Source organism: Myotis myotis, unplaced genomic scaffold (genome assembly GCF_014108235.1).
Source record: "Myotis myotis isolate mMyoMyo1 unplaced genomic scaffold, mMyoMyo1.p scaffold_m19_p_14, whole genome shotgun sequence".
In the NCBI taxonomy this organism is placed as follows: domain Eukaryota; kingdom Metazoa; phylum Chordata; class Mammalia; order Chiroptera; family Vespertilionidae; genus Myotis; species Myotis myotis.
In genome coordinates, this window is record NW_023416318.1 from 53785462 (window position 1) to 54064634 (window position 279173).

A 279173-nucleotide genomic window follows, 5' to 3' on the forward strand; every position below is an offset into this window, starting at 1 on the left:
AGTTCAGGGGGACTGAGGGAGGGCGAGAGGGAGGGGCGGGGCTGGGCCTAGAGGTGTGTGGTCCAGCTAACAGCATTCTGCGTGTGTGCGTGCGTGTGTGTATGTGCGTGTACTGTGAACACATAGATAAGTGCACACCAGCAAGCATGTACACCATGCATACTATATATACACACACACATATACATATCGATAGACACATATGCAGACATAAATACAACACATCGCACTAGTATGTATATACACCCCCCCCACACACACATACACTGGTGTTTGTGTATTGATAGATAAATATACAGATACAAACCAGCATGTTAATCTAAAATATGTAAGGTATACATACACATACATACCAATACACACACAGAGGCGTGTCTATGCATGTGCATATACTGGTGTGTCTGCGTGTGTGCATACATACACACGGCGTGCATGTGCGATACGTATGCATATACATGCACACCCTGGCGTGCACACACGTGTGTACCAGTGCATGGGCGCTGCCCGTAAGCGGCGCTGACTCCGGACCTGAACCCCCACATTGGGCAGCGAGGCCAGATCGCCATCCTCCGGCCAGCGGTGCTCCCCCAGCGCCGCAAGCTCCCGGCTTCCCAGGGCCGTGAGTTCCTGCGGTGACTTGATGAGCTTTGTGGCTGGTCCGGGCCACGTCCATGTTTTACAGCTTACCCGCCTCACCGTGTGCAGGAGCGCTGGTGGGTGGAGGCCGGGGCAGGATTTCCAAGATTCAGAAGATGATGTGCTTCACAAATCGATCGGGGCCTCGGGGGGCGTCGTGGGGGGGAGAAGATGGGACCCACACGTGGCTTCAGACGTGGCTTGTTCTGGCGCTGCTCTGCCTCTGCTGTGACCTTGGGCAAGTCGCTGGCCCTCGGGGTCCTTTCACAGGGCGTGGGGTTGCGTGTTTAAGACCCTGGCCCGCCCGCTGCTCGGGGACAGCGTTTGGTGCTGATCTCGAGCGAGGAGTCCTCCCTGGGCAGGACCCACCTGTCCTCATTCCCCGCGGGCGGGGCGGCTGGGAAGTGGGACACGCGTGGGCTGGCCTTCCGGTTTCATGCTGGCGCGATGGCTTTCGGTGGGAGCCAGAAGGGCGAGCCGCGCTGCAGGGCTGGGCCGGGGCGGGCCGCCGGGAGGAGCCGGCAGGGGACCGAGGGCCTTAGCACTTCGTTATCTCGGGACTTCCCAGCGCAGAGGAAGCAAGAACAGAGTGTGGCCCGTGGGCGTCCTCATCATCCACCTTCAGGTCCGCCCATCGTGCTCGCCCATCTTGTTTCGCACTTTATTTTTATTTCATCTTAAGGCAAATCTCAGACGTCTCAGTTCACGCGAACATAATTCAGGACGTATTTCCAACTGACACATGGACCTGTGAGTCCCTAGCTCTCCTGCTGTCATCGCGCCTAACGAGCTTAACAATGTCGTCCACCACCCAGTCCACATTCAAGTGTCATGCATTTTAAAGACACTTTAAATTGTGCAAGACAGGTTGGCCACCCAGGCATTCATTCATTCATTCATTCATTCATTCATTCATTCTTTATTTACTCATCTGACACCATGCAGTCTCAGCTGGCCAGGTCTCCATGGCGCCCATTGTTGCACAGGGCACACACAGATTCACCGGGCTCGTCTTCCTCTTTGTATGTTTCAAAGCAAATTGCAGACGCGGTAGACGTCCCCTCTGGCGGCAGCACACGCATCGTTAGGAGAGAATGTGTGAGTGTTCCCTTTGGAGGTGGCTTTTCCATACAATAAAATGCACAGGTCATACGTGGACCTTTGCCAAGTGTGACAAGTGCACGTGGAAGTCCATGTCACGAGAGAACATTCCTGTCTCTCCAAAAAGTTCTCTCGGGACCCTCCCCGGCCGATCCCTGACCCGTCCTCTAAGAGCCATCACTCTTTTGACATTTTCTCCCGTCGATCTTTTTTCCTTTTTGAGTTCCAGGACTTGATGTCATGGAATCGGACGGGGGGCGGGGGAGGGGGATCTTTTGTGTCAGGCGTCTCCCCTCAGCGTGATGGTTCTCGATTCGCCCACATGGCCTGTCTCCGTGAGTCACCCCTCTCTGTGCCGAGGGGCATTGCATCACCTGCACCCCCACAGGCGTGTGCCCAGGGCGGGCCGGCTCTTTCCAGGACTGGCTCACACGGCTGGGGCTGCCGTGAGCCTCCCTGCTCCAGTCTTTCTGTGAACCTGTGTACCTTTTTGTACTTCAGTAGATGTGCCATGTTGCCTTCACACTGTCATGATTTCCACACCGTTCATGGCCAGCAACGCCGCGCAGTCTTGCCCTCCGATGGTGACAATGATCTTTGAATGCTCACGAGACCGGCCCTCTAATTTATCCTCGCGAGAACCCTGCAAAGTGGGCGTAATTGTATCCACGTTACCTGTGGAGGGGCCGACGCTGGCTCATTGTGTGACTGGATGTGAGCACTCTGACTCATCACCGCTCGGAGCCTGTCTCCAGGCCCTGCCTTGGCTCCCGTGGCTGTGGCTCCCCGTGGCTGTGGCTCCCGTGGCTGTGGCTCCCCCATGGCCGTGGCCGCGGCTCCTGAGTAAACCACCAGGACCCGTCTGCTCCGTTCTTGGAGGGGCACCGGGACCGACCGGCGCCTCACGAAGGCCTGCGCGTTGTGATAACGCTGGGGAAAGCTCTTTGCAGTGTCTCGGCGACATCTCCGTCTCATCGTGTCGGCTCCCTGTTACTGTATCTCTTGTAGAGCTTTGTTGTACGTGTGTTTATTCAAATACGTCGATCTTCTCTGCCTCGCGCTCTGACATGGGGAGTGCTATGCCATCCGCGCTGTGAGCTATGGAGCCCAGATGTGAGAAATGCCTGCAATAAAGGAATCCACGGAAGTGCTACTCTCATTACCACGTGGGCCAAAGACGCCCGAGGCTGGGAGAGCCTGGGTGACAGCGATGGAGGGCGAAGGCGCGTCTTCTTTCTCGGGTTGGTCCCGACCTGAGCTCGGGTGAGGGCTGAGCGCGGGAGGATCCTGGAGAGACTGAGGACACGGGGGTGAGGCGGAGGGCAAGGCTGGTGGAGCCGGGCCTGGGGGAGGGTGCGGCCCAGGCAGGCCTCCACCACACCCGCCTGGTGACACGCTGGGGGTGGGGGAGCATGGGTGTTTGCAGGGGAAGGGGGGTGTGGCACGTCCTGAGGTTCTTGAAGGCTCTGAGCAGAGTAGCTAAGGCTGCAGAACTCACCAGAGGCCGGGGGCTGGGCCTGGGCCTGGTGGGAGTGACGTTCAGACTCAGGGCCCTGGGGTGTGGCTGAGGTCATCCAGGTGGAGGGTGTATGGTGACCTGGAGGCCGGGGGCTCTGCCAGCGCGATGCCTGGTGACGGGGAGCCCCACCTTCACGTGGGGCCAATGTTCTGGACCTGGGGGGGTCGGAGCCCCGGCAGCATTGCTCCAGTCCTAGGATCCCTGCCCGTTCCGGCGGGAGGTGGGTCAGCGCAGAGGGACCCACGAGGGAGGGCCCGGCCCCGCCACTGCCTCTCTGGCTCCCACCAGCCTCTGTCCTCCGGGGACGGAGCCGTGGGCGCTCTGGTTCTGGGAGACGGGGAAGGTCTGGACCCTCCGAGCTCTGGGCATGGCTCCAGCGGTTCCGTTGTAATGTGCCCCGCGAATCACACAAGGACGCCTCAAGAAGTCGAATTAAAGAGTCACATTTATTGCAAATCCGGGACTATGAGGGGGCATTTCGCTCTCCCAGATCTCATCGTGCCCTCCCAGCCCCAACACCGGATTTGTATAGGCAAAGATCACAGAGGTATTGATTACATCCCAAGGTTTGGAATGAGGAACCTGGTTTTCAAAAAGCAGTTTACAGAAGCAGAAGCAGCATGTTATCTAAATTAGTTTTGGGGTCTCCGGATCCCTGAGTCAACAGGGACACGTTAACTGGAGCCCTCTGACATTGGGATAAATGTGCTGTCCTTCCCAGGTGAAGGACAATGTGCTTCCTAAGACCAGTGTGGCCACAACCCATGGGATATTCACGTTACAATCAATAGGGCATTCAATCGAATGGGGTGATTTATATAATTCAGAAAATCAAAATAACTTTTCTATTGTTAAGCAAGCAAATAAGTACAGAAGCCAAACAGCAGGGTTAAAGGTAAACTATAGTTTCTACCTGAGATGATTGCTGCCGTACTTCAGTTCAAGCGCCAGCACTGGACCTGCTGGCCCTGGGGCTGGAGAAAGTGTGGAGGCCCCTCGATTCAGGCCCTCCCAGGTCACCCTCTGCACCAGCACGTCTGTTCCTCTGTCGTCCCCAGCACACAGCAGACTCGGCCCCTGTCCATGCGAGTCCCCTTCCTCTACCACTTACAAAACTTCGCGTGGACGGACCTCAGGCACACACAATCGGGTAAATCATAACCCTTTGTTCAAGATATAAAATATATTTTTATTGATTTCTGAGAGAATGGGAGGGGGAAAGAGAAACATCAGGGATGAGAGAGAATCATTGATTGGCTGCCTCCTTCACGCCCCACACTGCACGCCCCCGACCTGGGCATGTGCCCTGACTGGGAATTGGACCGTGACCTCCTGGTTCATAGGCCAATGTTCGACCACCAAGCCATGCCGGCCGGGCGAGGGTAGTCTTCTTTATAGTCGACCCCTTCAGATGCTCATCTCTTCCTCGGACCCTCACAGACGCACAGGAAACGATGTTTTACCAGTTCTCTAGACATCGCTTACTCCGGTCAAGTTGACATGAAATTAACCCCAGGACGGGTAAAACGGTGCTGTGTCCTGTTCCACTTCCTGCACGCCTTCCCTTCCAGCCTGGCTCATGCCGCCGCCTCCAGGAAGCCCACCTCCACCAGCAGCGTGTCGCTGTTTGGCTGCCACGTGCCTCTCCTACCCCCTGCCACCTCCCCTCTAGGCTCTCGGCTCCTCGACATCAGGGTTCAAACGTGTCTCTGCTCACTCCACGGCCCCATCTGAGCCCAGTGCATTGTCCAGAGCACACCTTGCAGTTAATCACGGCTGTTTGAATAGAACAATTCTTGTTTATGCGGATCCAGGAAGGCAAATGCCATTTCCCAGGGAGGAGGCAGAGTCCCCGAGGGAGAGGGGACAGGGGACAGGAAGCGGCTGGGAGCTGCTGATCGCGGCTGCGGTGGCCCGGCGAGACCCTGACCAGTGGCTCTCTGAGGCCCTGCGGTGGCTGCAGGAGCAGCGTGATGGCTCCCGGCTGCTGGGGCCAGGCCCTGAGGCTGAGCCAAGTCCCCAGGCAGGAGCTGACGTTTTGCCTGGAGGCACGACTTCGCCTGCGTCTGGAGGGCATCAAATCTACGGCTCAGCCCGACCTACGTGGCTCAGTGGTTGAGCATCAACCTAAGAACCAGGAGGTCACGGTTCGATTCCTGGGCAGGGCACTTGCCTGGTTTGCAGGCTCGATTCCCAGCGGGGGCCATGCAGGAGGCAGTGGGGATTGAGCCTGCAACCCCAGCCTGTGCCCTGACTGGGAATCAAACCCTGACCCCCTAGGTTCCTAGGTCGACCCTCAACCACTGAGTGGACCTTTCTGAGTGACTGCGGTGTGCAAGGCACGTGTGAGGAAGCCGAGGCCACGGACGAGGGCACGTCACGCCTGAGCCTGCTCCCAAGTCCTGAGCTGAGACACCGCCAGCTCCCGCCTCGATGCCCGGAGGGTAGCAGAATCGCCTCTGAGCAAGACGCCTGCCCCCGGGGGGAGCCAGACCTGCGGGCTGTTGGCCAGCAAGGCCACACTGGCGGTTCCTGACCCCCGGGCTCCCAGCATCCTTACCTGTGGGGAGTGACGCCGGGGCCATGGCGATCACAGGCCTGCTGGGTGCCTGCCAGGCGGGGAGCTCCCCCCACACCGAGGCCACCGCCGGCCCTTCCGTGTCTCCAGGGAGGAAGCCGAGGAGGCTGCGACGGGCCAGCAGCTGCCTGGTCACGGCCCGCAGGGCAGGGAACCCCAGCCGCCGGCCGCTTCTGCGCCAGGACCTCCCGTTCCGGAGCTGCCGGGGCGGTGAGGGTCCAGTGAGGCTTTTCGTGCGAAGTGCCCCACGCAGAGCCCGGGCCCCAGATCCCCAGCAGCAGTGGCTCCGCAGCCGCCGCCCTCTCCCCGCATGGCCCCGCCTCGCCCAACGGGCCCCGGGGCGGCCATGACCGCGCCAGCGTGCTTACGGGCAACAGCTCCCGGTGCCGCGCGTCCCGAGGGCGCGGTGGCATGTTGGGCATCAGGCTCCCGGGTGCGAGGCCGCTGCCGTCTGCCTGGCAGAGCGCCAGGATCACCCGGGACCTTCTGACCGGGAGGGCCATGGCTGGTCCCACGTGGCCCCTCGCCCACCCCGGCCTTGGGCCTGAGCCAGCGAGTGGTGTGTCTGCGGAGACCAGGCACGCGGTTATTTTGCTCTTTGGGTCTTTCACGGAGCGCGTCTCCGAGTCCTCGCATCCGTGGGCACCGGGAGGGCAGGCGCCCAGGAGGGTGGCTGGCGGCGGAGGCCCCATGTGCTGGAAACACCTTGAGCCCCTTCTCACCCCCAAACTGTAGCAGGCGTGCCAGCGGCGGGGTCCCTCCCTTTTCCTCTTCTGGGGTCCTGCCCCCACTGACCGCACCCTCCCTTGCCGCTCCTGTTCCGCCCACCCAGGTGCCTGTGGGCCTGGGAGCGGCCACTAATCCCTGTGGGGCTTGGCGGCCTGCGGCCTGGCGTTTGGTGATAATGATGCTGCTCATATGTCTGCAGCGCTTGGCGCTCACAGCCATCATCTCGCCTGCCCCTCCGGCAGCCTGCGCGACGGGCATTGGCCGCACCGTTTTAGATGGAAAAACCAAGAGGAAGACAGTGAGCTCAGCCCGAGGCACAGGCTGCAGAGGGCACGGCCGGCACCGCCAAGGGGAGGCCAGGCCAGCGCCTCGCTCCGGTCGTTTCTCTGTCCTCGACGCCCTGCACGCCGAGCCCCAAAGGAGTCATTTTAAAAAATGTATTTTTATGGATTTCAGAGAGGAAGGGAGAGGGAGAGAGAGATGGAGACATCAATGATGAGAGAGATTCATGGACCGGCTGCCTCCTGCACGCCCCACACTGGGGATTGAGCCCACAACCCGGGCCTGTGCCATTGACTGGAATCGAACCCGGGACCCTTCAGTCCACAGGCCGGCGCTCTAGCCACTGAGCCAGGCCAGCCAGGGCGCACTGTAGTTTTGATTGCATTTCCCCCAGTGCCATGAGGTTGCCCATCTCTTCGTTTACCTATTGGCTGTCTCATTCTCCCTGGGAGAGGTGTGGGTGCAGGTCCTCTGCCCACGGGTTGGGTTGCTCGTTTGGTGTTGAGTGTTATGAGCCTTTACACATTTTGGAAATGAAGGCTGTGTCGGAGCTACTGTTTGCAAACACCCTCGCCATCCGCTCGGCTGCCTCTGTCTGGTTGTCCGTTTCTCTGACTGTGCAGAAGCTCTCTGGTTGCTACAGTCCCACTCACTTACTTTCGCTTTGACTTCCCTGCCTTCGAGCTCTCACCACCCCCCCCCCCACGCCTTTAGCACGTGGATTTGCTGAGGTCAGTGTCAGGGGAGCTGGCGGTGGCAGAGGATGTGGGCGCAGCTGGAGCCCCGGATCAGCCTTTAGTGACTCCTGCAAAGATGGACCGAAACCCAGAAAAGGAGCTGAATCGTTGAACAGTTTACCGACATTAACCGACACCAAACTGTCCGAGGTCAAGGGCGCGACTTGCTGTTGGAAGCGTCAGTGAGAGCAGCCGTCCGCACTCTGGGGCCCTGGCTGTGTGCCCGCGGCTCGCTGCCCACCTCCTCTGAACCTCGGGGTCCTCTCCTTCACGACGGACACAGACGGCGCCCACCTCACAGCGCTACGAGCGGCTCAGTGTGCAGAGCGCGGTGTGTCCGCCCAGGTTTGCAGGTGGAACAGGAGCACCCAGGGCTAGGCCAGGTGTGTGCTCACTGATTGCAGGGCGCGGTGTGTCCGCCCCGGTTTGCAGGTGGAACAGGAGCACCCAGGGCTAGGCCAGGTGTGTGCTCACTGATTGCAGGGCGCGGTGTGTCCGCCCCGGTTTGCAGGTGGAACAGGAGCACCCATGGCTAGGCCAGGTGTGTGCTCGCTGATTGCAGGGCGCGAGTGTGGATCTGTTCGGGGGCGTGTTAGCCGTCTGGAAATCCCTCGAGAAGAAGATATTTTTTTGGGGGGTGGGGTTAGCCATTCCATTTGCACTGGAAATTCTGGGCGTGTCAACCACTTCCCTGGATAGAAAAGAGCAGCTTGGTTCTGAACATCATCAGCCCTCTGGGTTTTTAAAAATATACATTTTTATTGATCTCAGAGAGGAAGGGGGAGGGAGAAAGAGACACACATACATACGCACACACAAGCACACACACAGGTGCACACACCCCACACAGGTGCACACGCACACACACATGCATGCAAACACACACCCCTCTCACACACAGGTGCACACACATGCATACACACATACCCCATACAGGTGCATGCATGTACGCACACACAGGCACACACATACAACACACACAGATGCACATGCACACGCACACACCCCACAGGTACACACACACACACACACACACACACACACACACACACACATGCTCCTAGCAGCAGGGGGAGCGGGAAGGGCTCAGGCCTGTGTGCAGCGAATGTACTAGAAACAACGAGCTCCTGACACTGGCTCTCCAGGCCCCCAGCCCTGGGCAGCCGCCGCGGAGCAGGCAGCAGTGGGCCTGGCATTCCTGACAGTTCCGCGTCCTCTGGCCATGGCGACCGCGGAGCGCTGCTGGGCGGCCAGGTGGCTGGGCCCTGCTGGGGCTGTGCTGGGGCGGGGTCCTGTGCCCCCACAGCTGCCCTGGGTGTCCTGGGCCCCCGGGGGTGGGGGCCTTTCCCTCCTGCTCACGGGCAGCTCCCAGTCTGCATCGCGAACAGCTGCAGAGGTGACCTCCCAGCGGCCCTCCTCCTTGGGACAGGGGTGGGGGGTGGGGAAAGGGACGGTGTCCCACTCACTGTCACTGTCCCTCCTGCCCTCACCCCATTCAGACCCCACGGGCCTCTGCCCGCCTCCGCCTCCCCCCTGCTCCTCCTCTGGTCCTCGGGCTCCAGCACCTGCTCCGGCCCCAGGTGGGGGTGCTGGACCCCTCGGTGCCCCCCCACTGGCCTACTTACGGGGAGTCTGGTCCAGGGGCCTGGGGGGGGGGGGGGCTGCGTTTCCCAGGCTCCCTTGCAGGCACGCCTTTCGGACACTGTTTGTTATTTCACTTCCTGGCCTCCCTGCCAAGCGCCCTCGGCCCGGCAGGTTCAGCTGAGGATTCCGGCCGCCGCCTCCGGCCCCAGAATACCAAGTAGGCAGGGCGCTTCCTGCCGCGGCCGCCTCTGCCGGGGCGGGGGCGGCACCTGGCTCCTCTCCCGGGCTGCAGGGCGGCACGAGGGCCCACGCGTGGGTTGGGCTGTGTCCACGCGCGTGGTTTCAGCCGCAGAGCCCCAGATGGCACGAGGGACAAGAATCGCAGGGACAGGAGCGCTCAGCGAGGGAAAGGGGCAGCCACCCCTCGCGCCACTGACCCCGGAAAGGCCGCTCCCCACAGACTGCCGCCCGCGGGGCCTGTCGTCGCCACGAGCAACGCCACCCGGATGCTTTTGCTGGAGTTTCCATCTTTTAAAAAATGTATTTTTATTGATGTCAGAGAGGAAGGGAGAGGGAGAGAGAGAGAAACATCCGTGATGAGAGAGATTCATGGATCGGCTGCCTCCTGCACGCCCCCCACTGGGGATCGAGCCCACACTCTGGGCCTGTGCCCTGACGGGGAATCGAGCCGTGACCTCCTGGGTCCTAGGTGGACGCTCAGCCACGGAGCCACCGGGGCCGGGTGGAATATTCCGTTTATTCCCATCACCACGCTAGGAAACTGCCCGGAGACGTCGACTCCCTCCAGCACCCAGAAGGGAGAAGGCCACGTGCGCGCCGGCCCCGGGACAGGACCCCACACCCCCATCCGCTGTCGCATGACCACACGTGTCCACAGCTCAGCCTGGCTGCGCTCGCCCCCCCTGAGTCCTGTAGCACGCACGTTCTCATGAAGCGGCAGCAAGATAGAACGGAAAGACACGTTCGATTCCGAAGGGAAAGTCCTCAAAGACCAGCTGCCAATTAACCAGCGGCCACGGCGTCTGTCCAGCAGCTTCTCACGGTGGACGCGTTTCTGGAGGCGGCCCAGTGGTTCTTGAATCTGAGTGAGATCAGCCAGCAGACGTAATCCGCGTGTTTCCTGAGCAGCAGTGACGACAGAGCCCAGGCCGCGTCGAGAGTCTCATTTTAAGAGAATATTTGTATTGACTTCAGAGAGGATGGAAGAGGGAGAGACAGAAACATCAGTGATGAGTGAGAATCATGGATCGACTGCCTCCTGCTCGCCCCACACTGGGGATCGAGCCCGCATCCCGAGGTGAAGATGTGACGTGCCCTCAACCAGAATAGAACCGGGGACCCTTTGGTCCGCAGGCCGACGCTCTGTCCACTGCGCCAACCCCCCAGGGCTCAGAGTCTTGTGTCTGATGGAATCGCACTGTCTGGGATGGACGCTGGGAAACTCCACCCGCCAAGCTCGTCGCCGAAAGCGCGCTCACGGCCCGAGAGTCTGTCCGCAGCCTCTGCTGGCCGAGAGGGCTGGCTCAGGAGAGCTCCCTCAGGTGGGGGACTCTGTCCCGCGGGGAGACGGCCGTGGATTCCAGCCCTGGCTTAGCCACATCACTGTGACCTCTCGTGAGTAACCTGCCTTCGTAGCCTCGGTCGCCTTTTCTGTGGTCGGTGACAGCGCTGTAAACACGGAAGGAGCCGGGCTGTACTCATGGAGGCTGTTTTGTGTTCTGCCCGACAAACCACACCCAGCACAGCAGCCAGAGACGCGGCCGCCTCCTTACGTGGGTGAAGGTGGAGACGGGGCGGAACTCCATCAGGACCGGGGGTTTCCAATGACTCAGTAAGAATATTCGTAGTTGACACCCGGGGACAGAATCCAGGCTCCCCCAGCAGCAGGTTGAGCCCACGTGCCTGGTATATTAATAGAACTGCTCAATTCTTTGCTTCATTTCTTAGGGGATGTTTTGCACCACGTTATCAAAATACATAAAAGCGCTGGTGCTCCATGCTGGTGAAGATGCGACGGGCCTGGAACTGTTGGCTGCCCCGTGTGCGACTGTGCAGGAAGCAATCTACTTCCCGGGGAGAAAACGCTGACGGAGACTCTCAACCAACAAAGCGGAAGCTGCATCAGCTAACGTATCGACCACGCCAGCCAGGGCGTCTCAGGGGGTGAGCGTCCACCTAGGAACCAGGAGGTCACCGTTCGGTCCCCGGTCAGGGCACAGGCCCGGGGTGTGGGCTCCATCCCCAGTCGGGGGCGTGCAGGAGGCAGCCGATCCATGCTTCTCTCTCATCATTGATGTTTCTCTCTCCCTCTCCCTTCTTCTCTCTCTAAAAACCAAGAAAAACATATTGAAAGTATCCAACCACAAGAGCACGTCTGAAAACACCGAGCTCCTCCTCCACACGCAGCCTTCTGAAGAGGATCATCTGGAAGCATGTGGATGAGCATCAGAGCAGCTTCTGATATAAGCAACTGAGAGCAGACGGCAGCGTTCTCCGTTGACACGGCTGCCGCACGCGGACACGTTCGCCTGCGGCCGCAGCCTGGAAGGCACGCGTCAGAATGAAAGGCAGGTGGGTAGGAAGATGCTGAGATTACGGCTGTTCCCTCCAAACGCTACTTTCATGTCACTTCGTGGTTTTTGAAAGAAAGCAGTGCGGGGAGCTGGGACTTCCTGCCCATCGTTCGCGGGCGTCTATCTTACGATCGTACCGTCATGTAATCACAGCGAGAGCCCCAGAGACCCCGCCCCCCGGTGTGATGGCGCTGAGATAGGGAAGCGCGCGCTGAGGCAGACCTTGTGCCAGCGCCGGAGGTCAGCGAGCGGAAGGACAGCCTGGCTCCGGGTCCCGGGGCAGCGGAAGGCCGAGCGGAAGGACAGCCTGGCTCCGGATCCCGGGGCAGCGGAAGGCCCTGGCATTCACCCCGAGGGGATTTGCATCCCTCGGTTCTCACAGCGACGGCCTGTTCCTGACTCCGGTTCCCTCTGCCGCCCTGAGGTCGGTTTCATTTCACCTTGGGCGGTTATTTTTAACCCGAAGGCCCGAGGCCTCAGCATGGATAGACGGTGACATGGCTAAAAATAGGGCGAACATGAGATTCCCTGGCCAGGCAGCCCAGTTGTGAAGAAAACACAAAAAGGGCACATGTCACACCTCCCTCCAAAAGCCGGGTAGGGGCTGGGGCAGCCGCCTGGCGGGCGGGGCACGGACACAGGAGCCGCTGCCAGGTGAACTCTCTGTGCTCTCGTCTCCCTCCGGTTCCGTTCTCTCTCGAATGAAATGTGAGCTGTTGGCTCTCACGTAGGAGAAGCACATCCATCCCTTGGCGACAGATCCGGACTCACTTACCTCGTGCGGAGCATCGTTCATGACTCACCTCCGTGTGGCGGGATCCCGTGCTGCGAGGAGGAGGGGGAGGAGGGGGAGGAGGAGGAGGGGGAAGAGGAGGAGGAGGAGGAGGAGGAGGAGGGAGTCACCGTGGCCAGCAAATCTCAGTGCGTCCGGCCTCGGCCGCGGCCCTCACCAGGCGTGCGGCTCTCTGTCCGGGAGGAACCTTGCCCTCTCCGTCAGTTTCTACGGCCACGGGGACGCGGTGGCCCCGCTCCCAGGCTCCAGGCTCGGGGCACCCTCTGGGGGTTCTGCAGCTCACAGGAGGGTGACGGGAAACTTAGAGGGCCCGGCTGGTGTGGCTCAGTGGGTGAGCGTCGACCTATGAACCAGGAGGTCACAGGTTCAATTCCTGGTCAGGGCACAGGCCTGGGTTTCAGGCCCTGAAATCGATAAAATATATTTAAAAAGAAGAGAAAACGTGGCGGAAGGCGTCCCAATGCACGAGGCCTGAGCAAGGGCCCTGCTTGGCCGGACTTAAGGGCGGTCATGGCGGTAGCTGCCCCCTCGCCGGGCGCCTGGCCACACATGCACCCACCCCCCGCTGCTCAGCCCTGGGCCCTGCTCCGTGCTCCCGCGATCTGAGCGCCCTCCTCCCCCAGGCCTTTACCCAGACAACTCTCACCATGACCGGGGGTGCAGGCCGGTGGCACCTTCTTCACGCAGCTTCCCGAGCCCTCAGCCGGGGGCACGGGAGGGGGAGGCGCACCCACCCTGCCCCCACCCGCCCCCTGTGCCTCTCTTCTTCCCTGCACCCACCACGTCGGGTTATAATACTGTGCTGCTGAGGGTCTTGTTTTTAAAAATACATTTTTAGCCGTAACCGGTTTGGCTCAGTGGATAGAGCATCGGCCTGCGGACTGGGGGGTCCCGGGTTCGATTCCGATCAGGGGCATGTACCTGGGTTGTGGGCACTTCCCCAGTGGGGGATGGGCAGGAGGCGGCTGATCGGTGTTTCTCTCTTATCGATGTTTCTAACTCTCTATCTCTCTCTCTTCCTCTCTGTAAAAAATCAATAAAATATATTTTAAAAAAATACATTTTTATTGATGTCAGAGAGGAAGGGAGAGGGAGAGATAGGAACATCCATCATGAGAGAGGATCATGGATCGGCTGCCTTCTGTACGCCCCCCACTGGGGATCGAGCCCACAACCCGGGCCTGTGCCCTGACCGGGAATCGAACCCTGACCTCCTGGGTCCTAGATTGGCGCTCAGCCCCTGAGCCTCGCCGGCGGGCTGCTGAGGGTTGTTTTTTTTCAAGTAACTTGTGATCTCCGTAAGGTCAGGGGTCATCCCCATTCATCTTTGTATTTTTACTCCCCTGCAGAGTAATCGGCACATAATTGGTGTCCAATCAGATGCCAGCTGAGCAGGAAGTGACTAAACGAATATAGAAGGACCGAGCGTCTGTCGTTAGAAGTAATTGCAAGGCCGTTTCCATGGGCTCATTCGCGTTTTGAAGTGTGTCCTCCGTGGGAACCGGAACGCACCCTCCAGCCCTCAGGACCCGCCCTCGCACGGTCGAGGGTCGCGGACGGGCTGCAGCCGACATCCCGCCCGTCCAGGGGCCGCGCCTCTGCTTCTCCCACAGCCGCCCCTCTTTGTTGGTCGCCCGCTGCGCCCGGACCCAGGGTTGTGCTACCCCCCTCCCACCCCCCCACAGGTCCTGCTCCCTCTCTAGCTGCCAGAGGGACGGAGAGAATCCGACTGATGCTCAACCACTGAGCCACACCTGCCGTCCTCCGCCTCGACTGTTAATATCTGCCCGCCTGCCTTCAGCAAGAGCCCCGTCAGGTCAGTTTGGCAAGAACAATCCCCGCCTCCCCCCCCCACCACCCCCCTGCAGGTGCCCTCTTAGCTGACCTCGTGCTCCTCGGCGGCAGGGCACGACATTTGGAGGTGAGCCCGTCCCTGTCTCATTGCAATGGATTCGCCACTATGGCGGGGCCTGGAGACCTCGCCACGTCAGCGTGTGGCAGGTCACCTGCGTGTGACCCTGGAGCGTAACAGCCCTGCCCGGCCCGGCCTGTGCGCTCTCAGCCCCTCGGAGTTTATGGAACCGGCTCCCGGCCCCGTCTCCTGGGAAGCGCTGGGGAAAGCCACATTGTCGCTCCCTCCTGGGGGGCTTTTGTGGCTGTTTTTGGACCCCTGAGAGCGCTGATGGGCCGGAGGTCTTTCCAGCAGTGGGACACGCAACGCAGGCGTCCCCGGGTTCCTCGCCTTCTTTTTGTGGGGCACCCCGGCCTCCGGCGCCCGCGCACCCCTGGGGGAAGCGGGGGCCCTCAGACGGGTGGAATGAGCCCTGACCGCAACCCTACGGCCACGGAGGCACCGGCATTGCTGAAAGGAGGCGGCCACGGGGGCTTTTATAAAAGGGACGGAGAGGCCGTTATAAAGGATGCTCTGCGCCCGGGCGAGACCGCGCTGCCGGCTGACGTCCTCGGAGAAGCTCCGGCATCGGAGGGAGCGCGGAGAGACCGTGGCCACAACCCGCGCGGGCTGAGAGTCCGCCGCCAGAGAAAAGCCCAATTAGAGCCAAATTATGCCAACAGATGGCAAGGCTGCCAGGAAAGGGAGCCACCCCCGCCGCCTGAATCAGATCCAGGCTGGGAACAATATTGACTTTGTTGTTATATAAAGAAACCCGACACGGCAATTAAGAAGATGATTAAGGAAGGTATCCCTGAGATGAAAGACGGGCTATTTATGGACACGGAGAGGTGTCTTTCTAAAAGGGACAGCGGCAGCCCGGCCGGCGTGGCTCCGTGGCTGAGCGTCAACCTATGAACCGGAGGACAGGGCACAGGCCCGGGTTGTGGGCTCCATCCTCAGTAGGGGGTGTGCAGGAGGCAGCCGATCCATGAGTCTCTCTCATCATTGACGTTTCTCTCTCTCTCCCCCTCTCCTTTCCTCTCTGAAATCAATAAAAATATATTTAAAAAATTTAAGAATATTAGAAAGGACAGAGGGAAGCAGGCCGTGATTCTGAGGGAGGAGGGCCTGGTCCAGGGGATACTTTTGTACGTTTCCAGCGCGGTGTCTGCGAATCCCCTGCGCTGAAGGGAAGGCCCTGCCCAGAGGAGAGCGGGCGTCCTGGCAGACAGGCACTGGGCGAATGTGGTGACGTACGGGGCCCAGGTCCCCTCAACACCCCCAAGAGCTTCCCGGTGGAATTGGGGTGCAGCACGAGGCCCTAGAGCAGCGGTTCTCAACCTGTGGGTCGCGACCCCTTTGGGGGTCGAACGACCCTTTCACAGGGGTCGCCTAAGACCATCGGAAAACACATATATAATTACATACTGTTTTTGTGATTAATCACTATACTTTCATTATGTGCAATTTGTAACAATGAAAATCCATCCTGCATGTCAGATATTTACATGACGATTCATAACAGTAGCAACATGACAGTGATGAAGTAGCAACGAGAATACTTTTATGGTTGGGGTCACCACTACATGAGGAACTGTACTAAAGGGCCGTGGCGTTAGGAAGGTTGGGAACCCCTGGCCGAGAGAAAGGCGAGGTCATGAGCTGGCCTCACCTGCTGTCCGGTCAGGTCGGGGTCTCAGGCCGACGCTGCTGGAGGAGGAGGAGCGGTGACTCAGCCCAGGCCAGGCGGTCGCTAAGAGCAGCCACGCCCCGCGGCTTAGCTGTCCCGCTGTTTCTAAGGAGCCTGTGGACATCACAGCAGCCGAGAGGTCACACTTGCTCCGTGCGTGCTGCTCGCCTGCCTGAGTGTGTTGTGTGCTCTGCCCACACGGCTTGAAGGGAGCCTCTGACCGTGACCGTCATGGCCATGGAAACGGGTTCGGGGTGAGAACCGGGGCAGAGCACGGCCGTGGAGGCGGGAGGAGTCCGCGCTGGCCAGCCTGGCTCCGGGCCTTGTCTTACCCATCGCCCTGGGGAGCCAGGAGGTGGAATCAGCGATGGTGGCTGTGGTGGAGTCGCCCTCACGTGAGACGGGCGGGCATTCGACTCCTGTTCTCCAGGTCCCTCCAGAAAACACCGGAATCCCGGCGACAGGAGACCCGTTATCCACGAGCCTCTTAACAGAGAAGCTCAGCCTCCTCCTTACCCACTGAGACTCAGCGACAAAGGACGAGGACAAGTGGGAGGGGCCAGGGATAGGGCGGGAGTGCGCACACACAACACTCACTCACACTCACACACACTCACTCACTCACACTCATTTACACAACACACACTCACACTCACACTCATTCACACAACACATACTGTCACTCACACACACACTCACACACTCATTCACACACAACACACACTCACACACACATTCACTCTCACACTCATACTCACACTCATTCTCATTCACACAACACACACACACATTCACTCTCACACTCATACTCACACTCATTCTCATTCACACAACACACACACTCATTCACTCTCACACTCACACTTCCTGACCTAAGGGTAGTTCTTTACTTTATAATGTTCCCCTCAGATATGGTACAAACAAACAAACAAACAAACGGAAGTTACTGAGAAGAACTCACTCCAGAAAACAACAGTCGCGGCGAAATCCCTCCCCTACGGGCTCTCCTCGCTCTTCCTTACGAGAGCCCACACGCCCGTGGAGAAACGCCTGTGACACCATTAAACCCCTACCTCACGCTCAGCTCCCACGCATCCAGGGGCCACGTGGGCACGATGGGCGCCTCAGGGGCATGAAAATGACAGCGGGCTCCCTGAGGTCCGCTCACAGCGTGTTTAGATAAAAGAACAAACAGAAAAGAACCCGGCACAGTGGGGGGCCCTGTGTATAACAACGCAGAGTTGGGAGCTGTCGACGAAGGTTCTAAATCAGAAAATGGGCATAAGACGGAAATCAGGGTCACTGCCCTCCCACGTTACAGTGCGTGTCTCCTTCTATAAAGTCACACAAGTTAGACACTGTGTTCTCTACAAGGAAAGAAAAGGAAATGGGAAAACCCACTCACTCACATCCCCAGACTGCTTTCCCCTCGGGCCTCAATGTGTCTTTTAATTTTTAATAAATCTTCTGTGGACGAGGTCGTGGTGGATTTGTCTGACCTACACTCACAGCCTTGAAAACAGTTCGCGCTCTCACAGCTGCTGTTTCCAACTGGAGCACGGGCAGGCCGCGTGGAGCTTGCCCGCAGCGCTAATGCTCAGAGTGAGATCAGGCCGAGACGCCGCTGGAGGAAGCGCAGGCAGGACCGCGGACTGGCCCTGGACAGCGCGCTGCTCTTCCCCTGTATTTTTTTTCCTATCCTCATTCGAGGGTATTTTTCCATTGATATTTATTTATTTATTTATTTTAAAAATATTCTTATTGATTGCAGAGAGGGAGAGGGAGAGAGAGAGAAACATCAGTGATGAGAGAGAATCATGGCTCGGCTGCCTCCTGCACGCCCCCCACTGGGGCTGGAGCCCACAACCCGGGCCCGGGCCCTGACCAGGAATGGAACTGTAACCCTCTGGCTCATAGGTCGACACCCAGCCCCTGAGCCCCGCCTCCGGGTGGATTAGAATGATCAGGGAATTGCAGGGGTGGGGTGGGGGTGGGGGGAGGGGTGTCTTGGCTGCTGGTGGGAGTGGGTTCTCACGAGACCTTGAGGAAGAGATGCTCTCAGGCTCCTACGGGAGGATGAGGGAGTGTTATTTTGTCATAATCCTCGGGTTCCAAAGCCCCGCGTCCCCCAAACCAGCCGGGAGACGTGCGGCTGCGGGTCAGCAGAGTGGAAAGCCAAGTGGTGTCAGGGTGCTCTCCGGGTGGAGCTGAGTCGGCAGAGTGCCCGGCCCCTGAGTTCGCGGTGTGGGGTCCATGGCCGGGGGGCCCCTGGGTGAATGCGGGGAGCATGCCCCGGCCGGAGAGCCAGGGGTGCGGGCTCCACAGAGCACACGCCCTTTGCTCAGGAGCTTAAACGTGAAACCTTCCCTCGCTGGCCTGGCCGCGCCTACCCGGCTGGGGCTCCCTCCAGGGTGCGGGGGGCGGGAGAGCATCTCGCCTCCCCCAGACCTCACTGGACGGGGCCTGTGCTTGGTCCCTCCCCCACCCACCTGCGGGGAGCAGCCTGGGGAGGTGGACAGCGTCCTGGCACGCCTGCCTTATCTGCCTCACCTTTGCCCCTTCCTGCTAATGAATGAACAACTGGGCCCATGACAACGCGATCAGAATGACTCACTCCTCTCTTACTGAGCTCAGAGATCACACCGACGTTCTGACAGCGCCCTCTTTTTCTCCTCCTCGTTCCCCTTCTTCTCTCCATCCCCTTCCTTCTTCAAGGACCTCTATCCTGAAATGTCAGTTCCCTACGACAACGGATAAGGAACTGTAATCACCGCAGGCAAGGTAGCCGCCTTCTCTAAACACCCCAGTGCCCTTTACACCTGCTCGAGTGGATTATGTTAGATGCTTTTATTTTTTAAAATTGATTTCAGAGAGGAAGGGAGAGGGAGAGAGAGACAGAAATATCCATGATGAGAGAGAACCATTGATCAGCTGCCTCCTGCACACCCCACACTGGGGATCCAGCCCGCAACGGGGCATGTGCCCTTGACCGGAATCGAACCCGGACCCTTCAGTCCACAGGCCGACACTCTATCCACTGAGTCATACCAGCTAGGGCTGTTTAACTAACCTTCTGATTAAATGAACAATTTTCCCTTCTGGTCATAAAGATAGAAAAGCAATAATTTAGTGCAAAGAGGACGGTGCATAGATGACTGAAGGTGAAGGGCAGGTGTTTGCTCCGGCTCAGGGGGAAGGAGGAAAGCAAACCTCGCAGCTGGCAGGCAGCAGAATCTGGGCGGAGCCGGGAAGTGGGGGAGGTTGATGACAGATGTGTTTGAAATCACGGAGTCCAAAGGCCTCCTGGGTTTGTCTCCACTCCCTCCTGGAGCGAGCAAGGCAGGCACAGTGACGTCAGGGGGGTGTGTCCTCTGACACAGGACCATGCACTTGGCACGCTGCTCTGCCCTCCTCGGTGGCACTGAACTCCACGGGTACTAGTTATTCTGATGGATCATTTTGTTCTGAGGGGATATTCCCAATACGCCCAGGTCAGCGATTTCAACCCGGGTGCCGCAGGAATGTTTAAAACATGCGATCCCTGGCTATCTAGTCCGGAGCGCTGACCTCCCTGAGATTGTCAGGGGAGACATGACAGCAGCCAGCACAGCGACAGCCATTCGGTGTGAATTCATCAAAAATCAGACCTATTTTTTTTTTTGTCAGATTGACACACACAAATATATTCTCGGTGTGCCACAGCCTTCGAGTAATTAGTTGATGTGTGCCACGAGATGAAAAGGGCTGCAACTCGCTGGCATAGATCGTACAAGAGATTGGCCCTGGACCCAGCGGCCGCTTCTAGAAAAAAGGTCACAGGTTTCTGCTGACCGGAGAAGCCGAGCCTGTGCTCACCGGGGCCAAAAGGAGAGATAAGACGCGTATCTGGCGAGTGCAGGTAGCGTCTCCCTCTGGAAGGCAAAACAAGAGACTGGGCCTGAATTAGAAGGGCCGGAAGGGGCAAGGACTACCGAACACCAACCTCTACGGACAGCTGTCGCCTGACCACACCTCCCAGGTGTCCTCCCCGAGGCTGGCCCCTCGCCCACCCCGTCCTGGCTTGGTGCAATCTCCTCAGTGCTACTTCATAACTGTCATGTTGCTACTGTGATGAATCGTCATGTAAATATCTGATATGCAGGATGGACTTAGGCGACCCCTGTGAAAGGGTCGTTCGACCGCCAAAGGGGTCGGGACCCACAGGTTGAGAACCGCTGCTTAGCCTATGCCCACGGAGGAATTCCCAGTTGTGTGACAATGTGGCACAAACACCACTGCTGCTGCACCTTTTACTTGTACGCGGGGTTCCAGGAGCTCCTCATGCCATCCTACCTGCTCCCATGAGGAGCTCTGTGAGTGCCCTGCGGGGGGAATGGTACCCACGCTGGGTTCCTCACCAGGGTGCCTCATGGCCCAGGGAGGGTGCCCGCGCCCGACTTGGGATCGGGCCTTGAGTGGCGCGGAGTTGGGCTGCTGAGTCCTCTGTGACCGTCAGGACCGCCCTGAGCCCCAACTCCTCTGTCTCTGACGTGAGGGGTTGAACGAGATGACCTCTGAAGTCCTAGCTGGTTATACAATCCTATTATTTTAAGTTCAGAATAGCAATTGCTTTCAAGGGTTCCCGGGAGGGATTCAGAGTCCTAGTGTCACACGCCCCGCGAGGGAGGGGCATTGTGCAGCGAGCCCCGAGCTGCCCAGGCGCAGGGTCAGGGAGATGCATTTGTGTTCTGCTGCCCAAAGCTGGCCCTGCACAGCGAGGCGCCCACCGAGCAGGCCATCAGGAAATGAATGAACCCAGCAGCCCTGCAGGCCTCGCCAGGGATGCTTTGTTGCCATGGTGACCCTGGGCAGCTGAGTCTAAACCTACAGCGGGAGACCCGGCTGCATGGCTTAGAAATTACCTCCTACCTTAGCGGGGAGTTCTGAGCCCTAAGTGCCCGGGGAATTGATCAAGGCATCAAGGCTGTCTGGACGTTAGATTTCATTTTACACCAAAGACATTCAGCAGGAAAGAACACGGGCTTTTGAATCAGATGGGCATTGACTGGGACCCTAGATTGAGTTTACTCATGGGAGGGGTTAGGTAGAGCCTCAGTGTCTTCATCTCTAAAATGGGACAATAGCTCCTTTGCAGACTCGTTTACAGAAAAGGCATTCAAATACCTGGCCTGTTGAGGGACCCAATAAATGGTCATGGCGGTTCACGGATGAGAACGTATTTCTAAAACCTGGTGATAAACTGCACAGTTTAGGTACGGAGGAGTCTGGAGAGTTTCCGAATACAAACAAGGTGCTCTTTGAAAAAGTCTCTCTCAGTTTTACAGGTTTAAACTGTAAACTGGTGGAGCCTTTATGGGACTTGTCACCTGTCACTTGGGTTGTATTATTCCCTGTTTTAGCATATGTTAAAAGAATAAAGAGATTTTCTGTTTTACACTGTGTGTGTGTGTGTGTGTGGGGGGGGGAACTTTCCTCCACCCTTTACGGTTCTTTAGGCTGCTCTAATTAGTTAAATCGACATGAGGCAGATGAACAAGAGAAAATAACCGAATTTAATTACACACATGCGTATGGGAACCCCACATCTAGGAGCGGAAGGTGCCTTCCTCAGCTCCCCCTGGCAGTAAACAAGGTCTCCCTTCTGCAGTGTCTGTGGACGCCCACAAATAAGAAGCGAGAGGAGCCCCGGCTGGCGTGGCTCAGTGGATAGAGCGTCAGCCTGCAGACCGAAGGGTCCCGGGTTCGATGCAGGTCAAGGACACGTACCTCGGTTGCAGGCTCCTCCCTGGCCCGGGCCCTGGTCAGGGCACGTGCAGGAGGCACCCAATCCACGTGTTTCTCTCACATCGATGTTTCTCTCTGTCTTTCCCTCTCTCTTCCCCTCTCTCTAAAATCAATGGAAAAACACCTTCGGGTGAGAAAAAGAAAACACGAGAGAAAACGTGGATTCACCTCGCTGACCTAACATCCTTAATGGATAAAACATACGAGGGGAAGTCGCCTGCTTGGTGTTTGACAACATCCCGGTTTGTGGACAACATTAGGCCATCGGAGTGCTTCCTGCCTGTACGGATGTCAGCGCAGGCCAGCTGCCGGTCCCCGAGACGGGGCCGGATCGTGCCCGGGTGAGGCAACGTCTAAAATGTGGTGCACAAGACACGGCCTCATCCACGCAGACCATGTCCACGTGGATTCCTTCCCGAGGATTCACGTTTAACTTACTGTGGGCTATTCTGTAAAGAAAGGACGTGACAACGATGCTTTGCGAGCGGGTGTTGAGGCCGTAAGAACAATTTGATAATTTGGGCCCCAAAACATCTTACCAGGGACATTTTGAGCGATGCTGTTGACCCTACGTAGATCCCTGTGTTTGTCTCATTTGGCGACATTTTCCTTGGCCCCGAGCCCGCGGCAGTGGCTGTGGCTAAGAGAGCGGGTGCCCCGCCCCCCGGCGCTGGAGGGCACTTTTCAGCAGTTGAGTTGGTTTTATATCAATCTCTCCACCCCCCGCCCCCGGCCTCCCTGTGGTTCAGGAAACTCGCTCACAGGAGACGTGGCTGAGGCGATAAGCTTGCCCGGCGTCCTCAGCTGTTTGATGTCCGCTCAATGACCTCCGTCCCTCTCTTCATTGTTGACGCTGACGATTCTGAAGAAGGGCCGGAGACTTTCAGCCTTCTTTCTCCTTCCCTCTCAGATGGCTCAGCTTTCCCATCAAGCCCTCAGAGGTCTCATTCAAATGCATATTTTGTTCCTGAACAAGGAAAAGGCCGCATCAAAGCATTGACACCCGGTTTCATTGATTGAAGTGAGTTCTCTCTTCTAATTTGATCTCGGCCCGTGTCAGGTCTCTGAATCTAACTCTGCCGTTACATCACACGCTGAAAAGGGGTCCGCTGCTTGTACGTGGTAACAAAGAGCACTTTAAGTTTTATTTACATCTAGACACAGAGTTCCAGCTAACGAGAGGTTACGTGTACTGGAGGGCCGTGTTTTCCAGTGGTCAGAGCTCCCGTGACGTGCACGGGAATCGAGCGGAAAGTGGGGTTCGTGCACCGAGCTGAGGCACTCAGGGAAGGAGGTTTGCAGGTCATGGAAATGTGTCAGCGCAGCCCAGCTGCTGGTCCCCGAGAGAGTGGGCCCGGATCCGGGCCTGGGTGAGGCAATGTCTCAAATGCGTTTCTCGTGTCCCCCCAGTCGCACAGCCGTATTATGAAGGAGCCAATAAAGGCACAGCGATGCCTAAGGAGATGCTCACTTCACGCACTTCTTCTGCAGAGTTTCCTATTCTCAAAGCCACTGGGCGCGCTGCCCAGTCACACCAGGGGGTGGGCTTCCGCCGGGTTGTGTCACCTGTGCAGGTCTAAGGCAGAAGTGGGGTCCTGGACTGTCTAACTCCAGGACCCGTCACGCCGGTGGTGCCTCCCTCGGGGCTGACGCGGGATGTTCGATTCTGCGGGTGGGAGCACGGGCGGTAAGTGGAGCGGTCATGACCTCAGAGGCGGCCTTCTCCTGCGCCCTCTGTGTCACCTGGGCGCGCCGGCCTGCCTCTATTGCAGCGGTTCTCAACCTTCTGGCCCTTTAAATACAGTTCCTCATGTTGTGACCCAACTATAACATTAATTCCGTTGCTACTTCCTAACTGTCATGTTGCTGCTGTTATGAACCGTCATGTAAATATCTGATCTGCAGGATGGTCTTAGGCGACCCCTGCGAAAGGGTCGTTCGACCGCCAAAAGGGTCGCGACCCACAGGTTGAGAACCGCTGCTCTATTGTATCACTGGCCTCATATTGGGGGCACAGCAGCACCCACCCCCCTTATCTGTGCTTTCACTTGTTTGTGGTTTCAGTTAACATAACTGTGGTCAACTGTGGTCTGAAAATTTACATGGAAAATTCCAGAAATAAACAGTTTATCAGTTTCAAGTGTCCTCCTCCGTCTCGCCCAGGATAGGACTCTGTTCAGCGTCTCCCGTGAGTCACCCAGTAGCTGTCTCTTATCAGATTGGTCATCAGAGAGAGAGACCACAGCCACATAACTTTTATTTCAGTACATTGTTATAAGCGGCTATTTTACTATTCGCTATTACCATTCATCTCTTACTCTGCCTAGTTTATAAGTTAGGAGAAAGCACAGCATGTACAGGGCTCCGTACTACCGAGGCTGCTGGCGTCCACCGGTAGTCTTGGCACGAATCCCCCGCAGACAAGGGGGCACCTCTGCAGGGAAACACTTCCTACGATTGACCTCGTTGCTCCCGTTGCTACGTTTGGAAGGTGATGATAAGTGTATCTTGTGCCGTAGCTCTGACCGGTAGGAAATATTGTTTAGAATTTCCACTTCGTTAGCAGCAAAACTTATTTGGCTATGTCACTCTTACGTCTGTAAATAGAACTATAATTTTGGACTCTGTGAATATGATATTTTAGGCAACATTAAATACAGTGGGGCCTTGACTTACGAGTGTCCCGACTAACGAGTTTTTTGAGAGACCAGCTGTCTCTCCGCTGATTTTCTTGCTTTGAGTTGACAGAGTAATTTGAATTAACGAGCTCCTTAACAAGCTGGGTCTCAGAACGAATCAAACTCGTAAGTCAAGGCCCCACTGTATATTGCACGGGCCACCAGATGAGACCAAGGCCCAAGGTCAAAGGGTATTCCCACTTCTTCGGGAACACCATGAAAGGGGAGAAGTGTCACCGTGTGAAGTTCACGTCCCTGTTGGAACACACACTCACACCTGCAGGGGCCGTGCTGGCTTTTAAAACGCTCCTGTTTCCACTGCTTCGGTGAGTTTGGGCCTCACCCTCTTCCTTTCAAACAGAACACGTGTGTTCTCCAGAAGCCCAAGATGTATTTCAACCCAAAAGTCTAGGCCAGTGGTTCTCAACCTTCTGGCCCTTTAAATACAGTTCCTCATGTTGTGACCCAACCATAAGATTATTTTCGTTGCTACTTCATAACTGTCATGTTGCTACTGTTATGAATCATAATGTAAATACCTGATATGCAGGATGGTCTTAGGCGACCCCTGTGAAAGGGTCGTTCGCCCGCCAAAGGGGTCGCGACCCACAGGTTGAGAACCGCTGGTCTAGGGGGCTTATTAGGAGATGGTATACATCTCTCTATATAAAAGCCTAAGTGGCTGAATGACCAAATGACCGGACAACCAGTTGCTAAGATGTGACTGACCACCAGGGGCAGACGCTCAGTGCAGGTGCTGCCCGCTGGTGGTCAGTGCACTCCCACAGCCGGAGCGCCACTCAGCTGACCATCAGGCGCCAGATGCAGGGCTCATGGCTGGCAAGTGCCACTGTGGCAGCGCGAGCCTCTCCCGATCGGGACTGACTGGGCGTGAGCCCGCAGCAGGTGCAGCGGGGCCGGGATGAGCGGGAGCGGCAGGCAGGAGCAGCAGGTGGCCTTGGACTGCCAGTTTCGGCCCAATCCTCGCAGGCCATGCTGAGGGACCCCACTGGTGCATGAATCCACGCACTGGGCCTCTAGTTTTAAATGAATATCAATTTTTTTCCTACTAAATTGTTTGTCCAACAAAATGTTTACACCCCCATCTTGACAAAAACCTTTATTCACATCAATAGGAAGAAACTGGGCCCTGGAAACATTACTCTAAGTTTGGCACCTGATGTTCTTGAAAAATCTTTGAGAGAGCCTTGGTGATACAACAGAAAAAGTACACTTGGCTCAGAACTTAAAGCTGAACGTTGTTCATGTGTCCTATGACATATTTTACATGGTCAAGATGCATGTTAGGCATTTGAAAACGTCTGGTATGTGAAGTCATAGATACGGTGATACGTCTTAAGGTATGAAAGTCGGATGATTTAATGGGCATTTAACTCAATTAGAACACGGCTCACATCAAGGCTTTCCTATGTGTAGGCTTTCCTCTTGGTGCTCTCTCTGACGTGTGCTGTTTTCTATAATTATTACTCACACTGTTTTACTATAATTATTACTCACGCTGTTTCTCTCTGTGATGCCGGGCTCTCCTGGTAAGAGTAGGCAGCTAACTCGCGGCGGCAGCAGAACCTGCCCAGCAGGCTACGGGGAAGGTTCGCCTTTTTACTTTGGAAACATTTTACTGTCAGGGTCGGTGAAGTTGCTGTTATGAGTCGAGCGCTGGGATTGTGAAAAGGAGAAACATAAGGTGGATCTCGTATTTCTTCATGTTCTCGCTTATATTTCATAAGCGGGCGAGTGAGGGATTATGTAAACAGTGACACACAACGAGCCAGCTAATGGGCGCATTGTCTTTGCACACCCACTTGGGCGTGTTCTGAGCGCCTGGTTTCTGCGGAGGCACAAACTCCCTTGTTCATAACATGAACATTTTTAAATGGGCGAGACACGTTTCATTGTTATTTTGTTACTTTTAGTCATTAGAATCATTTTCAATGAGGAAATTAATGTAATTTTTTGAATGATTTGATGGAAAATAATTGAAGGAAAAAAATCAGTAAATCAGGAGAAGGTTGGAAGATAACGTTGAGAAAGTCTTATATGAGAAAATTCAGAGCTGGAACATAGAGAAAAAAATAAACTAGAGGCTCAATACAGGAAGTCCAGTACCTTACAAATAAGATATCGATAAAGAGAGAACAGAGATCGTGAAGGCGAGAAAATTATCAAAGAAACAAGACAATTCCCCTGAATGGAAGGCCCTGTGCTTCTAGAATGAAAGGGGCCACAGAATACCCAGCAATGTGAGAGAAAAGACTCACCCAAGAAAGGTCATTAAAATTTCAGAACATCAGTGATAAAAAGAATACTCCAGACACTTTCAGAGAAGGAAGGAAAAAACCACAATAGATCAGTACAAAGAATCAGGAATTAAAGTGGCATTTCTTAACAGCATCATTGGAACTTATAAGAAAACTAGAGGCCCGGTGCATGGCATTTGTGCACTGGCAGGGGGGTGGGAGGGATGGGGCTCCCTCAGCCCGAACTGTGCCCTCTCACCGTCCAGGACCCCTCGGGGGATGTCCGACTGCTGGCTTAGGTGCAACATCCCCCGAGGGGTCTTTAGCGCTGCTGGGGAGATGGCACTGCTGCTGTGTTTGCCAGCCGTGAGCCCAGCTTCTGGCTGAGCGGCGCTCCCCTTGTGGGGAGCTCCTGCATTGAGCGTCTGCCCCCTGGGGGCAGCTCCTGCATTGAGCGTCTGCCCCCTGGAGGTCAGTGCACGTCATAGCGGCTGGTCGTTTTGCAGTTCGGTTGATTTGCATATTAGCCTTTTATTATATAGGATGGAACAATGCCTTCAGAATTCTAAGTGCAAAAGGGTTTCAACGTAAGATTCTAGACGAGCTGTGTCAGGTGTGACAGATGGCCACTTCCTCCGCTTTAAACACTAGACGGCTGAAACCGTGTTTCCCAGGCTCCCCTGCAGCAACAGTTCTAAACGTGACCAAGGTCCCATCAGGCAAACTCCCCCACGAGGGACTGGAAGGTGGACATGTGTGAAGGGGCCGCTACCCAGGGCATCACACATTCTGGGGCATCTGGGGCAAAGGTTGGACTATCTCGCTGGTTCTCGCCTTTTTCTTTCTCCTTATTGCTCTCCTGAGGAGCCTTTGTAGACGTTTTTCCTCTCACCTACCTGTGGAATTTTAATGCCACAGATATGTTATATATCTGTTTATGTATCATATGTGTGTTCTATATCTTAAAAGCGTATGGTGTCTTGATATTTTTAAAAATATATTTTTATTGATTTCAGAGAGGAAGGGAGAGAGAGACACATCACTGATGAGAGAGAATCATGGATCGGCTGCCTCCTGCACGCCCCCCACTGGGGGCTGAGCCCACAACCCAGGCCTGTGCCCTGACCGGGAATCCAACCCTGACCTCCTGGTTCATAGGTCGACGCTCGACCACTGAGCCTCGCCCGTGGGCAAGAGTGTGGTGTTTTGGACTCTCCACCCCCCAGACAGTTGTTTGTCCTCCTGGGGCCACAGTGCCCCCCTGAGATGGCCCCTAGGACCGGAAGGGCCACACAGCAGGTGGCAGTGGCCATGGGGCTGCTATTAGCACCGTCCAGTGGTGCGCCTGAGCGTTGTTCCTGGCTGTGTCGCATCCAGGGGTTCCAGGTCGGAGGGAATGGGAGGAACCCTTCCATGACCCCAAGGAAAACTGTCATCTGAAGGCTGGCTTCAGGGTTTAGAGGGCAGCCACACCGACTGGAACAGCAGGACGCGGGGGCCCTAGGAAAACACGGAGTGGAGCGGCCACCCCTGCCCGCGCCCATGTTGACTGGAGTTTGCGATCGGACTTGGAGATGAATCGGTGACGGTTACCGAATGAAGGAAAAGAAAGGCAAGTGGTAACTCCAGGAAAAATAGAAAGTAGTGGAGGAAACATGTTAGGCATGACTCACCTCTGAACAACATTTATGGCGTCATCATGGAAATGCTGCACATTGAACCTACGGTGGTTTTGCCATTGTGTTGGGAGGATGGGGGTGCAGGCAGGATGGGAAAAGAGCCGTGTTCTCATCTCCCATAGTGAGGCGGTCAGTGCACAATGTTTAAAATGAAAAGGTCGCGAGAGTAGCGGAAAGATCTTTTTGTAAACGTCATCACGGAGGACAATTCCGATAGGAACAGTTGTAAGATTGGAAAACGAATGGAAAATGCTGGGAAGCAAAACTCCGGAGTGAGGAGAAGTCGGACAGGAAACTTTCCTCTCGCCGATAGTCCGTGCGAGTTGATTTTGTTGAAACTGTACCTGTATTACTGTACGAGAAATAAAAATAAAATGAAATTCAAAAAAGGAAAGCGAGAGAGAAATGCTTGCGCTGCTCTAGGGCCTCTTCGTTGCGTTTTCAACACCCCAACCCCACCCCCCGCCGATGATCTTGCTGGTTTTTGTTGATGCCGACTGTTCCTTCAAGAAGACCCCGCTGTGCCGCCCCTCGGCAAGGACCGGAGACATTCTGTCACGCGGAGGTGCTGACCTAGGTCAGCTCCTTCACATCGAGCCCCGAGGCCGACGCGTTTCCTGTGTTCCCCGAGTTCTCTTCCTGGGCCAAGCGCTGCCGCTGGAACGGTGCTTGGCCTGCGCAGGACCTCGGCTGGGAGCCCGATGATGTTTTCTGATGTTTGTAAGAAACCACGATTATCGGAAATATAAGGGAATATTACTACCTTTACCTTTCTTACACAGTGCAATCCACAAGAACGTACTCTGAGCGTTTAACTTTGATTGCATTTCAGTGACAAAAGGGGCCTAGCGATGTAGTTGTCCTGTGATTAGCACTCCTTTAGCGTTAGTGGGTTTGGTTAATGTGTTGACATAGGAAAAGGGTTATAGATTAGATAAACTGGAAAGACACTTGATTAAACCTGGCTAAATGGCTGGTTCTGGTGTAGGAGTCGGCACCTGTGGATTTACTTCCGTATTTGCTTCATTACAACGACGTTCTTAACAAAGTGAGAGTCCGGAGTATCGGTTCCGAGCCTCTGTGTGTGCCTAGGAGCTCCCTGAGGCCATGGGGGAAATGCAGATTCCTGGGCCTGGCCTAGAAATCCTCTTTCTTTCTTTCTTTCTTTCTTTCTTTCTTTCTTTCTTTCTTTCTTTCTAGGATTTTGTGGTAGTTTGAGCAGGGATGAGAAAAATTACTGTAGACAATATCCAAGTTCCTTTTTCTTATTATTCAAATTCTGATTCTTTTTTAAAAAATATTTTCACTGATCTCAGAGAGGAAGAGGGAGGGAGAGAGGCAGAAACATCAATGATAGAGAGAATCACTGATAGGCTGCCTCCTGCACGCCCCCGACTGGGGATTGAGCCTGCAACCTGGGCCTGTGCCCTGGCCGGGAATCGAACCGTGACCTCCTGGTTCATAGGTTGACGCTCAACCACTGAGCCATGCCGGCTAAATTCTGCTTCTTCATGCGTTTGGTGTTGCCCAGGACTCTGGGTTTTAAGCAGGTGTCCTGGGAGATACGTGTCGTCCAGGGGCGCCTGCGGAAGCCACCGACACGCTGACTGGCTGGCTCGTATCAGACAGACGTGAGTTCATTTGCTTTTCCCTTTAATGTATTTCTCAATGACACGAAGGCAGCCCCAGAGGGAACAGCGCTACGCGCGCTCAGAGAAGCGTGCAGGGCCAGTAGCTGGATGTGTGCTACACGGGAGGAGTGGCGTAGCTTATGCAATAAGATCAAGTTCCTGGCTGCTGTCCTGGAATAACATGAGCTCAATTCATTGGTGACCAGCTGGACACGAACCAAAAAAAAAAAAAGAGAGAGACAAATATGTGTGGATTCAGAGATGGTATTTAAAGAAATACTACACAGAAGGAGGAAGTCTGAGGGTACCTGGAATTCCCAAGATCACCAATTAGAGTGACCATTCTCAAATGGGTCACAAAGTCATACTCCAGGTTATAAATGACGCATCCATCCGCTTGGTCCTCACCCACCACAGCCTTCTATAAATTACCGTTTGTCCCTCCTTCATCCTCTTTTCTCCCGAGTAGGTTGTGAAGGCTCACAACTGATACGGACAGTTAAAAAAACAAGGCACCTGAACCAGCACAGTGTGCGCCACGTTTAAGAAGAAAAGGTTTAAGAGGAGTTGCCGTCCATTCCTGTAGCTCAGTGGTTCTCCACCGTGGCTGCACATTAGAATCACCTGGGAATCTTTTTAAACTCCTGATTTAAACTCCGGAAATTCTGTTTCTTTGTTATGGGGTGGGGCCACAACATTAGTAACGAAGAAACAGAACCACACATATCTCTCTCTCTCTCTCTCTCTCTCTCTCTCTCTCTCTCTCTCTCTCTGTCTCTGTCTCTCTGTCTCTCTCTCTTTTTATTCATGTCCAGCCGGTAACCAATGAATTGGGGCAGCCACGGTTGAGAACCACTGCGGTAGCTAGAAGCTCCCTTAATGCTCTCAGGTGCGCAGGTCAGGGCGGGACCGCACATTGACTGCTGTCTCCCCACCGCAAATCTCAGCCTTCGCTGCTTCTCTTCCCCTCTCCACGCAGAGCGCCACGTGGACCGAGCCCTCCTCTTGCTGCTCATGCCACGCTGCCTGGTGGATGGCGCCCATGGGAAGTGTGACCACGGACTTTGAGACCAGCCCTTTCTCTAGAAATAACGGTGAGGAGGAGGAGGAGGCGGTGGCAGCGATGGTGGCTAACATTCACTGAGCGCTTACACTTCCCGTGGACACTAAGTTATAGGAGTTATTCCCTTTATTATTCTCATTTTATAGGTGAGAAGATGGAGGCCCAAAGAGGTTAAATAATGTGTCCAAACTCAAATAAATAGTAACTAGCTTCAAACCCAGGCAATCTGGTCCCAGTGCCCACCTCTTTACCTGCTGCTTTAAAAATACGCATGTTTATTGATGTCAGAGAGGAAGGGAGGAAGGGAGAGAGATAAAAAAATCAATGATGAGCGAGAATTGCCTCCTGCACGCCCCACAGTGGGCATGGAGCCCGCAACCTGGGCATGTGCCCTGACTGACAATCGAACCGTGACCTCCTGGTTCATAGGTTGATGCTCAATCACTGAACCACGCTGGCCGGCCTTACCTGGTCCATTTTATGACCCTCCCCCACCCCCCGACCCCAACCCCAACGCCTCAACAAAGTCAGGGGTAGTTGTTCAAATGAAGAACCTAAGAAAGGGGCTCCTATTGGTGGTTATTTCCGCCTCTTTTGGGAAGCAGCACCCATTATTTACCAATCTAGTGATGCAATAGGTTGGAGCTGCCGTGGGGATCTTTGCTATCTCTTTCACCATAGACTTTCATTGTTAATGTGCTGTGATTTCAATACAGACTGGGTTGTGCTAGGGCTAGGCAGTACTTAAGCCTTGATCAGGATTCACATACAGAAACCCACGTCCGGGAGAAGAGCTATCTGCTTTCAAATGGAATGCAATTAAAAGATAATTTGATGAAATCGAAACCAAGCCATTATCTGATGATAAGGCCATTTCTTGGCAGGTCACTCACGTGTAACCAGAAGAGTCGCCTGTCCGGGACAGCAGGTCTTGGCGAGGGATCTGGGTTAGATGTGGTCACCCCGGGCCTGACACTGAGGGAGAGGGGTCCTCACTCCCCGTTCTGCTGCCTCCGGCTCTGGCCTTGGCTTCACCTGACTCGGCACAAGCCCCGCCCCGGAACCAGGCAGCCAGGAGGCAGGGCTCGAGCAGAAAACACCTGCCCAGCACGTGCTTGTTGACACAGTTCCCCGCAGACAGGAAACGTGGGGACAGCACGGGCTCTGGGGACCACACAGGGCTCTGGGGCCGGGAGTCCCCAGTTCTCTCTGCGCAGAGCCGGCCTCAAGAGGGGGTGACTGCCCAGCTCGCCCGACTGGACTGTTGAGCAGCGAGGTAGTCAGCCTGTTGAGGGAGGGAGCTGACCTTGTAATTACAGGGGAGCAGCCGGGCCTGAGCTTCGAGGCGGGACAGAGGAGGCGAGGCCCCGGGAGCTGAGTGGGCGGCGATGATGAGGAGCCCTGGTGGGTGCTGCGACTTACCTTTCAGATGCTTCCTGACTTGCACACAAATGCCATGACGCAGCCGTGTGGGCGCCCGGGAGTTGGTCCTTCGTTTTTCTTTTTTTAAATATATGTTTATTGATTTCAGAGAGGAAGAGAGAGGGGGAGAGAGAGAGAAACATCCATGATGAGACAGAATCATGGGTGGGCTGCCTCCTGCACGCCCCCCACTGGGGATCGAGCCCACACCCCAGGCATGTGCCCTGACCTGGGATCGGATGGTGACCTCCTGGTTCATAGGTCGACGCTCACCCACTGAGCCACGCTGGCCGGGCTGCACTTTGTTTTCTATACCGAGAGGCCAGAGGGGTGCGCGCTGCTCCCTCAGCATATGTGAGGGCGCAGGGGACAGGCGTCCTTCTCATTGAGACTAGACCCGGTCCTATAAAGGTGGAAAAAGCCAAATAGACCCAGGAGGAAAGGCAGTGTGTCTCCAAGACAGAACACAGGCGTCATCCCCGGCCCCTGAGAGCGACAGGCATTTTCAAGAGGAAAGGACGAGGAGAGAGGCAGCAAGTTAGAGGCAGCCCTGGAGGCAGCCCTGAAGCCAGCGGAGCAATCGGAAGACAATGTGGTTCTCGAACCGATAAGTCAGCATGAGTTTCGTTTGCATCTTTGACAAATAAACCCAGGCCGAATGTGGGTTCAGGAAGAGAGGAAAGTTCTAGAAATTTGGGAGAATCAAAATTTTAGGAAGATGGGACCACTGAATTTACTTCGAGTTTCCTGATGTATGGACAAGGAGGATAAACCGCTGTGCTGTTGCCCTGCAGGAGCAGAGGCAGGGCTTCCGAGCGGGTCTGCTGCTGCCTCCTGTGTTCGCGCTGTCTTGTTCCGTCTACTTTGGGATGCCCCCGTGGAGCTGTGTCAGGCCCTAAAGGGCGACTTTCTGAATTTCAGTGTCTGATCTCAGGTTAGAGTTAGGCTGTAAGTGCTCAACGATGACAGCCAGCCGCCTGGGGCTTTTATTATGTGGACCAGAGGCTGGTGCACAAAATTCGTGTACGGGGATGGGGGTCCCTCAGCCCGGTCTGTGCCCTCTCGCAATCCGGGACCCCTTGGGGGATGTCGGGCCTAAACCGGTAGTCGGACATCCCTCTCGCAATCCGGGACGCTGCATGCACCAGTGACCATTCTTTTCATACAGGTGAAAGGCATCTTGCTGTTGTATGGGCAGCTACATTTTTTTGCCCTGATTATGAAAAGTAGTACATAACATGATCCTTCTGAGCAGTAGTACCATTTCCCCCATCTTATGGGTGGAAAAACTGAAGCAGAGAGAAGTTAAGTAATTGGCTTTGTCACACGTTATAAGTGTCAGAATCAGGGCTGACCACAAAATGTGCAAGCCCGAGTCCGTGCATGTCATCGGTGCGTCATCCTGTTATTTCAGTGTTAGAGTAGCCTTGCCAGGTTTTAATTTCTAAATCTAAGAGACTGTTCCTAATATATAGGGTAGGTCCCTAGGCCTGGCCAGCGATCAGGGCCATCTGTGGGGCAACTGGTGGGCGGGGTGATTGGGGCCCCCCCCCACTGGCACCCACTTTGGTTAACAGCCTGGTGCCGCCTGCTGGCCAGCCCCGCCCCCCGATCGCTGCCACGCCGGTCCCCTCCCTCTTGGGGGTCAGACACTCAACAGTTAGGGGCAGCTCCTGCATTAAGCGTCTGCCCCCTGGTGGTCAGTGCGCATCATAGCGACCGGTTGTTCCGCTGGTCGTTCCACCTTTCGGTCTATTGCATATTAGGTTTTTATTACATAGGATGGTTCAATGCCCTTCATTGTCAAAGTCGTTCCAGGATACAAGCGCATACAAAAGGCAAAATCATTGCCTGGGAACACTAATTTCATGACACATACCATTTTATGAAACAAAAGCAACTTGGCAGAGTATTCATTTCTTCTGAGTGGTTTATTCAAAGTTAAAAATAAGTTGGGAAGGGACATTTTCATGTTAGCGATCTTTAATTACTACAGCCATTTTAGGACGGGAGAGCCATGAGGATGAGAACGCTGGAAGACAGTCATTTTATATACGTGAACTCTGCTCAATGCCCTTAGGATTTGGCCCAAGTTAGTAAATTATTAAAATGTGGTTGCTATATCAAAAATCCCTTTTCTACTAGCTATTTCTAATATAATATTACTAATATACTTTAAAACAACTTAGTTATTATTAATTGCATGCTGATAATCAATACTCCTGTGAGGTTGGACAGTTATCACTATTCGTACTTGACAACAAGATGCTTAAGGCACAGAAAAGTTAACAGATTTCTCAAGTTCACAGCTATTTAGTGGAAAAGTCAGGACTAAAATTCAGGCCTTTTGACTTCCAGACAAATTTCTTTCTCTTGGACATGTTCTATCGATTTTAACATTTAATAAAAGACCTCATTTCGTACTTTTCTTTTTTCAAACATTTATTTTCTAATTACAGGTGACATACAATATCATATCAGTTTCAGGTGTACAACACCGTGATTAGACATTTAATTACCTTACAAAGTGATCACCCCGATAGGTATTTTTCTTAAAAAATATATTTTTATTGACTTTAGAGAGGGAGAGAGATAGAAACATCAATGATGAAAGAGAATCATTGATTGGCTGCCTCCTGCATGTCCCCTACTGGGGATCCAGCCCATAACCCAAGCACATGCCCTGACCAGGAATCGAACTGTGACCTCCTGGTTCATAAGTTGATGCTCAACCACTGAGCCATACTGGACGGGCCCAGTCGATACTAGTCTGATAACACTTTACCTTCTCTGTCTTGTTTGTGTGACTGTTTCTTCTTTTGATGATAAACATCATTTATTCTTTATAGAACCCCTCACAGTCCTTGAATATACCAAGTAGTCATGTTTGCTTTGAAAGAACTCAGAATGTGAGAGTCACCTTTATAGGGTGGATGTCATCTGAAATAGCACAGGGAGGCATTGTGTATAATTAGTTCAATTCTTTCTCCCTTCATCACAGTTTAAGAGCTTCTGGTCTAATGAGCAGATACTAGACCGAAGGCCTGCGTCACACTGACGCTATCACCCCTGACTTATTAGCTTAAAATATGGGTCTCCATTTCTTCATCGAACACGACATGATGTAGTATTTTTAATCTGAGAAAAGTAGTTTCCGTTTTCAGAATTACATTGTATTTCTTGGGTGGTAATGAATAGATTTTAAGCCTTACCATGCACGGTTCTGAGCTCTCTTCTGAATTGTAATTTATGAAATATATAATTTATGCTATTATTATGCTCAAATAGTAAAATCAACCGCAACTCTTAGCGGAGCACGGCCCCGGAGAATGAGGCTCTGGTGTGCAGGTTTGCCTCCTGCCCTTTCCCAGCGAGGGTCCGGACGAGGCGGTAAGTTACCCAACGGATCAGAGTGCCAGGCAGGAAGAGCTGGACTGACAAACTCACCGCCTCCTCTTCAGAGGGACGGAAAGGCCCAGAGATGAGGCGCTGCAGCTCCGGTCTTCCCGCCTGTGCTGTGGCTCCGCCCGGGCCTGCGCAGGACCAACTGGCCGCGGGGCACCTGGCCGCTGATGAGGCTTTCGGACAGGGTTTAGCTTGAGGAAGGAGCTTAACCTGCAGGCAGAGTCCTCGGGCTGTGGCCCTCTCTCTGCTGTTTGTTAGCTGCGCTCTCTCTGGCAAGTTACTCGACGTTTCTGTGCCTCCATCGCTTTGCTAGGTCCGGGTGGTCACACTAGGCAGAGCTATCTGCCGGAGGTGGTGGGGTTACGTGTTGATATGCCTTTGAAACAGCCTGAAAGCACTAAAGCTAGTGGTTAAACTCCCATTCATTACTGATTCCTACAGAAAGTTCAGACTGTTAACCCTGAGTGTCCAGAATGCCCCAAGGCGCACCCCCAGCTCCCCCCCCCCCCCCAGCTCCCTCCTCCTCCGAAATCTTCCAAACAGAAGTGGGCACTTGCATTTTCCAGGACTCGAATGGCTTAAGTCTGGGCAGGGAGGTCAGACACGGAAGCACACGGCCGCCCGCAGACAGGGGTGCACACGTGAAGTACGGCAGCAATCATCTCAGGTAGAAACTATAGTTTACCTTTAACCCTGCTGTTTGGCTTCTGTACTTATTTGCTTTGTTTAACAATAGAAAAGTTATTTTGATTTTCTGAATTATATAAATCACCCCATTCGATTGAATACCCTATTGATTGTACTGTGAATTTCCCATGGGTTGTGGCCACACTGGTCTTAGGAAGCACATTGTCCTTCACCTGGGAACGACAGCACATTTATCCCAAGGTCAGAGGGCTCCAGTTAACGTGTCCCTGTTGACTCAGGGATCCGGAGACCCCAAAACTAATTTAGATAACATGCTGCTTCTGCTTCTGTAAACTGCTTTTTGCAAACCAGGTTCCTCATTCCAAACCTTGGGATGTAATCAATACCTTTGTGATCTTTGCCTATACAAATCCGGTGTTGGGGCTGGGAGGGCACGATGAGATCTGGGAGAGCGAAATGCCCCCATAGTCCCAGATTTGCAATAAATGTGACTTTAATTCGACTTCTTGAGGCGTCCTTGTGTGATTCGCGGGGCACATTACAACACAGGGCCACCCGCAGACAGGGGTGTGCGAATGCAGCCCACGTGGGGGACCGGGATGGACGCTGGGGTGAATGGATGCTGAGACACCGCGCTCCTTCCTGCGGAAGGCGGTCCCTGCACGCGGGCAGTGGGTCCCGCCAGGACAGGTGAGGGGGTGCCCCCACCTGAGCTTCCCGCCCCTGGAGCCATGGGGCGCGAAGGTGAGCGGGAGGCGCACGCGGCTGAGCGGGCCCAAGTGTGGGCTCCTGCACCGCGTCCGCAAAGGGGCCTCCCCCCAGAGCTGGTAGACGGCGCCCCAGGCTGCCCCAGCCCCCCAGAGCTGGAAGAAGGCGCCCCAGGCTGCCCCCAGCCCCCCAGAGCTGGTAGACGGCGGCCCGCACGTCGGCCCTTTGTCTGGCGGCCACCCGCTCCTTTGTCGGCCCCGTCCCTCCGGGAGAGGTGAGGGTGCGCGGACCTCCGGGGAGGAGACACGGGGTCGGGGTGGGGGGAGAGCCGCAGGCACCCCACCCGGGCAGCGGCCCCGAGAGCCGCCCTCCCACCCCCAGCTGGTCCGCCCCCTGCCCCTCGGCCCGGGCGGCGGGAGCGAGCGCGGCGGGCCGGCGCCCTCTGATTGGCCGCCGTTGTCGGGGCGCTGCGCCCCGATTGGGCCGCGGGGCTGTCTGGCGCGAGGGCGCGCGAGGTGGGGCGGGGGCGCGGCGGCGGCGGGGCGTCGGGGCGGGGCGCGCGGGCGGCCGGGGACGCGGCGCGGCGCGGGGGGAGGGCCCAGCCGGTCGCCGCCCCCGGCCCCGCCCCGGCCCCGCCCCGCGCCGCCCCGACCGCGGGCGGCCAGGGGGCAGGCTCGCCGGCTGCATCCCCATCCTCGGCGTCGCCGGGCAGAGCGCGGGCGGCCGAGCGCGGCGGGCGCGGGGCCGGGCCGGCATGGCCACCACCAGCACCAGCACCACGGGCTCCACCCTCCTGCAGCCCCTCAGCGACGCCGTGCAGCTGCCCATCGACCAGGTACCGGGCCTGCCGGCCGCGCCCTCGCCGCCCCCTACGGGCCGGGACCCAGGGCGCCGGCTGGGGCGGGGGCTGCCCTGCAGGGAGGGGGCGACTCGCCTGGGATTGTCCGCCGGCCGCCTGGCACCGGCCGCCCCTCCCCGGCGTGCCCACCCAGCCCCCACCCGGCCCGTGCCCGTGCCGGGGCCGCCCGGGCCGGGGAGGGGGGGCACCGACGGGTGCGCGTGCCTGCTTGGCCCTGCGCCCTGCCCCAGCGGCACCCAGACCCGGGGCGTGCGAGCCCAGTGGCCAGCGATCCGGAGCCCTGAAGCCACTTCCAGGGCGAGTGGGCACGGGTGTAGACGGGGCCGAAAACCCGGGTGTCTGTGTCCAGTGCGTGGCACTCACTGCCCCACGGGGAAGCAGGATGGCGGTGCCCCGGTGGAGAGCGAGCAGGACTGGGCGCGCGTGCCGTGGCGGTGACCAGGGGAGCAGGGGACAGTGTGCTTGGAGGGTGGCCCGTGTAGGAGAGAGGCAACCGCGTGGGGGAAGGCAGAGGTGATGGAGGAGAGTCACAGCGAGTTCATCATCCCGGGTTTCTAGGTGAGAAAGTTGCAACCTTGTAGCTGGCAGGAGCCAGCCCCCATCCCTCTCTCCTGCCCTCGGGCAGGCCCGAGGGGAGGGTGGCGTTGAACTGCGACCCCTCCAGCTGGCAGGAGAGGCCTGAGGGTCCGTGGGGTGGGCGCAGCAGCGGTCACTCCGGGAAGCAAGCAGGGAGGCGTTGTGTCCGAGTGACACTCAGGGAGGTGGCCGATGGGGACAGACGATGAGGTGCGCTAGCCCCGAGCTCAAGGTAAGAAGCCGAAAATTCTGCTGAAAGTTATTTCAAATGGACTCGCTCTCTAAGCGCTTGGCCGGGGAGCCTGGCCCACTGTCCTCTTGAGTGTGTGGTTGTCACGGATGTCATTGGGGGTCTCACAATCCAGGGTTCCTCTGTACCCGGCTCCGTTTCACAGCCCGGGATGGGGGCCACTCCTGCGCCTGGCTTCATGACACAGGCTTCTGCCCTCGTGTGTGTGTGTGTGTGTGTGTGTGTGTGTGTGTGTGTGTGTAATCCTCACCCGAGGATATTTCTCCATGGATTTTTAGGGAGAGGGGAAGAGAGAGGGAAAGACAGAGAGAAATATCGATGTGAGAGAAACGCATGGATTGGTTGCCTTCTGCACGAGCCCAGACCAGGGCCAGGGCCGGGGAGGAGCCTGCAACTGAGGTATGTGCCCTTGACCGGAATCTAACCCGGGGCCCTTTGGTCCGCAGGCGGAGGCTCTATCCAGTGAGCCAAACTGGCTAGGGTTGTGTGTGTGTGTGTGTGTGTGTGTGTGTGTGTTTTAAAAAAATATACTCAGTGTGTCTGAGTATAAAACATTTCTACCTTATGCTCAAATCTGAATTCTTTACTTAAATTTCAGTCATATCTGAATTCTTGCATTTGAGCCATAACTTTGGGTTCCTCGCGAACTGCCTGACCCTCACGCGTCCTGGACGGTTACAGTGTGTGTCGTGCCGGTAGATTAAAGTGCCAGAAGTGAAAGTAACCTTGTGCCGTGACACAGTCACCATCTCTGTTTGTTAACACGCTGATCCGAACGTGAGGCTTCCCGTGGAGGAGTCCTGTGCTCTGAGCGGAGCCCAGCGGTGGCCTTTCCCTGCGTTCGGTATCGCCCGGCCTAAGTAGGTTGCTGCTGGTGTACCAGCGAGCGCAGGGCCGATACCAGGTCAAACATTTTTTTTTTGCTGATGAGGCGCAAGGTTTATTTTAGGGAGAAAGGTATGTTCACATTCTCTCTGTCTCTGTCTCTCTCTCTCCATGACATGATGAAATTTTTCCTTACTGGGCTAACACCTTTAAATTTATATGAAGCTTATCTTTGAAAGGCGATTTAATATTAATGAGCACCTTTAACCATCTCAGCCACCCAGAGCGAGTTCCTTCGGCCCCGAGAGAGGCAGCGGGAGCTGGGGAGGCGGGAGGACTTAGAACCTGACTTCCCTTCTTCATTATCCGGACAGTCTTCTGAGTGTGTGGAGCCGTTTGTGTAGGATTTTGAGGTGTTGTTTCTCCTATGCAAGTCTTTCCCCCCCAATATTATTTTGTATTAGTTTCAGGGGTGCGGCATAGTGGTTAGGTACTTGTGTACTTCACAAAGTGATCCCCCGCTATTTCCAGCACCCACCTGGCACCATAGATAGTTATTACAATAGAGGCCCGGTGCACAGATTCATGCACCGGTGGAGTCCCTCGGCCTGGCCTACGCCCTCTCGCAATCCAGGACCCCTCAGGGGAGGTCGGACTGCCGGTTTTGGCCCGATCCCCGCAGGCCAGGCTGAGGGACCCCACCGGTGCACGCACCCATGCACCAGGCCTCTAGTATGCATATAAGATCTTCGGTTAATCTCTTCCCGTCCTCCCCCCTCCCCCCTTCCCTCTGAGATTCATCAGTCTGCTCCATGTTTCCATGCCTGTGCGTTGAGCGTCTGCCCCCTGGTGGTCAGTGCGTGTCATAGCTACCAGTTGAACGGTCGAATTGTTGCTTAGGCTTTTATATATATAGATGTGTATATATATATATATATATATATATATATATATATAGATGTAGATATAGATATATATAGATATTCCCTATGCTGTATTTTACATCCTCATGACTATTCTGTAGCTACCTAATGGCACTTCTAAATCCCTTCACCCATTCCCCCAAGTCCCTCCCCTCTGGCAGCCATCAGTCTGTTCTCCGTATCCATGAGTCTGTTTCTGTTTGTTGGTTTATTTTTTTAGATTTCACATATATGGGAAATCATATGGCATGTGTCTTTCTCGGACTGACTTATTTCACTCAGCGTAATACTCTCTAGGTCCACCCATCCTGTGCAAATGGTAAGATTTTGTTCTTTCTGTGGCCAAGTAGTATGCCATGGTGTACATGCCCCCCAGCTTTCACCCACTCACCTGCTGACGGGCACGTGGGTTATTGTAAATAATGCTGCAATGAACAGCAGGGCACAGGTATTCTTCTTGAATTAGTGGAATTGCTGGGTCATAAGGCAGTTCCATTTTTAATTTTCTGAGGAGATTCATACTGTTTTACACAGTGGCTGCACCCGTCTGCATTCCCGCCAACAGTGCACGAGGGTTCTCTTTTCTCCGCATCCTCGTCAGCACTTGTTGTTTGTTGACTTACTGATGGTAGCCCTTCTGTGAGGTGGTATCTCGTTGTGGTTTTAATTTGCATTTCTCTGATGATTAGTGATGTTGAGTATCTTTTCATAAGTCTATTGGCCATCTGTATGTCCTCTTTGGAGAAGTGTGTATTTAGGTCCTCTGCCCATTAAAAAAAAATTTTTTTTTAAAGCAAGTCTTAATAATCTTGAATTAATGTCAACAAAAGCCTTAACTTTTTATATAGTGATAATAAATCGTTTCCAGCACTGAAGAGTTGACTTTTTTAAAAATAAAGCTCTTGGAATAACTAAAAACTCTTATTGTAAAATTGCAAAATTGCATCAATATATACTCTTTAGCCATTATTTTAAAATTGAGCAAAATAGAAAGTAACTTTTGTAATATGTAAATAATTGAATCCACGTTAGAGAAAGGTTAAGAATTGGTTGTAATCAAATCGTGTGATTTAACAGGAAAAGGACTAAGTCAGGAAATGCGAAGTGTAAAAATATAACTTGTTAGTATGTGAATTTGGTATGAACTAATTAACAGTGTCTTGAAAATTTAGGAGGTTATAAAAGTAGTTGCTTGAGCCCTGGCCGGTTTGGCTCATCGGATAGAGCGTCGGCCTGCAGACTCAAGGGTCCCGGGTTCGATTCTGGTCAGCTGATCGATGTTTCTAACTCTCTATCCCTTTCCCCTCCTCTCTGTAAAAAATCAATAAGATATATTTTAAAAAAGAAAAGTAGTTGTTTGATCCCAGACAAAGAGAAAGCCCCGTAGGGCCAGAAAAATAGTTTAACTTTTTTACTAGAGTGTAGAATTTATGAAATGATAAAATTAATGGTACCCATGGAATACAGGGTGGGGCAAAAGTAGGCTAACAGTGGCTCATTTGTAAAAGAATGCAGTAATTAAGTCGTAATCATACAGGCGTAAGCTCTGTGTGTTGCCTACTCACAACTGTCAACTTACTTACGCCCCACCCTGTGTAAGAGCAGATATGGGAGGGAGAGGAGGAAATAATGTTTAATAAGAAGGCCGGGCAAGGAGCAGGCGAGAAAGATCTCGACTTAGACCCCTGCCTGAGTAATCTTTCCCGGAACTCCAGGTGTCCTTGGGGCAGCCGCAGTACTTGTTCAGCCGGCCTTGAGTTTAAATAAAAAGCTGGTAGCAAGGGAGGGTCTATGATGCTTTAAAATAGGACACGTCTAGCACCGATGTTACTGCCCTCGAGGCCTTCCGTTCCCGAGGGCTTCCTTTCTAGGGCGGTCAGCGTGGAAGGGCTGGGTGGAGGGTGGCTTGGGCTAAGGGAGAGCCTGTCGGAGCAAAGAAGGTGCCTGAGGACACCCGATACCGGCCAACCTCCTTGCGTTCCTCATCAGTTGCTGATGTGGCGCATTTTCAACAGACCCCAGAGGGCGGGCCACTAGGGAGGACGATCAACCTAGCTTTGATAGTGTTTGCACGACCTCAGCCTATTGCTTCTATTGCACTGGACTGACCCGCGCCTCCGAGTTACTGAGCCTGCTCTCCAGCCCTCCCCTCTCCTCTCCTCCTTCCCTCCCTCCCTCTCTCTTTCTTTCCTTTTTTCGGGGAAGGGGGCAGGGTTCTGAAAGAGGTGATTTATTAGCCCTTTTCCTATTGCAAAACCAGCAATGCAGACACCCCAGGTGAGGACCACGCCGGAGATGGCAGGCTTTCTTCATTCGAGAACATGCTCTTGACGCACCCGCAGGCTGACCCAGTGCGCACGGGGGGCCTGAAAACACGGGGTTATAGTGGACAATATGACATCACACTGAGGGGCCAGGTTATGATGACCCCCTGACGTTTGCAGGCAAATTAGCTATAATTTCGCCCTCAAGTTGCTAGAGGGCCAGACCATTATAAATAGGAAAGCGGGTTGTTGGCCACGACAGTAGAAGTGATTTTTCCCGAAGATATGGGTAAACGACGCGATTTAACGGCCTTTGAACGTGGGATACATATCCTGACCTGTTATTTGTATATGTTGTGAAATGATGGCACACTCAGTCTGGTGAACACCCATGAAGTCGCATCTGTCAAGAAACATCGTTTCTTTCTCTTTTAGCCATATTGTTTCCTCGTTTCCCGTGATGCTGTACTCACTGTGACACCAGAGTCCATTTCCCCAGTGACGTGACGTCAGCATGACGTACCTGGCAGAGGGCCAGTTGGGGATGATGCTGGGCTGGGGGGCCCTGAACAGCCCTGTTGGGGGGCAGGGTCATTGTGTTAGGGATGACATGCTCTACTTTTTGGGTGGGAAGAGGGAGACTCGGGTATTCTGAAAGTTTCGGAGGAGGAGAAGATGGGAGGGACAGCCTGCTGTATGCTGCGAAGTCTGCAGAATCAGGCAGTAACTTTAATGGGTACCTCCTTACAGCTTCCACATGTCTTTCACTTGCATCATATCATCTCATTGAATCCTCACAGCACCTTCTGAAGTCAGATAAAATTCAAGGCTTGAAGTACTGAGCTTCAAGGGAAAAAAAAAATATATATATATATTTGACCTTGAGTAAAAGGTCAGTTTTAATTTATAGTCTTAACGTGTGGCAAATAGTTGTGGCAGGGCGTTGTTTGAGATCTGGGCTGCCCATGTATTTTCGAAGGAGAAGGTGGGGGATAGGATTTCCGAACACAGACCCGCTGGGTGTCATGGTTGGGGCGGAATCGCGTGTGTATGTAAGAGACGTGCAGAGGCCTCTAAAAAAACCCCGTTTCCTTTTGGGTCAGTTTGCTGACTGGCCTTTTCTGTATATTTTCACTGCATCCTATGTAGACAGTCCGTGAAATGACATGTTAGGGAGGAGATGGTTCAGAACATCAGCCTCTTGAATCCTCCTGCAGTTCTGTGCTCCAACAAACCCATTTTACGGGTAAAGAAATGGGTAACGCTCTCAGGATGAGCCTTTTCAGAGCAGGGCTCTTAGCTGCTGGGTGCTCAGTGGGTGGAGTGCCGCCCCCTGGACCGAGTCAGCCCCACGCCCAGGGTGATGGCTCAATCCCTGGTAGGGGCGTGCAGGAGGCAGCCCATTGGTGCTTTTCTCTCATCGATGTTCCTATCTCTCTCTCCCTTCCTCTCTCTAAAAAGCAATAACAATATTTAAAAAATCCTTTATTTTTAAAAAAAGGAGCTGAGCCGGTGTGGCTCAGTCAGTATCTCAGCGTTGACCTATGAACCAGGAGGTCACAGTTGATTCCCAGGCAGGGCACATGCCGGGTTGCGGGCTCGATCCCCAGTGTGGGGCGTGCGGGAGGCAGCCCATCAATAGTTCTCTCTCATCATTGATGTTTCTCCCTCTCTCCCTCTCCCTTCCTCTTTAAAATGCCCGAGCTTTAAACATACTCCCTCCGCTACCGCTGCCTCACCAGGTACCAGAAAGCCAGCCCCTGGTTGTTGGGTTTCTCAGGGCTGGCTTTCAGGGAAGTCATCACAACCCGCACTCGGTTCCTGCCTGCAGTTGGGGTGACAGGTGGGGTGCCACAGCCACAGAACTTGGCAAGATTTCCTTACAATCAAACAAGCCACAAACAGGGCCCTGGGCACAGGTGTCATCTGGTGATTTGGGAATGACCTGGGTGAAGCCAGACATGGTGCTGTGGTAAGTGTGTGGGTGCGGGAAGGGGGAGGGGAGGGGAGGGACGGCGAGTGTGGGGAAAGGGAGAGCCAGAGCTGGGAGCGCTGACCGGCGTGGGCGCCCGCTCCCTTGCTGGTCACCATCCTGACCGCGCTCCCCGCCCGTGCCCAGCGCGCCTGGCCTCTGACCTTTGCTGAACGCCCGCGAGACGGCTGCTCTCTGGTTGGAATCTGTCTTCTGCTTAGTGTCTGTGCACCGGCCAGGGTTCTGGCGGCAGGCGGGTTGAACTAGGTAACCAAGGAGACCTTAAGAACCACTTACCACTAAGCTATGGCGGGTTAGGGAGTCAGCAAGGAATACAGCCGTCTCCCAGTGCCAGCCCCCCTGGGCTGCAGGGGCGAGGAAAGGACCCCAAGCGGGGCTGTAGGGGCTGCCTGCCTGGGGGAGCAGGGGCCGCCAGAGAGGGACCACCAGGCCGCCTGCGGTGGACTTGAGGGAGGGAGATGGAGGGAGAGGAACGCCCCCTCCCGTCCTCCTAAGGTGCCTCCGTCAGAGGGCGGGTGGGTGCTTTGGGCACCGTAAAGGGGAGAGGGGGTCTGGGGGGCATTGAAATCCCGCGGAACATGACGACTGGTGTGCGTGTGACAGTGTTCCTCATGTCTCTACCCGATGCTACAGAGACAGAGCCGTCGTCCGGCCCCTCGGTGCGGCCTTCCTCTCCCTTCTCAGCCGGCACTGAGAGAGAAGAGCTGGTTCTCCCCTTCGCGTTTTCCCAGGTCCGGCTCCTTTCCCAGCCGTGCCGTCGGGGCTCGCGGGCAGCCTGACCCGGGCTGGCTTTGAGAGTGCGGGCTCATCAGTTCCAGTGTCTCTGAGAGGCGTGTCTGCGGCCACCTGTTTCAGAAGTCACCTCCTCCCCCCGTACCCCCCCCCCCCGGGACCCCGGGACCCAGCTGGTTAGACCGGCCCCATCTTTGCCGGCCGCTCCGCTCGCTGTCCCCCTTCCAGCCTCTGTCGGCGCATCAGGTACACACGCACTTGGGGCGAGTGCAAGTGGGGACTTCCAGCCCCGGGTGGGGGGCTGGGGGGCCGGGGGGCAGCCTGCCGGGGGCGGCCTCTTGCACCCCTGGGCACGTCTGTACTGTGGCCGGTCCTGCCGGGGGCCCCCAGCTTCTCCTTGGGGAGCCACGCCCAGTGTCGCCCGCGCCCCTCTTTCTCAGGAAGGACCTCAGGGGCTCACTTTGGGGTCTTTCCATGGTCCCTTGTCAGATGTGAGTCCTTCCATCTCCAGGACACAGTGGTGGGCGCCCCCCCTCCTCCCCCTGCTCTGCGGCCCTGCCTGTGCTCTCAGCTTCTGCTGACCTCACATCTCCCTGCCGAGCCAGGAGCCTCGGAGAACAGGGCCTCCTCTCACTCAGCCCGTCCCGCAGGCTGAGGCCCCCCTTGTGAGAGTGTGTGGGGGTTAGTGTGACAGCGTCTGCGGCCTCAGGTTCCCACTGCCACCTGTTAGCTGTGTAGTCTTCACCTTGACCTGTCTCCTGTAGACCTCCGTGTCCTGGTCTGTGAAACGGGGTGGTGGTGGGCCCTGCCTCATAGGGTGGTGGCCCCGGTTTCCTGGTCTGTGAAACGGGGTGGCGGTGGGTCCTACCTCATAGGGTGGTGGCCCCGGTTTCCTGGTCTGTGAAACGGGGTGGCGGTGGGCCCTGCCTCATAGGGTGGTGGCCCCGGTTTCCTGGTCTGTGAAATGGGGTGGCGGTGGGCCCTGCCTCAGGGCTGTGGGCGGCATGAGCAGGGAGTGCAGGGCGAGGGCGGAGCCCTGTGAGAGCCCAGTCAGTCCTGGTGCTAACTGGGCCGTTTCCGGGGTGCGGAGGGCAGGGCACCGCAGGAGACGTAAGCCCGTCCCCGGGGTCTGGTCCGTGGGCGCATTCCCAGCGGCCCCTCGGCAGGTGTTTGGTGTCTGTGTGCCGGGTGGGCGCTGGGCTCGCGGGACAGAGGACGGGGCTGCCTGCCCCGTGCCCTCCGGCTGGGCACTGCCTGCCCCCTGCCCTCCGGCTGAGTGCTGCCTGCCCCGTGCCCTCCAACTGGGCGCTGCCTGCCCCCTGCCCTCCGGCTGGGTGCTGCCTGCCCCGTGCCCTCGGGCTGGGCGCTGCCTGCCCCGTGCCCTCCGGCTGGGTGCTGCCTGCCCCGTGCCCTCGGGCTGGGCGCTGCCTGCCCCGTGCCCTCGGGCTGGGCGCTGCCTGCCCCGTGCCCTCGGGCTGGGCACTGCTGTGCCCGGGCCACTGCGTGGCCCCCCAGAGGCAGGCCCGCGCTGAGGCTGACGGAGGGCGGGCAGCAGGTCTCCTAGGGAAGCGACATGAGCCCGTAGCTGACGTCAGCCCTCCAGGAGCTGCTTCCGTGGCGCTGTGCAGAGCATGGAGGGTGCGGGGAAATGTGGCTGATGATCCAAAGGGAATGGGGGGCACTGAGGGCCCGCGTTCTCGCCGGGTGGTTATTACGGGGGCTGATACAGGGCATTGGCATGAGGCTCTATCGGCGCTGTTATCAGGACATTCGGAGAAGGAACTGTCTTTATCCGCAGAGAACAGGGCTGCTGGGCTCTGCCCTCTCCCTCAGCGGGGCCTCCAAAGGGCTCCTTGGGGTTACACCCCACGTCCTCCATGGCCCTGCCCCCTGCCAGTCCAGGGAGGCCTGGCCTTGGCCGTCAGCAGGTGCCATCGGCGGATCCTCCGTGGGTGGCCAGTGTCTTGTGAGTGAGGAAGCCAGGGGACCCCCCCACCCAAGCCAGGCAGATGGACGACACTTCACAGGCCTGGGCCTCCGGCCGGCTTGCCTTGCTCCTGTCTGGGCATCGCACAGCCATGAGACGTCCTTTCTGTTTAATATGTTACCCATAGAAGCCGCTTTCGTGTTTAAAGGTTTTCTGGGCCAAACCAGGTGCTTGTGCAAGGCCAGCGTTGCAGATAACACGGCTTTAGGCATATTCCAGTCACGCAGTGCGTGCACATTAAAACAGGGCGCTTTCGCCCGGCCGGCGTGGCTCAGTGGCTGAGTGTCGATCTATGAACCAGAAGGTCCCGTTCGATTCCTTGCACCTGCCTGGTTTTCGGGCTCCATCCCCAGTGTGGGGCGTAAAGGAGGCAGCCGACCAGTTTTTCTCTCTCATCATTGATGTTTCTCTCTCTCTCTCCCTGCCCCTTCCTCTCTGAAATCAATAAAATTATATTTTTTAAAAACAGCCTCTGCATATACAGGCAAGCCACAAAGTCTGACTTCTTGCATTTTCTTCTGGAAACTGAGTTACAGGTCAGGCGAAAGCAGCCCAGTGGCGTTACCGTGTTCACGTGGCCGGGACGTGGACGGAGGGAGAGGCTCTGCCGTCTGCGAAGCCACCGGTTTCCAAAGCGCCGCCTCCAGGTTGCCCAGGAGACAGGGGTTGCGTTGAATGCATCTCAGTGAACAATAGTGCGTTTCAAAGATACATGCACAGACCTGCAGTGAAATTCTAGAAATTAACTGCCTAGAAGGACAATGGCCTGAGACCTTTATGAATAAACTCTGGGAGTTTTGTTTAGTATTAGGTGTTTAGCTGGGCAGGTCATGCCAACATAATTCCACATGAAAATGTCCGGAGGGCTGCCCGGCTGGTGTGGCTCAGTGGTTGAGCGTCGACCTAGGAACCAGGAGTTCACAGTTCGATTCCCGGTCAGGGCACAGGCCTGGGTTGTGGGCTTGGTCCTCAGTGTGGGGCGTGCAGGAGGCAGCCGATCCATGATTTTCTCTCATTGATGTTTCTCCATCTCTCTCCCTCTCCCTTCCTCTCTCTCTGAAATCAATAAAAATATTTTAATAAAACAAGAAGAGAAATGGCCGGAGTGCCCCAGGCAGGGAGCGTGATTGAGAGCGAGCCAGTCTCTGAGCTGCAGACAGCACGACCCTCTGCGAAGCCCCCACTCGCCTCTGCTCATGTCACCAAAGCTGATTTTCCAAGGAAGCTGGAGTTCTGGATTTTTTTTGGTGACAATAATTTTAAAAATTTTGGTTAAAAGTTTTTTCCTGTTTCTTTCCTTGAGTGTGAGCAGCACACCTGGGCCAGGTTCAGCTCATGGGCCATGAGGAGGTGGGCGCGGCTCCCGTGATGGTTGGTGGTGGCCAGTCCCGTCCGGAGCGCGCTGTCCCAGACGTCGGAGGAACCCACAGAGCAGGGCACGGTCCTCGCCGGGCGGAGAGGGCGCCGGGAGGCGTGGGGACCAGGCCGTCCTGTCGCTGAAGATGTGATTCTTGTATTTCATCGCTTAGTAATTTCACGCTGACATTGGCCAACAGCATTTCAAATTAAATTTGATCTGACTAGTTTTTCCACTCAGAGAGGGTCACCTCTCGGAAGAGTCTGGAAAGTTAATACCCCATTCACGTGGGAAGGCCGGTGTTTCGCCCTTCCCTCCTCCGTCCGTGCCTCCTGCGGGCCTCTGGGCCGGTGTTCGCGGGTCCGAGACGGGATGGCTCTCCGATGGGGTGTGGCGTTTTAGAAAGCAAGTCTAGTTGGGAAGAAAGTGGTGTCTGGCAAGGCCTGGATGGCCTCCTAGGCCCCTATCAGCTTTCGTTTGTGGGGAGTACATGTTGGCTGTGGGCCAGCAGGCTGTACCCTGTGATAACTGGCCAGGCTGTGGCGTTCACGGTTAATCTACACGTGCTCCCCTGTGAGTGTCAGCGCCTTCCTGACCCCGGGACCCGCACCCCTGCTCTCCTCACTGCCCTCCCCACCACAGGCCAGGAGGGGACGTGACGGGTGTGAGCAGAGCGTAGGGGTGAGGGGGCAGGGTCGGGGCGCTACCCTCAGCTGGGACTGAGGAGCTTTGGCCATTGGTAAGGTTCAGGGGTCCTGACTCCAAGATTTTTAAAAAATATATGTTTTTATTGATTTCAGAGAGGAAGGGAGAGGGAGAGAGAGACAGACACATCAGTGATGAGAGAGAATCATGGATCGGCTGCCCCTCCTGGGGATCGAGCCTGCAACCTGGGCCTGTGCCCTGACCAGGAATCGAACCCTGACCTCCTGGTTCATAGGTCGACGCTCAGCCACTGAGCCACACCGGCCGGCCGGGCCTGACTCTAAGATTTTGATCCTGGTCCCTGTCCACGTCCCGTATGGGACTAGTTACGTCTTCTCCTCTTGTTCTTGGAAAATATCTTCAAAGCCGCAGTTTCCCCGGGAAATGTTGGGAAACTGGCTTCCCAACACGGCGTCAGCCTTCTGCTGGGCTCGAGCGCCGCTCCTGCGAGCCAGCCGGAGTCGGGGAGGGTGTGGGCACTGCCGCCCCCGTGCCTGTCAGAGGCTGTGACGTGCACCGGGAGCGGGCGTTCTTAAGAGCCAGGCTCCTCTTCAAGGTCTCGGACATGCACACTGATGGACGGGTGTGCTGTTCCAACAAGGTTTTGGGCGTAAGCTCAGGAGGTTTACCCAGAGGACTGGGAAGTGATTTGTGAAATAACTTCTTTAGGGACCTGCCGTTCAGTAGGAAACACTTGCAGGTGCTTCCTTGGGGTAGGGGAGGCCGGCGGCCGGGGGCCACTCCAGCAGAGAGGAGGAGATGGGACAAGGCCGAGGCTGGTCTGGACGTGCTCTGCTTTCTGTGTGGCTTCTGTGGGAAGCAGGGACCCCTGGAAAGCAGCGAAGATGGTAAACGACGTTTCCCTAGTTCGTCGCTGACTCCTGATTCGGTAAACGCATGGCATTGGGGTTTGGCTCCTGTAAAGTGAAGGGGGGAGACCGTGGAGGCCGGGGCCCTCCCAGGTGGGTGTCGCAGGTTCGCGCCTCGACCCACCGTCTGCCTGTTGAGCGACAGCAGGTGAGGTTCCATAAAGGAACCCCGTGTTCTGTGCGTCCCTATAACTTACATTGGGGGGGGGGCGCATGATCAGGGCCAGCACCCTCCCTAAAGCGGGGGGCCACGGAGAGAGGCGGAGGTGGGCAAGGACAAACCTTGGACCCGTGGGCATCTTTCTGGGAATCATCGCGGGCTGGGAAGCTTCCGTCCGCAGTGGGTGTTGGTACTCGGGGAACGTTGTTAACAAAGGAAGTTGATGGCACTTTAGGTGTTGGTAGCAAAGGGAGAAGGGAGAAGTGGACGCTGTGTGTGGGGCCTGCGGGCAGCCAGGGGTCTTACTCGGTCCTCAGATGCGAAGGGGAGGGAGAGCAGGCCTGGCCTGGAGCTCCTGGTCTCGGCCTGACGCTGTCAGCAGCATGTGAATGAGGGCTGCGGAGAGCTGTGTGGGAACTGGATAGAGCTGCTGTCAGAGCCCCCGCCACGGGGCCTCATGGGAAGAGCTGAGCCCGGCCGGCGTGGCTCCGTGGTTGAGGGTCGACCTATGGGCCAGGAGGTCACGGTTTGATTCCCGGTCAGGGCACAGGCCAGGGTTGCAGGCTTGATCCCCAGTGGGGGGCGTGCAGGAGGCAGCCTGTCAATGATGTTTCTATCTCTCTCTCCCTTCCTCTCTGAAATCAGAAAAAATATATATTTTTTAAAAAGATGACAGTCTATTTTCCTCCCGACACAGTGTTGATGTAAATGGTCCAGATTTCCGGGTAGCCCTGCTCCTCCACCTGCGGAGACCTGTGTTCCTCCCAGCACCGTGCTAAGCTCAGTAGGGGGCCCTTCCCGCCAGTGGGGCTGAGGCTGCTGGCGCGAGGGCTGGGCCGGGCGAAGCCTGAGGTTGCGTGCGAGCTCCCGCGGCACCTGCGGAAACTCAGATTGCTGGGCCCGCGGCCAGTCTCCGCTGTGGGGGTCCTTGTGGGGCCGGATCGTCCACAGTGTGCCTGGCTCTCAGGTGACGTCCCTGCTGGGGTCCCCGTGGTTGGCAGGAGGCGTCACCCGCGTAGCACTTCAGCTCACACTCCTTTCCCAGAGCCTTGGCACATGGCCGCCCTCACAGCAAGGAGGTGGTGGGGTGGCGAGCACACGCCCCCCATCTGGGGCCGCGCCAGCTCCAGGTCTGTGGGGGGCAGGGGGTGGGGGGGCAGGGCCGCCCACAGGGCCTGGATCATCAGGGAGAAGCAGTGGGGACTCGGGCCTGGGCCGGCCGGGCCGGGAGGGTAACTGTGTCTGTGACTCAGAGCCGAAGTGCAGCTTCCAGGTGAGGGAGCCGCTGGTAAAGCAGGTGCAGGCCCTGGGCCAGGCGAGGGCCCATGAGAGGTCAGAGGGCAGCTGGGCGGGGCTGATGCTGGCGCTGATGGCACTGCAGACAAGCTTCCCACGGAGGTCCTGGTGAGGAGATGATGGCTCCAGGACCCAGTGTGGGCGCAGGCTGGGGCCCTGCCACTGAGCGTCGCTTCTGGGCTGTGTGGGCTGGAGAGCCTGGCTCCGTCTGCACCCCAGTGGGCGCTGCCGTTGCACCCCGGTGCCAGCCGTTCTGCTCTGGGAACCTGGTGGGGGGGTCGTGTGGCTTCTGCTTATTTCTTCAATATTTTTATTATGAACTAGAGGCCCGGTGCACGAAATCTGTGCACCCACTGGTCGTTCCGGAAGGTCGTTCTGGAAGGTCATCCCGGAAGGTCATTCCACCATCCGGCCTAATTAGCATATTAGCTCTTTTTATTATATAGGACGTGTGCCTCACTGTGTTATTATCATGGGTGAGCTCAGGGTGCTGCCTCTTGTGACACCGAGACGCAGAGCTAATTAAAGACATGAAGAATTCCCAAGAAGAGCCTTTTCATGAAAAAGGTCATTTTTTATGACTTACCTGGAACTCAATAAAAGTCAAATACAGTTCTTAAAGGTTAAGAATTCTTAAAGGTTAAGCTAGCAATAACCCACTTTACAAGTAATAGAATTATAAAATAATCTAATCTCTTTTTTACCTTAAAAATATTGGTGAACAGTTGGCTCTAAGCTTCTAACGTTCTTCCTGAAGTTGAATGTGAATGAACCCCGTTCTCAGTGCTCACCGTAGCCCGTCTCCTTTCCTACCTAGAGTTTTCATGCTCGTGAATTTTAGTCTCATTTTACTCTTGCAATAACAACCACGTATTTGTATTTTGCCTGATAATTATATAAAGCATTTGAGGTGATTTCACTCTGAGTTACACGTAGAATGTGTTTCTATGTGTACCTGGAAGTTAACAGTCACCTCTGAACAATAGTTATGAATGAAAGCATGGTGTATTATGGGTGTTATTGTGCTCATCAGAAATGGTAGATCAGCTCTCTCATGTGATCCCCGGTCCCCACACGTCCCCGGGTGTTAGAAATGACTGGGGAACAGGTGTTCGGCTCTCTGTCTGTTCACAGGCCAAGACCTAAAACCCAAAGCAGGATAGCGGCTTAGGACTGAACCACAGGGCGCATGCAGCCAAACTCCAGTCCGCCTGCACCTTGGGAAGGGGTGACATGAGGGGCTCCCTGAGCATGTGTTACTCTTATTTTTCACCCTCAAAATGCCAGTGTATTGCGTAACGCTGAGAAGAGCAGTAACCGTGAGAAACTCATCCGCCTAAGTAAGAGCGCACGTGAGGACGAAGCGCAGGAGCTGCGAGGGCTTCCCACGCGGAGGCGAGCGCCCGGGGGAGGCTGGAGCTGTGAGACGCGCAAAGCGTGTGTGAGGTCCCCCACGGGCCTGCGTCCCGGAGCCACGCGTTCCGAGTCCGAGTCCTCTTTTTTCTGGGGTGTGTGTGTGTGTAGCATGTGTGGTGTGAGTGTGGTGTGAGTGGGGTGTGTGTGTGGTTATACGTGTCTGTGTGTGTGGTGTGTGTGTACGTGGTGTGTGTATAGTGTCTGTGTGTGTGTGGTGTGTTTGGAGTCTGTGCGTGTGTGTGGTGTGTGTACATGTGTGGGGTGTGTGTGTGTGTGTGTTAATTAGGCTCACACTGAATGCAAAATTCTTGTAACCTTTTGCCTTTACCTTTGGAGACTCATTTCCAATTCTATTACGTTGCTTCTGAAACCTACCCGATGGCCCGCCATTGGGACGTATGGTTGTTTAATTATTCCTTAGTCGTGGGAAATGTTTTGCTACCATGATTTCCCAATGAATTTTCCCACATGTACACTTGGCACATATACCTGCTTATTTCCTTAGGAGAAGAGGTTTCTTGAGTCAAACAATATATGAAGTCACTGGGCTTTTACAAATATATTTTTATTGATTTCAGAGAGAGGAAGGGAGAGAGAAACAGCAGTGATGAGAGAGAACCACCGATGGGCTGCCTCCCGCACGCCCCACACTGAGGATCGAGCCCACAACCCGGGCCTGTGCCCTGAGCGGGAGTCAAACTGCGACCCCCTGGTTCATAGATGGACGCTGAACTGAAAATCACTGGCTTCTGAACAACTGTTAGAGCTTTTAACTGTGGTGACTTCACCAGCAGTGTGGGGCGATTGGACAGTCACCTCAGAGCTGGTGTAAACATTTGACGACGTGGGACGTGCAGCTGGCCTTCCGGCTGCGGCTTCCTCCAGACCCGGGCGTGGAAACTGGTCAGAGTTTCCACGGAGCCACCGTATCCCCGCCGCGTGGAGCCTGCGCCTCGGCACAGCCCACGTGACTGGGTCTCCGCCCGCCTCCTGGGATGGACTCACCACATGTCCCTGTGCAGTGTGAGGGCAGCACCTGTGATTTCCATCACAGAGCTCCTTTTCTTATGCTCATGCTTCATGGGAAAGTTTCGTCAGGCCATAGGAAGGAGAGGTTACACCTCAGTTCAGGGCAACGGTGCTGACCTGAAAGATAAAACCGAGTGTGAGCTTGCAAGTATCGCACGGCACATATTTGCATTGAACCAGGAACAGGTGCTAAGGAATTTAACAAACAAAATCGATCAAAATCTGTGTTCTCATGAAATGCGCATTCTAGTCATGATTTTGGAGGATTTGCTGTAGGGTAATTGACAGGGTGCAGCATCCGGAGGCATAAAAGTTGCTCGTGGTTTTCTTCTGGGCGCGGCGCCTGGGACCTTTACGAATTCTGTAGGAAGTGAGAAGTTAAATGCCCCCATTGGCTCATCTGGGTCGTGTTCTCTCCAAGTACTTGATGGGTAGTGTTTCAGAGGCCAAGGGCTCTCCGGCCCAGTGAATCACTAAAAATTAATGCGTTTTATATCGACATGATCTTTGGCGAAGAGCGGACTATTTCGGTGGGAGGCAGTGAATTTCAAAAGCAAATCCCATGTTTGTAAGTGGATATTGTATTGAACTGAAATCTGATGATAATGGGGCAGCCCCAGGGAAATGCGTTTTTTGCATAACTTGAAGCCCCGTGAAATTAACAGGAGGATCGAAATAGACTTTTGTGGGTTTCTTTTTTTTTTTTTTTTTAAGGGCAGGTGCCTTTTCCCCAGTATCACATATGGGGCCCCTAGATATGTATGCTCTTGAGTTCATTAGGACAGGAACACTGTCTTACTCGGGCTAATGCTTCTATAGCCATAGTAGAAACGGATGAATGAATGAATGAATGAATGAATGAAATTTTGGCAGCAGTTTCAGTAAGTAAACAGATCTGTGAGATTATTTTAGATTCTGCCCCTCCCTTCCTGCCTCCCCAGGTAACCTCGGATCTGCTTTTTGTCGGCAGAGACGAGCTTGCGTGCCTAGCAGTTCACAGGGAGAGAGATGTGTGGTCGGTACCCGTCTCTTTTCCTCACAGTGTGGGCACTTTGAGAGCCCTCTGTGTCCTGTGCGACCAGTCGTTCGTCCCTTTGTGCTGCTTAGCTCCGCCCTGGCGCGTGGCTGGAGGGTTTGTTTGTCCCTCTTTCTTTCCCTCTGCAGGCCTTCCGCTTCCCTGTTGTAACCACGGGAGAGACAGATGTTGAGTCTCACACACACACACACACACGCACACGCACGCACACACATGTGAACAGCCTCAAGGTCCAAATCCTGTTGATAAAATGAGTTTCTATTCCTTGTTCCCATGTTTATCCCCCTTTATCCTGTTTAGGGATGAGCTCGCTGCCAGTCATGTGTCGAGTGTGTTAGCCGCGCGTGGAGATGGGAAGCAGACCAGCCTCCGTCGTGCTCGGAGGGACAGACGGGGAGGGACAGCCGGGGAGGGACAGCCGGGGAGGGACAGACGGGGAGGGACAGATGGGGAGGGACAGCTGGGGAGGGACAGATGGGGAGGGACAGATGGGGAGGGAGATGGGGGACAGCCGGGGAGGGACAGCCGGGAGGACAGATGGGGAGGGACAGCCGGGGAGGGACAGATGGGGAGGGACAGCCGGGGAGGGACAGATGGGGAGGGACAGCCGGGGAGGGACAGATGGGGAGGGACAGATGGGGAGGGACAGCCGGGGAGGGACAGATGGGGAGGGACAGCCGGGGAGGGACAGATGGGGAGGGACAGCCGGGGAGGGACAGATGGGGAGGGACAGCCGGGGAGGGACAGCCGGGGAGGGACAGACGGGGAGGGACAGCCGGGGAGGGACAGACGGGGAGGGACAGCCGGGCGTGGCTCACTCCTGTGTCCCAGCAGCTTGCCTTGCCCTGGGCTTCATAACGTGGCCGTGTGGCTGCGGTTAGCCTGGGACCTCCCACCCCCACGGCGAACCCTCAGTGCTTCCTTCTGGGGTCGGAGGGAGGCCTTCCCACCTATGGCTCAGGCTGGAGAGGAGATGCGCTCGCTGACCTGGGGGGCGGGCGGTCGGGCGGGCGGGCGGGCGGGCGGCGCTGACTCCAGTGCCTGCGCCCTTGGTGCCCGCCGGCCTTCTCCCTCTGTGCGGCTGCGCTGGAAAGAGCTGTTTCTCTGTGGCCGTGGGCCGCTCCGTGTGAAAGTGTCCTCTCCTTCAGGACCCGGCGGGCCTGCCGTGGCCTCGGGGGCCGGAGCCGGCAGCGCGGACTCAGAAACGGGAGGTAGTTACCATGTTGATCCTGGCGCTCGGTGGCTGGTTCGGAAACTTGAACACAGCGCGCATCACTCCTGAGGGAGGTACTGGGTGCCCAGGTGCAGAAAGACCAGGGAGAGGGGTCCAGGAAAGGGCTCCTTTCACCCGTCCTCTGTCCGCAAGGGCACCCCTCCCAGGTTCCTGGGGGTCCTGCCAGAGCCCCCCCAGGGAAACCCAGCGACAGCCCGCTCCCAGGACCGGCGAACTCAGGCCTGAAGTAGCTGAGCTGGTCCGCCTGGCGTCTCCCTCCCTCCCTCCCTCCCTCCGGGCAGCCTCCCCCCCCCAATGACAGGGGTTGGTTCATGGATCCTCGCCTCTGAAGCTCCTCCCCGCAGGCGGCCCACAGGGCTGACCGGGCCCACAGGGCTGACCGGGCCCACAGGGCTGACCGGGCCCACAGGGCTGACCGGGACAACAGGGCTGACTGGGCCCACAGGGCTGACCGGGACCACAGGGCTGACCGGGCCCACAGGGCTGACCGGACAGCCGGCCGCGGCTCCCAGCAGCGCCCTCTCCCGGGGGTGGCAGTGTGTTGGCTGAGGTTTCGGTAAGTCGGGTGGCAGCGTCGGCAGTGACATCTTTGGGGAAGTCTGTCCTGCAGCGCGAGGAATGGCTCACCTGTCCCACTGCACATGGCGGACTGGGAAACAGGAGCACGGCCAAGTGAGACTTTCAGTAATGAGAGAGGAGAGAGAGAGAGAGAGAGAGAGAGAGAGAAAGAGAGAGGGGGGAGGATGTTATCTGCGACATTCACCCCTTATGCTTTTCCTTGTGATATTCTTTAAAAAAAATATATATATATATATATATATATATATATATATATATGTATCTTTACTGATTTCAGAGAGGAAGGGAGAGGGGGAGAGAGAGAAACATCAGTGATGGGAGAGAATCATGGATCGGCGGCCTCCTGCACGCCCCACACTGGGGATCGGGCCTGCAACCCGGGCAGGAGCCCTGAGCAGGAATCGAACCCTGACGGGCCGGGCTGTGATGCTCTGACCCTCTGTCTGTGTAGCCCGTGAGGAGACACGTTAGGGATGGAGTCGAAGCTGCTGTGTGCGTGTTTGCTGTTCTCAGTGGACTCTGAGCCACGGGCTGGCCCGGGACTCGGGCGCTGTCTCGTTTCCTAGGCTTTGCCGGAAGATGGTCTGTAAGATGCTCTGTAGGCTTTGCTGACAGGGATGAGGCGGGAGTTAGTGAACGCGCGGCTGGGAGCGGTGATCACGAAGATCAGGGGCACCTGCTGCTGAAGCAAAACGCCCGCTGGGCCCTCGGGGCGGGGACAGGGCCCGCGCCTGCTGGGAGGCCGTGCCGGCCTCGCGTGTTCCCGGGACCCGTGGCTCACAGGCACGGGCAGCAGCGGGCAGCTGTGTCCCTCGCGGAGGGACGCCACGCAGGCCTGTCCCGGGCAGCTCTCCCCGCGGGTCCGTGGCAGCTCCCACCCGCAGACACCGCCACTTGCTCCAATCGCGGCTCCTGAAACGGCCTGTGTCTGGCTGTGATGTGCGGTGAGCAAGTTCCTCATGCCAGACGGAGGCTTTCTTTTATTTGTAGGTTTTTAGCCATATTTTCCTTAAAAAAGTATGAGAACATAGGAGAGAAACGAGTCTTTAGATACCACGGAAGCGTAGTCTTCTTCGTAGCCTTTCGCTTAATACTTTCCTAGGGAGGAGGAAGTGTTGCGGGAGGGAGGACACGGGCACGCACGCGTGTCCTCGCTGCGAGTGCGGGACGCCGTGGCCGCGGCGCGTCAGGAGGAAGGAAGATCACGCCGGCGGGCGCCCTCCCCTGAAATCCCCCTCCCTTCTCCTGAGCCCTGACCCCCAGGGCTGGGACGTGGGGTTCCCCGGCGGCTAGGACCAGGGCGTCCCCTCGACTCCTTGCCAGGGGTGGGTGCAAACCCCAAGCCAAGAGGATGTGCCCCAGGCCCTCGGGGATCTTTACCAGAGCTGGACCCCGGGGGTTTTGGGGGAACTGAAAGCTCTTGCTTCTCCCAGTTACCGGGTCAGGGTCCCTCCCTCCCCCCGAGGCTGCCCGGGTTCTGTGCCTGAGCCCGGCCCCTCCAGGTTCCTTCGCGGCCCTCCCGGCCTTCACCCCGCGCCCCTGTCCCTGCCGCGTGGGCACAGCCGGTGGGCCCATCCCCCTGGGCCGCTGGCTCTCCTCCCGGCACGGCCCTGAGCGGTGTGTCTGTGGTGAAACGGGAGCCCTCACGTCACGTGGTGCGTTCGCCCCGAGCACGGAAAGAAGCCGTCCGGGGAGGAGGCCCTCCGTGTCGCTAAGGTGACCTGTGCTTTCTCTTCACAGGTCAACTTCGTCGTGTGCCAGCTCTTTGCCTTGCTCGCAGCCGTTTGGTTTCGAACGTACCTTCATTCAAGCAAAACTAGCTCTTTCATAAGACATGTCGTGGCTACTCTCTTGGGCCTTTATCTTGCGGTTTTTTGCTTTGGATGGTAAGTATGTTGATCCTCTGTAAACGGAGACGCTGATGTCCTGTAGAAAGATACACTCTCGGAGGTTTGGGCTTATATTTACTGATAACGTTTTATAGTTTTGTTGGCTGTTTTTTAAAAAATATATTTTTATTGATTCCAGAGAGGAGGGGAGGGGGAGAGAGAGATAGAAACATCAATGAGAGAGAATCATTGATCAGCTGCCTCCTGCACACCCCACACTGGGGATCGAGCCCGAAACCCGGGCCTGCGCCCTGACCGGGGATCGAACCTGCAGCCTTTTGGTGCACAGGGTGACGGGGCAGCCAGCCGAGCCACCCCGGCCAGGACTAACGTTTTGTAGTTTTTTTGTCAATGAGTGGAGAGTGGGCCCTGTCTCTGCAGTGTGGGCTGAGGGCGTTGACTGTTAATAATTATGAAAAGGACAGGTGAGGCATACAGACGTGTATTCCCTCCCGCGTAGTTCCTTTCACCTGCCTGACAGGCCTGTGCACCACGACAGGTGGGTCATTTCAAGTGGTTGTTATTGCTGAGCGAGTGAGTGGGAGGGTCTGGAGCGCCCTTGGCGGGGCTGCCTTCCCGTCTTCTAGATCCTGCCCTCGGTGGAAAGAGGGTTTCTGTGTGGTTTTGGCGGGAAGACGTGTTGATGGTGCCAAGCTCTTCCTTGTGATGCTTCATACACGCGCGTGTTCCCTCGGGGCCAGGAGGTTTCCCTGGGAGACGCCACCGGCCTGCTTGCCCAGGTGATGGCGCGGACCGAGAGGCCGGGAGAGAGGCTGTGCGGGAGGTGTCCTGGGGTGTCCTTGCGGGTCCCTGTCTCAGCGAGCGGGTGCGGCCGTGCGGGTCCCCCGCTCAGGGGTCAGCTGCCCGGCTGGCTCTCGCTGCGTTAAAGTCGGTGAGTGTAACCGACCGTCTCACGGCTTCTATTGGCCTCCACCTTCTCCCCCTTACGCATCATTTGCGACTTTCTTTCAACTGAGAACCCACGGACTCTCAGTTATTTGTGAGCATCTCGGACGCAGGGCAGGGAGGGGGCGGGGAGCTCAAACGCTGAAGCCACAGACCTGCTCCCCCCGGGCCCGGGCCGGCAGCTGAGCGGCTTTGGGCGTGTGGCTCAGCCTCTGGGCGTCACTTTCCTGGTCTGTAAAATGGAACCCGTGACGGCCACGGGGCCTGCAGGAGCCGCACCACAGAGAGGACCGTGTGGCTCAGCAGCGCTCAGGCTCGCTGTGGGCACGAGCAGTTCCCTGAGCCGAGGCCGCGTCTGCCATCACCCGTCACTGCCATCCCCCAGTTGCTGGTCTAGACTGGAAAGCTCGATGTTTATCCAGCCTCTTTTTAAAAAATATTTTTATTAATTTCAGAGAGAAAGGGAGAGGGAGGGAGGAAATGAGGGAGGGAGGGAGAGAGAAACAACGATGAGAGAGAATCATGGGCCAGCTGCCTCCTGCCACTGATGGAGCCCACGGCCTGGGCAGGTGCTCTGACCGGGAATCGAACCGTGACCTCCTGGTTCGTAGGTCAGTGGGCACACGGCACAGTAGCGAAGGCTCGCACAACTGGAGGCTGGCTCCCCAAGTGATGCCAACCAGACCCCCTGAGCCACGATGCCAGGGCCTCGGGCCCCCCGCCGGGATCCGGGAAACAGGCCTGCTTGAGAAATGAAACTCCGCTTCCGCCCCTGCCCCATAGTCCTCAGTCCCGAGAAGCATCCCCCAGAGAAACGGGGAAGGGGGAGATGGCCCAGAGTCCTGACACGAGCGTCTCCGGGAGCTGTCCTCTCCAGGAGTCAGGCCCCGAGGGCATGTGCAGTCCTCTCCGTTTCACGTCAAGTCTGAGAGGGAACGGTCAGCGCTGGCGGCTCTCGGAGGGGGGACTCACTAGAAGTGTGGCGGCCATGTTTCCTAGCTTCTGTTTCTGTGTGTGCTCATGCGCGTCCTTCTGCTTCCTTATGGCCCTGTGGTTATAGTAGCACCCGGACCTTTTGTGTCCGTGTGTCCGTGTGTCCGTGTGTGTGTGTGTGCGTGTCCTGCGGTGGAACCTGCTTCTTATTTATACTATTTCTATGGAAAAATGTTCGAAAATCATCATGTTGAGAGAGAATCACTGATCGGCTGCCTCCTGCACGCCCCACACTGGATCGAGCCTGTAACCGGGCCTGTGCCCTGACCCGAAATTGAACCGTGACCTCCTGGTTCCTAGGTCGACGCTCAACCCCTGAGCCCCGCCAGCCGGGCTAAACTTAGCACTTTTAGGCCCAGATTGTTTGAACTTGATGTCTGTGAGTGGTGCCGTCCCTGCCTAACCGTGCTCTCCCTTTTTGTAGGTATGCCTTACATTTCCTCGTACAAAGTGGAGTTTCCTACTGCATCATGACCATAATAGGAATGGAGCACATGCACAAGTAAGTGTTCGCTTTGCACACTCACACACTCACACACACACGTGTTTCACGCTAACACAGCTGGATCAGATAGAATCTTACTCACTAAAATGCCCCTACACTGTGATGGCTTTCTCAAGAACTGTCATAAGATCATCGGTGTGCGTCCGTCCCGTGTGCCTGTGCCTGGGCTCTCAGCCTCTCCCTGTTGGCTCTGGGGGGCGGGGAGGCGGGTAATTCATTGGTATGTGGCTTCCCTGGCTCTGTGGGAGGTGCGGCTGCTGCCCTGGCCCCGCCCACTACATGCCAGGAGCTCCTCCCACAGGCTGTGCCGGCCATGAATGTTTCCAGATAGTTCCCAGGGCCCCTTGGGGCGCAGAGCTGCCTCTGGTTAGAACCCCTGGCTTAATGCGGGGCCTGGGTTCCAGGCAGCATCCTGAGAGGCAGACGAGGGAGGAAGAGGTGCCTCCCCTCTTGCTCTGACATTGCGCTGGGATCCATGCTGCCTCCCGGGTCCTCTGTGCGGCGTGTTTGTGTTCAGATTGCTCATGGGAAAATCATTGGTGATTCGTCTTTCTTACCTGAGATGCCCTCCCTGTGCCCAGAGACCACGAGGCCTGGGGAGCCGCTGCCGGAGGCCCGTTTGGGGCGCTGTCAGGGGCGGGAAGGGGACTGTCTTGCAGGGCTCTCTGTGGCTCCGCCCAGAGACTGGAGCTCGCTCGCTTCTGGTCCTGAGTTTGCCCAGCCCCGTCCCCTGTGCTGGGCCTGCCTTCCCCGCCGTGTCCCCCGGCACCTTTCCCGGGCGACGTCTCCCTGTCCTGCCAGTTTCCTTGGCCTGGATGCTGGGTGCCCGCTCGCAGGATGCGTGCCTCCAGGGCCGGAGTCAGCTCTGCTGCAGAAGGGGGGTGGGTGGGGGCCCGGGGCACCGTGTCCAGCGGGAGGGACCACAGGCAAGACGCTCAGGACGGCCTTCCTGGAGGACACGGAGCGGATGTGACAGCGGCTCCAGCCCATGGAGGGGAGAGTGCAGGAGGGCTTCCCTGGGGGTGGGGGCGGGCATTGAGGCAGGAGGAGCGGCTAGAGGGTGGGGGGCTGGGCATTGAGGCGGGGGAGCATGGGAGTGTGGCTAGAGGGTTGGGGGCTGGGCATTGAGGCAGGGGGAGCATGGGGTGTGGCTCGCTCAGCCCAGGCTCCTGGCAAGTGGGGGTGCAGCTCCTGCCTGGCAACCTCAAAGGCATGTGGACTGAAGAATGAGTCAGGGGCACAGCCTGTTTTTCTCCCCGCACCCTCCAACCAGCCCTTCACCTTGTTCTCCAAGAACATAACTCTGGGAATATTCTCCTCTTCCGGGAATATTGTCTCCTCCCGCCTCAGGCGCTGCCCACCCCACTCCCTCTGCCTGGAGCACTCTCTTCCCTCTTCCTCCCTCCTCCCTTTCATTGTCCTCCCTCTTCCCTCTTTCCTGCCCCTTGTCTCCTCCTCCCATCTTCCCTCCTCTCTCTTCCCTCCTTCCTCCCTCCTTCCCCCTCCTCCTCCCTCCTCCTCCCTCCTCCCTACTCCTCCCTCCTCCCTCCTCCCTCCTTCTCCCTTCTCCCTCTTCCCTCCTCTGACCCTGCAGATTCCAGGTCACCTTACCCTTCCAGGAGCTTGTCTTGGTGCCCTGACCTGGGACGGATTATTCGTCACGCGCTCTCATGGAGTTGTACCCCCTTTGGAGACTCTTCTCGATTTTAAATGCTGAATGTATCAAGGGTTATTGAGTAATGTGTCCTGCCTTCCCACTCTGCGGGCTCTGTGGCCACCGCCTGACCACACCTGCTTTTGTTTCCTGAGTGGGGCGCAGGTCCCAGGAGGCTGTGTTCTCAATGCATGTCTATCGAATGAATGAATGGATGTACGAATGAACAAATGGATGAATGAGTGAATGAATGGATGAATGAGAGAATGAATGAGTGAATGAATGGATGAATGAGTGGCTGAATGGATGAATGAGTGAATGGATGGATGAATGAGTGGATGAACGAGTGAATGGATGGATGAATGAGTGAATGGATGAATGAATGGAATGAGTGTATGAATGGATGAATGAGTGGATGAATGGATGAATGAGTGGATGAATGGATGAATGAGTGAATGAATAAACGGATGAGTGTTAGCACGACTCCTGCAGAACAGCAGCCCTTTCCCTGGCCTCTGAGACCTGCCTTCAGGCCGCCCCCTGCTTCCTCCTTCAGGACGCCTGGGCAGGCACCCCCACCGGGAAGTGGGAAGGCATTGCCCGGAGAGGTGGCCAGGGGCCGGCTCCTGTGGTACCTGCTGGGCTGTGGACGCTTCTGTGGGCAGACATAAGCACCCTCGTGTGAGCGCTTCGTCTCTAACTTTTCTGTGGGAAACTTGTCTTGAGTTCCGAAGACGTCAGACTGGAACACGGCGCCAGGAATGCCAGTGCTCAGCTGTGAGCGGCTGGAGTGGGGGTGGGGGTGTGAGATGGGGGAGGGGGTGTGTGACAGTGGGGAGGGGCCCCGTTGCCCGAGAGGTTAGGCTGCGGGTTGTCTTAGGACTCGGCAAGTACCGGTCACCCAGAGGCCGACCTGAAGACACGTACGATGAAGAGACATAGAGCGACGCTGCCCACGCCCACGGGTCGCCAAGCTGCTGTGGGTTGTGTTGTAAGAGCTGCAGGACATGCCTGTGAGCCAACCAGCCATGGCTCAGCTTCCGCCACCTTGAGCAGACATGTCTGTGTGCTGTGGTGTGTCTGGGATCCCAGAGGTGGTGGACACGTGGGTCCTCGCCCTCCAAAACTCACCGCTCACTGGCCCGGCCGGCGTGGCTCAGTGGCCGGTGGGGCTCAGTGGCCGGCGGGGCTCAGGGGCTGAGCATCGACCTACGAACCAGGAGCTCACGGTTTGATTCCTGGTCGGGGCACATGCCCGGGTCACGGGCTCGATCCCCAGGAGATTCTCTCTCATCATTGATGTTTCTCTCTCTCTCCTGGTCACCGGGGCAGGCGCACTGCGGTCCCCGCTGGAGGGAGCTGGGCCCGGGGCCGAGGAGGCAGGAAGGAGGGAGAGACCGGCCTGTCCCCCATCGGCCATGTGTGCAGGGTCCGGAGGGGCAGGCCAGATGCTGGCCTTACGTACTTGCGCTGAAGTGTAGTCGTAAAGGTTGGGAAGTACTGCAGAGCACTTTCCTCAGCCTCCTTTCCTGGTGATAGCGCTGAGCAGCCGCTGGAGCACCAGTGCGGCTTCCTCCTGGCTCAGCCCTGCCGTGGGCGTGGCAGCCCTGCCCGCTGGAGGCAGGTGCGCGAGGAGGCGGGGTCGGAGCGGGCGTGTCTGATCGGCCAGCCGCCTCCCTCTGCACTGGGCTCCTCCTGAGCAGGAGGCAGGGTGATGCCGAGAATGCCGCCCCGAACCGCCCGCCGTGGCTCAGGGGCTGAGCGTCGCCCTATCAACCAGGAGGTCACGGTTCGATCCCTGGTGGGGGCAAGGCCCGGGTTGTGGGTTCCATCCCCAGTGTGGGGCGTGCAGGAGGCAGCCGATCAATGTTTCTCCATCTCCCGCTCCCTTCCTCTCTGAAATCAATAAAAAAAATATTAAATAGAAAAAAGAAATGCCCTCACTTGGCTGAGGAGTGCGTGTTCTGTTCTCTTCCTCGGAGCAAAGGTGCAGTAACTTCGCCCAAAGGTGGGCAGCGGCCTTGGCCGTGTTGTGCTTGCGATTTGGGGGCTGTAAGTGCTCCCAGTTCCCACAGGGCCCCTGTGACCTGGTGCCAAGTAACAGGATGTCCGGCCCCGTGGGGTGTCTGAAAGATCTGCAGGGCGTCCCCTGACACCCTGCCCCACCCCCCCGGGAGAGGGTGTGCCCCAGGTGGCCTTTGGGGTCTCACTTTCCCTCCAGTCGTGAACTGGGTCCCTGTGAGGAGGCTCCGTCATCCTCGCGCATGAGGGAGGTTTTCCCCTGGGACGCAGGTGACACAGGACGTGTGCCGGGGTCCAACCCCAGCAGGTCCAGGGGTCCCCAAAGGTGTAGACGGAGTCGGCGAAGAAGGAATGACACGGAGACAGTGTTCAGTTGATCAGCAGCCTAGCCAGGATCTCCAGCCAGGATCTCCAGCCAAGTTCTGGTTTGGATCTCCAGAGAGGTTCTGCTCTGGATCTCCAGCGAAGTTCTGGCTAGGATCTCCAGCCAGGTTCTGTGTCCATGTTCTCTTGCTAGGTTCTCCAGGTTCTCCAGCCAGGTTCTGTAGCCATGTTCCCTCGCTAGGTTCTCCAGCCAGGTTCTGTCCAGGTTCTCCAGCCGGGTTCAGTTACCAGGTTCTAGTCAGGTTCTCTTGCCAATTTCTGTAGTCAGGTTCAGTCCAGGATCTTTTGCCATGTTCCCTCAGCGAAGTTCTTCTGTCTCTAGGTTCTGTGTAGGTTCTGTCTTCTTAGTTCTGTGTTCTAAGCTCTGTATTCTAAGTTCTGACTCTCTTGGTCTGTATTCTAAGTTCTGTGTCTTGCTGTCTTGTTGCATCTGTATTTATACCAGTTGATTCAATCCTATCAATCTCTATTACAAAGGTTAGGGCGTTTCTTATCTTTATTCCAGGGAATTACCCGCCTGGCACTTAGTTAAGAGGTTTTATTCCCTCCCTAACTTCAGGGGAAAATCCCTACCTGGGGAAACAACCTTTCTCAGAGAGGTGACCTTGGTTAAAACACATAGTGCCAAGAAGGTGAGCAAACATATTAAGAACAGTATGCCATATATGCCAGGTCCCTTGAAACAGCAAGGATGGACCGGCTCCCGGCAGACGTGGGGGCTCGTTAATGGGGGAAGCGAACAAGACCGACACCCGGCCCTGGGTAAACGAAGGCATCTAGCGGCTGCGGCTGTTCTGTCTGAACGCGCCCGCGTGGAGAGAGCTCGCACGGCTCCCTCACGCAGGGGGCTCCGCCAGGTGCGGTCTACACGCCGGGCACCCGTCTGCATGGCTGACTCCCCACATGGATCCGTTAAAAGGAGTTTGAAGATGGTATCTCACTAGATCAGTGGTTCTCAACCTTCTGGCCCTTTAAATACGGTTCCTCATGTTGTGACCCAGCCATGAAATTATTTCCGTTGCTACTTCATAACTGTCATGTTGCTACTGTGATGAATCGTCATGTAAATATCTGAGATGCAGGATGGTCTTAGGCGACCCCTGTGAAAGGGTCGTTCGACCGCCAAAGGGGTCGCGACCCACAGGTTGAGAACCGCTGCACTAGATGATGCATCTTTCTTGATTTGAAAATAACATGTTATTTAAAAATAGCTGGTCATTGTAATGATGACGATAAGAATGCTTCTAAAAAGGAATACAAAATAAAAACGGGGAGTGCTCCTCCCTGGCGGGGACCGGACCCACCTTCCGGTGTTAGTGCGTTTGGAAATTAACCTCACGTTGACAACAAGACCCTCGTTCTTGCCTGAGCTGAAAGTGAAGAAACCACACAACCATCTGTTCGAATGACAGACAACAGCAGTCCCGTGTCTGAGCACCGCATGCTTACGTGACATGTGGGTACGCGTGGAAGTGTTTTGAGAGGACGCTCGCCGCCCGGGGCTCTGCTTCTTATTTTCATTAGATTTTTAAAAAACATTTTATTGATTTCAGAGAGGAAGGGTGAGGGAGAAAGATGGAAACATCAATGATGAGAGAGAATCATGGATCAGCTGCCTCCTGCACGCCCCACACTGGGGATGGAGCCCGCAGCCCGGGCCTGTGCCCTGACCGGGACTCGAACCCTGACCTCCTGGATCCTAGGTCAACGCTCACCCACTGAGCCACGCCGAGCAGGCTCGCTAGTGCTTTGTACAAACATCCCAGCAGCGCTTTGTGAGAGGGCTCCGGCCGCTGGGCGGACGAGGGAGCGTCGGTTCTGGAAGGTGAGGTCACATGAGTGAGGTCCAGACCCGGGGACTGGCCGCCGGGGAGTCTGTGAAAGTGGACCGTGCTGTCTGCTCCCGGGGTCGTGATGGGTCGTGTGTTGTCGGGTTATTTCTCGACCAAGCTTCCTTCAAAGGCTTTGTTTGTTTAAGTTGGAGAAACAAAAAGAGATTTTCATCTGCTTACCGAGGACATAAACATCCTGGCTTGTTTTTCGAAAGAATAACAAGCACCACTGAGATACGGGGTTGGGGCTGGCTTTTTCTTTTTTCTTTTTTAAATCCTCATCCGAGGATATTTCCCCCCATTGATTTCAAGAGAGAATGGGAGAGAGGTAAGAGGGGGAGAGAGACACACACATCGATTGGTCACCTCCTGCCCGTGCCCCGTGCCTTTGACCAGCAATTGAACCTGAGACCCTTTGGTCCATGGGCTGACGCTCTGATCGCTGAGCAGACCAGCCAGAGCCAGGGGCTGGCGTGTCTGAGCTTCCTTACAATATGGCATCGGGGTGCTCGGGCTCAGCAGCTGCCGCCTTTGCCCTCCGCCCTGCCCACCCTGAGGGACAGCTCTCACTCCTCCACTGAGACCGTCCCAGCTGGAAGGAGCCGCTGTACTTCACATGCACGCACATACACACGCACACATGCTCACACACGCACACGCTCACACACACATGCACACATGCTCACACACACACGCACACATGCTCACACACCCCTGCACACACTCACACACACACACACATGCTCACACACGCACACGCACACGCTCACACACACAAGCTGTCCACACCCAGTGCCTCTGTGTTTGCGGGGATGCTGGTCCCTCAGCCCTGGCTCTGGGTGACCTCTGGGCTGAAGGCCGCCCCCCGCCCCCCGCCCCCGCTCGCACAGACTGAGTCACCCTCACCTTGCGGGCTGGCTCCTGTGCCCCGGTGCGTCTCAGGTTACCCTGCGCTGCAGGGACTGGCTCAGGCTGCATTCAGGTCCTGACCCTGGAGCCTCCCTTCCTGCTCACCTGCCGGGAGCCGGGAGCCGGGCCACGCTGTCTGAGGTGCTGTCCTCGGCCTCAGGTGCCTCACTTGTCCGCTAGGAGCAACGATGCCGCAGCCTCATGGGGTGGTAGTGGCGACGCCGGGCCGTCAGCTGTATTTCATTAAATGTCAGATGCCACGGACGGCCACAGGCACCGCTCGAAGGGACTGCGTGCCAGCCGTTGTGAGAGGACGCTTGGTCTAAGGATGTTCAATGTGCCCGGCCAGTGTGGCTCAGTGGTTGAGCATCGACCTAGGAACCAGGAGGTCAGGGTTCGATTCCCAGTCAGGGCACATGCCCGGGTTGTGGGCTCGATCCCCAGGGTGGGGTGTGCAGGAGGCAGTTGACCCATGATTCTCTCTCATCATGATGTTTCTCTCTCTCTCTCCCTCCCTCTCCCTTCCTCGCTGAAGTCAATAAAAATACATTAAAAACAAAACAAACAAGCACGTTCAGTGTGAACTCACGGGAGTGTCAGAGTCCGCAGGCCCGGGCGGAGCGGGTGAGCGCCGCGCCGCGTTCGTGAGCTCAGCCCCTTGGCCTCCCGGGGACTCCGACCCCGAGAGGCCAGGGCCGGGGCCTCAGTCCACGTTGTGTCCTCCGCTCCGCCCAGACGTACTAAGGGATTCGAATGTGCGCTGGACCCCAGCTGAACCGGCTCTGCTCACGAGCTGACCATTTTCTGAAACGCACGCCCGGGGCCGACTGCAGAGGGCGCCTCTCCCTCCAGGTCCCAGTTCTGAGAGACCCGCGGGCTCAGCTCAGCTCAGCTCAGCTGCCGGGGGCCTTCCCGCCCCGCCCGTGTGCTACCAGCCAAAGCCTGGGGCAGGTCACAGCACCTTTCTTCTTTTTGTTTTTTATTGATGTCGGAGAAGGGAGCAGGAGAGAGAGAGAAACATCAGTGATGAGAGAGAATCATGGATCGGCTGCCTCCCGCACGCCCCGCACTGAGGACCGAGCCCACAACCCGGGCCTGTGCCTTGACCGGGAATCGAACCTTGACCTCCGGGTTCCTAGGTCGGCACTCAACCACTGAGCCACGCCGGCCAGGCCACATTGTCTGTCTTGCTGCCCTTGCTTTCAAGACCTTTAAGAATTCATTGAATCCCTGTTTTTCCTTTTCTGCGTTCCACTTCCAATCCTCAATCGTCCGCCCTGCGGTGTAGTAGGAGAGATTCAGGGGTCCTGTGTGCTGGGGGCGGGGGGCACACACCAGGGCCTCTGTTCGGAGGCAGCCTCTGAAGGGTGAGTGACGGGTTCTAGCCTCCTGCTGGGTGTGGCCCACGGCCTTGGAGTTGGGGAATTAGGGGTGATGCGGACCCTGTTCCACACACTTGTCCCCAGAGCCCTGGTTCCAGAAGCAGCCACGAGGGGCTGAAACCTGGTGCTCTCCTGTGGCTGACTGTGCCTCAGTTGCCCAAGGCGTCTACCATTGCATCGCCTGCCAGTGGAGTTTTTGATGCTTTCAGGCCAGTGGTTCTCAACCTTCTGGCCCTTTAAATACAGTTCCTCATGTTGTGACCCAACCATAAAATTATTTTCGTTGCTACTTCATAACTGTAATGTGGCTACTGTTATGAATCATAATGTAAATATCTGATATGCAGGATGGTCTTAGGTGACTCCTGTGAAAGGGTCGTTCGACCGCCAAAGGGGTCGCGACCCACAGGTTGAGAACCGCTGCCTTAGACGTTTTAAATGTTTGTTTCTGTGCACTTGCCCACCGAACGGGGGGCTGTTCACCAGATCGTTTGAATTAGAATCCAAAGGTCTTCACTCTTTTTTTTTTTTTTTTTTAAATACATTTTATTGATTTTTTACAGAGAGGAAGGGAGAGTGTGCAGGAGGCAGCTGGTCTTCACTCTTTTTTCACTGAAAGGGAAATTTTCCCGGGACCCGGGGCCTGGGGCTCAGGCAGGCGGCTGCCCTGCAGGCCGAGGAGGTGGAGGAGGGGCCTTGTTTGACCTTCTCGGGGTGCAGGTAGTTGGTGTGGCCGCCCTTCGGCTTGTAACCAGCAGCCACCAGCCACTTTCCTGCGTATGTTGGAATGGACTTGGAAATGGTCCTTTGTGAAGGAAGTGAAGTGACTCCGTTAGTTCCTGAGCCAGGGTGGGCGCAGACGTTGGGTTTTGTAAAAGGCTGCACCGTGGGCAGCTGGGCCCACGCCCGTCACCTGTGAACAGAGGGCGGCAGGGAGGGCTCGGCGACGCCTGGGTCAGTGTCCCCGTTCGTGTCTGGTCCAGTGAGCACAGCTGAGCTCCCTCCCCTTCCCTGTGAATGAGGCTTCGGAAGAGCAAACAAAGCCCTCAGGGTGTACGCTGGAGGACACCTGGTATCTGTATCCGGGAGGAGTGGAGCGGAGGGATCCGGAGAGGGGGTTCTTCAACCCCCCCCCCCCCCCCCCCCCGTGGAGGACGTGGCGTTCTAAAGGGATGGGAGCCAGAGGGGGACTCTGAGTCTGGTAGGAAGAGCGCATGGTGTCTTTTGCTGGTAAGGAAGGTGGTTCTTCAAGCGTTTTAAATTCTATCAATGATTTCCCGTCCACAACACCCATTCACTCTCCCCAGGGAGCCCCACCAGGCTCTCCTGCTGCCAGGACTTCACGGGGTGTGGCTACGTTTCTGATCTGGCCCGAGCCAGCCTCCAAAGCCCATTGTCACTGACGGAACTTCCATTACGGAGTGAAGAGGTAGACAAGTTACTCCCCCCCACCCCTCCACCCCCCCCCCCCCCAAAACATAACAAAACACAACAAAACCAGTTATGACACTGGATGAACTTGCCACTGGGCAGCGAGAGCCGGAATGAGAGTCGGACGGAGCGGGACTTGGGAAGCTCCCTGCACACTCCCGGGGGCCGGAGGCTGCGCACAGGCGCAGGGGCGGCCGGAGAGGGCCTGGGCGAGAGGAAACACTGGGCAGACTTGACAACTGCCGGGCCATCCAGTGAGCCCTCGAGCCCCACAGATAGGTCGGCAGGGGCAGGAGCCTCCCGGCTGAAGGTGTGAGCACGAGCTCTGGCTAATCATTGACTGACCTCCAAGATGGGCAGACACAGGATGACCCCTAAAGCATTTTTGTGTGTGTGGAGAAATGGGGAAAGCAGCCAATCGGAACTGGCTCTAAATGGACCCCGAAACTGCAAAGCAGCATTATGCAGATGTTCAGAGAATTAGAAGAAGATATGATGACCATGACTCAACCAATAGGGACTGTCAGTAAAGGCATAGAAGGTACTAAAAAGGACCAAATGGAAGTCCTAGAGTTGAAGAGCAAATAACCCAAATGAGAAATTGACTAATGTGCTACAGAGTGGTTTGTGATGGCCGAAGAAAGAATCAATGAACTCAAAGATGGATCGATAGATATTAGCCAGTCTGTAGAACAGACGTAAAAAATATCAAAGAAGCCTGGCGGGCGTGGCTCAGTGGTTGAGCATCAGCCTATGAACCAGGAGGTCACGGTTTGATTCCCCGTCCAGGGCACATGCCTGGGTTACACGCTTGATCCCAGTAGGGGGCGTGCAGGAGGCAGCTGATCCATGATTCTCTCTCCTCATTGATGTTTCTCTCTCTCTCTCCCTCCCCCTTTCTCTCTCTGAAGTAAATAAAAAATATTTTTTATAAATGAATGTCCCTGGCCGGTTTGGCTCAGTGGATAGAGTGTCGGCCTGTGGACTGAAGGGTCCCGGGTTCAATTCCGGTCAAGGGCACATGCCCAGGTTGCAGGCTCGATCCCCAGTTGGGGGCGTGCAGGAGGCAGCCAATCAATGATTCTCTCTCATCATTAATGTTTGTATGTCTCTCCCTCTCTCCCTTCCTCTCTGAAATAAATAAAAAAATATATATATTTTTAAAAAAGGGATGAAGGACTGGTCCACCAGCAGGCAGTGGCCTGAAACAGGCTGGTACACTATTTTGCTTATGATTTTGTGGGTCCGGAATTCAGGGACAGTTCAATTGGACGGGCCCCTCTTTTTCACGTGGCATCAGCCTCTTCACTCACGTATCTTAGGACGTGGCCCTGTTTGGCGCCTCTCTCACACTCCTTCCTCCTTCCTTCTTTTTTTTAAAAAAATATTTTTTATTGTTGATAGCATTACAGATGTCTTTCGTTTACCCACCGCCCCTTAATCCCCTCCTTTCAGTCCCTATCTAGTCCCCACCAGATCTTCACTACCCTGGTGCCCATATCCATGGGCTGTGCATATCTATGTATATAAAAGGCTAATATGCTAAGTGTCCAACCATCCAACCAGTAACTGTGACGTGCACTGACCACCAGGGGGCAGGCGCTTAACGCAGGAGCTGCCGTGACACGCACAGAGAAATGGCACGGCGGACCTGGCGCCCACAAAGCAACACTCGGCTTCCCCCAGGTGGGACACAGGCCCCACCACCACCCCAGAGCGACACCCCACCAAATCACAGCCAACACTGCCAAGACCCCACGGCGCAAAATGCAGCCCACTGCCCAGCCCAGCCTGGAAACGGTGGCTGTGGGCACCAGGTAATGACGTCACGTAGCAACGCCTGGCTTCCTCTCCCTAGCAATGACTAGACTCTTTGTAGTTTCTTCAGCCCAGGAACACGACTTGCTTTATAGCCAGGTGCAAACATTTTACACTGTAACCAAATGACTGTGAAGCGTTTTCCGTGCCTCATCTCATTTGATCCTCACAGAAGTCCTGGAGTAGGTAGATAGGAGACTCAGTGGAATCCAATTTTCTTTTCATTGGCTGGAAAATGGAGATTTAGAAAGTTTAGAAACTTGACCTGACTGAAAAGAAGCAAGAAATAGTGGACCTTGAAAATGACTTCAGGTTTTCTCACTGTGCAGAATATCGTCAGACACTGCTGCAGTTAAATATTTTACCCTTTGTTCTCCCTGCATGATCTACAATAATAATCTGCTTCATGTTGATATTTACTGCTGTGTTGCTGATAATTACCTGAAAGAGAAGCTGGGGTGCTTCACTGGGCTGGAAAAAGTTTAGGTATATCAGAAAGCAGGTCTAATTAAGCAAGTTTGTTCTATGTCTATAAAAGGCTAAGTTGGCTCATGCATGTGCTATACATATAAAGCTCTCACTGACGCCAATCGCACGAGTGTGTTTTGATCTGTCATTGTCGATCATGAATTTGGTTGACACTTCTATTATAGAGAAAGGGTGAATAGCGATATTAAAATATTTCTTCTAATTAATTTCCTTTCAATGTGCACAAATCCATGTACGGGGCCTCTAGTAAGGATCTAAGTTCTTTGGTTTATCTCTTCACGTCCCCTCACCCCACATGGAGGTATGTCAGTCTGTTGCATGCCTCCCTGCTTCGGGTCTCATTTGGTTGGTCAATTCATTATGTTCATTAGATTCCACAGATAAGTGAGATCATGTGATATTTGTCCTGCTCGGATTAGCTTATTTCACTTAGCATAGTATTTCCCAGGTCCACCCGTGCTGTCCCAGACGGTAAGAGTTCCCTCTTTTTCACAGCTGCATAGTACTCCACAGTGTAAATGTCCCACAGCTTTTTTTATCCCCTTGTCTACTGGTGGGCACTGGGGCCCTCCTTCCGTTTTCTTCTCATCCTCCAGGGCTTCCATGTGTGGGGGCCTCAGGACAGTCACACTTTCCTGGCAACCAACTTCCAAATGGCAGGAAGGAGGAACTGCCAGGCTCACGATGGGCTGCGCCTGAGAACAGTTACTCCCGCCATAATCCACCGGCCAGCACAGTCCGGCGGGGCTCAAAGCGGGTAAAGCAGTTGGCTTCTCTTGCTGGGGCGCCGGCCAGGCTGTGGGAGAGCATGTGACCTGGGAGGTGCTGAAGCGGCTTTGGGAGATGCAGCTGCTGCCTGAGCTGTAGTTGTTTTGTGTTGACGTGTCCACACCGTGTGTGAGTGTGCGTGTGGCTGCTCCATCAGGTCGCTGCCGGGAGTGTGCTCCCCGTGGAAAGCGTTCAGTCAGGGCGCGGTCACCCTCTTCCTTGCTCAGGAGGTTCAACTAGATTGGAATTGCCTATTTGTCTAAAGTTCTAAGGAACTCTTTCATAAATCACCTGAATTGCTTACATTAAAAATTTAAGATTTGAACCTAGCCAAACATATGGTATACACACACACACACACACACACACACACACACACACACGCTAGAGGCCTGGTGCATGAAATTCGTGCATGGATACAGTCCCTAGGCCTGGCCTGTGATCAGGGCCATCTTCCCTGGCTGTCCGCAGCCGGCCCCACCCCCTGCCGCCACCCACCCTCGGTTCCCCATTCACCATCGGGTGATCGGAGCCTGCTGGCTGTGGGGAGGAACCAAGAGGTTGGCCGTTCCGCCCACTCACCAACCCTGTCCCCCAGCTGCCACCCACCCCCAGTTCCCTGTTTGCCTTCGGGCGATTGCAGTCTGATGACTGGGGGAAAGGACCAAGAGGTTGGCCATTCCCACCCACGTGCCGGTCCCACCCCCACCATGGGTCACCCTCTGTGTGGGGTGACCAGTGGGGCGGGGGCCTTGGCCTGGTGCTGCCCACGTCCCCTACCACCCACCCCCGGTTCCCCATTTGCCATTGGGTGATTGGAGCCTGCCGGCCGGGGAAAGGAACCAAGAGGTGGTCAGTGTACCTCATATTGACTGATCAAAAGCAGTTCTGGTTGTTCTGCTATTAGGGTCAATTTACATATTACCCTTTTATTATATAGGATATCTACTTATATAAAAACCCTGGGTGTAACATCACGGCCAGAAGTGCAACCAACTGGAAGGAAGTCAGTCCTGCAGGGGTCGTCTTGGAAACGGCTGCACCCTCCCCCAGCTGTTTCCTGGAGGGCGAGGTTTCAGGCAGGAACCCACCCTCAGGGAGAGGTTTCAGGCAGGAACCCGCCCTTGGAGTGGAGCATGGAAGTGAAATGATTTGTAATGGATCTATTACTGAAACTACCTTTGGAAATACTATATCTATAGATCAGTGGTTCTCAACCTTGGCTGCACATTAGAATCACCTGGGAATCTTTTTAAAACCCTGATTTCTGGGCCTCATCCTCCGGAAATTCTGTTTCTTTGTTACTAATGTTGTAGCCCCACCCCATAACAAAGAAACAATTTCTGGAGGATGAGGCCCAGAAATCAGGATTTTAAAAAGATTCCCAGGTGATTCTAATGTGCAGCCAAGGTTGAGAACCACTGCTATAGATAATATTAAAAATATATCTAAATGTGCAATTCTTTGTCCAAAAAATGAGCATGTTCAAAAATTAAATGAAGAAAATTTGGATATACTTGATGGAGATTTTCACACATATTTGAGTGATGATTCCATTGATTCCACAGATGATGCTGAAAAGGAAAATTTTCCCATCGAATTTCTTAATAGTATTACTCCTTTGGGAATGCTGTGTCATAAATTAAAATTGAAAGTGGGTGCAATCATCATGCTATTGAGAAATCTCAATAGTAAATGGGGTCTTTGTAATGGTACCAGATTTATTATCAAAAGATTACGACCTAACATTATCGAAGCTGAAGTATTAACAGGATCTGCAGAGGGAGCGGTTGTTCTGATTCCAAGAATTAATTTGACCCATCTGACACTGGTCTCCCATTTAAATTGATTTGACGACAGTTTCCCATGATGCCAGCATTTTTGATGATTATTAACACATTGTTTGCGGGTAGTTTTTATTGCGCACTAACAGGTGGCGTGGGCCATTTTTGCTAATTTTTTGCGCAAATGGCAACGTTCAGTAAAATTACGATAACTTTAGTTTACGTATTTATACGTTACCCGCATTCTACCGCTAGTCTATAAAAAACGTATTAATACGTGTCCCGCGCTCTACTACACTGGTAGAATGTATAAATATGTAAAACGTGTAAGCACGTTTCCCACATACAACGTGTTAATAAATCACAAGGACAAACTCTAGACAAAGTAGGCATATTCCTTCCAGAACCTGTTTTTGCACATGGTCAGTTATATGTTGCTTTCTCTCGAATTTGAAGAGCATGTGATGTTACAGTTAAAGTTCTAAATACTTCAGCACAAGGAAAATTAGTCAAGCACTCTGAAAGTGTTTTCACTCTTAATGTGGTGTACAGGGAGATATTAGAATAAGTTTAATCACTTTATCAGTCATTATTTGCATCACTGTTGTTTTTATATCATGTTTTTGTTGTTTTCATATCATGTTTTTGTTTTCATATCATGTTTTTGTCATTTTATATCATGCCTCTGTTGTTGTTATATCCTTTTGTTACTGTTTATTTATTAATACATTTATATATTATTTTCATATACATTTTACTAATTTCCTTTCATCTCTTACACTCCTATTATAGAGAAAGGGAAAATAGCAATATTAAAATATCTCTGCTAATTAATTCCCTTTTTAAAAAAAATATATATTATTGATTTTTTACAGAGAGGAAGGGAGAGGGATAGAGAGTTAGAAACATCGATCAGCTGCCTCCTGCACACTCCCCACTGGGGATGTTCCCGCAACCAAGGTACATGCCCTTGACTGGAATCAAACTTGGGACCCTTGAGTCCGCAGGCCGATGCTCTATCCACTGAGCCAAACCGGTGAGGGCAATTAATTCCCTTTTAATGTGCATGAATTTTGTGCACCGGGCTACTTGTATTTAATATTAGAAATGATGAGAAAGTCCTTCCCTCATTTGAGCACATTTGAATCTTTACCCACAGCTTCTGTGTGCTTGGTTCTGTCTTGTGTATAATTCTTGAATCCAGCTAGAATTGTGTAGATGCAGGTACAACACGCTTTTCCCCACCAGATGTCAACTCCTTGGGAGGTAACCCGTCCACTCCCGTGACTTGCCCGCAGCCTTCACTCGGTGCCATGCCATGTATATCAGTCCCGGATCTGCTTCTGGGTCTGTGTCCTCTCCTACCGACATGTAAATTCTCGCCCCGCACCATGTCTTAGTTATCACAAGTGCCCATGCCTAACAGTGTGAGGAACTGCACGTCTGATGCCCACGCAGGATGTATGCTCAGAGACCGCTGAGGACACGTGTGTAAAAATCCCACGAAGAGTTCGTTGAATGTACATTTCAGCCAGATGTTTTTGTGCTAATTATCTTTTTCTAGAAAGAAGGGGGAGTGAGTAGAGCGAATCACAGTTTTGTGCCCGAGAGCATGGCCTTCAGATCCAGAATTTGGTGCCCGGCGGCCTTTCGGAAGGAAGGCGCAGGCGGAGGCAGCCACTGCATGCATTATCCATTGACGGGCCCCGCGTCCCAGCACACGGGAGCGGGAACTAGCGGAGTTTTTCGAACTTATTGAAGAAAGCTCTCGGAGAGTGGGTCTAGTGACACTGAAGTTTCGAACCCTGTCACAGTTAACAAATTACTTAAATGTGTTCTTGAACCAAATGAACCCTTTATTTTCACTAATCTAGCTTATTTTTGTTTTCCAGATATTGTTTTGTGTTTGCTTTGGGATACCTCATAGTGTGCCAAATTACTAGAGTCTATATCTTTGATTATGGACAATATTCTGCTGATTTTTCAGGGTAAGATGAAAACTTTGATTTAGTAGCCTGTTTTTTCTTTTCTTTTCTATTCTAACATGTTGGTTAAAGGACAAAGTATAGTTGCATTTAGTGGTTCACATGAAAAGCTCTTACTAAACATTTTAGTTGAAAAGTCCGTTATGAATGTAGAAATGCCCTTGTAAACGGTCTTCTGTAGTGTCACAAAGCCATCAAGTCACCTCTCCCCTCACACTGGCGTAAGCTAGTCTAACAAGTTCACTTGTCACATGGCATCTGACATTGAAAGCGTTTCCCAATTCCAATAGAAATCCCTGCAGTCCTTTCCAGCCATTGCCAACCAGCCCCCCTGAGTCCGCATCCTTGCCCCCCCCCCCCCCCCCGTCTCTCTCTCTCTCTGCTCTCTGGGTCACTCTGCAGCTTCTGCATGCGCTCTGATGGCCTGACTTGCCTCTCAGCATCCTCGCGGCTTTCTTTGGACCAGGGTCCTGGGCGAACGCATTCCGCCTGGGTCTCCCAGAGAATGCCCTGGAGCGTGGATCTCGCTTCCTGCATTTCCCTCTCGAGCACTGTTCTCCATCCTTCTGCCCCGGGGCCCGCTGAGTGGTGGGACGAACTCAGCTTGCTCCTTCCAAGGGGGCCTCGTCCCTCTGTGGTCCTCTTTGCTGTGACAAAACCCACCGAGTGCCTGTTGAGAGATCGGCGCAGGCCAAGCCCCAAAGAGCTGACTGCGCGCCGTCCCTAAGCTGCCGGTGAGCCTCCCGGTTCTCTGTGTCAGCCGGCCAGCTCTCTCTACCGAACGGGACACGAAGACCTGCCTTTAAGTCGGTCCCGAGTCATCTGACAGGATAAGTAATGACCAAAAACCCAATTTGAGGACAACCAAAGTGCAGAAAAATGAAACAAAGCAAGTCACGGCGTCCAGGAAAAACATTGTCCAACAGCAGGAATGGACCCGAGTGTGTGACGCAGCGGGAAGTCCCCCGGGAAACAGGGAGCTGGAGAAGGGGAACGTTCTCTTCTCCTTGACGAGATTAAAAGGGATTTTGCTTTTATTAAACAGGTTTTAAAAATAGGCTCAGATGAGAGGAGATTGCATTCAAAAGAACAAGCAGAGCCACGCCAAAGCAAACCTGATTGGAGACGCTGAGTGTTAGCAGCGTGCTGAATAGAAGGAGAGGTGCCCCTGGGGTTCAGAGGAGGCGGCTCGGTGCTGCCCCCTGGCGCATGGTCCCAGGTCCCCGAGGAAATGAACGCGAGCAGGACCCTGGGTAGACTGGCCCCCGAGCATCTTAGTGAACTTGGAGAAGAGACAGTCACAGGTCGTCATACCTCAGTGGAAGGATGATGTGTGTCTCTTTAAAAGAATCAAAACCACGTAGGAAATTTAATTTTCCTGAGAACAGTGACTACTGGTCTTGCTCACCACGGTATCCTTGAAGCGTAGCACGGAGAGGCGTTGACTTACTACTTATTGAATCGGTAGTAACACTCCAGCAAAGGAACCCCGCACGGGAACGTAAACACAACCTAGGAAACCTGACACCGTGGGCAGAGCTGTGCTCTCGCAGCGGCAAATTCATCGCTTGGAACACGCACTTGTGTTATGATAAATAAGAGCGAAATTAGGCATTTTTAAAAAATCCTCACCTGAGATAAATTTTCCATTGCTTTTCAGAGCGTGAAAGAGGGATGAAGGGAGAGAGAGAGAGATCGATGTATGTAGGAAAAAAACTACATAGCATCTTAAAAATGGAAAAGCTGATATAAAACTTGGAGTACAGCGTGTAATTTTTATCGATTAGGAAAAACATTTGCCCATGATCAGTGAGCTGATATGTATTAGACGGACAGATTGGCTGAAGGGGACTGTTCTGGCAGATCTAAGCTGAAGGCCTCTCTCTCTCTCCTCTCTCGGGCACAGGAGAGAAAAGCCCCTAGAGGCAGGCTCCCCTTGATGGAACCTGCAGGCGTTTAGAAGCGCTGAGTGTGTAGTAGCAGAGAGGGTCCGCTGGGTCCTAATGAGGTCAGTGGAGCAGCCCCCCAGCGTGGGCCGCTGCAGCCCGGAGAGCTGAGTAAGTGCCCCTCTGTGGGGGGCCTGGCGCCCGGGAGCGAGAGCCCAGGGGTAAGGCCAGGCCCTGCTGAGGGCTCACCGGGCAGCTCTGTGGGGTGTCTCACGTGCACGCGGCGAGGGAGCCTTACTCTGTGCGTGGTGTGTGCACGTGTGCACGTGTGCACATGTGCGTGTGCATGGTGTGTGTGTGTGTGCGCGTGAGTGTGTCGGGAGAGGCGTAAGTGAAATGCTGGTGCAGTCGCTCTGACTGTCACAGAAGCAGGTGTTCGTGACCCACATGTGCTGTCAGGAAAGCCAGTCTCTGCTGCAGGGGACCTGCCCGCTTAGAACGCCCCTCCCCTCCCACGGGGCCTGCTATCGGGGGTCTGTCCCGCGGCCCTTGCTGTGCAGGCCGGTGCGGGCTCTGTCCAGTCCCCTTGGGGACCTTCCTGGCACCCGCTCACCACACCCCCTCGCTGACGTCCCCTCCAGCGCTTCTCGCTTCTCTCTGCCACCTGCTCCTCGCAGCCCCTCCCTAGAACCGTGTCCGCGGTGTTTATGCTCACGCCGCAGCCCCCGGCTGCCCCGGTACGGGCTGGACCAGAGGCGTGGCCTGACGCTCATTGAGAGCCGCAGGGAGTGTTCCGGGCTGCTGGGCGCCAGAGAGGAAAGAGGGGTGAGCTGGTTGCACCCCGTCCGCACCGCAGTGGGGAAGCCCGCGCTTCATTCCGGAGCTGAGTGGGGAGCGCTTTCAGGCCGGAAGCCAGGCAGGAGGGAGTGCGGCCCTTTGGCAGGAGGAATGGCAGGTCGCCACGCCGAGGAGACGGGTTTGCCTGCTGTCGAGGGGTGTGATTTAGTGCGTCTCTGCCGGGCGCGGTGCTGGGCGCCGGCGGAAAAGACTGCTAGTTCCTTACCTCACAGACGTTCTAAAGAGGAAAAGCAGACCCTAAAGCAGCCGTGTCGTTTGAGAAATGAAAAGGCTGTGGCTGTGAGAGTCCTTGGAAGGATGAGATGAGACGCGGGGCGGTGCCCGCGGGCAGAGGGCGTGCGCTCGGAGCACAGGCTGCGGTCGGAACCTCTGGGCCGGGCGAGGGAGAAGCAGTAGGGTTACAGCTGTGAGTTCGAGAGGCACAGAGTTCATTCCTGTGTTGCTATCTAGAAAGTCTTGTATTATTTTCTTACAAGCAGCTCTCACCCTCCTTTTGCCCGCCCTGCATGTGGCACCTAGCAGGAAAGTATGTCACTAAGCTGATAAAATAAATGGAATGCTATTTTATCAGTCATTTTTATTGTGTTTTAAGGTGACATGGGAATTAGAAGTTAGAACTGAAGGATATTTTATTTAGTTAGTTATTTTTACATTTTTTATTGATTTCAGCAAGGAAGGGAGAGGGGGAGAGAGAGAGAAACATCAATGAAGAGAGAGAATCATGGACGGCTGCCTCCTGCCCGCCCCCCCACTGGGGGATGGAGCCCACACCCAGGCCTGTGCCCTGACCGGGAATCGAACCGGCGACCTCTTGGCTCCTGGGTAAACGCTCAGCTGCTGAGCCACAGGGGCCGGGCTTCTCCACATGTTTAAAGGGCTAGTGGATCGTTGGTCCTGTCCGAAACGGCCATACTTGGAAAGCATCGCTGGGTTCAGACAGCCATGATGTTTATTTCTACTTTGTGGTGCACAGGATTGACGCATAACAAAGTCCCGTCGTGTCACTGGTCCGACAGCTGTGCTGTGGCTGCATTGCCAGCATAAGCCTCCCCCTCCAGCCTGGCGGTCATGGCTCTGGCGTTAGGGAGGTGGGCCAGGTAGTCGGGTCAGCGTGGACCACATCTTCATGGACGTTTTGGGCAGAACCAAACATCAGGAGCCAGGCTTCCAGGACCTGCTGGCAGGGACCAAGTGTCCCGGTGGACAGTGGCCGCTGACCAGCCTCCGGTCCGAGCAGGGGGCAGGTAGAGGAGGGCAGGGCGGGACCCGCCGGGCTGGGGTCCTTCCCGGGACCTGGAGGGGGCGGCCCGAGTCCTACCTGCAGCCCACAGGGCTTCCTGGTTTGACTGGAATCCCAAAACGATGAATACACAAGCCATGGCGACTTGTTCTCGGGCCTTCTGCCTGGCTGCCAGTGCGACAGCTGCAGGGCCAAAATGGATCCTGCTGGCTTTCCCACGTAGACTTACTTTTCCTTTCCAAGTTCTCCATCCGTTAGAGATGGGGAAATGGGGGAAATAGAGCCGTTGTCTTACTGGCAGCGTGATGTTCGTCTTCCTTCCCTGCGAGAGCGCCCGGGCCCCGCGCTGTCTCTGGGGCGTCTTTGACGGGCCACCCCCTGGGGCCTGGCTCCCAGGACGGGGAGGTGGGCAGCATCCTTCTCTCTCCCCTGTTTCCGTCCTGTTTCATTCTGCATTTCTTACCCAAACTCTTCAATGTGGTGCCCACTCCCCTTCTCCCAGCAGCTCCCTTTCTGCCTTGAGGTTTACCCCCGAGGTGACAGGCAGCTGGGATTCTGAAAAAGGGCTCGGTCAAGGCCAGGTGGCGGGCGGTCTCAGGCCTGTGCGGTCCTCTCCCTCTGGCCTCCCGTCCTCAGGCACAGTGGCCCTGCTCCACGTGACTCCCACGTGATCGAGCCTGCAGCCCTGCCCCCACGTGACCTGGTTCCGTGGACGAGCTTGTCCTGTTCGCTCTGTAAATCGAGGCCCAGGTTCCCTGCACCTCCCCAAACACAGCAGCCCCCACTTCTCTCCCCGAAGGTCTTTATTGATGTTAAAAAATATTCACGATTTCGTAGTCGTATAAGCAAAATAAACTCCTTTTCCTGTATCTTAACTATTATTTTAAATATGCCCTTTTAACGTATTCATTCTTTATTTTGTCGCAGCCCGATGATGATAATGACCCAGAAGATCACGAGCTTGGCTTATGAAATTCATGACGGTAAGAACTAGAAATTCACTCCCCATCCCTGCAAGACGCCATGTTCAGTTCATCTCTTGCTTGAGACACGACCATCACTTTCTGCTCTTGATTAGAAAGGGCTGGTGGAAAGGCAGGGAGAACAGACCCTGAACTCTGCCTACGGTTATTAAAGTCGGCGTGTTCTCTTTCAGTATTTTATCTTAATTTTGCCTTCAGTTCAGTGACAAAAGCAAAGTAAAATAGTGTGATTCCGTCATGTGACCCACATTAGGGGAAATTTAGAATATAAAGCAAATAGATACTAGTATTTGGTCTAAATAAAGTTTTACTCATTTCTGCCTCCCCTCTGTGCTGCATTTGTATTAAAATGTGAATGTTTCCCCCACCCTCTCTCCCTTATACTCACATGCACGTGTTCTTAGTATCAGAACTTACAGGTTCACATTTTCACCTTCAGCGAGTGGATCTCTTGCCGTAGGAAATGCTCAGTCGGGGCTCTGAGTCCTAAGACTGGGAGGTGGGGGGCACCCTGGGTAGGTTAGCCCTTTGCAGTGGCCTCGGGAGCTTCTCAGGTGGGTGTCAGCCCCACTGTGTGTGTCACCCATCCTGCGCCCCCTGCTGGGGAAGACCTATCAATATGTTTTTTCAAAATACATTTTTATTGATTTCAGAGAGGAAGAGGGAAAGAGAGACATCAATGATGAGAGAGAATCATGGATCAGCTGCCTCCTGCACGCCCCACACTGGGATGGAGACTGCAACCGGCATGTGCCCTGACCGGGAATTGAACCGTGACCTCCTGGTTCATAGGTTGACGCTCAACCACTGAGCCACACCCGCCGGGCTACAAATACTTTTTAAATGTGTTGTTTGCCTCTTAATTTAGTCCTCCTTTGGCCTTTAAATTGGGTTTAGGATCTAGTAGGTTGACGTGTAATCATAACATCCTTCTGTTTGGGGGGAAGGTAAGCGGGAGACGATGGTAGAGAGTCATCTCTTTCGTCAGAGTCGTGTGGGGGTGGGGAAGTCATTCCTCCCGTAGCACTGATGTTGGCCATGTAAGCCATCCAACGACAGAAACATTTTCATGCCCCTTCAGACAAGTTTGCTAGGAAACATGTTAGCTCTGGGGGATTTCTTAACTTAGTAATGATTTTCTCTAAAGAAGAGTCAAGTCAGTTCCCTGAGGTGTGCGTTCACCTCATACAGCCCTAGGCCCGCCAGGGGCTTTGACAGGCTGGAGCTTGTGTTGCAAAAGCGAGGAAGGAGCCGACTCTACCACGGCTGGGATCGTAGCGTGCATTTCGAATGAGAAAAGTGACGAGAGTGTGAGGGGGAAACACCGTTCTTTCCTTTGGAGAAATCCCGGTTGGTGAGAGCCTGTTTCTGTTTCTCAGGGATGTTTCGGAAGGACGAAGACCTCACTCCGCCGCAGAGAGACTTGGCTGTAAGGTGCGTGCCTCTTAATTGTGTCCCGCCTGCTCCCCGCTGTCTCGGCCTGGGACACACACTACTCTCCTGGCCACGGCCGACTTGTCATGCTGGAGGTACTTCCTTCATGAAAACCCAGCTTCCTCCCTCTGCACACCCCTCCACCACGTCCTGCCGGCCTCGGCGAGGCTTCCCTCCTGTGTACAGGCATCCCTTGGCGGGATCGCCACCCAGCATGCACCTCCCGGTACCACGAGGCCATCTGCCAAATTCTCCATCTCTCCCATGAGACCCCTGAAGCCAGGGAGAGCGCTGGCCCTCGTGCCTGCCCTGTAGTGATGAGCAGTCATTGCAGCGGCCCCGTGTAGGCCGATAGCTGGACGCAGGTGCTGGGCAAGATGTACTGCGTTAACACGGCGCGTGGAGGCCCTGCTTTCAGACAATGGCGACCCGGTAAGACAGTCTCATCTTTACCTGAGGAATTCGCCGGATCGACTTCTGTGTCACTGGTTATAGGCGCTCTGTTGACGAGCTTAAGGAATAGCTCACCTTTGGAAGGATCTTCCTTAAAATAATCCAATTAGAGATCAGACGCGTGTGTCCTGACAATCTAGAACAAACAGGCGCACGGCTGCCCGAGAACGAGATGACGGTGAGAGAGTAGGCAGACCCACCCCGGTGCTCGCCTTCCGTCCCGGGCGATGTCTCCTTGCATCTCCCCGCCTTTAAAATGTCCTACCGTCATAGCCTCTGCAGTTAGATTTATAGTCAGTAGATGTGCACTCGAGTGAACTCAGCGATGAGAGGTTCACTGATCCGGGTCCTGTGATCCCCGCGAGGCCTTGGTGTGTCTCGGGGGCCGCTGAGCAGCGGATTCCCAGCTCCCATCCATCTGTCTCCCACCGCCGCCTGGCAGACACCCAGCCCCGGGAAGACTCTGCTCTCCACTCTGAACTGTGGGAGGAAGCGGAGTGGAAAGACACCCCGTCTTGCTGATTGGACGCATGTTGAATTGGTCACCCCAAATTAAGAATCACGGTGCCCTTTATCACTAGTGACTTAGGCAAACTCCCTTTTTCCTATTGCAAATGCACGTCAGCAAGTCCAGTGAACGATTTCTGTGAAATCTCCCTCTTGGCTGACCTTGAATCTTACCCTCTCTAACCTGACTGACCCTTCACCTTTCCCACTGAGGCCCCCCAGCCCAGCGCCATTTCCTACAGTGTCTGCTGTAATAGCTTCCCCGCTGGGCTCCAGGCTCTCTCCCGCCATGGGCAGTCCTTTCCACCCCGAAGGCGGAGATCCTTGTTTAAATTTTTATGTTTATTTTTGTTGATTTCAGAGAGAAAGGGAGAGGGAGAGAGAGATAGAAACACCAATGATCTATGATGAGAGAGACTCACTGATCGGCTGCCTCCTGCACACTCCCTTCTGGGGATTGAGCCAAAATCTAGGCATGTGCCCGAACCCAGACCTCCTGGTTCATAGGTCGACACCCAACCACTGAGCCACACTGGCCAGGTGCCAGAGATCCTTTTAATGTGTTTTGAATTCTATCGTCCCTCCCCGGACACAAATCCTCCAGCGAATTGAGAATCGAGAATAAACTAGGAAACTTCTGACCCCCGCGCGTAAGGCCCGGAAAGCGCCAGTAGCCACCGCTCTCCCTCGCTCAGCTCAGTGCACGTCACCGCACAGGCCCCACTCTCCATCAGGATCGCGCCTCCCTTCCCTGCATCACACTCGAGCCCTGGCCGCCTGTTTCTCTCACCGGCTGTGTCATTGTCTGAGGGTCGATGTTTATTTTGATTGTTCCCCTGCCGACCCGAACGTGAGCTCCATGGGGAAGAACTTGGTCTTGTTCATCGTTCGATCCTGTCTCCTGCTTAGCAGGTCACCCCTGGGGGCGATTGTGCCCCCAGAAGACACGTGATGATGCCTGGAGACGTTTTTGTTGTCACACGTGGGGGGGGGGGGGCGGGCGGTGCTGCTGGCACGGAATGGGAGAGGCCCAGATGCTGTTGAACACCCTATGGGCTCAGGACAGTCCCCAACAACAGAGAATTACTGCCACCGACCTCAGGAATGCGGAGATAGAGGAGCGCGGCCTGGGGCCACGCTGTTCCTGTCTGGGAAATGCCGATGGAATGAAAGACGGACTCGTTTAACGTCATCAGCGAACAGAACATGATCACACTCGGTTCTCATTCCAGCAGCAGATACTAGTGGCCCGCTGCAGCCCCCGAAACGGCTTGTTTGAAATGACAGTTGAGCCAGAAATTATTCCAGCGGATTTCATGGCTCAGCGTTATCTCCCGTCCTCGCGCACAGCGATACAGTGTGACGGGTGAGACGGAGCTGCACTGGACAAGCTGGCATTGCTTCGGGTCTTGAAATAATTGGCAGCGACAATGGGGCTCTGTTGTGGACGCACAAGGCGCCCCTTTGTGAGCGCGGCTGCGGGGGGGGAGGGGGGCCGGGGCCGGAGGCCGGGAGCATGCTGCCTCCGCACACACGCAGCAGAGGGAGCTGCGGGGGAAATCTGCTGAGAGCTGTGTGCTCCCGGCAGCTGTGCGCTCTCAAGAGAAAATCCCTAAAAACACTTTGCAATGTAGACGATTGTAAGAGACCTGACAGGAGTCCGGTTAAGCGGTGGCCCAGCTGGTGGCAGGTGGGCAGGGACCTCTGTTTTCTCTCTGCTTGTTGTTTTTTGGGTTTTTTTAAAATACATTTTTATTGATTTCAGAGAGGAAGGGAGAGGGAGAGAGAGAAAAACACCAATGAGAGAGAATCATGGATCGGCTGCCTCCTGCACGCCCCACTGGGGATCGAGCCCGCAACCCGGGCCTGTGCCCTGACCGGGAATCGAACTGTGACCTCCTGGCTCATAGGTCGATGCTCAGCCCCCAAGCCACGCCGGCCGGGCCACACCGACGTCTTACACGAGCGGATGACTGACCGGCAGGAGGCCATGCTCTCTGCCAGGCCTCGTCCATTCAGGCGTGTTTTCTTGTGAAGAATCATGTAGGAACCCTGCGTGGTTGCTCCTAACGATCTGTATGCAAACTCTTTTGTTGAAAACGGCTGCGCATGAGCACACCCTGCCCTCTGGCTCTCGCCGCGGAGCGCGTGGCGTGGGAAGCCCGCTCCGGCCGGAGGCGGCAGGGCGGCGTGGGGGACGGCGGTTCTCGCTCGCGCCTGTCGGTCTCACGGCGGCCGTCTCTGACTTGCAGGCGCATGCCCAGCCTCCTGGAGTATCTGAGCTACAACTGCAACTTCATGGGCATCCTGGCCGGGCCCCTCTGCTCCTACAAGGACTACGTCACCTTCATCGAAGGCAGGTCACACCACGTGGCGCGGCCAGGCGAGGACGGCCGAGAAGCGCCCCCCTGCGGAGGAGCGGAGCCGTCCCCAACTGTGAGAGCCGGGTCTCCGGGCCGCGTCGCGCGTGCGGAGGGGTCCTGTTCATTTAAAGATACGAATGATTTCAAGTTTGGGTTTTTGTTAAATGCATTTTTTTTTTCCCAGAGAGGAAGGGAGAGGGGGAGAGAGAGAGAGAAACATCAATGATGAGAGAGAATCATGGATCGGCTGCCTCCTGCATGCCCCCCACTGGGGATCGAGCCCCCAACCTGGGCCTGTGCCCTTGACCGGAATCGAACCTGGGACCCTTCAGTCCGCAGGCCGACGCTCTATCCACTGAGCCAAACTGGTTAGGGCCGAACGTTTTCAAGTTTTGAATTGACCCATCTGTTTCTTTAAAATATTTGGCTATCCCTGGCCAGGTAGCCCAGTTGGTTAGAGCATCGTCCTGATTCATCAAGGTGCGGGTTCGTCGCTGCCAGGCAGGGCGTATGCAGGAATCAACCCTGAATGCACAATAAGCGGAACGACAAAAAATCTCCTTCTCCCCCCTTTGCCTCTTTCTTAAAAAATATATTTTGCAAGAGAAATGCGTCTTCGCCCAGGACCTGGCGGTGATGCTTGGTGGAACGAATCATGATAGAAGAGAAAGAGGTAACTCAGGAAACTGCCCGTCCCTACCTGAGAACAACGCTTTCGAGCGAGGAGTCTTCCAGGAGCCGCCCTCACTGCCCGGGGTTCCCCCTGAGGCTGCGTGTTCCAGCCAATTCCGCGTGCTTTCCCCCCCCCGCCCGGTGGCATCTCCCGCCTCTCTGAAAGCCGCCTTCCAGCAGCACCTCTTCCACAGCCCTTTCCCACCCCAGCGAGGGAAGAGCGACCGCCAGCACTTCGACAGCACGGCCCAGTGCCAGGCGCTGTCGCGGGCCCTGCGCACTTCCCCTCCCGTGCCGGTGCTCTCCTGGCCCCCGCGGGCTGTGCGGCACCTCCTGCTCTCGCTCTGCGCTGCGGGGCGCCTGGCCCGCCGGGGGGCCGCCTCCTCGTCAGGCAGGGCTGGGCTTTGTGTCCGCGGACTCTCTGCGGGATTGGCCTGGTGGGATCTGAGAGTCCCACAAGCCCGGCCGGCGTGGCTCAGGGGCTGAGCGCCGACCTAGGAATCAGGAGGTCAGGGTTCGAGTCCCGGTCAGGGCACAGGCCCGGTTTCAGGCTCCATCCCGAGTGGGGGGCGTGCAGGAGGCAGCCGATCCATGGTTCTCTCATCATTGATGTTTCTCTCTCCCTCTCCCTTCCTCTCTGAAACCAATAAAAATATATTAAAAAATAAAATGAAGATCCCAGGAGAAGAAGGTTGCTCAGAAAGTCTGTGACAGTAAAAGGGGGTGCGTGTGTTTCTCAGAACATGGGGCTTGGAGCAAAGGGTCAGCCCCCCCACCCCAAGTTATTGTAGACAGAGCGAGCGTGGAATCGTGGCCCACTGTGCAGCTCATTGCATTTTAGACCAAAAAGGGGCTTCTGTCTCCATACTTTCTGTTAGTGGCATTTTTGCTGAGAAATTCTAGATCGAACTGGGTTGAGTATCAGATTGGACATCGGTGTGTCCAGGCCTCTCCCACGGACCATTTTGTGTCTCTCGGCGGCCTCTCAGCCTCTCAGGCCTCACTGCGTAGGAGACAGTGAACAGGGTACGGGAGGGGGGGGGTTAGGCCGTGACCCCCCTTGGAGGGGGGTTAGGGGGTGACACCCCATGGAAGGGGGTGGGTTGGGGGTGACGCCCTCAGAGGGGGTGGGTTAGGGGGTGACACCCCACGGAAGGGGGTGGGTTGGGGGGTGACGCCCTCAGAGGGGGTGGGTTAGGGGTGACGCCCCACGGAGGGGGGGTCAGCGATGATGCCCGTCTCTCCGTGCAGGCGGCCGTGGTGCAGAAGCTGGTGGTCTGTGGGCTGTCCTTACTGGTCCACCTGACCATCTCGAACGCACTCCCCGTGGAGTACAACATCGACGCGCATTTTCAAGCCACAGCCTCGTGGCCGACAAAGGTTCTCTACCTGTATGTCTCTCTCTTGGCTGCCAGACCCAAATACTATTTTGCATGGACGTTAGGTGAGTAGCATGTGGACGGGCTTCCCTGTTAGTGTGCGGACGTGTGTCTTATACCTTACGCAGCCGGGGGAGTGCCCCCTGGAGGGCATAGAGGGGAAGCCGGTGAGAACAAGGAGGGTTGCTCATGTAGAAGACAGGAGCCCTATGGCTCATACCCACACCGTGAGGATGTGTCCCAGAAACGGTTCGGAGACCCTAAAATGGGACCAGGGCCCATCGTGTTAAGACGGAAATGGGAATGGCCCTGCTTTTCCTGGTTGAGAATAAGAGATGACATGTCCAATGGCAGGCCCTTCTGGGGGGCGCGGCGGGGGTGTGGGGGGGAGACACAGGTTCTTCATACCCCGCCCCCTGCTTATTCACTGCAGCCGACGCGATTAACAATGCTGCTGGCTTCGGGTTCAGAGGCTACGACAGACATGGGGAAGCTCGCTGGGACTTGATTTCCAACTTGAGGATTCAGCAAATAGAGGTTGGTACCTCACGGAGACGTTAGTTGCCATGTGACACTCAAAGAACCATAGTTTGCTTTCATAGAGTTATGAGGTGATGCCCAAGAATGGTGTCGAAGGTTTTTTTTTTTTAAAAAAAATATATTTTTATTGACTTCAGAAAGGAAGGGAAAGGGAGAGAGAGATAGAAACATCCATGATGAGACAGACGCATTCATTGACTGCCTCCTGCACGCCCCCTACTGGGGGTTGAACCCGCCACCCGGGCATGTGCCCTTGACCGGAATCGAACCCAGGACCCGTCAGTCCCCAGGCTGATGCTCTGTCCACTGAGCCACACCGGCCAGGGCGTGGTGGAGGATTTTTAATAATAATACACCTTCTCTCATCGACCCAGGACCGAGGCTCCCTCCGACGTGAGGGAAGCTCCTGGGAGAAGCTCTGCGAGGGGCTGGAGGCGGGCGGATGGTGGCAGCCCACTCCTGCGGGGGTGCCCGGCGGGGCCAGCGTTCCAGGAGCTGGGAGGGGTGGCTGCAGGGCGCGGCGCCACGGAGCGTAGCCGGGGGCCTTAGAGCACGTCCATCCTCGGGAGAGAGCCCGAGCCCTTTGCTTGAGCATCGGGACTTTCTTGGGGATAATGCCTGACCGCCCCCCCCGCCCCCCTGAATGCTCACAGGAGAAGAGGGCGAGAGCCCGCTGAGCTGGGGGGGGGGTGCCCCACGCCACACACGCTCCCTTGAGCCCCCGTCACTGAGTCAGAAGAGCGCGCGCAGGAATGACGCCAGGACACTCCCGTCCCTGCCAAGCCCCTTACCTTTAGCACAAGGCCTTGCTACCCACCTTCCGAACGTCATCCCTTCGTTGGGCCAAGAGAGACGTCGCTCTGTTTTTCAGGGGTCAACCAGCTTCAAGATGTTTCTCGATAACTGGAACATCCAGACGGCGCTGTGGCTCAAAAGGTACGTTCCCTCCCGCGCCGCCCTCCGCCCCGCGAGGTGGGGCATCGCTGAGCCGGCCCCGGGTTAGTGACCGGCGTGCGAGGGACACCTGGTGACACCGGAAGCGCTGTTCCCCCTGCGGGGCCGGGCCGGAGGCGGCTGGCCCTGACCTCCCCTCCGCCCGTGAGGGCCCCTGCCAAGGCCAGGCCAGGTCCTCCTGCTCATTCACGGGGAGCTGGCCAAACGGAACACGTGACTGTACGGGCACCGAGCATGCGCCCTAGACTTCCCAGCACCAGCCGGGGCCTTCCCACGTCGGGCCCAGGACGCAGCCCTGCAGGCCTCACTGGAGGATATTGTTTTTCCATTGATTTTTTTTTAAAGAGAATATCTTTTTATTATTGATTTCAGAGAGGAAGGGCGAGGGAGAGAGAGAGAAACATGAATGATGAGAGAGAATTATGGATCGGCTGCCTCCTGCATGTCCCACACTGGGGATCAAGCCCGCAACCTGGGCCTGTGCCCTGACCGGGAATCGAACCATGACCTCCTTGAACATAGGTTGACGCTCAGGCAATGAGCCACGCCAACTGGGCTCCGTTGATTTTAAAGAGAGTGGAAGGGAAGGGAAGGGAAGGGAAGAGAGAAGAGAGAGAGAGACACATCAATTGGTTGGTTGACTCTCCCACTCACCCCACGGGGGCCCAGGGATTGAACTTGCAACCCAGGTATGTGCCCTTGGCCGGAATCGAACCCATGACCCTTCGGTTCGTGGGCTGATGCTCTAACCACTGGGGCAGGGCTCACCGTCTTGTTGGAGACACCGCAGAGCCGTCTACACCTGCTGCTCCCGGCAGCGAGAAGGAGAGAAGGGCAGGGACCGGGCGGAGAGGCCCAGAGCGGGAGGCAGGGCTCGCGCTGACCTTGAGGACCAGCAGGAGATCGTCAGGCGGACGGGGAGGCCGGGCAGCTCAGGCGGAGGGACAGTCCCGGAAGATGACGTCAGGAAGATGCTCAGACACCCCGGGGGACAGCGCCCTGCGCTGGACTTCCCTGATGAGCCGCCTGTGCCGCCTCGGCATCCGCGCCTTGACTTTCGGATGGCCACGTGTCCCTCTCCCCGAGGTGCCCCCGTGTATTGTCACCGCTCCCGCCTGCCTTGCTGTCTCCCGGGGCCACGCAGGTTGCCAGCAGATCTGCTGCTGCTTCAGTTAAGTGTTGAGCTTGCTGCCTTAGGTGCGTCTTGTTTTCATGCGAGTTGAGTTCTCCGGGCAGCTACAAGAAACTTCTAGACCAGCGGTTCTCATCCTGTGGGTTGCGACCCCTTTGGGGGTCGAACGACCCTTTCACAGGGGTCGCCTAAGACCATCCTGCATATCAGATATTTATTTACATGACGTTCATAACAGTAGCAACATGACAGTGATGAAGTAGCAACGAACATAATGTTATGGTTGGGTCACCACATGAGGAACTGCATTTAAAGGGCCAGAAGGTTGAGAACCACTGTTCTAGAAGAAGCACCGCCCACTCCCAGGAAGACTAGCTCTCCCTGCTCAATAGGAAGGTCTGGGCTGCTCACGAGAAGGACAAACACGCCAAGTACCCGCCCTCTGATCGGGGCTGCAGTTTCCTGTGCGACTGTCCTTCCGCCCAGACACCAGGAAGGGGCTCTGAGCTCAGCTGGACCAGCAAGAGATGCAATTGCATTTCTCTCCCGAAACCTGACACTTAACAGCTGTCACGCCCCCGAGGTCACAGATGACCACGCTGTGGCCTGAGGTGACGCGTGGTTGTTTCCCGGGCCCCCTGGACCCCCTCAGGGAACACAAGAACGGCCGCTGTGGGCTTGACAAGGCTAACCTCTCTGCGGGTCCCTAGGGTGTGTTACGAACGGACCACCTGGAACCCCACCGTCCAGACGTTCGTGCTGTCCGCCATCTGGCACGGGGTGTACCCCGGCTACTACCTGACCTTCCTGACCGGGGTGCTGATGACGCTGGCAGCGCGAGCCGTAAGTGCCAGGGTTCCTTCCCTGCCCACGGCAGCCCTGGGGCCGGCCCAGTGGCGGGCGGGCGGATGGCCGAGGGCTCCCGGGGCTCCGCCTGGTGCGGCTGAGAAGCCGGCACACGGGAGGCACCCACCAGTGGGCATGGTCGTTAGAGAACTTTCTAAAGGAGCCGGGAACGTTCAGTAAGGCCAGGTGGGTGGGCTCCTTAGCCAGGTTCCCGGGAGCTGCCACCTGGGAGCCTGGTCGGGAGGGAGAGCGGGGTGCGGACGGGCCTGATTTCGCGCCAGCCATTCCCAGGCAGACGCCGTTCCGGTGCCGACGCCTGTGACAGCTGATGGGAGGAGCAGGAACGTGAAAGAAAAAAGGATGTTTAAGGTTTCACATTTCAAACCTGAAATGTCCTAGAAGCTAAAACCATTAAAACAGTGGCTCTTTGAAAACTGCTTTGTTTCCCATGGGATTTTGTTTAATCCTCACCCAAGGGTATGTTGTTTTTTTTAAATTGATTTTTGAGAGAAAGGAAGAGAGAGAGAGGGACATCACTGTGAAAGAGAAACATTGATTGGTGGCCTCCTGCATCCTGACTGGGAATTGAACCTGAAACCGTTGGGTGTACAGGACGTCGCTCCGATTAAGCGAGCCGCCGGCCAAGTGAGCGCTGGCTAGGGCAGAAGCTGCCTTTTAGAGAAGCAATTCCAGCTCCGTTAGCAAACAAACAGTGTGCGAGCCGTCATTCTCTCCAGGAGCGCTCTGTGTCCTGCACACAGGCTGAGGGGCCAGAAGAGGCTGTCTTGGGTCAGGGTTACCATGGTGACAGTGTTACACAATGAAAAGATGGAAAATAGATCCCACTTCATTTATATGCTGTCGTCTACCAAAGATGATTTAAAGAGCTCTAGGCAATGGTTGTGTGTGTGTGTGTGTGTGTGTGTGTGTGTGTTTCAAATATATTTTTATTGATTTCAGAGGTAGAGAGAGAGAGAAACATCAATGATGAGAGAGAATCATGGATCGGCTGCCTCCTGCACGCCCCCTACTGGGGATCGAGCCCACAACCTGGGCATGTGCCCTGACCGGGAATTGAACCATGACCTCCTGGTTCATAGGTTGACGCTCAACCCCTGAGCCACACCGGCTGGGCTGGGCAATGTTATTTTTAACTTAAAAATTTTATTAAGCTTTAATACAACTAAAGTCTACAGAAACGTTGCAAAGAACTCCTGTATTATGCCCTTTGCCCAGACTCACACATCTGCCGTGAGCTTCCCCACCCGTCCCCGTGTTTTCCTCGTGTGTGGACCGTGTTTCCTGAGCCTGCTTTCCCGTGGCGCCGCCCTAGACCCGCCGGCGTGTGAGCGCGGCCACCCACCTCCCGGAGCGGCTGTAGAGGGAGGCAGTGCGCTCCGACGAGCGGTTAAAAGCGAAGCCATCCTCTCGCTCCTTTATTTCAGATGAGGAATAACTTCCGACATTACTTCCTCAAGTCCCCGCAGCGGAAACTGCTGTACGACGTCGTCACCTGGGCAGCCACCCAGGTGGCCGTGAGTTACACGGTGGTGCCGTTCGTGCTGCTCTCGGTCAAGCCGTCCTTCGCGTTCTACAGGTGAGTGCTGCTCGGCAGCCCTGTCCCTGGGGGTGGCTCCGCTTGTGAAAGACGGCGCCTCGCTCTTGGGCACCACGGGAAAATGGCACCGTTGCCTCATTTCCTGCGGCTAAGTGCACTGTCAGTTACTTTAGCCTAAAAGCACACGGTCTCCGGATGCTTGGTAGCGCGTTTCCCCACTCAGCCCTCAGACGAGGGTCTGATTGGAGAACGACCAGCCGGGTAACCTCTGGGCTCTCAAAGGGCGAACCAGAAAGTGTCGCTGTTCTTTGCAAGGAATCCTTCCTTCTCTTGTTTCCTTTCATGAAAATGACATAAATTAGTCCTATTCCACTCACCTGCTTTGGTTTCACTCTGTCATGTTTCATCGGTCCTTGGTCATCGCTGTAATGTAGAAATTACTGTCTTGAATGTCATGTTTTATTTCTCTAACTCCTCCCCTTCCCCCACCCTCTCCATTAGTGATATCTTTGAGATCAAAAACTTTATTCTTTCATAAATTCTGCATTATCTTGGCATTTAGAATGACAGCACAGAATCCAGGGTCAAAAATGGTTGAATTGGATATGATGAAAACCGTACAGGAAACATTAAGAAACTCCTGCTGCTAAAGTTCCATCGTAACCACTTGTTGCATATTTTTGAATGAGATGGAACTGTTTGAATTTTCGCCTAGTTTTTCGGTTCACAATCCCTTGAACTTATATCTGTAGGAAGAGGTTAGGCCCCATTTTGGCTTATATTTCACTCGGGGAGTGAGGTTTCTAATAGTTTTGATCACGTGGCATTTCTTTATTTTGTGACAGTAACGTCCATGTTGTGTGTCTATTACTCACGTCATTAGGATGCACGTGGTTCGACTGGGGACAGTAACAAGCGGGAGAGGCCGAGCAGCAGCCGTCTGCACTGGCCCTGCCTCCTCTGCCCGCTGAGCACTGGGTCCTGTGGGCCTGAGGTTCCTGGGTGTATTTAGCCATGGCCTCCCGACCCTCACAAAGGAATGTAACAGGGTGGCTAGGCTCAGGCTTACAGCCCGCATGGCGTTCTGTGGAGCTTTATAAATACCCCGCACGCGCTGCGGGGTGTCACTCAGGGTTGGGGGCGGGGAGGGTAAGAGGACAGCATGGTCGGTAAACACACGCGGAGGGCAGGTGGTGTTTGGACAAATGTGCAGTTATGACAGATGGCTCATGATCACATGTTTCATCACTGCTTCCCCTTTTCTTTCAGCTCCTGGTCTTACTGCCTTCACATTGCCGGCCTCTTAGTATTGTTGTTCTTGCCCGTGAAAAAGACCCAGAGAGGACAGGATCCACACGAACACAGGCGGCTGTCGCGATCCAAAAAGTTTGACGAAAATTCCTGGGGACAGAATAGTTTTCCCACAACAACAAACAATGTGTGCAATCAGGGTCCAGCACAAGCCGCCAGACACCCATCGGGAGCGGAGTGACGGGAGCCGAGGGCTGTGTTCTGTATGTTAACAGCCACCGATCTTAGCACCTTCTCCAGGGGGTGGGGTTCGTTGGAAAAGAGAGTAGGTTGGGGGTGCGGGGGGGCGGGGGGGAGAATCGGACAGTTGCTGATAGGGAAGTCCCTGTGTACTCAGTGATACTCCCCCTCCCTCGCCACGTTCCCGTGGGCCACGCCTTAGAGAAGGTATTTCCGTGGTCTCAGTGGGCACTCAGGACCTCAGCGTCTGGCCGCAGGGTCCTTCCTCCGGGTGCCCTGTTGCTGAATGTACGCTGTGCACCCCGAGGCAGTGGCGAGGTGGGGAAATAACGGTGTCCATCTGACCGATGGAGGGAAATTAGCTTTTCCAAATGAATGTCTTGCCTTAAACCCTCTCTTTCCTCAAATGTCATTCCTAAATGGTCTTTTCAACTGTAACATTGTGAGAACTCGATTCCAATATTCGATGTGAAATGAGCTGTGAAGGAATTCTGGGGAAATTGGAAACAGGATATTTAAGATTGTGGATATTTTAAAAATGCAATAAACGCCTCAGTATTTGAAGGGTTTTCTTAGCGCATCACCAGTGACTACAGTGCATAGTGACTCTGTGAACAGCTCGGATGCCAAACTATAGGAAGCTCATTGCCCTGGAGAGTTTCGTTACCTCGTGTCAGTCAGCGAGCCCTTCAAGGAAGAATTTCGTAGACATAATTAAAGACCGGCAATGTGATAGTTTAAGCTTATCTTCTGGCAAACGAGAGAGGAGATGACGGGGGAAGGCAGGCGTGAGTGAAGCCCGCGCTGTGCGGCCGGCCGGGGCTGGAGCCGGGGCTGGAGCCGGGCGGCGGCAGGTCCCGGGTGCTCAGCAGAAGTGTTTTCCTTACCCGTCCGAGCTTCTGCGATACGTAAACATTGACTCACTTTTTACTGCGTTGGACTCTTAGAAGAAATTTACCAAGCATAACTTCTATCTATGTTATAGAAGGCCCGTGGCCGCAACGCCGTGATGCCCAAACGACTGGTCACCAGGAGGTGCATGGAGGACCTCTCGGGCCATCCCCCTCCCCCCACCCCACCCCCCTCCACCCCACCCCCACCCCGGGGCGCCATCAGCGTCCGAGGAGCGTGGCAGGGCAGCGGGCAGGGCCCTGATGGCAGGCTAGGCTGGGGGACCCTACACGCGCACAATTTAATAGGGTGCTGGGCCTCTAGTCGGTCTGTAAAAGGTCGTGGACATAATAGTGGTGGATTGCTCCAAGGGTTGGAAAGGGAGATCACTGAGTGAGGCTACTCTCGCCATTCACTCCCGCCTCTGCGACTGTTTAATGCATATTTGGGAGAGTTTTCGGGAAATGAAAACTGAATGCCATTGGGTCTGAGCCACATTTTTAGAGAATAATATAAAGTCTTTTCCAAATCCCTAACTTCTCATATTAAAATGTTGCTGTAATGCTTGCTAATGAGTTTTCCATTCTGTAAGTGGAAAGGTGTGCTTTTAGCTCCTGGGCCCTGAGTCTCTCCCCGAATCCCAGCCTTGTGCTTCGAAAGGTTGGGGTGGGGGGGACAAGGTGTCAGCCTGGCTCAGGGCCTCGGCCGGCCGTGGACCCCACGCAGGGCTGGGCGCCAGGCGGGCAGGAGGGGCCTTCGCACGGCACCTCTGACCAATCTCTTGTGGGATTTATTTTCTTTTTGCCTTAAATTATTTAATGAAATGCAAGTTATCTACGGCGGGCGGGTCTCTTTTATTTTTGTCATTAGTAACTTTTCAAATGACGTTCAGGACGGAACAACCATGGGGCTTCAGCGACATAGTATTTCATTGAAAGAAGACGGGGAAAGCAATGCACCTGGGACCTTTGAGGTCTTAACCAGCCAAAATACCGCTGTGTCTTTTCAGAACTTCGGGAATGCCCGAGTGTTTGTGTGAAATGTGTTCATTTTCCTGAAGGTAAATTTTCTCCCCTGATGAGGTCAGCCCTGCGCTGTCGCCTCCCAGGAAAGCGTAGGTGGCGGAGTAACTTCTCTCCGTTTTCCCCTGCGTGGCATCGAGCCGGCTGTGCAGTGTGAGAGGAGAGGCGAGAATCATCACGGGACGTAACTGCCCCCAGCTCTCTCCGTGGTCTAAGTAATGCTGCCGGGAACTGGCCTCGAGGAAGAACAAGTAAGCAAGCCTGGAGTTTAAGAGACAAGTGTAGGCATGCCCGAGAATAAAACTCCTTTTGTCCAGCCCGCCTGGCCCTTTCCAGACAATCACCGTGTGTTCCTGTTGCCAGACTGTTTTATTCTCGGCTGTGAGCTCGAGCCCTGTTACTCCTGCTCTGAGTGTAATCATAGCGCCACCCCCGGGAAGCAAGGTGGTCGCTGGATTTTCCCATCCCGTTGGAGATAAACAGACTGATCTCCGCGCCCCAAGGCCCTCCAGTTGTTGTTCTTTGGTGTGAAATGGCTTATTGGGCAGCTTTTCTCTTATTTCCGAGCCATGTATTTATTTTATTCTTTTCCCATTAAATTGATCGGAGTTAATTCTGGAGAAATTAGCATCACAAATATGTAATCCAGAAGAACCACGGAAGAAAGAATTCGGATTCTCCAGGTGACCCTTCTCCCCCAGGAGGGGACCCCTGTTCTCTGTCAGGCGCAGTGTCCGAGGGGAGTGTGCAGGGACCCGCCCCGCTCCTTCCGGCGTTTCCACCGCAGCGAGTCCGCCGCGGGCGTGGGAGCGATGCGCCGAGAGGGGCCGGCTTCCTTAGGAACCACAGGCTCGGGGTCAGTGCACAGTCACACGCTCTCCGCTTCCGTGGACAGAAGACCACTCCAGAGGTGATCCCTCAGTGCTGTATTTGTACTTTTGGTTGGCGATTACTCAGGGAAAAGGGCAGAAGTCATTCTCCTCTCTCTCATGTTCTTGGACAGGCAGTCATCTTCACTTGCTGTCTCTCCGCTTTACGAGCGGCTTCCTCTCGGTGTTTAACAGAAGCATTTTCATCGGAAGGTGGGGTAGCTGGGGAAATTCCTTTCACTCCTAAAATGTCCCGCACGGTAGAGGTTTATGTGGTTTCCCACCCGCACGGCCACCCCCTGGCCGCCACCACGCTTCGGGGTGGAAAGCGTTGTGACTGATCCCCGCCACGTGTGGCAGTCACGTACGGGTTCCCCTAGATGCTGGTTTTGAGAAGAATCTGCAGTGAGAAGGATGGTTCTGGGGGCGAAGGTGGCTCCCACTGAAGCCCCGATGGCCTTGGGGAGACCTGGGCTTTCCAGGGCTCAGTGTGAACGTGCCTGTGGCTGGTCCTGGAGCTGCGGCCAGTGTGTGTGTAAGAATGGCGGCCTGAGCAGATCTGTCAGCCCCGGGTGAGGGCGGGCTCTCCAGAGGCCGTCAGGGGCAGCGGAGGGAAGCCATTCAGCCCGTTCAGCCAGGACGCACGCCGTCTTCACCAGCCCGGCCCACTAGGATCCTTCAGATGGGACAGTCTCTCCGAAGAGCGCATCCCTTTCGCTGTCTCTGCCTTTCGTGTGTTTGTTTCTGTTCGTGCTGTTGAAGAGAGATGCTGAGACCATTTTATGCGCATTCCCCCCCTCACTGGGTGTACCGCTCTGCACCTCTCAAATATCATTTGGTTCAAAGAGATTTAAAACACGTAATTTGGGTTCTACCTTATTTTAAACGACGGAGAAATTAGAGTGTTTGCCATTAAAATAATTGCAGAATCTATACTTTAATTCGAGGGCTGGCTTGCACGTAGGACATACATTTTTCCTATTTAAAATTTTGAATATTCGTGAACAACTCTGGGTATTTATACGTTGCTGTGTGTTTCTTTATCGCAAACCGTTCAAAAGGATTCGTTCATTGGTTCTGAGAGTTCCACGTTTTGATCGGGAGAAAACCATCACTTGAGGGAATACTTGCTTCCGAACGGCGCCTCCGCTGCCGTCGGCCAGGGCCTTGTCCAGAGCTTTAGGTGTAAAGCAGTGTGTTGCGGAGTTTCAGCAGCCGCGACTCGCCCGTCCGAATTGGAAGGCATTAGACTTAGCGTAGGTGCAGCATCCTGTGTCACTGTGAAATGGGGTCTTCCCAGCCCTCTGTGCCCAGCGGCCGGCCGGCTGCACCCTGAGCTGAGGTGCTGGGGGGTCTGCTCTGCAGCCTCGCCTCGAAATGCAGGGTCCTGAAGCTGAAGGGAGAGGTTTGCCTCTGAAAGGAGAAATCCCACTCAGATGTGCATTTGAAAGCTGAGTCTGTAGGGAGTGTCCCCAGCGTTTGCCTGCAGCGCCCGCTCTCAATCTCCCTGCAGTCGCTGTTAGGAAGGGGAGGCAGAGAGCAGTTTCCCTGTCGGCTCTGCAGGCAGGCCTGGCCATCAGCGAGGCAGGAAGCTGCACGGCTCCTGTAGGAGGAGGCAGCCGGCTCCATTGTGACGGCTGGGCTGCTCCACAAGGGTTCCACCTGCTTTAAAGCGTCGCTGATTTTAGTCGGTTGTAACGCCCCGCAGACCCCAGTGACGAGCTGAGGTGCTCTCGGCCATGCACTGGGCGGCCTTCCTCACCCAGAGCCGGAGACACCTGTTTATGCTGACTGTCTGTCTCGCCTGTAGCACTGTCTTCTGTTCATACGCCTTTTATACAGCAAAGGAGCAACCCAAACACGCCCCAGCCTGTGTTCTATAAATACTGGTGAGAAGACCCAGGCAAAACCACGGTCTCGGCTCACTCCGTGACGCACGGCCACCCGCAGGCGTGTTTTGTCAGATGCTGCTGCTGTGGGAAGACGGGGACGTGTAATGAAAGACCGAACGCTACGGAGCGGCGGCAGCAGGGTGACTCACGGCTCCCGGAGTGAGGTGCTGGGGATGGAAACGGCGCCGGCCGCCTTCTCCCGGGGCCCCGTGACCTGCCGCCACGCTCTGTTCTGGGCTCACTTCTTTGAGAAATTGATGGGTTGATGTTCCTTTTCGTCCCTTCCCGTTAGAGGACAAACATGTAAAGAGTCTCCCAGGCCTTTGCAATATGCCTCTGTCCCCGTTTTCTGTGTTTCTGGTTCTGTACATGCGGACTTGTCAGCAATGTGCATTCGCTCCTGACTCGGTCCTGTGGGGAAAGGAATCGAGCATCCGACACGGACCTGACCCGGACGAGGCTTTTCCACCCATCACCTGTGTGCGCCGGCCTCTCGGAACCAGAGGGACAGACACAGGCCACGGGAAGGAGCGTGAACGCGGTTCCGGTGGAACAGGAGCGGCCCCGGGGCACAGAGGGAGGCGTGCGACTTCATTCCTGCCTTCACGAGCCGATGTGACCTTCGCCTGGCGTGCTTGACCTTGACCCTTGCTCCCCGGACAGGAGGCTCCAGCACCAGCAGCTGGGCGGGGCAGGACTCCTGTGGTTCCCTGCGTGAGCCCGGGGCGTGGTGTTCTGTGCTTTGTTTTTACGATCCCAGAACATGTTTTTAAAGGAGTGCTACTTGTCAACAGCTCCGTACGTAGCCCTCGTGTGCCGCTGGGTCGGACGCCCTGTAACATGGCGGTTCTGGTACCACTCCTTTCTGGTCTGTGTCCTCAGAGCTGGGTCTCAACCATGTTTGTAGCTTACACGTGAATGTTCTTTTCTAATGTGTGTGTCTTTGAAACGGATTAAACAGTAGTTTAAAAATGTCTGTGTGTGTGTCTGTGTGTGTGTGTGTGTGCGTGCTTTCAGCTCCGTGCGGGGCGCTGAACACCAGGCCCGCGTGAGAGGCAGCGGTCCTGCTACTGCAGCTTCCTCACCTGAGGATGGTGTTCCAAGGCAGCGGTTCTCAACCTGTGGGTCGCGACCCCTTCACAGGGGTCGCCTAAGACCACCGGAAAACACATATATAATTACATATTGTTTTTGTGATTAATCACTATGCTTTCATTATGTTCAATTTGTCACAATGAAAATCCATCCTGCACATGACGGTCCATAACAGTAGCAACATTACAGTGATGAAGTAGCAACGAAAATGATGTTATGGTTGGGGGTCACCACCACATGAACTGTATTAAAGGGTCGCGGCACTAGGAAGGTTGGGAACCACTGTTCTAGGGGAAGGGAGAGGGAGAGAGAGACAGAAACATCAATGATGTGAGAGAACCATGGATCACCTGCCTCCTGCACGCCCCCTACTGGGGAGTGAGCCCACGACAGGGGCATGTGCCCTGACCAGGCATCAAACCGTGACCTCCTGGTTCATAGGTTGACACTCAACCACTGAGCCATACTGGCTGGGCCCTTCCTTCCTTCCTTCCTTCCTTCCTTCTTCCTTCCTTCCTTCGATGGGAGAGTCTGGGCCCCAAGGAAATGTACATATAACACTCTTCTTGAGGCTAAGGACCCATGCCTTAAAAAGCGTGCAGTGACAAACAGGAAATCAACTTGCTGGGGGAAGGGTGCCCCCTGGCCCTTCCTCTCTGGAGTCAATTTAAAAAATAAAGAGTAACTGGTAACGGACACACACCTGCAGCCACCCCTCAGCATGGACAGTGCCGCTTGTTGAAAAGTAGCCAGCGCAGCCCCTCTGCTGCCTTGTCTGTCCCCAGCTCCACGGAGCCTCCTGCGGGCCCTCTGTGGCCCCTGCTGCTGACCGCTGGTGGGCTGGCCCGGCTTCTCTCCCTGGACTTGGGTGGCATTGGGCCACGCCGCCCACTCTCTCGCTGGGGGTCCTTCCTCGGCATCTGGGAACCTCTCCTCTCCTGCCTCCTCCTCCCTGCTGGGCCCGGTATTTCCCCGACTGTGACCTCCTTTCAGGGCGCAGGTAGGCCATCGACAGATAAAGTTAATGGAAATGTTCTTAACGTTCACCGAGAATAAGCAGACCGTGACCTGGGTGAGATACAGCCCGTAGAAGGAGGCCCCGGTGACCAGCACCTGACTCTGAATCACTTGTCGGGAGAAGCTGACTCAGAAGGAAGAACGAGGGGATTTTACATCAATGATCCGGTGCTGCTGACATGTGACTCCCGGAGACTGTGGCCGCGAGAGAGCCGCAGTGTCACGGTGTCCTTGGTCCACAGCGGCGCGGTGCTTTGGCACCAGGAAAGGTGTCTCCCTCCTGGCAGCTGTGCGTGACTTCCGCGGAGCCTGCGGCCCCCCGAAACCTGAAGTCCTTTTCATATGAACTGATGTGAAGTCGCTGTAACTCTTTCTCCCAACCCTGTTTCTCTCTCCACCCCCCGCCCCACTTGAACACACGGTGTCACATTTCCTTCTCCTGGTGTGCTCCTCCTCTTCCTGCCGCCGCCCCGGGGACAACGAAGCGTCCCTCTACGTGTGTTTTATGTAGAAGGAACACGCTGACCACACGGGGCAGGGACGAGACTGGCACAGGCATCACGAGAAGTGACAGGGACAACCATCATCAACTAAAGCAAAGAGAAAGGACGTTCTAGGCCAGTGATGGCAAACCTTTTGAGCTCGGCATGTCAGCATTTTGAGAAACCCTAACTTAACTCTGGTGCCGTGTCACATAGAGAAATTTTTTGATATTTGCAACCATAGTAAAACAAAGATTTATATTTTTGATATTTATTTTATATATTTAAATGCCATTCAACAAAGAAAAACCAACCAAAAAAATGAGTTCGTGTGTCACCTCTGACACGCGTGTCATAGGTTCGCCATCACTGTTCTAGGAGCATCCTGGGGGCCCTGCCCCCTTTCAATAAGGAGCTTGGTTAATAAATTTTTCAAAATATATTTTTATTGATTTCAGAGAGGAAGGGAGAGGGAGAGAGAGAGACATCAGTGATGAAGAGAATCACTGACTGGCAGGTGTGCCGGGTGGGGGAACAGCACTCGGGAGAACGGAGACGAGCTCGGCCCTGCAGGTGGGGCAAGTCAGAGGCCCCCTGTGCAGAGATGGGGTGGGAGCCAGCCGTGGGGGGGCTGCGGAGGAGGGAGTGAGGGAGCGGGGGAGCCGGTGGGCCCTCAGGGCCAGGAGTGGGGCTCCCACCTGCATTGGGGCAGGCAGGGACCCCGCTTCTGGGTTCCGAGGCAGGGATTGGCGCTGGCCTTCCTTTGCCGTATTTTGGGGACTTACCATTGCATTTAGGGCTCTGCACAAGCTTTGAGTGTGATGCTGAATATAGGGTAACCACAGCGCCCGGCCAGGGTGGCTCAGTGGTCGAGTGCCGACCTCTGGACCCGGAGGTCACTGTGGGAATCCCCAGTGCGGGGCTGCCCCTCTCTCATCACTGATGTGTCTAACTCTCTATCCCTCTCCCTTCCTCTCTGTAAAAAAATCAATAAAATATATATTTTTAAAAAGTATTAAAATAATAATAAAGTAACCACGGCAAGAAGACCGGCATCCACAGCGGGGAGAATATCGCCGGGCACAAGGACACGCCCAGGCCGCACCGGCTCCCGCACCGCCCGCCGCCTCCACCTCGGACTCGCCCCGCCCCCGGGGCGTGGCCACCTGCAGCCCCGCCCCTCCCGCCCCGCCGTCACGTGACCTGTCAGTTGTGGAGACGCAGGAAAATGGCCGCCGGGCGTGAGGCGGGCGCCGCGCTCTCTCCGCGTCCCGGCTGCTGACCCGGAGCTGCTGGGCGGCGGCGAGGCGGTCAGTGAGGCGGCGGCCTCGGGTGCGGGCGGGGCGGGCGCGGCCGGGAGCCGGGGGTCGGGCCCGCCAGTCCGCGCGGCTGCAGCGCCGGCCGGTCTGGGACTGGCGGTCTCAGGCGCGTCTCTCCGGGGCCGACGGGCGCCTCGGGGCGGGGCGGGGGGGGGGTGAGCCGGTGCCTTCTCGGGGCCTCTGCGCGCGCCTCCGGGGCCGGGCTCCCCGCTTCGCGTGGGTTCGTGGGGCTGCGAGCGGGGACGCCGGTGGGGCGGAGGCGGGAGGGATGGGGGAAGGGGGGAGAGGGAGGGGGAGAGATGGGGCTGGGGGGAGGGGAGATGGGGGAGGCGGGAGGGATGGGGCGGAGGCGGGAGGGGAGTGGGGGGAGGGGGAGAGATGGGGCTGGGGGAGAGGGAGGGGTGGGGACGGGGAGGAGGGATGGAGTTGGGGGGAGGGGTGGGGTTGAGGGGGGGTGGGGCTGGGGGTGGGGGGCCAAACTGTGCGGGAGCCGCAGGCACAGCACCTCCGCCGCCGACCTGGACGCGTGCGCGACTTATTCTAGAGACGAGGTCGAGGTCGCGGCCGGTGCTCCCGCCGGCTTCTCCTGCGGCCGGTGGGTCGCGGGGACTCAGAAACGCTGAAACCGTCGCCCGCCCGGGGCCCTGCAGCCCCCCTGCGGCCGCCAGGGGCGCTGGCTGCGGGCTGCTCCCCGGCCCCGATCCCCGGGTGTGGCCGCCTCGCCCCTCGGGCCGCGGTCCGGGCGCCCTGTGTCCGCGCTCGCACCTCCACGTCGGGGCGGGGCGCCGGGCTCTGGGGTCCAAGCGCCGCCGGGCCGGGCCGGGCCGAGCCGGGAGCAGCGCCGGGCCGTGTGTCCTTTGTTCTCCCGTCACCGGCGCGGGCGGTCATCCGAGCTGGGCATTTGGTCCCGAACAAAAGGCAGGAGTCCGTTCTCTCATAGAAGGACATCCCGGGGGAGAGGCCATGGGCCGCGGGGACTGCAAGTGACGGGGCTGGAAAGGGCGGGGAGCGGAGTCCCGGGCCTGTGTGTTGGGCACAGTTTCGACCCCTTTCACCTGACTGTGCAGTTATTTAATGACGCTGAGCCCTGGACAGCGGCGAGAATCCAGCCCCAGGTGGCCCAGCGGGAAGGGGTGAGGTCAGGGGCCGGACCAGGCGGGGGTGGGGGTGGGGGGGTCTGTGCTCTGTGCCCCGCGAAGAGGCTTTTGAAGGAGAGCGTTGAGGTGCAGCTTGGCCAGGGCTCCTGCTTGTCTGTGTTCAGATGGCGTTTCCAAGTGGCTTGTTTTTGTCCCGTCGTCGTGGTCAGAGCGATCTCCTCTGATGCTGGGGCTCTGTCCGTCCGTCCGTCCGTCCGTCGGGCCGCTTTTCTCCTCCTCGGCCCCTGGTGGTGGGCATCGTGCCGGATGTGAGGTGGCTCCTGCCTCGGGCGGTGTAGTCGAGGGGGGATGTGGACGTGGGTGAGGAGGATGGAGGGTGGGTGTGGTGTGAGTTTAGGTGTGCACGGCGTGGAGGCGTCCGGAGCAGGCACTGGCCCGTGGTGTAGAGTGAGCGGGGCCACCGGTCACCGCAGGCTCCGGGAGCAGGTGCGGGTGGAGCGGCCTGGGGGGCGGGGGTCCTGCTGTCCAGCCTGTACTGGAGGCGGGCACCTAGGAGGAGGGGCAGTAAGCAAAGGCCTGGACAGAAGAAAGGGCGGGGAGGTGGCGTGGCTGGAGCTGGAGTGTGGACGTGTGGCTGTGAGGAGGGAGCAGGTTTGGGTGGAGGAGGGGATGGGCTTGGGGCGGGAGAAGGTGAGGTGGAGGGAGGTGAGATGGGCCAGATGGTGAAGGAGTGCGTGCCCCCCACCATCACTGAGACCTGAGCTCAGGAGCCCTCGCTGCTCTGCTCGGAGCGAGGCTTTTCGGGGAATCGTGGAGTCTGAAGGACGAGGGAGGAGGCGCGGCTGGGAGACACTGTTGGGAGGTGCCTAGCCACAGCAGGTCCTTTCCCGGAAGCAGTGCCCACACGGTGTGACCTGCGATGCCCTCCCAGCCTGTGCCTGTGCCTGTGCCTGTGCCTGGAGTGGTTAGTCCCGGGCTGGCACCTGACTCCATCTGAGTAGTCAGAGCCCTTTCCTGGGGCTTTTAGGTCTGGGGGCAAATCCACACTGTCTCTGGTTCTAGAGGCGATTGGCTTGGGGCTGTTGGCAGCCATATTCCCCTTTGTGTAGACGTTGGTCTGTAATGGTAGTAGGTTAAGCCAGTGGAGAATGAGAATTCTGCTGGCATCTGAGGTCCGGGCCGCCTCTCCCACAGCGTGGTGATGGAATAAGCCAGTGCCCTGCGCGCTTCGTTCCGCTGAAGCCGGTTGAAGTGTGCGTCTTGCACTGTTCGGAGCCTTAACTCAGTGTAGATGGAAGACCCAGCACCAAGGCACCGAGAGTCTGGTCGGCTGATGTCGGGCACGGGAGGTAAATTGGAGAGAAATGGCAGCTGCTGGTCCTGGAGACGGAGGTGCTGTGTGGAGTGGGTGCGAGCGTGTTCAAGGGAGCGGAGCACCCCTGGCCACGGCAGAGGCGGGGGCAACGGGCAGCGGGCGCAGGGGCGACTTTGAGTGTGTCAGCGGGGTGGGGGGAGGAGGGAGGGGGAGGGGGGAGGGGGGGAGGTGGAGGTGGTAAAAGGGAGGGGTAGGTAGAGCCAGACCCTGGATGCCTGACTGAGGTTAGACGCGATCCTGTAAGAAGTGGGAATAAATGAAGGTGCTGGGTGTTGGTGATGACTGTTAACAAAATCTCTTACTGGTTTCCAATTATAAAAGGACCACAATCTAGAAAATTAGGAATTAAAGGTTCTAAAGAAAATAAAAATTACATTGATGTCATTTCTGTATTTAAAAAATGTAATTTTTAAAAATGTAAATTTATATAGTTGAGACGCTGTGTAGATAGTTTTCTAGGCTATTTTTTTCTCCCAGTTAATACAGCACAAGCATTTTTTCTGTCAGTACATATTCTGGAACCATTTGATGACTGCATATTTTTCCACTGTGTGGCTGTCGCATGATTTGTGGAATCCCCATCTCTAAGTTTCTTTGAACTCATGACTAAAGTTGTGTTGTATTTAAAATCTTTCTTCATGTTTCTTGTGTTTCTAGAATTGATTCTTAGAATAAAGGTACAGGATCAAATAACATAACCTTTTTTGATGATTATTTAAAAGTAAGGTATTCAGGTATACTTTACATATAATGTAATATAATTCACTTTTTAGTGCTAAGCTTTGAATTTTGGCAAAGCCATATACTTGCGTAATTACCACCACGGTGAGGATGTACGACAATCTACTCCCCAAATTCTCTTACCCACTTGTAGTCATTGCCTTCCCCACCTTTAAGCCTGACGGCGTCTGGTCTGTTTTTGCCTGTCTCATGTTCCCTTTCTAGAATGTCATCAGATGGAATCATGCAGTCAGCAGTTTCTGTCTTCTGGCCCCAAAGATAGGCTTCCGTCCCACACGAACACCACATCCACCCCACCCCAAGGCCCCCCAAAGTCTCAGCACCTTGCAGGATCAACTCAGCGCCCAAAATCCTTTCTTCAGCTTAAAAGTTCTAGTTCCCATCACCTAAACCAGGTGTGAGTGAGGCTCCGGGTCTGTCCGTCCCGTGGGCATGTCCACCTGTGAGCCTGTGAGCTAGGAAAGAAGGCGTGCGCTGTGAGGGGCGGTGCAGGGCCAGGCGGGGAGCCCGGCGCAGGCGCCGTCCAGGAGTGGGCTGGGAGAACAAACGTCGTCGCCAGGCCCGAACAATTTTATCCTCTTGGCAAAGCAAAGGTTTTAATTTAGGTGAACTCCGATTTATCAGTTTTCTTTTTAAAAAAAGCACCACGCTTTTAGTGTTATATTGAAAAACATCTTTGCTTAATCCAAAATAGTCTGTTTTCTTCTGGAAGTTTTGTGCTTTTGATGTGACATTTAGGGCAGCTTTGTGTTCGTATGTGTATTTGGGGCGGTATGAATGAGCTGAGGTCTGTTTATTTGAATGTCCAGTTGGATAAAACCAAGTTCCTACACTTTGGGGCTGACGTTCTGGCTGTGGTGGGTGGGCAGTAAGCGCGCACGTGCTGTGTCTGTGGTGGTGGTCAGTGCCACGGAGAACAGAGGGTGGGACGGGGGGGGGGGCGCTGTGGGTAAGTGACATGGGCAGCCGGGCCTGGTGAGGTGACTGGGGCTGAGGGGCGGCCGTGGGGGCCTGGTTAGTGCGGAGGCCGTGAGGGGCGCAGTGCCGTCCGCTCAAGTGAGATGGGCGAGGGGTGGTAGGGGCTGAGGTCAGAGTGGACCTCCGTGCCGCGTGGGCCGGAGTACACATGCCAGTCCGCCTTGTTGCTCGGAGGAGCCGCTGGAGGGCGGGGAGCAAGGGCGGCTGTCGTCTGACTGGGTGCTGCTCAGGTGGCTCTGCAGGCAGCGGCTCCGCAGCAGCGTCGCCGGGAGCTGGTACCACCAGGGGCCTCGCCCAGACCTGCGCAGCCTCTGAGCGGAGGGCCAGGCCTCTGCTTCACAAGGTCTCGGTCCTGGTGCGGGCGGTGGCTTCCTTCAGGAGCTCTGGGCAGCTTCGCTCTCCCATCCCCTGGTTGCCTGTGGATAGGCCGTGGGAAGGCAGAATGGAAGTAGGAAGAGCCGGGGATGTGGGTGGAGGTGCTGGCAGCTGGGACAGGCGGGGTGTGGGGTGGTGAGGGGTAACCAGGGCGAATCTGATTGCTAGGCAGAGCCCAGGGGGTTGCTCAGAGATGGGCTGCAGAGTGAGAGGGCGAGGTGAGTCGTAGGGAGGCTTTGGCCTTAGAAGGAGGAACTAGAGCTGCCTTTACTGAGGCGGGAAGACAGCGGGGGAGCAAGGGAGCACTCTCTTTCATGGGGAAGATGCGGGTGGGAGTTGGATGAGTTAGGTTGAGGGGAGTGTGAGCCTGGGAAAGACAGGAGCGGGCATTTCGCCCGCTGAGCCGGGGCGCTTTGCCTTCAGTCCTGCCCAGTGGAGGTGATCTGTACAAGCTAAGGGGCGCTGTTTTTCTAATCACACACTCTGTATATTTTATTTATTTATTTATTTATTTTTATTAATGTCAGGAAGGAAGAGAGAGAGACAGAGACATCAATGATGAGAGAGAATCATGGATCGGCTGCCTCCTGTACGGCCCCCACTGGGGATCGAGCCCGCAACCCGGGCCTGTGTCTCTGACGGGAATCAAACCTGGGACTCTTTAGTCTGCAGCTCGACGCTCTATCCACTGAGCCAAACCAGCTAGGGCAACTCTGTGTATTTTATCTCTGCTTTCCACAGGTACTGGGATAAAGGTAACTGCAGCCTCCACAAACATGTCGGTTCTGATATCACAGAGTGTGATCAATTATGTGGAGGAGGAAAATATCCCGGCCCTGAAGGCGCTTCTGGAGAAATGCAAAGACGTGGACGAGAGAAACGAGGTGAGACCGGGCGGCGCTGCTCCTCACAAGGATGTGTGATGCCCCGCGTGCAGGCAGCGTGTGTGATGCCCCGCGTGCAGGCAGCGTGTGTGATGCCCCGCGTGCAGGCAGCGTGTGTGATGCCCCGTGTGCAGGCAGCGTGTGTGGTGCCCCGCGTGCAGGCAGCGTGTGTGGTGCCCCGCGTGCAGGCAGCGTGTGTGATGCCCCGCGTGCAGGCAGCGTGTGTGATGCCCCGCGTGCAGGCAGCGTGTGTGATGCCCCGCGTGCAGGCAGCGTGTGTGATGCCCCGCGTGCAGGCAGTGTGTGTGATGCCCCGCGTGCAGGCAGCGTGTGTGATGCCCCGCGTGCAGGCAGCGTGTGTGGTGCCCCGTGTGCAGGCAGTGTACACGGGTCGAGGCGAGTGAGTAAGAAAGTATCACACCCTCGGTGATACTGACTTACAATAAGGACAATTTCTTGTAGTTAATGTACTTCCAATTCCATATTTTTGGAATGCATTTGAACTTACATAAATTATTGTGTATTGAATTGAGATTTATGATTGCCTTTTTTGCAGATGGAATAATCAATATTCAGGAAGTTTGATTACTAAAATCTAACGCGCTTCTAGGACACTTCAGAGAGCTTCTATAAATAGATTAGCCAAACAAAATTAGGACTTTGAAATATTTCCTTTAATGGAGCCCCAATTACCTTTCTGAGGTGTCCATGCCACACACCTTGGGATTTTAAAGACCCTGTATCTTTAAGAGAGAGTTAAATAGTCATGTGCTCTGTTTAATAAGACAGGGAAGTACACAGTTACCGTCTCATTATCGTAGGCATTTCTAGTCAGCAGGAGACTGGGGGTATAAGTACAATGCTGGCCTTATCTCATCATGAACAGCTGCAGCAGCTTATGGGCTAATAGGTTTTTGTATGAATTTTTAAGCAAAGGATGTACGTGTTTTATAAAACATAATAAAAATAATAACTTTGTTTCTGAAAACTGCATTTTTCATGTAGTACGATTTTTTTTGCCAGTAGATAAGCTCATGAGACGTTAGTTTAGTTTTCACGTATACACGTATGTGTATGTGTGCGAACCTTTCTCCCTTTAGTCCTGATGGTACGTGTATCATAATGTAACTGTGCTGTAGAGAGAATTTGGTTCCCATTGGTGCCCGAGGTGGTTGGTACATTGTGCTGATGGCTTTCGGAGCCTGGTGCTAATGGTATTGATAGATTGTGAACGAAATTGCAGTGCTGATAACAGGTCAGTCATGCTGTGGTAAAAGAGGTTTTGTTCTCTCTTTGACGTTTACATTGTTAGAAAATTGAAAACTTAAGACTTCCAAGGTGTTTCTAAATTCAAGAAACCCTGTAAGCAGTGCTGGCCGTCTCGCTGTGGAAAAGAGAGCGTGGTGCTAACGGCGTCTCGGTCAAGCCCAGCGCTGACTGTGTCCTTTCTGTCCCCAGTGCGGCCAGACCCCGCTGATGATCGCCGCCGAGCAGGGCAGCCTGGAGATCGTGAAGGAGCTGATCAAAAATGGAGCCAACTGCAACCTGGAGGACTTGGTAGCTCCTGAGAGGAGGCGCTCATGGCTTCTCCTTCTTTTCCTTAACTTGGCTGTTTGTTTGATGAAATGATTCTAAACGAATGGGCGGCCAGTTATACGACCAGTTACATATCAGCTTTGCCTAGTAATATGCTAAGTTAATTTTTAAAAAGGGAGAGACGTTTTCACTTTGAATGGAAGGTCTCAGCTCTTCATGTCGTTATATGTAGATGGCACTGTGAATAGGGAGCACACACATGAAATCAAATGCCTGCCTAGAAAATACCCACGTATGAGCCATGTTACCAGTTACGCCGCCTAATGCTGTCTGTTATCATCAGTGTCATTACATGGTCACAGCCAGGAAGATGCAGTGCCTCTGACTCCACTTCTGAGTGGTCGATCACTGTTCCCAGAGGCTCTCATTTCTCTTGCTGTTTCCCGGGAATTATGTTTTAGGGTTACTTACACACCTACATCTGTTTTTTTTTTCATTTTATTTTATATTTTTATTGATTTCAGAGAAGAAGGGAGAGGGAGAGAGAGAGAGAAACATCAATGATGAGAGAGAATCATGGATTGGCTGCCTCCTGCACACCCCACATTGGGGATCGAGCCCACAACCTGAGCATGTGCCCTTGACCGGATTCAAACCCAGAACCTTTCAGTCCGCAGGCTGACGCTCTATCCATTGAGGCAAACTGGCTAGGGTTACATCTGTATGCTGTTTTTTTAAATTGATTATTTTCAATTGATGATTTTTATTGAGTGGTCATTTGAATTAAATTACACTCATGAATAAAAGTTAGGATAGGATACTTGTAGCCTTTACTTAAGAAAATAAAGGAGAATAAGTGATTTCTTTATCACATCGTTTCTAAACTCATCATGGGATTGCTTTAGTTTGCCCGCCTGCAAGTGTGTTCTTAAGTCTCATTATGGTCTTTAATTTCATTTACCACGATGGCTGCTAGCACCGGATTAGCTCTGAGGTTTGCTAGTCATCGTCTCTCCTTTTTAGAAAGCCTGGGGTGTGATTAGAAGTCTGGGGAAAAGACTGACCAAGCAGTTGTGGAAGCACTTCTGCGCATGGTAGTAATGCAGGCAGACAGACCCATCCCCCCGGCTGAGGGTCAGGGTGACGTTAGAGTCGAATGGTAACTGGCAGTCTGGCGTGGTCCTTCGGCAGCACATTCACATTCCTTCAGGCTGCTTTCCCTCGTTTTGAATGTTCTTTCTGGTTTTGAAACGGTAACATAGTGTCTTGTGTTCAAGGACAACTGGACAGCGCTTATATCGGCCTCCAAAGAAGGGCACCTGCACGTGGTGGAGGAGCTGCTGAAGTGCGGGGGCAACCTGGAGCACCGCGACATGGTACGGGCGCTGCTCCCGCCCGCGGCGGGGACTGTTACCGGTGACAGGCCCCGGGGAGCTTGGGCGAGGTGACACAACGCTGTTTTGAGGATGTCATTAAATGACCCTCAGCATGTTTAAACCCAGGTGGTATAATATCTGCCTCTTTTAGAATATCCTTAGTCATCATCTCTAGTTTATTTTAGAGTTTAAAATTCTGAAATATTGTTAAAAATACTCACCACCATTTAGTATGTCAGTGTTTTAGAACTTATGAGAGAATGTTTCCTTTAAGAGGAATTTTAAGAGGGACATAGTTTCAGTTGTTTAGTCATAATTTTCAGATTAACATTTATAAACGTATCTTTAACATGTAATTGTGTTCAGACATGCCATCTATACATGATAAGCTTAACAAGATATGATTCTTAATTATCTTGGCTCTTGTTTGCTCTTGGCATCTGCTTAAAGCATTAAGGTTAAGAAAGGGATCGTTTTTGGCTTATTCTGCAAAATTTTTAGTCTTTTGGAAAGTTCATTTTAACAATGGAAGAAAGAGAGGAGGTGATCTGCCCTGATCTATGAAACAGGCATTACTTTGCTGATGATGCTTCAGGGTGTAGGTGGTCTGAGTTGTTAAGAATCTGCAGCCTCCCACCATCTTGCACTTCTGCTGGTTGCTCCTTGTTCCGGGAACAGTCCTGTGGGTCGAGGGTTGCTGTTCTCAGTGCACGTGGCTCGGGAATGAGACTGAAGGCGGGCCTGGCCCAGCTCCCTCAGCAGTGAAGCAGTCAGGCCGTTCTGAACCCGTCTGCAAGGGAGTCAGGAAGTGTAAGCACACATCGCGAATGTGCAGGGTTTAGTAAGATTTGTAACAAATGATTTCCTAAGCCCTGTAGGTTCTCCATACTTCTCATTTCCCCCAAGTAATTATCACACCTTTTAACATGTCTTTGTGTAAAGCCCCACAAATCGGGGAAACAGGACTGTGTCTCCCTTAGTGTTGGGATGGACTGGCGGTGGAGTGGCCGCTGCCGGTGAGGGAAGGCGTGGTCCTGGGACTTGGGTGAGGAGAGGCTCCCTGCGGGGGGAGTCCCCCAGGTCTGATGTCGGGCAGTCCGGTGAGGGTTCTTCTCGAGCACCTCCAGTGGTTGCCCACCCGCAGCGCTCGCTGACGGCGGTCAGTTCCAGTCTGTTCACTTGGCAAATTCAGACGTAGTTTTCTCAAGATAAGATTTTATCTCATAGAGTGGGGCATGATATTAAAACAATTCTGGGCAGGCATTTTACAGATTAAGTATTGGTGTATGTAAGACTTGACTTGATGAATGTCCAGCTCTATAACTCCTGGCCTTTTTGTGCGTGGAGACAACCAAAAATTTCATCCCGCCCCTTTTCAGGGAGGATGGACAGCTCTGATGTGGGCCTGTTACAAAGGCCGCACTGACGTGGTCGAGTTGCTGCTCTCGCATGGAGCCAATCCCAACGTCACTGGTCTGGTAAGCGTGCACCCAAGCCCACCTGCAGGCTCGGTGGCCAGTTCTTGGGGGAGGGCCGCGGCTGAGGGCACTGCAGGCTTCAGAGCGACACAGATAACCCGGATCTTACAGATCAGAATGCAGAGGGGGACTCAGCGCAGGAGCACTCATTCTCAGGCTCAGCTTGCTTCTCAATTCGTATCAACAAAAGGTGACTCCTAGAGCTTCCCTGTCAGTTACAACCGTCTACATGTCGGAAGGAGTCTGAAACCCTGTGTCCTCTGGCCGGTGTTCTGTGGGCCTGCATATCAATCTAAATTCTTTTTTTAAAAGAAAAGAGACATTTTTCTGTGTCTTACAGATGGCGATGTACTCGTTACTACTTTGTGCGAGACTTGATCTCAGATTGCAGATTAAGAAACTTTTATTGATGGCATATCATTTAATGTACACTTTAACTATCTCACAGTTGTGCCCACTACACCTCAGTAAGGTTGAAACAAAGAACTTTTATTCCAGTTCATGGAAGGGTCATGTAAGAAAAGTTTCACACCCCTACTGTCAGTCCTGCCTGTTGGCCTGATAACCCGATTAAATGAGCTGAAACTAGAATAAATGCGGCCAGGGGATGTATTTAAGGTGGAGTGCATCTCAGCTGCCAATTAGGCTAGGGTGCGGTGTGTTTTTAAAGTGAGAAGGGTCTGTAATTTGATATTAAAAATATTACTTCATATTATTCCGTTCATTACTTTTCTTAGCAAACGTGTGCTGTAGCATCTGCCTAAAGGTTTTTCTTGCCTCTCTCCCTGCCTCTCTCCCTCCCTCCCTTCTCTGTCCACCACCTGCCTGCCTGCCTGTGCGCCAGCAGTACAGTGTCTACCCCATCATCTGGGCAGCAGGCAGAGGCCACGCAGACATAGTACAGCTGCTGCTGCAGAATGGCGCCAAGGTCAACTGCTCCGACAAGGTAGGTCAGCAGGCCCCTCGGGCTCCCGTCCACGTGCTGTCACTCAGTGTCAGGGACAAGTTTCCACACCGTCTCCTGAGGCTGCGCGGACGCGGGAGGAGGTCTCTTCGTACGTTTCTAGGTGAAACAAGGGAAATGGGGCCCGTAGTGCGCGCGGAGCGGTGAGGTTTCCTACGAGAGGGCCCGGCTTTGAGAGAAAGCGGGGGACTTGCGGAGGCGGCCCGAGTGCCCCCTGCAGGGACGTGGCCGCATGTCAGGGACCCTCCCGGTGAGAGCTCCCTGCTGAGGAGGGTGCGCCTGGCTGGCGGGAGGGTGGCCTGGAGCATGTGGTCTGGAGCTCTGGGAGGAGAGAGTGCTCAGAGGAGGAGCTCAGTTACAGCGTCTCTGAAGATGTCGAAGATTGTTCATTTGTAGACTTAGGAAGGCGTCTGAGCCAGAAAAAAACGTTATGCACAAAGGAGGAGCTAGGAATTTAATTCTGGGCGAATAGAGATGTAAGAGTGAGCTGGGGAAGGGCCTCCATATTCCTTCTTCCGCCCCTAAGGTTGCTCCACGGGGTGGCCGGGACCACTGCCCTCTCTGCAGGCTCCTCCCACCGCGGGCTGGCACCTGGGCTGCTGTCAGAGGCCCTGCCCCCGGGGAGAGCCGGGCTCAGCTTATAGCTGTGGTTCCTGGGGTGTCTGATGGGACCCAGAGAGGTGCTGTCCACACAGTGGCCACCAGCCACATAGCTGCCTAGATCACATCAACTAAAATAAGATGAAATAGTTACACTGGCCCCAGCTCAGGCGCCCAGTAGCCAGAGGTGCCTGGCGCTGCGGTGCTGTGCAGACGATGGCATTTCCACGGCACAGCATCCTCGGGACGCCATCGGCAGAGGCTCATGCACCTGTGGGCTTCTCGAGCTCACAGTCCCTGTGGCAGCCCTGGCTCTGGCCACCGCGCCCCCCAAGACAGAGCACGGCTGGTTCTGCACGAGTTGTGTCTGATGCCTTTTGCATCAAATTCCAGCAGGAGGTGCTGTTGAGTGCCATCCGAGGCTGCAGCTCACCTTCCAGGGCGGAGCTGAGGTGGGGTGTGTGTCAGAGCACGGACTGAGCCAGGCTGTGGGTTCAGGGTCCAACTCCACCTCCTAATCACTAGCTTTGTGACTTTGAGCCCATCACTGCTTCTCAGGGAAAATGCGTCATGGCCACGTGTCCTCACTCGTGTGCTAGGGTTCCATGGGTTGCACGTGAAGTCGCTGGAACCGTGGTTGGCCCTTGATTGTTGCCGTTTCCCTGCAGTCACACTGCTGCACTTTAACTTGTGCTTCACAAGTCGTGGGAGCGGTGGGGCTTGTGGGAAATCAGAGTGTGTGACTTCGTGACGGGAAATTCAGTCACTGATGATAACAGGTAAAGTCGGGGAAAAGGTATTTCATGCAGCGGCTGATCACCTAACCTGGAGAAATAAAAGGGGGAAATGTGATTTAGCTACAGTTAAAATTATGAGGGTGTAGGCAGTAATCTGAGTATACTCAGTATGATGTTTATCCACGTTGTGGCGAGCGCGGGCTCCTTTCGCGCCCGCTGATACGATGGTACATGTGTGCTGCTTTCACAGTACGGAACCACCCCTCTGGTGTGGGCGGCGCGAAAGGGTCACCTGGACTGTGTGAAGCACCTCCTGGCCATGGGCGCCGACGTGGACCAAGAAGGCGCCGTACGTACCGTCCCTGTGCTCACCACCGGTAACGGGCGTGCTTGTCGTTTTCAGAGGATGTTCTCCTGTCAGCACCTGGAGAAACCGCCTGCGGTTCTCAGTGACACTTGGAGACAGGCGTCCTCTTTCTGTGACGCCGACAGTGTGTTACATGGCAGGTGTCATGTGCATCAAGTTCTGCTCTTAAGGATCCATGGCCAATGCACACAAAGTGTGTGCTAGGTGATTTATTGTTATAAACTAGATGTGCAGTTTTTTTAAGAACCTCTAAAATAAGTTTTTGAAAGTGGGGTTTCTAGATCACTGTAAAAAAGAAGAATATACTTTTAGTGAAGTATTCTGTAGTTATTATGTCATTGTTTTCAGTTTCCCCCGTAAATTTTGTTATAAACAATTCTTCGCTTGAAGTCTGAAAGGCCTTACTTTGGATCGTTGGGTTTAGAATGTGTTTGATTTGAATCACGCTACCCACTGTTTTATCCTTCACTCCCTGTGTGAGGAGGTTGCCCACTGTCGGATCATCACTGAAAGAGCTGAAGGTCACAGGGTCCTGTGGACTCGGGGGATGGATGGATTTTCAAAAATAGAAACCACGCCTCCTGGCTCTCGCGTGTTTTTGGTTATTTATGTTGACATTTTATTGTCAGAAACAACTGTGATAGGCCACCTGCTTGGAAACATCATTGTATCATGATGGCATAAATCATATTTTCTAGAATGTATTAATTTCTTGGGCTGGTTTCTGTGCTTAGAATTCAATGACTGCACTTATCGTGGCTGTAAAAGGAGGCTACACACAGTCAGTAAAGGAAATCTTGAAGAGGAATCCAAATGTGAACTTGACAGACAAGGATGGCAACACGGCGCTGATGATTGCGTCCAAGGAGGGCCACACGGAGATCGTGCAGGACCTGCTGGACGCCGGCACCTACGTGAACATCCCCGACAGGGTAGGTGCCTGCTGGTCTCCTAGTGACGGGGGTGGGAGACGACCTCGTGGCCCACCGCCTCCCTGGTTCTGTCTGCACGCGGGCCTTCTCTCAGGGGGTGTTCGTTCCTCAAAGTCCTCCCTTCAGGGAGGGGCCTCCGTGCCGCGGGATTGCCCGGAAAAGTGGTTGCATTATACGCCCTGACCTGCCGCAGAGTGTGCTCGCCCGCTGCTCACGCCCCTGTGGTCTGTCTGCAGAGTGGGGACACCGTGCTGATCGGCGCCGTCAGAGGCGGCCACGTGGAAATCGTCCGTGCGCTGCTCCAGAAGTACGCGGACATCGACATTCGAGGGCAGGTACGTGGCTGTGGGTGGTTGGCTCGGAGTGTGATGGGCTGGCAGGTTGGCTGATCACAGTGCCGTCTGCCAGCGGTAAGCCCTGATGTGCTTCACAATGCCTCTCACATCCACGGCGTTGTTAGGGAATTCCTGTGTGGATGCCAGGCTAGCTTTAGAGAGGACTTACAGTAGCTCGGGGTCTGAGTGCACCGCTGTCACTGATGGAGAAGTACACTCAGCCCTGCCGTGGGCAGCCGAGAGCGCTGAGACTGGCGTCGCTGAGTGTGCTGTGCAGATGGCATGTCTTCACCTCCTGTACGTTTCCCTCTGTCTGTCTGCTCCGCCCCTTCCCGCCGCTGCATCGCTCCTCTCCTTCCCCGTCCGCCTGCCTCTCCTGGGCACTGGTAGTGCCTGTGGGCTTTGCCAAGGCAGCCTTCGCCCAAAGGCTATTAATTTAGGTAAAACCCCTAAATTTGTGGGTTTATCCAATATTTCAGAGCTTTAGCTCATTTTGTTGTTGGACGCTCTGGTTTCCACTCAGTTTTTGCTTTATTCACTTGTATCCAAATCCATTTTTGAATCAAACTAGTAAATCTCTAGCTCCACTTCAAAGTCTATATTGACCTATTTTTGGGTTTTGAACTCGATCGGATTTTAAAGGATGTGATCAAGATTGGCCTGTGGTGGTGGTGGGGCGGGGGCGGGGTTAAGAAAGCTAAACGTGGCGGAAGCAGTCGCCTGAGGCTTGTGTAGTGCACCCTCATGCATCCCTTTGAAAAGACTGGACAGAGGGAACGCCAGGGGCCCTTGTCCATGGGGGGAGCTCAGGTCCTGAGGACTTGGAGCCCAGCGCGTGGTCCCGGAGCCTGGTCACAGCACAGAAATGCACGTGACCTGTTCTTTCTACGCCAAGTAATAGAAGCTCCCCAGGCTCCCTTCATAACAAACCCCACAAGTCGGTCTAGGGTGCGGCGAGGGTTCCGGTGTTCCCGCCACGCAGCTGTGGGTGAGCCCTCCCGTTGCTGTCGGCAGGAGGACCCTTCGTATGTATAAGAGCGTGTCCTTCTGAGGACCCTTAGTATGTGTAAGAGCGTGTTAAAGCATGCGTCCCACATGCAGCCATTGCTGTTTTTATTGACAGGACAATAAAACTGCTCTGTACTGGGCTGTTGAGAAAGGGAACGCAACCATGGTGAGAGACATCTTGCAGTGCAACCCCGACACGGAAATATGCACAAAGGTAGGCCGACCCTCCGTCCCCTCACCAGCCAGTGCCAGTCCTGCGTGCTGGACACTAGATGACACCGATGTTACTAGTAATTTCCATGTGACATTGAGGGGCACTGTGTCCTTTCAGGAGCTGTGAGCTCACAGGGAAACGGAGTGTGTCATTTCTTACGTGAGTTAAAAGCGTTCAGAAAATGCAGTGTCTGCTATTGACCAGCCGTGGACGGGTCGTCCCCAGGATTCGCTCCTGCCCGCGTTGTGTGGGATGCAGACCCCTTTCTTTACGAAGACCCCTCGAGTGGGCGTTGGTGCCCAAAGCAGCCCTGCATCCGCTTTACTCAGACCCTGTGGACTGTTCACTGGATGCGACTTCAGGGACACATCCAGCCCGTGTGTAGTAGTTTTCCGTGGGGAAGATGTATTGGGAATTTTTGAGTGAAATGGTGATAATTCTTCATGAATAACACAGTCGTGTGGAGTCAGCCATGGGACAAGCCCATTTCATCTCCAAGGACGGGACAAGCATCTTTCTAAGACAGTGATGCCAGCCTCAGTGCACAGGCCAGGGCGGTTCCCCGATCATCTTTATTTTTTTAAAAAAAACCATATTTTTATTGATTTCAGGGAGGAAGGGAAAGTTGGAGCAGTGAGGAGGCTGCCCGAGGTCACGGTGGAGCTGGGGGTGGTGGCCACAGTGTGGGCAGGGAGCTGCGGCCAGACACACCTGCTGGGGTCGTGGGCCACATCTCATGCTCGGTTGAGTGATAGCAAGTTATTTTGATACAGAAGATTGGTTGTGAAAGGAAAAGCATGTTAGTTTTTACGGCTGTGTGTCCTGGAGAACACTGAACATAGACTGGTCCAGAGGCCGCTGCCCGAATTCTTACAGATGTGTTCATGTGACCTTAGCATGTCGGAGGGAAGCTGTCAAGGTGACACACTTCCTTCTGTGCCCACAGGACGGCGAGACGCCGCTGATAAAGGCGACCAAGATGCGGAACATCGAGGTGGTGGAGCTGCTGCTGGACAAAGGGGCGAAAGTGTCTGCCGTGGACAGGGTGAGCCGGGGCAGGCAGTGGGGAGGGGCCGGCAGCTGGCCTGCGCCCTGGGCTTCGGGGGGCTGGTTGGGTGTGTGCAGGGAGGTCACCTGCTGGGACACCTGGGTGGGAGCCCCATGCCCTGCCAGCTTCCCGGTGCGGTCTCCAAAGGGGCCGGAGGAGGACGGCTCGGAGAAGACGGCATGGTGTCCCCTGGGGGAGGGGCCCCTGCACCTCGCCTGCTCCCCACTCTTCATGGTGGACGCGGCTGCAGCGGGCGGTGTGGGGAGGAGGCGGGAGCGGGTGTGCAGCGGGTGTGCACTGGCTGAGGCAGACCCTTACATTGGACATAAATGCGGTGGGAGGGTGGTTACTCACCTGGGCGGGGGGCGGCAGGAGGAGCTGCTGCTTTCCCTAGTGACTCGGGGCCGGAGGACAAGGGCCTCTCTCAGAGGCTGCGGGAGAAGCCAGTCCGGAGGGGGGCGAGGAAAGGACCGCGAGAAGACATTGCCGGGGGCGTGAGAGAGAAGTGCCCGTAACTTGGGTCTGGTGTCTGACACAGGAAGAGCTCAGATTTGCAGTCGTTTACAGCAGCGGGAGAGTAGTCCCGTGTGCACCCCTGTGACGACACGCCGCCCCCTCCCCTGCGCCTTCCGCAGAAAGGAGACACCCCTCTGCACATCGCCATCCGCGGGAGGAGCCGGAAGCTGGCGGAGCTGCTCCTGAGAAACCCCAAGGACGGCCGGCTGCTGTACCGGCCCAACAAGGCGGGCGAGACGCCCTACAACATCGACTGCAGCCACCAGAAGAGCATCTTGACTCAGATATTCGGAGCCAGTGAGTACTGCGCCTGCTCCTCCCGGGAAACAAGAGGCCGCAGCAGTTAGCGGCCGCCACTTCATGGAGACGATAAAGGCGTCACTTTGCCGGGGACAAGTGCTCCTCCCGGCGCAGCTCCTCTGCACTGCGGGGCAGCTTCTGATGACGCGCATGCAGGCGGATCAGTCAGCATGTGAGGCCTGAGCATCTCGCCTCCTTTTCTAAAAGTCTCCTGCCACCGTTCCCCCAGGCGTACCTTGTGCTGCTAATCAAAACGCCCAGTTTCCCGAGGGTGGCGCGAGCACCCACACTTCCCTGCCTGGGCCGGTGGTGTGCCCACCCAGGTCTGCCTGCGCCATCCCCACGGCTGCCTCTGTTTGTTAAAATTCTCTCTCCAAGGCTCGGGCCAGCCGCCACCTTCTCAGTGACACTTTACCTAAACACATACCAGTTTCGCCTCATTTAAATACTCAGGCGTTTGTGTTTATATTTTCTTTGTTGTTGTTGTTAGTCCTCACTTGAGGCTATTTTATTGATTTTTAGAGAGAGTGGAAGGGAGGGAGGGAGACAGAGAGAGAAACATCGATGTGAGAGAGACACACCCATTGGTTGCCTCCTGCACGTGCCCTGACCAGGGCCAGGGATGGAGCCCGCAACCCGGGCCTGTGCCCTGACCAGGAATCAAACCATGACCTCCTGGTTCATAGGTTGATGCTCAACCACTGAGCCACGCCCACCAGACTCCTCTAGTATTTTTATGGTTTTACTTTTTACATTTATTTATGTTTCAGAAATTTATTTTTGTTATACAAGGTATGAGGTATATGGAGCTATAATTCTATTTTTTAAAGTGGTTGTCTAACTTCTTACCACCACTCACCAAATCATTCTTTCCCGCTGATTTGAAGTGTTTATGTTAGTTCCTGGGTGAGTTCTGTGATGTTTTAGCTGTAGCTTTATGGACACCTGCTTTTGGTGTCTTTAAATTGTTTCTTAGCTACTTTCACATGTCTTTGCTTTTCAGTTTTTAAAATCTTCTCATGGATTTTGATTGGAATTGCCTTAAAGTGATAGATTGATTTGGGGAGAATTGATGTCTGTGAGTCATTGAGCCTTTCTGCCTGGAACCATCGAGTGTCTCTTTTCTCTGAGTCGGTGTGGTCTTCGGTAGTGCTGTGTCGCTTTCTGTGTGTACTGTCACACATCATATTGTTCCCGAATGCACCCTGCTCCGCATTCAGCATCGCAGATCAGAACGCGCCTCCATTGGCGGGTAGACAGCACCACGCCGCAATTGGCAGCATTTTTCTCTCTTGGTTGTACATGATCATGGTGCGTCCTACACTCAGTAGGTGTCTTGAGGTCTATAAAATGTGGTATTAACTTAAGAGGATCAGAACCTGTTTTACACATTTAAGTTTTTTCTAATTCAATAAACAATAGATACAAATGGATTTTTCCTTCTAGTGCAGCCGTGGTCAAATTACGGCCCGTTTGAAATGAATAAAACTAAAAAAAAAAAGACTGTACCCTTTTATGTAATGATGTTTACTTTGAATTTATATTAGTTCACACAAACACTCCATCCATGCTTTTGTTCCAGCCCTCCGGTCCAGTTTAAGAACCCATTGTGGCCCTCGAGTCAAAAAGTTTGCCTAGCCCTGTTCTAGTGTCTCTCTCTCACATAAGGCCCGTTTATAATTACAGGACACTTGTCTCCCACGGAGACGGACGGCGACATGCTGGGCTACGACCTGTACAGCAGCGCCCTGGCGGACATCCTCAGCGAGCCGACCATGCAGCCGCCCATCTGCGTGGGGCTGTACGCGCAGTGGGGCAGCGGCAAGTCCTTCCTCCTCAAGAAGCTGGAGGGTCCGTACACAGCGAGGGCTTTGCTGGTGGTTTTAGTTTTTGCAAAGAAAAGAAAAACCGAGTTTTACTTGGGGATACATGTGGAGTTTGGTAGAAAGAATGAGTTATTTAAGCTCATTTGGGCTCAACACACCTTTGAGAACTGCGCTTCTCAGATGTGATTGGAAGGAGGGGTGAGGCGCAGTTTCAGAGAGGAGTGAATGGAGGCGTCACTAGTGAAGACACGTAGCGAAGTATGAGTGGTTTTCCCGTTCACCTACGGCAACACCTTGTTGCTTGTATAATACAAACCACAAAAAACCATCAATACCACCTTGCCGGAGGAAGTGCCCGACAGGGATTGGTGCACCTCCACAGGAAGCGGGGTGCCGGCTGGAGCCTGGGAGTGGGACTTTATGTTGATCCAAAGAGAACATTGGTTAAGTGGCTAAGTAGCAACATTTTATTGAGGGCCTTAGTAAGTGCCCCATAATGTTTATATTCAACTAGAGGCCTGGTGCATGAAATTCGTGCATGGGTGGGGTCCCTAGGCAGGCCGGCGATCAGGGCCGATCAGGTTCCCTGCCTCTCCCCTTCCTCCGCCCATTTCCACCGCCACCCACTGCCAGTTCCCTGTCCCAGCCTGGGGCCTAGCCCCGACTGGGCGATTGGGGCCTGCTGGCCGGTGGTAGGGGCCGACCACCAGCTTGGCGGGCAGGTGATGGGCTGATTAAGGGGAGGGACTGGGAAGTTGGCTGCCGGCCCTGAGGAGGGAGCTGGCCATCGGCGCTCCTGGGAAAGGGGCTGCATCTGCTGCCACCCACCCCCGGGGGCCTGGCAGAGGGAGGGACCAGAGGGTTGGCCTGCAGGCTCCATCGGCAATTGGGGCCTGTGGGCCGGGGGCAGCTCTTGCACTGAGCATCTGCCCCCTGGTGGTCAGTGCGCGTCATAGCGACCAGTTCTGCCTCACTGGTCGCTCAGGTTTCTGTATATATGGATGTGAAGTTAGGAGTTGGTTCTTGAAGCAGGAATACGCTTTCTGCTCCCTCCCCAGATGAAATGAAGACCTTCGCGGGGCAGCAGACCGAGCCCCTCTTCCAGTTCTCCTGGCTGGTCGTGTTCCTGACGCTGCTGCTCTGCGGGGGCCTGGGCCTGCTGGTCGCCTTCACGGTCGACCTGACCCTCGGAGTGGCCGTGTCGCTGAGCTGCCTGGCGCTCCTGTACATATTCTTCAGTAAGTCCTCGCTGCTGCTGTTGGCAGCGACGTGGAGACGTCAGGACTCTTGTACCTAAAACATCGCCTGCACCTCTCTCCCAAGACCTTGAAGTGAATTTCATAAATCACTTAGAAAATGGGTCTTTTTGCTGCTTTGTAAATTGGCCTAGCCCAGTGGTTCTAACCTTCTGGCCCTTTAAATACAGTTCCTCACGTTGTGACCCAACCATAAAATTATTTTCGTTGCTACTTCATAACTGTCATGTTGCTACTGTTATGAATCGTAATGTAAATATCTGATATGCAGGATGGTCTGAGGTGACTCCTGTAAAAGGGTCGTTCGACTGCCAAAGAGGTCGCGACCCACAGGTTGAGAACCACTGGCCTAGAGGAACATGCCCACAGCCTGGCAGGAGCAGCTTTGAAAACGAGAGTCTGCTTGTCAGTAGTGAAGCAGAACCCTAGTTTACTGCGCTCACCCACGTGTATCTTTGTTAGCGCTTTGTATTTAAATCTTGTTTTGAAAATAAGTCTTCATAGTATCACTGGCATGTTCTTGAGCGTTTTGATCATGGTTGTAATTTTTATATAAAAGCAAAGAAAAAATATAAAACCCATGTCCTTGGGGTGTCTGCAGTTGTAAGAAAGGAAACAGTGACAAACCCCACATTATTTGCTCTGGGATCTGAGCGAGCCATGCTTCTGTGGAAGGTATCGTCTTGCTTACGTCATGTTTCAGCTGTTAACGTTCCCTGCTCATGCCTCCTGTGTGTGGCGGACGCTCATGCATGGAGGAGCGGGGGTGGGGGGGGTGGGGGTGGGGGTGGGGGAGAGGTGGCAGAAAGTGGCAGGACCAGGAAGAGCTGCGTGGGCCTGCCGTCATCCTTGCTGTCTGGCTGCTGGGAGGAGGGGCTGCCTGACCCTGGGGGTGTGGCCATTATTTAACTCTGTGTTTCAGCCGTCATTTACTTTGGTGGCCGGAGGGAAGGAGAGAGCTGGAACTGGGCCTGGGTGCTGAGCACCAGGCTGGCCAGGCACATCGGGTACTTGGAGCTGCTCCTCAAGCTGATGTTTGTGAACCCGCCCGAGCTGCCCGAGCAGACCACGAAGGCTTTGCCCGTGAGGTGAGTCGGTCCCTGCGACAGTGACTTAACACGACGAGGCCCAATCCAGTTTGTAATGCACCATTCTCAGTGCCCGCTTCAGAAACTTTTACAGGAGAAGTAAAACCAACAGCCGCCTGGTCAAGGGCACTGGGAAGCACTCCGTGTCCATCTCCTCCCGCACATCAGAGGTCAGAGAACCTCCCTATGAAGAATCTGTTTCACTTGGATTTGCAGATTTTATCTATGTGCCCGCCCCCTCTCCTGTGACACCTACTGCCGTCCGTGCGACACTTGTGGACAGAGCATGGCCCTGGGCTGGGTCCTGGCACCTCCTGTGCTGGCTGTGACTGGGCAGCTCGCTGTGCTCCGCTGCCCGTCCGCACCTGTGGGCACGTGCTACCTGCCTGCCTGACATTATCAGTAATGTCACGTGGGAAACGTCTGGGGAGACATGCAGGAGGGTGAGAACAGGCGTGAGGGGGCACAGGTGCGAGGGGGCACAGGCACGGGGCAGGGCTGCGGGGGAAGCAGTGGAAATAGCTGAAGCAGGAGGAAGTCAGTGGAAATGAGCACGAGAATTCCACATGCACTGAAAGGAAGAAGTCACAGTGACTAAGGTAAAACGTGCAATTGTAGATGAAAGCAGAGGCCACACCACACAAACTGTGGCAGCTGTCACATGAGAAGAAGGAAGACATAAGCCTGCAGGAAAGAGAGTCAGTGTTAAGACAAGGATTTAAACATAAAAAGTTGAAAAGAAAACTTACAGAGTAGAATAAAGTAATTGGGGAAATATTTTTACAGGAAAGGACACATTTTAAACTAACAAGATGGTATCACTTTAAAAAGAGAGGTCACTTCACACAGCCTCAGTGGAGAGCAGAGTGCAGTGCGGGCAGTGGGGCCACAGACGGCGTGAAAGCCGGGCTTGTCTGCTGACGGGGGAGAGCTCGCTCAGGGAGGGAGGGAGGGGAATCGTGCGGACATACTGTTCACCCAGGAATTCAAATGTAAGCAATTCCGTTACTTCAAAGAGCAACTCGAATAGAATATTCTATGACTTATTTTTAAGTCTCTGGTCGAGGTTTAAGCTATAAATGAAATAGTCTAGAGCAGTGGTTCTCAACCTTCTGGTCCTTTAAATACAGTTCCTCATGCTGTGACCCAACCATAAAATTATGTTCGTTGCTACTTCATCACTGTAATGTTGCTACGGTTATGAATCGTCATGTAAATATCTGATATGCAGGATGGTCTTAGGCGACCCCTGTGAAAGGGTCGTTTGACTGCCAAAGGGGTCGCGACCCACAGGGTGAGAACCCCTGGTCTAGAGCCTGAGTTTTTATTTACTTTTATTTTTTTTAATATATATTTTTATTGATTTCAGAGAGAAAGGGAGAGGGGAGATAGAAACATCAATGATGAGAGAGAATCATTGATTGGCTGCCTCCTGCACGCCCCCCACTGGGAATCGAGCCCGCAACCCAGGCATGTGCCCTTGACTGGAATCGAACCTGGAGCCCTTCAGTCCACAGACCAATGCTCTATCCGCTGAGCCAAACCAGCTAGGGCTAGAGCCTGAGTTTTTAAATGGCATTAAATGCTCAGTGAGTAGGTCGTGTCCTCTGGTTCTAATCGCCCAGTTGGTGCTTAGGAACCTTCCCGAAGTGCCGCTCTGTACCCTCATGTGGTGCCGCCTTCTCGTCGCCTCGTGAGACCTGCCGCGGGCGGCCCGCTGGGCCCTCACGGCCTCTCCCCTCCGCCTTCAGTCGGAGCTGCTCTGTCCCTTGGCTGCGTGCGGCTTGTTCATGGTCTTTCCACAGAGACGTGTGTAGGGTGTTCGAAGCAGAAGATGCCTGACTTCGAGTTCTTTTCCCTCCTTCACTTTAAAAACAGTCTTCTGAAAGAGACACAGACAGGCAGGGGCCTGACACAGGCGATGCACAGGGGCTTCTGGGAGAGCTGAGGCCGTTTTCTCCCGCAGGTTCCTGTTCACGGATTACAACCGCCTGTCCAGCGTCGGCGGGGAGACGTCCATGGCCGAGATGATCGCCACCCTCTCGGACGCCTGCGAGCGCGAGTTTGGCTTCTTGGCCACCAGGCTCTTCCGAGTGTTCAAGACGGAGGACTCGCAGGGTAGGGCCTGCTCCCTGCTGGTGCTGTGTGTGTTTGTGTGTGTATGTGAGTGTGTGTGTGTGTGTGTGTGTGTGTGCTGTGTGTGTGTGTGCTGTGTGTGTGTGCTGTGTGTATGTGTGTGTGTGTGTGCTGTGTGTGTGTGTGCTGTGTGTGCTGTGTGTGCTGTGTGTGTGTGCTGTGTCTGTGTGTGTGTGGTGTGTGTGTGTGCTGTGCTGTGTGTGTATGTGCTGTGTGTGTGTGTGCTGTGTGTGTGTGCTGTGTGTGTGTGTGTGTGTGTGTCCAGCACGCGATGCAACGAGGGGACATCGGGTCGGCCTCGGCCTCCCGTGCTGCGGGGGATGCTCTGCATCTTGGCATGAGTGTCAGTGAGACTATCGTCCTGCAGGGAAGAGGAAGTGGAAGAAGACGTGCTGCCTCCCGTCCTTTGTCATCTTCCTGTTCGTGCTGGGCTGCGTGGTTGCGGGCGTCACGCTCCTGGCCGTCTTCCGCGTGGACCCGAAGCACCTGACCGTGAACGCCGTCCTCATCGCCATCGCGGCGGTCGTGGGGCTGGCCGTGGTGCTCAACTGCCGCACCTGGTGGCAGGTGCTCGACTCGCTCCTCAACTCCCAGCGGAAGCGCCTGCACAGCGCGGCCTCCAGGCTGCACAAGCTGAAGAGCGAAGGCTTCATGAAGGTGCGCGCGCGCTCGCTTGCTCGTGGCGCCTGGGGCCCTGCCGCGGGGCTGGAGGACGGTGCTTGCGGGGCGCCCGGGGCCCTGCCGCGGGCTCGCTCTCAGAGCGCCGTGGTGGCTTCAGTTTCAGCCCAGGTTTCTCCTGTGGAAATGCACATTGAGTGGGAAAAGTTAGAACAGGAGCATCTTTTTATAAAATAGACTTTTATAAGAGACGCAGAGGAGCTAGCGAAAGGGGTCCTTCACGGTGCGATTCCTGCCTAGTGGCGTGGGCCCTCGGGGCCTGGGCCCGGCAGAGCAGAGGGACTGAGGACAACGTCCTTGAACTGACGGCCACGTCCCATCAGGAGCCGCAGGGTTGGGTCACTTAATTTCCATTCAGGTCTCAGACTGGTGACCTTCAGAGAAGGGGATCTTGGAAAGAAGCCACTCAGCCCAATTGAGTAACTTTTTCGAAGGCCATGACGGGTGTCCCTCCTTGTGGGGGGAACTGCTGTCGGTGTGAAGCCGCTGTCCCTCGTGGAGCCCCCCTTGGGGTCGGGCGGGACCGTGGCGGCAGGAAGGCCGGGAGTGTCCTCGTCAGTGGCTTCTGTGAGGCTCAGAATGCGCCGCCCTCAGTGCGTCTGTCTTTCTCTCGCGCGCAGGTTCTCAAGTGCGAGGTGGAGCTGATGGCCAGGATGGCCAAGACCATCGACAGCTTCACGCAGAACCAGACACGGCTGGTGGTCATCATCGACGGGCTGGACGCCTGCGAGCAGGACAAAGTGCTGCAGATGCTGGACACGGTGTGCCCACCGCCCGCGGGGCTTGTCACGCTGGGGGGTGGCTGCGGGCACAGCTCGTGGGGCGTTGGGATTGCACTTTTCTTTCGTAGAAGTAATCATCTTTATGTAGAAACGTAGCGAGAGTGAGCGTTCGTAGACAGGTGCAGAGAGCGTGCACGTGCTGGCGAGTGAGAGGAAGTGAGGGGAGGCTCGCGGTCCCGCGTGCCCCAGCGTCTGCGGACGGTCTGGTGCAGCTGAGAGCAGCAGGGCACATGGGTCGCCGTGTTTTGCTAAAGCCCCCCGCGTGCCTCTCCGTGAGGTGTGTGCTGAGCAGCAGCATGTGACAGCAGAGACCAGTGTGCCGTGCCTCTCGCATGTTCCCGAGGGCCTCTCCCGAGGGCTGGCCTCCCCTCTCCTGTCGACCGCCAGCGCCCCAGATGGGACGGGAGGACTTGTTTTCTCCCGAGACCGTCACCGTCACCTGGTGCAGTGTCAGATGGTGCAGAACCAGGTGGAGGCTTCAGTGGCAGCTGTGTTCAGATAGAATAATATTGGATGAAAAACAGTTTTAAGAAATACCCAGTCACCAAAGGCTGCACGGGTCTGGGAGGGGGTTTCGGAAACGCTGGGCGGTTGAAAGCTGCACCGCGAACGCACGTCCCGCCCGCAGGTCCGCGTGCTGTTCTCCAAAGGGCCGTTCATCGCCATCTTCGCGAGCGACCCGCACATCATCATCAAGGCCATCAACCAGAACCTCAACAGCGTGCTGCGCGACTCCAACATCAACGGCCACGACTACATGCGCAACATCGTGCACCTGCCCGTGTTCCTCAACAGCCGCGGGCTGAGCAGCGCCAAGAAGTACCTCGTGGCCTCCACCACCAACGGGGACATCCCCTGCCCGGACGCCGCAGGTGCCGGCCAGCCCCTGGGCGTGGGCGCAGTCCTGTGCGTGTGGCTCACCTTCACCTGGCAGGGCGGTGGGCGTGGGCACAGTCCTGTGTGTGTGGCTCACCTTCACCTGGCAGGGCGGTGGGCGCGTGGGCGCAGTCCTGTGCGTGTGGCTCGCCTTCACCTGGCAGGGCGGTGGGTGCGTGGGCGCAGTCCTGTGTGTGTGGCTCACCTTCACCTGGCAGGGCGGTGGGTGCAGTCCTGTGCGTGTGGCTTACCTTCACCTTGAAGGCTGCAGGCGGGCTTCTTCCCTTGAGCTGTCCCGCAGCAGAAGGCTGTGCTAACGGTGCTCTTGGTAAATTCTCTAAGGGACACAGGACGACGCCGACAGAAGAGTCTCACAGATCAGCCTTGGAGATATGACAAAGTTTGGCAGCAAGACAGCCCTCAATAGACGGGTAAGATGCCGTCTCTTTTGAGCCCCATGTTTGTGTTGCTGTTACTCAAATAAAGCTGAGCTGATGGCACTAAATCATCTTTTGTAAATAGTGCACCAAGCTCGGCCAATGCATTTTCTCACTGGACTCCTTCCTGCGTCAGTGGCTTTGCGGGCATGTCTGACCCTACAGCCACAGTGACTCACGCAGGAGCCCCTGTCCCTCCCAGCCGGTCCTCAGGCCACACGCCGCTCCAGACCCAGACCCAGTGAGCCCCACGGTGTTGCCCAGTGCCCGTGGCCACCACAGCTGTGAGGGGAGGGAGGCCTTCCTCCTCCCCCGGGTGCTGTGCCCACCGTGGGTCTCCCGACCCTCTGCCCACTCCCAGACCGCTCTCCGTGTGGAGCAGGGAGCGCACCAGGCCAGGAAGCGGCCCGGTGCAGGCCGCCATGGCCACAGAGCGCTGAGGACGGCCAGGTGGGCTGGCGCTGACTGGCACTGTTTTATGTGGTTTTTTGTTTGGTTTTAAGATTGTTACATTAAATTTGGATCTTTGGCATTTAAAAATGTCTTCAGTGACATTTTGACGTTCTGATTTTATGCCTCTACCCTGTGCAAATACGGATGCCAATTAATGTGATGAGTGGCCGCTGACGCTAAGTCAGGAGCAGGGTGTGACCTCCCGTGCCGAGTATCTGCCCTGGGACATGCTGAACCTTAAAGCCCCGCAAGGAGTTAGGCTGCGTCACCTCAGGGCTCCTGTGAGCAGCTGACTTCTCCGTGCGGAGTTCTGCTCGCGTGTGATCTCCCAGGCCCCGAGCTCGCTCGGCCGCAGGGCTAGGAAGCTCATTCCCTCTCAGCGCGCCAGGGCCTGGGACCCCTGCGGCCGTGTTTCCAAGGCCTGAGCCCTGCCTCGGAGTCAGGTGGCTCTTGGCGGGTGCGATTCCGCCCTGGGCCTGCAGGGCGAGGCTTGTTGCTGTCGCAGGAGCCGTCCCCGGCCTGTGGGTGACGCTCGCGCCTGCTCCTCAGGACACGTACCGCCGGCGGCAGATGCAGCGGACCATCACGCGGCAGATGTCCTTCGACCTGACGAAGCTGCTGGTGACGGAGGACTGGTTCAGTGACATCAGCCCGCAGACCATGCGGAGGCTCCTCAATATTGTGTCCGTGACAGGTACCTGTCTCCTGTCTCACGGCCCACCAGCCTGCACGTGCCGGAGCAGCTCAGTTTCGGGAGCAGAGGGGTGTCCTGTGCTTGGGCGTTTGCGTTGCTGAAGGCGTGATATTTGCTTTCAGGGTGTTTAGTAAAACCAAAGTGAGTTCTGCCAACAAAAATCAGCCATCAGTGTGCACTGTTATTTCAAAACGTGACAAGTTACAGAGGCCTCTGATTTCCTCTCAGGTTTAATTGAGTGGAAAGCAAAGGCCCTGTCCCTGGCCCAGCGACCAGAACCCCTTTCCAAGGAAGAGGGGCCCAGCCACGGTGCTGTAGTGTCGCGTGGCCGGGCAGACAGGCCGAGGGGTGAGGCAGGAAGAGCTGGGTGGGGGTCTGTATAGTAGTTGTAGAGGAGGGAGAATTCATCTGAGCCAGAACAACTGGATATAAACTGATAATGATCAAGTTAAACGGATAATGTTCAAAATGAAAAAGCAAAAATATCTGCGGTTCAGAATCCCAACAAAATCAGGGATAAAATGATGAGGCAGCGAAACAAGGCATGAGTTCTAAAAGATTGAGGATTGCAGCTGCCCACCTGTAAGCTCTCCCCGTGCGGAATGTGAGCGGGGTTCCCAGAGAAGCCCGGGTAGACAGGGTTAGGGAAAAGAGCGAGTCCTGGGAACACATCATAACCACCTGGTTGGTCATTCCCAGAGGCACCTCAGTCCTAGAAATGAAAGGGGCTCGCACACTCACCCACACGGGAGCGAGAGTGGGCCGGCACGGCTGGTTTGCTCAAGGCCAGCAGCGGGCTCTTGCACTGCTTGGAGGATGGGCCGTCGCAGGAGCAGCAGCTGCTCTGCTTGTGGTGGGGGCAGTGCCCAGACTGTCCTCCCTGACACAGTTCTGAAAGACCTGCTGCTGGGTGTGGTCAGGGCAGCAGCCGTGGGAAATCACACAGAAACCACCTTAGAATTCAACAGAGTTGGGTGTCATTCTAGGAGCTTTCCAGTAGAGCTCTTTGGATTGTAGAAGCCGTATATACACACATATATATGGCTTCTACAATATATATATTTCTGTATAGACACACACCAGAGGCCCTTGGCTGGCCTGCGGGGATCGGGCCGAAACCAGCTCTCCGACATCCCCTGAGGGGTCCCAGATTGTGAGAGGGCGGTTCTCGGGTGACACCCTGGAATCGGGCTCCCTCCTCTCTGGTTCCGGGTGCGTCGCCTGAGAACCACAGCTGCCAACTCACTGTAGCTGCCAAGTCACCGCAGCTCGGCAGCTCCTGCATTGAGCGTCTGCCTCCTGGTGGTCAGTGCGTGTCATAGCGACCAGTCAAACGGTCAGTCGCTTAGGCTTCCATATAGAGAGATTCACATTTAGTTAGTTTGAATATGTTGTGTAAATTAAATGGCAAATTTTAAAGATTTGGGGACATTAAATGATTTGTGACTATGCTCAAAGTTTTGCTTAGCATAACATCACACGTCTGTTAATTCACAAATGTTCTTGCGCTCCTTAAAGGGCGGCTGCTGAGAGCCAATCAGATTAGTTTTAACTGGGACCGCCTTGCCAGCTGGATCAACCTCACAGAGCAGTGGCCGTACCGCACGTCCTGGCTCATCCTGTACCTGGAGGAGACGGAAGGGATTCCGGATCAGATGACGCTGAAAACCATCTATGAAAGGTACTGAATCTCTTTATGTTTAACTTGGTTTTACATCGAATTGACTTTTCAGGAAAAAGTTAATGCATATAAAGCAAAATGAATACAAAACATGTATAAAATGGACGCTTCCAAATTCAGTGGAGGATTCTCACTAATTCATTTACTTTGGGAGCTGTGTTAGCACAAGTGTAATTCCCATCGTATGACATTCATAGCTTCCTTTTTCAGTGCAACCTAATGTGATAAAATGTGTAATTAACAGTCCTAGTGGCTTTATGTACTTGTATCTACGAAATGCAGTGCCTAAGACATTATTATTTGTTTCCAGTTTATTTTTTATTCTAAGTGTCTTCTGGACTATTAAGGAGGTCACATTTTCCAAATCATTGGCACAAGCATCTCTCAGCTTTGTATCTGAGGGTTTTAGAGACTGTGAATACTGCCTGGAGCAGATTCTTTGCATTAAATAATACAGGAACTTACTGTTCGCTTATATTCAGGCGCTTTCTTCACTTGATGTGGGTGTAGCGTGAGTTTTAACTGAGCTTAGGTGGTTGTCCTTTTTGCCTCTGTGTGTTGCGGGGCCAGGAGGTGGGTGCGTGGGGTGAGGGACAGGTGTAGACAGCACCTGACGCCCTGGGAGTGGACTATATAGAGACCCTCTCCTAGCCATTAGAGGGTCGCTTACACACACGTCCTTTGTTCTCACACTGTGCGCGCCCAGGAGTTTGTGTTCTGACGGGAGGTAAGCACACAGTTCACTTTAGAAAGGACTGGAGGGGCAGCCCCTGGGGTTCAGCCAGCCAGTCAGGAAGTGTTGTCAGGGTCGGGCTACCGGCTCTGTGGGGATGAGAAGCTTTCCGGCTGAAAGTGCTGTTCTTTGCCGATAGAGGATTGCTTGCCCTCTGAAAGCGTTCACCCTGATTTTCATTTGAGCGCGCTTCAAGCTATATGACTTCCTGATGTTCAAGGAAATCTTAAAAAAATGACATTTTTAATTAAAATATGGCTTAAGGACAAAAGACAATGTATCACCTATAGTTTAAAGAGAATAGTACTTTTTTCATTCTGTGAAATAGAACACTTGCCAAAGAAATGTTTTGAAGGAGTATTTTTATTATACAAGTAAAATAGTGTAGAGTGAGTGTTTAGAGGGGATTTTGTTCAAGTAAATGTAGAATGTTTATGCTGGAGGTGTAATGAGATGGGGAGACTCTGCCTGCCACTTGCTTCATGTCCTTCAGACCTCAGCCTGCGGGGGCTGCCATCTGTGAGCGGGTTGGCTTCGGGGTGATTTTGAGGTGCCCCCCCTTTTTTTCTTTTAAGAAATAGGTATGTCTTATACATCTACAAATACTTACAGATGCTTTGTAGATGTTCTAAGGAAGAGAAAATACAGTGTAGTGAGAATCTTGGAGAATTCATGAAGAACTTGACTCAAAAGAACTAAATTTAAGATGATTTGAATGAAAAACTATGGGAAAAGAATTTGATCAACATATTGAAAAATCATGTTGGAATATGTTAGAATAATATCAATGACTGTTTCTAGTTAACTGTAGTTGAGTTCTTTGATGCCATTGTTTGTCCTTTAAATAAAAAGTTTTATTTACAGCAGACAAAAAGCAGCAGTATATAATTGACATTCATTTATTTTATTAAAGAATTCTGACTTGGTAAAAACAATCAGAAAATAGTGTTTTTAATGCTAGTAGTAAAATTTTTTTAATCCATAAAAAGCCTCATTTACTTTTATAGCAATTTGATGACACAGCTGCTTGCTTTATTTGCTGAAAAAGAAAATGTTGGCTCTTAGTGTTTGGTGAAATTGCTTTGTTAAATTATTTTCTAAATTGTTCAACTTTTAACAAATGACATTTGATATAACACTGAAAAGCAATTTCAGCTAATTAAGTAGATCCCTCTATAAACCATTGGAACATTAAGATGACATACTGTTCATTCAAGATTATTTTAATTGGTACAATTATTGTAATTTCCTTGCAATTATGTGTTGAGCTAAAAGCTTTTGTCTCTATCATTTGAGGGGTGTTTTTTTGTTAACATATATTTAGTAAGAAGAAAGGGAGTAAAATTAAAACTGTAGATTAAGATCTTCTGTCGACTTTTTATTATAGTGTTTTACACAGCCACTGAAATATTTTAGTTATAAAACTTTATTTCTCATATTTTCTAGAAAGCATCTTAAGCAATGATAAAGGTTTTGAAAAGATCAATTTTAAGAATTTTCGTGAAGATAATGTTTAAACTTTTTGTTTTGACACTGCTTAAGAAGTCTTACTCAGGATGCTCTGGTCAGAATAGTTTTGTGATAAGGATAATGCCAACCTTTATTTTGATTCTGCGTATTCATTTTTAAAAACGATCAAATGCATTTTGAGAGCCTGAGAATGGCAGCCATCTTTCATTTCATTGAAATAGCCATTTGTTGAACAGGCATTATAGATGCCTTTATATTAAATTCAGTATCTTTATTTATTTACTTATTTATTTATTTTTTTGTTAATCTTCACCTGGAGATATTTTTTCCATTGACTTTTCAGGGAGAGTGGAAGGGAAGGAGGAAGAGGGAGGAGGGGGGGAGAGAGAGAGAGAGAGAGAGAGAAAGAGAGAGAGAATCGGTTGCCTCTCACATACACCAACCAGGGCTGGGAATCGAACCTGCAACCCTTTGGTGCTCAGGCTGGGCTCCAACCACTGAGCAACGCCAGCCAGGAGTTGGGTATTTTAAATTATTCAAGTAGTGCTCTTTCTATACTTGAAGATATTTATACAACAGACCTCACATCATGATATTTCTGCCTGATACTCAGCAGAGTTCTCATAAGCTTAACGTTATCGCTTCTCGGCATCTCACGCCTCTCAGCTCTCACCCGCCACCTCCTGTTCCCTTCGTGTTCCGGGCGATTGTTAGTTGACCCCCAGCCCCTGAATGTGGCCCGATTATGCACGTGTTTGTTTCTCTGCGTGTGAACCTAAAGTATGGATTTGAGCCCTGACTGGTTTGGCTCAGCAGATAGAGCGTCGGGCTGCGGACTCAAGGGTCCCGGGTTCGATTCTGGTCAAGGGCATGCACCTTGGTTGCGGGCACATCCCCAGTAGGAGATGTGCAGGAGGCAGCTGATCGATGTTTCTCTCTCTCATCGGTGTTTCTAACTCTCTATCCCTCTCCCTTCCTCTCTGTAAAAAATCAATAAAATATAAAAAAAAAAGTATGAATTTGAACAGCATGAAACAGTGGACACTAGTTGTTTAGATTTGTGAAAAAGTTCTTTCCTTTTAGTACAAAGTATATCCTTGTACTGACGATTTTTCCCTTTCATTTAGGTTTGAGGTACTGTAAATAGTTACTCCAAACACTGTTCCGCGTGCCGTCGGTGTTTTTGTGTGTAGTTTAGAACGCTAACGCAGTTCTGTCTCCTCAAGGCGGTGAGACTTCCCTGTAGGTGCTCACTCAGCACCATTAAATGGCTGTCTGTGTGGAATTACTGGCTCCATCTTTACTCTGAAAACACACTTGCCTGTAATGTATTTATAATGCAGATACTTTATTCCCGGTTCCATGTTTTATCAATACCTTACCTTTTATAAAGATGGCCTGGTCTTTGCAAAATCCTGAGTGTGTCCTGGAGCTGCAGGAGGTTTTGGGTGGAGAGCGTGACGCACTCAGCTGTGACAGCTCCGCTGGAACCGCTGGCGCATCTGCCGGCTTCAGCCTTCGCGCCGTTATGGGTGCCGAGTGCCTGCCATCCCCTCCCAGGTGGCTTCTCAGTCCCTTGCCTTCCTTTCTGTGGGTAAAATTGGTTTTTAAAATACGTCCTCATTAAACTTGTCATGACGCCATTTTTAGTATCTAATGCTAATGTAGAACAGAGGAAGGGTTTTCAGTGTTCCAAAGTGTGTGTTTCTAACTTCAGCATGGAAAATGCAAGGACATTAATTAAGGCTATTTGAAAGCAGAAGTAGCAAAATCAGTTTCTCTCAAATATATATTTTAATATGTAAAAAGTCATTACCCTTGCAGATTTAGTTTATCTTATAATACATATTTTATAACTTATAATATTTGTAATATTTTATATCTTATAATAATATTTATTATGCATGTTTACATTTTAAAAATAAATCAGATTATTGAAGGATTCAAATTCACCAAAACATGAAATGTGCCTTAGAGAGCAAGTAGAGGCTGATTTCCCCTAAACTGATGTTTTCAGCAGAGGCTTGTGATCTCGGAATTTCAGGCCAAAGTGTGTTTATATTGTTCACAATATGAGAGTAAACAAAAGAAACAAAAATGCCAGCTGATGAAAGGCAAGGTGAGGTGCTGATGTAAAGCCGCGCTGAGTGGCCCAGTAGCAGTATCCACGAAATCCACAAGGCGGCAGTGTTCCACCAGCCACGGCCACGGCCTCATGCATTTGCTCTCCCTTTGGCAGCAGAACGACAGGGAACCCTGAGTTTAATGAGTATTTCCGACTCTCGAGTTCCTGTTCAGACGGTTCCAGGACACTGACACGCACTGGGAACCGTGGCTGCAGGCACGTGGACAGTCACCTGACCCTGTACGCTTTAAAGCTCGATAGGGCCCCTTTCTTCTGAAACCCTTTTCAGTTAACGTTTGGGAAAGGGATGGAGATGGAAAAAGGAGTTTTTATTCATCTTACAAATTTGTGTTTACATTTAAACTTGTTAAGCCCTAAACATTGTAGACGTTGGGTCCCGTACTTACTCGACATTAAGTCTTTAAGGGAACCTGGGTAATGGGGTTTTGCTTTAGCCTGAGATGTTCCCGGGCAGCGTGGTCCGTGCCTCATTCTCCACCCTGTCACTCAGCATTGCATTGCAAACGTTTGCTTTCTCTGTCTGACTAACGTCAAACTCTCCGAGGTTTCTTAAAGGCAACAGCACCACGAACGCCCTTCCGCTTGGCAGCACCTGTGGGGTTACTAGCGCCTCCCCAGCCGCTCTGGAAACTGGGTCTTGCCTCTTGCGCTGGGGCGTCTCTCACGCATAGTGTGAGCCTGGCTGTGCTGCGAGCACTGCTTTCAGGGAGGGGCTCTGAAGCTGGCCTCTCAGCCTCTGCTGGTCTCCCTGTCACCGCAGCCTGCAGCGGTGTGATTGTTCGCATCGCAGCACTTGCCAGAGGTGAGGGCCGCCTCAGGCTGTGGCTCCCCACTGGGGACCTTTTCAAATCAAATCTTTTGCAGAATCCTAACAGATAAAGCAGAATGAATATAAATTAATCGGTGTGAGTTATAACACGTCCTAATAAATTCAGTTAGCGAGAAAAAGGAGCTCTTCTGGAGAGGGTCACGCTGAAGCATGTGTGTGGCTTGCGATCCTCGTGGGCGGGACATCCATCTGTGCCTGGTGGCGTGGCACGGCCTGGTGGCGTGGCACCCAGGAGGCCTGACCCTGAGCGGCAGGTGTGAGCTGCTCTGCTGTGGCCGGTGTTTTCAGTGTGTCCGATCCAGGCGCTGGAAAGATGAATGGGGGTTTGGCTTCACGGGCGAATCACCAGTAAGTCGTGGAGATGCTCCGGTGAATTCCTGGTTGGGGTGCTGGGCCTGCGTCCCCACGGCCGGTCCCTGGCCCCTCATCGTGCGTTTCTCACTGGTTCTCAGTCTGCGCTCTGGCACCTAGGGGGCGGGGCACTAGCTTGTATAATTTTGTGAACGAAAAAGTGTCCGTCTGGATTAAAGAGAAACGATGAAGGACGTTACATACGCACACGAGGATGGAGGAGAACCTTCTCTACGTCTGTTTAAAAAAAAAATAAAAAAAGGCGGTAAAAACCAGGCCACCTGGTAACACGGGTCCACGTGTTAGTCCCCTTCAGTGCCTGTGCCGCTAGCGTGTGACAGGCTATTCTATCACATGCGTGTTTTTATTTTCCGATTACAGTCGACACTCAGTACTGTTTTATATGGTTCCAGGCGCACAGCGCGGTGGTTAGGCAGTTATAAGTTTACAGAATGGCCCCTCCGTGCGTCTAGGGCCCTCCTGGCCCCGCCGTGGCTCCTGTGACGTCACTGACTGTTCCCCAGGCTGCAGTCCACATGCCTCTGGCTGTCGCGGAGCCGGTGAGCGCCGCCAGTGGTTGCTGTGGCAGCTTAGACAGTGCTTTCATGTTGGCTTATTTAACCCTGGGTAGACTGTGTGAACACCTGCGTCAAACACATGACATGCCTGAATCAGAAACGCCCGAAGGCGAGGGCGCTGGTGTGCCCTGTGCGCAGTGCGGGCTGTGGCCCCGGGTCCTGATGCCGCAGCTCATGGGCTCGGGGCGTGGGCAGCAGAGAGGATGAGGCAGCTCTGCCCCACGCGCAGAAGCCTCGCTGCTTCCTCTTTGGCCTGCTCGCCTGGGAGCTGCTCGGCGCCTGAGGCTCCTCCCGCGGCAGGTGTAGCGTCACCGCTTCCTCCGCAGCGGCCGGGCCGCGCCCCGGCTCACGTTCTCCTGCATAACGGGGCCTCGTGGGGTCGCTAGCGAGGGGTCGCTGTGTGGACCCTCGGCGTGATCACAGCTCAGGGGAGGCTGCACAGGCAGAGCTCGGGCATTTCAGACCGTAAATACCCACGCAGGGAAGAAGAAATACCTTAAGAGCCTTTGAGGAAAAGGAAGAGGAAATTTAAAAATTCAAATCATGTACAAAAATGAACTCAAGATGGATCATCATACGCTTTCCCAAGTACAAGGTTTTTTCTATCTAAGAAAGGATCATTGAAGTGAAAATTATTTTAAAAGGCTAGAGCTCACTGGGAGCAACATATTTGCTTGTGTATTTATTGACTCTACAAATGTGTATCGGGCAGGAGTAGAAAGCGGGCATTCGCGCCAGCCCGCAGGTACGATGGCGAGAAACCACGCCTGTCCGGCTTCACCGGCACTACCGGCACCTGCCGTCTGAGGGGCGGTACGCTGCAGCGCTCCCACGAAGGCAGCATCCCCCATGAGGTGTGGTGTGAAGGGCGCGTCTGTGCTGGGAGGGCTGGTCATAGAGGAGCCCCTGGTCCCGGGGGACCCGCGGGTGGCGCCGGGCTGCAGGATGCGCAGGCCACCGGCGTTAGGACGGAGGGCAGCCCGCTCCCGCCTAGAGTTTCTGGTTCTTTCCACAGGTGGTGGTGCGCTTCGCAAGGATGGCGGAGACCATGAGGCCTATGAAAATGGCGCTTCTATGTAGTTTGACAAAAAGTGTTTGCTGTTTTTTAATGAATATTGCTTTTTCCATGCAAGACCGCTGCCTGATACAAAAGTGTTTTCCTATATGAACAACTGTGTAAAAATTCTGCATAATAAGCATTAATTTGCTATTTAAATGCTAGGTGACACGCTGGGTCAGTACTGACTATGTCCATTGGTGAGATGATGCTTGTCCCTCTGTGTCCCTCTATTCCTCTGCGTTTTAAATATGTGCAGTAGTAAGTACATATTTCCTTTACAACAGAAAACAAAGCCTTTCCTAAAACAAAATCTGTGCTGACGTTCTAGTCTGTGTAATTTATTCAGACATTATTCTTTATGTCTTCTCTTTGCAAAGGCAAGACCCATGGTCCCCTGTGCAGGCGCAGGCCTGTGAGCCAGTCGGATTCGCTTTCCCTGTCCTGTGGCTCCAGGCGGCCGGTTAGCTGCCCCTTCACTGTCCCCGGGAGGTGCCATCCGCGTGAGCTGCGCGTTCCTTCCGGCCTGTTTTCCTGGCCCACGGCGTCCTGCCTCTGTCAAAGGCAGCCCCGTCGCACCCACTCGTTTCTTTACTACTTTGTGACTGTGCCGCCTATTTTTTTCTTTAAAAAGATTTTGATGGCAGCAAAGTATGTAACGTGTGATTTATTTTTATGTAGAATTTGCCTTCCTCATGGTGACATTAATGACCTTTTCATTTCTTTCTCGTTTGAAGAATCTCAAAGAACATTCCGACAACTAAGGACGTGGAGCCGCTGCTGGAGATAGACGGGGACATCAGGAACTTCGAAGTGTTCTTGGCTTCGCGGACGCCCGTGCTGGTGGCTCGAGACGTGAAGACCTTCCTGCCCTGCACCGTGAACCTGGACCCCAAGCTGCGGGAGATCATCGCCGGTGGGTGCCCGCGGAACGTTCGTTTTCCTTCTCGGAAGCCCTCAAACGCCCCCATTTTTAGCAGCTCTGTGAGTTCCTCCTGTGCCGTGAAACCTGAAATGCGGAGCCCTGTCTCCGCGGGAGGACAGGGCCCGGCGTGGCCTCCTGGGGCGGCGGGAAGAAAGGGCTGTTGGTTAGCTCCCCACCCAGCCCGCTCCTTGCTTTGGAACCATTCCCGTCCAAGTCGGGCCCCACTGTGGCTGCCGTCACTGGACTGTCCTCTCTCCCCTCTCCGGTCCCTAGTGGCTCTCACCCGGAGGGCACGGAGCCTTCGCCCTGAGCTGGGGACTGGCACGGGGGCAGTGACAGGAAGATGTGGGGATGATTTAAGTCGTCCTGAGGCACCACGGTGCACAGAGGCGCAGACACAGCCTCTGTGGAAACCCACGGCCTTCGTATGACCGGACCCTTGCGGCCCAGCCGAGTTTCCGGAATGATGGGGCGAGAGCCCGGGTCCCCGTTCTGCTCTGGGGCCGAGGGCCGTGTTGTTCAAGGTGGGCGCGCCGTGCGCTTCCCAGCCGGTCTCTGCTGCCCTGTGCCCAGCCCCTGGGTGAGGGTGAGGGCGTCCGTGCCCACGCTGAGCCGTAGGATGCCAGGGCAGCGCAGCCAGCAGCTGGGCGAGGCAGAGGCAATGTGTTCTGGTGGCTTGCGAGAGAGGTCGGGTGGAGCAAGAGCTGCGTGCGGGCAGCGGGGCTCCTCTCGCGGCTGAGCTCCCGGAGTGTCTGCCTCCCCCGCGCAGGCGGAACCGCTTCCTTCCTTTTTTAACCCTCACCCGAGGATATTTGTAGGGAGAGTGGGAGAGAGGGGGGCAGAGAGAAACATCATGTGAGAGACACATGGGTTGGTTGCCTCTTGTACGAGCCCTGACCGGGGCCCAGGCTGGGGAGGAGCCTGCAACCAAGGTACGCGCTCTTGCCTGGCATCGAACCCGGGACCCTTCGGTCCGCAGGCCGACGCTCTGTCCACTGAGCCAGTGAAGGAGCAGGTGCCAGCTGCTCTGACGACTCCTGTCCCACTTTCTCTTCCTTCGGGACCGCTTCGCCTTTCAGATGTCCGCGCCGCCCGAGAGCAGATTAACATCGGAGGCCTGGCGTACCCCCCGCTGCCCTTGCACGAAGCTGCCCCCAGGCCCGCGTCCGGCTACAGCCAGGCCCCGTCCGTCTGCTCCTCGTCCACCTCCTTCAACGGCCCCTTCGCAGGGGGGGTGGTGTCCCCACAGCCGCACAGCAGCTACTACAGCGGGATGACGGGGCCCCAGCACCCCTTCTACAACAGGGTGAGCAGGAGGCGAGTCTCGTCTCAGAACGGGGCCGGGGAAATAGCAGACGTTTTCTGCTGAGGGTGCTGTGATTATTTTGAAGCTGTACGTTGGCTTTAAAATTGGGGAAGAGTTAGGTTTAAATTTAACATATACGATGTTTTAAACTTAGAAGAGGGTTGCGCTGTAATGGGTCTCAGTGTCAGTTGAGTCAGCATTGGGGCGCTCTTGGCTCTTCGCTTTCCCAGCCTCGAAGGGGAGCCCTGAGGCTGCTGCAGGGCCTGCCCCGTGGACTTTTGCATTTTGCGTGTCACTCACGTGGGAGTTGGAACAGTGTCAACGCCAGTTTCTGCAGGAGCTCAGTAACCCTGTGTTCAGTATGTGGTGCAGCGTCTACATGGAGACGCTCATGGGAAACACTGCGTGTGGGGCTCAGACGACTTGGCCGCGTAACAGCGCCACAGCCATTTCCAGTGTTCCACGTCGCCTCGGCACGTGTGGCTGCGACTCAGTGGGAGCACGTGAGTCCTGCGTGGAGAGATGGAAGCACAGTCGAGTGCCCCGGGGTCCGGACCCTGCCAGTTCAGTTCTGTTGTCTCCCTCTTCAGTCTAATTCAAGAAAACACGGGCTAGTCTTCCGAAGCCACGTGCATGGCACACGAAGTCCACGTGAGCCAGGGAGAGGGGGTTAGAGCCAGAATTCCAATTACATTTCCCGTTGGTTAAAAGCGTTGGCCACGTGAGTCGTTAGCCGCACACCCTCGGTGCTCGTACGCCGGCCGCAGCTTCGGCGGCGCGCTCGGCACGCGGAGCAGGGTTACTTCCCAGGCCCCAAAGCAGCCGAGATGGGATTAAAACAGCTCCGTGGGCCAGGAGAGGACACTTGAACTTTTGAGACCATGAAGCTATTTTTTAAAAAATTACCAAACCATCTAGGCTGAGACCTCATGTTCACTGATTTCATGTGAATAACAATCATGTGATACTTTAATAACATTCGATTACTTTTAAAACATTTAAAATTCTCTCATGGTTTTAGGTCTAGTTACTTTTTTTTCTAGTTATTTGAGGTTTTTAATCAGAAAGTAAAAGCAGAATAATTTTCTTAAAATGGCAGGAGTGAAAATGGTTATTTTAGTGTATGAAGCTTGGAGAACTCTAATCTTTGCCTTTAGCCCATAGAATCTGACAGCTCCTGTTAACAAGAAACTTGTTACAAATAAAAGCTGTAGCTACAACTCGCCTGAACAATGGCTTCCCCATTGAAGATACGCCTGCTTACGTAGAGCTAGCGAAACCCCAGGAACTTGGGCTAGCAGGTATTCCTGGGGGCCACGGAGGCTGTTCTCACATCGTCCAGACTATTTTGGTCTTACTTAAGGCTAACCTTTTTTTTTTTTTTTTTTTTTTTTGTAAAGAATAGTTTTCTATTAAGATTCCATTCTGCTTTTTTATAAGAGATTGTGTTAATACTTATAAATCATTTAGAATCAGACACTTGGTAATTAGCCCATAAAATTATTAATATAAAGAGTAACTCCTGTGTCAAATTATAAGGTGTAAAACTTTAGTTGCTTAAAAAAAAAAAAAGCTTTTAGTAAATCAACAGTGTAACAATTTAAGTGATATATCAAGTTTGGGGTTTGGTCTCGGGTAGAATATGAGAAAGGCTTTTTTCTTTTGTTTTGTCACTTGCATTAAAGTCTGTATGTTATTGTTTAGTTTCATTTGATAAGTCTCATTACCTTTGATTTCCGTGATTGTTTATCCCACTCTTTTGTTACGTGTTTTTTCCATAGCCATTCTTTGCCCCATACCTTTACACGCCACGGTATTACCCTGGCGGTTCCCAACATCTCATCTCACGTCCAACAGTAAAATCGAATTTGTCCAGAGATCAGAGCAATGGCCTAGTAAGTATAAAAGGGTAATAACTAAAGTATCAATCTAATGAGAACCATCTAGAACATTAGAGGTGGGTTATTTCCTTTTTGTAGAAAGAGAATGAACTTGTTTTGTGAATAGTTTAGGAAACGTAAGCTATTACTAACATAAAATGCATTTGTTTTCATTCTGTTGACTCTGTGGAAGGGGCCGACGGGCAGCCTCGTGGGTAAATTGAGATGCTGGCAGCCAGCGTGTCTGCTTAGAATGCAGCGTTTGTCACCAAACGTAACACACGGCCTTTACTTCTGCTGATTTCTACTGTCTGTTTAAAGGACATGCACGTGTGGTGTGTGTATATATGTCAGCCCTTTTGTATGACAATCAGGGGACATGGCAAGAACACGGTAAGCTAATGGCAGAAAGTAGGTAGGATAAGGAAATTATTCAAATGAGGTGACCTTTGAATCTAATCCAAAGCAGTACGTTTATGGCTAACATACTAGGTGTTCCTGATGATAAAGCTTGTTAAATAATTTGCATAATGTAAAAAAGGAAGTCCCCGTGAGCATATTGTTATAAATTGGGAGGAAAAGATGGAGGGCTTCGCCTTCTATGTAAACGTGAAATGTCGTCACTGAAGGAAACGGCGGGCCCCCTCCAGGTCTCGGCGTTCTGTGGTTTTAACGCCACGTTCGTTCATCTTCCAGTTTGCCCCTCACACGCTCTGTTCTTGTTGCCAGGAGGTTATCAAGGAGGACGCTGCGGAGGGGCTCGCCTCGCCCACCGCCCCCCCGAGGGTAATGCGTGTGTGGGGCGTGGCACCGCCTCGCTCGGCCCGGCACTAACAGCACCGCGTGTGGCAGCAGCTGCTGCTAATGACCGTGCGCGTGGAGTGACTGAGCGGCCGCTGTGCCCGTGTCCCGCTCCCCTGGCCGAGCCGGGAGGGTAGTGGCGGTGGGAGGAAGGGGCCTCCGGGGGCGGAGCTCCGTTCCCTCTGCTGGCTCTCGAGCCTCCACGTGGAGAATGTTTTTGAAAATAGTCCGCACCCCCGAGGCTGCAGAAAGCCATGCTGAGCAAGAGGGCGAGGCCACGCGAGTCTTCATGGCTCATCCCGCCTGGGTGTCCGCACTGTGGGCGCCACGTGTACACGGAGCCCTGCTCTCAACCGGCACTTATCAGAGCAGCTTCCAGACGCCCACAGAGCTGCTCAGCTGGGGTGGCCCCTGCCCCCATTACAGGCTCCAAACCAACACAGGCAAACAGACGACTAGGAAGTCGCTGTGTGTCTTTATCATTCAAGGCCTCATACTTACAAAAACACGTTTACTGCATGAGCCTTAGACTCTGCCTTCACTTCGATTTATGTGCAGAACGGTGTGCCATGTAGAGAAGATCCCGTCAGCCTGAGGCTGCCTGACGGTCCATAGTGCCGGACTTACTGGGATCAAGTGCCATCCGAGCTCATCCATAATGTTTCAGCCTGAAACATGCATTTGGGAAGACAGTAGCTTTTTACTTCACTTTTGAGTTAACGTTAGTGAGAGAGAGAAAGGGAACCGCTTTGGTGTTTTCCTTGAGGGGTTGATGATTCTTTTAAAATCATTGACATGTAGCTGAAGCGTCTGCGTGACTTCAGTTACCCGGGAGTGACAGGCACAGGAGCTGGAGGAGCCTGTGGCGTGGTCACTGCACGTTGCAAGAATGGCTGTCAGTTCAGCCAGGGCCTTTAGTGCGAGGACCACGCATGCAGGGCCGTTCTCTGGGCAAAGCCCTCCCCGACCCGATGGAAGTCAGACACCGCGGCCTCCGGTGGCCGTGCAGCCCTGCAGACAAGCTGTCCCGAGCTGACGATGGGCACAGAGGCGGAGTTAGTGCCTGCAGGTCCTCAGGGCCGGGGAGGCGGCAGTGAGTGCGCTGAGCTCCGGGGAAGTTCCTGAGCTCGTCCAGAAAGGGGCCCGGGACAGGGCCGGGCGTCCCGGCGGGCGGGGCCTGTGTGCAGTGATACCCGCTGTCTGCTGCTCTCTCACGTGGAAGGTCCCTTTGTGACCCGCTTAGTGAATAACAGATACTCACCGAGCTTCTTTGCTTTTAAGACATTAACAATGACAGTAGCTGTAGATGTGTTTTGTAGCCTAGTCGCAGTAGACACTCGTTCAAAGCCGACCTAAAAGCAGTGGTGGAAATGGGGGAGGGGGGCTGCCGTCTGCGGACTGTCAGCCGGCACCGCTGAGCCAGTGCAGACGCAGTGGACCTGAGAGGTTTAGCCTCGTGGCCCCGGGTCTCCGGTCCTGGGGGGACCCTGTGCCTCTGACGGAGCCCCTCTGCTCGCTCAGCTGTCCCTCAGGCGGATCACTGGGTGACGAGAGCTGCTGGCGGATGCGTCAGGAGCGCCACAGTTTTTGACAGGTTGTCATTACAGACACAGAGCGATGAGTTTACAACAGACACAGGAGAGCGGACGGTCAAGAGCTAGCCAGCCGCAGCCTGTGCAGCAGAGGCGGCCCCGAGGCGACCCGCCGCCCGACGAGCTCATGAGCTGGCCAGCAGGCCCTCAGGCGGACCGTGGTTCTCAGCCAGGGTCACTGTCGTGGGCGTATCTGGTGAGGCCACCACGGGCTTGTCAGGTGAACTGCAGACAGGCCAGGGTCCGCAGCGGTGGGGTGTATGTACAGTCCTCTGTGCTAGCTCCCCCCCTTTCATAGGAGAGCAAACATTTGCCGGATCTGATGGCCGGGAAGTAACCCTGGACCAAGACACTCCGGGTCGCAGCCGGGAGGGCCCGTTTCTCCCCCCGAGGAAGCAGAGGAGCCCTTTCGGCCTGAGACCTTTATTAAAAACCAGACTCTGGGTTATAAAACCAGGAAAGCTAGGAGCCTGGCCCCCGGGACCCCTTTCCTCTCGCGGGTCCTCGGAACTCGTGCCCACGGCCAGTCCTGCCCGCGGTCCGAGGACCACCCGGGACTCTGTGAGGCTCAGCCCAGCAGTGCAGGCGGGGAGCGCCCGGGGGAGGGGAGCCCACGCGGCCCGACCCCCATGCCAGCTGCCTTCGCTGCTCCTGCGGCTCTGGGCCTGTCGGCCGTGGTCAGGTCTGTAATGGAACAGGCGCTGCCGGTGAGCGCAGGACAGACCACGCAGCCTCTCAGATGCTCAGCCTCCTCGCCCGGCCACGCACACTGGCCTCCCGGGTCCCCTGTGAGCATCACGCAGCCTCGGGTGCTTTATACTTAGTCGTCGTTATTCCGCCCACAGCGAAAGCTTTGATGGAGCGTTCTAGACGCGGGCACTAAAGCCGCTGGTTAAACCCTGGCTCTGCCCGCTCAGTGGGCTCGGCCTGTGTCTGTTGATCTCTGGCCGCAGAGGTGTCAGGCACTGCCTCCTTAGAGTCTGGAGGCTCCGTGGCATCTGTGTGCTCCACGTGCTCTAACACGTGGGAGCGTCCCCGGGCTCTTCTCGGTGCTCCCGTCAGCCCCGCCCGCCGGGGAGGTGGCCTCCATGGCTCTGCCTCCCCCCGGCTCCTCGGGCACGTGCTGGGGTGTCTCAGGGCTGCTGTGCGAGGACTGTGGTCGGTTTTACTCAGGTCCCTGCTTTGCGGGCAGCTGGGTCTCCCGGAGCAGCCTTTCCCATGGGAAGGCTGACAGCATTTCTAGACCCTGCCTGTCATCCTCCTCGCTTCAGCGTCGCGGGCACTGCGGCCGGGCCCCTGCCAGGCCCTCCTCTCGGGGCAGGAAGCAGCCCTGAGCCGGGTGGAGGCCGCAGGGAGCGGCTCTCAGGGCCACGAGTCCCTCTTCCAGCCTCCGCCAGCTTCCTCGGGGTCACCCCTCCACCTCGTTGAGAGGCATGGGGGTAACCGGTCAGCTTGAGGGACAGCACAGTGTGGGTGTGAGGAACTCCAGAATGGCCAGTGCATCCCTTCGTTAATAAAGGGGTCAGAAACGAAGGCCTTGGTCTTCATGAACAGTCCAATCAGTGCCCAGGTGAAAAGGAAAAAAGATGGGCCTCAGCCGTCGACGGCTTTGTTTCCACCACTGGCTTAGACCTGGCGACGTGTCGAGCGAATCATGTCCCAATGAAGTTGTCTCTCGTTGCCAGGCGCAGCCTTGGACGGGACAGTCGCAGATGCCGTGGGTAAGGCGGGCGCAGCGCCTCGGCTGACGTGACGGATAGTGTCACGGGAGCGGGCGGGTGTCGTAGTGACATCGTGGAAATGTTAGAGCGCAGTTAAAGTAAAAAATAACAAAGTCACACTCATGGCAGGTGCTCGTTACTTCTGTGTTTTAAAACATTGTCCGTAAAATGCGGTGCTGGGCCCGTCTGCCGCTTCGACCTAATTATTGTCCCTCACTGTGCGAGAGGAAGTGACGTTTTCCAGCCATGGGAGCTGACGATCGCTTTCTCCGGTTTGGGTCTTTGTGGTGAACTGGCTCCCTCAGCACCGCTCTGCTAGTTTCTCTAGTCTCACAGATACACGTAGTCACTTTGTAAAGAGCCTCCTTATCATAAGGTCAACGCTAAGCCAAAAACAAGACGTGAGAGGGAGACTTCGCTGCGCCTGTTGCCATCACCTGGGAGTCGGGCTGTCAGCCCTGGATTATTGTGACCATTTAAGAACCTTGATCATCAACCTCATCGGTACAGAAAAGTAGCTCATGGCAGTGTGTCTGATTTGAATGAGAGTTTTCAAACCTCCATCATTGCCGTGGCCAGTGTGGTTCAGTGAGTTGAGCATTGTCCAGTGCACCAGAGGCCACAGGTTCGTTTCCTGGTCAGGGCACATGCCCAGGCTGTGGGCTCGATCCCCAGAAGGGGCGTGCAGGAGGCAGCCAGTTGATGTTCCTCTCTCACCGATGTTTCTCTCTCAAATCAATAAAAACATATTTTAAGAAAACAACAACATAGCAACAACCTCTCCATCACCAGAATAGTTCTGCTAGTCATAGTTGGCAAGGTTTCACCCTCCGATGGCGATGGCCTGAGCTGCGAGGCTATTAAGGCCTTTCTTTTTAAATGGTATCTTTTTAGTGCATTATGTGCTTCATGCCTAACGAAACAAAACACAAATTTGAAAAGTATGGTTTTGAACATTAACTATAGTGTAGCTAGAGAATATTTCATTTTATGACGTGATCATGTGAATTCCAAGTATTTAGATCTTGTTAAATTGGTCTGCAATAAATCATTGCATTTTTAAATCAGAATATTTAACAATTAACTTTAAACTTGGAGGTAGTAGGATTATTGACTTTTCATAACAAATTTGATTTACCTGGTTTTTTTGTTGAATGTATGGCCAAAGATTTCTTCTTTTCATAGAATATAAATTCCAATGAGAGTGCAATTTAAAAGCTGCCAAGCCGTGTTAATGAAACGGAACTGCGGGGGTGGGTGGGGGTGGGTGCTCCTCGCTGGTGCTGCGTAGAGGAGGGTTGAGAGTGAGGGGGGGAGAGGACAGGGTGCTGCCTGTGTTTATTATATTATATATACTTGTGTCCGGTGTTTTGCTTTACACTCGTGTCCTTCTTTCTGTTTTATTCCTCCCCTGAAGCCGTGTGACTGTGGGTTTAACACGCAGAGACAGGTACCGACACTTTCAGTGAGACCTTCCTTCTCCTTCGCCCGCTAGACGCAGCCTGGCGCCTCCCTGCTGGGCTGTGCGCTCGCCGGGCCGCTCCGCTGGGCCTCTTACTAACCAGCTAGCTGCTCGCAGCCTCTGCACGCTGGTTAAGAACTCTTAACCAAGCCTCTCCGCTGCCTCCCCTTCACCGGGCCGTGTCCGTGTAGCCCTGACTTACACGCTGACGCTCTAGTGCTCACCAAGGTGATTTCAGTCTGTTTTGTTAACATTACTTTGGCCTGGAGACATCTCAGTTTGTGTGCACTTTGACATTTGTACTTAACAGTTTAAACAAACTAACATCGTTTGCATTCAATTTTTTGTGTTAGAAAATGTTTTAAAAAGAAATTGTGACGTGTGCCGAAATGATCTGTTCTTGACTTGGCGATTTTCAAGTAAGACGCACGATAAACTCTAAGTGTTGCCGTTCTGTGTCCCAGTAACCGACCAGCTTCTTACTGCGTGTTTCCCTGATGAGTCGTTGCGTTTGCTTTTTCCACGCTTGTTCTCTTCCTCCCTCCTTTATGAGATTCACTGGGCACCAAACTCATTTCATTACCCGTGAGCCTGACAGGAAAGGCCTGCAGGGATGCCTCCTCCTCCTCGATTCTTGAAGCGCGCTGTGCGGCTTCACTCACTGACAGCTTGCCTCGCTCCCGATCACGCGGCTGACAGATAACTGCGTCAGACCAGAGCTTTGAGGGAGCTACAGGGCAACTAATTATCACCAAAGAAGCAAAAAACATACACTAGAGAAAGGAAAGTCTCTTCAACAAATGGTGTCTTGGCTACTGTCCGTAATGCTGCAGTGAACAGAGGGGCACATAGAACTTTAAAAATCAGGGTATTCGGCTGTTTCAGGTAGATGCCCTGAGGGGGTGTGGGTCACAGGTAGATGCCCAGAGGGGGTGTGGGTCACAGGTAGATGCCCAGAGGGGGTGTGGGTCACAGGCAGATGCCCCGAGGGGGTGTGGGTCACAGGTAGATGCCCCGAGGGGGTATGGGTCCCACGGCAGTTCTGCTCTTACTTCTTGGAGGAGCCCCTGTGCTGGTTCCCCTCCCGCCCCAGCAGTGGGAGGGTCCTTTGCTCCTCGTCCTCCCAGCACCTTCCTCTTCTCCCTTGTTGCCAACAGCGTTCTAACACGTGGCGGGGGCCTCTGTGCTCTCCTGTGCGTTTCCCTCATGACTAGTGGTGTCGGGCATGCTTTCATATGTCCGTTGGCCATCTGTGTGTCTTCCTTGGAGAAGTATCTATGTAGTCCTCTGCCAGTGGCCGGATTTCACGGTTGTCACTGAGTTGTCTGAGCTCTTGATGTAGTTTGGGCATTCGCCCCTATTGGACTTGTTTGTTAATATCTCCTACCCTTGGTGGGTTGGCTTTTTGTTTTGTTGATGTTTTTTGTTTTTTGCTGTGCGGATGCTTTTAAGTTTGAACTAGTCCCATTCATTTATTTCCTTTTACTTCCCTTGCCTCTGGGGTCAAGTTCACAAAAGCCTCTCTCAGACCAAGGTCCATAAGTGTAGTGCCTATGTTTTTTTTATGTGTTTTATTGTTTCAGGTCTTATCGTTAAGTCTTTGATCTATTTTGTGGATCTTGAGAGTATCATGCGGAGTGAAATGTGTCAGATGGAAAAAGACAAGAACCTATGGTTTTACTCACGCGGATGTCACACAACACAAGCTAGTGAACAGACACAGAGAGAAGGGTGGTCACCTGAGGGGAGGGGCTGGGAGGCGAGAGGCAGGGGTACAGGCCTGTGGCGAGGGGCCCGGGCTACGGGCCGAGCACGCAGGAGAGTAGACGATGTCTTACTATCCAGTCACGGGTCTGGGATTGTATGCTGCTGCTAACCAATGGACCGCAGCGAGTGATAAACTTACAGAAGGCACTTCAGTCCCCGCAGAGGTGGGCTCCCACTGAGGGCGGGCGTGTGCCTCCAGGCTGAGGGGCTGTCTAGAGAGGTGAAGATGAAATGACCAAAACAGTAGTGTTTTGCTGTTAGTATTTTTAAAGCAGTTGAACCTCAGGCTGCACACTGTGGCATGTTTTCAGTGTAAACTTAATAAACTCTGAATAGACGTGCTTGGTGCAGTGTCTTCCAAGTCATCAGTGTCCAGACGTTGACGGGCCTGCCTCCGGCCTGTCGCCTCGCGGAGATGGCCTGGCTCTGCACCACGTGGTCTGGTCCCCCGGCTGCACGGGGAGTGGCGAGGTGCTGTGCGCTGTGTGTGCAGCTTTACTCGTCAGTTCGTAACAGAGTGAGGCTGGGCGCTGAGGTTAGATAGTGCTCACCGGCTGGGCGCTGATGCAGGGAGTGGCTGTGTCCCACCGGCCTTTGCCCTGGTGGTGCTGGAGGAGGCAGGGGAGGTGTCGGCTTCCCTCCTAGGAGCCGGCGCGTCTCCCTGTAAGGGGAGGCCGAAGGCGAGGCGGACAGGTCGTTCGGAACATTAGCCTCCATGCCGGTGGGCTTGCCTTCTCTCTGTGGTGCTTATGGTTTCTTTAAACGCGTCAGAACGAGAGCAGGGAAGGTCGAAGCTGTAAGACCCATAGCTGGGGTTCTGGTCCAATGTACCACGAACCAGCTGTTCATCCCGTGACCCCGGGCCCCAGCGCCCACGCCTGTAACACGGAGGCTCCGGTGTCGTTGACCCCAGGCAGATCCTCTGTAGCCTGTTGCACATGCAGAAAATGTTCTAAGTAAATTGCAGAATGACTGTTATTTTGACTTTCCTTTGAAAGGAGACAGTGTTTTAATGGGTTGTGTCTACTTTCACGTGTGTAAAGAGGAACCTGCCTTATAGCTACCTGGTATCGAACAGCTTCTTGGGGGAAGTTTAGTCCCCGGGGACGGCCAGGATCTGAAACTACTGAGCCCGTCTGAGAGACGGGGAGGCCCTGGCTACCTCTGAAACCACCCCCGGGCTTCCCTGGGTTGTATCTGGGCTCAGTCACTGCCCCCGAGTTCCCTTAGCCCCCGCCTGCTGCAGGGCGGCCTGGGCTGGTTTGCAGGACGCTCCCCTTGGGGTGTGAGCAGGCGTGTCTGCGCTGTAAACTGTAAAGGCTGCTCGCGGGGAAGGGCGGCCACGGGTCCTGCCCCAGCCACACGCCCTCCCAGCTCGTCCTGCATTGAAAACACTCGACTCCATCGGGTGCTTCAGTGTAGCCTCCTGGGCCTTCCGTTCACACGTGTTCTCCGCGCTGTTCCAGGGGCCGGGCCCCGCCCCCGGCGCAGGGTCGCTGAGCGCCATGACCGTGGACGCCGTGTGCGAGCGGCTGAAGCAGATCGAGGGGCTGGAGCCGAGCATGCTGCCCCAGTACTGCGCCACCATCCGCAAGGTGAGGCCCCTGCCCGCCCGGGGAGAGGACGTGGGGGGCACGGACCTGGGCACCAGCGCTGCCCACGCAGCCTCCGCCCGGTGCCCTCAGTGCCTCGTCCCTCAGGGTCTGGGTGGTGGGAGGCGGGAGCTGCGTGGCAGGGTCACTTTCAATGGCCGATCGAGGGCGAAAGGGTCGCCTTTGGCTGCACAGTAGCTCCTGCTTCTCACGCAGCCCGGAACCCGGGAGGCCTGTGCTGCCACATGTCCCTTCTGCATGTTTATTTGTGACTTAACAGATAGAAAGGCAGCCATGCTCTCGGTTCCCCCGAATTCGCATTTCCACATCCTGCAGGACTTGGGGTCCTGTCCCGTTGGACAGAGCTCCCGGGTGTGGGTTTGCCAGGCCGGCACAGGAGGAGGCTCCTCTCCCGCAGCTTGTCCGTGCTCTGCGGTTCCCGGGGCTCCGCTTTTCCACCGCGAGAAGCGGTCAGAGGCCCGGCCAGCCTCAGGTGTGCGGCTCGGGAGCCCGTCCTGCAGGGGCTGAGCAACGCGGTGCTGCTGGGCCCCTCTCCTCCGCCCAGCGAAGGGCCAGCCTGTGAGCCGGCCGTGGGCTGGTCCGGGCTGTGGCAGCGGCGGCAGGCCCGGCCAGGGCCCGGCTGGTGTCCTCTCAGGCGGGGCAGCTCGGGACCCTGCGTGCTGGCATGCTCCCACGGGCGGGGCTTTCTCCCCGCTCAGCGCATACCCACAGGCCTGGCTCTCGAACCCCCCCCCCCCCCCCCCCCCCCCCCCGGCAGCTGCTGGTCCCGGCCCCGCTGCCGTCCTCCCGAGGCGGGGCCCCGGCCGCAGCCCCAGCTCCCGTGCACCTTCCCCGCCTGGTTCACTTGGAGACCGGGCAGCGTCAGTTCCAGATGTGGGCCTCCCGCCATTCCCGCCCGTGGGTGGGTCAGGGCTGTGGGGAGTCAGACCTGCCTGTGAAGGGACGGTCCGTCCTTTCCCACGTGGGCGGCTGGAGCTGTGTCTGCGCCGCCTGCTGTGGCTGAGAAAGGTGTGAGGGGGCCTCGTGGCTCTTTCTTTGCACAGAGCTCGGGCGGCACTGCCCGGCCGTGTCCCTCCTGCAGCTGCTGTGCACGCTGGGGTGTGACAGGTTGGAGCAGAGATGAGCTTTGAGGCTGCTCCTGGCGGGAGGTGGTGTGGACAGAGCTAGGGGGCCGCCCCTGGCCTGTCCCCGAAGAGGTGGTTTTGCTTGAGAGTGAGGAGGTGCGGCTGTGGTGTTCGCCCCCCCTCCCCCCCCTCCCTCAGTCAGGTGGCCACGCCTCCTGGTCCCCGGGCCTGTCTGTGCTGCGCGTGGGTGCGCTAACCCCCCAGTGACCCGGAGCCCGTCACACCTCTTCCCTCCGTCCTTGTCCTCAGGCCAACATCAATGGGCGCGTGCTGGCGCAGTGCAACATGGACGAGCTGAAGAAGGAGATGAACATGAATTTCGGAGACTGGCATCTCTTTAGAAGCACAGTAAGATACTTGATATTCACTGCACGTCATCAAGCAAGTGCCAGGGAGTGTGGTCTCGACTAGACAGATACATCCGCGGCTGCTTTAAAAGCAGGAAAATGCGTTTGGCCTGTCGGCCCACCTGTGTGCTCCCTGAGGCAGGACACAGCACGCTGTGGCGTGGCCCCTGGCCTTTCCCGGGAACCTGGGAGAGGCCCCTCCTGCTCCCACTTCCCCTTGGCCTGCCTCTGGTCAGGTCTGAAGCCTCAGGCCGTGGCCTCGGGTCTGTCCTGGTCAGGCCTGCGGCCCTCACAGCGAGAGTCCTTATGTCTCTTCAGTGTCTGATCGCCCTGGGCCATTCGCTCCTCACTCCCAGCGTCCCCTGGGCCACCTGCCCCGCCTGCCTCGGCCAGGACCCCGTCCAGCAGGCTCAGCCCTGACCCCCCTGCTCCTGAGGCTGGACTGGGCCCCACGGTCCCTGGGGTCCGGCCCCCCTCCCCCCCGTCCCGCCCCGCAGTGGTTCCTGATCACAGCTGCTTTCTCTCCGGGAGCAGCGCCCAGCCCGGCTCACACGCCCCGGCTGCCTTTGGTTTGGCTCTTCAGTTAACCTGAAACTAAAATAGTCACATCACATACATAGGATCCGACCTTCCTCCTTTCAGTGTTCAAGTAACGGTGAGCGGGTACGGACACGCTCCCTGGAAATCCACTTACTGGCAGGAAGTGTGCTTCTCATTTCCAGAATAACTTTATGTTTTATTTTTAACGTAATTTTTGATGCTTCTAACCTGTGCCTTGTCAGTGCGGATGTGAGTGGTACTTTTCCTGTGAGGGCTCTGGACACAGACTGTGGCTCTCAGTGGCCTTGTCCTTGTAGGTGCTGGACATGAGGAGCGCGGAGCACCAGGGGGCCGCGGAGGACCTCCGCCTCCTCAGCGAGAGCAACAGCGGCCCCGCGCCCCAGGGGGAGGCAGCGCGGAGGCCCCCCCACGAGCTGCCGCACACCGAGCTCTCGGGCCAGGCCCCCTACACCCTCAACTTCAGCTTCGAGGAGCTGAACACGCTGGGCCTGGACGAGGGCGCCCCGCGGCCCAGCAACCTCAGCTGGCAGGTAGGGTCACTGTTCTTCACGGGACCGAGGGGGCGGACGGGACGGCCAGGTCAGCTCATCGGCTCTGCGGGGGCAGGAGGTCGTCACTCAGAAGCCACTCCCGACCCGAGGGAGGAGGGCAGGGAAAGCTCGGGGGCCGGGACCCGTGAGAGCCGCGCAGACAGGAAGCCGGGCTGGTGAGGGCGCCGGATGGGCTGCTGGGCTTCCGGGTCAGAGAGCTCAGGCTCCGCCTGCGTCCTTGATTCTTCACGTCTCTCCTCTTCTCCATCTGCTCTTTCTGCTCCTCGTTTACTAGCTTCTCTGGGATCAGCAGCAAGTCTGACCCTGACACTTACATGGGAGCCCTGGCCTGTGTGGCTCAGTTGGTTGGGTGCCGTCCTGTGGACCGAGAGGTCATGGGTTCAGTTCCCGGTCAGGGCACAGGCCCGGGTTGTGGCCTCGGTCCCCAGTGGGGGTCGCGCAGGAGGCAGCTGATCCATGATTCTCCCTCATCATGGATGTTGCTCTCTCCCTCTCCCTTCCTCTCTCTGAAATCAATGAAAGCATGTTCTTGAGTGAGGATTTAAAAAAATAGAATAGACAAATAAACAGCCCTTCACACTGGGAGCCGATCTTCTAAAAATATTTTATTTCTCTGTTTACAAGACCTGCCTGTTGGCTCACGGCTCCCCTTCCTGCCGAGGCGGCTCCGTGTTTACCTCTCCCGCCTCCAAGCTCTAGGCCCTTTAAAGGCTTTGTTCTTTTTCTTTTCTTTTCTTTTTTGCGTTTTGAGTATATTTTCTTACTCTGAATTGAAATTTGACAGAAACATTATATCTTACAAGTTGAGAAAGGTGTTTTGTATTTTTAAACATACATTGAAGATATGAGTATTTTGTTTTTGAGATATATCTTTAATCTTCTTTCTCTTTTCAAAGGGGAATTTTTACATTTTATCAATGAAGTTGGCTTTTTCAAAATAAAAGTTAAAAATTTGAAGTTTTGAAAACAAGTGTTAAGATTATTTGTTAACACAACCTTTAATTTATACTTTAAAATATAAAACTAATTTTATTAAAATTTATATCAAGTTTTCTATTAACAGGAAAATTATCCATAGTTCACAGCTTTTGTTAAACTATCATGCAGAATTCTTTTTAAAAGTGAGGACTTTAAAATTCTTAGTGTACATATATATTTCCTAAGCTGGTGTTTACTATGCCCCTCCCTTTTTTAAAGGTGGAGAGTTTTGTGGTTTTTAAAATATATATTTTTTTATTAATTTCAGAGAGGAAGGGGGAGGGAGAGAGAGAATCATGGATCAGCTGCCTCCTGCTCGCCTCATGTGTCCCGACTGGGAATCGAACCCTGACCTCCTGGTTCATAGGTCGCCGCTCACCCCTGAGTCATGCCTGGGCTGCCCCGCCCCCCTGTTTGCTTACCTGAATCTGAATGGTATTTTTCTCTGTCTTCACAGTCGCAGACGCGCAGAACCCCCAGTCTCTCGAGCCTCAACTCCCAGGACTCCAGCATTGAGATCTCCAAGCTGACGGACAAGGTGCAGGCCGAGTACCGAGACGCCTATAGGGAGTACATTGCGCAGATGTCGCAGTTAGAAGGGGGGCCGGGCTCCACGGCCGTCAGTGGCAGGTCCTCCCCCCACAGCACATGCTACCTGGGGCCCAGCTCCTCGGGGGGCTCCATCCACTCCGCCCTGGAGCCGGAGAAGAGCAAGGACGGCGACCCGAAGCCGGAGGACGGGAGGAAGCCGTTCCTGCTGAAGAGGGCTGACGTGCTCGATTACTCCTCGTCCGGGGTCTCCACCAACGACGCCTCCCCCCTGGACCCCATCACCGAAGAGGACGAGAAGTCCGACCAGTCCGCCAGCAAGCTCCTCCCGGGCAGGAAGTCCTCAGAGAGGCCCAGTCTTTTCCCGACGGACCTGAAGCTCAAGGGCGGGGGCCTGCGCTACCAGAAGCTGCCCAGCGACGAGGACGAGTCTGGCCCGGAAGAGTCCGACCACACGCCCCTGCTCCGTGACGACAAGGACAGGAAGGCCGAGGCCCGGGCGGAGAGGGCGCCCCGGTCCCCGGAGCGCAGCGCCGAGCCCATCCGCACCTTCATCAAGGCCAAGGAGTACCTGTCGGACGCCCTGCTCGACAAGAAGGACTCGTCCGACTCGGGCGTGCGCTCCAGCGAGAGCTCCCCCAACCACTCGCTGCACAATGAGGCGGGCGACGCCCGGCTGGAGAAGGCCAACCTCATCGAGCTGGAGGAGGACGGCCCGGGCCGGCGGGGGCTGCCGCGCAGCCTGAGCGGCCTGCCGGACCCCGGCCTCGCCCGCATGTCCATCTGCTCCGAGGACAAGCAGAGCCCGTCCGAGTGCAGCCTGATGGCCAGCAGCCCCGAGGAGGGCTGGCCCGCCGGCCCAAAGGCCTTCAACCTCAACCGCACGCCCAGCACCGTGACCCTCAACAACAACAGCGCCCCGGCCGAGAGGGAGGGGCCCCGGGACATGGCCCCGGTCCTCCTGCGGCCCAGCCCCAGCTCCACGGCCCTGCAGAACGAAAACCTGAGGAGCCTGGCGCCCAAGCGGGGCCCGCGGGCGAGCTACGCGCGGCTCTCCAAGGAGTCCTCCGAGCTCCTGGCCGTGGCCGCCGCCGACAGCACCGGCTTCGGGGAGGAGAGGGAAAGCATCCTTTAGGGAGCCCCGCAGGATGGCGCCACGAGGTGCGACAGCTGACCGGGTTGTGGGGCGAGGGCACCCTCCCATTCGCATCCGTGACGCGGGCCGTGGGGGCAGGACACGCTCCGCACCACAGGAGGGGCCGCTGCCGGGCAGCCTGCCTCGTGGCCTTAGTAATAGAAGCTTTCGGACTCACTGTTGTTGTAACTTCCACTGGCCCGAACCCACAAAACTGTCTGCGACGATCTGGGTATGAAGATGGGCCGGAGTCTTACCTGCACGCAAAGGCTGCCACTTGCAGAGAAAACGGCCCCCTCGGCCGCCCCCGTAGAACATCCGCTCCCAGGTGTGGGAGGGGAGCCCGCTGTCAGGTGAACCAGAGCCCAGTTTGCTTTTAGGGGGAAAGATAAGGATTGACGGGCACGGAGGAGCCCAGAGACTGTCGGCAGATGGAGAGCTAGCGCAGCGACACCACCTCAGTAGTCAGGTTGCTTATCAAAGGGTTTTAACTTTATGTGGAAAATACATGATAAAAGGGCTTCAGAACTGATGACAAAGTGGGTCCAGAGCCCCAAAGTAGCGCCTCGGGATCTGCGGTGTGGCCTGTAGGGCGGGCGTAACCTCCCCACAACCTGGACGCTCTTCTCTCCAGTCTCAGACCGGCTCCCAGCACGGCCACCGGCCCGGGACCCTCCAGCCTGCCCTGTAACTTCAAATTGTGAGCCCAGTGTCCCTCTGTGCCCGGGACCCTCCAGCCTGCCCTGTAACTTCAAATTGTGAGCCCAGTGTCCCTCTGTGCCCGGGACCCTCCTGTCTGCCCTGTAACTTCAAATTGTGAGCCCAGTGTCCCTCTGTGCCCGGGACCCTCCTGTCTGCCCTGTAACTTCAAATTGTGAGCCCAGTATCCCTCTGCCCCTAGCAGTGAGGAGGAATCTGACTTCTTCTCGGGGGAGTAGGAGCTCAGCAGTGCTCATGGCTGAGAGCAGGAGGAAGTGGTGCGTCAGGGCAGTGACATTTAGGCAGAACTCACCCTGGCCTCCCGTTCCAGGGCGGAGCTGAGAAACTTCATCTTCTAAATCCACATGTTAATTCTGGGGGATCCTAAGAAGGAAGAATGTTTTAAAAAGTTGAACAACATACAAAGCAAGGGTGACAAGAGGACAAAGCTGTGTGGCTGTGGCCGGGCACAGCTGTGGGCAGAGAAGGAGGGCATTGGAGGTTCCATGGCGGGAGCCCCCCCCCCACCCCCACCCCCGCCCACGCGGGGTCTCTAACCCCCGTAGATGAGTTCCTGCAGGTCGCTGGTTGCGAGATGTTAGTTGTGACTGTAGGTGTGTGAGTACCTGGATCTAGTGTCACACTGTGATGGTCTCTCTCCACGACCTTCACTCATGTGCCGAATAAGTTCTTAGCTTGACAAGTCATTGCACGACTAGTTGCTGTTTGGGGTCTCACTGCCCGAGGCTCAAGTGTCTAACTTTTTCTCACGTGTTTCTGTTGCTCGACCCCAGCAGTGTTGTAGCCAGTCGGGAGCACGAGCGCGTTAGGGTTTCTGTGTGTGTGAGCCGCAGGGCTGCGTAGTCAGTGGTTACTTCAGAGGCAAAGCTGTTCCCCTCCGACGAGCAGGCGCGCTCAGTGGCGCTGTCGGGGTGATGCTGCTTGTGATGCTCCCACTGTGGTATTCGGTGCACGAGAAACTAGAAAAATAAACAATATCGCATGCTAGTGTGGCTCCGAGTGTTTATTCACTGCGGGGGTGACGGGCTCGTTTTGTGTTGGTTTTTTCATGTGTCTGGAGTCTGTTAGGGGCGTCCAGGCTCAGGGCGCAGCCAGGCGCCGGCAGCTCTGAGCCACCCACAGTCCCCGGGAGAGCGCGGCTCTCGGTCCGTCCAGTGCATGCGGAGCTCTCGGCAGCGGTGCCGGCGGCAGCTCTGTGCCCTGCACGTCTGTTGCTGCAAGAAGTAGGTTGTCCAGATCCTGGGGGCTAGCGATTATTGGATGAACTACCTGGAGAAGTTTGCTTCTCCATCTGTTACAGAAATCAACAAACCTGAGCCACACCATCATCCCATTTATCTGCGAGTCGGTGTGTCTGTGTGTCTGTGTGTGTGTGTGTCTGTGTGTGTGTGTCTGTGTGTGTGTGTCTGTATGTGTGTGTCTGTGTGTGTGTGTGTGTGTGTGTGTGTGTATAACGTGTAGCTCGGCCTGGTTCTCACGTGCAGAGCTGTGTTCGGCGGGTGGAACACTCTAGGGAAGAGCACCGGTGCCCTGACCTCATAGCCCTTTGTCCCGCAGCGTCAGCCCTACATGTTCAATAAACCACTTGACCTTCGCTGGAAGCCAGACGGTCTGTTCACGTGGTACCGGTTGAGCCAGGCCCTTCCCTGGGGCGTGTGGGGCGGCACCGGGAGGGACCAGGAGGGACGGAAGCCGCTGTGGCTCTCGCCCGACGCCTTCCCGGAGCCGCGCGTCCAGGACCACTCAGAGCCGAGCTCGTCTCCGTCACAAGGGGACGTGTCTGTGGTGTCTGTCACCTGAGCACGTGGTGGTGAGAGCAACGGCATTGCCTGGCCTGGTACGTTTAGAACCTTGTTTGCTGGAGTCCTCACCTCACTAGTACACGGGCCGCTCGTTAGACTGCATGGTACAGGGCTGCAGTCAGATCTATTTTAATCGTCTTTTTCTTGCAAACACCATTAGAAAATAGTTTTTGAATGAAATTAAGTATTTTCTTTTGGCTAAAAGGCTAAATTTAAATAGTTTTAAGACTACATAATTTTTGGTAATACCAGGCATTCTCAGCCTATTTAGAAGTTTCCCCGAGGTGAAACCCCCCGAATTCCTGGATAACTGACTGAATCTATGTCACTACCGGGAACAGCCAGGACGAGGGGGCGCTGTTCCGTCACCGCAGGGATCGTGGCTTTGAGGGAATAAGCCCGGGACTGGGACCCTGCAATCAGATCCCCTCCTGGCGAAGGCTCCGGTCCCTCCTGCCCCAGGCTCAGGCTGCGGGCAGCTGGGCAGAGGCATGCTCGCTCTGGGTGGGGGCGGGTGGCTAAACGAAATGGCTGCCTCTTTAATTCCCGGGTGTGGTGTCCCCCGCTCTTCCCTACCTCGTCCCTGTCAGGAGGGACCATCATCACACAAATGAATGGAAAACTAGAAAGAAATTCTATGTGACGTGGGCGGCGCTGGATGGACGTCTGATGGCTCGTCACTTCCGGAAGGTTGAGAGCCCTTGGCTGAGGCCGCTGAACGGAGGGGGAACGTAAATCCTGTGTAACTGACCGCTCTCCTGCCTAGGCACACCGGCCGCCCCCGGGAGACGCCGCTGCAGAGGGTCCGGTGTGAGCGCAGGTAGGCGGGCACCCCTCACAGCACGCGGAAGCCGGCGTTGGAAACAGCCGTCGCCACGAGAGAGTTTACATTCGCGCCATTTTAATAGAGTTACGCCAGAAACACCTAGAGCAGCGGTTCTCAACCTGTGGGCCGCGACGCCTTTGGCGGTCGAACGACCCTTTCAAGGGGTCGCCTAAGACCATCCTGCATATCAGATATTTACATGACGATTCGTAACAGTAGCAACATGACAGTTATGAAGTAGCAACGAGAATAATTGTATGGTTGGGTCACAACATGAGGAACTGCATTTAAAGGGCCAGAAGGTTGAGAACCACTGGTCTAGAGTAATGGCTAGAAATCCACCCGACACCACAAAGCCTAAGCTGTGCAGGGAGCATTCCTAGCGAAGCCCAGCTCCGCGGGGCCTGGTTAACTCAGCTCAGCTCCGCGGGGCCTGGTTAACTCAGCTCAGCTCCGCGGGGCCCGGTTAACTCGGCTCGGCTGCCCGGGGCCCGGTTAACTCGGCTCGGCTCCGCGGGGCCCGGTTAACTCGGCTCGGCTCCGCGGGGCCCGGTTAGCTCGGCTCGGCTCCGCGGGGCCCGGTTAGCTCGGCTCGGCTCCGCGGGGCCCGGTTAGCTCGGCTCGGCTCCGCAGGGCCCGGTTAGCTCGGCTCGGCTCCGCGGGGCCCGGTTAGCTCGGCTCGGCTCCGCGGGGCCCGGTTAGCTCGGCTCGGCTCCGCGGGGCCCGGTTAGCTCGGCTCGGCTCCGCGGGGCCCGGTTAGCTCGGCTCGGCTCCGCGGGGCCCGGTTAGCTCGGCTCGGCTCCGCGGGGCCCGGTTAGCTCGGCTCGGCTCCGCGGGGCCCGGTTAGCTCGGCTCGGCTCCCCGGGGCCCGGTTAGCTCGGCTCGGCTCCGCGGGGCCCGGTTAGCTCGGCTCGGCTCCGCGGGGCCCGGTTAGCTCGGCTCGGCTCCCCGGGGCCTGGTTAGCTCGGCTCGGCTGCCCGGGGCCTGGTTAGCTCGGCTCGGCTGCCCGGGGCCTGGGTGGCCAGCAGCCTCATGGCCAGGGCATCCTGCGCTTGGCACTGGGAGCACAGCACTAGCTGAATGGGGCCTGGGTGGCAGCAGGCTGAGCCCCATCCTGAATTCCCAGTCACTGTTACGTGAAGAGAGGGACGAATTCACAAGAATAAAGGGTCAGTAGAGAAGGAAGAGCAACTATTTGCAGACTAATAGTAGGATGATTCTTTAAAAACCCTTTTTTTTAATGTTTTTGTTCGTTTCAGAGAGAGGAAGGGAGAGAGAGAGAAACATCATTGATGAGAGAGAATCATGAATCGGCTGCCTCCTGCACGCCCCACACTGGGGATCGAGTCTGCAAACTGGTCATGTGCCCCGACCGGGAATCGAACCTCAACCTGGTTCACGGGCCGGTGCTCAACCACTGAGCCACCCGGTCAGGGCTATTAGGACTTAGTTTTTCCTGGATCTTAACAAAGCGTGAAATAATATCAAACACTGATCAGAACGTGAATAAGTGAGATTTTACTTTAAGAAAGAATGTAGAGCTCCATGCTCCATGTTCGAGGGAAGACGCTGTTGAAATCACTGAGACCCCTTTGCTTACTGCCATTTTCCAGCTGTAACCGCCTTCATGCTCATTTACCTCATTTCCTTTCAAGGCAACAGGCTCTGGATCTCAGCGCCTGCCCGCAGCCGGGCCCTCCGACCGCGGCTGAGCTTCCGACACTGGCTCCTCGCCAGACGCCGGGGAGGAGAAGAGACTGCGCGCCAGTCCGCGGCCTGCTGCCGGCGGCGGGAGAAGGGGGCCGCACGCCCCACCGGCTCTTGGTTCTCAGTTGTTAAATTTGAGTTGTTTTTGGTGAAATGTTCCTTTTAGAGAATTTTAGGTAGAAGCCCACACGTAGAGCGAAAAGCATGTGAGTAAGTCCCTGGCCTGAGATTCCCTCTCCTAGAGGGGCTGCTGGGGCGAATGTTGAATGCAACGTTGGGGGGTTATTGTCAGAATTTCAGTCCTGGCTCTTGCATCGCCTAAGCTGTGTTTCTGAGAATGTGCTAGTATAGGCTGCCTGTTGTTATACTTACTGCAAATTAAACCGTTTTTACTTTTAAAGAAACCACTTTCTTTCTGAGTTTTGCTTTCCTTCCCCTCGCTTGCACCTGGGTTCTCTTCACTCTGTGTCTTTAGTTGCTACGTTGTCCTGCATCCCTCCTGTTTACATGAGACCTGCCTGGAGCAGTGCAGGGCGGGAGCGACTAGGCCGGCCCTGGTGAGGGCCGGCGGGCTCTCGGGCAGCACCTGTCAAGGGCGGGGACGCAGGCACAGTGGCCCACCCCAGGGCCCGCCCCAAACCGCACTGACCATTGGCTCACCTGGGCGCGCGGTCCTCCCGGCCGGCCCGGCCCCGCCTCCTCACCCTTGGCCTGTCTGGCCCCTGAAGGCTTTTCTGTTGTGACCCTGGGCATCTTCCCGGACATTACCTGTGTGCAGGCTCCAGAGGGGCCCCCCCAGCCCCTGGGGCAGGCGGGCATCGAGGTGCGAGGCTGCGTGCCCCGCAGGACGGCTGGGAAACTGGTCACTTCACTGCTGGGGTCCAACCCCAGCAGGTCCAGGGGTCCCCAAAGGTGTGGATGGAGTCGGCGAAGAAGGAACGACACAGAGGCAGCATTCAGTTGATCAGCAGCCTAGCCAGGATCTCTAGCCAGGATCTCCAGCCAAGTTCTGGTCTGGATATCCAGCCAAGTTCTGTCACCAGGTTCTAGTCAGGTTCTCTTGCCATGTTCTATCCAGGTTCTGTAGCCAGGCTCTGTCTCTAGGTTCTTCAGCCAGGTTCTCTCGCTAGGTTCTGTCTCTAGGTTCTGAGGCCAGTTTCTGTCCAGGATCTTTTGCCATGTCCTCTCCAGCGAAGTTCTTCTGTCTCTAGGTTCTGTGTAGGTTCTGTGTCTAGGTTCTGTGTCTAGGTTTCTGTTCTGTTGTCTTGTTACATCTGTATTTATACCAGTTGATTCCAATCCTATCAATCTCTATTCCAAAGGTTAGGGTGTTTCTTATCTCCATTCCAGGGAGTAAAGATTATGTAGCTTAAGCATGATTGTTCGTAGTTAAAGTGATTAATTACCCGCCTGGCACTTAGTTAAGGGGTTTTATTCCCTCCCTAACTTCAGGGGAAAATCCTTACCTGGGGAGACAACCTTTCTCAGAGAGGTGATCTTGGTTAAAACACATAGTGCCAAGAAGGTGAGCAAACATATTAAGAACAGTATGCCATATATGCCAGGTCCCTTGAAACAGCAAGGATGGACCGGCTCCCGACACTTCACATCCTCTGCTTGGCCCCGTTTGGACATGCCCGGCCCATAAAGGATTGTAACTGCAGAATCAAACTAAGATGATGCAACGCCACATGGCATTCTAGGTGATTGAAATGTTTCCAGCCCAGCCGGCGTGGCTCAGCAGGTGAGCCAGGGTTGCTGATCCCCAGCAGGGGGCGTGCAGTAGGCAGCCCATGGATGATGTTCCTCTTTCATTGATGTTTCTATCTCCCTCTCCCTCTCCCTTCCTCTCTCTCTAAAAATCAATAAAAACATTTATTTATTTATTTTTTTTAAAGAGCCCTAGCCAGTTTTGCTCAGTGGATAGAGCATTGGCCTGCAGACTGAAGAGTCCCCGGTTCGATTCCTGGTCAGGGCACATGCCCAGGTTGCAGGCTCGATCCCCAGTAGGGGGCGTGCAGGAGGCAGCCAATCAATGGTTCTCTCTCATCATTGATGTTTCTCCCTCTCTCCTTTCCTCTCTGAAACCAATAAAAACATATTTAAAAACAAACAAAAAACCTTCACCTCCTGTAAACTGTGGAAACGGCCCCTTTTGTCTATTCCACCAGCCAGTGGGCTGGGAGGGCGTGGCTTCCATGCGAGAGTAAGAGCACTAGCGATTGTGTTGAGCAAGTTCCCAAGAATTAAAATATGTCCCGGCGTGCATGTCCCAGCTGGGCCGGGTGTGGGATGGTGGGGAGGGGAGAAGAGGGCCTGAATTTTATCCTTGGCGACCACACTTTGCTATTCCATTTATGACTAGACTAATGATCCCAAATCCAAAACTTTTAATAAGATGGTTTGCTGTCTGTATCTCTATCTATACCTTCTCTCTAATCTGTGCCCAAACTACCCCTGACATGGTAGGCCTGAAAATACTATTCACCTTAGTTCAAGGTTCCACTGACAGCCAGACACTGGATCAGCCGGGAGTGAGATTTGGGAAAAATGAAACCGTCTGGTGAGCGATGATGTCCTGTGACGGGTGGTCCCTGAACAGGCTGTCCTTCCCTTGGGTCAAGAGAAGCAAGTGAGCGCGGCCCGGTGGGCGCTGTGCACGAGCTCAGCCGTGGCCGACGAGGACGCGTGTAATCCCTCGACACCGAGGGCGCGGCCGCCGAGGAACGCCGAGCACGACCGCGACAGAGCAGGACGCGCCCGGAGGGGTCACACGCTGCTCACCCTGCATTTCCACCCGGTCCCCCACTTCTCCAGGGGCCGCGGCAGGAAGTCGGCCATTTCCGACCGGGTCGTGGGTTTTAGCTCCTGCTCAGAGGGGGCCTCCTGCCTTTCACCAGAAGCGGGGGGTCAGGACACCTGGGCGGGCTCTGGTCTCACCCTCCCCAGGACCCCAAGTTCTTGATGGGAAGACCCCTGTAGCCCCCCTCCTGTTCACACCCTACACCCTTGGGGCCCCTCCCGGTGTCCCGGGGCTGGCCTCTGCACCCACAGTGCTGGGACGCCTCTCTCTGGGGTGGTTTCTAAAGTGACTCCAGCTTCTGTCTTAGGCGTTCTCCCGCCTCCCTCTGGGGCGCCGCTGCCCTGGGAGCAGCCCGTGGAGAGGCTGCGTGTCAAGGGAAGTGAGACCTCGGCCACGGCCGCCCAGCACCTCTGGAGGGGGCGAGCCTCGAGGTGACGGACCCTGAGCCCAGACCGCCCCACGCAGCCACTCTGGTTCCCGACCTGCAGCAGCTGCCAGGTGGTCACCATTTGTCGTCTGGAGCGGCTGAGCTTTGGGGAACTTTGTTACACAGCGATGTAGAGCAAGCACACGGCTGCAATTCTATTTAAATCCGAGACTCGCTGAGCCTGTGAGTTCTTCCTCCCCTCAGTGTGGGTCTCACACCAGAGACGGGAGCTCCCACAGCGAGAATGGCTGCCAGCAGGTGCGGGAGCTCCCGCAGCGAGAATGGCTGCCAGCAGGTGCGGGAGCTCCCGCAGCGAGAATGGCTGCCAGCAGGTGCGGGAGCTCCTGCAGCGAGAATGGCTGCCAGCAGGTGCGGGAGCTCCCTGGGTATGACCCCCACCAGCCGAGGTCAGGCGCACGGCCAGGCTCGACACGCCTGGCCAGACAACCCTCCCAGCAAAGGGTTTTCATCGGATCCACTCGGCCGCTTTGGGTTGAACTTACATTTGAAATGTCTCACTCCTTTCAGCATTTTACTCTGGGGGACTCCAGTTCCAGTCGGCATTTTTGATGAGCCCTTTTCCCCGTGGGCTTTGGCGAGATCTGGTAAAATCAGGACATTAAGAGTGGCCTTTCCCATGCCCGCTGGCGCGGTGTCTGTGGGGTTTCTTTTCTTTTTTGAGACGTAAGAAATTCGAAGGGACGTGTGAGTTTTTAAGACCTTTCTCCCAGAACCGGGGAAACGTACGTAGAAGACTTTTATCTGTAAAAGTCATGGCATTGGCTGCAGGTAGAAAAGTGCTTAAAACTAAGACCTTATTCTAAAAGGGCGGGTCATCGCACTCCAGGTGGGAGCACGGCTGCCCTCTCCTGCGGTGACGGGGCGAACACCAAGATGGGGCACATCTGGGCCTCGCTGGCGGGTCAGATTGGGGGCTTATTCTCAGCAAAGCGGGGCGACACCCCTGGGTGGAGGGAAGGAAGGGCTGGGAGTGAGTTGGGAGCATGCGGCCACAGCTGAGGGGGAAGGTCTTTCCCTTTGTGCGTCTTCTTTCATTTCTTTGGGAACCTTTTGTTGTTTTCACCTCCTTGGTTCATCCCTCAGTATTGTATTCTCGTTGATGCTGTTGTGAATGGAATTGTTTCCTCAATTTCCTTTTCCGTTGGTTCATTGTTGGTGTATGAAAAGGCTCCAGTCATTTTTAAGCTGGGTTTTAACCACTGCATTCAGTTTTCCATTTCAGTAACTGTATCTTGTTCTTATGTTTTCAATTAGTTCTTTGATTTTTTAAAAATTATTTTAGTCTTCCTTGTTTACAGCCTTTATAGTTCTTTCATTTCTGATCCTGCTCTTCATTGTCTCTACTGAGTCCTGCATGGCAAGTTGGTTCACAGTGGATTAAAAATGTACTTTTTCACAGGCCACTTGGTGTGAGGATTCTGTGTGCTCTGTACGGAGGGTTCTCTCGCAGGAGGTTCTGGGTTTGCCAACCCCTCGGGGTGTCATGCTAATGTGTCGGCATTAGGGTTTCCCAGGCGAGTGGCACCCCCGTTCCCAGGAGGGCAGACCTGTGGCTGTGCATTTCCCAGGGATTCTCCCATCCTGAGTTCAGGCGACAGGCCGCCTGGCTGTTCCTGGGCTGGCCAGCGATCGCATCTCGTCTGCCCTGTGGTGGGGACTGCCACCCCGCACGGTGGTCTCACCCCGATGTCCTGCTTCACGCGGTTGCAAATCTCCATGCAGCCCCCGTGGGACCAGCGCCCTGCCCGCTCCCATCCAGCCCCCAGGGTTCCCAGTCACTCTTGGATTTTTTCTATTTCGGCGAAAATAAAAAATAAATCATTGGGATTTTGACAGGGATTGCTTCGGATGGTATTGACATTTTAACAATAGTAAGGTAAATTGCTTATTATTTAATAATTAACTTAAATTTCAGGTGGCTTCTCTCCACCGTCCTGAGGTTGTTGCAGGCTCAGGCGGGCGCTCCTGGGACCCTCAGGAGTCCTACATGCCCGGCCCCGCCCAGCAGCCCCTGCCCCGTGGGCAGCCCGCCCGCTGGCCGCTCTGCCCTGGCCGCTCTGCACCTGGCTGCCCGCCTCCCTCCCAGGCCGGCCGGTGTCGGGAACTGGATGCAATGTAAACTGACCTGCCCGCGCACCCGCTCAGGTTGCTGTGACCTTGACTCCAGCCCAGATAAGGAAGGCGGCTCCAGGTCAGTGAAACATTAGCCAGTAGGGCCTGGCATCCTGTGCAGGTGGGACTCGTGAGGAGGGCGCAGAGCACACCCGTCCACCAGCTCACCTGCAGGTGAGGCAGTAAAATTCCCAACAAGCAAACGAGCCCCCGCCTCACCACGCAGGGCTCTCCCTGCGCCTCCCGCCCGCAGCCCAGCCATCCTGCAGGGAGGACCCTGCCCTGTCCCCCGGGGATAAGCCAAGGGCACCCCCCCCACCCTGTAGACTCGCCGGGGGGGTCCTGGTTGGCGTGGCCAAGCGGTTCAGGAAACACGAAGTTACACAGAAAGTGCGGGGGAAAGAGGGGGGCGGCCTGGCTTTCCTTCGGCTCCGCAATCCAGTTAGGGCGCGGGGGGCGCAGGGGGCGCAGGTGCAGGTACGGAATCCGGGCGCCCCCCAGCACCCCCGGCGCCGGTGTGGAGTCCGGTTGCAGAGGAGGCGGAGGAGGGAGGCAACGAGGGTCGCCCAGGAAGCGACGGGGCGCGCTGGGCGGGGGGGGGGACGCCCCATGATCCCCGAGACCCTGCCCCGCGTGTCCGCCCCACGCGCCGAGGCCCCGCCTCCGACACCGCCCGCCCGCCCTCCCGCCTCGCGACCAGCAGGGGGCGCGCGGCCTCCACCCGCCGGACCCGGGCGCCGCTCCGCCGGAACGTCCCTCGACAGGCGCCGCTGTCCCCGCCGCCGCCGCTCCGGTGCCGTCCCGTCCGCGTGGCCCCCGGCCGGGCTCCCGGGGCCGTGCAGGTAGGTGCTCGCCGCGTGCGCCCGGGGAAGCCAGGCCTGGCAGACCCCCGCCGGCCCCCCGCTCGCCCGGCCCCCCGCGATGCGCCGTCGGAGGCCGAAGGGAGCGACGAGGCGGCGGCCCCGGTCCCGGAGGAAGGACGGGGCTGGGGGCAGCGACCGTCCTCTCCGCTCGCCCCGGGGGCCCAGCCCCGCAGCACAGGCGGCCTGGGGGTACCGGGGGGGCCAGGCCTGAAGGGCGGCCGGTGGGGGTGACCGCCCCGCCCGGGGGGCGCCAGAGCCTGCTTTTCTGGGGTACGATTATCAACAACAACGACGGCGGCCTGGTATGCGCCGGTTCTAAGCGCGGGCTCACCTGCGGGGCGCCGGCCTGGGGCACCCAGACGCCTGCGGGGCTGGGCTGGGCAGAGGTCCCAGGTGAGACTCCTGTCCCTGCAAGGCGCCCCTCTTCCTCCTCCAGGTCCCCCCTCGGACAGGCCTCCCAGAGCCTCCCCGCCCCCCAGGGCAGGGCCTCCCGGTCTGAGAATCTGCCGAAGGCCTGGATGCTAAAGCCACCTGTGCGCGACCGCTGCGCCGACAGCCCCAGACCCGCCCGCTCCCTCCTGAGCCGCCGTCTGTCCGTCAGTCCGTCAGTCCGTCAGTCCGGGTGCAGTCAAGGGTGAAGGGCGAGCTCCCAGCCACCTGCGTGGAGGGCCAGGCCGGCCCCTCCTCCTGAGCTGGGCGGCAGGTGGAGGAAGTGCAGGGTGCCAGCGGGCTCTGGGCCGGGCACAGCCTGATTCCCAGGGACCGTCACCGGGGGCAAAGGGACCCGGAGGGGCCTTCCTGCCCCCCCATCTCCTGCCCTCTGACTCCTGCGCACCCCCTGCCCAGGCACCCCCTACAGCTACTCCGTCTCAGTGTGACGGAGGAATTGTTCCTGTAACCTTCCCAGCCCCGACCACACATCCCGTAAGAATTCAGTGGTTCTCAACCTTCCTCACGCTGCGACCCTTTAACACAGTTCCTCATGTTGTGGTGACCCCCAATTTCATTATTACAAACTGAACATGATGAAAGCATAGTGGTTAATCACAAAAACAATATGTGATTATATATGTGTTTTCCGATGGTCTTAGGCGACCCCTGTGAAAGGGTCGTTCGACCCCCAAAGGGGTTGTGACCCACAGGTTGAGAACCGCTGCGTAAGATTCTCAGCACACCAACTCCAAGGCCGAGGACGGTGGGAGGGGGACGGAGAGGGTTCCATCAAATGGAGAGAGAGCCAGAGAGAGGGAGAGCCAGCTCTGAAAAACCACCCAGAATCCAGGCGTTGACTCCAGACATGGTTTATTATCATCGTTACACAGTCTACATACACGTGAGCTTGCATGGATTCGGGTTCAGTTATAACACAGCAGAATAAAAACCATAGCACTGGTCCCCGGAAATAAGGCAGGCAATCACCATTCAATAAACACACTTGATTTATTTTCTGTGTATAAAAGGGTTAAGTGTACAACTAAACTTTTATAAAAAGTTTAGCGTGAATGAGTACATCATGACACTTAGTCTGCAGAAATGGGCATCTCTGCCACTGTACAAGCAAACTCGTGAAAGAGTTCGCCAGGCTTCACTCAATATATATATATGTATATATATATATTTATGTATAAATATATACACAGCATTCAGTAGGCTTGTGTCAAAAAGGTAAATTTCTGACCAAAAGACTTCCTTTTAAGTCACTGAATACTGGATCCTTCTGGCAGTCACGCTCCACCTTTGAGAAAAAAGGCAAAGTCTGCTGAAATGGGGCAACTCCTTGTGATTTTAAAGTGTCCGCTCCCCATGGCGGGGAGAGTATATGAAGAAACCTTCCGACTTCAGAAAGGGCATTGAAAAGTCTTTTTCATAAATAACGCTCTCACAGGCCAGGCAGGCACACACCCTGGGGCAGAGGGCTGATCCCCCCCAGTCTTGCCTCCACGGCTTAAAAAGGCCCATTCAACTCGCTGTCCTCCTCGCGAGAGGCTGAAAAGTAAGTTCCTGTGGATTTGTTGTTGTGCAAAGCGAAGGGGAGAAGTCCTGGCCACCTGCAAAAGATGGCAGAGGAAGGCGGGTTAGCAGAAGGCGGCGGGGCAGAGGCCGCCCCTGGCGCCAGGAGGAAGCCGCCGTTTGAACATTTAACCAAACACTGGGGATTGGGCAAACCCTGGCGTCCAGATGCGGCCCCGACAGCGCAAATTAAACATGGAAACAGCAGAGGCTCCGGGGACAAGTCCCGCCGCAATCGCCTATTGGGATCTCCAGCGGCCGCTCGCAGGCGCCTGTCTGCTTCTTGTAACAATTATTTGATTGGAAACAGCCCTTGTGAACAGATAGGGAAGTCGGATCCCACATCACAGGGCTGGCTGCCGGCGCCGGGCAGCGAGGCTGCCCCCGATCCCACAGGCCCGGTTCGGGGAGGAGGATCCCTGCGGAATTTGTGGCGATAAGATTAATTGCACGGAGGTTAGTACCTCGTAGCACCGGGGCCCCAGGAGGCCGCCTGGGCATTCCACTCCGGGCAGACGCCACACACACGCTCCCCCGACCGCCTTCAGAGGAAGTCATTTCATTTTTAATTTTAATTTTTTTTTTTTAAGGAAAATGTCCTGTGATCTTGAGTCACCAGCACTAGCAGCTTCCTACCTACATCGAACTACACATTCACATTTTTTTTTACAGACACACAAGTACGTCGCACACACGCGTGAAAAAAAAAACACACTCCAAGAGGCAGTTGAACCCGCGGGAGCCACAAGCTAACACTCACCATACTCAGCCACAGAGCGCCTTGCTGTCATTTGACATGAACTCGGGAGGGAATTCAGAAGCCTGCGAGAGAAAGGGGACGAAAGGCACGGCGTTAGACAATCGAAGGAGAAAGGCCTCTCTCTCTCTCTCTCTCTCTCTCTCTCTCTCTCTCTCTCTCTCTCTCTCTAAAGTAGTTCCTAGAACAGCAAGTTCCCTTAAACACGTTTTTGCTATAATCCAGATCAAAGACAGATGCATTAACATGTCAGAACTTAACGGCGACTGCACACACGGCTCAATCGACAGCGCGTTTGTAGGAAAATAAAGTTAATTAGCTCATCTCTAAGTCACGGACTCCAGCCGCTGGCCAGCGAGTCTGCCCGCGGCAGCCCAGGCGATCGCCCGCGTGCGCGGCGGCGGCGGCGAGCGGGGGCGCCGGGGGGCAGCCCTACCTGCAGGGACAGGATGCTGATGTCCGTGTTCAGGGTGGTCAGCGGCGTCCGGGACGCCTGGCTCTGCCCGGGCCGCGGGTGGTGCAGGCTGACGATGGTGGGGTGCGAGTCCAGGGCGATCTGCAGGTCCAGGATGTAGTCGATGACGTGCTGCAGGATTTCCATCTTGCTCACCTTCTTGTTCTGGGGGATGCTGGGCACCAGCTCCTTGAGCTTGGAGTAGCAGTCGTTCATGTTGTACAGCAGGCTCATCGGGTCGTCCACCGGCGTCTTGCTGCGGGCGATGCCCAGGCTGTGGTCCGAGAGGCTGTTTTTCCTAACGGACCTCACGGGACTGAAGGCTTTCATGCTGATCGCGGGGGAGGAAGGAGACACCGGGAGGGAGCGGGCTGCCCTGGAGCTCAGGCCGCCGCCGCCTGCCAAGGTGCCAGCGCTCGGCACCCGGATCCGCTCAGAATGAAGCTGCGAGCGCGGCGGGGCGGCTTTTATCTGCCTTCGCCGGGGCTCCGCGGTCCAGCTTCCCTGCGTCCCCATTGGTGGGAGGCGTCACGTCCATCAGGCCGAGCGGGCGCCTCCATTGGCGGACCAGCGCGCGGGGCGAGGGCTCGGTTCTTCCGCGTTTGCAGCCAATCCGTGCGGAGTGGGCGGGGCGGGCGCGAGCCCAGCTGGGGTGGTAAATAGAGTACAGTAGGCGCCGGCGGGAGGGCTGGGGAGGGGGAGAGGGAAGGAGGGGAGCGGCCAGGAACGGTGGGGGAGGGGGCCCCAGGAATCTAAATGCGCATCTTAATTCTCATTCCCACGGCGAGGCAGGACGCTGGCCCCTAGGGTGTGCCCGGCGCCTCGGGGCCCCCTGCAGCCCTGGGCTCCCCGCGCCCGGGGCAAGTCCTGCGCAGCAGAGGGGGAGACGCAGCTCACTGCGATCCAGGGATGGTCCTTCAGAGACAGCATTTCTGCACAAAGGGAAAGCGCACCTAAGTTTGCCACGGACAAGGGGCGTCTGTAGAGTGAGTTTCCGCTCTTCAGACCAGGAAAAGCTGTGGGGAAAATAAACACCCCGCGGGCACTCAGACGGCTTTGGCGCGGGATCCTGCTCCCCAGCGACGCGGGAGGCGGGAGGCGTTCGTGTAGACTCGGTGAAAGGCGTGCGCCTGCAGACTGGAAACCGTGCTGATCTCGGGAGCTCTGAAAAGGAGGCGGCTCCCGGGGGGCCTTTTCTAGAACTGGGCAGAACTATTATAATGACCCTCCTAATCGGAAATCATTAGGATAATCTGCATATTGAAGCTGTATTTACATACACCACCCTTGAGGCTGCGGGTCTGTTGTGCCCTGCAGCGTAGGTGGCAGAGTAATGTAATTAATTATGCACAAAGAGTGATTTCTGGTGTCACATTCCAGCACCTACAGTATTTTTAAAGCTGTGTGACAGGTAGGTGGCTCTAGCCAATGGCCGTCATCTTCACATCGTAGTTTTTTAAAAAATTCTGTCCTGTGTGAGGTTTGGAATCTTTCAACACTAGTACGGAATGCAGCTTCAGGGTTTTGTTTCATTTTTTCCTTTTTTTCCTCTCCTGTAAATCTTTAAAAACTTCATGTGGTCTAAATTTTTTAAAAGTGTGCGGCTCTTTACTAACATACTTTTCAGTTAATGCACTCATAATTCCAGCTTAACCAAAGACCACGGAAAATCAGTTGTGTGTTTTGAAAATCAGAATACAATCTACTGGAAAACCGAGAGCACATCCTATTTATAAAAACCTTGTTTATCTTTTTGGTCTTGATCGCCACCTCCTTTGCATTTAAAAAGAGGAAGGGGGCAGGACTGGAGAAAAAGCAAAGCTTCTTAACGAGGGAGCTATTTTTTCCTTCCATTAATAATTAATTCCTGGGCTGGTCGTCCGGCCAAGTGCCTGCCCCTGGCCTTCTCTTCGGGGAGGCCGAGTGGGTGGTGCTGAGGAGGGTGCACTTTCAGAAAACGCAGCCGCTTCCTTCTGCAGGATGGATGAAGGCGGCCGGTTTCCTGACCCGCAGAGGAATCTGCGGAGGGCCGGGCCCTGCGAAGGCCGCCTGCATCCCGGCTCCCGGCGGCGGCGTTGCATGAACAACCTCTCCTCGGGATGACGCCTGGAAACGATCGAACCCCCGAGTCCCCCGCCGCAGCTCCAGCCTTTTGAGGGACTCTGTGCGCATGTGTTTCTGTCACATACGTGCCACAGTGGAACAGATTTTGTTTTGACACTATTTTGGTGCCGGATGATGTGATACTTGGACTATTTTACAAGAATAGCCAACGTCAACAAACATCTTTGGGATCCTCACATCATTATTTGTGATTCTTGGACATGGCAGCTCTGGGGCACTGACGCGTTCCTAGCTTTTCCCAAGGACACCGTGTGTCTGCGGACCTCCGGGCCAGCCTCCCCTCCCCACCCCACCCAACAGCGCGGCTCGCTCTGGCCGCGGGATGCGAGAGCCGGGCCTGGCCCTCCACACACCGGCGGTGGGTTAAGGCAGGGCCTTCTCCCGGGATCGTGCTTGTACCCCGAGGTAGTAAAATTGCTAAATATGGGGACAGCTTTCTGGTTGTGTCTTTCTCTAGTTGCCATGTCCGAGTCCAGCCAGCCTGACTGTGTTAAACCGACCCCATGGCCACGCTGCCCGGTTCTACACTCGGTTACGATCCTTCGAGGGGTTCCGCGGCTGCGTGGGCTAGTGATTTAAGACGACCCGGGCTTCGGGTGGGTCTGTCTCGCAAGCCCCATGCGGAATAAACTCAAAAATCACGTTTCGTGGGGGAAGCGGCCCTGGGCATTTCCGGGTGGGTTACCAGCAGAGAAAGGCTCGTCAGTGGGGCGCTCCGCGGCTTTGCACTGAGGCCTCTACGGTTCAGAGGGTCCCAGCTGCAGAGCACCCGCATGGGCGAGACCCGTGGGTGGCGGGGAGGTGTGAAGGGCTTCCGGTGGGGGTGGAGACAACGCCCCCCCGTTTAAAGCAACATGCCGGCCCTGGAAGTCCCCCTAACCGGCTCCGGGGCCCTCCACGGCCCTCGGGGTCCAGCCCAGGCCGATCCAGCGTGTCCAACCCCGCGCGTTAATCAGAAGCAGCCCCGGCAGGGCGCGCGCGATGCACGGGGCGGGGAGGGGGGGTGGTGTGTGTGAATGGGGGCGGGGAGCCTGCGGGGGGGAGGGGGCGCCCCCAGGTCCTCCCCGCACATCTGGCCCGACGGGGAGCGCTGGCTTTCACCCCCGGTTTTGTTCTCACAGCTGTGTCCATTCCGCCCGTGACCCCCCGAGTGATCCCTGACAGGTGATGAATTGGCGGCGGCGGCGGGCGCGGGCCAGGCCGCGGCGGGGCCGGAGCCGGGGCCCGGAGCAGACTCGCTGGCGCCAGGCGCGTGACGCCGCCCATTCACGCCGCCCGGCAGCCTTGTCCTCGCGGCGCCGCTCAGGCGGCTGCCATGGCAACGGCGCCGTCACTCAGCGCGCGCGCCCAGCTGATCAAGGCCCGCGAGGCACGCGGTCCCAGGCCCGCCCCGGCCCGCCGCCCGCCCGCCCGCGCGCACCTGCAGCCGCCGCGCGTCTTAAGTTTCCAGCGATTTGGGGAAGGAAGGAGGACGCGGAGGAAGAGAAAGGGGGGCGGGGAGAGAGAGAAAGCCGGGAGAGGGAGGGCAAAGACCTCGTCTTCTGGCCGCAGGAGGAGAGTGTGGCTGGGAAGGTGCCAAAGCCAGAGTTCGCTGTATTTGTTTGCAGCCGAGGTCTTGGGGCGGGGCTGGCGGGGCGGATGGGCCGAAGGTGGCTGTCCTGGGGGGTGGCGGGATGTACTCATTGCTTTGGGTCCTGGAGGGCATGGCGGACACTGGGCTCCTAAAAATGCCTTCTCAGGACACCCTCCCACACCCCGCCCGGCCTTCCTCCTGGCAGTCCTTGGGGGTTGCACTGAAGACCCCAGACTTTTCCAGAACGGCACCCTTCCCGGCCCAGGGGAGGCGGGGGCGGGAGGATGTGCCCCCATCTGCTGGCGGGGACCAGCCCGCGCCCTCCTGGCCACCCGAAAGCACAGAGGCGTCTGAGCCCTTTCTAAGCTGCCTTTCCGCTGAGAGCATCAGCGGCTCCCTGGGCAGAAGGCGATGCAGCGGCCTCCGCCCCGCCCGGCCTCCGGGAGGAGGGGGGGGGGCGGGAGAGAGACCCAGGCGCAGGTCCAGCTGCCGGCACTCCGGCCTCTCCTGCCCTCCGGGGCTCCCCGCAGCCAGAGCGATGGCGCGAGGACTGGTCCCGGTCCGGCGAGGCGTCCCGGTGGGGCTGTCCTCCGCTGGCCCAGGGGCGGAGGCGCGTCCCGGGCCTGTTATCTTCTGGAGCCGAGCGTGTTGTGGTTTCGAGGAAACGGCATCTGGATTACACGGGGACGCGAGCGCTAGCTTTCCGTGTTTGTTTAACTCCTTGGCAGGCGGAGCCCTGGCCCTGGAGCCAGATAAGCGGATCTGGACTGAGCGGCCTTCGATGGGGGCACCGAGGGAGAGAAAGGGGGCGAAGCCACCGAAAGCAAACGGGGTGCTTGCTTCCCCCCTCGGGGTGCTACTGAAGACCCGCCTGGCCCTCCATGCGTCTGGGCGCGCATAGCTCACTGCACCCACAGAGCCTCGGCCACCTCCCGGGCTTAGCAGTCCTGCTCCCCGGTCCGGCCCGGTTCCGGCCCGGATTCCCCGAGTCCTGCCCGCCTGGAGCTGCAGGAGCACCGGGAAGCTGAGCTGGACGCAGCCGCTCAGCCTGGTCTCGGGGAGACGGCCTTCAGCTCCGCGCGCGCAGGCGGCCGGTCGGGAAGGGGCGGAGGGGCCGGTTGGACGCTGTCAAGTGCCCGTCTGGCCGCTCCGGGCTCCCACCAAGGGCTTTCCTGGGACTCGTGCTCCGGCCGCCAACAGAAGAACATTAACTCGAGCGAGAGATAACGTCTTGGAAAACAATCCTGGCCGCCTGCGAGCTGGCAGGCGCGGGGCTGGCGTCGCTGAGTCTGCACCACCCGGGTGGGCGCGGCTGGGGTCTGCCCCCCACAGGGTGCCCCGGTCACGGGAAGGGGGGAACCCCAGCTGCAGACACGACCCCCCACCCGCCTGCCCCCAGACCCCCGAGGCTGACCATGGCCCTGTGGGAATCTGCGGCCACAAGGGTCGGCTGTCCAGAGTCAGGCTGCCGCCTCATGTTCTAACGCAGCCCCAGAGCAAAACCCCAGGCCTGGCTTTGAGTCCCTAACAAGAAACACATTGTGCCGTTTGGCCCAAACCCCGTTTGCGCCCCGGCCTTGCGGATGCTGGGAGCCAAATCCATGACTTCAGTGGGGAGGAGCCCTCCCGCCCCACACCATGTGTGCGCCCCCCTCCCCCCTCCCAGGCTACCCTATGCGCCCCACTGGGCGTCCCACACCCAGACCAGGGGCTCTGGCCAGGGGGGTGGGGCGTTCCGTGGACACGTGTCCTATGCCCCTCCAAGCCCTCTCAGGTGGGCTGGGGGAGAGACTTTTGTTTTTAAAATCGTTTGACACCCTTGCCCTACGGGTGTGGCTCAGTGGCTGAGCGTCCACCTATGAACCAGGAGGTCATGGTTCCATTCCCCGTCAGGGCGCATGCCCAGATTGTGGGCTCGCTCCCCTGTCCCGGGGAGTGCAGAAGGCAGCCCACCCATGAATCTCTCTCATCATTGATGTTTCTGTCTCCCCCTCTCCTTTCTTCTCTGAAATCAATGCAAATATATTTTAAAAACAAGTAAAACAGTTTGATACCCTCCGCTTTCCCCTACCAGTGGTCAGCAAACTGCCGCTAGGCAAACTGCGGCTTGCGAGCCACATGTGGCTCATTGGCCCCTTGAGTGTGGCTCCTCCACAAAATACTTCTGCGCATGGGCCACGAAGTTTCAATCGCACTGTCCATGCGTGCCCGCACGTGGTATTTTGTGGAAGAGCCACACTCAAGGGGCCAAAGAGCCGCATGTGGCTCGCGAGCCGCAGTTTGCCGACCACGGCCCTACCCCATTCTTCCAGGCTTTCACTCCCAGATTCTGTTCCCCCCACACACGCACGCGCACACACGTGCACTATTCCCAGACCCCACCTTCCCAGTTAGAAGTCCCTGAGGGTCCTGCAGCCCCAGCCACACGCCTGTCACATGTCACTGCTGCTACCCTGTCTGCAGGGAGAGGGCGGGGAGGCAGTCCCTGGGCGCCTGTGGTCAGCTCTGGGGGGCAGGGGGTGCCTGTGGTCAGCTCTGGGGGGCAGGGGGCGCCTGTGGTCAGCTCTGGGGGCAGGGGGTGCCTGTGGTCAGTTCTGGGGGCCAGGGGGCGCCTATGGTCAGCTCTGGGGGCCAGGGGGCACCTGTGGTCAGTTCTGGGGGGCAAGGGGGCACCTGTGGTCAGCTCTGGGGGGCAGGGGGCACCTGTGGTCAGCTCTGGGGGGCCAGGGAGCACCTGTGGTCAGCTCTGGGGGGCCAGGGGGCACCTGTGGTCAGCTCTGGGGGGCCAGGGAGCACCTGTGGTCAGCTCTGGGGGGCCAGGGGGCACCTGTGGTCAGCTCTGGGGGGCCAGGGGACACCTGTGGTCAGCTCTGGGGGGCAGGGGGCACCTATGGTCAGCTCTGGGCGGGTGCTGCTGACCCTGTGAAGCCAGGGGCCTGCTCCCTGCCTGGGTGACCATCTGCGCGCCCGGGAGGAAAGGCCGTGTGAATGGTCATGCGCTTTCTTCCAACCGCGCCTGTTTTTCCCAGAGTCTGTGCGAGGGACACAGAGACATTCCATTTCCAGGAAAAAAGAGCAGCGCTGTGGCCCTCTTGCAGGAGGTTAAACATTCACACTGGGTGAGAATAGCTCACCAGGCAGGCCCCTCCAGGTTAGGCCCGGCAGGAGCTGTCTGTCTCAGAGAGGGGGAGGGAGGCCCAGGTGAGTGCCAGGTCCCTCTGGGCCCACGCGCCCCTGGGATGGGGCAGACTGTGCGACCTTCACCCCTGGTGGCAATGATGACTTTTTATTTTGAAACCTGCCCGGGCCTGCAGGCTGGACTGCCAGAGCCAGGAACTCTTGTTCTCACCGTCCTCCCAGTTCACATCAAGTGACTGAGCTCGACCTTTATTAACAGAAGGTCAGCGGAGATCAAAGGACTTTGTGGACCTTATGAATACAAGAATCTCTCTCTCTCTCTGTCTCTCTGTCTCTCTGTCTCTCTGTCTCTCCCTCTCTCCCTCGCCCTCGCCCTCTCCTTTCCCCTCTCTCTCCGTCTCTCTCTTCTTCCTCTCTGGCGTGAGCTGGATTCCGGGAGATGTGCTCCCCTGCGCCCACGGGGCTGCTGGCCGTGTGGGAGTCACATGTGGACAACTGGACGTTGATTAGCTTGGACGCTGAACTAAACCGACTGCCACATGGAGCGGACGCTCTGGACACCAGCCTGTGCTTGGGACCCAGCTGCACCTTTTCCAGGCCTGGCCTCTCGCAATAAACATGGCTTCCACTAAAAAAAGAAAAAAGGACCCCCTTCCCACAAAGGGCCCTGCCCTCGGGATGCTCTGACTCAGGAACCCGCCTCCTGAGGCCATGCTGACGCGCCAGTGCAGGGACCCGCCACACTGAGGCGCTCCGGTGCACGGCTGTCCCTCAGTGCGCCTGCCTTGGCCGGGCTGCCCACCGGGGACCGTGGGCCATCTTGGGACCCTTGCGGACCCAGGCGTTTGTTTTCAGAAAATTCAAACATCCAAAGCCAGTTGATTATATTTACCCCCACTTTCCCTTTTCCTTCCTGCCATTCTAGCACTTTATTTGATGAATTTCTTTTCTGTTTCAAGAGCATCCTTTATTTTATTTTACATATATATATATATATATTTCAGAGAGGAAGGGAGAGGGGAAAGAGAGAAGCATCAGTGATGAGAGAGAATCATGGATCGGCTGCCTCCTGCATGCCCCACACTGGGGATTGAGAGCCACGCCGGCCGGGCTCAAGCACAGCCTTTAGACCAGCGGTTCTCAACCTGTGGGTTGCAACCCCTTTGTCGGTCGAACGACCCTTTCACAGGGGTCGCCTCAGACCATCCTGCGCATTAGATATTTACATGACAATTCATAACAGTAGCACATTACAGTGATGAAGTAGCAACGAAAATAATTGTATGGTTGGGTCACAACATGAGGAACTGTATTTAAAGGGCCAGAAGGTTGAGAACCACTGCTCTAGACACTCCTTTAGGAGAGGTGGGCTGTTGGCAAGTCCTCTTGGTTACTGCCTCTGAGGGAGTCTTGTGTTCCCTTGGTTCCTGCAGCTACCTTTGCTGGGTCTGGAATTCTGGGTTGGCCCTTCCTTTCCTTCAGCACGTGACGCATGTGCCGTTTCCTCTGGCCACGCGGCTCCCGCGGAGAAGCCAGCGGTCCTTCCAGCTGCGTGTCCCTCCGGATGAGTGGCCCCTTCTTTTCGGCTTCCTTGATCTTCAGTTTCCGGAACTTTGCCCTGGAGGTACCGGGGCTCGGATTTCTTTGTCTTTTTCCAGTTTCAGGTTCTCTCAGTTTCTTGACTCCACAGTGCTGTTCAGGTCTTTTGCCAAATTTGCAAAAATTTCAGCCATTATTTCTCCAAATATTTTTTTCAGCCCCACTCTCTCGTTCCTCTCATCCCAGGACCCTGGTGGCGAGGAATGCTAGACCTTTTGTTAGAGTCTCACAGAAAACACTTTTTTTTTTACGTTTACTTTCTGTTGTTCAGATTGGGTCATTTCTGTTGTCCTGTCTTCAGGTTCACCTGTTCTCTCCTCTGTCCTCTCCAATTGCCTGTTGAGCCCGTCCAGCGAGTTTTTTTTATTTTTGGCTATTGTGTGTTTCCGGTCTGAAATCTCCATCTGCCTTTTCCTTACGTCTTCTTTTTCTTTGCTGAGATTTCCTGTTGCTGTTTGATCACGTTCGTAATTGCTCATGGAAAGACTGCTTTGACAGCTGCTATAAAACCCTTATCCGTCAGCCCCAACCCTTTATAAGTGCCGCACACTAACCGATTGCACCACTGGAGCTCCAACCCCAACACTTTATGTCAGCTCCGCGTTGGCAGCTGCCGGTCGTCCTTTCTCGCCCAGGTTGAGCGTTTCCTGGCTCTTGCTGTGGCATGACAAGGGGTTTTTACAGAGACCTGGGCCTGCCGAGCGCTCAGTGAGGAGAATCTGGGTCTCATCTGGATCTTCTGTCAGAGCCGGCCTCTGATGACATACCTGCTGAGACGGGACAGGTGTCTCCTTACCTCCCCACGTGGCCATCACAGATGCTGGGGGGCGGGGAGTGTCCCGGCTTCTCACCCAGCCCTCCCTGAGACCACCAGTGGGGGAGGGAGGCAGTGCCACTGCTGAGGGCAGAGATCCAGGACCCCCTGGGGCAGTGGTTGGCCCACTGCGGCTTGCGAGCCACATGCGGCTCTGTGGCCCCTTGAGTGTGGCTCTTCCACAAAATACTGACGTCTGCGCACGGGCCACGAAGTTTCAATCGCACTGTATGTGCGCACCCGCACGTGGTATTTTATGGAAGAGCCACACTCAAGGGGCCAAAGAGCCGCAGGTGGCTCGCGAGCCGCGGTTTGCTGACCACCATCCTGGGGTCTCCCCAATGCTGTTGAAGGGGCTCACTCCCCAGTGAAAGCCTCTGCTCCCCTCTCTGCCTTCCCTGAGATCATCTTACCCTGGAAGGCGGCTGAGACAGGGGCCTCCTGACAGCAGGGGAGGGACTCCTGGGCAGTCCTGGGGTCATTCAGAAGCTCCGAGCCCCCAGCATCTCAGAGGAGTGGACGTGTGGCTGGAGCCTGCCCTGCAGACAAGACCTGGCCGGTGACTCCTACGGCCACGTGACCGTTTCCTCGGGCCACGGAGGTTCTGACTCTGGAGGGCGTGGAAGGAACCCCAGGAATGAGCCACTCACACGTGACCCAGGTTCCTTTTAAAAACATGATTATTTATCATCAGCATGAGTGAGTTCGTTCCCTTTCCAATGGGAGCCCCACAGCGGAGACACCAGGGAACAATTCTGAAACCACAGGTCTCAGCGCTCCGCTCCGCGGTTGGAGGGGATGGAGGTCAGCTTTGCGTGTTGGCCGAGTCCTGGGTCTTTAGTCCGGGCGTTGTCCTGGCTTCGTCTCAGCGCCCCCCCCCACTCCCCTGCGGGGAAAGGTCAGGTCAGTACAAGTGGGCGACGTGTCGGTGAGAGCCCTGGTGGTGCTGTCGTCTGTGGAGTCTCGGCCGACTCTTCCGTCCGCGTCACCCTCCGTCCTCCGTGGGGCAGGCCGTGGCCTGGCGTCTGCTGGTGGTTTTGTTTTGTTTGGCGTCTGCTGGTTTGATGACCACCCCAGGCGGCCATTTCTCTGGGAGCCTGACTCAGCATGACTCAGCAAGCTGCCGCGTGAGGGGAGCCAGGGTATTCTGCCACACAACCAACATATGGTGAACATTCACACTGTGTAGCAGAATCATTGTCAGGAAACACACCAGGAAAAAAAATCCTGGATTTGCTCACAGCCAAACTGGGGAGACCCAAGTAAGGGTGCAGAGGGCACGTTGAAAAGGCCACCCTCTCTCTGGGGCAAGGGGAGGGCTGCTGGGGGGGGGCGGGGATGGGGGTGGCAGGAGAATGAGGGTGCAATGACGCAGCTTCCAGGTGGAGGGGCTGCAGCCACCTGTCCTCCTGGGATGAGAACTGAAACAGCCAACCAAGAAGGTGGATGGGATTGCTACCACAGCTGTGTCAGCTTTATTTATGGGGGAAAGGTGCAGTTTAATCCAAAATTCTAAGCTTTTTTAAAAAAATGTATTTGATTGATTTCAGAGAGGAAGGGAGAGGGAGAGAGAAACATCAATGATGAGAGAGAATCATGGATCGGCTGCCTCCTGCACGCCCCACACTGGGGATCGAGCCGCAACCTGGGCATGTGCCCTGACCTGACTGGGAATCGAACCGTGACCTCCTGGTTCATAGGTCGATGCTCAACCACTGGGCCACGCCGGCCGCCTAAGCTGCGTTTAAGAAGCCGGACGTACGGCTGTTTACAGAGGACGGCGCAGCCACGCTGCCTCCAGGTGGGGTGGAGGCCGGAGCCCCTCGCCGGTGAGAGCTGAAGCCGCAGCTTGTCCTGCTCCCGGAGTTGGCTGTGAGGCCATCGGGTGCAGCTGGAAGCGGCAGAGGGGCTATTTTTTTGTTTGGTTTGATGTCTGGCCGTTGTGCCGAGTGTGTGAAGGTCTGGGAAGAAGGACGAGAGCCTGAGCCGCGCAGGTGGAGGCGTTGCAGGTGGTCGGCGCCCCGAGGGCGCAGTCTCGGGCTCCGGGTTCCTCACCACTGAGGGGTGAGGGGGCCTTCAGTTCACTCTCTCTGCTGCCAACCTGTTCGGTTCTCAGCACCTCACACCCGGGATGTCCTCCTACCATAAGCCCCGAGTCAGGGCCTCCTTCCCCTCTGCACCCCTGTACCCCAGGACGATGGGGAACAGGGCCCCTGCACGAAGGCACAAGGCAGCCACGCTGGGCACCGGCTCCCGTGAGCATGCAGGGTGGGTTTTGACCGCCGGCACCGGCTCCCGTGAGCATGCAGGGTGGGTTTTGACCGCCGGCACCGGCTCCCGTGAGCATGCAGGGTGGGTTTTGACCGCCGGCACCGGCTCCCGTGAGCATGCAGGGTGGGTTTTGACCGCCGGCACCGACTCCCGTGAGCATGCAGGGTGGGTTTTGACCGCCGGGACCGGCTCCCGTGAGCATGCAGGGTGGGTTTTGACCGCCGGCACCGGCTCCCGTGAGCATGCAGGGTGGGTTTTGACCGCCGGCTCCGGCTCCCGTGAGCATGCAGGGTGGGTTTTGACCGCCGGCACCGGCTCCCGTGAGCATGCAGGGTGGGTTTTGACCGCCGGGACTGGCACCGGGTGTTGCCTGACCTGCAGGGTCGAGAGAACAGCAGTGGTTGCTTTTTAAAAACCTGACACTCCTGGTCTGAGTCCCATCCTGCTGTCCAGCATGAGTCTGAGAGCGGCCCCTTCGAGTTTGCGTCTCTGGTTTTTGCCCAGTTCTCTGGCAAAGGGACCCGCTCTCCTGTCCGCCCAGCACCGCGCTGAGAGGTGACCAGAGTGGGCCCAGCCCCCGCTCCCCGAGAACTCACAGACAAGCCACGCGGGGACAGACACGCGGCCCCTCACACCTCCCTCCACACCAACATAGGAGGCTCATGAGTGAAAGACCCGTGGCCAGTCCACGGGGGTACTTGACGTCACAGGAAACGAGGAGACCTGGACGCAGAGCCCCTTCTCGGGAAGGAAGACGACGGCCCGTCTCACTGACTTGTCCAACACACACCTCCTGCCTCCCGAAGGCTCTGTCCTGGGCTCCGCAGTCAGCGTGGACAGTCGGAGGGCCTGGGGGGGCCCCCGTGGCCACTCTGGACTGTGGTTCTCAAAACGCAGAAGGGAGAGGGAAGTACGTCGGCAGCTGGAATCTGACGGCTCTAATCACTGAGTCTATGATGGGAGCGGGTAGGGTCAGCCTGTGATCACGCTCATGACTCACACATTTCCCCAGCCAGGCAGCACCGGAGCGGGCAGGGCCGGGCAGGGCAGGGCCAGGCAGGGCAGGGCGGGCCCGGGCAGGGCAGGGCCGGGCAGGGCAGGGCCAGGCAGGGCAGGGCCGGGCAGAGCAGGGCCAGGCAGGGCAGGGCAGGGCAGGGCAGGGCAGCGCCGGGCAGGGCAGCAGGTGCAGGGGCTGCCAGGTGACCCGGCTTCTGCAGAACATCTTCCTGGACCCAAAGGGGCTGCCCTTCCTGAAATCCTCCTCTGAATGTTACCGCTCCCATCCCAAAGGGGGGAAACTCGCCTCCTTTCTCGTCGGAGGCCGCGCCGTGAAGAGTCTATTCCTGGGGAGCACGCCCACGCTGCCCCCACACTTGCCCTCGTCACTCATGGCAGTGGCCTGTCCTGAGAGTCCGATTGGTCGGGAAGGTGGGAGCCGGCCCAGGAGGGACGTGCCGCTGAGAGTGGCCCCGAAGTGGGAGCCTCACGGTCAGCTCCGCTCTCGCCTATACACTGCGCTGCCCGCGCCTCAGGCTCCTGGGCCATCAGGACAGCCCGGGTCCCCTCTGCCCCTCCACCCGCGAAGCGTGGGCTTCCCTCCCGCTGAGTGGGATCTTCTAGGGGAAGATGGCGGGATCGCGGCGCCTCAGCTGGGGAGAGGTCAGGGTGACGGGGGCGCACCTGTGGGTGCTCAGGGTTACAGGAGGGGCCAGCCTGCCGCTCATCACTCTCGCTTCTCTGCACAAACCACCCAGCCTCCCCCCAAAGGAGGTGTGGCGGGAGCAGGGCCTGATGGGACAGGTCAGCCCATGTCCATCTTCCTCCTGGGCGGACAGGAGGGAACCAGGGCTCCAGTCACGGACACTTGGACCCCGCCCCCTGCCTGGGGGTCCGCAGACCCCAGAGGGATCCAGAGCAAACTGGGCCCTCCCTCTGCCCAGCTGCGGGAGCGTGGGAAAGTCAGGGTCAGGGGTCACAGGGAGCTCCGAGGCTGGTGCCCACATCCAACCGTCCCCTCGGCTCTTGGGGGGAGGCGGTGAGAGAGCTGTGGCCGAGGGGACGCAGGTGGACAAATAGCAATTGTCGTGGCAATCAGAGCCTGGGAGCCAGGGGAGCCGCCGCTGAGACCAACGTGAGCATCTGCTGGCCGCTGTGGGTGGACATCTTCCTCCCTCCCCATCCCTTCTCCTTTCCTTCCCTCCCCTCCCTCCCTCCCTCCTTCCTTCCTTCCTTCCTCATCTTGCGATCAGGGCTGAGGCGACTGCTGAGGAGCAGCCTAGGCGGGAAGTGAGAGACACAGGTGGACACAGGTGTAGGTGAGACGATGAGGAAAAGTGTAGCTGTGAATGCAACATGGGAGGCTCCAGGGGCCAGGTGAGCCCGCGATGCCGGGAGCCTGGAGCAGGGGCTCACCCAGCCGGGATGTGGGGCGCAGAGACAGGCTTCCTGGGAGGTGGGCTTAGAAGGCGGCAGGTGTGGAGGGGATTCTAAGGCAACGAGGTCTGAGGTGACGGGATCCTCACCACCCAGGGGCTGCCCCGCCTGGGAGGCTGACCCACGGCTCCTGCTCCCCAGGCGGCTCTGCTGTTCCCCCTTTGGCTGTGGGAGCTGGCAGGGGGGGGGGGGGGGAAGGGAGGGAATTCAGGACAAGAGGTGGGGAGGGGCCTGTGTGGGGCACTGATGAGCCCCTGGTGCTGCTCCCACAGGCGGGACCTCAGGGAGTGGGGAGCTGGTCCCGGGCAGTGAGGCCCTCCCAGGTGCACACCTGGTGTTTGGTGGGGATTGGGAAGCAGGTGGGTCTTCACGGAGAGCCCCGGGGTCTGCATGGAGGGCTCCCTGGAGGCGGTGGAGGAGGAGAAACAGGTCAGGGAAGCTGCCGTGGACAGGAAGGAGGGCGCGTCGGGACACTCCACCAGCTCCAGCCCGTGTTCCGATGAAGACACCAGGATCAGAGTGGACCTCAGAGACACAGCAGGTGTGCTGTGCATTTCTAACGCTTTCTTGCTGCGAGGTGAGCAGGCTTCCACCACCCACAGAAGCCGAGGGTGGGCCCTTTCATCCCCGGGGTCCTGTGATTTCTGTCTAAACCTTTCCATCCGGCCCTTCGGGCAGCAATCGGGTCTCTTTCAGGGTCGCGGGAGGGAAACCTTTCTTCAGAGCCCGTCCCCTCTGGTCTGTTCGGCGTCAGCAGGTACTTGTGGGCTGAGCGGAGAGCCGGGCTCCTGGCTCACAGGGCCCACTCGTGGTTCTGGAAGCACAGCCAGCACCGTGGCTGCTGCGGGGTCCCCAGAGAGCACCCCAGGAGAGCAGACGGGGCCTCAGGTGCATCTCCGGCAGGGCAGGTCCCTGCGAACCCGAGACCCCGTGTGGTGTGGTGAGGCCGGCAGGACTCCGTGAGCACACATTTTACATCCTTAGTTGCTTGTGGCACATTTGGTTTAAAATGAGTTGAAATCGGAACCTTCAAGAGAAATTAGAAATCTCCCTTTAACTTTGAAACAAGTTCACTTCCTGGCCAGGATCCAAGCGTGAGGAGCTCCACCTCCAAGTGGGAATGAGCTTGAGACGTTGGGAGGAGTCCCAGTGGCCGGAGAGGAGGGCCTGCTGGGAAGATACGGGTCGGAGGGCGCAGAGGAAGCCTCCCGGTGCCCAGGGGCCCGTCTGCTTCTGCCCGTGCCTTCGGGGAAAGTGCTGGGCACCAGCAAAGTGGGCGTCGCTTCCTCCCTTTTCCTCTGAAACCTGCGATCTGATTAATTCCCAGACACACCCCAGGTACCGCCTCCCGATAAGCCGGAGTCCTGGCCGCCCGGCTGCCCGCGGCTGTGATTGCGGCTTCCTGCGCCGCGGGCTCCCAGCAGGATGCACCCGCATCCGCACCCGCATCCGCCCGCAGCCAGCCGGGCCGGGCCTGGACGCTGGGCCGAGAGGAAAGGGCGGGAGCGGTGTTCCCCGGAGCTGCCGTGTTTCGTGACAAATGTCCTGGTTTTTCCAAAAGGCGGAGGGACTCTGGCCCGTTCGCTGGAGGCCTGGACAGGCTTGGACGAGCTGAGGTTCAACCGTTTCTCCCGAGTTGTGGTGTTTCTCTCCTTCCCCCAGAAATAAGGGGAATTGTTGGTAAAAAACAAACCCACACACGTGTACACACCCCCACAGCGGTGAACACGTGACACACACCCACACACGTGTACACACCCCCACAGCGGTGAACACGTGAAACAAACCCACACACGTGTACACACCCCCACAGCGGTGAACATGTGAAACAAACCCACACATGTGTACACACACTCACAGCGGTGAACACGTGAAACAAACCCACACATGTGTACACACACTCACAGCGGTGAACACGTGAAACAAACCCACACACGTGTACACCCCCCCACAGCGGTGAACACGTGAAACAAACCCACACACGTGTACACACCCCCACAGCGGTGAACACGTGAAACAAACCCACACACGTGTACACACACCCACAGCAGTGAACACAGAAAAAGTTGCATTTCAACGGGAAAAAGTCAGACACAAAAGGTGGCATCAGTAATGCTGGTCCCGTCCTCAGGTAAAAAGGCAGTATTTTGTTCACCAAGGATCTCCTTAATTCTGATGCCTTAAATGCCGCATGCAAACACGCTCGCTCTCGGTCACGGAGTTTTGGACATACTCCCGTCTCGCACTCCAGGCCTCCTGTCCTCACTGTGGTCCGGGCCCGGGGCTGACCCGCTGCGCCATAGCGATCGGGGTCACCTTAGCACAGACTCCTGATGGAGGCCACGAAACGGACCCACTCAGGCCTCCCGACCCCTCCGGCTGAACCCTCTCCTTCTCTGTCTGACCAGGTCCCTCACCCTTCAATGGCCTGCTCCAACGTGTCCTCCCGCCCTGGGGACCCCTCCCCCCGCTCTTCCAGCGCCCGGGCTCAGGGGGCTCCCGGGGCTCTAGCCGTCTCCCTGCGGGCAGATGCTCCCCTTGCCTGCATCTGTCTTTCCCACAGATGGGGACTCCTCAAGGTCAGCGCCTGCTGCATTTACTGGATTTATCTGTCTCGCCTGGTGTTCTTGGTGCCCGCTGAATGGGTGGACGGGGACTGTGGGTACTCAGGTGGTTTTTGTGAGTATTAATAAACCGTGAGGTTGGGGAAGCAGCTGGCCCTGGGTGAGCCCTCTGCTGTGTTCCTGTGACCCTGGGACCTTCCACGGTCCGGTCCAGCGATCGGCAGCCTCGGGTGGGGCCAGGGCGGGGAGGTGGCCACGCCTGGGAGTGCAGGCGTTTACCTGGGAGCCAGGAATGTCCTCACAACAGGAAGTCTGGGGGGGCGGGGCGGCGGAGGATGGGGCTGGAAGGCCTCTGGGAGGGCAGCCACCCTGTGGAGCTCACGGCAGCTACTCACTGACCAGCTGGAGACTTGCTTCACTAAGAGATGGGAGTCCCCCCCGGCCGGTGCAGCTCAGCGGCTGAGCGTCGACCTAGGAACCAGGAGGTCACGGCTCGATTCCCGGTCAGGGCACAGGCCCGGGTTGGGGGCTCCATCCCCACTGCGGGGCGTGCAGGAGGCAGCCGATCCATGATTCTCTCTCTCTCCCTCTCCCTTCCTCTCTGGGGTCAATAAAAATATTTTTTTTTTAAAAAGCGAGAAGGGAGGAGGATCTTGGGGCACCCAAAGAAGGAAAGTGGTGAATACAGGCCGTTTCCCCAGAAAAGTGGGCCTTGAGGGTGATCTGCCCGTAATTTCCCTTTAAGCTCCGGGCAAAGGAACGAGGAAGTTCAGCGCTGCGAAGGCTGCTGGTGGCTCCGGCCAAAACGCCCGCCCGGGAGTATTTTTAGTTCTGCTCCGGGACTGGACGTGCAGGGAAGACAAACAGGTTTGGTGAGGAGACGACAGTGCAGGCTGTTGACTGTGAAAAGCTGGGCTTCTGCGGAGGTCACAGCGGTAAAGCCCCCACAGGAAGCACGGCCACCGCGTCGCCCGCGTCCCTGGGCGAGGCCGGGGCTGGCGGTGCCGATGCCCGAGCCGAGGCCCGGTGCCAGCCGCCTGGCGCTCGCTCCCCTCCGCGTGGCCTCTCTCCGTGGACGCCCGGTCATCTCCCCGCGCTTCTCTGTGGGCTGCTTGAGCTCAGGGGACCCCGTCCTCCACTAGAGAAAGTGCCGCCTGTGAGGGTCCTGAGGCTGGTGTGTATGTGTGTGAGTGTGTGTGTGCATGCATGTGTGTAAGTGTGCATGAGTGTGTGCATGTGTGAGTGTGTGTGCATGAGTGTGTGCATGTGTGTAAGTATGTGTGAGTGTGCGCAAGTGTGTGTGCATGAGTGCATGAGTATGTGTGAATGTGTGTGCATATGTATGTGTGAGTGTGGGTGAGTGTGAGTGTGTGTGCATCAGTGTGTGAGTATGGGTGAGTGTGAGTGTGTGTGCATGTGTGAGTGTGGGTGAGTGTGTGTGCATGCGGGTGTGTGCGCATGAGTGTGTGCATGTGTATAAGTATGTGTGAGTGTGCACAAGTGTGTGTGCATGAGTGCATGAGTATGTGTGAGTGTGGGTGAGTGTGAGTGTGTGTTCATGTGTGTGTGTGTGCATGAGTGTGTAGGTGAGTGTGAGTGTGTGTGCATGAGTGTGTGAGTGTGGGTGAGTGTGAGTGTGTGTGCATGTGTGAGTGCGGGTGAGTGAGTGTGTGCATGAGTGTGTGCATGTGAGTGTGTAAGCATGTGTGAGTGTGCACAAGTGTGTGTGCATGTGAGTGTGTGTGAGTATGTGTGAGTGTGGGTGAGTGTGAGTGTGTGCAGGGATGCAGAGAGGAGGGGCCTCTGGGATGGAAGGCAAGGCCACCTGAGGGTTCAGGGTTCCAGCCCAAGTGAGTCAAAGGTTGGCTGAAACCCAGTGTTCCTCCTGACCTCAGAGGAGGCCCAGCTGCCTGCGTGGCCTGGGGCGTGGCCTGTCCGGTGGCCTGTCCGGTGGCCTGTCCTCTGGGATCCAGGCAGAGGGGCTGCCGGGAGAGGAGACGGCTCTCAGCTCGCAGACCTGCTGCCCACAGAGCCGGGCAGGGGGGGAGACACCTGGACGTGAGGCGCGGCTCCAGGGAGCAGCGTGTGTTTAGACTGCGGAGGGGGTGGCTCCCAGGCTCCCGCTGGCCTGTGTCACACACTGAGGGGCAGTGGCCTCTTCACACCGCGACCGGCAGCCTGTCTGCCTGGGGCAGGCCGAGGGGGGGGAAACAAGGCTCGATTAGGTCACACCCATGGAGAGGGTGCTGGCACGTGAAGGGATGAGGGCGGTGTCCTGGGTCCACCTTTGTCACCCTGGGCAGCACCTCTGAGGCTGGGAGGAGGGTGGACATCCCTGCCCCGTCCCCACAGCCCCGACGCTCCTGCACGAGGAGGAGGGTGACTGATGGGTGCACGGGGGGGGGTGGGGGGGCAGGCCCCCTTCTGAGAGTCGCGGGGACCCTGCAAGGGGACAGTCTCCCCTCTCTTCCCACGGCCTCCACGGCCTGGTGAGGGTCTGTGGTGGCCTGACACCGAGCCCTCGAACCCAAGCTCCTTCCTACACCCAATAGGAAGCTGGCCCTCGGACCTCAGGGTGTTCCCTCAGCGACGCGGCTCCCCTGGGTGATCCACCCGGGAAGAGGCTGGCTGGGGCCCTGGAAGCGGGCCGGGCCGTGGGGCAGGGGTTTCCGGGGTCCCAGGTGCTCAGGGCATGATTCAGACCTAGGCCACGTGCCCCCCCCCCGCCCCCCTACGGCGGACCGCTCGTGATTAATCACCGGGGGCTCCAGGGGCTGCGATTGGCCCGAGCCCACGCCCTGGGAGCGAGCAGGAGAGCGCTGCGGGAGGCGCTTGGCAGGGCGTTGAAGGAGAGAGTGGGGCGCTCCCAAGAAGCCGGGGCCACGCGGCCTCGCCTCAGTGCCCCGCGAGGGATCGGGCACGCGGCTGGCAGCCAGGATCCGTCTCAGACCCGGCCCGGACATTCTGTCCAAGCCACCGCTGAATCTGGACACGGGGACAAATGAGACCGGCCTGAGCCCAGAGCCCCAGGGGCCTGGCTGTGCCCGGGAGCACCCCCCACCCCCGGCCCCCACCGTCTGCAATGAGCGCGACGTTTATTCCTGGCTGTGTGCGGAGTCAGGTGAGGGTGTTGCAAGTGGGATAGAGAAACAGTCATTTTCCGTCCAAAAAGGGCTCTTCAGTGTCAGTCACGTGAAGTGGGATCCCCGCGTCGGCGGAGCGCGTACACGTCGCAGGTGGCGTCGCCGGCTCATCCCCACGGCTCCGCGCCCCTGCAGCCGACTGACCCGCACCCCCACGGCTCCGCGCCCCTGCAGCCGACGGACCCGCACCCCCACGGCTCCGCGCCCCTGCAGCCCACTGACCCGCACCCCCACGGCTCCGCGCCCCTGCAGCCCACTGACCCGCACCCCCACGGCTCCGCGCCCCTGCAGCCCACTGACCCGCACCCCCACGGCTCCGCGCCCCTGCAGCCCACTGACCCGCACCCCCACGGCTCCGCGCCCCTGCAGCCCACTGACCCGCACCCCCACGGCTCCGCGCCCCTGCAGCCGACTGACCCGCACCCCCACGGCTCCGCGCCCCTGCAGCCGACTGACCCGCATCCCCACGGCTCCGCGCCCCTGCAGCCCACTGACCCGCATCCCCACGGCTCCGCGCCCCTGCAGCTGACTGACCCGCACCCCCACGGCTCCGCGCCCCTGCAGCTGACTGACCCGCACCCCCACGGCTCCGCGCCCCTGCAGCTGACTGACCCGCATCCCCACGGCTCCGCGCCCCTGCAGCTGACTGACCCGCACCCCCACGGCTCCGCGCCCCTGCAGCCGACTGACCCGCATCCCCACGGCTCCGCGCCCCTGCAGCCCACTGACCCGGCGGTTAAACCAAGTTCACACTCACTTAGTAGCCGAGCAGATGTCATTGGCCAGAGTCTGAGCAAATTCACTCGCGAACCCGCCCTGTTTTCGCCTGCATTCCTGGCTGGGCTCATGGAAGGTTCTCGGACAGCAAGTTCAGGGACGCCACTTAGCTCCGCGGCCCGCCTTTAGCACCTGCTCGCGGTGGAACAGACACGGCCAGCGCCCCGCATCCAGGCCTCGGCATCTGGGTGAGGCCCAGGGAGCCCCGAGGCTGTGGGAGGAGAGGGTGGGGCGAGCCTGCGGTTGGGGAGCCCGCCCCACGGGGGATGAGCTGGGCAGGGGGTGGCATGGCCGCTGGAAAGGTGCCCAGCTCCCAAGGCAGGCGCCCTGCACACAGAGGCTGTGGCCTCCTGAGACAGCGATCAGGCCTGGGGGGAGGGGGCTTGTCGGAGAGGAGCATCCCTAGGGCCACTGTTTGCACCTCGATCCTGGGAGGAGCCCCTGACTGAACGCAGCAGCGGCTGATCCACAGGGAGCGGACGGGCTCTGAGTAAACAGTGGACGGAAACCGCTGGAATCGCCTCCAGCTTTGCTCTGGGGGGACTGGCGTCCGGGACCCGAGTTCGGGCACCGAGGGGAGGCAGAGGCGCCCCGGCTGCTCCGCGTCCTGCCCTGTCCGGCCCTCTGTCCCTGTGCCCCTTTCCGCCCTCACTGAGTTTGATCCAGGTCCTCATCCCACGGAAACCCCTTCGCTTGGGGGCACTGCCGGCCCCCCCAGACTAGACTTAGGGTGCTCAGTGTCGTGAGGGTTAGAGATGAGAGAGCGCATGCAGCCATAGGCACTGCCGGGCCCCCAGACTAGACTTAGGGTGCTCAGTGTCATGAGGGTTAGAAGTCACTGAAAGTGTGATTAAGATATCAGGAAAAAGTTCGGATGAGCCCTGGCCAGAGTGGCTCAGTGGATAGAGCATCGGCCCAAGGACTGAAGGGTCCCGGGTTTGATTCCGGTGGAGGGCAGGCACCTCGGTTGCAGGCTCCTCCCCGGCCCCATTCAGGGCCTGTGCGGGAGGCAGCTAGTCGATGTGTCTCTCTCCCATCCGTGTTTCTCTCTCTGTCTCTCCCCTCCCTTCCACTCTCTCTAAAAACCTACGGAAAAACGTCCTCAGGGCGGATTAAGAACAACAGCAGCAACAGAACAACAGAGCAGTTAGCAGGGCACCGGGCATTGCCCTGGCTTAGGATTCTCTCCCAGGGACGGAGCGGGCGGGAGCGGGGCCTGTGGGAAGGGCCAGCCTGGCCTGGAACGTGAGAGCCGCTGTCGGAGGAGAGGACAGCGTGGGCTTCCCCCGGGAGAGGGGCTCTGCCCTCGCAGGGGAGGCGCCTTGGGACGCTAATGTCCGCCATGTGTGCGGGTTTGCGGAGCCCGTGGGGCGGAAACGCTCTGATCCCAGCAGAACCCTGTGAGGCCACGCGAGGCCACGGCCCTGAGGCCACAGGGAGGGACACGCAGGCGCAGGTTCCAGCGCCTTCCAGAGCCCGGGCCAGGGCCGCGCTATTCCCTCGCGCCCCCCCTCTCCCCCGCCCCAGCCTCCATGCGAAAAGGGAGGGCCTCTCCTCCCCTCTGTCCTCTCCCCTCTCCTCCCCTCTCCTCCCCTCTCCTCCCCTCTGTCCTCTCCCCTCTCCTCCCCTCTCCTCCCCTCTCCTCCCCTCTGTCCTCTCCCCTCTCCTCCCCTCTCCTCCCCTCTCCTCTCCTCTCTCCTCTCTCTCTTCTTTTCCCCTCTAGAGCCGGGGTTTCCTTTTCCAGCAACTTGAGGAGGCAGGTGCCGTAGCGGTGCCGGGAGAGGCGAGCGCCTTTTGCTTGGCTAATGGGCTTGATTGCGAGCATTTACAGGCCTTTCATAAACTTCAGTTTAATTTTGTGCCGGGAAGCGGGAAATTTCTGTTTGGCTTTAAACACACACGAGGACACCCCCAATCTTCCTAATTTAGAGCTGGGAGGACGGAGGCGGCAGGCACAGCCCCGCTGGGAGCTCACCCGCACACGCTTCCTCCCTCCGGGGGTGGGAACCCAGGCTCGGCTGCGGGGGTGTATCTCCCTCCCCAGGGACAGCCGGTCCCGGGGCTCCGCACGGGCAGGGTCATCCTGCGAGAGGCCAGCAGCCCAGGGACAAGGTCAGAGGTTGTGGGACAGCCGGCTCCGGGACAGCTCCCCGAGGGCGGCTGCTGAGGGACAAGGGCGTTCGTTCTGCGTTGGAGTCTTTAACTTCGGGCTTCGGGGTGAGCTTGCAGCAGGGTGGGGGCTGGTCAGGCCCAGGGGAGAGTGAGGCGCCAGGGAGCCCCGTTTCTGGCCTGGATCGAGGCCTCAGCCCCGGTTAGTGCCCAGGGCCTGGCATCTCTCCCTGCCACCGACCTCCCCACCCTCCCCTACGCGCTAACCCTCCTGCTCCCAGCAACTTGGACTCCCGGGCGTTAAACCGGAGCTGCTGGGGGTGAAGCAGCAGCCTCCTGGGGGGCGATTTCACCTCCTGGGGGGCGATTTCACCTCCTGGGGGGTGAGTGCGGAGCCCGGAGGCTCCATCGTAAACACCTGAGACACAGTCCCCAAGGACCGGCTGAGGCCCGGGGCAGGGGGGTTGTGGGGCTCAGAGTGAAAGCGAAGGGGCAGCATTGTGTCTGCAAAGGCAGCTGAGCTTATTGGAGGGTGTTGGGTTCCCTGCCCTCTGGCTTCTGGTTTGAAAAGGCGGCTGGGGAGCCTGGAGCCCGCAGAGGTGTCCCTCCTGGGTGTCTCCTGGGGGAGGCGCAGGGTGTGTGGTCTGAGCCGGAGCGAAGGGACTCCCGCGGGGAGGGGCAGGGAGGTTTGGGGCGTCACCTGTGATTGCTGGAGTCCTGGGAAGCCGGCATTGTTGAGGGGCCCTCAAGGTTTGGGAGGGGGGTAAGGAAGTTGCAGGCGTGGGGAGGGGCTGAGGGCGCCTTCAGGATGGGTCCTGGACTCTCCTGCAGGTTCTTGGGTCCTGAATTCAGGGCTAAGAGTCAGCCACTGTGATTTTATGGTCACTGAGTGAGCTGTCGCGAGTGGCCAGAACCTGCCTTGGCCTCTGAAACCATCATCGAGGCTGGGATCCGGGGCCCAGGACCCCCCCCCCCCCCCCACACACACACACAGAGGGGAAGCCTTTCTGTGTTAGTGGGCTCCCGGGTCACCTCGGTGGCTGAGGACTTCTTGGGAACAGGACCCCTCCAGGCACAGGCTGGGGTGCCCCCCCCCCCTCAGGGAAGACCTTGCTCTAGGGCAGGGGTGGGGAGCCTGTCTTCTGCCAAGGCCATTGGGCTGTTTATAGCGTCATTCTCAGGCCGCACAGCAGTATCCACTGAAGTTAGCGCTCTGGCTCTGAGTGTCGACCTAGGAACCAGGAGGTCATGGTTTGATTCCCGGTCAGGGCACATGCCTGGCTCAATCCCGAGTGAGGCGTGCAGGAGGCAGCCGATCAATGTGTTAACATTAAAACATTCAAACCTGTAAAGAATTTTTGTGAGTTTATTTGAGCCAGACTGTTGATAATTGCCGGGAAGCAGAACCTCTTTGAGATAATGCTGCGGAGAATGGCGGGTTACATCTGTATTTATACATTTCAATCAAAGGAAGGGACGTAGGTGAGTTACATGAAACCCATTGGTGATAGACTAGAGGTGGGAGAAAGCAAAGCGGGCGGGGGGGGGGGGGGGTTGGGATTGGATAAAAAGTAAAATGATAGACACATACTTAGGTGGGTGCAGGAACAATGAACATGACGATGAAGGAATTTGTGGTCTCTGTCCTGGCGCCCAGCACATTTGGTTGTGCCCCAGGGGCTCCAGAAAAAGGGAAGTTACAAGTTACCCAGACATTTCAAGGGTATGTTATCATAGATGCAAAAGGACAGATAAGATAAAGGTTGACCTTGTCAGTGAGGATACCGGCCTAGGAGGTAACTGCCCACCATCACTGCTTTAGTTAAAGTTTAATTTCGGACCATCCTTTGTGGTGACTGTAGGTCTCTGAGTTTGCAAGCCCACCATGCAGACCTCCCTGAGCTGTCAGGTCAGCATGTGGCCCCTTTCGTCCACAGGTGATTCTCTCTCATCATTGATGTTTCTCTGTCCCTCTCCCTTCCTCTCTGAAATCAGTAAAAACATATTCTTAAAAAATTAGCTGCTATATTTTGTCAAACATTTAATGAACTCACCCTAATGCCTTGGCAGGGCCAGGCTGCCCCCCCCCCCCCGCTTCCCCCACTAGAACCCGTGCTAGAACCCGCGCTAGAACCCGCCCTAGAACCCGCCCTAGAACCGCTCTCCAGGGCTCCTGGGAGGGAGTCGCCCTTTACTTTGCGTTCTCTTCCCACCTACAGTCCGAGATCCAGCAAACTGCATCGCTGACCAAACCACACAGCCCAGCCCCCGGGACGTCCCCCGGGACTCTGAGGGGGACCAGGAAGGAGCGTAAACGATGGAAACCAGGGTGATGTCGAGTGAGTGAGCGAGAGAAGAAGGGCCAGTGCTCGCTGCAGTTCCCATCAGCTCACTGAGGCGCTGGCTCCTGGCCCCCCGTTTCACTCCCATCAGGTCTCAGGGAGGCAGGCTGCGGGCCGCGGAGGGAGGAGGCGGGGAGAGTGCCCTGACGGCCTCAGTGAGGGGACGGGAGACTGGAAGCCTGGTCCGGAGGGGAAGGTGGAGGGGGAGCCGGAGCGGGGAGCAGAGGGCAGCCCGCAGGGCCGGGGAAGGTCAGCGGCCGGGCTGTGGGCGTGGAGCGTGTGCGGGGCCCGGGTGGCGACCAGCCCTGCGAGGGCATTCATGTCCCTGGTGGCGACTCGGAGCCCGGGCACCGGCTCCCTGGTCGCAGCGGCCAGGCTCGCTGAACGGGAGCAAGGGGTGAGCATCTCCTGAGGGGGGAGGGGTGCTGCCTGCTGGGGAGGGTTAATCATTGACCGTCCTGGGCCGCTGTCCTCACCCACCGCTGTCGGTGCGGCCGCGGGAGAGCAGGAAGCCCGGCCACAGGGCCTGAACAACAGGGCACTTCAGATGTGGACGCTGCGGCAGGAAATGAGCCGGCTGATTAGGAAAACCCTTTTGGCGGAGTCGGACTGGGTGGGAGGGGAAGAAAGGGGAGGGGAGGGGAGGGGCAGGCATCTGAGGAGGCCCAGGCAAGGCCTGGACGCCCCTGGGGTCGGGGGTAGCCCGGTGGGGAAACTGAGGCTCAGCCAGGGTAAGTGGTTGGCAGAAGGCTCAGGAGCTGGAAAGGGCGGCTGAGCCAGGAATGAGGGTGCAGGGAGCTGGCTCCCAGTCCCCCCCCCCCCGCACCCCCTCTCCCCCGCCTGCACTGCGCCTGCAGGGCTCCTGGAGCCGGGAGGAGGCTCAGGGGCCACGGCAGGAGATGGCCCCCGCGGTGGTTAGGGGGGAAGCAGGAGCAGGGGTGCGGGGTCCACACCACCACTGCTGCCTCTGGGCCTGGCGGCCTGTGGCCTCTGTGACGCTGACAGTGCCTTTCCCTGGCAGGGGGGGTGGGGGGGTGCAGTTCAGGACGGGTCCCACGCTGAGGCTTCTGACGGCTGGAAGTGGTGAAGAAGGCCATTGTGTTCCCTCGAGCCGGGCTCTGGGCAGGAAGCCACCCCCGCAGCCCTGAGCGCCCTGCGAGCTGGCCGTGCTCTGGGCCGCGGGCGCCCTGCTCCAGCTCCGTGCCTCCCCACGTGTCTTGCACTGGGCACAGCCCTGCTCAGCCACCCCCTGCAGGATCTGCTCCTCCGTCAGCCTGACAGGGTCTTGGGTCTGGGAGACCCTCCCGGGCCCGACCCGCGTGGCTCAGGGGTTGAACATCAACCTGGAACCAGGAGGTCACGGTTCGATTCCCTGTCAGGGCACAGGCCCGGGTTGTGGGCTCCATCCCCAGTGTGGGGCGTGCAGGAGGCAGCCAATCCGTGATTCTCATCCTGGATGTTTCTCTCTGCCTCTCCCTTCCTCTCTGAGATCAATAAAAATATGTTTAAACAAAGAGAGCACCTCCTGTGCTTCGGGGGGCGAGTCCCTCCCCAGGGCCCTGGGATGTCCTTGCTCTGCAAGGTGCCCGTGGCCAGAGCTGCCACACGCTCTCCCTTCTGGGGGCCGTGGCCACTCTCCAAACGCAGCCCTTGCAGCTCCTTCCCTCCCGAGGAGTGGGCATGCCGCCCCCTGGGTGGGACGTCCTGCAGAAGACACAGCCCCCGGGCCCTGGGCAGGTCCCTTCACAGCACAGGAGCCACGGGGGCAGCGTGGCTGTCGATCATGGAGGACAAAGCTGGCATGTGTCAGAGCCCCAGAGGGGCCGTCTGGGAGTGAGGATCGGGGAGCTGGCGGGTCCTGGAACCTTCTTGCCTATGTCCCCGCGTGGCCAGGCCCCACCAATGCCCCGTTCGGAGAGGCGAGCTTCCTGTCCATCCCGCTAGCCTGGAGCCTGGGCTGGGAGCGGCTCCTGCAGGCGCTGGGAGCTCCCTGAGGGGCAGGGAGCAGGGCCAGGGCCCGGAAGGGGCGCCTGGGTAGACGGCGGAAGCTTGGGAGCCGGGGCCCCCAGCATGATCGCCGTGGTGTGGCCCTGATTCCTGGTTCCCTTTCTCCTGGACACTCAGGGGGCCCCCAGCCCCAGAAGGGACACGGACCGGTGTGGCCAGGGCTGTGGCGGCTGATGTGTGGGGTCCCTCTGTTCTCCCTGTCCCGCAGACCCGAAGCCACAGGCTGGGTCCCACAATGCGGAGTGAGTGAAGAGTGACCTCGGTTTCGGTCCTGGAAGATGCCGGGTCCACGTCCCATCCCCGCACAGAGGGCCCGTCTCAGAGGGTTAGCTGGTTTAGAAGCCCCCGCCCCCACCCGGGTCAGCGACGGGCGTGCTGTGTGCGGCTGGAAAACAGAGTTAATATTTAAGGGAGGCAGGCGGCGGAACAATCGCAGGGTGTGAGCGTCCCGGGACATAAACAAGGCCCTGCAGTGGCCTCCGTGGGGCAGAGGCCGCCCCGCCCTGGAGAAAACCTTTCGCCTCTGGAGTCCGAGCCAGAGGGTCCAGCTCAAACACGGCTCCGAGTGGCCTCGCCCCAGCCGCACTCTCCCCGGTTTGGGGGACCTTCGGCCCACAGCACCTGCCGGCTCTGAACAGCGCACACGTCGTTTGGTGGAAGGGCTCACGTCAGGCTGGAAGGGACTGAAAGGGAGATAATTGGGGGAATAAATCTCGAGGTCCCTGTATGAGGCACACTCATCCGTACCGACTCCATTATTCTGGGACGACCCGTCACGCTCCCCGAATCCCAAAAGGTGAGCCCGGGCCTCCTGCGAGACGTAATGCATGATAAAGGCGGCCCAGGGCCCTTCAGAATGGATCTTAGCCCGGCCGGCACGGCTCAGTGGTTAGCGTTGGCCTATGAACCAGGAGGTCAGGGTTCGGTTCCCGGTCAGGGCACAGGCCCAGGTTGCGGGCTCAATCCCCAGTGCGGGGCGTGCAGGAGGCAGCGATCCATGACTCCCATCATTGATGTTTCTCTCTCTCTCCCTTCCTCTCTGAAGTCAATCAACAATATATATATTTTTAAAAATAGTCAGTTTTCTGGCCAATATAGGCCTTGGTTCATTTCTGTGCAGTTTACGTCCCTTTTGAGCAGCTGTAGCTGTTTCCTCCTCGGACATCTGGCCACGGCGACGCTGATGGACAGGCTGGCCCCTCCACACCCGCCCTCACGCGTCCGCCCCTGCGCCTGCCCGTGGGGTCCCCTTGGGGTGCGCAGGTCGGGAGCCGCAGAGGTGAAGCAGAACCCGCCGCTCCCTCCCCCCAGACAGTCCCGCCAGCCCCAGGGTTGGGTGCAGGGGACGGGCTGGGTCCTCCCCTCGAATGGACTTCCCTCTGGACCAGGAAAGGGACGTGCCTCCCGGTGAGAAGGTTCCAGAGCTGGGACCACAGCCCAGAGCGAAGCGAAGCGAAGGCCAGAGCCGCCTTTCCTGACCCGGAGCTGGGACGACCGGGTGGGGACTGTGAGGCGCAGTTTGGACACGTGGACACATGAGCCAGGGCGTCGGGGCAGCTCGCTCAGCAGGACGCCTCTCCCCTGGGGCACAGCTTCCTCCGGGCAGGCTATGAGGAGCCATTGCTTCTAAAAACGTCCCGGAGGACATCCTAGAAGATGCAAAACATCCACGAAGAGAGAATCACGGATGAGCTGCCTCCTGCACGCCCCACACTGGGGACTGAGCTCAAAACCCAGGCCTGTGCCCTGACTGGGAATCGAACCTGGGACCCTTCAGTTCACAGGCCGAGCCACACCAGCCAGCGCTAGAAGCTGTATTTGTATTGTGGCAGCGACCAAATAGAAAATGCTGAGTTAGGTTGTGGGGGAAAAAGGGTGTATATTTTCTTGGTGCCCAATAGTAAGTGTAGACCACAGTAAGACTTAAGAGGTCCCCGTCCCCCCACCTCGGGGCGCCCTGGGGTGTGTTGAAGCCAGTGGTGTCCAGGCGTCTGCCCCCTGGGAGAACACGCCCCCCTCTTCCCCCCAGGACCTCACTGCTGTGTGACGCCCAGTCACGCCTTCATGTTATAACTTATCTGCCCAGAAACTCGCATTAAAGTCTTCAGACCCCAGTCTCTTATCCACCCGGAAGGAGACGTTTCCAGCTTTCACATGGCAACACGGAGCATGAGGAGCCGGGAGGAGCAGGGCCGGGTTGGCCCGGGCTGTGCCGATGCAGCACGGCAGAGCCGTCACCGCACACGGGCGCACAGAACCGGTCACGGTGGTTGGCCAGTGTCAACAAGCGCCTCCTGACTTCGTGGAGGGGAAGAGACGCCAAGCGTGACTTTGCGAAAAGGTCAATAGACGCCTGTGTGTCCTCATTTCACTGAAAACACCCAGAAGGAGTTTCTCCAGTGGAAGCCCGGTGTATCCCACGGTTCTAGAGCAGCCGTGGGCAAACTACGGCCCGCGGGCCGGATCTGGCCCCTTTGAAATGAATAAAACTAAAAAAAAAAAAAGACTGTACCCTTTTATGTAATGATGTTTACTTTGAATTTATGTTAGTTCACACAAACACTCCATCCATGCTTTTCCTCCGGCCCTCCGGTCCAGTTTAAGAACCCATTGTGGCCCTCGAGTCAAAAAGTTTGCCCACCCCTGTTCTAGAGACAGCTGCCTGCTCTCGGACGGGAGCACAATCAGGTCCATCCTTGTGTCCTACATGGTGCTCTGTCTGTGCCCACGCGGCCCCGCCTCCTTGTTCCCGTGCCCACTTCCAGCTGCTCACGTGGCCCCACAGCCTCGCTACCATGAGGCTGGGGCCAGGAGGGAGGGGAGGGACGTTGGAAGTTGGCACATTTTTACTGTAAAGTTCGCCACGCGGACTTGTCAGTGACCTGGGCCCGGGCTGCCTGCTGTTGGCACACCTGCCCACCTGGGAGGCGGCCCTCCGCTCGGCGAGGTGGGCGCCGGGACCTGGGCAAGCCTTCCGGGCACAGAGCGCTGCGAGGCCCGGTGTTTCTCGCTTTGTTTCAGAAACACGTTGGTTTCTTTCCCTCCCGTGGAAGGAAAGCGTTAGCCCGGGAGACGAGCGGTTTGTGGAGGGTCAGTGCTGTCCCAGGTGCCCGCTGCCCCCCCAGGGCCCCCGGCCTCCCCTCTGCGGACCAGCCGGCGGCATGACCACCCCATCTCCTTCTGGGCTCCACGGGGGGTGGGGGGAGCCCTCCCGGACACCCGCCTGGCGTGGAGGCTCTAGACGAGGCCCGCGCCACGCCGTCCGCCCGCCTCCCGGGTGGCGTCTAGGGCGCCGCTTGGCCTTCCTTCCTTTGGTTGGGCCGGGAGGTCCGGTCGCCGGGAGGCAGCTCCCAGGCCTGGGCTCCTGGAGGGCAGCACCGTGGGGGCCTGGGCCCTGGCACCTGAGGTCGGAGCCCCTGTGCTGAGTGGCCCAGGGCGCTCCCCCACCCCCAGGCCAGGCTGAGGCTCACGGAGGCCCTGAGGGGGGAGGCCGTGCCCTTCGCCCGAGCTGCTCTGGCCTTGGGGCGTTGGATGGGCAGCTGCTGGGGGAGCCCGCGCCGCAGGCCAGATAGCGGTTTATCACAGCGCTCCCTGCTCAGACCCCCAACCGAGCGGTTTCCCCTTTATTCATCTTCTGGGTTATGGCCATTGGTGGAATGGCTGTGACTGACGGCCTGTGTGTTTAGCTGAAGAGTTAAACTATACGTTAATCAAGATTCCCCCCCCCCCCACACACACTCACACACACTCACAGACACACGCACGCACACACAAACACACACATACACTCACAGACACACTCACACACACCCACGCTCACACACACTCTCACACACTCACACATACACTCACACACAGACACGCGCACACACACTCTCACACACATTCACACACACTCACAGACACACGCGCACACACATACACTCATGCTCACACACACTCTCACACACACACTCACATACACACACGCGCACACACACACATACACTCACAGACACGCTCACACTCATACACTCTCATACACACACTCTCACACACACAAACACACACACACTCACACAGACACACGTGCACACACACATACACTCACAGACACACTCACACTCATACACACTCTCATACACATACTCTCACACACACAAACACACACACACACACTCACAGACACACGCACACACACACACACATACACTCATGCTCACACACACTCTCACACACACACAGACACACGTGCACACACACATACACTCACAGACACACTCACACTCATACACACTCTCATACACATACTCACACACACAAACACACACACACACTCACAGACACACGCACACATACACACACATACACTCATGCTCACACACACTCACACACACACAGACACACGTGCACACACACATACACTCACAGACACGCTCACACTCATACACTCTCATACACACACAAACACACACAAACACACACACACACTCACATACACAGACACACGTGCACACACACATACACTCACAGACACACTCACACTCATACACACTCTCATACACATACTCTCACACACACAAACACACACACACTCACAGACACACGTGCACACACACATACACTCACAGACACACTCACACTCATACACACTCTCATACACATACTCTCTCACACACACACACGTACACACACTCACACACATACACTCACACACACTCACAGACAGATACACGCTCACATATACACTCAGACACACTCACACACACACTCACACACTCATCTATTCCAGTCCCTGTGTCTCCAGCTGCCTCCTCCCAGCTGGGCCTGTAACCCGGCTCCAGGCTGAGCCACGGCCTCTTGGCGCTGGGCCGTCCGCTCTGGAGCCCTGGCTCACAGGTAGAGCGCCAGGTGTGGGTGTGTGAGCCCGGGCCACCTGGCGAGGGCAGCGGGTGACTGGGCGGGGTGAGCGCTGGCCAGCGCTCCCTGCAGCCCCACCAGCTTCCCTCTCTGTTTTGTCCATAAAGCACCTCGGGCATTTTCTTTGGCACAAATGACTCTAAGGCTATAGGACATTCACAGGCAGGGCCAGGGCCAGGGCCGCAGGGCCATTCACACCCCGATGCAGGGAGGGGCGAGGGGACTGAGGGCTGGGCCTGGGGGCTGTGTTTGGGGGCTGGTGGGGAGTGGGGCGCTGTGGGAGGGGAGGGACCTGCCTCTTCAGAATGCTTTCCCAGAACCCTCGGGACTCTTCTCCAGCCGGCTCCCCTGTGACCACTGTCTGTCCTCCATCCACCCGTCCACCCCACTGTGCTCCTCACTTTCTGGGGCCACCTCAGCCCCCCACCCGGTTCCTGGGGCCGTGAGTGTGACGGGAGAGCTGGCACTGGGCTGCTGCATGGCCGTGGCCTGGTTAATGAGCTGCAGCATCGAGGAGAGGTGGGCCTGGGCCCCACAGGAGGAGCTGGACCAAGGGGCCGCTGGACTGAGAAAGTCCAGTCTGCTGGCTGGTCAGGGCGTGAAGTCAGGGCGGGAAATAGCAAGTCTGGGCTGTCCCAGGGGCACTTTCCCTGCGGGGTCTCCCCGGAGTGTTAGAGGGTTCCTGCAGGTCACTGGGCAGGTCAGGGAGCCAGGGCCCCAGCCAGGTACACGGCTGGGCTTGGACTCCCAGGGACAAGGCCCATCCCGTCCTGCCTGCCCCCCGCTGTGCAGGATCAAAACCAGGGGCCCGGGGGTGGACCAGGTGTCTGTCTGCATGGAGGAGGCACCTGCAGACATGCCGGGCACACCCTCACCTCTCCTGGAGGCAGGAGCAGGGGCGTGTGGTCCCAGCTGCACCTCTGACCTTGTGTGACCTTGAGCAGGTCGCTGCCTCCCTGGGCCTCGCTTTTCTTATCTGTGCCATGCGGAGGCCGGGCTGGGAAAGCCGCGAGGGCCCTGGAGAGCAGGTTTAGATTTGAGGCCGCGGCTTGAAGATGGGTTGTGTCCCCCTCCTCCTCAGCGCCGGGAGCGGAAATGAGCAGCCGTGGGCGCAGGGCTGCGAGGCGGCCTGGGAAGTGGGGGCTTTGTGACTGCTCGGGGATTCTGCGCTGGGCTCTTTGCCACAGAATTTAGGTTTGTAGGTTAATTATAAAAACGTTACGAGGAAGAAAGCCCTCCTGAGGTTTCGCGGCTGATGGATCTGGTGGTTGGGTCCCGGGTCCCTCTCCCTCTGGCCCTTTGATGCCCGCGTCTGGGCGGCTGCTCCGCCCCTGGGTGCCCGCCGCGGCCCTGGAAGAGCGGGGAGAGCGAGGGCGGCCAGTTGGCTTCGTGTCGGTGGCTCTGATGAAGTCATCTATTTCTTCACTCGTTTGTTCTTTCATTCAGAACCGAACCTGTAGCGAGAAGATAAATGAGTTGGGATCAAGAAAGGGCGTGGAGCAGCGGTTCTCAACCTGTGGGTCGCGGCCCCTTTGGGGGTCAAACAACCCTTTCACAGGGGTCGCCTAAGACCATGGGAAAACACATATATAATTACATATTGTTTTTGTGATTAATCACTATGCTTTAATGATGTTCAATTTGTAACAATGAAAATACATCCTGCAGACCAGATATTTACATGACGATTCATAACAGTAGCCACATTACAGTTAAGAAGTAGCAACGAAAATAATTTTACGGTTGGGTCACAACATGAGGAACTGTATTGAAAGAGCCAGAAGGTTGAGAACCACAGGACTGTGGAGAGACCATCTAACCGTTTCATTGATCTTTGCTCTCTTGTCAGTTATAATAAAATTTATAAAAATGGAAAGTGAGCCATGTGCAAGGATCCACGAGGGAGGGAAGGGGGAGAAAGCCGTGGGCTGTGTTGCATTTAGCTTGGCACTGAGACCGGATTTGGAATTAACTCGGGTCTCAAGGAATTGAGACATGTGAATGGGGTCATTGTTGTCTCTCACCAGAAAAGCGCCACCAAGTCCCATGACCATGCGTAAGGCAGCTCATGAGCGGAAGGAAGCGCCTTCAGGACCAAGTGATGTTTCTGCCGCTTCAGACCCATTCTACCGGCTGATGGGCAGGGAGGGGCTTCCTTAGTTCTGCCGGATCCCACGAGTCTTGATCCCCAGCCAGCCCCACGGGCACCCCGCCTTTTCCTCCAGAGAGAAGGAAGTATTGGGGAGCATTGCGGCTCTGTGGATGCTGCAGAGACACAGCCTGCCTCCCCCTGAGCCTCCCCTTGGGCCTCCCGGGCACTTGGCCGCCCTGAGGCAGGTGGAGGAGGGTCTGCTTCTAATCCTCCCGTAAAGCTCACTGTCTGGTGGTAGGCCTGTGTCAGACGCAGGGCACGTGGCTCCTGGCACGTGGCTGCGTGGGCCCCCTGCTGAGACCTTACCCTCGGCAGGGGAGCTGGCTTCTGCCCTCCCCAGCTCTGGCGTGCGATTCAGCTCAGCGGCCTGTCCTCTGCCCTTCCCAGCTCCCAGCACCCCGTGCTCTCCCGCTGCTGCCTGGGGGCCTGCGCCAGGCTGCCCAGTAGAATGCCCTGCGACGATGAAAACGTTCCTCCCTGTGCTGTTCCGGGTGCCAGCGCCGGCCACGTGTGGCCAGTGAGCACCGAAGATGTGGCTTGTGGGGCCTGGGAACGGAACTTTGGAATTTACTCAATCAGAGTAAACCTTCAGCCCAGCCGGCCTGGCTCAGGGGCTGAGCGTCGACCTAGGAACCAGGAGGTCACGGTTTGATTCCCGGTCAGGACACATGCCCGGGTTGCTGGCTCGATCCCCAGGGTGGGGCGTGCAGGAGGCAGCCGATCAGCGATTCTCTCTCATCATGGATGTTTCTCTCCGCCTCCCTCTCCCTCCCTCTCTGAAATCAATTTTTAAAAAAGAGTGTAAGTGCAGCTTACACCTCTAGAGCGCAGCTCCGTGCGTAAAGCAAAACTGTTTTAGAGGGACCGAGGAGGGGGCAGAGCTGAAGGGTGTGCTCCCCTGTCGTCTCTGACCCAGCATCTCTCACAGCTCTTACTTCAAAGAGATCTTAGAACTAACCCGGCAGCAGTGAGTTCAAAGGAGAGGAGGCTGTGGCCCAGCCGGACGAGCCTGTGGTTGGCTCTGTGTGCGAGGAGGCGGCTTCGGCACCGCCCCCCCGCCCCCCCCACGTCACAGGTGAGGGCCTCAGCAAGGGGGGAGGGAGGAAGGCGCTGCTTTGGTCACAGGATGAACTCGGGACCCCTGTCTCCAGGCCTGTGTCCTCGCTGCAGCCACCTTTCCTGGCTACTCCAGGGTCCTGGGCCCGCTGGCTCCACCTGCAGGAACCAGCCCCCTCCCAGGTCCGGGATGCTTGGAGCTCCATCTGCAGGGACCAGCCTCCTGTAGGTCAGGGGTGCCGGGGGCTGCATCCTTGGGGACCAGTCCCCTGCCAGCTCAGGGGTGCTCAGGGCTCCCCGAGACCGTGCCAGGCAGACCTTCCCGACTCCCAAACCTCCGAGCAGGCCTCCTGCGCCCTGTGGGTTGGGACTCTGTGCGTGTGCTCTCACAGAGCCCGAGAAAACCAGACTCCGCTCTAATGAGAAAGAAACCTGTTGGTGCCGCTCCAATAGTCACTTCCCCGCGGAGGGACAGCGGGCCATGTGCCCGCCAAGGGGCCGGCGGGACGGGCTGCCTCGCCCACGGGTGCCTTTTCCTCGCTGATCAGCTCTGAAGGCTCATGTCCCCCAGGATCCCAGCCCCAATGGGATGGTGTTTGGAGGTGAGGCCTTTGGAAACGAGTTGGATGATGAGTGAGAAGCCCTAAGACGCCCTCAGCGCCCTCAGAGGAGGAGGCCCTGGGAGGCTGTGACACTCGTGTGTGGGCACGGGAGACGGCGTCTGCCAGCCAGGGGGACGGCTCGCACTGAGCCCAGCCGTGGGGAACCCTGACCTCGCCCGGCGCCCAGCGGGTTGGGGGGTAATAGTGATGTTGCTTAAGCCGCCCGGTCGGTGGTATTCTCTGCCGGCAGCCGGACAGGCTGAGGTAAGGCGCAGGTCTGTGTTTGGCAAAGCGGGCACCAAGGTCTTCACCCGCCTGGCACCTGCAGGAGATGCAGACCCTCGCCATTCAGGCTCTGCTCAGGCACCTGTGCCCGCAACCCCGGCGGTGCCTGTGGAGGCTCCCACTGCCGCTGCTTCTCGAGGCTCTGAAATCCAGGGAGGAGGGCGAGTCAGTGAGAGGACGTCTGCTGTGACGGCGGTGGCAGCAGCAGCTGATTAACCCGAGAAGGGTTCCGGCGGTGTGGCTCAGTGGTTGAGCGTTGACCTAGGAACCAGGAGGTCACAGTTCGATTCCTGGTCAGGGCACATGCCCAGGTTGCAGGCTTGATCCCCGGCGTGGGGGCGTGCAGGAGGCAGCCGATCCATGATTCTCTCTCATCAATGATGTTTCTTTCTCTCTCCTGCTCCCTTCCTCTTTGAGATCAATAAAAATATTTAAAAAAACAAATGAGAAGGGGGCACAGGCAAGATGAAGGAGAGACCGTGTCTCCGGAACCCAGAGTGGCGATGGCAGGCGCACATGGGCCCAGGGCCCGCGGGCCTGCCTCCGGCGCCTTGTCCCTAATCTTCAGCTGCAAGGACCCTCGCTGGGACCCTCCTGGGCGGCTATCGGCTCCTCTCGGGCCCTCACTCTGTCTGCCTCCTCTGGGCTATTTCTGAGCGGCCTTATCTCCTCTGGATCCCCAGGCCTCTGGGTGCCCCGTCACCACCACCTGCTATCTCCCTCGTGCCCAGCGAGGGCCCCACACCGGGTTATCATTCAGCTAAGGGCCGCCACCTGGGGTCCGACACCCTCCCCAGACTACGGGGCTGAGCACTGCTCTGCACCGCCGCTGGTGCACGGACACGGGACACGGGACAGCGACCCCGGCCGGCTGCCACCGTGGGAATCCGAAGGACCTGGAGGAAGTTGCCTGGCAGGTCGGGGGCTTGGTTCCGTCTCCATCCCGGCTACGCTCACTCCCTTGCTTTGCCCCAAGTGCCCCTCCCTGAGGTACCTCCTGCCGCCGCCGGTCACTCTTCTCCCTCCCTGGTCTGAGTCCGTCATCTCCCCAGCCCCTCCCAGCAGCCTTCTCTCCGCCACACCATCTCCCTCAGTTCCCTGACCCGGGTATCATCGCAGCCTTCTGGCTGCCTGCAGGCGCCCTCCTTCCAGAACCGTCTCCGTCCGCGTGCCGGGACCTGCTCAGTCGCCTTGGGTGACCCGTCTGCACACCCCAGCGGGGCCGGGACGCGGGCTCCCTCTGTGGCCTCCAGGGCCCGTCGCACGCCTCTGGTTACACTCTCTTCAGGGAGCCTGACCCCGCCGGCTGGGTGGAGGGTGAGCAGGGCCCTGGGCACCGTCGCCACGGGAACAGTTCTGTGTGGATGCTCACCCGGCCCCGTGGGGGAGGTGTGACTGTGCATTTGAACTTGATCGCATCCATCAACGTGAGCACTGCCACCCCCTCACATGGTCACCCCAGGAGCAGTGTCACTGCCTGGAGCCTTTTGGGGGGCTCCCGGGGGAGCTGGTGGCACAGGCGGCTCACACAGGGCTTCATACTGCCTCTGTCAGCACAAGCCACGGCCCGGGGGTCCCTCCAATACGCGTTCCCTTACTCGGTGCTGGGCTCGCCATAGCGTCAGTTCAGGGCCTGCACAGACGAGGTGTTTCACAACTTCGTTCTCCACATGGCTGCCGTGTCTCGGGGAGGCAGAGAGGCCCCGGGTGAGTGACAGAGCACCGCAGCGGGCGGTGGAGACCACAGACCCTGAGTGTCTCGGTGCTGGAGGCCAGAGGTCGGAGGTCCAGGTGTGGGTGGAGCTGGTCTCTCCGGAGGCCTCTCCGCGTGGTGTGCAGGCGGCGGCCTCGCCGTGTCCTCACACGGCGCCCCTCTGGCTCCTCTGTGTCCTCAGTGCCTCTTCTCACCAGGACACAGGTCGTGCTGGGAGGGGACGCACTCTAAGGGCCTCATTCTCTGAGCTCCTCAGCCAGGGCCTGGTACAGACACAGTTGCATTGGGAGGTCCTGAGGGTTAAGACTTCAAGGTCGGAATTGGGGGCACAGTTTAGCACATCACAGGCACTGATTGAGCCCGGGGGCACCCTCAGCCCGTGCCCAGCCTCGGTGAAGCCCCCCCCCCCCCCAGCCCTGGGTTTCAGTTTCCTTATCGCCTGCACAGGGTCAGATTAGATCGCCGAGTCCCTAGGCCTCCGAGCTCCGGGATGACCTGTAACAGCATTGCAGAGGGCGGTGCACGGCTCAGGCACAGGCCTGCAGCGCCCAAGGCCACCAGTGCCCAGGGGTCTGAGGTTTCTCAATATTTGATGACAAACGCTGTTATCTCTTTGTGTTGTCGGGCCAAACCCTTCTCCGGGGCTGACAGTCACTGCTGACGGTAAGGGCAGCTCCCGGGGGCCCGGGGGCCGGAACATCCTCGGGGTGGGGGAAACACTGTGCAGCCTGTGGAGGCCCAGCGGGCGCGTCTGACCCCGATCCTACTGGGGATCAAGCCCACAACCCGGGCCTGTGCCCTGACCGGGAGTCAACCCAGGACCCTCCTGATTCCTAGTTAACGCATAACCACTGAGCCACGCCGCCGGGCTAGGTGGGCGGCTTCAGCCAAGGTGTTCACCCTCTCCCTGTTTTTAGATGGAAAATGAGGATCACGGCGAGGGGACTGGATGAACTGCTGTCTGTGAAACCGCTGGCTCCTCGCTATGCTGCGGGGTGGTTTCTGCTTGCCCCTGAGCTGGACGCCAAGGCCACGCCACGGCCATGGTGAGTGGATGAGTGAGTGACCGAATGGGCAGAGGATGGGCGGACAGTGGGCGGCAACCCATGGTGGCCGGTGCCCTTGGGCGACCATCGATCAGTCTGTGAGTCACAAAAGGTTATGAGAGAGACCTTGTCGGGGAGGGGTCAGGGGTGGCTCTGCCCAAATTAGACCCCGCCCAGCCCCGTGAGGCTCCGAAAATATCAGCTCCCCCTCAGGGGGCTCAGAACAGATTTAAAATAGAAGGAGGGCTCCTCACCTCTTTTCTAGGTGCCCTGCTCACTGGGGGAATGGAGTGTTTCCCCTGGTCTGCGGCTGAGGGGGGTGGGAGGGGGGAGGGGGAGGGGTGGAGGGAAGCAACCCTGAGGGGCCTGCAGGACGCCTGGCACTGCCACCCACTCGCTGCTGGTCTCAGGCAGGCGAATCCACCTGCTTCAGCCTCAGTTGCTTTGGAAAATGGGGACAATAATACCAAGCCCACAGGGTGTCTGTGAGGCTGACATCCGTGTATGTGAAGAAAGACCAGCATGAGGTGTGAAGGCCGCCAGCATCTGAAGGCTGTTTCCAGGAGCTTTGAGGGCGGGGGTGGGGGTGGGGGGGCAAAGCAGGGCTCTGGGAGGCCACGGGGCCAGGGGACCCGGAGGAGGGTGGGTGGCCTTTTGCTAAATGCGGCCCAGCACTGGCTCTGGCCTTCAGACCCCAGGCGCCCTCCTCCCAGCAGCCATCGCCGCTGCCGGGCACCACGCTCAGTGCCCTTGAGCTGGTGACCTTGTCCAGGCTGACGCAGAAGCTGACCCAGCCTAGGGGCGCAGGTCGGGCGTTCCTCCTTTCCGTCTGCCCTGCTCTGTGCTTAGGCAGCTCGCCCCCTCCTCTGGGGAGGACTCTGAGCTTCTGTGCGACTCCAGCTCCATCCCTCACCTCTAGGCTGTCACTCGCCGGCCTCCCTACCTGCTCCAGACCCTGGGGACGGCCCTGGTCCCAATGCCGGGCCTGTGCCGGGCCCTGCTGGCTGGGAGGAACCATGAGGAAGCTTTAGCCCAGTGGTTCGCAACCTTCTGGCCCTTTAAATACAGTTCCTCATGTTGTGACCCAACCATAAAATTATTTTCGTTGCTACTTCATCACTGTCATGTTGCTACTGTTATGAATCATAATGCAAATATCTGATATGCAGGATGGTCTTAGGCGACCCCTGTGAAAGGGTCGTTCGACCGCCAAAGGGGCCGCGACCCACAGGTTGAGAACCGCTGCGGTTTAGCCACTTGCCCTGGTCACAGTCAGGATGGAAGCCTGGAAGCATCCAACCGGGATTTCTCAAAACAAAACAACAAAATCAAAAGAGGAGGGAGATTTGCGCTGCGCCTGCGGGTCTCTGAAGGCATTTCTCCCCGCAGGACTGTGAGGACGGGCTCAGTGTTTTGTTTGTGGGCGTCGAGACGTGGCCCCAAGTCCCACAGGCTGGGCGGTGGGGACCTGGGCTAGAGGGTGGCACCTCTTAGCCTCGCTCCCTGGTTCCCTCGGCTCCTGGTGCCAGAGCCGCGGCCCAGCGCTGGTTGGCGTCTGCGTTCACGTGTCCGGAGGAGATGTCTGTGAGCTAGGGGGGCTCGGTCCACGTGCTGCTTCGAGCAACAGGCTGGGGGCTCTGTGGGGGCTGGAGCCCAGTGTGAGAGAAGCTGGCTGGGGAGACCGCCCCGAAGCTGGGCGAGCTGCCTGTGGGGTGCTGAGTGGGCCCACGGCCACACGGGGTGTCCTCGAGGGCCTGAAGGACCCTCCGCCCCGAGCGCTTCCCGGGCCAGACCTGGCAGGGCGGGAAGCTGGACTCTGACTTGCATGCTCGTCCCTCTGTCCGTCTCAGAGCTTCCGGCCCTCGGACTTCCCACTGTCACCTCCACGGCTCGGGGACTGACACAGGGCCTTCGCCCAGAGCCAGTCCTGGGTTTGATCGAAGAGAAAGGCAAGTTAGGACCCAACACTTCATTTAAACTATATTTGTATTGTTTTCAGAGAGGAAGGGAGAGAGAGAAACATAAATGATGAGAGGGAATCATTGATTGGCTGCCTCCTGCACACCCTACACTGGGGATCAGGCCCGCAACCTGGGCCTGTGCCCTGACTGGGAATCGAACCTTCTGGTTCCTAGGTCAACACTCAGCCACTGAGCCACGCCTGCCGGGCAGCACCCAGTACTTTAGAGAGAAGTCTGTCCTGTTGACCGTGGAGTCTGCTGCCTCTGGCCGGAGACAGCCCTGCTACCTGCTGTGCTAAAGCGGAAACCAGCCAGTCCGTGTGCAGAGCCTCTGGCCTTGGCGCAAAGCACCCGCCCGGCAGGTAGGGTCCCCGAGGGGCTGAGCAGTGTGGAAGGCGGAGGCAGACAGGGCAGGACCGGAAGGTTATTCAAAAAGGGAAGGGCTGCTGCAGGCAAGGTCACCTTCCCTGGGGAAGGCGGGGCCTTATCAGCCGCTGCCCAGCTTCCTTCCTCCTTCCCTTCTGGGGATGGAGCTGCCCGGATAGACTGCCTCATAGGTGTGCAGCCCCAGGCCATCCGCTGGCCCATCGCTCAGACCCAATCAGGAGCCTTCTCTACACAACCCCCCTCCCCCACCCCCACCCCGAAGACTGCGGCCACCGACTTCCCTGCCAGATGCACCTGGGTGTGAGTCCTGGCTTTGCTGCTTTTTTTGGTTGTCCATCTTCTGACCCATAACAGGAGTGACTATACTTTTGAACCCTGCAGGGTTCTTATAAAGATGGAATGAGATGAAGGGTGAGGTGTATTTAATATGCCAGCCAGCGCCGGCTCAGTGCTTACCGGGTGCTGGGCACCGTGCTGAGCCCTCTGAGCACATAGAGGCTCATTCAACGCCCGCAGCCCTGTCCCGTGGGCATCATTATTGTCTCCATTTATTGTGACTTTAAAAAGACAGTTTTATTGAAGTACAATTCACATATCATCCAATTTACCCATTAAAAGTGTCCAATTCACTGCTTCTTGGTATGTGACATTACTAACTTTGCAGAATTGCAATAGAATGTCTGTGACAAACGTTCCCGCTTTCACTGTTTTAGTGTCCCATCCAGTGACACTAATTTCACTGACAGTGTGCAGCCCTCACCCCTGTCATTTCCGAAATGTTTCCGTTCCCCGCGACAGAGCTCTGTGGCTGTTAGGGACAGGATCCCCATTTCGCATGGAAAGGTGAGGAAAGCCACTCAAGGTCACACCACAAACGCGTGCAGAGCAGGTTTGAAACGAGTGATCAGGGGTCAGAGGTTATGCCCTTACCCCCACTCTGCCTGGTGGGGAGAGCAGCTCAGTCACTGCTGAGAATTCAGCCTTCCCCCCGCCACCCCCCGCCGCCCCCCCCCCCCCCCCCCAGGCAAAGGCCAGCTGGGAGGGTCCTGTCTGGTGCAGGAGGGTCCCCGGGCCGCCGGCCAGGGAGGGCAGGGCAGGCCCACACACCTCCCAGGCCTCCTGGTTCGCAGCGCAGGGAGCAGGGAGCAGGGAGCGGGGAGCGGCCTGAAGCCCCCAGTCTGAGCAGCACCAGCTGCGAGGTTGGGGTGGCTGGTTCGGGAAAGAGGGGTGATTCCCGAAAGGCTGCGCCCGAGGCGGCCGTAAGCAATGGCAGGGGCTTGAGCAGAGAGAGGCGATGCCGACAGGCACAGTGACGCCGCTGGACGCAGGAGGAAGGTGCCAGCCCCCGGGCGGGACAGGTGAGCCGGAAGGAGGCGCCCGGAGGAGGGGGCGTGGTCAGGCGAGGGGGGGAGGTGGGCGGAGCCTCGGATGTCCCCCTTCTTTGGCCACAGCCACCAGGCGTGCGCGGGGTCTGAAGGGGAACCTGGCCGCCCAGGAAAAAGAGCGTTTGCTGACTCCCGGGGAGGATGCGCACGGGACTGGCGTGTGTTCCTCTTGGGCCCCGATGCTGGAGGGGACCCCGGTGTGGGCTCCGACCCCAGCGTCCTCAATCCAGGCTCCGGGGAGGGCGCTGTGCAGCCGGCCGGTACCGCGGCCGCGCACCCCTCCCTCCGCGCCCCGTCCTGTGTCCTGTGCCTGCCCCGCGCGGCCTGTCCCGACCTGGACTGCCGTCACCCGCACCGCCAGGTCTGCGCTGGCCGCGGGGCGCTGCGGCCTCGGGTGGATGGTCGCGCCCAGTGCGGGTCCTCAGTGTTAGGGATGCGCTCGGTGAGCCGGCGCCGGGCGGTCAGGGCCGGAGGGCGCCTCCTCCCACCTGGGGCCCCTCTGCTTCTCTCCCCTCCGGTGTCCTTCCCGCGTCCTTTTTCCCACCCGGTGCCGGGGCGGCTCAGGTGCTGGAGGGGGCTTAGGTGCTGGGCGTGGCCTCAGTGCTGGGCGGGGCCTCAGGTGCTGGGCGGGCCTCAGGTGCTGGGCGTGGCCTCAGGTGCTGGGCGTGGCCTCAGGTGCTGGGCGGTGGCTCAGGTGCTGGGCGTGGGCTCAGGTGCTGGGCGTGGCCTCAGGTGCTGGGCGTGGCCTCAGGTGCTGGGCGTGGCCTCAGGTGCTGGGCGGTGGCTCAGGTGCTGGGCGGTGGCTCAGGTGCTGGGCGGTGGCTCAGGTGCTGGGCGTGGGCTCAGGTGCTGGGCGGGGGCTCAGGTGCTGGGCGGTGGCTCAGGTGCTGGGCGGTGGCTCAGGTGCTGGGCGTGGGCTCAGGTGCTGGGCGTGGCCTCAGGTGCTGGGCGTGGCCTCAGGTGCTGGGCGGTGGCTCAGGTGCTGGGCGGTGGCTCAGGTGCTGGGCGTGGGCTCAGGTGCTGGGCGGTGGCTCAGATGCTGGGCGGTGGCTCAGGTGCTGGGCGGTGGCTCAGATGCTGGGCGTGGGCTCAGGTGCTGGGCGTGGCCTCAGGTGCTGGGCGGTGGCCTCAGGTGCTGGGCGATGGGCTCAGGTGCTGGGCGGGGCCTCAGGTGCTGGGCGATGGGCTCAGGTGCTGGGCGTGGGCTCAGATGCTGGGCGGTGGCTCAGGTGCTGGGCGTGGGCTCAGGTGCTGGGCGGTGGCTCAGGTGCTGGGCGTGGGCTCAGGTGCTGGGCGGTGGCTCAGGTGCTGGGCGGGGCCTCAGGTGCTGGGCGTGGCCTCAGGTGCTGGGCGGTGGCTCAGATGCTGGGCGGTGGCTCAGGTGCTGGGCGTGGGCTCAGATGCTGGGCGTGGGCTCAGGTGCTGGGCGGGGCCTCAGGTGCTGGGCGTGGGCTCAGGTGCTGGGCGTGGGCTCAGGTGCTGGGCGTGGGCTCAGGTGCTGGGCGTGGCCTCAGGTGCTGGGCGGGGCCTCAGGTGCTGGGCGTGGGCTCAGGTGCTGGGCGGTGGCTCAGGTGCTGGGCGTGGCCTCAGGTGCTGGGCGGGGCCTCAGGTGCTGGGCGGTGGCTCAGGTGCTGGGCGTGGGCTCAGGTGCTGGGCGTGGGCTCAGGTGCTGGGCGTGGGCTCAGGTGCTGGGCGATGGGCTCAGGTGCTGGGCGTGGGCTCAGGTGCTGGGCGTGGCCTCAGGTGCTGGGCGTGGCCTCAGGTGCTGGGCGTGGCCTCAGGTGCTGGGCGTGGGCTCAGGTGCTGGGCGTGGGCTCAGGTGCTGGGCGGTGGCCTCAGGTGCTGGGCTTGGGCTCAGGTGCTGGGCGTGGCTCAGGTGCTGGGCGATGGGCTCAGGTGCTGGGCGATGGGCTCAGGTGCTGGGCGGTGGCTCAGGTGCTGGGCGGTGGGCTCAGGTGCTGGGCGCGGCTCAGGTGCTGGGCGATGGGCTCAGGTGCTGGGCGGTGGCTCAGATGCTGGCCGGGCCTCAGGTGCTGGGCGGGCTCAGGGGCGGGAGAAGCAGGCACAGGGCTCCTGCCCACAGGCTTTGGTCCTGGGGGAGCCTGGGCGCTGCTCCCTGGGCCCGAGGCAGCTCTGCCCGGGCCTCTCGGGTTCCTGGCCGGGGCGCCCGCCGCCCTCAGAGGCCCGAGTCCGGCTGGAATCTGGGGTGGGGGTGCGGTGCAGAGCCTCCTCCCTGTACCCAGGGCTATGGAAGCAGCTTTGATTTCATCAGCGTTCCTGGGAAATGGTCTCCATTTGCTGGAAGAGGAGAGGGATCCAGTTCTTGGAACATTTCCACTTCCTCTTCCCAGGGACATTCCTGCCTCCTCTTCACTGCCACCTCCTCAGCACCCACCTCGCCACCCACCTCTGCACCGAGAGAGGTCTCAGGGCCGTGCGATCGCCACCAGGAAGGCACCTCCAGCAGGAAGCCTGCCGGGTTCAGCCCGCAGCAGCACTGCCTTCCAGCGCGCTCTGTGGATCTCCCGCTCTCTCCCGTGTGTCCTGAGATCCCTGGACCCCTCAGGGACCCCTAAAGGAGGCCGGTGAGGGCCCCAGGGCTTCCCGGGAACTCTGGGCCTGGCCTTGCCAGCTGCAAATGAGTCCCTCGGGGCTGACTCCGGCCACCGCCACCCCTCACCCTCTCTCCCGTGTCTGGGCCTTCTCTCTGGGAGGCCTCTCTGGCCAAGCCCGCTGAGCAGGGGGCCGTGGGGGTTAAGGGCAGGAGGAGGCTGGCGGCCTTGACCTCGCGGGCGTGGATCTCTGGCTCTGGGACCTGTTTGCCCACGTACTCATGTCCCCAAGAAGGATGAGTGTCAGTGCACTCATGTGGCATCTGCAAAAGCAGGGCCCAGAGTCCCCTTTCTGCAGGTGGTAGGACCCCCCCCCCCCCTGCCCTGCCCCCGTCCCTTCGCAGTGCCCGGCCTCAGTGTCTGCCCCGCCTCAGTGTCTGCCCCGCCTCCCGCCAGGGGCCCCTCACCCAGCGGTTCTCAACCCGTGGGTCGCCAACAGTGAAAATCTATCCTGCAGATCAGATATTTACATGACGATTCATAACAGTAGCAACATGACAGTGATGAAGTAGCAACGAAAATACTTTTATGGTTGGGGGTCACCACAACATGAGGCACTGTATCAAAGGGTTAGGAAGGTTGAGAACCACTGTCCTAGAGGATCTGGTCGGCCCTGGGATGGGAAGGAATCTCCGGGACCCCTGGTGCAGGTTATCGGAGCCCTTGGTGAACCAGCGCCCCCTGCAGGAGGTCCAGGAAGGACAGGAGAGGCATTGGGCTCTGTGTGTGCATGTGGGGGTGGGGGGACATCAGCGAGGGGCGGGTGTCAGGGGTGGGGGGCCTGGGCCCCACGGGAGGCATTGATCTCCATGGCAGGGCCGGGTCTGTGCATGTCAGCATCGAGCTCGCCACACACACTGCACACTCAGGCCTGTGCGCCCGCCCTCTGCCCACTATGGCCGCGGCCAGCCCCTCCCAGCCTGGCTCTGACCCTCACTGCACGGCTGTATTCTGCCTGCTGCTGCAGGGAACACACCCACCGGCCCCCCCACCTCTGCTCCAAGGGCCAGTGAGGTCCCCAAGGGCTCCCTCCTGCTTCTCCTCGTTTCAGATCAGGAAGTCCCCGCCTCCCCCAGGTTCTCCAGTTTCCGGAACAATCCTTGCACCTGGGAATTTCCAGCCCTCACTGGGGCTGCCCCTGGGACCCTGCTCTCCACTTGCCCGGCTCTGGGGAAGCCACCGTGGCCCTGCCCCGAGGGGAAGGCCTCCTGCCTGTGACCTGGCACAGTTCTTCCCTCCTCAGCAGCTCCTCCCACCCCGTGGGCTCAGCAGATCCCGGTCCTGCTGGGCCTTGGCTCCAGGCCACGTGGTCTGGAGGCGCCAGGGTCACAGCCGCCAAATCTCTGCTCTGCTCTGTCGCAACCTGCAGCCTCGCCCGGCAGCCAGGCCTCGCCCGGCTCTTCTCCTTTGCCCGGGAGTTACCTCCAGGCCAGCGGGTGGAAGTGCGCCCTGCGGCCAGCGCCTCGTCACTCCCCTCCAGGGCGGCCTGGTGAGAAGGGCCTGATTCTCACGTGGTCGCAGCACCAAATAAGCCTCCATTGTCCCAGACCCACCGTATTCCGCTGAGGTCAGTGCCACAGATTTTGAGTGCGTGCCCGGCTGGGGGCGGGGCCTGCCACCCTGACCTGCGGCCCGAGGCTTGCCCTCCCCCACGTGTCCTGCTCCCCTCCAGGCCCCGACTCATTCACAGTCACCGCGATATTTTTAAAACTCTTTACTGTTGAAAGAATTCCATGTCTCCCCTTTCCCCCATTGACCTCTCCCTGCCCCCAGCACATGCCCTCATCCCCCTGCTGTCTGTGCCCATTACTGATGCTTATCTGCATTCCAGTCCAAGCCACAGCTAATTTTTTTTAAGGCTGCGAAGTGGTGGAGCGTTGCCCTCCTTGCGTGGATGGTCATTCCAGGAGTTCACCCCTCTCCTTCTTGTGTGGAATTAGTACAGTTGATTGAGCGCATCCTAGGAGCCAGCGCCCTGCGAGGTAGACTCTGGGGACACAGCCGGCCCTCGTGGGAGAGTTGGCCCGTTGAGTTGAGTCCCGCTCTGCCCTTTGCTGTGTGACCTGGGAAGCTGTTTAAGATGGCCGGGCTTCAGGGCTCTTGTCTGTCACCTGGAGGCGGGAATCCCTGCCTCACTGAGTTTGCGTGGCATACAGTAGGTGCTCAATAAATGGCAGCCAGGACTGTTGTTTTTCAGGCGATACACTGTCCTCTTTTTTCTCCAGGGATGCGGTGGCTTCCCCAGAAGTTGCCTGGGAAGCTGCTCTGGTGCTGGCTCTTGGATCAGGGGGCTGTCCTGAGTGGCTGAGCCCTCAGAAGGGTCCCGGGGAGCTGGCCTATGGGCTCCTGGTGCCACAGGCTCTGGGTGCCTCAGGCTGCGGGCCTGCACTGCTGCTCAGCGACCCCGAGTCTCCTTGCTTCTGTCTCTGCCCCTCTTTCCTGCTGGCGGGGCAGTCCCTGACCTTGAGGGCGGCCCCCGCCCTGGGTGTAGAGTCCTGCTATTTTGAGTCACCACTTTCTCTGCAGGGCTGATGTGTCTGTGTCTCTTGGGCAGGCCCTCGCTTCCGTGTTGGTGCCGCCTCCCTACCAACAGGGCCGGCATTGCCCGTGCCTGCTGCACAGCGAGGTGCCGTTTCATTGCCCAAGGAGGAGGGAAATATAATTGCTATCTTGAGTAATCATTTTCCGAAGCTGCGAGCATAACCTTCAATTAATATTTCCTTTGCCACCGGGGTGGGGAACGTGAATAGGGTCTAAAAATATTGCCACCCTCTGCACGGAGGGAGCATGACCCGGGAGATACGGACCCAGTGCGGCTGTTCCACTGTCTGCAGTTATTCCCAGCGTTAAAGATGGTTAACGCTCTCACCCAGAGCGACATGGGGAGAGGCTTAGAGAAGCCGCTCTGCACTGAGTGCGAGAAGGTGAAAGTCCAGGCCTGAATCCGTTCGCCCCGCAGCTGGGGGCCAGGTCACCTGCCCTGGAATGAGGCGGGCACTCACTCACTGATCAAAGCCAGGCTCCCAGGTCCTGTCCGCTGTGGGGCGGACTCGCAGGCACGGCCACTGGTCACTGGGTTGAAGGACACGTGGGCCCTGGAGCTGCCTCGTGAGCTATTCGAACGCCTCCTGGGGAGGCCCCAGGCTGCTTCCCTGGGTGGCCCAGGACAGGAGAGACACAGCTCTGGGGGCAGGGAGGGGGCAGGCGGGGGCCTGCCTGGAGGTCAGGTCGGCCAGCCGAGGCGCGGGAGCCGGTCCAGGCGTGGAGGAAGGTGGAGACAGGCCCTTTAGTGGCCGGGAGGATTCTAGCAGCTGCCCTGCCAGCACGGGGGGAGGGGTGGGGGAGGGCTCTGCCTGGCTGGGGACCCCACTTGCTCCTGGGAGGTGACCACAGGCCGTAAGCGACTCCAGCCTATGTGCCCAGCCCCTCACAGCCCCCACCATCTCACAGACAGCTCATCTGCCCCTGGAACAGCCCCAGCCCCGAGGGGCCGGGGACAGGAGCCACCATCAGCATTTGGGAGCTCCTAGCTCATCACATTTATCTGATCGAATCCTCCCAACCAGAGGAAGAGCCGCTTCCTTACAGATGAGGAACCTGGGCCTTTTGGCTAAAGTCATCGATTCCCAGGGTCCTGCGGGGGGTGGGGGGGTGGGGGTGGGAGGGGGGCGAGGTGGTGGGGCCCTCGGAGAGGTGGGGCTGGTCGGCCTTTGGCCACTAAGCCGGGCAGATGCGTGAGGCCCCTGTGCTCGGGGTCACTCATGTCCGCACGTCCTTTCGGACCTGAGTTCTCGGGAGTCCTCTCTCCTGACCGGGCGGGCCACCGTGACCGGGCCAGTCGCTGACCTTCACCGACACCCGGGGTTATTTAAACGCTCCTGCGCAAGCCTGGGGGTGCCGTGTCTCTACATTCTTGGCTTTTATGCATTTTCCTGAGAAAGAAAAAAAAACACTGTCCAATAGTTTTATTGCCATATTTTTAGCACAACAGGGGAGTGTCTTATTATTAACCCCCTTGGGTGTCTGGACGTACTCGGTCGGCTTCGTGTTGGTGCTAAAAGCGCCGGTGTCGTCAGGACTTCTCGCCTCCAGGTGGCCTGCCCCGGTCCCTCCCCCCTGCCCCTCAACTGGGCCGCTGGGAGGAGGGTGGAGGGTGGAGGGTGGAGCGCAGGGCTGGAAGGCAGAGGGCACTTGAGGACCGGCCTGCCATGCAGCCTCCCTTCCCTCTGCTCCTCGTACAAGGAGGGGAGGCAGGCAGAGTGCGATGGGGGCCTGGAGCTCAGTTCAGCTCAGGGGACCTCACGGGCGCCCCTGCCCTTCCCTTTTACCCACGAGGGAACGAGGGAACGAGGGAACGAGGGAACGAGGGAACGAGGGAACGAGGGAACGAAGCTCCAGAGACAAGTAACACAGGGGCCGCTCGTGCTGAGCCGGGATTGGACCCCAGGCCCGCGGGTCTCCTCCCGGAGAGCCAGCCTCACAGCACGGCGGCGGCCGGCCTCCCTGCAGGGGCACGCTCCGCGTTTACCCGCTCGGCTGCTGCCAGAGCTGTACCAGCCGATGAAGCCGCTTCTCAGGATGCGTCCATGGCGACTGCGTCTTGTTTGTGCGTCCCTCCTCATTCCTTTCATAAAACTAGGAAGTGATGACTCCTCACAGAGGGCGAGTTTTCTTCCTGGGCCCCAGCCCCAGGCGTGACCCGGGAGCGGCCGTGTGTCCCCGGAGGTGCTGCCAGGCCACGCGGCGCCTGGACGGTTGCGTGTGGATATCCACACAGGACATTCCTTTCTTCTAAAATGTGTTTGTATTGATTTCAGGGAGGAAGGGAGAGGGAGAGACATCGATGCTGAGCAGTGCCTGTGCGAGGTGCCCGTACGCAGCTGTTTTGGGGGAGGGCCTGCAGGTGAGGGAGACAGATGTTCTGGGCCCTCTTGGGGCTGGGGAGCCGTGAGGCTGACCCAGACCGGGCCCTGCAGCCCGGCCCCGCCGAGGGCTGCTCCCTCGGAACCCCTGCGCGCTCAACCCTTGCAGGGACGCCCACGGGTGCTCAGGCGCAGGCTTTCTGCCCAGCGCCCTGTGGTTGCGCCTCTGGACGGTGCTCCCACCTGCCTCTGTGTCCGCCCGGGTTGCAGGCCTCTGGCCGCCTCTGTGCAGCTGGTCTGGGCCTGGCCTTGGCCGGGGCTGGCCTGCCGCCCGCACTTCCTTGTCCGTCCTCTGCGGCCACCTGGGCGGTGGGGCATCGGCACTCACAGAGGGGTAGGCGGGCGCCTGGCTGCCTCCCCAGCTGCAGCTGCAGCGGCCTCAGCTCCGGGCCCTGACCGCCCGCACGCGCCTGTCTGTGCCTCTGACTGCGGGCGGCCCTGCGGAGGCGGGAGTTTGCTCCGGTCATTGGACACACAGCTGTGGTTCGGGGCTGTCAGTCCCCTGGCGTCTGGGGTCCTCAGTGCCGAGGCAGGTGCTCTGCCCCAGGGTGGCCAAGGCCCAGGTTCCCCCAGTTACGCTGCTTCCCCCAGTTACAGTGACCAGTGACCGGGCAGGTGCCCCGCCGCCCTCGCGATGCCTGTCTTTGGGGTTGGCTGCCGTGCAGCTGGCATCAGAGGGAGCCGCACGTGTGGGGCTCCCAGGGGTGTGAGCTGGGGGGTGGCCACCCTCCCACAGCCTGCAGCCTGGGTAAGAGCCTGGGGTAGGCCTTTATTTATTTATTTATTTTTAAATGTACTTTTATTGATTTCAGAGAGAAAGGGGGAGGGAGAGAGGGAGAGGGAGAAACATCAATGATGAGAGAGGATCACGGGTCGGCTGCCTCCTGCACACCCCACACTGGGGATCGAGCCCACAACCCAGGCCTGTGCCCTGACTGGGAGTCGAACCCTGACCTCCTGGTTCCTAGGTCGACGCTCAGCCCCTGAGCCCCGCCGGCCGGGATTCTTCCGTTTGAGTGGGTGCTGGTTTTCATTCTGAGCCCTGCCCAGACTCCGCTGCGTGGCCTGGCTTCTCCATGCTTTGCTTACCTTCCCAGGGGAAGTTTTCCTCCTCAGTGTGGGGTTGACCAGCAGGTCTCAGCCCCACTCGCCGTCGGTTGGAGGTGTGCTGTGCGTGTGTGCACGCGTGTGGCGTGCATGTGAGAGATGTGTGGGGTGTGGACCCTGGTGCCTTTACCTGCCCCTCGGGGTCCAGGCAGGGCCGCTTCTGCCTGTTCTCACCTGTCACATGCCCGAGGCAGGATGCACACTCAGGCAATGCTTATGGAATGAGCGAGGAAATCAAAGACGCCTTCCTGGAGGAGGTGGCGCTGAAGCTGAGGCTAGGGCATCAGTCACACTTGCCCAGGGAGAGAGGCGGGGAGCAGGGGATGGGGAGGGGGCTGGACAGACACGTGGAAATGCATGCAGCCTCCAACTTCTGACCAAGCCAGAGGGCAGGTTGGCTTTGCTTTGTCACAAGCCGTGTGTTTGGGGCAAGCGAGTTCCCAGGGAAAGTCATAAATGTTTACCTGTTTGTTCACAGACATTGACTTGCCAGGGACCCTCTTTGAGGCCAACGTGAGGCTGGGGGAGGGGTGCTGGTGGGCTGGTGGAAAGGCCCATGGAGTCAGGTGGGGAGGGGGTGTCAGGTGAGAGTCAGAAAGGAGGGCGCCGGCCTGAGGGGGCGGGCAGGCATTACACGGAGGGAGGGAGCTGTGGGAGCAGATGTGGGGATGTGGGACCCTTCGCGCAGGGTGCCTGGGGGGGCCCGGACCCGCCGTGTGGACCCGCACAGGTGCCCGAGGTCTGCAGGCACCGTCCTCGAGCCTGTCCGGAGCCAGGGACCGGGTAGGAGCAGAGCCTCGCTCTTCCCAACGGGGGATCCTCAGGGCCCGGGATGGGCGTGTCCTCAGCACCAGCAACCCTGGCGCTGGGGGCCCTCGTCGGAGCAGAAACACTTCTCTCGGGGCTGGGACCACGGGAGCCGAGACCCTGTAAGATCCCTAAGACTGCGGTTCTGCGGGAGCCCAGGAGGCCCTGTCCAAACAGCCTCTTAGCTGGCGGCTGGGGACGCGCCCACGGGCACATTTGCACGGGCACACACACGGGCACACGCCCAGGGACATCAGGGTGGGGTCAGATTTCCCCCTTAGTCAGGGGACCGCCCGCCAGCTCATTGTTCAGCTCATCCTCTCCTCCCCCTCCCCTCCCCTCTCCTCTCATATCATCTGCTTCACGTGTTTCCCTGTGTCCCTCCCTGTCAGGAAAGGGTCCCAGGCGGCTGCTAAGCATATAGAAGAGAGAACTACAGCAGGAATTACAGGTCAGGTGAAAGCCTGGCCGGTGTGGCTCAGTGGTTGAGCGTTGACCTATGAACCAGGGAGTCACAGTTCAATCCCTGTCGGGGCCCAGGCCCAGGCTGCAGGCTCGATCCCCAGTCGGGGGTGTGCAGGAGGCAGCTGATCCACGATTCTCATCATTAATGTTCCTCTCCCTTCTCTCTGACATCGACATGTACGTATTTAAGTGGGGTGAAGAATAATAGAGGCGGGACAACACAGTGCCGATCACCCGCTCAGCGCTGGGCTGTGGTTTCGCTGCACCCTGCCTCCTTCCTTTCAGGCCTCTGGCCGCGCCGTGGGCTGTGGGCCGTGAAGGGTTAGGCTCAGCTGTCAGCGCTCCTTCCGCTGCCAGAGCCTCGCGTCCATCGCAGTGAAAGGTGCCGACTGGCGCTCGTCCGCTGAAGGGAAGGCTGGGCTTCCGGTAGGCGCGGTGTCCCGAGCACTTGGCCGCGCGCTGAGCTGCCAATGACTCTGCCGTGAATGCGGTCGGCCGCCCGCGCGCTGAGCTGCCCCGAGTGCCCCCACCGGGTTCCCAGGCCTGCAGGCCCAGGCCCCGCACAGCTCAGGGCCCACCCAGACTCGGGGGCCTTCTGTTCCAGGGGCCCAAGGAGACCACAGACCCCACCTGCTGGAGCAGCGGGTATAGGGGGAGCCCCTGGGATTGCACTTGCCTTGCAGTCCCCAATGGAGAGGGAAACCAGAGGGGCAGATGGGGGTGGGGTGGGGGGGACAGTGGCTAAAAGTTGGGGGGCTGTGGATCTGGCTCCTCTGGGGCTGGTTCCCGGTGGAATGAGTAAACCTGAGAGTGAGCGCACCCCGCCGAGCCTGTTTCCTGCGAGAAGCAGAGGAGCAAGGCCCCCCACCCCCGCCCCCAGCCCCCCAGCCGCCTCTCCAAGGAGGGCGCGTCCATGCGGCAGCTGTCTGCCGGGAGGCGGCCTCCAGGCCCCCTGCGGCCATTTTCCTGAGCGGCGGGCATTGCAGCGCGTTCTGGAATTACGCTGCTTCGCTTCTTGTCCCCAGTGATCTTCCTCCTCTCGCTACTCGAGTTCCTGGGGAACAGCGTTCAAATGCAGCGTCGGTGTGCGTGTATGTGTGCGTGCGTGCATATGTGCACGTGTGGGTATGTGTGTAAGTGTGCATGCGTGTATCTCTGTGTGCGTGCATGCATGCGTGTATGTGTGCGTGCGTGCATATGTGCACGTGTGGGTATGTGTGTAAGTGTGCATGCGTGTATCTCTCTGTGTGCGTGCATGCATGTGTGTACGCACATGTGTGTGTGTGTGTGTGTGTGTGTGTGTGTGAGAGAGAGATGACCTTGGAGAGAGTGCTGGCATTGGGTGGTGGGGACGGGCTCACCGCTGGGAGAGAAGCCGGGCCAGAGGCGGGAGCTGGAAGCGGGAGCCCGCTCTGTGTCCTGAGGTCCTGGCTCCGACGCTGGAGGCGGTGTCTCTGTGCAGCCCACTCCCCGGCAGCCTGAGGGGGAGGCTGGCGGGGGCGGGGGAGATGCTGGCAGCAGAGGGAGGCCCAGCAGCGCCTCCCTGGCCCAGGATCAGGGATCTCCGCCTTCTCGCCCGCCCCGAGCCTCACAGACACAGCGAGAGGAGGGCACACCCACTCCCAGTCCTGCCCGGGAGCTCGGCCGAGGACACGACAGGCAGGCCCCCAGCTGCGAGCGCCTCGCTCGCCTGCCCTCGTGGTCAGAAAAAGCTTCTGCAGAACCAAGGGCGGGAGCTGCCCGCATCCCCCACGTGTGTTCCGAGCTTCCTCTGCGCGGGGCCTCCTAGGCCCGCGGTGGACACGCCTGGCCTCAGGCCATCCCTGGCTGGTGGCGCTCTGTCCTGGGCAGGAGGCTTGGGGGGCTGGAGCCCCACCCCAGGGTGTGTGGAGACGCAGGAGGCCTGGACGCTGTCACGTGGCTGGGCCTCGGGCGTCCAGCAGGTGGGCGGCCCCGCGGCCCAGATGAGGCCCCTGCCCGGGCGAAGCATTTCTCTGCTCGCTGTCCCCCGCTCCACCGGCCAGCCCAGCGGGAGAGCTAAGAGCCAACCAGTTAACCACATGACAGTGAACGGGCACAAACAGGGTTAACTCAGGACAGTGGTGGGGAAGCTGGGGGAGGGAGGGGGGTGATGCAGGATCTTCTGGCGGGGGTGGGGAGTGGGGGTGGGGGGGCAGGGAAGGAGGACAGCTTGGGCTGAAGAGGTGTGTGCAGACCTGTGCGGCGAGGGGTGCAGATTCAAGAACATTGAGAGAGAGAGAGAGAGAGAGAGAGAGAGAGAGAGAGAGAGAGAGAGAATGGAACCGGGAGAGGGAGTCCGCGGCTGGCATGTGGGCCTAAGGAGCCGCGTGGGAGGCCGTTTGTGTCCCCGGAGTATTGCTGGAGGGGACCTCCTCCCGCCTGGGATGGGGAGGACTTGGAGGGGACCAGGGGAGGCTGAGATGGGGAGCACCAGTCGGCCCTGGGTCCCAGGGGGGGCAGTCCTGCTCTGCGAAGGGGTGAAGGGCACGGGGGACGGGTTCTCCAGGTGCCAGGGAGCACAGGGCCCAGGCAGGTCAGGGGCGAGGTCACCAGGTGGCGTGTCCACGCCGTCCGTTGCGGGCTCCGGAGCAGAGGGCTGCGAGGGTCAGGAGTGGTTTTGGACTTGAGCCTGAGGGGCCTCAGACGCCGCGGGGTGCGTGGGAGAGTTTCCGCTGTGTCGCTGTGGGAGGCGGAGCAGGCGTCGGGGTGGAGGTCAGATTGGGGAGAAACGGATAGATTTGGATGCTGGAGACCACAGCAGGGAGGAAGCTCGCCTCCAGGAGTTCAGCAAGGGAGACAGGGCCCCACCTAAGACTCGGGGCACCAGGCGAGGACCCCGCACCCAGGGAGGGAAGGGCCCAGGCTGAGAGGGGGGAGAAAGGGGCGAGAGGGCGGGGCAGCGGGAGACAAGCTGTCACGGAGGCCGAGGCCGCGGGGCTGCCAAGCTGGGTGGGCAGCGCCCGTGGTGAGCTGCTGGGCACCGAGGCGGCGGTGGGTGGACGTGGGCAGGAGAGGAAGCGGCGGCCGGACAAGCCCTGGGGAAGTGGGAGGGAGAGACACGGCGCTCCTTGGGGTGCGGGCCTGGCAGGCGCCTTGGTCTGAGTGTGGGTGGGCCAGGCTCCTTGCGGGCCAGGAGCGCGCGCTGGCGAGGAGAGACACGTGTTTGACCTAAAACACGAGCCCATGTGCCCAGGGGTGATTCCAACCACACGGTCGGTGTCGGGGGGGGGTGGGGGTGACCTCCCTCCCTCCCCAGGAGGCTCACAGGGGGCGTCAGCGTCCCTGGGCCGCGCAGCCGTGAGCAGAGCGGGGTAGGGAACAGGCACACTGGCCAGCCCCGCGGAAGACCGAGTCCCCCCTGGGCCGCCGCCTTTCAGCTGGGCCTTGTCCTGGCTCGGCCCCCCTCCACCCCGGGCGCGTCCCCCTGGGAGGGCTGGGCTGGTATCACCAGGGAGGCGCTGGGCGCCGGAGCTCCTGGCAGTGGACCCTGCGGGCTCCTCCCAGCTCTGGTGCCCCATCACATGGCACGGGGGCCGCAGCTGGGGGTTCCCTCCACGCAGCCTGGAACGGGGGCCGCAGCGGGGTGTTCCCTCCACGCAGCCCGGCACGGGGGCCGCAGCTGGGGGTTCCCTCCACGCAGCCTGGAACGGGGGCCGCAGCGGGGTGTTCCCTCCACGCAGCCCGGCACGGGGGCCGCAGCTGGGGGTTCCCTCCACGCAGCCTGGAACGGGGGCCGCAGCGGGGGGTTCCCTCCACGCAGCCTGGAATGGGGGCCGCAGCGGGGGGTTCCCTCCACGCAGCCTGGCACGGGGGCCGCAGCGGGGGGTTCCCTCCACGCAGCCTGGAACGGGGGCCGCAGCGGGGTGTTCCCTCCACGCAGCCTGGAATGGGGGCCGCAGCGGGGGGTTCCCTCCACGCAGCCTGGAATGGGGGCCGCAGCGGGGGGTTCCCTCCACGCAGCCTGGAATGGGGGCCGCAGCGGGGGGTTCCCTCCACGCAGCCTGGAACGGGGGCCGCAGCGGGGTGTTCCCTCCACGCAGCCCGGCACGGGGGCCGCAGCGGGGGGTTCCCTCCACGCAGCCTGGAACGGGGGCTGCAGCGGGGTGTTCCCTCCACGCAGCCCGGCACGGGGGCCGCAGCTGGGGGTTCCCTCCACGCAGCCTGGAACGGGGGCCGCAGCGGGGTGTTCCCTCCACGCAGCCCGGCACGGGGGCCGCAGCTGGGGGTTCCCTCCACGCAGCCTGGAACGGGGGCCGCAGCGGGGGGTTCCCTCCACGCAGCCTGGAATGGGGGCCGCAGCGGGGGGTTCCCTCCACGCAGCCCGGCACGGGGGCCGCAGCGGGGGGTTCCCTCCACGCAGCCTGGAACGGGGGCCGCAGCGGGGTGTTCCCTCCACGCAGCCTGGAATGGGGGCCGCAGCGGGGGGTTCCCTCCACGCAGCCTGGAATGGGGGCCGCAGCGGGGGGTTCCCTCCACGCAGCCTGGAATGGGGGCCGCAGCGGGGGGTTCCCTCCACGCAGCCTGGAATGGGGGCCGCAGCGGGGGGTTCCCTCCACGCAGCCTGGAACGGGGGCCGCAGCGGGGTGTTCCCTCCACGCAGCCCGGCACGGGGGCCGCAGCGGGGGGTTCCCTCCACGCAGCCTGGAACGGGGGCTGCAGTGGGGTGTTCCCTCCACGCAGCCTGGAACGGGGGCCGCAGCGGGGTGTTCCCTCCACGCAGCCTGGAACGGGGGCCGCAGCGGGGGGTTCCCTCCACGCAGCCTGGAACGGGGGCCGCAGCGGGGTGTTCCCTCCACGCAGCCTGGAACGGGGGCCGCAGCGGGGTGTTCCCTCCACGCAGCCCGGCACAAATCGGAGCCGTTTGGGCTCCCAGCAGAGCCGGTGGTTCGCGGTTGCCGCACAGCTCGCTGGTCATCCCGGAGGACACGGGGTCCCTGGCCAGAAGCCCTCCGTTCCAGACAAACCTTCGTCTCGGCCGAGTGACCGAGGTGTCCTGACTCCCCTGCAGTGCCCCCCTCGGTCCTCCGCGCTCAGGCCACGCGGCCTGGGCTCCACTAGCTGAGCTCTGGGGGGCAGGAGGGAGCTGGGGCTGCTGGCTGGAGCCTGGGGGTGCCCCGGCCGGAGGGACCTCCGTGGTCACCGTCCCCGCAGCTTCCCCCGTGGTGACTTCAGACCCAGCCGCTCAGGGCCGGCCTCTACCTGCCCACATGGAGCTGCTTTACACGCAGACACCAGGGCTGTGTCCTGCCTGCGGGAGAGGCCTGCCTGGGGCAGCGGCCTGTGTGGGGCGCCCCCCCCCCCCGGGCTGCTGTGCCCACTCCACTCCCAGCCAGGCCTGAGGCCGGCGCCCACGGTGGCGGCAGAGCTGAGCGACGGCGGGACCGATGGAAGGTTCCAGCCGCGCGCCTGCGTCCCGTCTCTGCCGTGTCTCGGGCGCCAGCCCCCCTGCGCGGGGTCACATGCCCGGGGCTGCCACGGGGCTTTCCTGGGCCAGCGGTGCCACCTGCCTGGCCTGAGGCCGGGCGCACAGTGGGTGCCGGAGGCTTCCCTTTTCTGCCCGCCAGCCCGGCCGCTGCCTGGGCCCCATGCCCCGACCTGCAGCCGGCGCCCCCACGTGACGCGGCCGCTGCGCGCAGCTGATGGCCGTGCTATTTCCAGCCCACGTGGAAGTGCTTTTTCAAACGGGACCATCTGCTGCGGCCGGCCCGATGGTACAGTCAGGGCCTGCCCACAGCGTCCTCTCGCCGGAGTTCCAGGAACCGGTGAATCAGCGCCACCGACCCCTCCTGCTGCCCCCGAGGTGGCCGCCAGCAGCCAGCACCGCCCTGGGGCGGGGGCCCCGCCGGCTTCTCAGAGGCGGGAGGGGGACCCCCTCAGCGCAGAGCCCGGGGAAGGCCCGCTGGGGCCCCCTCAGCCATTCCCCCCGCCCCCCCGGGGCGGTGCCAGGTTCACGTGCAGATGCTGCGTGTCACAGAGGAGTGAGTGCCAGCAGGCCACCTGCTCTGGCTGCCCCTGGAAGATCCCTGGGCCTGCTTTGGGGTGCAAAGAGGGGGTTCCCCTTTCATGGGGCTGCTCGAGCTGGCATCCGCCCTGGCCACGGAGGATGTTACTAAACACCGACCACACGCTCAGCTCTTGGCTTTGCTCACCTCCCTCTTTCCTCCCCAGCACAAATGGAGAGGGTGTATGACTCGGGGTGCACAGAGGGGGTGTATGACTCGGGGTGCACAGAGAGGGTGAATAACTCGGGGTGCACAGAGAGGGTGCATAACTCGGGGTGCACAGAGAGGGTGTATAACTCGGGGTGCACAGAGAGGGTGTATGACTCGGGTTGCACAGAGGGGGTGTATGACTCGGGGTGCACAGAGGGGGTGTATGACTCGGGGTGCACAGAGAGGGTGTATGACTCGGGGTGCACAGAGAGGGTGCATAACTCGGGGTGCACAGAGAGGGTGTATGACTCGGGGTGCACAGAGAGGGTGCATGACTCGGGGTGCACAGAGAGGGTGCATAACTCGGGGTGCACAGAGAGGGTGTATGACTCGGGGTGCACAGAGAGGGTGTATGACTCGGGGTGCACAGAGAGGGTGCATAACTCGGGGTGCACAGAGAGGGTGTATGACTCGGGGTGCACAGAGAGGGTGCATAACTCGGGGTGCACAGAGAGGGTGTATGACTCGGGGTGCACAGAGAGGGTGTATGACTCGGGGTGCACAGAGAGGGTGTATAACTCGGGGTGCACAGAGAGGCAGTCAGACCTAGAGTCTGGGCTCCGCCCCATGCGTTCTGTGCCCCAGAAGGGTAAGCAGCCCTGAGCCTCAGTCTGCTCACCTGGGACACGGGGCCGATCCGACCTCCATGCCAGGGAGCCTTGCGCTCCAGGGCCGTGTGGGAGGGTGTGGTGCGCCTGCCGGCGATTGTTCTCTCCGTCGCTGCGGCCTCGGGTGTGAGGGGGTCTGAGCCGCGAAGCGGTACCTCACCTCACCGGCTCCGCGTGCCTTCGCCACCCGGGCTGGTCATGTCCCCGGCGGGACCAGGGTTAGGGAATGCCTGTCAGCGCGGCCCGGCGGCTGTCCCTCCCGCACAGGCCAGGCTATGGGGACCGTGACGCAGCCGGCCCCCCAGCCAGGGGTTTCCCGGCCCTTCTCCCTCGGGACGCTCTGGCCCCAGGGCTGTGGGCGGCGCCTTGGGGTGCTCCTGGCTCCTCCTGACCCGGCGCCTCCTGGGAGGGTCCTGGGGGTGGCCGGGAGCGGCCCCCACGCCACTTCCTGTCCCGGCCTCCACGCGGCGCCGGCCTGCGGCTGCTCTGTGGTCGCCGCGCTCGCACTTCCTGCAGCTGCTGCTGGCTCCCGATGGGACGGGAGGGCCACGCGCTGCGTGATTCACCGCCGGCTGGGCCGCCGGGTGCTGACTCGGTCTGCGAGGCCCCGCCTCCCGCCGGGTGACCCCAAAACCCGCACACTCACCGAGAACCGAAAGCTCCCGGCTGGTGCGCCGGGCCTGGGGGTGAGGGAGTTTCTGGGGGCACCGAGCCTGAGTCAGTGGCACCGGCTGGGCGCGGCCGCCTGGGGGGGCCGGGGGCTCTCTGATGGGGCAGCCGCGGGGAGCTGGCGGGACCCGGGTCGGGGCCTGGGAGTCGCATGGAAATGTTGTTCTCGGCCATTTCCAAAGGCGCACGGAAAAGCCCGCGTGCCCGTGACGCCTCGGATAGCATCTCCCCACGGGCAGGACCTGTGCCCAGGTTCAAAGTTGCCCAGAATGTTGTTAGGCAGTGGGTTAGGTGAGTGTCTTTATTTATTATTATTATTACTAGAGGCTCGGTGCACAAAAATTTGTGCACTCGGGGGGGGGGGGGGGGAGAGTCCCTCAGCCCGGCCTGTGCCCTCTCGCAGTCTGGGACCCCTCGGTAGATAACGACCTGCTGGCTTAGGCCTGCTCCTGGGTGGCAGAGGGCAGGCCCAATCCCTAGGTGCAGCCTCTGGTCGGGCTCAGAGCAGGGCCGATTGGGGAGTTGGGGCGCCTTCCCCTGTCATGCACAGAGCAGGGCGGATTGGGAGGTTGCGATGCCACCCTCAGTCACGCTCAGGGTAGGGCCGATTGGGGGTTGGGGCACCGCCCCCTGTCACACTCAAGGCAGGGTCGATGGGGAGGTTGTGGTGCCACCCCCTGCCACACACAGAGCAGGGCCAATCAGGGGGTTGGGGAGCTCCCCCTGTCACGCACAGAGCAGGGCCCATCAGGGGGTTGGGGAGCTCCCCCCTGTCACTCACAGAGTAGGGCCGATAGGGGAGTTGGTGCACCGCCCCCTGTCACACACAGAGCAGGGCAGATCAGGGGGTTGGGGTGCCTCCCTCTATCACCCACAGAGCAGGGCCGATCAGGGGGTTGGGGCGCCGCCACTCTCACACTCAGGGCAGGGCCGATGGGGAGGTTATGGCTCTACTCCGTCACACACAGAGCAGGGCCCGTGGGGTGAGGGGGTTGGGGTGCTGCACCCTGTCACACACAGAGCCGCAGGGCGATCAGGGGGTTTGGGCGCTGCCCCCTGTCACACCGATCCCGGTACCAGGAGGCCTCTCAGCTCCGCTGATCCCGGTGCTGGGAGGCATATTACCCTTTTACTATATAGGATAGAGGCCTGGTGCATGGGTGGGGGCTGGCTGGTTTGCCCTGAAGGGTGTCCTGGATCAGGGTGGGGGTCCCCACTGGGGTGCCTGGCCAGCCTGGATGAGGGGATGATGGCTGTTTGCAGCTGGTCACACACCCTTCAGGGTGGGGTTCCCACTGGGGTGCCTGGCCAGTCTGGGTGAGGGGCTGAGGGCTGTTTTCAGGCTGGGACTGAAGCTCCCAACTGCTCCTTTTTTTCTTTTTTTTTATTTTATTCTGAGCCAGCTTTAGCTCTGAGGCTCCAGCTCTTAGGCCTCTGCTCCTGAAAGCAGGTATCTGGTTTGTTTAGGTTCTACAATCGAAACTCTGTATCAACTCCAGGTCTGAGATCCCGGCTAGCTGAAAGCTGGTTTCTGGGGTTTTGTTTAGCTTCTATTTTTGTAACTATGTTTCAAACTGCAGGCTCAGAGGCCTGCAGCGGCAGGCGGGGAACGTTGGTTTCCTCCGTCACTGAAGCAAGCAAGCCTCATGTTAGTTTCAAGCTGCCTGGCTGCCGGTCGCCATCTTGGCTGCCAGTTAATTTGCATATCTCGCTGATTAGCTAATGGGAAGGGTAGCGGTCGTACACCAATTACCATGTTTCTCTTTTATTAGTGTAGATTATTTTAAAATATATTTTTACTGATTTCAGAGAGGAAGGGGGAGAGGGAGAGAGAGAGAAACATCAATGATGAAAGAGAACCACTGATTGGCTGCCTCCCGCATGTGCCCTGACTGGGAATCGAACCCCGACCTCCTGGTTCATAGGTCTGCCTACACTCCACCGCTGAGCCACGCCGGTCAGGTTTGAGTGTCTTTAATTGTCTATCTTGTCACTTGTGGGGACGGGTCCCTGCCTGGAAAGCGGGTGCCCCTGGAGGGTGAGGCCTGGCCGGGGCCCAGCGGCTGGTGCTCAGCTGACGCTCCGGGTGGTCTGGCCTCGGCACCAAGGTGAGAAGGACGCGTTGGATTTCAGTGGCAGGTTTCCTGGCTTTTTTTTTTTTAAAAGAGCGTTTTATTTATTTATTTTTAAATATGTTTTATTTGTTTTTTACAGAGAGGAAGGGAGAGGGATAGAGAGTTAGAAACATCGATGAGAGAGAAACACTGATCAGCTGTCTCCTGCACACCTCCCACTGGGGATGTGCCCGCAACCAAGGTACATGCCCTTGACCGGAATCGAACCTGCGACCCTTCAGTCCGCAGGCCAACACTCTATCCACTGAGCCAAACTGGTCAGGGCTGGTGGCTTTTCTTGTTAGGCGTGGTCTGTGAGGAATAAAAATGACACCCCAGGAGGAACGGGCTGACTCATTCTGCGCCTATCGGCTGCCCCCTCCGTGGGTACCGGGCTCTGTGCTAGACACAGCAAGGGGCCGCCTGGCACCGGAGCCCACAGCGGTCCTCAGGGTCCCCGTCTGCGGGAAGCAGACCAAATGGACAACCAGGATGCAGCCTAATTGGGAGAAGACCCCTAAGGAGACACAGGGATGTGGGCAGGGGGCTCCCTGGAGCGGTCGGTGAAACCTGAACTCTTGCATCCTCGAATCCTCCATAGGAATCAGGTGAGGGTGAGGGAGAAAGGGCCTCAGTAGGTTTGGGGTTCGCCCCAGCTCTGACCATGTGTACTAGCAGCACAGTTAGCTCAGACAAGTCCCTGCCCCTCCCTAAGCCTCAGTTTTCTCATCCGTGTAATGGGTTTAATGACATTTCTTTTTACAACAATGGTGGTTTCCATTGAGAGAGAGAGAGAGAGAGAGAGAGAGAGCGAGCGAAACATCGATTGGTTGCCTCCTGCACACGCTCCAACTGGGAATCAAACCCGCAACCTTTTAGACGGACATGAAGTGATACAGTTGACCTTGAACAACGCCAATTTTAAAAAATCCACGTATAAGTGGACCTGGTAGTTCAAACCCCTGCTGTTCATGGGGCAACTGTATTTGGATTCCCAGCTGGGAACTCATGGATGAGGGGCCCCTGCTACACAGTGGTGGGGAGTGGGCACCCTTAACCCCGGAGCTGGTCAAGCGTCTGCTGTTCATGCAAAGCACTGCAGAGTGCTCAGCGAGCCCGGGAAACAGCACAGGCAGCAATCGTAACTGCCAGCGTTTCAAGGCCTTTTAGCTGGTTGAGTGACAGGAGCGGACACTGTCATCACCCTAAAGGCTCCTGGACATTTGGCCAGTACAGGCGCTCTGCTGAGCATAAGACACACCGACTGCCCAGCGCTGTGGCTCAGGCTGAGCGTCGACCTAGGAACCAGGAGGTCAGGGTTGGATTCCCGGTCGGGGCACAGGCCCGGGTTGTGGCTCGGTCCCCAGTGTGGGGTGTGCAGGAGGCAGCCGGTCAGTGATGCTCTCATCATTGATGTTTTTCTCTCTCCCTCTCCCTTCCTCTGAAATCAACTCCCTGTGACGCCTCCTTTCTGGCCTTCACTTTTGCACAGGCCTTTTCCTTTGTGCATGGCTGTCTGCTGGCTTCGGAGGGCGGGTGGCGCATTTTGGGGGGGCGCCTGGCGCCTCGCACCAGACGCCCACAGGGGGAGGCACCGCAGCAGCCCAGGTGCATTCGCAGGAAACGCGTGCAGCTGTGACGCGTGCAGCTGTGGCGCCCACATCAAAGGCGTGTGGCCCGTGTGGGAGTCCAGGCCGCTGGCGGAGCTATTCCTGGCGCGGCGCTGCCTCACCGTGATCCGCGGCCTCTCTCTATCTCGGTCTCCCCACCGCTCACACGGGCAAGGCCTACCTTTTCTGGTTTCACAGAAACGCACGGGCCAACCACGTCACCGGCTGGGACCTGCCTGCCTGGGGCCCGGGGGCCAGGCGCCGGAGGCTCTGAGAGCCCTTCCGACGAGGTCTGCACTCGGTTTCTGAGAAAGCGACCCCCTTAGCTGCAGCGCCCCTGGTTCAAGGTGACCACAGCGTCCCCCCGGCCCCGGCCCGGCCTCTGCACGGCCTCCAGCCCACATTCAGGCTGTGAGGCTCTTCTGTTTAACTGCCCCCAGTCACCCCGCAGAGCCGGCCTGGCTCCCCCCTCCTGCCCACCTGCCCCCTCATGTGTGGGTGTCAGTGCACAGCAGCTTCCAGCGCCCCAGGCAGGCGGGCTCCTTCCCAGGCACGGAGCCCCTGCACCTGCTGCTGCCTCACTGCACATCCCCCTCCTCCCGTCAGCAAACTCCTCTTCACCCTTCAGAACCCAGCTCCGAGGTCCCTCATCCTCAGGCTCAGCGTGGGGGGCAGGGGGGAGGTATGAGGTGTCCTCAGGGCTCATCCCCCCGGCTGCCCTATTCCCACCCCACAAGGAAGTCGGGGACAGGGAGGGAGGGACGCTGCCACAGGCCCGGAGCCAGGTGCAGGCTGGAGCTGGGCTGAGACCCACTTGAAGGAGGTGACGGGCTCCTGGCGTGGGGCCACCTCCTGGTTGTGCTGGAGCCCAGGCATCGCTCCGGGACGGCCGGGGCCCCGGAGGCCCCGCTCCGTCATCTCAGCACCCGCCCGGGAGGCTGGTAGCCGGAGCAGCAGTTTAGGGAAGAGCCAGAGGGGACCCATCCCACGCCCCAGCCCAGCGGCGCCTTCAGGTGGGGCGGGCGTGAGAAAGGGGAGGCCTGACCCGAGATGCCAGGGGGAGGCGGCCGAGCGCATCCATCCCGTCCAGGGCTGAGGGCTGACGGCTGGTGGGGCGCTCACGGCCCTGGGCCTGGTTTCTCCTGCCCTGTTCTCGGGCCAGGTCAGAACTGGTTTGGGGGCCCCGCCCCGTGTGATAGCTCCGTTTATAGAAACAGGAAGTTCGGGGTTCGGGTCAGCACCCAGCCCCACGCTGCCGTTCCCTAGAAAGGAGGGGGCCTGGCTGCGTGGGGTTGACAGCTGTCCTGGCATCCAGGTGCCAGGCTCCACCCACCTGGGTTCCCGCCCCAGGTCAGAGGTCAGGGGTCAGGGGCCTTCAGGGAGGGGGAGCCGGGGGAAACGCGAGGTCTGGGTTGGGGGGAGGGAAGCCTGGCCTCTGAGGTCCAGGAGCTGCAGGGGGGCCTCCGCCCAGACCCCCTGAGCGTGTTCCGTTTTCAAGGCCGCCTGCCCGGGGGTGGGGCTGGGCCGGCAGGAAGGGGCTCCGGTGTGACCAGCCTGGGCCCAGAGGTGGGGCTGGGCCGGCAGGAAGGGGCTCCGGTGTGACCGGCCTGGGCCCCGGGCAGCTGTTTTGTCTCCACCAGAACCGGGCCCACAGCGCTCGCCTGCCAGTCTGGAAGCAGCTGGCTGGGGAGGGGGCTCGGCTGGGAAAGTTCTGGACTCCTGTCTCGCCGGGTCTCCGAGGCCTGGTGCTCTGTCCCGGGCGGTCAGCACTGATGGTGGCATGGGCCTAGGTCTGTGGTCGGCAAACCGCGGCTCGCGAGCCACATGCGGCTCTGTGGCCCCTTGAGTGTGGCTCTTCCACAAAATACCACCTGTGGGCACATGGACAGTGCGATGGAAACTTCGTGGCCCATGCGCAGAAGTCGGTATTTTGTGGAAGAGCCACACTCAAGGGGCCAAAGAGCCGCATGAGCCGCGGTTTGCCGACCACTGGCCTAGGTGATGGGAAGGGTGCCCTGGCGGGAGGAGGGTCGCCGTGGGGGGAGGGGCTGGGTGGCCGGGGCCTGCTGGCTGGAGGCTCCTGGGAGCCAGGGAGTCGGCGTAAGGCAGGGGGTTGGGGGGGCGGGGGGCAGCGCTGCCTCACAGCCCAGGCCCCCGAGGCCACAGACGGGGAGAGCCCGGCCCAGGTCCCCCAGCTGCGTATGCACCAGCCTCCCCACGGGGTGGCCTCTCGTTAGGTGGCGCCGCAGTCTGACTTCCAGGCTGGCACCTGTCTGGACGGAGCTGCTCCCCTCCCCTACTCACCGGCCGCTCCTCATGTGGAGGGGGAGGGGCTCTGGGGCCACTCGAGTTGGGGTGTTGGGCTGGAGGCCAGTGTCCATCACAGACACACGTGGGCCTGGCTGCTGGGGCCCTGAGGACGGACCTGGCCTCGCGGTCCCTCGGGCCGACGTGTCTGGCTCCCGGCCCCGCGGGGCAGGCCTGGGAGTTGGGCTCTAGAGGTGTCCATTTCTACCTGCCGCTCTCATTGTGCCCCGAAGAGCTGTGACTTGAGGGTCCCAGGAGGAGGCAGCACTCCTTCATGGGGAGGGGTGGGCGCCTCCCCCTGGCGTGGACCCCCTGCAGCTCCTGGGACCTTGGGGACCAGTCTTTGCCCCGGAACTCAGGCCTCTGGTCTCCCCTCCAAAGTCCCTCTGTCCTCTGACCCCTGACCCCTGTCCTTGGAGCCTCTGTCACCCCTGGGAGGGGACCTGGGCCAAGCGGCTCCCCTGCACTGGCCGCTGCCCCAATGCCCCCCTGAGCTTGTTCCACTTTCAGAAATAGCTAATGAGGAAATTAATGTTGTCACCCGGTGGACTCGATAAACGTGTCAGGGAAAGACAATTAACCTTGGCACGAACCCGTTTCCCCCAAATTAATGAAGTTAATAACTTCTTATGTTGAGACAGTCATTTGGAGAGCGGGGAGGGGGCTGCAAAAGCAGAGCTGGCTGGGGCGGAGAAGGAGAGACAAGAACTTGAGGGAGGGGCTGGGGAGCGAGAGAGAGAAATGCGGAATGGCTGGCTGAGCAAGAACGAGGGGGGAGAGCATGCGCCAGGGACGGGCTGCAGTGTCTCTGAAAACTGTAAATCCGGCTTCTGATCAGCAGACTCAAAGCTAAAAGCACAGCGTGGAGAGAGCTGGGGTGTGTGTGTAGTTACATCTTTTATTGTCTCATAGAGGAAGGGAGAGGGAGAGAGAGCCATCAGTGATTAGAACCATGGATCGTCTGCCTCCTGCACACCTCGCACTGGGGATCGGATGGAGCCGCAGTGCCAGCGCGCCCTGCCCTGGAGTTGAACTGCGACCTCCTGGTTCCTAGGCCGGCGCTCACCCGCTGAGCCAGGCCAGCCGGCCCGGCCGTCTACATGTCAGCTCCCCGCCTGTGCGTCCACCAGTTTCCACCTCGTGGGGTTGCAGGGAGGCGCAGAGGGGATAATGTCTGGGAAACGGTGTCCAGTTCGGAGACACTACGGGATTGCCACCGCCCCGCGGACACACAGCGCCCCTGGTCTGAGGCGCTGGGTGCTGGGGGCGGCTCCCCACCTCTCCCGCCCCCCACTTCCCCAGGCAGAGCGAGACCACCGGGCCCGCTGAGACGGCGGGATCCGGGCACAGAGGAGCCGGGACATCCCTCCAGGCTCCTGATCTCCGTCCCCCTGGGAGGAGGACTCAGTGGGTGAGACCTGGAGGGGCGCGGGGAGAGTAACCAGCGCGCCCCACCGGCACCGGCTCTGAGCCGCGTCCCCTCCACCGGCAGCTCCGCAGGGCGCCTTGGGGCAGCCCGGACTGCGCGTTCAGCAGCACCGCGGAGGGTGCCCTCACTCCTCGCCCGCGTGCAGGGCCGCTGGCCTGGGCCTCCCGCCCCCAGCCCCTCTGCAGGCCCTGGCTCCACGGAGGGCGGAGGGCGGAGGGCGGAGCCTCCTGCAGCTGCTGCCTCCGCGGGCCCCAGGGCCGCCTCTCCGGGCGGGCGGGGTTTGCTGCCAGCACCCCGGGGAGGGCGGCCACAGGAGGGAAGAGGGAGAAGTGGAAGCAGTTTAAGAAATCGCACAGGCCGGGCAGCTGGGCCACTTCCCGATTCTCCGCTGACGTGCGGGCCCCTGGCTGGGCCCCCTCCGCACCGCCCGGAGAGCGCACCCCTGACTCAGCGCCTTCTGCGGGGGCCTGGCCGGGGTCAGCGCAGTCCCAGCCGGTCTGGACCGGATGCCTCCTGCCCCGGGGGTCCAGGGCCAGGTGACTGGGCCGGGGTTCAGGGGGTTCACGGGGTCAGGGTGGGCGGGTCCACCCCATGCAGGGCGGTGCCCAGCTCCGCTGTCCACAGGGCCGGCCCGCAGCCGGGCAAGTTCCTCGTCTCGCAGCCCCGCGTGTCCTCCCCGCGCCCAGGAGCCAGCGCGTCTCCCGGCAGGTGGGCTGCTCAGCTCCGGCTGCCGCGACAAATGCCAGGGACCAGCGGCCTCACTGAGCCTCTCCCGGAGGGAGGCTGGAGCCAGGGCGGGGCGGGCGGGTCCCCAGCGGCTGGGGTCCCCGAGCTCTCGCCTCATGTGCGGGGTCAGTTCAATAGCAGCCTCGGCGGCCCCTCCGGCCCCTGCCCTGACCTGCCCCGGGCCCGGTGCCCCTGCCCCGCTCTCACACCCTCTGTCCGCCCCCCTCGTCCGGACCCTCCTCGGTCTCCCCAGCCTCCTGGTAGCCCCGGCCCCGCGCTGAGCTGGAGGCGGGGAGCGAGGGTGTGGGTGGCGACACAGCGGACGGTGCAGACTGTCCAGGCTGCGAGTCCAGGGGCGGCCGCAATGCAATGCGGTTGTCAGGGGCCTGCAGAGTATGGCTGGGGCGGAGCGGGGCAAGGGGCGGGTAGGGGCGGGGCGGGGGTGTGTGTGGGCGGGGTTGGGGCGCCAAGACCACCACCAAGGAGGAGGCCGCAGCAGGCCCCGTGTATGGGTCCTGGTTCTCACCCCCAGCGGTTTATGGGATCAGGCCTGACACAGACCCCGCTGCTGGGAGGCCCTCTGTCCCCCCAGCGCTTCCAACATACGGGCCCTGTGCTCCCCAGACCTGCCCTGCGGTTGGACCCATGATGCTTTGCTTTGGGGCATTACCCATGATGCTTTGTGGCATTACCCATGATGCTTTGCTTTGGAGCATTACCCGTGATGCTTTGATTTGAAACATTACCCATGATGTTTTGCTTTGGGGCGTGACCCATGATGCTTTGCTTTGGGGCATTACCCATGATGCTTTGCTTTGGGGCGTGACCCATGATGCTTTGCGGTACTTCTTGCGCCTGCGTGGTGGGAGCAGACGGCCTCACGGGACGTCCCGCTGGGTGTTGGCCCCGCAGGCCCGGTCGCCGGAGCGGACAGCGTCCATGTTGGCGAGCGCCCTCTCCACGGGAGAGCCCGGCTCCAGTCAAGCCGCAGCGAGGCCGTGAGGATCGAGCCTTGGGTCCGGGGCCTGCGGTGGGGCCTGAGGTCTGCGTTTCTGACGCGTTGGGGGCCCGCCGGCTGCGGTGAGTGGGGAGTGGCTGGACCCGCGTGTCCCCGGGTTCGGTCCGGCACCGCTGTGCGCCTGCCGGTCACTGAGGCCCGAGAGCGTCTGTGTGGAGGGTTGTGGCTGTCGCTCTCACGGCGTTAGAAGTTGTAACTGACCCGTTTTTAAAATGTTATTTTTAATGCACTTGTTTTAAAATATTGATCAAGTCATTAAAAATAAAGCTCACAAAGCCATCACATATTTACTTAAATAACATATTTTATCAAATGAACGGTATTTTTCCCCAAACAGGAAACGGCAGAGAGAACAGCCTCAGTTTATCTTTTTGCAAAGCTCTCCAACACGGGACTGTCAGGGACGCCAGCCACACCCTCCCACGTGGAGCTCCTGAGTCCGGGCGATGGGTAGGATTGCATCGTCCCATGTTACAGACGAGCAAACCGAGACCTGAGGAAGGTGCGGTGACTGGTGGCGGGTTTTGCAGTCAGGGCAGGGCCGCGGGAGCCCAGGAAGGGCTGTTGGGGGATGCGCTCCCCGTTCTGTGTGTCTGTGTCCACGCACACAGGTGTGCGCCTGTGCGTGTGCGTGTCTGTACGTGAGCATGACGCGCGTGCCTGTGCAGCTGTGTGGGCGGGGCTGCGGGTGCTGCAGGAGCAGGAATTGGGGCCCAGTGGGGAGCGGAGGGTGGCGCCTGGGCCCTGTGCCGAGGGCTCTGGCCTTGTCCTGCAGCGCACGGGCGACATGGTGGCCGTTTTGGGTGGGAAGCGTGTGGGCACTGAGAGCAGCTGAGGGTGGATCTGGGAGAGGCTCGGAGGCGGGGGGAGGCCCGCAGCTCTGACCCGGCCCGGCCCTCGGAGCCCAGATGTGCGGGCGGCCCGCTGGAAGTCACTGGAGCTGAGGAGCTGCGTGTGGGGTCCTCGCGTCTCCGCCGTGAGTCTCATTGGCCCTGGCCTCCAGCTGACAGCCACAGCCCTGGGCCTGGAAGGCGCTCTGCCTCCCCTGGCAAAGCCGAGTGTCAGCCACCTCCCTTCCTTGCCGGGTCATTCGTGGGCGCGGAGAGAGAAGTCAGCACCCGGCGGCAGGAAAAGAAAAAGCCTGGGGCGCAGCTAGCTGCCCAGGGACCCGGAACCCGAACCCGGGGAGCGAAGGCCGTGGCCAGGGCCCGGGCTCTTGAGCTGCGTCCAGCGCCTGGGCTGCGGCCCCAGGTCCCAGGGGGCGTCTCGGGGTCGCAGGGCAGGGAGGTGTTTGCTCAGGAGGGAGCTCAGGTGAGACCCTCAGCGCCGGAGTCCGAGCTGGTCACGCACCCTCACCCGGAAGGCGCCTGGCCCTGCAGTGTTACCTGTTTCCAAACGCCCGCAGGGACCCGGGGTCGCCAGGCCTCCCGCTGGCCCTGGGACGGAGCATCGGCCAGAGGGTACGGCCGGGCGAGTGCAGGTCTAAGTTTAACACCAGACACCAGCTCATGTCACACTCGCCCCTGGGAGTGAGTTTCCTGTCCTGTGTGAGAGTCAGTGTGTGCATGAGAGTGTGAGTGAATGTAAGCATATGTGTGTGTAAGTGTGTGTGTGAGCGTGTGTGTGAGCATGTGTCAGTGTGTGAGAGCCTGTGTGAGTGTGTGAGCATGTGTCAGTGTGTGTGTGAGCATGTGTGTCTCTGTGTGAGCGTGTGTGAGTGTGTGAGCATGTGCGAGTGTGTGTGAGAGCCTGTGTGTCTCTGTGTGAGCGTGTGTTAGTGTGTGTGAGCATGTGCGAGTGTGTCCGTATGTGTGTGTCCGTGTGTGAGCATGTGTGAGTGTGAGCGTGTGTGTCTGTGTGTGCGAGCATGTGCATGAGCATGTGCGTGTGTGAGCATGTGTGTCCATGTGAGTGTGTGTTAGTGTGTGTGAGTGTGTGAGCATGTGTGAGTGTCCGTATGTGTGAGTGTGCCCATATGTGTGAATGTGTGTGTCCGTGTGTGTGAGCATGTGCATGAGCATGTGTGTGTGAGCATGTGTGTCCATGTGAGCATGTGTGTCCGTGTGTGTGTGTGAGCATGTGAGTGTCCGTATGTGTGAGTGTGTCTGTGTGTGAGCGTGTGTGAGTGTCCGTATGTGTGTGTGCCCATATGTGTGAACGCGTGTGTCCGTGTGTGAGCATGTGCATGAGCATGTGTGTGTGAGCATGTGTGTCCATGTGAGCATGTGTGTCCGTGTGTGTGAGAGCATGTGTGAGTGTGTCTGTGTGTGAGCGTGTGTGAGTGTGAGCATGTGTGTGTCCGTGTGTGAACATGTGTGTGTCAGTGTGTGTGAGCGTGTGTGAGTGAGTGTGATCATGTGTGTGTCTGTGTGTGAACATGTGTGTGTCAGTGTGTGTGAGCGTGCATGAGCGTGTGCATGCATGAGTGTGTGTGTCAGTGTGCATGCGTGAGCGTGTGCGTGCATGAGCCTGTGCGTGCGTGAGTGTGGGTGTTTGCTCATCGGTGTGTCCCTGAGCAGATAGAGTTCAAGGGCTGGTGCACTCCCTGGAGGGTCATTTCCTGGCCGGAGGCGCCTGGGGGGCACAGGGCCGTGACCAGCCGCTCGCTGGCTGAGACGCGTCTGGACGGGCCGCTTGTCCCTGGGCTGGGCTGTCTGTCCCTCCGAAAGGCGCCCGAGGCGGAGGTCGTCAGCGTGAAGCCCGGAGCTTCCAGCGTGGGGGGCGGAGAGAACCTCCCGCGTCCCAGTTACTTCCAGTCCTGCAGCAGGTCTGTGATTACATGAGGTCATCGTGTTGGAACGACATAAAATACTGTCTAATTAGGCACCATCCATCTTCCAGAGGCGCATCAGAGATCCTGTCACGTCCAAACGGAAAGCCTTTCAGCCTCGGCGGGGAGCTCCGTGGGTGTCCGTGCCCCCGTGGCCCATCTGCCAGCGGTGGAGCCGGCCCAGGAGGAGCGAAGGGATTGGGAGGGAGGGAGGGAGGGGCAGCTCCCCCGGCTCACTGGGCCTCTCCTGCCCGGAGAGCGTGCAGCGGAGATGGAAGACCCCTGACCTTCCACCCTGCACAGCCTTCACGATGGAGGCGCGCCCGTGACTGTCCCGGGGTCTCTCTGACCCTCAGTCTCTTCCTCTGTGCAGTGGGCTGGTCGGTGAGTGAGGCAAAGAGGGCGGCAAGGCTGACCAGTGGTTTCTCCTCCGCCGTCTGGAAACCGAGTTCTCCCAGCTGGACTGGGGGGGCGTGGGGGGCGTGGTGGGGAGCTTGCCGCCGAACGCAGTGACAGTGTCTCCCCCTGGTCTGTAGAGAGAGCGCCACTCAAGGCTGCAAAAGGCAAATGCCCCAAGTTCTCCACTCTCCACGGGCGGGCCCTCGTCCTGGGTGCCCAGCGGCTCCCTCTGAGCCTGTCTGTGCCTGCGGGCAGCCCAGCCCCTCCCAGGCTCCCCTGAGAATTCTGGGAATGAGGGGCCCCCTCCTGCTCACCCCGCTGCCCCAGCCGTTAGGCCTCCCCGTTAGTGGCCCCTGCCCGCTGGTCACAGTGTCTGCTGGCCGCTCGCTCAGTCTTGCCCTATCCAGGGGGACAGAGCCCCCGTGTCCCCCAAGCTGCCACGGTCACCGGCTTGGCCGAGGCCGATGACAGGCCAAGGGAGAGGCTACCGTCGCTTTGGCCTGTGCTCGGGGTCCGGTGCTGGCCTCTGGTCTCCTTACGCCTGTCCCTCGTGTGGCCAGGACTGTTCTCCCCACAAACGAGGGTCCCACCCACCCCCTTCTCACTCTGTCCCTGCCCCTCAGCCCCCCCCCCCCCATCCTGGGGGTTCCTGGCTGATCCGAGAGCAGGTCTCCGAGGACGAGGACGTGTCCGCTCAGGTGCTGCCCGCCCCGGTGACCTCCTACAAGCTCTGTGACTTCGGACCAGTGACCCTCACATGGGAGTGGTGACCTTCCCGGGGAGAGAAGCTGGAGGGAGAGAATGGCCGCCGGAAGGTCAGTGCCGCTGGGAAGCCCCCGATGGCCACACGCAGCCTTAGCAGAGCAGGAGGCGCCAGTAGCCGGGCCGTCTGAGCAGGTGACAGACGTGAACGTGACTCCAGCCGGGAACCCGGGGCGAGCCACCTGAAGCCTCTGTGACCCCCGCTTCGTGCAGTGCACCCCGACGGGCCGTTCCCGCGCTCTGCCAACAGGGAGGTCCCGCGGGCGCCACCGGAGGCGGACAGAGCGGGTTGGGAGGGAGCAGCCGGGAAAGGACTCCGCCTGTAAACACCTGTGTTAGCAGCTGCTTGTTTATGGCGCAGCAGCTTCTCTTTCACACACTGTTACACACACCTCTCCCCTCACCTGCGCAGGTGTGTCCCACGGGACCGGGGACCCGCTGGCGGGGGGCCAGCCCGCCCCTTGGAAACCGTCCCCTCCGTCTGGCCCGGAGGCCAGGTCATCCTGGGCCCGCTGCGGCCTCAGAGCGGCTGGGGGGACCGGCCGCCCGGGGCGCAGCCAAGTCCTGCCCAGTGTCCTGTCGGCTGGGAGGCCGGCTTGGCCCTGAGGCCACAGTGACCCCCGCTGGAGGGAGTGGACACCTGCGTTCCCAGCTGGCCAGGCCGCTTTGCATGTTCACACCCCGAGGAAATGTGAACCCCCAGCACCTGGCTACACCCGCCTCCCAGAGCCGGAGGGCAGGGACCCGCGACAATGAAAGCTTTAGAGGCGTGGCTGGGAGGGCCAGCCTGCAGCTCTCGCTCGTGCTGTCAGAGCTAGAATGTGTGCACACGCTGGCCGGCGGACTCCCGGAAGCCCCGTGGATTCACTCAGGTGGCACCTGGCTCGTGGACTCGGCCCCCACCGCCCCGGAGCATTGTGGGAACTCAGGAGTGCTCGATGCTCAGGCCCCGCCCAGGCCTTCTCCTTTGCTTGACCGGAGGTGGGCTCCACACACCAGCATCTCCCATCAGGCTGCCGAGTGCCCGACGGAGAGCCAGACGTCTCTGCCTCTATTTTTCTTTAAATGTGCTTTGCTGTAGTTTGTTTTATATAGATATTGATCCCAGGGGGAGGGAGAAACATCAATGATGTGAGAGGATTATGGATCGGCTGCCCCTGCACGCCCCACACTGGGGATGGAGCCTGCAAGCCAGGCATGTGCCCTGACTGGGAGTCGAACCCTGACCTCCTGGTTCACAGGTCGACGGCCAACCACTGAGCCACACCAGCCAGGCTTGCATTGCTTGTTTTGTTGCTCACACTGATCAGCTCCTGCCCCAGGGGCGCTTTGGAGCTGCTCCCGTGTCCCGCAGCCACATCCCCATGGGTTTCTGGGAACCAGATGCCTGATCTGCTGGTTCTGTGCTGGGCTCGGCCTTGCATCTTTGTTGTTTAATAATAACGACTCGTTCCTTGTCCTTCCATGAGCACGCTTCCTCTCTCTCCCACGGTTTTCAGAGTTTCACTCTTGTCCCGGGCGTGGTGGTCATGTGCCAGGTAAGAGGGAGACCCCCTCCCCCGGGGGGTTCAGCTCCCAGCATGCCTGGAGGGCACAGGCAGAGTTCCCCCCGGTGGGATGTTAACCCTCTGCCTTCCCTGGTCCGCAGATGCTTGAGCCTGTCCCAGGTCCTAGGTCCCTGGTCGTCCGTCTGTCCCTCTGCCCAGCAGAGGTGTTTGTCGCTCTGTCAGCGCAGGCTTGGGGTTGGGGTGTGAGGCTGGGGCCTGGTGTGCATTTCCGAGGTTGGTTACAGGTGCTGAAACCGGGGGCCAGGCCTGGCTGCAGGCGGGTGTGGCCTCGCTGCGCTTCCTGTGGGAGCCGAGTGGCCGCTCACCAGGGCAGGAAGGGGCGGCAGGAGGGCGGGCGGGGGAGCCGGCCTGTTGCCCACAGTGCCTCTCCTCCAGCCGGGGTGGGGGCGGGTGGGGGTGGGCTGAAGGGAGGCCCGCGTAGAGCCATGGGTCTGGGTCCCCGAGGCAGGAGGCTGGAGGAAGTCACAGGTGCAGACCCAGCTCCCCGTTTGTGGGAGCCCAGGCTGGCGCAGGCCGTGGAGGCCCCGGGGTTCAGGGCTGGGCAGGGAGTGAGTGAAGGAAAAGGGACTCCAGGGGGGCCTGGGGAAGGTGGCCTGGCAGGCCGAGGGGCTCTGAGGGCCCGTCTCGGGGGTGAGAGGCAGCAAAAACGAATCCCAGGGGACAGGCCTGCGCACCGCACGGATCGCGTCCGGGTGAGTCCCTGCGGGTGCCGCTGCTCGGACTGTGGGAGCAGCTGCCTGTGACGGGCCGTGAGGGCTGAGGACGCTGCTTGAATCTGACACGAAGCAAACGCAACAAAACAAACACGCGGGACTGCGTCACACTGAGGCTTCTGCCCAGCAAAGGCCCCAACAGGATGAAAAGGCAGCTGAGGGGAGAGAGCCGCACAGCCGTAGGGCTCCCGTCCAAGAGACAGAAATAGCTCCCACATTCAGCAGCGGACGAGCCCCTGGTTACCAGGCGGGCAGGAGACCCGAGGAGGCATTTTCTGAAGAGACATGCGGGGCCTACAGGTGCTCAGCCCGCTCCCCAGGGACATGCGGCCAAGACCACAGCGAGGTGTCACCTCACACCTGTGGGAGCGGCCGACAGCAAAGGCTGGAAACACCACGTGCCGGCGAGGACCTGGAGGAAAGGGACCCTCGTGCGCTGCTGGAGGGTGTGAACTGCAGCCACGGCGGGGGCAGAACGGAGGCTCCTAAACAATTAAAACCGGTCGCCACGCGGCCAGCAAGTCCACTCCTGGGTGCTTATCTGAAGAACACTCAGGGTAATTGCACCCTGTGCGCTGCTGTTATCACAGTCGCCACGCGTGAAAACTCCAGTGTCCGCTGATAGAAGAATGGACAGAGCAGAAGGGAGATGTGTACACAGAACATCACGCAGCCACAAGCAAGGAGGACAGCTCACCGTTGTGACGACACGACGGACCTCCAGGCGTTCTGCGAAGTGAAGTCTGTCAGAGAGAAACAAGGGCCCTGTGCTCCTTACGTGGGAACCTGATATGGACATCGTGCAGATAAACAGACACACGCACTGAGCACATGGGTACGGGGAGCAGAGTGGTGGCTGGGTAGGGGTGGGAGATGTGGGTGAGCCGTTTGGTTTTGTTCAGGTTAAATACATTGAATGAAACGCAGCCAGTGTGGTTCAGTGGTATGAACCAGGAGGTCACGGTTCAATTCCCAGTCAGGCACAGGCTCGGGTTGTGGGCTGGATCCCCAGTGGGGGGCACGTGCAGGAGGCAGCCTGTCAATGATTCTCTCTCATCATTGATGTTTCTTTCTCTCTTCCTTCTCCTTCCCTCTCTGAAATCAATAATCTAGAATAATAAAAGCATAATATTCTAATTAGACCGGACAGCCAGGTAACTTTACCGACAAAGCCGGGGCTGTGAGGGCTGGGGCAAGCCGCCACGGCTGCAAGGCCCAAGCCCCTTGCACAATTTTCGTGCATCGGGCCTCTAGTGTATATGTGTGTGTGTATATGTATGTGTGTGTATATGTGCGTGTGTGTATATATGTGTATATGTGTATGCATATGTGTGTATAGGTATACATGTGTGTGCATATATGCGTGTGTATGTGTGTATATATGTGTGCATATATATGTGTGTGCATATATGTGCGTGCATATATGTGTGTGCATATATGTGCGTGCATATATGTGTGTGTGTATATATGTGTGTATGTGTGTATATATGTGTATGTATATATGTGCGCATGCATATATATGTGCGTGCATATATATGTGTGCATATATATGTGTGTATATATGTGTGTATACGTGTGTGTGTGTATAAATAAAATGTACATTGAATTTGGAAAGCTGCACCCTGCTGAGTGAGAGAGCAGAGCCCGGAGGAAAGCACATGTTTCGGATAAAAGTGAGCAGGCAAAGCATGCGTGTTCCGTGGTGTCATTAGGATGGTCTCCTGCCGTAATAACAGGCTGTCACTGGTGACAACAGTGGCTTGTTTTTCTCATGAGAAGCAGCTGCTGCTGACCACGGCTCCCAGGGACCAGGCTCCCAGGCTCCCCGCTTCCCATGCCGCCTCCAAGAACCGGGTTGGTTTTCGTCTTGACGTTCACTTCCTCCTGGTCCCCAGAGAGCTGCTGCAGATGCGGATCACCCCCAAGTACAAAGATGAGGACCGGGACTGGCTAGTGCCAGACGCGCTGTATTCATTCATTCATTCATTCATAAGCTTTTCTACCATGTCTGTCTTTTTTTCAAATTCATAAGAACCACTGAGCCACGCCAGCCGGGCACATTGTCTCTTAAAAAAAAAAATCCGGAAGCGAGAGCGTCCCAGTGTCCCCTGGCCTCCGACCACAGTGTGCGTGTGGCCTTGGACGAGCCTCCGCTGCCCCGGGTGGGGGGGAGTGAGGGGGTTCGGGCCGCTCCTCCGGCGCCGTCCAGCTCCCGGGCTGGGTGGGAGCGGGGCCGTGTCAACACCCCTGTGAGCAGCCCTCTGCTCCGGTGCCTCCGGCCTCGAGGGCCCTTGGCTGCGCGCTCTGAGGGCCCTCGAGGATAAAGCGAAGGAGGAGGCGGAAAGCGCGGGGAGCCCGAGCACAGTGGACGGCTGCCCAGTGGATGGACGGAGCGTGTCCGGTGCTGAGGGCTGGGCTGTGCGGCTTCCGGGCCGCCTCTGGCTCTTCCCGGCAGAGGCTCTGCCCTGGGCGCGGCGGCGCTGTAGAGACCACGGGCGCGGCGGGCTGGGGAGGGAGCACCTGGCCCGGGGCCGGGTCCTGTGACCATGTACTCAGTCGGCCACAGGAAAGGGCACGTCCCTGGGAAGCTCAGTCCCAGCAGGAGACTGGGAGGCAGCGGTGCCCTGGGATGAGATGCCACCCTGCCCATCCCTCGTGGGCTCCAGGGGGATGCTGGGAAGTGTCTAACCACTGACCCCCCCCAGCACCGAGTGCACGTGGGGAGGCGGAGCTCACCTTGGCTACAGTGATCGGACAGAGGGGCCACGTGCTCACCCGGCTTCGCAGGGGCGGCCTGCGGGGGCCTTGGGGACTCAGAGGCCTCGGGGACCACAGGAGGGTCTGAAATGGAAACTAATGAAAGCAGCAGTTCATGGTGGGTAGGCCGGTCCTGGCCGGCCTCTCCCTGACAGATCGGCTTTGATCTGAACCGAGCCTGTTGCCTTTGTGCCTCGGTGGTGAGATGTCAGGGCCACTTCCCTTTTTCTGGCCCCTCAGGGCAGAGACCACAAACTCCCTCAGTGGCATCGTCATCTGTTCCTGTTGTATCGTTACTGTTCACTGCTGGCTGTTAGCTGCCTGCACCCACCGGTGCAAAAGAAACACGTGCCTATCATTTCACTTCTTAGTCCAGAGGTTCTCCACCTTGGCTGCACGTTAGAATCCCCTGGGAATCTTTTTAAAATCCTGATTTCTGGGCCTCATCCTCCGGAAATTCTGTTTCTTTGTGATGGGGTGGGGCCACAACATTAGTAACAAAGAAACAGCATTTCCGGAGGATGAGGCCCAGAAATCAGGATTTTAAAAAGACTCCCAGGTGATTCTAAGGTGCAGCCAAGGCTGAGAACCGCTGGCTTATCCAGTCCCAGAGGCCCCTGCCTTTGCTTTCTCCCGCCCCCCTAATCTGTCGCCCATGGCGCTCAGGTAACCCACCGCGGCTCCTCCTGTGACTGTCATTATAAAACAAGGCGAAGCCGCCGTTCTCCCACTCTGTTGCGATCCCGCTTCCTGGCGATTGTCAACAGTTCGGCTCAAACAAGCGCACGGCGGCTCTTTGCAGGTGTGCGTGTTTCTGACGCTGACCCCGGCCGGGCTGTGACCTCCGTGCAGGCGGCCCACAGCTCCACCCGCCGGTGAAACCCCTTCTTCACCGGAGAGGCGACCGCAGGGGCCGGCCGGCGCCTGGGGACAGGCAGCCCCTGGCCGAGTGACCTGGACACACCCCGGCAACCCTGGGCCTGGACAGAAAGCATGAACGTTCCCAACATGTTCTTCCTGGAGACAAGCCAGCGCACGTGATGCCCCCGTCTCCCACCCCTGACCTGGGGGACGTGCCCCCTGCACCCCTGTGCTCGGGGCCCCGGGGAGGATGCTGAGGGCACTGAACCCAGGCGGCCTGCGGGCCAGGTCACCCCGGCTCTGTGACGGGCAGGCGCCTCGCCCCCCAAGCCTGGGCTTCCGTCTGCAGAGGAGACCGGACGGTCGTCACTGCTCAGGGTCTCGGCTGTGAGGGGCAGGGGCGCAGGTGCACGGCGAGGTGGGTCCCGGGATGTCCCAGCCCGCAGCCCTGCGAGCCGAGTGCCCAGCCACGCGTGCGGCTCAGGCTCCGCCTCAGTTCACCCTCACGGGCCCGCGAGGAGCCACGGTTCCTGGTGACCCGGGCCCAGCTGCTCTGCCCGAGGCCACGCCAGCTGCCGGCCCCCGAGCCGGGCACAGCTGCAGGGCGCGGGCTGGCCCCACTCTGAGCCCAGGAAGCTCCCGTCCCCGTCGTCTCCCTTTCTGCGCCTGTTGGAGGGACCTGGCCCGGGAGCCGCCGGCGGGTCCTGAAAGGGCCCTTTCTTCCCAGGACACCTGGACGCGCGGGCGCGGAGGTGGTGCCGGCAGGTGCGGGGGGCCCTGTTTGCTTCTGGGCTCTCAAGTGTTTCCTCTGATAACATTCACCGACGGCCGCTCTGCTGGGCGCCACTGCCCACCCGGGGCCGGAAGTGCCTTGGAGGGGAGCAGAGGGAGCAAGAGAAGGGGGAGGAGGGAAGGGAGGAGGGGAGGAGGAGTGAGAGGAGGGGGAGGGGGAGCAGGAGGAGGGATGAGGAGGAATGAGGAGGAGGAGCAGGCAGGGTGGCCTGAGCACTGTCCCCAAGGCGCTTGGGAAACCTGGCTCTCCCACCAGAGTGCCCTTGGGCCGAGGGTCCCTGAGATGTGTGCAGGTAAGGGCGCCGTCCTCCACCCTCTGTCCTCCGCCCTCCGCCCTCTGTGCGGGAGGCGGGTGAGACACCATCTATACGCAGTGGCTGCGCCTTGTGCGGCCCGAGCTGACCGAGAGCAGAGGGCAGCGTAAGCGGAGATCATCTGCCTTCAGGCCAATGAGGGCTTCCCCCCCGCCCCCTCTCTCTCTGTTGCTTGTGGCTTTTGCTGGGTTGTTCCACAGGGATGTGGAGAACTGACAGGTTCCCGCAGACTCTCAGCCCTGCCCTCCCTGGGGCGCTCTTTCGCGGGTGGGAAAGCGCCGGCTCTGTGAGGGTCCCCAGCAGCCGCGCCCTCCCCCCCAGAACAGACACACAGCTCTTTTGCGCTCAGGTGCAGACAGCTCGGTGCTCTGTGGCCTTTGGCGTTTATTAGCTCATCTGTGAAATGGGCTAAGGCTGCCGACCTCAGAGGGCAGAGGACAAAGTGATCCTGTGCCCTCCCCCGCCCACCCGTGTGCAGTGCCCGTGGGTGGACACCAACCACTGGGCAACACCGGCCAGGTCATTCTCATGACATTTTAAAGGGACGGCACATGCTTCCAGGTTGCTCACAGGTTCCCGCGCCGTGGCCGCAGGAGCACTGGGGAGCGAGCCCGGGCATCTCAGGGCAGACCAGGTGCTCGTTAGGGGAACGGGAGCTAAATTTGTCGCTGGCTTCTGCGGCGCCGATTTACATGTTTGCTGCTGGAGTCGGGACGGGAGGAAACGCGCTTGACGCCAAAATTGGCTTCGTGGCTCCGGCTGCCTGGGCTGGGCGCCACCTGCGTCCAATCAAACCGCCCAATTACAGGAAACAATGGTTTCTCGCCTCTGGGAAGTGAAGACATTCAGGCAGCAAAGGACGGGCTTCTAAATGCTGCTTCTCTCCCTCCTCCTCACAAGGAAGAAAGAAAAAGACACAGAATGGGATTAAAACAACAACCCAGCGCCTCCCCAACATCAACGCAGTTTCGGGAGAGAAAGTGTTTCCCTAACAAATTACTATCCAAGTTCAAAACTCAGAAGAGGGGGTCCACGAAGTAAGGTGTCGTTGACCAGACACCCGATCAGCCATCAGCTCGGTGATGACGTTATTAGCCATTTTAACAGCGTCCCCCCTTTTACGACGCGAGGCGGTAATGAGAGGCCACAGTTTGCAGGTGAGAGATCGTGGGCGACTCTGCAGTCAAGGGGCTCAGCGCCCGCCTCTGGCTAAGGAAGCTCTCCTCCAAGCGACGCCTTGGATTTGAAACAGTGGACTCGGGGCGATGACACTCCATCCCCGGGCCCAAGGCTCCTTTCTTTCTTTAAATTTATTTTTATTGATTTCAGGAGGAGGGGAGAGGGAGAGAGAGAGAGAGAGAGAGAAACATCAATGATGAGAGAGTCATGGATCGGATGCCTCCTGCAGGCCCCACACTGGGGACCAAGTCCACACCCCGGGCACGTGCCCTGACCGGGAATCGAACCCTGACCTCCTGGTTCACAGGGTGACGCTCATTCACGGAGCCACGCCGGCCGGCCAAGTCTCATGTCTTTAAACTCTGCTTGGACTTGTGGGAGCAGTTCTCTGAAATGGTCAAAACGGCGGCAGCGATGCAGCAAAATAAACCCGGGCTGTGTGTAGATGACACAAAGAGGCGCTGAGCCCGCGGGTAACGAGGGGCCGCACCTCTCTCTGGCCGGTGACACCGACGGGAAGGAACACACGTCACGTGGCCTATTTCTGTGTCATCTCTTGCGTTGTTTTCTTGTTTTTTAAAATAAAAGCAGAGCTTCTCCATAGTTCACGATTCAGTAAAAACAGCCACCTCATGAGGACCACTGACAGGCACCTTTTCAGAACGTCCCTCCCTCTGTGGGCATTTCCATTCTAGCCCCGACAGAGCAGCTCACACACGTAACGCCGGCTTTCGTCTCCTTTAGAATCCTCTTACGTCATTCCGAGGGGGTGATCCCCTTCCGTGGCTTAGCTCTCCCTCGTGTGGGGCTTGGCTCCTAAGAATTACTGCTCTGCCCGGCCGGCGTGGCTCAGTGGTTGAGCCTCAACCTATGAACCAGGAGGTCACAGTTGGATTCCCGGTCAGGGCCCAGGCCCGGGTTGTGGACTCATCCCCAGTGTGGGGCGTGCAGGAGGCAGCCGCTCTACAATTCTTTCTCATCATTGAAGTTTCTCTCTCTCTCTCCCTCTCCCTTCCTCCCTGAAATCAATACAAATAAGAAAGAATCACTGTTCTCCTCTCCCAGGAAGCCTTCCTGGTCAGCTCAGCGGGATCCCGCCTCCCACGTCCTGCCCCTGCCCAGCCGTGTGGGCCTCTGTCCCGGCCCTGGCTCCCTGCCGCCTGGGAGCAGCCTGGGTGTGTGAACTCGCTGACCCTGGGCATCCTCTTCCGTTTGGTGGGAGTGAGCGAGAGCTGCTTTCCTCCCCTGCACTGCGTGGAGACCCCGTCTCCTCCGCGTGTCACTCCCTCGTGGCGGGGCCTGCACCCACCCAGGGCCTTGGCCTCGTGCCCCGACGTCACCTGGAACCTGGGGCCCCAGATGCAGCCTGTCACCTCCTGTGCCCGGCGGGGGCTCGGTGCTGCCAGCCCACAGGTTCTGGAGCCGGTGCCTGCGGCCTGGGCCGGCCTCCCCTCCCTGAGGCTCAGCTTTCCTACCAAATGCGGGGCTGGGCTACCTACCAGCAGATCAAATCCTTCAGCTCCCAGAGCCTCCTCATTCTGCAGCCTCCGCTGGCCCGGTGCACGGCCCGGGCTCTCCCTGCCCGCCGCCCGCCCCACCTCCACCTGGCTCACCCGGCTACTGCTGGGGGGCGGGGAGGGGCCCGGCTCTGTGCTCTGGGCCCCCCGGTTCTATGCTCTGGGCCCCCCCCCCCCCGGCCCTGTGCTCAGCAGGCGCTGAGCGCCTGAGCGGCCCCGGGGTCTGGAAGGGGCTCAGGAAACCGTGGCTGAATGAAGGGATCTGTGGACTCCGAGCCCTGCCCTGCACGGTGCCGTTTCCCACGTGGATGCACTTGTGACCCTGACCACCTACAGACTCCTGGGACTGGTGACCGGGGGCTTTCCAGCGCCCCGTGAGATGGAACCGCAGCGACCTCCCCCCACAGCGACCTAGTTCTCAATTCCTGTGGTCTCGGCCTCACGCTGCCGCTCTGAGGAGGCGCCGGCCTGCGGCCAAGGGCACCGACACGGAGGAGGGACTGAGAAGGGGGCCTCCCTCCTCCCCACAGCGGGCCGTGGTGCAGAGGCTCCTGGGAGCAACAAGAACACATTGAAAATCACCTTGACGAGGAGTGAATGCTACAGAGGTGTCGATGCTGTGATGTCAGGGTACACGATTGCCTGTAACACTGTAGGTACGGTGTGAGCCCCACCACATGAAAACATACATGTGCATAGCATGCATGCGTGTGTGCATGTGTGCGCATGTGTCCTGTTGTGTATGTGTGGGTGTGCTTTCTCACCTGATCACTGGACCAAGGTCATTCTGGCTCTTCTTACAGCTCTGGAGGCGCTGATGGAGGAAGAGAGCTGTGTGACCCCGGGACCCACGCCAGGTGGGGCAGGGGTCTCTGGACTGAGAAGGGCCGGGGCCACGGGAAGGACGCTCAGCATCTCCGTGGGGACAGGGTTGTGGTCTCGCTTCATGGAGAAGTGGGGGGCTGCTGGTCATCCCTTAGAATCCTTGGTGTCCACTCTCTTCCCAGAAACGCAGCTGGGCCAGGGTCTCCCACGGCGAGACGCCCCTTCATGTGGGATGATGTATGTGAGGGGAGACTGACACCATCGCCATCGCCATGCCAACCCGAGGAAAGGATGAGGATGAGGGGCAGCGTCACCAGGAAGCTGAGCCACGGGGCCCACGCCTGCCTCTGCCGTGGGGTCCCTCCGTGGGACTGCCCTCTGTCCATCTGACCGGACCCCTTTCCCAAAGCCACGCTGTGGCCGGCAGGCGAGCCGCTGGGAGGGCGGGCACACAGCACGGCTCTCTGCCAGCCACAGGCTGCGACGGGGCGCAGACACCGTTCCAGACCGCCCCACACGGGCACCCGGGGGTGATGCGGGCAAGCAGAGCGGAGCACAGGGCCAAGTGCAAACTGTTGTCAACACACGGCCCAGCCTGGCTCAGCTGGCGCCGGAGGCTCCCCGTCCGCAGAGAGCGAGTTCGTGCGCTTTGATTGCCGCCACCGACAACGCCGCTCCCAGCCGCCGGGGCCGCCCGGGGACGCTGCCGCAGAGCGGGCCTCGGAGCTGAGCTGTTTGCCGCGTGGATTTTAGCCGCTTTGCCCAAAGCCACGCTGGACCCTCCGGTCTGTGCGCTCTCGTGCCCTCTGTGAATGTGGCTCTGCACCTTTATTTTTAAAGATATTTTTATTGGTCTCAGAGAGGAAGGGAGAGGGAGAGGGAGAGAGAACCTTCAATGATGAGAGAGAACCATGGATCGGCTGCCTCCTGCACGCCCCGCACTGGGGATCCAGCCCGCAACCCGGGCCTGTGCCCTGACCGGAAATCGAACCGTGACCTCCTGGTTCCTAGGTCCGCACTCAACCACTGAGCCGCACTGGCCGGGCTTCTCTTTAGAGTCGACCTGAGTGGGTGGGCCCCACCTTAGCTGCTCAGCATGCCTGGTGCACTTGCGGATGTGATGTGAGGCTCGCTCCAAGGAGCCACGAGGACACGCTGGGGGGCACACGGAGAGCTTGGGTTTTAGAAGCAGCGCGTGGCCGGCCAGGGCCGGGCTGGTCCCACGGGGGCTGTGTCCCAGACACAAGGCCCTCTCAGTGCGGGTGCTCCCTGTCCTGGGAGCTACCCTAGGGGGGGCCAAGCAGGGGCCCGCCCCTGCTTCTCTCCTTGTCTGCAGCTGGGAACGTCCACGCCCACCCCCCTAGGGCTCGGTGAGCGAGGCTGACCCACATGAGGCGGCCTTGGTCTGGGAGCTGCTCGCTACTCCTTGTCCCCCACAGCCCGAGGGTGCGGCTTCCCGTGGGAACTGGCCGGCAGCCAGGCCCCTCCATGCAGGGTGGGACCTGGGCCCGTGGCTGCCGTCTTCTCTCCCAGGGCCATCCCCACCCGCTCCCCTACCCGCCCCCCTCCGGGTGCCTGCTGACCTCTTCCCTCTACACCGACGGTCTTGAAATGAGGTGGGTGTAAGCAATGGAACCACGCGCTCCATTGTCGTCACCGGTGTTAGAAATGAAACACAGGCCAGACAAGCCAGCTCCCGGGACGCGAGGCCAGGCCGAGGCTGCTTTCTGCTTTGTTGAAGGTCTTCGTGGTGTCGGGGCCCTGCTGGCCGGCGTGCCTCACTCAGGGAGCACCGGTGCCGGCCTTTCCCTCCTGCCCCTGACGGCACACCCAGTGCCCGCAGCCCCGACAGGGCGGGAGGACGAGGCGCTGTCCTCTCCCATCGCGCTGCCCCGGCCTGGTGATGGGTGTGTGTGGGGGGGCTGCAGGCTGTCAGGGGAGCCTGGGCTCCCCGATGAATTGCTAGCTTTTAAAAAAAATCCTCACCCAAGGACACTTTATTTACTTATTCATTTAAATATATTTTCTTAGGGATAAACCCATCAAAACAGAGCTAACTTCATAGAAATCTTCATTGCTTCTTTTTAAATATATTTTTATGGATTTCAGAGAGGAAGGGAGAGGGAGAGAGAGAGAATCATCAACGATGAGAGAGAATCATTGATCTGCTGCCTCCTGCACGCCCCACACTGGGGATGGAGCCCACACCCGGGCCTGTGCCCTGACCGGGGATTGAACTGTGACCTCCTGGTTCATAGGTCGACACTCAGCCACTGAACTGCACTGGTCAGGCCCAAGGAAACTTTTTTAAATTGATTTTTTATTTTTTAGAGAGAGGAAGGGAGGTAGAGAGAGAGAGGGAGAGAGAAACATAGATTGGTTGCCTCCCATGTGTGGCCCGATGGAGGATGAAACCAGACCTTTTGGGGGACGGGACGATGCTCCCGCCCACGGAGCCACCAGGCCAGGGCGTAGCTGCTGACCTCCCATTGGTGCCGCCGGCCAGCAGGTGCCCTCCCATCTGTCCCAGTTGGAAACCTTATGGACGTGTGGCTCAGGTTGGACTTGGGTGTGTGATGCCACGTGTGGGATGGTGCGACCCCAGCTCCCACAGAGAACGTTGGCCGAGTGCCATTGTCCACCTTCTTCGTGTCAGTGCGGCTCTTTGAGCAGAAACTAAACCCGCGGCAGCTCACGCGGCTGCGCCCGTCCTGGAAGAAGAAGGTGCACTTTCTCACCGAGCACCAACCGACCAAGGACAGGAAAACCAGAAGGTGGAGCCTCCCTCGGCTCCTGCTGAGTCGCAGCTTCTCGTGTATTTATAGCCGCCGACAGGATATGCGCGGGGAGGTGTTCGGTAAACACGCCGTGACGGCTTCAAACAGAAATGTGTTCCACGGTCTCTCAGGAGCGGGGGCTCCTTTGTAAAACAGCGGTGGGTCTTCATCAGTGACAACAACGGCGCCAGGGGAATCGGCTGGCGAGGCCCGAAAGTCTGGCTGAGCACGCGGTCGCTGCCCGCCGTCCTGCTTCTAGGGTCTTTCCTGAAGTTTCTCAGATCAGAGTCCCCTTCCTTGCCATGACCCTCTGCCCTGGGCTGCATGGAGGTGGCGGGCTTGCTAACAAGGCACCATGGAGGTCAGCGTGTGCCTCCAGATGTGGCCAGAGCTCCCCTTTCTGGGCTTCCAGTGTCACCGTTTCTTTTTATTATTATTGCTGGTGACCCGGTGCACGGATTCGTGCACATTGAAAGGAAATTAATTAGAAGGTGGCTGACGAGGCGGGACTGGGCGAGAGGGGCTGGACACGCCCTGGAGCCAACTTCCCGCGGTCCCTCCCCGGCGTCTGCAGAGTGAGGGGGGTCCCTCCGGCAGGTGGGGTCCCTCGGCCTGGCCTGTGGGGATCGGGCCGTAACCGGCTCTCCGACTCCCCCCCGAGGGGTCCCGGAGTGGGAGAGGGCGCTCTGCAAAGCTGCTGCTGTACTGGGTGTGGAACGCAAACACAAGTGTGCAGTGACCAGATTCAGGACTGATGGTGCCCCAGCAACAACATAGCCCACGGCTGATGCGCCCCACGAGGAATCAGGCTCCCTCCTCTCTGGTTTCGGGGTACATCACCCAAGAACCGCTGCTGCCAAGTCACTGCAGCTCGGCAGCTCCTGCATTGAGCGTCTGCCCCCGGTGGTCAGTGCGCATCATAGCAACATGTCAGATGGTCAGACACTTAGCACATTAGCCTTTTATATATATAGATTATTTTTAAATTTTTATTGATTTCAGAGAGGAAGGGAGAGGGAGAGAGAGATAGAAACATCAATGATGAGAGAATCATCGTTTGGCTGCCTCCCGCACACCCTACACTGAGGTTCGAGCTCACAACCTAGGCATGTGCTCTTGACTAGAATCGAACCCGGGACCCTTCAGTCTGCAGGCTGACACTATCCACTGAGCCAAACTGGCCAGGGCGCTAGTGACATCTTTTCTTATTCCCCTCCTCCCTCCTCTCTATCCTGTAGACCTCCCCGCCCTTGAGCCCCAGAGGGAGGAGTTGGTTCCCCCCACCAGCTCCGGCCCCTGCTGTCCGCTGGTCCCAGGGAAGGTCATTGCTTGCCTTGTGTCTGTCTGTCCTGTTTCCTCTAAAGGGCACGGACCCAGAGTTATCCATTCCCACAGCCCAGGAGCCCCACGTGTGTGCAGGTAGCAGTCTCCCAACGCTGGCTGCGTGATGGAGAGCGGGCCTGTCCCGGGTCACAGCCACTCACTCGGGATGTTGGGGGGTTCTTTGCCGTGTATTTCTAGTCTCCGCGATGAGCGAGGGTGAGCCCTCTCGCTAAAGCCGTTTCTCCTGGGCCCCGGGGAGGGGCTGGCCGGTGCTGCGCGAACAGAAAGGACCTGCCTGGGGGGAACGAAGGGCACCGTGTCCCTTCTCTTCGATTCCTTCCTGTCACTGTTGTGCATCTGGCAGGGCTGTGCAGTTGGGAACGCTCGGTCCACCCCCCGGCACTCCTCGTCGCTGTGACTTTCCCTCAATCCCTTTCCTGCTCAAATGCACTTGGAACAACCCTTTGAACATGGACAGGGGCTCCGGCGAGGGCCCCGCAGCGAGCGGGGTGGGGGTGGGGGCAGCGGGAAGCTGGCTGTGCTGCCCTAATTTTAGGCAGGTGCTTTTTGTTGTTGTTAATCCTCACCGGAGGATATTTTTCCATTGATTATTAGAGTGGGAGGGAGAGGGAGGGACTGAAACATCAGTTGCTTGCCTCTGACATGTACCCCACCAGGGCCAGGGAACCTGCAACCACGGTAGGTGCTTTGACCGGAATAGAACCCAGGACCTTCAGTGCTCGGGCCCATGGTCTGTCCACTGGGCCAAATGGGCCAGGGCGTAGGCGAGAGCGTTTTGAGCCCTGACAACAGGCGGCCGTGCTCTCAGGGGCGCTCCTGTGGGGCTGTCCTAACCAGCGGCCACCTGGGGGGCCCGGGGCCACTCCCCTGGCTCCTGTTCCTCCAGGAAGCGCATGCAGGCGGCCTGGCTGAGGTGCCTCCATTTCACACCTCCCCTCCCCCCCTCACTACCTAGTGCTCCCCAGGCCCAGGCCCCGCTTGCTGAGGCCCAACCGCACGGGGAAGGATGTGTCATCACGCCACCTGGTTTTAGGAACAATGCCTTCACCTCCTGCGATGAGCCATTTCAAAACCACCTTGTTCAGGATCTGAAAGCCTGAACGGTCAGACTATCTGCCAGCAGGGCCCTGGTCCTGGGGGCGGGCCTTTCAGGTGAGCTGGGCTTTAGCAGTTGCCATGGAGACTGTCAATCATTCAAGGAGACCTGCTAGGCTGGTGGTGTGTGAAACCACAGAACCATCCTTTCACGCTGGGTTCTGGGTTCTGGGTTCTGGGTTCTGCCAGTGCAGGGAGCTGGGAGGTGCTGCCTGTGGAGGCTGATTCAGGAACTTCCCTGGGAAGTGCACCTGCGTATGCACTTTTGGGGCCCAAGCTTGTCCCTAACTCTGCTTCCCCGGAAGGCCCACGGGAGTTCTGTCGCCTTTCCCTGGAGGTGGGAATAGCAGGTCCCAGGGGCAGGCCAGGCCCCTGGCCTCCAGCACGCAGCCAACTCGATGGGGAGCCCACCCCTTGCTGGCTCCCCAGCCGGGCCCTGCAGGTCGGCGGCTGGAGGTGTGGGGCCAGGCTCCTGGCACGGGGGTGGGGGTGGGGGTGGGGGTGGAGGAAGTGGTGCAGGTTAGCAGAAGTGGGAGCTGCTGGCGCAGAGAATGTGGCTCGGGACAAGTTACGGGAAATGAAAGTGGAGGAGGAAGCACCGGGGGACCCATAGGTGCCTCATGGACGGGGAAGTGGCTTTGTGCAAAGGTGGAAGGAGGCGGCGAGGCGGTGGGCGGCCTGGGAGCCCTCGGTCCCTGACAACGTCTGCACGGGCAGCCCTGGACCCCGGGGACCCAGAGGAGCCGCTCCCGGAGAGCAGCGGAGCTCCTGGAGGCCCCATGGCTGACCTGGGCTGGGCCATCCCGGGAGGTGAGGTCCCGGGTGCTGGGGCCTGGGAGCCACATGGCGAGGCAGCTCGGTTCCCGCACGCTGAGCAGCATGAGGTCTGCCGTCCAATGATCACAAGGTGGCACAGCTTCAGTTATGGAGTCGCTTCATCTTCCAACAACGTGCGTTTACAGAGACGAGGCCGCTGAGGGTCCCGGAGCCCAGGCCGCTGGGGGTCCCGGGGCCCAGGAGGCTGGGGGTCCGGGAGCCCAGGAGGCTGGGGGTTCTGGAGCCCAGGCCGCTGGGGGTCCCGGAGCCCAGGCCGCTGGGGGTCCCGGAGCCCAGGCCGCTGAGGGTTCCGGAGCACAGGAGGCTGAGGGTTCCAGAGCACAGGAGGCTGGGGGTCCCAGAGCCCAGGTAGTGAGCCTCTTAATACGTTAGGCGCCAAGCCTGTTTTGTCTTCCTTTCCGTTTAGCCTGCGATATCCGATGTCACTGATGTGCTGGCGGCACCAGGGACTGACCGGTCCGGATGGAAAGTATGGTGTCAGTCACCGGTGACTGCCATGGCGCTGAACGTGTTAATGTCCATGGGCCCAGGCCAGGACCTCCCCAGAGGAGGACAAAGGCGGCCAGAGGGCGCCAGGAAAGAAGGGACCCATCAGAAGCAGATGGAAAACAGCTGTCAGCTCAGCCTACAGGTTCTCAGTCTGTTGCCTCGAACAGAAGGAGCTTAACAGGGCGCGGCTGCGTGACCCCGCGATGAGTGATCACTGACGCCCGCGGACACGGACAGCTCGTGGGAACGTTCCGCAGGTAGATACACGGTTCCCCCCAACAGCCAGAATGTGAACCACGGAGAGCAGTCAGTCTCCCTTACACTCACTGCCCGGCCCCTCACCTGGCGTGTGATGCGCAGGGCAGCGCCGAGCTCACAGCCACGGCGGGGCCTCCAGACGCCAGCACCGGGCACACACCATCCTGCGCCTCCGGAGGCCTCGCCGCGGGAGGAGCTTCCGTGTGCAGGTCCCTGAACGCTCTGTATGTCCTACGGCCTGTGATGCTCACAGATGCTCCGCACAGGACTCGGGGCGATCGGAGGTGATTCTCCCCAAACCCCACTCTGCAGACGGGGAGACCGAGGCGAAGCTGCCTGCTGAGTTGGTGGCGGAGCCGGGACGAGAACCCCAGTGTCCCCACTTCTTCAGGGCTCAGGCCATCGCAACACGCCTGTCCCACGGCCACTCAGGACGCATCCGTGAGACGTGTGGCCTCGTGGGGTTTCCTCTGATCCCATGACCTCCTTCTGCTCCAAGGTCCCGCAGGGAGGGGTCTGCGGTCACGGGAGGCACAGCCGCTCGCCGCAGAGACCCCGCCCTCCTGGGCAGGGAAAGGCAGGGAAAGGCGCAGGGCCCAGTTGCGGGCGAGGCCCGCCTGTCCTCTGGGGATGCGGCGGAGAGAATGGTCACCACCCCCAGCGACTGGGTGGTGTCCAGGGGTCAGGAAGGTCGGAGGCAGGTGGGGCAGGGAGGAGGGCAGGGGCCCCAGAGGAAGGGACCCTGTGTGCTGCCTGGGGTGGACCCTGTGTGGGTCACAGGGGACCTGCTAGGAAGGAGGGGGCTGAGCGCCTGGGCGGGCTGGGACCACCTGGGACGGAGGGGGCTCGGCTGTCGCCATGGACGCGCCTGTGTGAGCACATGGTGGACCTGGTGCCGGGGGAAGTCACAATCGGGATCTCCGCCCCCGGGTCTCTGAACCTCAGAGTGGATGTGGCTCGGCACCAAGGGTAGCCGCTTAGCCTCCCGGGCTCTGTGCTTCCAGACACGCCCCCTTCGACGGCGGGGAAACCGGGTCTCTGGGCAGGCCTGGCTGAGCGGGCCCCTCGCCTCCTCTGAGCCTCAGTTTCCCTGCTGGCCCCTGGACCGGCTGCTCGGCCCCACGCATTGGCAAGAACTCATGTGAAGAGTGAGACTAATTCCAGGCGGAGGAGAAAGGAGCCGGCTCCCCACACTCCCGCCCGACGCCAGGCGCACCCGCGAGGCCACGTCCAACGGTGAGCCTGTTTCCGAAGGAGCAAGGTCACCTGGGAGCAGAGGGAAGGGGCTCAGGGTGTCGCCCATGGCGCGGACGGTGCCCAGCCGGGTCCTCCCCCCAGCGCCCGCCCCGCTGTGGGCACGGCAGGCCTCACACAGGACACGGCTGAGCCAGCCCCTGTCCCCTCCCCCGAGGTGGCCAGCAAACGTCGGATTGGGATCCGGCTCCCGGGCCACTTGCCTGCGCGGGCGAAGGTTTGCCGTGGAAGGAAGCGCCGGTGCCCTTGGCGGCCGCGTCTTGTTTGAACAGCACATCGATCATGGGCGCTCACCCTGCTTCCTGTGGGTGTGAGCGTGAGTCAGGCTGGTTCTCACAGGCCCGGCCTCTGCCCCCCTGGGCAGAGCCCTCCCTCGATCCCCACAGCTGCAGCCTCGCCCAAGGCTCTGGCCACACACTCCGGGCTCGGCTGGGAGCTGCCTTTAACTCCAGGGATGGCTCTGGCCTGAGCTCGGCCCCCACGGCTACACCTATGGCAGGTGGCGAGGAGAACGGCCCCCACCCTGAGCCCGAGGCTGGGCACCCGGGCTGCTGCCCGAGGACCGGCTCGGTGCCTGGACCTGTGCGCAAATCCCTCGGGGCGTCTCTGGAAGCAGGACCGTGGAGTGAGGCCCCCCCCCCCCCCCCCCCGTCTGCAGGCCTCCCGGCTGTTGTTACATTACTGGGTGACAGTCATATGTCTGACACGCTTTGTCATCCGGGACACATTTCAAAGACACGCCAACGGCCTGTATGGAAGGACGTGACTGTGGAAAGTCTCTGTTTCCTCCCATTTCACGGTGGGTGACCCGACCAGGAAGTCCGCCGGCCACAGGTCAGCGAGCCCCCTGGTCACCTGGGCAGCCTGCCCGGCAGCGACCACTCAGCACCCCCCGTGGGAGCCCCGAGGGCAGGTCCTGGGCCGGCTCAGCTTGGCCCCTGCGCCGCCCAGGACGTGGCACAGAGGACTGCCGAGTGGTGAGGGGCCACGGGAACCACGAGCACAGGAAGTGCCGGCCACACTGGGGACGTCGGGTGGAGAAGGAAGCTCCCCGGCCTCCGCGGGCCCTGCCTGCGGGTCGCAGCTGCCCCGGAGACGGCGGCTCTGCCCGTCCTCCCGACGCGGACGGTAACCTGCTCGCCCCGGCCGCCTCGGGGGTCGCTCGCTGCCCGGAGATAGATGCCTCTTCCTCTTTTCATTAAAAAAACATTGCATATCCCTAAGGTGTGCAACACACACATACCAGCGACAAGCTGACAGCCCAGCCAGCGAGCACAGCCTCCTCGCGGAGCTGCCTCCTGGCAGAGCGAGCGCATTTCTTTTGTGTTTTAAATATGTTTTTATTGGTTTCAGAGAGGAAGGGAGAGGGAGAGAGAGAAACATCCATGATGAGAGAGCATCATGGACCGGCTGCCTCCTGCACGCCCCACACTGGGGATCGAGCCCACAACCCCGGGCACCAGCCCTGACCGGGAATCGAACCGTGACCCCCTGGTTCATAGGTCGACGCTCAACGCCTGAGCCACACGGGCCGGGCTGACCTGTTTCTTTTGTGATGAGAGCTCCTGAAATCCAGTCTCTTAGCACATTTCAGGTATTCAAGGGGCTGATCAACTCTAAGTGCCTGCCGTACGTTAGGTCTCTAGCCCTGTCCGCCCCACATAACTGCAGCTCTGTCCCTCTGACCTACATCTCCCCCCCCCCCCCCCCCCGGAACCACGGCTCTGCTCGCTGCTTCTCGGTATCTGATGTGTTTAAAGATTCCCCGTGTAAGTCAGGTCACGGGATGTCCCTGCGTCTGTGCCTGCTTGTGTCACTAGCGCCACGTCCTCCACGTGCACCTGTGCTGCTGCGAAGGCTGACCTCCCTTTAAGAGGCTGCAGAACAGTCCGTCCCGTGTTCCCGGGTCCCGTCTTTACCTGGCCGTTCTCGGAAGACGCTTCTCGGCCGCGCGCAGCCACAGCCGCTCTGAGCGGGGCCTGCTCATCGCCGCGAAGGGGTGCTCATCAGAAGGCCGCCGCGCTCTGTCAGAAACGCAGGAGGCGCCGCGGCTCCCAGGCACGATCGTGGGCGGAGCGGGCGGCCCTGCGAGGCTGGGCGCAGATGCTGGGTCAGGGGTCAGGGGTCAGAGGCCGGAGGAGGGACGCTGCCTCCATTTGCTGATGCGACTCTCTTCCTGCGGCGGCCAGAGGGGCTGGGCTCGGTGGGGCCTGGCGGCGGCCGCTGGGGCGCTGTGTGCTGTTGCACCGTGACCTTCACCTGGACTGTCTCTGACCCGGGGCCCACCCTGCCGGGAGCCTGGGTCGGCGTAGATCTGGTGACCGATCGCGGAGGACACGGGAGCCCCTCCTGGTGTCCAGGTCACACCTGCTTCTCGTGGGCAGGACCTCATGTTGCAGGAAAAGCAGCAGACGTGGAGACAGGGCCCCACCCACGAGGTCCCACAGGCCGCCCAGAGCAGCCCCGGAAACCCTGGAGCCGGAGGGCAGCCTGGTAATTGAATGCTAATTGGAGGGACGGGAAGTGGGGCTGGGCCCCAGGCGGGGGAGATGCAGGGGTGCCTGCAGCAGCCGGGAGGGGACCCGGGCTCAGCGACGACCAGGAGCAGGACCTGGAGGCAGGCAGAGGGCATTTCAAGCCAGAAAACAAGCCACGTGGAGCACGGCCCTCTTCCCGCGGGAGACACGGAGCGTCCCTGCGGCCGTGTTTGCGTTCGGCCTTTGCCGTCGCTGCCAGACAAGACTCAGTGTTCACTCAAATGGTGGAACGACCTGGCCGGTCACACCAGGTGTCAGGAGTGTCACAGGGACGGCCAGGCCTGGGGTCCGAAGGGTCTAGGTCCGTGGTCGGCAAACTGTGGCTCACGAGCCACATGGGGCTCTTTGGCCCCTTGAGTGTGGCTCTTCCTAAGCCTTAGGAGGACCCTAATTAAGTTAATAACAGTGTACCTACTTATATAGTTTAAGTTAAAAAAATTGGGCTCTCAAAAGAAATTTCAATTGTTGTACTGTTGATATTTGGCTCTGTTGACTAATGAGTTTGCCGACCACTGGGCTAGGTCTTTGGCAGGTGTTTGCTTGAATTGAAGGGCTAAGTCGATGCATCAGAATTCAATTGAAAACTGGAAGCTCAAGGCTTTAGTCAATGAAACCTGCAGGTCTGAGCCATTGACCTCGGAACGGGGGAGAGAGCAAGGAAGGCAGTGGCGAGGCCCTGCTCATCCTCCGATTTATTGGCTTGTGTCCTGGGGGCACATGGCTGGCCTTGTAGATGGCGTTTTTATTTAATTTGAGCACTGCAGGCTCGCAGGAGACCGGGAGGGGGGGGCAGTCCTGTTCTGTGGGGTGACCCTCAGGCTGGGTGGCTCTGAGGGAGTGGGCGGGCCTCTGGGGAAGCCCCTCCCAGCCTCAGGGGTGTGTGTCAGGGCCCTCAGAGGGCAGGGCGCCTGGAGAAAGGGGGAGCAGGGACGGGAGAGCGTCTGGGACACACAGTTCCCTGAGGGACACCCCATGGCAGCCAGTGCCAGGGAGCAGGACACGGAGGCCCTAGCACGCACTCGCCGTGTTCCCTGAGCCCAGCCTGAGCAGACGCCCTGGGCAGCCCAGGTCCCTGAATAACGAGCTCACTTCCCCGACAAGCAGTGTTTTAAAGACCAAAGTCCTGCCCAGCCCCTGTGGCTCAGTGGTTGAGCATCGACCTCTGAACCAGGAGGTGACGGTTCGAGTCCTGGTCAGGGCACAGGCCTGGGTTGTGGGCTTGATCCTGAGTAGGTGGCGTGCAGGAGGCAGCCGATCGGTGATGCTTATTGATCACCGATGCTTCTCCCTCTCCCTTCCTCTCTGAAATCAATTAAAAAATATATATATTTTTTAAAAGACCAAAAACCAGAAGTGGTCCACAGCCACGTTCTTGTCTGACCGCCTTAGGGAATCGCAGCTGAGGACGCGTGGAGCCTTTGGTGTGTCCGACGCCCAGTCCTGGGAGGAAGGCTGTGACCGGGGTGGGGGGGGGGCAGCGCGGGGCAGTTCCACGGTGGATGAGGCCCATGCGATGTCCAGAGCCGCGTGGAAGCTCGGGGACGCGTGGCTTCTGAACGCGCCACGTGGGGGCTGACGTGGCTCCTTCGGCCGATCCCGCTCGCAGCGGTCGGTGTGAAGTCTGCTCACATGTCGTGTGCTCAGGGCTGGGCTCGGGCGAGGCGGGTGGGGGGGGGGGTGTAAGGCCCCTTGTGATGCCGGGAGGCCTGAGGCGGGACCCTGACAGTGTTTCGGAGTCTGAACTCCATCGTGCCGCCTGGTCGGGGCAGGAGGGTCGCACGCGGGCCGTGGGTCCCTGCAGAGTGAGGGGCTCGGGTGTGAGCACTAGCTTCCTAGACCCACGCCCTTCCTCTGCTCCTTGGGGACCTCCAGCGATGGCTGAGCACGGCCACCCCGTCAGCGTGAGATGTGCGCTAATACGACACGGACCTATGGAGGGAGCAGTGGCTAACGCAGGGGTGGGCAAACTTTTTGACTCGAGGGCCACAATGGGTTCTTAAACTGGACCGGAGGGCTGGAACAAAAGCATGGATGGAGTGTTTGTGTGAACTAATATAAATTCAAAGTAAACATCATTACATAAAAGGGTACGGTTTTTTTTTTTGTTTTTTTTTTAGTTTTATTCATTTCAAACGGGCCGGATCCGGCCCCCGGGCCGTAGTTTGCCCACGGCTGGCTAACGGCAGGGCGTCTGCTGCCACCGGGCCCGCGGCACATCGGACGCCCCCCCCCTCCCCCCCCCCCCCCCCCCCCCCCCCGCCCTGGAAGGGTTCCGCGTCTACACCGCCCACCACAAGTGCAGACACTACAGCCGGCCAGGCCCAAGGCACTGTTCCCCTGCGGCGAGCCCAGCACTTGATTCCCAGCTGCTCTGCTGACCAGTCCCCGGAGAGCCGACCTCACCGGGTGAGCGGCCAGCGGTGGGTGGAGGTCCACAGGCCTCACCTGGATGAAACCTTTATCTCAACAAGGAAGGGAACCGCCCCCCAAAAAAGACCAACAGGAAGCAGGGGAGAGGAGGCCCAGCCCCAGGTGAGCGAGGAGGACGCTCCTGGGATGAAGCCGGGAGTGAGGACAGGTGGGCGCTGCCTCCCTGACCCTCAGGGGGGGACCTGAACCCGTTTCTCCACTTCCTGCTGGGGGCGCATGGCCTGTGGGGGCCGGCTGCCGCCTCCTCTCCGGCCACAGGCTCTGCTTTCCCGTTTCACTTCACGCTACGGATTCACCTGCGCGAGGAAGCAGCCTGGCGTGGGCTGTGACTGTGCTGATTTCCAGCGCCGCCCGCCCCGCCCCCTCCTGGCTTCCCCTCCCCCACCCGCCCTGCCCTGGCCTCCCCTCCCCCACCTGCGCCCTCCTGGCCCGCCCTCAGGAGCTGCTACAGGGTCCTGGAGGGCCAGGCAGGTGGGGAGGCTGAGCCCAGTGCAGGGAGCGGGAGGAGGTGTTTTGGGGGTTCAAGGGGGGGAGGGGTGGTGTGGAGAGAGAGGAGGGCGCCCAGCTGCCTTTTGGGTGCTGCGGTCACCCAGGCATGGGTGCAGTCTGGAGAGGCGCCACCACCCCACCTGGATCCCACAAGCACCCCACGCCCCCCAACCTGGCCCCACAACGACCTCCAGGCCAGGTAGGTACATCGCAGGACGCCCCACCCCACCCCACGGCAGGAGCGGGAGGAGTACCCACGCCAGCCAGGTAGGTGCACAGGTGACTCGGGGCAAACCTCGCCAGCACCAGGGACTCAGGCCCCTTCCGTGGGTCTCAGCAGTCACCCTGCCCATTGCCCATCTCAGAATGAGCAACACAGTGGCCAGAGGTCAAGGTCAAGGTCGCAGCCCCCCTTGGCAGTGCTCCGCCTGGTGTGTGGAACAGGCTCGCCAGGAGCTGCTGGCGGTGGAACATCCCAGAATCTCAAGGACCTGCCGCTTCACCACCACCAGCTGTCTCCGTGGCCCCTGCCCTGGCTTTGCTGGGAGGGAGGGTGCTGGTGCTGGGGGAGGGGAGATGGGGCTCCATGTCCAAGCCACAGGCTCGCCTGCCCGGGGGGTTCTGGCGGGCTTTGGGGTGCAGGGTGGCTGGGCTCTCAGCCCTGAGGCTTCCGGTTCCCTGGTTGCCGTGGAGATCGCTCATCCTTTGACATTTCCTGCCCAGAACCCTTCGCCCTCAATTCGTTTTTGCTGATTGTGTGGAGCTCTGGGAGGCGTGGCTGTGGTCTCTTCCGCTGCCCAGGGCTCGAAAGGGTGAGGTGCTGGTGGCTGGCATCCCTGCCCTACTGTGCGCCAGGGATCCAGTGACGTGGGCCTGGAGGGGCCTGGGGGCGGCGTGACTCCCTCCCTGTGCCATCGGGCCCTGCAGGGGAGCCGGACCGTGTCCCGCATCCTCCTCAGATGGGCCGTGTGGCCTCAGGCTGCTCCCGTTAACCAGTTGCCCTGACTCGCTCACACGTCCTGTGAGGAAGCACCCCCCCCCCCCCCCCCCCTCCAGGCGGCGCGAGAGCCTGGCTGAGCCGCGGGAGGCTGCATTAGTATCTGGGTCCAGGCGGGACGGGCTCTGTTCAGGGCTTCATGAGTCCGTCATGAAGACAGGCCTTTGGTGCTCAACGGGAATGTGCCCCCTGGGTTCCCAGGAGCCTGGCCCCTCCCGGTCCCCTTGCCGCAGGCACACAGCTGGCGACTCGGATGGAGGGTCCCAGAGCCGCCACCGTCCCTCACCCCCGCCCCCGTCCTGGTGCCCCTTCTGCGCGGTGGTTACAGCCTGGAGGGGCGGCAGGGGACTCCCCCGCCTGGTGTCTCCCGGGACGAGGTTTGGGGGGGGCTGGCCCCGCGCTCGGCTCCCAGCTGTGGCCCAGCCCTGGATGCGCTGGAGGCGGGCGGCCCTGCCCGAGCCCAGCCGGTGCCTCTGGTCGGAGGCTTCGTTCTGACGCAGGCGCCGCTGCTGGCTGACGCCTGGCCCCGGCCAGAGGAACGCCGCGGGTGCTGCGGGCTCCGGGGGCCTGCACCCAGAAATGGCCTTTGGCTGAAAATGCTCGGGGAGTCCATGCTGTGGTTTTAATCCATCATGAACCCATGGAACTGGGTTTCACACGCAAACTCGCCAAGCTCCCTCCACGCGTGGGCGGCCAAGAGGTTCCAGCGCAGTAGACGCGGGGGCGGGGGGGGGGGGGGACAGGGGGTGCGCGGGGCACGAGCCAGTTTCCGGGCTCAGCTGTGTCCCCCCCCCCTCCCCCGGCCAGGCTTAGCTGCCATCAGTCAAATGCCACAGGTGCGGCGGCCAGAGCTTTTAATACCATGTCGGCCCCTGGGAGTTAAATTCGTTCCCGGAGCTCAGGGATCCATAACTCCTGGCCGAGCCGCGGTCTGGTTCCGCCGGGTGATAAATGGCTCGGATCAAAACACCCAGCCAGCCCCCCGGGAAGTCGTGGTCCCCAGCACCAAGGGAGCGTCTCCGGCGCGTGCAGACGGGCCTGGGGGTGGGAGTCAGGTCTCGGGGAATCAGTGGCTGGTTTTGGACCCTCAGCCTCGCCTAGATCGCGAGAGGCACAAGAGCCGATGAGAAGGATCACGGGGTTCACTTTAAAGGGCAAAGAAGTCCATCCTCACTCGGCCCTGGGAGCCGTTACTCTGAGTTGCGGGAGGGCTGGCCCGGCTGCTGGCGGAGAGGCGGTGGGTCAGCTTTTACAGTCTCCCGGGCTGGGGTCCCGGGGTGGGGGGGTGAGGAAGCCAGGGGTCCGAGAGCAGACTTTCTGGGCTAAGACGCACTTCCTACCTGACAACCCTTCCCGCCCGGCCTGCTGGTCACCCGCATCCTCAGGTGCGCGCGTGCAGCACGGGCCCAGGGAAAGGGCAGGTGTTAGCAGGACAGGCAAACCCATGAAGCCATCACCAGCGATCGATCCACCAGCTATCGATCCGCCAGCTATCGATCTGCCAGGTAGCGACCCGCCAGCTATCAATCTGCCAGCTATCGATCCAACAGGTAGCGACCCGCCAGGCAGCGATCCACCAGGTAGCGACCCGCCAGGCAGCGATCCACCAGGTAGCGACCCGCCAGGCAGCGATCCACCAGGTAGCGACCTGCCAGGCAGCGATCCACCAGGTAGCGACCTGCCAGGCAGCGATCCACCAGGTAGCGACCTGCCAGGCAGCGATCCACCAGGTAGCATCCAGCTTAGTGATTTCTCCCGGAGCCACCTGGGCCCGCAGGTGTAGACACAGTGGAAGAGTGGAGCTTGGTGGCCGCACGTCTGTTCTCGGTCTCCTGACTCGGCATCTGCCGGCTTCAGGCCTTGCAGCCCTAGCACAGGAGCCTCTTCCCCAGCTCACGGGCATTTCTGGTGCCTGTTTCCAGTTCTGGGCGGTTTCCCGGGGCTGGAGTGGTGGGCTCCCTCCTCCCCGCTGGCTCCACGCTCTGGGAGGCCTCCCCAAGCCCCAGGAGGGTCGCGCTGTCATAGCGCTTGATGCCCCGCCACCCGCGGAGCAGAGCAGGCCTTGGCGCAGAGCAGACTCACCTCGCCTGCGTGCACCCCCCATGCTCACTGAGCGCCTACTGCCTACTGTGTGCGGGGACAGGGAGAGACTTGTGGCAGGTCCGTCCGAGTCCCAGGGTGCTGTGAGGCTGCAGGGCGCCCTGAGTGCCCGGCTGTTTCTCTCCATCAGTCCCGAGTCTCGCGAGAGGGTAGGACAGTGATGGCGAACCTACGACACGCGTGTCAGAGGTGACACGCGAACTCATTTTTTTGGTTGATCTTTCTTTGTTAAATGGCATTTAAATATAGAAAATAAATATCAAAAACATAAGTCTTTGTTTTACTATGGTTGTAAATATCAAAACATTTCTATATGTGACACGGAACCAGAGTTAAGTTAACGTTTTTCAAAATGCTGACACGCCGAGCTCAAAAGGTTCGCCATCACTGGGGTAGGAGGACATTACACTGAGATTCTGTGAACTGGAGTCATCTATTGTTTTTAAAAACGTGATCCCTGCCCGGCCGGCATGGCTCAGTGGGTGAGCGGCGACCTGTGAACCAGGAGGTCACGGTTAGATTCCCGGTCAGGGCACAGGCCTGGGTTGCGGGCTCGATCCTCGGTGTGGGGTGTGCAGGAGGCAGCTGATCCATGATTCTCTGTCATCACTGATTTTCTCTCTTCCTCTCCCTTCCTCTCTGAAATCAATACAAAATATATATATTTTAAAAAGTCATCCTTTTTGTCTCTTAACATGAAAGTGAAATAGCTTCTGTGGGAACCCTGATCAGCGCACGCCTGATGGTCAAGGCCAGTTTGAGCGTGGGAACCCTAGTTGGCCTGTTTAAGGCCCATTCGCTTTACGCAGGTGCAGAAGCAAGGCCGCAGGAGGCTATACGCCGCGCGAGCGCGCCTTCCGGCGCCAAACACTGAGCTCGCTCTTTGGCATGACGCCTCTTTTGTCTGAGTTTGAACTTGTATATAAGTTGCCACTGGCTAGCCAGGGAGAGGCTGCTGTTATGTGAGGCTCTTTCTGTGTCTACACAGCTCCGATGCTGGGGGCTCAGACCCCAGCTCCCGTGCTCGGGCTGCGTTGAGGGGAAGGTGTACTGACTGGGGTGCTGGCTGTTTGGCTTGGTCTGGCTCCTGTGTTTGCTGCTGTGTCAGCAACGACTGCTTTGAAGAACTGCTTTCTCTAGTGCTCCTTGTTAGCAATGGCTACTTGGGCTACAATGAAGACGCTCTTATACGCCCACGATTTCTCAGGCCTTCTCTGTCTTCTAATGTCCCAGGGGTCCAGTCCCTGGCAGAGGGGCGCGGCCCAACAGCTGGCGTAGTGGAGCAGGACCAAGGCGTGAGAACTACGACACTTTCCTTGTAGGAAGTTTATATGCACAAAGAAAGACCGAGAGACCAGATGCAGGCCGAGGAACGGGGTGCCGAGTGTGCAGGAGACAGCTCACAAGCCCCAGCCCCAGGTCTGCAGCCCCAGAGACCCCCAACGTACAGCAAGGAAAAGACTGCCTCATAGGTCGTGGTTTGACCCCACGGCAGCATCCGGAGTCCCTGACATTAACCAAGTGCTGACTCTCCGTTTGCCTGGAGTTAACAAAGCCAGACCTGCCCCGCTTGCCTTTCTCCGCCGTAGCTCAGCCTGAAGCTCATGCCAGCGTCGCCCATGGAGACAGGTTAGGTGGAACCCCCTTGCCACTGAATGAGACCTTGTCCCGCCACCTGCACATCATGGCGCTAGTGAACACGCTGCCGCTTGGGAAGCTGATGGCGAACGGGTGACGGGAGGGTGCGGACGTCAGCAGCAAAGGCGAAGGCCTTCCCAGGGAGAGCGCCGAGAGCCCCCCCTTAGAACCGTGGCCGGTGGGTTCACGTTCACGCCTTCAGTCATTACCGGCAGTCAGTCCTTGTCAGAGCGGCGGCAGCTGCCTCCCGGTCCAGGTGTGGCTTTCTCCTTTGAACATGGCGGTGCGTCCGGCAAGGAGGGCTCCGAGGGGCGCCCTGAGGAAGGCGAAGGATGTGCACCCGACTTCGGGGCATTCCGGGCCGCGGACACTCATTATCGTCAGCGATGCTTTGTGATGCGCAGCTATTATGAGGCTTTTAGACACATTTCCACGGACTTCTTCTGTCAGCTGTTTTCTTCCCGAACAGAAAAACGCCTGATGATTCAAAAATAGCTTTTTAAATGACAAAAGCCCTCATGCACATTATTAACAGAAAATTCCTGAGCATCTGAGTAGCAGCGAGGGTTCCAAACAGAAACAATTCTCTTTCTAGGCAGCCCCCCGTCCTCCGCACCCCCCCTCCCCCCGTCCTCCGCCCCCTGTGCCCCGGGACGAGCACTTATGCTTTTAATTTTCCTGGACATCACCACCGACCGCAGCTTCACCTTGAATTGTTTGTACCCCTGCATCCTGCTCAGCTAGCTTGGGTCAGTGTGCTGAACTTAACTGGGACAGAAATGGGTTGAACGCCTTCACATGTCGACTTGGGCTGATGATGTATTTGTGAAGGGTTTGGGGGCTTCACACTGGAATATGCTCCTCTCTTTCTTGGTGCATCAGCTTTACAGTTTCGCCCTCTTCATGGGGTGTTCGATTTGCATTCCCCTGAGGACTAGGGTGTGGGCGTCTTTTCGCGTGTCTGTTGCCATCTGTAGGTCTTCTTGGGTGAGGTCTGTCCTGGATGGTGCCTTTGGTGCTGGAAATACATTGACTTTAAAATATATTTTTTATTGACTTTTAGAGGGAGGAAGGGAGAGGGGGGGAGAGAGAGAGAGAGAGAGAGAGAGAGAGAGAGAGAGACATCAGTGATCAGAGGGAATCACTGACCGGCTGCCTCCTGCACGCCCCACACTGGGGGTCGAGCCCACAACCCCGGGCCTGTGCCCTGACTGGGACTCGAACCTGTGACCTCTCGGTGCATGAGACGATGCTCAACCACTGAGCAACACTGTCCAGGGCCACAGATAAATTCTTAACTCACTGCCCAGCAAATGCTCACTTGGTCTTGTACTCATCCCACCCCTCAGTTGGCTGATTCGGGTGCCGAAGGTCACAGTTTTCCTCAAGCCCCAGAGCCCCATTCCACCTGGGTGGGCGTCCGCTGCAGGGGGACCCGGCCGGGCACGGCTCCATCGTCCCTGGGAGGACTCAGCTCCTGGGCTCTGAACCCCGATCCTGTGTACAGGCCTCCCCAGGGCGGGCGGGGGCACTCCAGGCTGGAGGTCCCAGCCGTTCCCAAGCCCCCTTGGCCACACGGAGCTCCCTTCCAGCAGCGGCAGCCGTCCCCTGGCCCCGCGGGCCCGAGGCGACGAGGAAGCAGCCTTTGCTTAGAGTTTCTGAAAACGGCTGTGGGCTGGCTTCCTCCTCCGGCTAAAACAAACACAGATGTGCGAGGCGGGCGGCTCCGCAGGGCGAGCACGAGGGACAGGCCACGAACTCTCAGAATGGGGCCACCGAACCAGAAAGACGAGTCCCTTGTTCAGGCCGCTGTGGTTAGTTCGCTGTCGCTTTCGGCCCTAAGCCTTCCTCTCTGGTACACCACCAGCTCCTGCGACCCAGGGCGGCTGCAGCGCTGGGGGCTCCGACGGCCGTCCGGGGACCAGGCAGCCGGGTGTGACCTCTTCTGACCCTTGGCTCAGTCACCGGAGGCCCTTTGGTTCCTGAAGCACCTTGAGCCCTGGGGGCTCCGCCCACCGGTCAGGCAGACCTGTCAGTCACAGCTGCAGACTCTCCTGGCTCCAGGCCCCCTGCTCTGGAAGCCTCCTGAGGCTGTGGGTGAGAAAAGGTGGGGTTTCTGCAGAGCAAATGCCTCGGGCAGGGCAGCGGGGTTTCTTTGACGTCAGCATCAAATACAAACTACGGCCCAGCCGGCGCAGATCCGTGGCTGAGCATCGACCTGGGCACCTGGAGGTCTGGGCTCAGTTCCCGGTCAGGGCCACGCCCAGGTTACAGCTGGATCCCCATGGGGGGGGGGGGGAGGGCGCGTGCAGGCGGCAGCCAAGCAATGAGTCCCTCTCATCGATCCCTGACCAAGAATTGACCCATGGCTTCCAGGTTCATAGGTCGACGCTTAACCACTGAGCTACCCAGCGGGGCGATCCTGTGAGCTTTAACTCCTCGGCGGGAGCAGAAGTCCAGGTCCCGGAACAGCGGCGGCGGCCTGGGGCCGGTGTGCGTGGCGGGCGGCGGGCAGCGGGGAGGGACAGTGTATCAGAGGGCGAGGCACAGCCGCGCCCGGAGCCTGGCTCTGTGGAAGGTGGGTCCGTGTGTCGGGAAGCGCTCTGAGGAATCTGCTTTTTAAAAAGCTTTCGGCAAAAGCCTCTTCTGCAGGTCGTGGCAGCCGTGCGGATGCTAATGTTATCCTGAGCTGCCCCTGATGGACAGCAGGCGGCGGCCACGGGGGTGGGGGGGGTGGGGGGGGAGGGGGCGTCCCAAGCAGAGGCAGCGGCCCCTGTAGCTCAGGCACGAAGGACCACAGAGCCCAGACCCCGAGAGGCCCGGGGACACCCCGGCTGGGCTGGGGGGAGGGGCAGAGGGCCAAGAGCCCGGCCTGTGGGCTGTCCGTCACCTCTGTCCCTGCGTTGGCCTGTCCTGGGGGGTGTCACTTACACTCACATCAGACTCAGGGACCTCGTCCTGGGGCGGGGCCCTCGCGCTGCTGTCTCCGGAACCTGATGCTGCCGGGCGGCCCCGAGAGGGTTTGCTCAGTGGATGGAAACTCACCGAGGCGCCCTGGGGTGAGACAGCACTGCGGGGGGGGAGCCCATGCCCCCCACCGCCCCCCCTGGGGGCCCCTTCCTGGGGTTCCTGGAGGACTGGCCTCTGGGGAAGGGAAGTTTCCTGCCACAGGAGCTGTCCCGCCCCCAGGGACTCACCCTCCTGTGCTGAGCGGGTGGGAGACCAGGCGACTCACTCTTGGGCCAGACCCTGACTCTGGGGCCGCCAGCCCCCCGATAATCGTAGCAGCGGGGGAGGGGAGGGGGGTGTCTGGTACATGGTCCAGGGTTCGCACGGCTCGTCCTCTTGGGAGCTTTTGGACACCATTCCGCGTGGCTTAGAGTAAACTTGAATTTTTACGTGATGAGCTTTTTTAATGCATCCCGTTCATGGGGTTCATCTGCAAACTCAAACTGACCATTCCCCCCGGAGGCCCGCACTGTCCCGCGTCCATCAAAGCGCTAACACCCCAGGCTCAGGGCACTGTCCTTGCCACACGGCGGCCTCAGGTAAGACAGGGACTCGGCCCGGCACCAAGAGG

General features: G+C 58.0%; 3 protein-coding genes and 2 long non-coding RNA genes across 16 annotated transcripts; 4 read left to right on the forward strand and 1 right to left on the reverse strand.

The window, feature by feature from the left end:
* Positions 1 to 9866: 9866 nt before the first annotated feature.
* Positions 9867 to 15419, forward strand: LOC118669303. Its single transcript, XR_004971954.1, has 3 exons — positions 9867 to 11350; positions 11525 to 12184; positions 13903 to 15419. It is a non-coding gene; the product is annotated as an uncharacterized LOC118669303 (long non-coding RNA).
* A 22678-nt stretch (positions 15420 to 38097) lies between these two features.
* Positions 38098 to 97133, forward strand: MBOAT2 (membrane bound O-acyltransferase domain containing 2). Of its 2 annotated transcripts, XM_036335410.1 has the most exons (13): positions 38168 to 38248; positions 59244 to 59389; positions 61716 to 61793; positions 78162 to 78257; positions 83166 to 83221; positions 84601 to 84655; positions 87868 to 88051; positions 89902 to 90094; positions 90463 to 90566; positions 91441 to 91505; positions 93366 to 93498; positions 94947 to 95098; positions 96329 to 97133. In XM_036335410.1, the coding sequence occupies exons 1-13, from the start codon at positions 38168 to 38170 to the stop codon at positions 96549 to 96551; spliced, it is 1566 nt and encodes a 521-aa protein (XP_036191303.1). In that variant the 3' UTR covers positions 96552 to 97133. The 2 variants fall into 2 exon arrangements, with proteins under 2 accessions (XP_036191304.1, XP_036191303.1); XM_036335411.1 differs by lacking the exon at positions 78162 to 78257 and having other exon boundaries at positions 38098 to 38248.
* A 7877-nt stretch (positions 97134 to 105010) lies between these two features.
* On the forward strand, positions 105011 to 164819 carry KIDINS220 (kinase D interacting substrate 220). 10 transcript variants are annotated; one of them, XM_036335412.1, is made up of 32 exons: positions 105011 to 105128; positions 110445 to 110587; positions 112046 to 112144; positions 113401 to 113499; positions 114879 to 114977; positions 115822 to 115923; positions 117529 to 117627; positions 118380 to 118577; positions 118814 to 118912; positions 120036 to 120134; positions 121081 to 121179; positions 121818 to 121995; positions 123685 to 123849; positions 124883 to 125062; positions 126003 to 126168; positions 128135 to 128286; positions 128672 to 128961; positions 129603 to 129743; positions 130393 to 130636; positions 130983 to 131071; positions 132080 to 132224; positions 133743 to 133905; positions 141807 to 141985; positions 143074 to 143300; positions 145082 to 145195; positions 145910 to 145966; positions 149259 to 149294; positions 150712 to 150744; positions 153990 to 154118; positions 155510 to 155608; positions 156465 to 156698; positions 158155 to 161088. In XM_036335412.1, the coding sequence occupies exons 2-32, from the start codon at positions 110480 to 110482 to the stop codon at positions 159379 to 159381; spliced, it is 5349 nt and encodes a 1782-aa protein (XP_036191305.1). In that variant the 5' UTR covers positions 105011 to 105128; positions 110445 to 110479; the 3' UTR covers positions 159382 to 161088. The 10 variants fall into 10 exon arrangements, with proteins under 10 accessions (XP_036191305.1, XP_036191306.1, XP_036191307.1 ...); XM_036335413.1 differs by having other exon boundaries at positions 115825 to 115923; XM_036335414.1 differs by lacking the exon at positions 150712 to 150744.
* A 7128-nt stretch (positions 164820 to 171947) lies between these two features.
* Positions 171948 to 174340, reverse strand: ID2 (inhibitor of DNA binding 2). Of its 2 annotated transcripts, none has more exons than XM_036335422.1 (3): positions 173866 to 174340; positions 173433 to 173494; positions 171948 to 172710 (listed from the first exon to the last, which is right to left on the reverse strand). In XM_036335422.1, exons 1-2 carry the CDS (start codon positions 174211 to 174213, stop codon positions 173438 to 173440), a joined length of 405 nt encoding a protein of 134 aa, XP_036191315.1. In that variant the 5' UTR covers positions 174214 to 174340; the 3' UTR covers positions 171948 to 172710; positions 173433 to 173437. The 2 variants fall into 2 exon arrangements, with proteins under 2 accessions (XP_036191315.1, XP_036191316.1); XM_036335423.1 differs by lacking the exon at positions 171948 to 172710 and adding an exon at positions 172717 to 173091.
* Positions 174341 to 241531: 67191 nt separating this feature from the next.
* Positions 241532 to 244526, forward strand: LOC118669490. The gene is made up of 3 exons (XR_004971985.1): positions 241532 to 241683; positions 242786 to 242953; positions 243229 to 244526. It is a non-coding gene; the product is annotated as an uncharacterized LOC118669490 (long non-coding RNA).
* Positions 244527 to 279173: the final 34647 nt, after the last annotated feature.

What these genes read in the sequence shown, in the direction of transcription:
- ID2 (XM_036335422.1), bottom strand. Translation starts at nt 174,213, where the DNA reads ATGAAAGCCTTCAGTCCCGTGAGGTCCGTTAGGAAAAACAGCCTCTCG. An exon ending in TCAGCATCCTGTCCCTGCAG is followed by an intron (nt 173,495 to 173,865) that starts GTAGGGCTGCCC and finishes TTTCTCTCGCAG; the next exon opens with GCTTCTGAATTCCCTCCCGA.
- MBOAT2 (XM_036335410.1), top strand. Translation starts at nt 38,168, where the DNA reads ATGGCCACCACCAGCACCAGCACCACGGGCTCCACCCTCCTGCAGCCC. An exon ending in GCGGTTTTTTGCTTTGGATG is followed by an intron (nt 59,390 to 61,715) that starts GTAAGTATGTTG and finishes CCCTTTTTGTAG; the next exon opens with GTATGCCTTACATTTCCTCG. An exon ending in GGCTTATGAAATTCATGACG is followed by an intron (nt 83,222 to 84,600) that starts GTAAGAACTAGA and finishes TCTGTTTCTCAG; the next exon opens with GGATGTTTCGGAAGGACGAA.
- KIDINS220 (XM_036335412.1), top strand. Translation starts at nt 110,480, where the DNA reads ATGTCGGTTCTGATATCACAGAGTGTGATCAATTATGTGGAGGAGGAA. An exon ending in AGAGCGAAGGCTTCATGAAG is followed by an intron (nt 128,962 to 129,602) that starts GTGCGCGCGCGC and finishes TCTCGCGCGCAG; the next exon opens with GTTCTCAAGTGCGAGGTGGA. An exon ending in CCCCTGCCCGGACGCCGCAG is followed by an intron (nt 130,637 to 130,982) that starts GTGCCGGCCAGC and finishes AAATTCTCTAAG; the next exon opens with GGACACAGGACGACGCCGAC.